Source organism: Anabrus simplex, chromosome 7, assembly GCF_040414725.1.
Source record: "Anabrus simplex isolate iqAnaSimp1 chromosome 7, ASM4041472v1, whole genome shotgun sequence".
In the NCBI taxonomy this organism is placed as follows: domain Eukaryota; kingdom Metazoa; phylum Arthropoda; class Insecta; order Orthoptera; family Tettigoniidae; genus Anabrus; species Anabrus simplex.
In genome coordinates, this window is record NC_090271.1 from 341,770,353 (window position 1) to 342,058,710 (window position 288,358).

Sequence of the window (288,358 nt, forward strand, 5' to 3'; positions counted from 1 at the left end):
CAATAGTGCAGGTTTATTTGCCTACTAGCTCAGCGGATGATGAGGAAATCGAAAGAACAAATGAAGAGATATAAGATTTAATACAATATGTAAAAGGTGACGAGAATCTAATTGTGATGGGAGAATGGAATGCAGTGGTAGGCCAAGGAAGAGCAGGTAATACAGTAGGAGAATTCAGATTGGGACAAAGGAACGAAAGAGGAAGTCATCTGGTTGAATTCTGCACTGATCATAATTTAGTCCTCGCCAATACTTGGTTCAAACACCACAAACGATGGCTTTATACGTGGATGAGACCTGGAGACACTGGAAGGTATCAAATAGACTTCATTATGATTAGGCAGAGATTCAGAAACCAGGTGTTGGATTGCAAACCTTTCCCCAGGAGCAGGCGTGAACTCTGACCACAACTTGTTTGTCATGGAATGCCATCTGAAGCTGAAGAAATTGAAGAAAGGAAAGAATGCAAAAAGATGGGATCTAGACAAGTTGAAAGAAAAGAGTGTCAGGGATTGTTTCAAGGAACATGTTGCACAAGGACTAAATGGAAAGGCTGAAGGAAACACAATAGAGGAAGAGTGGATAGTCATGAAAAATGAAGTCAACAGGGCTGCTGAAGAAATGTTAGGAAGGAAGAAAAGATCAACTAAGAATCAGTGGATAACTCAGGAGATACTAGACCTGATTGATGAACAACGAAAATACAAGAATGCTAGAAATGAAGAGGGCAGAAAAGAATACAGGCGATTAAATGAAGTGGATAGAAAGTGCAAGGTAGCTAAGTAAGGCTGGCTGAAGGAGAAGTGCAAGGATGTCGAAGGTTGTATGGTCCTAGGAAAGGTAGATGCTGCATACAGGAAAATTAAGGAAATCTTTGGAGAAAGGAAATCTAGGTGTATGAATATTAAGAGCTCAGATGGAAGGCCACTTCTAGGGAAAGAAGACAAAGCAGAAAGATGGCAGGAACATATCCAACAGTTGTATCAGGGTGAAGATGTAGATAATTTGGTTCTGAAACAAGAGGCTGTTGATGCTGATGAAATGGGAGACCCAATTTTGAGATCAGAGTTTGACAGAGCTGTGAGAGACCTAAATAGGAACAAGGCATCTGGAATTGACGACATTCCCTCTGAATTACTGACTGCCTTAGGAGAAACCAGCATGGCAAGGCTATTCCATTTAGTGTGTAGGATGTATGAGACAGGAGAAGTTCCATCCGATTTTCGGCAGAATGTTGTTATACCTATTCCCAAGAAAGCCAGTGCTGACAGGTGTGAAAACTATCGCACCATTAGTTTAGTATCTCATGCCTGCAAAATTTTAACACGTATTATTTACAGAAGAATGGAAAAACAAGTTGAAGCTGAGTTGGGAGAAGATCAATTTAGCTTCAGAACAAATGTAGGAACACGTGAAGCAATCCTGACTTTACGTCTGATCTTAGAGGATCGAATCAAGAAGGACAAGCCCACGTACATGGCATTCATAGATCTAGAAAAGGCATTCGATAATGTTGATTGGACCAGGCTATTTGATATTCTGAAGGCGATTGGGATCAGATACCAAGAACGAAGAATTATCTACAATCTGTATAAAAATCAGTCTGCAGTGATAAGAATCGAGGGCTTTGAAAAAGAAGCAACAATCCAGAAAGGAGTGAGGCAAGGCTGCAGTTTGTCGCCTCTCCTTTTCAATGTTTACATAAAACAGGCAGTAAAGGAAATCAAAGAGGAATTTGGAAAGGGAATCACAATCCAAGGAGAGGAAATCAAAACCTTGAGATTTGCCAACGATGTTATTTTATCTGAGACTGCAGAAGATCTCCAGAAGCTGCTGAATGGTATGGATGAAGTCTTGGGTAAGGAGTACAAGATGAAAACAAAAAAAAGTCCAAAACAAAAGTAATGGAGTGCAGTCGAATGAAGGCAGGTGATGCAGGAAATATTACATTAGGTAATGAAGTCTTAAAGGAAGTAGATGAATATTGTTACTTGGGTAGTAAAATAACGATGGCAGAAGTAAGGAGGACATAAAATGCAGATTAGTACAAGGAAGAGCTTTCTTAAGAAAAGAAATTTGCTTACTTCGAACATTGATATAGGAATTAGAAAGATGTTTTTGAAGACTTTTGTGTGGAGCGTGGTATTGTATGGAAGTGAAACATGGACGATAAGTAGCTCAGAACGAAAGAGAACAGAAGTTTTTGAAATGTGGTATTACAGAGGAATGCTGAAGGTGAGATGGATAGATCGAATCACAAATGAAGAGATACTGAATCGAATTGGCGAGAGATTGATTTGACTAAATTTGACGAGAAGAAGAGATAGAATGATAGGACACATCTTAAGACACCCAGGACTTGTTCAGTTGGTTTTTGAAGGGAGTGTAGGTGGTAAGAACGGTAGGGGTAGACCAAGGTATGAATATGACAAGCAGATTAGAGCAGATGTAGGATGCAGTAGTTATGTAAAATTGAAAAGGTTAGCACAGGATAGGGTGGCACGGAGGGCTGCATCAAACCAGTCTGTGGACTGATGACTCAAACAACAACCAGTCACATGGAATTCTTCCAGCCTTATATACTGCACTGAATATTGCAGTTAGCAGGTTTAGGCCTCTGCCATCACCTTGCCCTGCGTGTATACAGACCGCATATGTTATGTCAGGACTTGCTTTGCTGCATGCTGTTTGTCTGGCCACACATCACTAAACATACTCCTTCCAGCTCTTGAGCTTTTCTTCAGCTCCCACCATCCCTCAGCATAGCTTCATACGGCTCGAGATATTTCCCAGCAAGTTCCTTGATTTTCTTACGGAGGTTAAAGTCGCTTTTCTCCTGCCCTGTTCAACTTTTCATATTGATATTTTCCCCTGAGCTTCATCTTCCACCTTTCGTCCATAAGTTGTAATATTTCATGCAGCTGCTTGAATATACGTTTGCATCTTGAGTATCAATGAGTACGTTCTTTAGGACACACCACTGTGATTCAATATTGATTGTTCCCGAGTTGTTCAAGCTTCACGGTTGATCGAGTCCGTGCCTCAGAAGTGATTGAATAACCCGAGCGCAACTGAGGACGGATAAAGGAGTGAAGTTTATGCCCTCCAAACTGTAAACAGAGAGGAAAATATAGAAGAATTATTGGAGACACTCAAGGAAGTAATCACTGAGTTGGAAGTGATAGTCATGGGAGGTCTCAATGCACAGGTTGGAAACTACAGAATTGGTAGAGAAGAAGTGATTGGTCCATTTGGATATCGAGAAAGAAACAGCGAAGGAGATAAGTTGATTGATTTTTGTGTGAGAAATGGAATTATTGCGGTTAACAATTTAGAAACAAGAATAGTAGAAAGATCACTAGATATGGCTGGGGTAAAGGAGAAAAGAAACAGTTACTGATTATTTTTTGGTTGAGAAAATAAATAGTACACAGTTAATGGATGGAACAGCACTACCAGAGGGGGGTGTTTGATAGAGACCATATAGTAGTGGTAGCAAAATTGGAAATAGGTAAAATTGTGAGAGCAAAAGAAATAAGACAGGAGAAAATAAAATAGCACATCTCTATATCAGAAATAGCAAGTGTAGAAGAAGCTATGCAGAGAAGCTTTGTGGTAGAATTTCAGCAAGAGAGAGGAAAAGGAGACATGGTGAAGGAGGTTGTAAGAAGAAAGCATGGCAAGAATTGAACAGAGATAGGAAAGAAGTAAGATTAAGTATCAGGAAATTAAAAGTGTAAAAAAGTAGTAAATGAGAAAAATAAAAAATGTTGGGAGAGATTCACACAAGAGTTGTGTGAATGGTGGAAAAAGGATGTTGTGTGGATTGATTCAAAATAAGAGAAAAGAAAAAATCTACACAAAACAAGTGAAAGAAGAGAGTCTGGCCCAGAGCAGATAGGTGGATAAACTCGTGAATGTGAGAAATGACACAGGAGAGAGTGTAGTGGTAAATGAGGATGATGGAGAGGCAGAGGTGGAAATGGCTGTAAAACAGGAGAAGCAGCAGGGATGGATGAAATATATGTGGAAATGATAAAGGCAGCAGGACCTATTGGTCTACATTGGCTATACAGACTTAAGGTGTGTATGGAGGAAAAAGCATTAAAACTGTAATACCAGAATTTAAGAAAGGTGAGAGGAGGGTATGTGATAACTATCGAGGAATTAAACTGTTGTCACAAATAGCCAAAATACTGGAGAGAATAACAGAAAAGAGAATGAGAGGAAGGATGGAAGGAAATTTAGAAGAGCAGTACGGATTTCGACAACGCGGGTCATTTAACATGAGATTAATGACTGAAAAACAGTGGCAATATGGAAAAGATCTGGTGATAGTAGTCCTTGATCTAAATAAGGCATACAATAGTTTTAATAGAGAAAATGTGTGGGAAACCCTGGAAAGAAAAAGATGTAGAAGGCAATAAGGGAACTAGTGAAAGCGATGTATAAGAGTTGTTTCAGCTGCGATAGGACTCGAGTGGGAAGAACACATTTGTTTAGAAACCAAAGTGGACTAAGACAGGGAAGTGCATTGTTTATAATGGTTATAATGGATGAAACTGCAAAGGCAAAGGAGTGGATATGAAAATATTGTTGTTTGAAGATGATAGTGATCTGGGAAGTCAACAATACAAAAGTGCAAAGCCAATTAGAGGCTTTAGATGACAATATTGAGAAATATGGTATAAAAATCAGTGTAGAGAAGAGTAAAACATTGGTATTACAAGAGAAGGAAAAAGACTCATTAGTATCTTTTTTTTTTTTTTTTTTTTTGCTAGGGGCTTTACGTCGCACCGACACAGATAGGTCTTACGGCGACGATGGGATAGGAAAGGCCTAGGAGTTGGAAGGAAGCGGCCGTGGCCTTAATTAAGGTTCAGCCCCAGCATTTGCCTGGTGTGAAAATGGGAAACCACGGAAAACCATTTTCAGGGCTGCCGATAGTGGGATTCGAACCTACTATCTCCCGGATGCAAGCTCACAGCCGCGCGCTTCTACGCGCACGGCCAACTCGCCCGGTCTCATTAGTATCAGGGGACAAAACCTTGCGATTGTTGAATACTTCAAATATTTGGGAAAGTGAAATAATGCACGATGCAAGGTTGGATAAGGAGATCAGTAAGGGACCTAGTGTGAAACAGAGAAGTGCAAATTAAATGTAAAGAGATAATGTACAAGATACCCCCATATTAACGTACATATCAGAGACTTAGACTTCGACAGCAAGAAATGAGAGTGAGATGAAGTTACTGAGGAGTATGGTAGGGAGAGACAGAGTAAGAAATGTTGAGGTCAGGGAAGAGATAAGGGTAGAAAAACTGAGTGATAGGATGGAGAAGAACAAATTGAGATGGTTCGGATATGTTATGAGGCTGCAGGAGGCTAACATGGAAGGAAAGTGGGCAAGAGGGAGGCCCAGAGCAAGATGGATGGACTCTGAAGAACAGTATAAGAAAAAGAAGACTGGATTGTACTGAAGAGGAGAGGCAACACCCCGACCTGGCCACCGTGTGCCATCTGCCTGCCTGCTCATCAATTTCGACGTTCCATTTTACTTTAGGCCTGTTAGATGACAGACTAAACAGAATCTCTTTCTAGGGTGAACACCAAATATGTCACCATTTATTGTGGAATATGGAGGCCGACACTTACCACTGTTTGGTTCACCACACGGCTGACTAGAATCAAGGAAGTGTGACCTCTACTTGCAGAACTTTTCCTGTATGTTCTTCCTGATAAAACTACTAACAATTTGCACTTTTATAAGACAGGGATTATTTCTGGTTTTGAAAAATAACGGTTTCGTACAAGTGCAAAAGAAATGAGCCGACACTATAAAAATCGAGTATTTTGATATACAGTTCCTGCGAACAAGTACAATGAAAGGAGTTAATGATTAATATAAAAATTACAGCAATGTAGAAAGAACAAAAAACTGTGGTAAAAGACCAAATTCATCATCAGGAATAAGGTAAGATATGTATAAGGAAAAGGGATGAATGGATTATTCAAGCCAGGAATATGTCAGAACAGCTAGTACAAACATTGAACATGTGATGATGTATCTGATCTATTTAAGCAGATATGGAACATACACTGAGAGCATCTAATTCAGCACTTGAGGGCTATTGTACTATAAAACTGACATCTAGAAAGGTAACTAGCATCAACACTAGCACTTAGAAAATAAAATAACAATTTAATAATATAGAAAGAAATATACAATGCAAAGCAGCCAAACTTAATCTGTTCAGGCTGTAATATAGAGATTAACCTTATATACAGACTGATATTTTTAAAAAATCACAATATTACACAATGTATATTTTTAGTATTATCTACTTACTAAATTGTCTTACCAATTTAAACAGACATGCCACACACAAATAAACCTACATACTTTGTTAAAAATATATTGACTACCAAATCACTTTTTTTCTTTCAGAAAAATGGGAGGGATGATATATTTTTAAGCAGGCCACTCTACTGTACATGTACACAAAAACAAGAAGTGGTATCACATGATAATTCTCGTACACTTCATTCACAGACACAAGCAAGATGCATCAGCAGATAAAGTATAAATTAAAAACAAAATTACAGTACAATACAGAAGGTTATTGAAGATAAAAACTCCTAATTATTCTATTCACAACCCCTCAATAGCTGAGTAAGAAAGTATAAGCCGTAACACTGCTCCTCTTCCTTGTTCAGAAAAAAATTTAGATCACATTACAAGAAGCACACACTGCTTCACATCATTGACAGTAGCTGTAGACAATATGATGGGTCAAGTGCCTGAGATACTATGCAGAATATTTGAGCACCAATTTAAAGATTGGGGTTCCTTGGAGAAAAGCAGATACATTCTGTCACAAACAGCCCCTAAATAAAGTTTCATGGAAAGGTATATACAACATACAGGAGAAACGAGAAAGAGTTTCATAGACAAACAATAGTAGACCTCGTAATCACCCATATCAGCACTTATGTACACACTACTCATGTGTTCTTGGTAAGTGAAATATTTTATATTTGTTTCTGCAGTGAATGAAGTCACCATACTATTCTATGCAGCTGGCAGTGTATTACAAAAACTGTATAAAAGTATCAAATAAGGGAACATAATCTATTATCAATTACACTCTATATCATACAAGACAAAGGCCATGTTATGTCTAAGAAACCGTTTCCCAGAATCAATATTCACAAGTGGGAGCAGTGTGGCATGAAATTAGCTGCAAAACTCACAACACTATTATATAATTTTGACCAGCACTAAAATTTCTCATAACAGTTACTTTGTTTACTTCAGGATAAAGATAATATGTTTTAAATGCACCAAAAAAACTGTTCTTCTAACGTATATTACACGTTATGTATAATGGTACAATACCAAAAGAATATTGGTCAAATCAAACATGATGCAAATTAAAATATTAACTTAAGAACAAGTTACTGAATCTACAACAAATCAGTCTTTCATTCCTCTTTTCTTCAGCTATTTTTGTTTCTGGCTACAGGAAGTGCATAATATAATGAAGAAGATTTTATTTCAGTTCACTATTTAAATCTACCTACCAGAAAGCCATTAATTATTAAAAGGAATCCAGGTTATTAATTTTGTCTAGAGCAGCAGTGGCTTAGACTTTCACCTTCCCTAGGAGTATGTCTGTCTGGCCCCACCACTGCGATATTCATGTATTTACTCTTTCCAGCAGTCTGATCTGAGAAGGGAATGTACAACGTATTCCATGTTCGCAATACAGTAAACCGCAGGGAGTTTGGCAGACCCCTTAAACCGGCATATTGGCACAGCTTGGTCAATTTCGTAACAGAAGGAAAACTCTTGCATACATACATGGAATCAAACACTAAAAAAGCTTTAGCAGCTAACCTATGCAGTCATTGTCGTTTAGGAAGATTTTATAGAAATTTTTTAGTTATGACAAGCACCATGTTAAAAAAAAATCACTCTTTTGATCTAGAAATCTATCGTAAGTGTAACTCCTTTCTTTCTTGTAAAAAAAAAAAAAAAAAAATCATAAATGCAGGTACACCACTTAAGCATACAAATATTGACACTACTTAGTTGTGATTTATTTGATTGAAACTCTGAAAACATGATGTAATGCATGTTGAATATTACCACTTAGAAATAGTCTTATAAAATATTCTCTCTTATTTGACACAGTGCCTAAAACTTTTAAACTCTGTTTTCTCGGAATTGTTCATTTTTGAGTTGTGTCTATACAAGAAAAGGTGCAATATGTCACTGCACTATAGATCGATCAGCTAAAAGTAATGGGGAACATTCGTAGCCAAAAGCAAAGAAGTCAGAGTTAGTCTTGAAACCGGACAGGCTGACACTGTGGCCAGACTGGTCCTCTCCCCTCGAACATCTTTATGCAAGACAGAAATGTCTGTGTCAAAGGATTGCTGTTTGGTTTAAATCAGGGAGTCGGGTGTTTTCTTTGATCCCAGCACGATAAATTCAGTGCAATCCGACATAGTAATGTTTCCTTGCACTGATGTCAACCAGGGATGATAATCTCCCACTTATGGATATGTTAATTACAAGATTTCATATACCAACTGGATCTGTAGTTATGACAACCTGACAATATTGATACACAAGAAAATCACTCATCACATGTTGGAAATACTTGTATGCATTCAAACTGAAGAGTAATTGTGCTGACCAAGTGAAATGAAAACAGAACTCCTTTAATACTTCTTGTAAGTCTTACCAAAACAGACAGGTCTGACGGCTAGGATTAGGTAGGAAGCTTATATTAAAAGCAAGCCACAGCGACAAGAAATTTCATTTAGAAAATCCCACAAGCATTCGAGCAGTGGGAGAAGTATGTAACTATGCCACTCGGCTATCATGTTCCCTTTGCTTCAAGTTAGCTGTGTGGTGGATAATTAGTATATTTCCAGACTCTTATGGTTTGCACACTAGTCAGACAGTTATCTGGCTTTTAGACATTGCAGAGAGACCCAAAGTGTAACTCTTTCAGTTCCGGTTTCCAATGGGGTTATTGCCTGTCTCTCCACCAGTCTTTTCCTCTTATTATTTGTGCTCTCCTTCCTCTTTCGTCTTATGACTATGATGGGATATGACAGGAAGGATGACCGTGTCTTATTTAAGTAGGAAAAATATTTCATATGAACAATGACTGACATTTCACTTTGAGTAGCCTCAGCTGAATGCGACTCCTTGAACGAGTAAGCTACATCCAAGGCCAGTAAAATCTTAAAATAAATGGTTTACAATGGATGGATGAAACTTGACAATGGAAATTTTGTATCAATGAAGGTATGTGAAAATATCATGGAATAAGGAGCAGCCTTGTCTCCACCAGGAGTAATATTATTGCCTGTTGTTGTATGGGCAAGGTCACTATATGGACTGGGTGGGACTCAAACCTTTAGAACAGCAATGCTACCATCCAAAAATGCCAGGTTATACTTCCTTTAATCAAATGTTTTCTCGCTACTTAAGCATTTTGAATAGTCAAGTGTGGTCTTTTCTGCTATGTTTACAATTTCTAATTGTTCCTTCATTCTTTGAGGAGTGAAGTCTTCCTTAATCTTTTGGATGACTGAGGACCTGAACATTCATTGAAGGAGTCAGATTTCACTGAGCACCAGAACCATCCAGCCAGCAATTAACTAAGCACCTCCATAAACCTCTATCTGCAACTAGCTCTGTGGCTTTCAGTTCCAGATCTCGTATAATAACTGCTTTTATCTTCCTTTACTCCTTTTGTTTCCATGGTTAAGTCCACTATTTATCCATCAAGTTCATTCAAAGTATCCTCTCATTTGTAGGAGAAATTATCATCATCAAATGCGTCACCGAAGATACACGTTGACATTGTGTGAAGTGAGTGCTAAGGAACCTTTCTTGCCCTTTAAAAATGCTGAGTTTGAATACAGAATCGTGGGATCTGGAAGAGACATCTACCAATGATCCACAAAGGATCTCCTCACATCTTTTACCTCTGGAACTTATGCCACATTATCCACTGACATGTGATTACTTCGTTTTGAAGAAGTGCCAGAGAATGCAATTATTTCTTTACATTTTTCATTTTTTTAAATGTTGCAGAGAACATTGGAGTTACACTTCAGATTCTAGCTTTTAAGAATTCTTAGTGTTATATGATAAAGACTTCCATCCATTGGTGTTCCTAGGTTAGAAGAATTAGTTTGAATTCTGATAAGGAACTTAAGTGCCACAATTGCTCATTGCTTTGAGGAAGAAATTGCAAAAATGTTCCCCCTTCCTTGCAATTATAAGATGTCTTGCTTACTAGCAATTACTGATGATGTTATAATCTTCCCAATATCTTCATACACTCTAAGAATCAAAGATGACAAAGTGTATTCTATGAACAATGTCTGCCTTGGAGAAATGACATTTGCATAATAATATGGCCCTAAATACACTAGTGCTACCTGTGGACATAACGTTAGTCTAAAAAGCACAAAAAGTCAAAAGTGAACTATTCATTCCCAATTTAAATGTACGATGACATACCCGTCACTGTTAGGTGTTAGGCAACAGGTTAAAGAGTTTCAGAACAAATTTAAGAAAATCTCTTGATCTGTGAGCACAAGAAAAAGCTATGTACTGAGAAATGCTTACACCATTAAAAAATTAGAGCAATACAAGGTTAAATTTAGGCTGTTTTTTTTTTTCCTTTCTTCATAGACACATGACACCTATTTTTTTTATTTTTGGCAGTCTGTACTATGTGTATACAGTATCTGACCATTTTAAAAGAAAAAAATGCATCAAGGCAAAGAAAATGATCCTTCCACTTTTCCTTACCTTAGATACAAATCATGAAATCCTGAGCAACAAAATCAGAGTTTGTTGAATCTGTCAATGAATACTACTTGAATCAAACAAAACTAGGCACAGAAAAGAGGAAAGTAAGATCTGGACTTACTTTACAAACGCATAGCAACTAAATGCGCATCTTTTGTGAGAAATCTGATCAAGTGGTTGTTCGTCACATTTCATCAAAGAGAAAATAATAGCACAAGAAACCTGCATATAAGACACATATCATGAAATATTTGTCATCAATCTAGATGATGAATGCAATTTAAAATGAAACTTCACTGGAAGGAATCTACACAGAAAATAATAAATAAATTAAACAACTCTAAAGTGGATTGCACAAATAATACGAGATGATGACAAGAAATGTTACTTCTGAATAACACTGTAAATGTTCAACCTGAGGCAGGAAACATTCCACATTTTATAATAATAAATGTTGTGGACAGACTTGCTACATGCATTTTCACCATACTTGAATGCTTTAGAGAGTTACTTCAAATTTTGGTACACAATTATCGATCATAGCCTCTACAGCTAATAAAGCAGTTGCCACTGGTACACAATTATTACTAATATTTTCTCATTTCATAAAAGAAGCAGCCTGTTTATACGTTCTTTATAATATTTAAATTCAAATAGTGATATCAAGACAGAACCCATGCATATCCCGTCATAGGTAGGAATTTCTGTTCCTCCAACAAACACAACAATGTGTGCTGCTAATTAAAATGCACTTAAATGTTATAATAGTTTATGTTTAATTATATGAAGAGGAACTCTTAGAAATAGAAGAGAGTAGCATATATATTAAAATGAGAGTTCTACTGAAAGGTATTAAAAAAAAGAAGTATCGAAAGAATTTAAGTGTGTATAGAATGAAGGAGAGTGATACAAAGCAAGTAACTCACCTCTGCAAGAGTTTAACAATATCATATAATGATAGTTTTTACAGGAAAATCCAACTCAGCTATGACACATCCTGTCATGATTATGTTGATATCAACACAGAACTTACTGATTATACCCCTAAGGGCCCACAGCAGGCTAATAGGCACACCCCCAAGAACTCCTGCCAACAGTACTAGGAACTGAACCCAGGCCTCAAAGGACAGCTAACAGAGGCGCAGAGTACCTTTTAACAGCAGCACTGCCTCCAATTGTTTGTTTCAGATTTCTCTTTCCTGACATCAAACTCTCAAAGAGAATTCTTGTTCTCCAACAACCTTTCAAAAAGTCTGCACTTATTTTTTCTCCATCCAAGAAGGAAAGTGCCACATTCTGAAACGAGATGTGGTACAGGAAGACAACGTGCCTGCTTTTGCTGCAAGGTGCTGAATGTATATAAGCAAGAGGTACTAGTCACTAAAGGTTGTGGAGTGGTGAGCAGCTCATCAGTGAGGCCTTTATACACAGCATGCGACCCTTTTTTGAACTCCTGAGAGAGGCATATCTTTTCCAGAGCTAATCAATTCTTCAGGTAGGCTTGCAAGTAATGCACACAATATATGCAAAACATTAACCAGGAATCAGTACCTAGGGGTGGTGGTTTTTGCAATAGTAGTAATATGAAAAATGTTTACAAAGACTTGTATTAATTTTTCACGACCTGTAGTTCCCCACAGATATGTTGGAATCGATGAACTCTTTTTCCCTAGTGAACAAATAATTTTTTGAAATTTTTATGGAGTGTATGATTGAGTAGTACAAAAAGCTGAACAGTCTTGTGGAAGGAAACAGCACAATGTTCTTCCATAAGGCTACTTTCTAATCCTGCCACTGCTGATCAGGTATTATCAGTAGATTCCAAAGGTTAGTGAAAATAAAAGGAATATTCTTTTTTTATGCGGAGTGTGTTGTTAATATAGATAGCTTTGTTGTAGGATATAAATAATTTCATTCACAACTTGTACAGAATATGCAGAACACAAAAGATGTTGACTGCCAGCAAATGCTTTTGGATGTTAAGGTCAAATACAGAGTATACTCACGCAGCTCTGCAATGTATTTGGGATCCTACCAACAGTACAGATGGTGAAAGACATTTCAGTAAATTCACTTTAATTGTGACAGGAGAATACAAATCACAAAATACTGAAGTGTGTTACATTATTTCCTTCAAGTCTCACAGATTAATGAACTTAAGGTAATTTTGTGTATTTTCTTTTTATTATTCTGATTTTGGATTAATATAAATGTCTTTTCTTTCCATTATTGATGATGACCATGATTGTCGTTTTAAACAGCCTAACACCTCGGTCATCAGCCCCAGTTTGTCTATGTTGTGCTTTAGCGCAAATCAAATTTAAAATAAATGTACACTTTCTTAAAATGCATTTTTACTTTATTATTAGCCCTATGCAAATGGTATTTTAATTTCACATTAATGTTATCAATATACATTACCTATTTATCAGAATTAAGTCAAACTCTTATGTTTTTCTTCAAAATGCACAATTTCTGAATTTAAAAAAAAATCACCACACTTAATTATCACCTCTGAGACACTGGCTGATGGGGGTAGAGAATCTGACACTTTGTATTGGTTAGTGCCTCCTCCTGCTGGTTAGAACTGGCAGCACCTTTTTGCATCTCCCACTTTACTGTAGTGCTGTCTACGCCTTTTCTTCAGAATTTTACTATCCAGTAAAGGAGGTACAATCAACCTTCATACACGAGAAAGGAGAGCTGCACTTCAATTCTAATTTAATCACAAAAGATATAATTATTTCACAGCTACTCCCAGTTTGCCACGTCCACCCAGGTGCAGGTCTTACAGAATGTTTCTGTGCTGTTACTGGCCAGCAGATGAGAGGCCTAGAATTTCTTGATGCATAAGTTGAATCAAAAACGCTGGTGTGAACTACTCAAACGACTGGTTTAAGAAGTTCCACATGATAAATGGTCATGCTGAATCCCTCCAATTACATTAAAAATTTGTTATCTGATACTCTTTCTCCACAGAATTGGTTAAGAGCCATTTAAAATATTTTACTTTTATCAATCTCGTGTGTCAAAGAATCAGAATATTGCTCAATAAACATCTAACCTGCATGACTGTGATGCTAACTTTCCAAAGCATGTATGTCAAAAATAACATTAAACATTTTTTTCTCTTTTCCAGACTTTGTACCCATCCCGAAATCGTATTACAGGAAAAAAAAATTTAAAAAAATCAAGAATTAAGGTTTCAGGTGTGGAAGATTCTAATTTAGATACAGTGAAAATTCACTGCATCTCCATTTATACTCACAACACTCTTTCGTGGGTAAGTTACTGCTAATTAATCAGTCCGCCTCCATTTTATAAACATTTCAAGACAATATGATTTCTTTTACACAGTTTTATCACACACTATAATTTTGTATACTTTTTGCATAATTTTAACCAAATCATTAAAAAATGCAAAGTTCTGAATTAAAATCCTTCCATAGTACAATTCCACTCATCAACTTTTTACAAACAGTAATTGATACAATTAATTACATAGTTAAATACACCATACATTCCCCAAAAGGCCTGCTTTTCATCAAATTCTCAAATCACTCATTTTGTCTACAGTTTCTCAAAAATCACATACCTTACACAAGAAAACCAAATGGTCTAGATCTGCAGCTTTAGGAAAAAGTGGGGAATAAATGCTTGAAAGACCACAGTATCTCAGTCTTTTATCTAGCACTTTTCACACCAATGTTCACAAGAAGCACATCTCATAGTTAGGCCTCAGTATTTCAATGAGAACATCTACTATTATCACAATTACACATACAACACTGTACATGGAATACGCAAAGAGGTTCTGCACAAGGACGATCTGGATGCTCAGCAAGTGTAAGACTAGAAGGGGGAGCATATTATATCCAAGTATAAGGCTCATCAGCAAAAGTGAAGCCCGAGAGCAGACAGAGTAAGTTGAGCTTTCCCAAACACATTCTAATGAAATAAAAGCAAATATTTTACTTGAATTTAATACACCGTATACGTGCGAATAATCGGTGCAACCCACTTTTACAAGGGAATTGAAGAAAAAGGTTTTAATTTATGTTTTATTTTCAACAAATGAATCCTACATAGCAGACCCAGCCTGTGGTTGGAAACTGCTCCAGATGATGTCTATGATGATGATGATGTGCTTTAAAACTAAACAGAGTAAAATATAAACATGCATTAGAATCATCTTCACATCCAGTAGGATAGGCAGTGTGGATAGGTTACCTTCCTCTGACATTTGAAACTGCCTGGTTTTGCATATGTGTTGTAATGAGTGTGCTGTTTGAGGAATGTGTTGTGCAAAATGCCTGCCGATTACCATTTGCTTTTCTAAGTCGCATTTGTTTTTGCCAGCTGTGTATGTTCTTCCTGCTGCGTGGTTTCCAATGTTCTCTGCAGTTTCAGTAACCCTAAGCTTATCTTTAGTCTTGAACAAGCTATTACGAGAACTTCACACTTCACTACTAACAAGCCTGGAGGACGCTATAGTATAATGTATGCACCCAAATTTTTGTTAGCTGAATTTCAGAAGAAGAAGGGACAGAATATTTGCTTATATACAGTGCCACTGAAATATACATCCAGAAATCTGTAGTGAAGCACTACCTGACTGAGGGCAAAGATGGAAAAGGGTCACGCACTGATGAGTGCGTCTTTCTCCCCGAGTGTCTGGGTATAGAATCTTTAGGTTTTCTTCCCTACTAAGTTTTTTTTTTTAACTGAAGAACTTCACATTTTATGGCTATTTCATAAAAATATATGTAAATGTATGTTGTATGTAAGGCTGGTAATCTTCAGTAGATGTCTTACTTCCGTAGAACGGGACAACGGAACCTTTGTGGAGTGACAAATGTTACATCAGATAGTGAGAAGCCATGTAGTAGCAATGGAATGGCTGGAAATAGAAGTGTCCATGAAAAGTATGAGGAAAGAGAAAGCATACACAGTGGTTATATACACGACAGGAAAACATTTTCCCAGAAGACGCAACAGGAGCAGATGGAAATGAGCGAATTACCGTGGCATTCCATTGATCTTCCATGGCCTAAAACTTCTGGAAATAATCATAGAGTAGATTAAGACGAATTTAGAACTTTTATTGGAAGAGGAACAATATGGTTCTAGACCCAGAAGAAAAACTTCAGCCCTTATCTTTGCTGTCAGGATTTTAATGGAGAAGCACTGGGAAAAAGGGAAACCACTGTTTTTACTATTCCTAGACAATGAAAAGGCTCATGATGGATGGAGAGGAAGAGGGTACAGTGGAGGACAGGATGCAGTAAACTAAGTAGGAATGATCATTAGAAAGGATGTTAAGCAATATGTGGAGGAGGCGAAGATCAATGACAGAATTATCTTTACCTTCAACTTCAAATCTTGTCAACAGCAAGTTTAAAATATTAACATTCTACACAATTCTCCACATTAACCCAAAATTTTGTAATGACCTTGAAAGACCAGAAAAGTTTTGGAAGCATTCCAGAACAACTATCAAATGACAGAAGATTATATCAATAAAGTATGCAATTAAAAAAGGGAAAAGTCTAGTATCAATAACATAGGTAATCGAAAAACAGATTATTACTGTACCTGAGCAAGGATATGAAACAAAAAAATAAATAAACAGAAGACACCAGTGAAAAATAAAATATCTGTTTGTGTTATCTACAACACATCTGCCTCTGCCTGTGTAAATGAACTTTTCTTCCAATTTTTTCCATCTAGCTCAACTTCGATAGGCAAGGGATGAAGTAATGAAGCGATCTTCTAGAGTCACAACATACAAGATCTTGACAAGTCTGGCAATACTTCCATTTACTTGTAAAAATCTCCTCATGTTACCTCAGTGATGGCCCCTTAACAATACTCAACGTGAATAATGAAGGCAGCATTCTGACTGACAAAGTATGAGTTGGTTACACATGTTTTCTTGATTTTGAAGTCTCCTCAGGAACTTAAAAAGGAAAAGCCACAAGAAGTCAATGTGCTGCTATTATTACCAATAAAGAAACTTGAAGCTCATTCTGGGGTATAGTATTCTACGCTGGACATAATACTTGGTTGTCAGTTTATCAAGTCCAATATTAACTGGAGTGTATTAAAGCTACCTAAGAGTGGTCTTTTGGGCTTATGCCGTGTCAAGAAAATAAAATTATTACCAAACAATTGTTTGAAAAGGCTTTCTCGTGAACAGTCAAGATTTTTTTCTGAAGACGCAGAGCAAAGTTCTCTGCAAAACGTAAACAATTTCACCTTATTTTCTAGACTCAGCATGTCTATAAAGCATGGGCTGTGAAAGTATCAATGGCAACATTAAGAGTAGTTCGATAAATTTTTCCACTTGATCACAGCAAAAATATCCTGTAATACTAATACCATGGAAATTGACATTATGTCTCGTTCAAAGTAAGCAGTATATTTTCTATATATATAGAAAGCAAGCCAGTTAATTGATTCCATAGGAAAAGGGTCTAAAACCAGACAAACACCAGAGGCTACAGATGATTACTCAGTTTATATTCAATCTACTGTGTAATGCTACTGCCACCTTGTGAATGACCATTGGAACTAAAGATCTGCAGTCATGAGCAGTGCTGTGTCTGAGTATGTGTCGTTCATAATCAAACATTATTGGGAAGGGTACGTTATGACCACTTTTCATTCTTGTTTATCGTACACACACATACAATGAAAATGTCGGGAGATATGCCTCGGAGCCAGAATTTTGTACCACACAGTTCTTGTACATGCCAGGAAAACTACTGATCTGAGCCAGAATCGAATCTGCCAAGCTGGGTTCAGAAGGCCAGCAACAGGGTTGACTGTGCGACCCTTGCCGAAACGTAAGTCCATCGCTGCCCATGGAGTGAGGAATGGGACAAAATTGCCACACCTGTGCTCTGCCGGAGTTCACTTCAATGTCACGCTAGGGCTAGTGGCGGCAGCAAGGTATCTTCCTTGAAAAAAACAACTTTCTGTACAAGAATTAAATAGATGATATAAAAATTATGAGCTAAAACTTGATAGTAACAAAATGGGAATATTGCACTTCCTTCAATTGTATGCCAGTAAAGAAACATGCATCAGAGTTGTCTGATTGTATGTACTTCATGTGATATTTACAGTCTCATTAGCCACACCCCAAAGAGTAAATTGACAGGTGTCTAAATAGACAAAATATTTTGTACCATAATGTAAGAAAAATGAAAGTGGAAAAGGAGTAAATGTATCCATAATCAGCCTGAATGTCAGACATATTTATGGATATAAATGGACATAGTAGAGCTTCAAGGGTAGCAAATAGTTAAGACAACAGCGTATGTTCTCCACATAATTCCAATACACTATTTACCTAATGTCACAGATATGAGGCAAATCTTGAAACAAAAATAATTTAAGAAAATCATTAATGGATCATTTTTAATGATGATCCACCAACCATCTTCACAGCTTACATGTTACCTCAAGCAGCAGAGTTGGAGATGAACTGAACAGACCTAGCACTAAAATTATTTCAAACACAACAGTAGCAGACATTTCAAGTGTAACGTTAGCGTATGCATGGTAATTTTCAAATAGAACAGACTAAAGAAATAATACCAGTGCAGAGGGTGCATACTGGTTATACGTATCAAGTCCACTAATGTGCACTTTCCAACTCTGTCATGAGGGTGAACATGAATACCACAAACTAAACAGGATAAAATCACATCCCCTCCATACAGATGTCATTCTATGACCACCTTGAATGCTGGGATCCACACTGACACTGTGGCAATGAGGATAATTCCCTAGAAATGCAGATCTATAACTCAAAATATATGTCCATTTCTTAACAGCTGTTAGCTGACTTAGGAAGTGGTCGCACCAGGTATAACTTCTCTCCCTGCTTGTTGGTATAGATTGGGGCACGCTGATAATGATCTACTAACTGGTCGAGAGTATGGAACTTACGTTGACCAATACAGTAAAGGGCACCTTCTACGTGCACCCGGAAGTGTTTGTTACGGCCAGGAGCCTTCAGCGACACTGAATAGTCGCCCACCTAGGGAAAAACATCAATGGGATATTTCATTAGCAGGTAAAATAGAAAATGCATATCAATAAGTAAAATTTAGGAGCTGTTTAATGAAAGACTGAACTTTTACAATTATTTTTAAACATTCGAGTTGAGTCTTTATGACCTGTGTGTTAACAACCAATCTCATTTTCAATGTCTAGATCTTACTCGTCCACCAGTTTTAACATCCTGCCAGTATCTCTTCAAGGCCACTGATCAGTGCCTTCTTTCAATCCTCTGTAAGAGAATCCCTATGTCTTCTGGGCTCAGGTTCCACTTTAAATCGTAGACAGCTTTTTACTAACCATCTAAATTTGTCCCTGTTATTGACCTTATTTTCTGGGATGCTCATCTATCTCAGATCATTCTTCAAACCATCTCCATTTTGTTGCCTATAGTCTTCCAGATCATCTTAGCAATCTTTTATTTTAATTGAAGATGTTACTGGTTCAATCTTGCTGTATAATTCCTATGAATCTATCTGTTGCCTATAATCTTTTGTAATATCCTGCAATCTTTTTTATAAGCTAGCAAACTTGTCCTGACTATTCAAAGTTGAAATCTCTCAAGCACATCCTTCTGGTTTAACAATCATGCTGCAGTGTCTATACTCAACTGTCTTGTAAACATTTTCTTTAAACTGATATGCCCTCTGTAATTACCAGTTACTGACATTGCCAGCTTCCTGTTCTGTTGGATTATTTCACCCAGATACTTGAACAACTACTCCCACACGACTGGAGGGTCCACATATTTGCAATGTTGCCATTTGTTGCAGTAAAACGGCTTTTTTCGTATCTTCGATAACCCTGTCTATTCAGCACTTACTGGGTCATCCAACAAGGTCCAATCTCAAAGTCGGGTTAGCAATGCTCCTGCATCTTCTCTATGATTGGAGCCACAACCAATATGAAACACGATGGTTCCAACATAACATCTGCATCTCCATCACATGCCTTGATGCTGCCGGCCAGCGCTCTCCTCCATAGAGGGTGACAGGACAAACGACAGTGCCTTGAGCCTTTCTGGCATCCACTGATCACAAAGTACTTCCTACCGTTTCATCCAGGTTGCATTAACTCTACGACAGACATTGCCATCGCAGCTAATGACTGAACAAAGATACTTGAACATTGTGGTCTTTGTCAGTTGTTCATCAGCGATGTTGATTAGTTTGAGGTTCATTTTCCATGTATTCTGCCTTCGAAGTATTAAGCCTCTTCCACTGTTGTACCTGCTGCAATGTCATGTGATGGTCAGTATAGAGCGGGGTGTTTGAAGGTTGATGGTTATTGCTCCCCACAGTTTGTGGTCAACTATTCCGATCCTTCCTGATGTTCGTCGTGTATTTAAGTCTCCTCAAAACAGACCTCTAGTCCTACTGGCTCAGGAATTTCTTTCTCTAACTTCCAACATTTTAAGCCTTGATGCCTTTAAAATAATTTTGTGCGCTTGAGATTGACAAGTATTATATTAAATATTTCCTAGTATACATTTTCTGGAATAGCAAGCAGTTTTCATACAGATTTTTACAAAAACCTCCCAAAGGTTTGGAAACTGATCTCAAAGAGTCTGCTAGGATGTTGTGTCCTTTGGCACTTAATTGTAAGGACAAAATGCATGGCCTGGTTCGTGATTAAACATCAATGCCTTGTAATCCCGGGGCTCTTCCAGTGACCGTGAAGATCCCTGACACACCAACTGCAAAGAATTTGCCAACGTTTCAAATGAATAGAGGTCATGTGTTGCTATTACAGTTTTAAGGAAATTTTCAGCAACATCTGAATGGTCATCCATGTACAAACATGGCACACAATTCTGTAGCTTCTGGCCATTATTATATGCCGATGCTAAACAACTTCTCAATCAAAGAGTGATCTCCATGGATTACAGTATAAACTTCTGTGATGTTATCTTTCAACGTAGAAAATAATCTAGGTCTGGAATAGTTACTAGTTCAATGTTCAGCCAATGCACTTTATGCACTAGTCTCCCCCATGTTTGCTTGTCTATGCATTTCAAACATCTTTGTAAACTTTGAACAGAGTTTGAAGAAAAATTTCACACACGTTCTAGATTTTCCATACTTTTACTTTATCTGGCTGAGTGGCTCAGACGGTTGAGGCACTGGCCTTCTGACCCCAACTTGGCAGGTTCAATCCTGGCTCAGTCCGGTGGTATTTGAAGGTGCTCAAATACGTCAGCCTCGTGCCCGTAGATTTACTGGCACGTAAAAGAACTCCTGCAGGACAAAATTCCGGCACCTTGGCATCTCCAAAAACCGTAAAAGTAGTTAGTGGGACGTAAAGCAAATTATTATTATTATTATTATTATTATTATTATTATTATTATTATTATTATTATTATTATTATTATTATTATTATTATTATTATTATTACTTTTACTTCAATAGGTAGTATGTGTACACGTTTACTCTAGTGCAACAACGTGAAAACAGCCTTTGCTACACTCTTCAGAAAGTTTGGTCTTTCACTAAACAACTCAAGCACACAAAGATAAACAAGTTAGGGCACACAGCTCTCAATACAGTAATTTATTATGCTGATCATTTTAAATTATTTTGTAGTATTACGAACATATAGAAAGGAATCTGAATTGGATCACAGTTGAGGAGCAGCAACGGTTGTTAAATAGAGAAAGATGGAAAGGTGAGTCTACTGCAGTGCGTTTGTTACAGTTGTAAAACTTCCATCAGACAAAATATCTTTTCTGTACTAAAAAGGAACTTCAATGCTTGAGATGAGAATATTATGGCATGCGACAGGTACAGATCCCTTCTCTTCATCACTACTGAGCTCAATGTCAGCGACAGTTCAAGAACGTGACTCACACTTTTAACAGTTTTTTCATTGTGGTTTGGGGTAGTATTTTCTTCAAAATGAGAGAATGAAGAATAACTGTTGTACACGATCAAATTTTTGTCACATTTTAGGCTTCACTAGAATTTTCAATATTTCACAAGTTCACTGTCAAATCACTTAAGCAATTCATGTTTATTCATAGTGAAGTTAGGGCTCAAGACCCTCTCTTACACTTAACCACAACATTTAAAAAATGATGTAACAGAAAATGTAAAAAACAACAAAAAATCATTTTTAAGAATAATAAAGTAGTACTAAGAGCAAATATCGAGATAGTAATAAAAAAAATAATTACAGAATGTACAACATGACAATATGAACAAATATGATAATTGTAAAACTTACAATAGTAATAATAAAGGAAGGAAACACAGTAAAAACCTATAACTAGCAAATACATTTTTAATCTTTATGAAAATATGCTCAATCACACTTCACTCATCATACAAGTCAGCTAGAAGCATTCAGCAATCCATGTTAAATCTCCTATGAGAACGCAAATCTCTTAATATTAACAGGGATGTATTCCACAGCCTAGCGGCAGTTGTAAGCCACGGAGTGACGGAGGTATAGTTAAAGAGCAGCCAAATCGTGTATTGTGTTATGACAGGAGAGGTAGTGAAACACTGATGAAAGTTAATTCAGTACACCTCAGGGATAACATGTGGAGACTGTGATGCTCATGCACACGAAGTCATGACAACTGTCTATAATAAGGTGAAATGTGAGAATCAAATCGCAGCTCAAATATAAATCTGATATACTGTAGGTGTTTAAACTCCGTTCGAGCATCTTATTACAGTTTTTAGATATGTCCATATGTGCAGTGTCGCAGTAGTCTAGAACAGTCAAGATTAGGGATTGTACCAGTTGTATTTTAAGATGTTTTGGAAATATAGCAGAGGAAAAAGGGATTTCTGAACTTCATGGCATGTATTTGTCACTTGTTCAGCCAATTTAACATCTGTTACTACAATACGCAAGTTTCTTACTGACGTACAATAGGACATGACAGTATTATTTAACGGTAATTGGTGGTACATGTCTACTTTTTAACAAGTTACAAGTCAAAATGGATCCATGTATGTCTTGTGGAATTAGGTGATAATAAAACTGAAGACCATCTGCATAGATGTGGTACTTGCTCTATTTCAATGTGTCCCCTATGTCAGACACACTAATGAAGAATAAAAGTGGGCCCAAAACCAACCCCTGCGGGACACCTATGGACTTGTTATGCCATCCTGAGTACATTGTACCCACTGATACTCGTTGCCAGTGGTCAGTGAGGGTTTTTTAATTTTTTGTTGCACTGACACAGATAGGTCTTATGGTGACGAAGGGATAGGAAAGGCCTAGGAATGGGAAGGAAGCGGCCGTGGCCTTCATTAAGGTACGTCAGTGAAGTAGGAGCTAAAACATTTAAGAGATGTCTCATTAAAGTTGAGATTATGGAGTTTGAGCAGTAGTAACTCGGGGCTCGCTGTGTCAAAGGCACTGCTTAGGTCTAGTAGTGTTGCTGTAATTACATATCGTAAGTCTAATGCATGTCTGGTATCGTCCATAACTCTCAGTAATGCTGTCGCAATAATATGTCCTTTTTTAAAAACCGGATTGAAAAGGGTCACGGAGGGAATTCTGGCTCAGGTATTCAGTGATTTGTGCACAAATCAGATGTTCGAGTGGTTTTGAAAGGGGTGGAAAACGAACAAAGGGGTGGTAATCTGATGGAGAATCCAAGGTAGTGTTTTTTTGGATTGGCCTTATAAGCGAGTCTTTCCAAATATTACAGAATATACCACTGATCGGGCAGTAGTATAATATGTGAGAAAGTATTGGCAGTAGAGCCTGATGATGATGGTAATTAACTTCTAAGTTACCTAGAGTATTTGGTCTTGGGGAAACTACAGTGGAAAAAACCAACCCCACCTATTATCTGCGCACTTTTTAGTGATAGATTTTTGTACTCATTGGAGAAGTAAGAAGAGTTCCGTTAATACTGCCAACTGAATGGAAATGAAATCTGAATTGAATCGATAATATGATCGATCGATATGAATTTTATAAACCTTTATTATTTTAAGCAAACAACTCTGTCACACACACAATATATAATACTATATAACATTTCCCGTTGCGAAACGTGTTCCTAGCATGAATTCTATAGTTTGGCTTTGCTGTGTAAACAACAACAGTACGAGTACTTAAAGTGTACGCCAGATGTCGCACAGCGATGATAAGCGATTCTTAGTTTGTGTTTCAAAGGTTGCCAATACGAATCTCGAAAATAACCGAAGTCGACCACTTCAGCACTAGGGTGTAAATCTATCACTAAAAAGTGCGCGGATAATATTCAATTCTCCCCCCACCCCCTAAAAAATAAGATCATCGAGAAAGCCAATGAGAATATTAGACTGCAAAATCCTAATATAAAACCATACAATACGTGCTAGCAAGCAGAATGTTTTTCACAATGCACTTTGGTCTGGAAAGTGATTTTAAATAATCTTCTAGCTGGCTCACATAATTCTTGGTTCATGTTTGTGGGTTACTGTAGTCACGTCCTAGTTCATGATCCATGGGCAACGGCTGAGTGGCCTAGTAAGTGGTCCAGAGAGTCGGGATACCAGTTGCTATGGAATGGGAGTGGACATCTCGGACATATTCTGAGTCATGAACCTCCTTGTGCTCAGGCGGCTAGGACTATACAATTCACCGGTGGTCCATAACCCGTTAGAGGAGAGATCCTCAATTGGACTATGTGCAAGTAGGGTAGCATCCTGCTTCATGAATTTACCGAGCTCAGAACATTTTAAGAAAGCGTCGGACCTATGGGAGTAACGGAGTCCCACTCCCATTTGACAGGCGAGGGACTCCTTGAAAACAACTTGGCGAACGAAATGGAATTCGATGGGGGGCTATCAATATTAATGGGGCTTATGGAAGAAAGAAAGTAGAACTGGCTGAGTCAGCAAAGAGGATGTATCTGGATGTGCTAGGAGTAAGTGATATTCGGATAAGGGGAGATAACGAGGAAGAGATAGGAGATTATAAAGTGTACTTGACGGGTGTTAGAAAGGGAAGGGCAGAGAATGGGGTAGGACTGTTCGTCAGGAATACCATTGCATGCAACACACTTTCTGTTAGGCACGTAAATGAGCGAATGATGTGGGTAGATTTGGCAGTTGGAGGAATTAGGACAAGAATTGTGTTCGTGTATTCACCATGTGAGGGTGCAGATGAGGATGAAATTGATAAGTTTTATGAAGCATTGAGTGACATCGCGGTCAAGGTCAACAGCAAGGATAGAATAGTGCTAATGGGCGATTTCAATGCGAGAGTTGGGAATAGAACTAAAGGATACGAAAGGGTGATTGGTAAATGTGGGGAAGATATGGAAGCTAATGGGAATGGGAAGCGTTTGCTGGACTTCTGTGCTAGTAAGGGTTTAGCTGTTACGAATACATTCTTCAAGCATAAGGCTATTCACCGCTACACATGGGAGGCTAGGGGTACCAGATCCATAATAGACTATATCTTAACAGACTTCGAATTCAGGAAATCTGTTAGGATTGTACGAGTTTTCCGCGGATTTTTCGTATATACAGACCACTATCTGATCTGTAGTGAACTAAGTATCTCTAGGCCTAGGGTAGAGAAAGTGAAGTCTGTCTGCAAACGAATAAGGGTAGAAAATCTCCAGGACGAGGAAATTAGACAGAAGTACATGGATATGATTAGTGAGAAGTTTCAAACAGTAGACAGTAAGCAGGTTCAGGATATAGAAAGTGAATGGGTGGCATACAGGGATGCTGTAGTAGAAACAGCAAGGGAATGCTTAGGAACAATTGTGTGTAAAGATTGAATTGAATTTATTGATCATGATTTACATGCCACTGAGGCTGAAAAGGCCCTTTATGTAGCGTCTCCTTATAATACAATACAGGTTTATGAACACAGTAACTACATTTTTATAATATTAAAGTAATAAACTAAACATGAAACTTTAAAAAAAAATGAAAATACAGATACCAAATCCAGTAAGGTTAAGACATACATTATATAACAAGTAAGAAAAGGTGAACATCATGGTGGAATTATTAAGTAAGAGCAGCTTGTAAACGTAAAAAGGCGGCTTATCAGAAATGGCTCCAAACAAGGGCCGAGGCAGACAGGGATCTGTACACAGATGAAAGAAACAGAGCGAAACAAATAGTTGTTGAATCCAAAAAGAAGTCGTGGGAAGATTTTGGTAAAAACCTGGAAAGGCTAGGTCAAGCAGCAGGGAAACTTTTCTGGACAGTAATAAAGGATCTTAGGAAGGGAGGGGGAAAAAAAAAGAACAGTGTTTTGAGTATTATTTAATTTAATTTCCGGGTTGAACCGTGTTGTACTTGTACGCATATCACGTACAGTTTGCCGACGTTTCGAATACATTGCAGTATTCTTTGTCAAGGCGACTGAAATACCCCTACTCGATCCGAGGTAATCAGTCTCCCAGGCAGAAATTACACTACTAGAGTGGCCTTGATCTTGGCCTTTTATATACTAGCCTTTCTGGCTGACGTAAGCCCTGGCTGTCTCGCAAGACTACTGGAAAGTATATGTCACAGCCAGGTAGTGCGGGCTTGCCCACGCTGTTATGTAATGGGGTTGCGGCCCGTGTGTTTATGTTGTGGTCTGTATGTCTTAAACTATGAATGATAGGCATCCAAGAATTACTGATTTTGTATCCTTCTTCTAAATTTATGTTGATCGGATGTTTCTTGATTTCGATAGCCTCGCGGATTTTCCTTTCCAGATTCCAAGGGATAGCTGCTAGGATCTTGGTCTTGTCAAATGATATTCCGTGCCTAGTTTCGTAGGAATGCTTGGCTACTGCTGAAATATCTCTGTTTTGGTTCTTGGTGTGACGGATATGTTCTTTTAGGCGGGTGGAGATCAGACGTTTTGTCTCACCTACATCCGCAGCTGCATTCATAGTGATACACTCCAGGGGCCTGTAATTCTATTGTGTCTTTTACTGGTGGTAGATAACGGGCTAGCTTATGGTGAGGTTTATAGAGTATTTGTCCAGTATCTTGCCGATCCTGTCTGTAGTGTTTTTAATGTATGGCAGTATCGCTGTTTTCTGGCGGGTCAGTTCTTCTTTCCCGTTGTTTTCTCCTGCGGCAGCCTTTTCTTTGTTCTCTTCTGATTTTTTAACGACTCGTCGGATGTTATTGAGCGAGTAGCCATTTTTCCTAAGGGTTTCCGTGAGGCAAGATACTGGACAAATACAACATAAAAACTATCTATAAACCTCACCGTAAGCTAGCCCGTTATCTACCACCAGTAAAAGACACAATAGAATTACAGGCCCCTGGAGTGTATCACTATGAATGCAGCTGCGGATGTAGGTGAGACAAAACGTCTGATCTCCACCCGCCTAAAAGAACATATCCGTCACACCAAGAACCAAAACACAGATATTTCAGCAGTAGCCAAGCATTCCTACGAAACTAGGCACAGAATATCATTTGACAAGACCAAGATCCTAGCAGCTATCCCTTGGAATCTGGAAAGGAAAATCCGCGAGGCTATCGAAATCAAGAAACATCCGATCAACATAAATTTAGAAGAAGGATACAAAATCAGTAATTCTTGGATGCCTATCATTCATAGTTTAAGACATACAGACCATAACATAAACACACGGGCCGCAACCCCATTACATAACAGCGCGGGCAAGCCCCCACTACCTGGCTGTGACATATACTTTCCAGAAGTCTCGCGAGACAGCCATGGCTTACGTCAGCCAGAAAGGCTAGTATATAAAAGGCCAAGCTAAGGCCACTCTAGTAGTGTAATTTCTGCCTGGGAGACTGATTACTTCGGATCGAGTAGGGGTATTTCAGTCGCCTTGACAAAGAATACTGCAATGTACTCAAAACGTCGGCAAACTGTACGTGATATGCGTACAAGTACAACACGGTTCAACCCGGAAATTAAATTAAATAATTCTTCACACCGTGGAAGCTTCACTTCTAAGTGTTTTGAATAATTCAGGTGAACTAATAATAGATGCCAGAGAATCACTGGAGAGGTGGAGGGAATATTTTGAACATCTTCTCAATGTTAAAGGAAATCATCCTGGTGGTGTTGCGAACAGCCAAGCTCATGGGGAGGAGGAAAATGATGTTGGTGAAATTATGCTTGAGGAAGTGGAAAGGATGGTAAATAAACTCCATTGTCATAAAGCAGCAGGAATAGATGGAATTAGACCTGAAATGGTGAAGTATAGTGGGAAGGCAGGGATGAAATGGCTTCATACAGTAATAAAATTAGCATGGAGTGTTGGTAAGGTACCTTCAGATTGGACAAAAGCAGTAATTGCACCTATCTATAAAGCAAGGGAACAGGAAGGATTGCAACAACTATTGAGGTACCTCATTGATTAGCATACCAGGCAAAGTATTCACTGGCATCTTGGAAGAGAGGGTGCGATCAGTCATTGAGAGGAAGTTGGATGAAAACCAGTGTGGTTTCAGACCACAGAGAGGCTGTCAGGATCAGATTTTCAGTATGCGCCAGGTAATTGAAAAATGCTACGAGAGGAATAGGCAGTTGTGTTTATGTTTCGTAGATCTAGAGAAAGCATATGATAGGGTACCAAGGGAAAAGATGTTCGCCATACTGGGGGACTATGGAATTAAAGGTAGATTATTAAAATCAATCAAAGGCATTTGTGTTGACAATTGGGCTGCAGTGAGAATCGATGGTAGGAGTTCTTGGTTCAGGGTACTTACAGGGGTTAGACAAGGCTGTAATATTTCACCTTTGCTGTTCGTAGTTTACATGGATCATCTGCTGAAAGGTATAAAATGGCAGGGAGGGATTCAGTTAGGTGGAAATGTAGTAAGCAGTCTGGCCTATACTGACGACTTGGTCTTAACGGCAGATTGTGCCGAAAGCTTGCAGTCTAATATCTTGGAACTTGAAAAGAGGTGCAATGAGTATGGTATGAAAATTAGCCTCTCTAAGACTAAATTCATGTCAGTAGGTAAGAAATTCAACAGAACTGAATGTCAGATTGGTGATACAAAGCTAGAACAGGTAGATAATTTCAAGTACTTAGGTTGTGTGTTCTCCCAGGATGGTAATATAGTAAGTGAGATTGAATCAAGGTGTCGTAAAGCTAATGCAGTGAGCTCGCAGTTGCGATAAACAGTATTCTGTAAGAAGGAAGTCAGCTCCCAGACGAAACTATCTTTACATCGGTCTGTTTTCAGACCAACTTTGCTTTACGGGAGCGAAAGCTGGGTGGACTCAGGATATCTTATTCATAAATTAGAAGTAACAGACATGAAAGTAGCAAGAATGATTGCTGGTACAAACAGGTGGGAACAATGGCAGGAGGGTACTCGGAATGAGAAGATATAGGCTAATTTAGTAATTAACTCTATGGATGAAGCTGTATGCATAAACCGGCTTCGGTGGTGGGTCATGTGAGGCGAATGGAGGAGGGTAGATTACTTAGGAGAATAATGGACTCTGCTATGGAGGGTAAGAGAAGTAGAGGTAGACCAAGACAACGATGGTTAGACTTGGTTTCTAATGATTTAAAGATAAGAGGTATAGAACAAACGAGGCCACAACACTAGTTGCAAATCGAGGATTGTGGCGACGTTTAGTAAATTCACAGAGGCTTACAGACTGAACACTGAAAGGCATAACAGTCTATAATGATAATGTATGTATGTATGTAAATTTTAATTCATAATAAACAACTTAGTGATATCCTGGAAACTGCCAAAATGTTCAAACAAGAGTTTCAATTGTTTGCAGCAGAATACAGTGTTCAGAGGTGAATTTACAATTTAGATGAAATAGGATTACATTGGAAATGCACACTTCTGATGCAACAAGATGATGAAGATGCTTGTTGTTTAAAGGGGCCTAACATCGAGGTCATCGGCCCCTAATGGTACCTAATGAAATGACAACAAAAAGTTCAAAAATCCACTGACCAAAATAAAAAAAAGGTGTCATGAAAAATGAATGGATGGACATGAACCCCCAAAAAATCAAAAAACCAAGAAACAAACAAAAAACTGTGGATCCAACTCAAAAAAAGGTCATAAATTATAGTATTACTGACCAAGGGACCGCTTATAAAGCACAGTCCTTAATCGAGGATGCTTGATGTCTAAAGGGGTCCAAAATCCAGGTCTTTTTTTTTTTTTTTTTTTTTTTTTTTTTTTTTTTTTTTTGCTAGGGGCTTTACGTCGCACCGACACAGATAGGTCAAATCCAGGTCTAAGGCCGCTCAGAATGGTACATGTTGCGAGTGAAGTAGAACCATGGTATTTGTCTAGTTGGGGTACTAATCAAAAGTAGCGAAGACTCACGGTATTCCACACAAGATGGTACTACTCACAAGTATTGTACTTCGTATAGGCAACGCAAACCTATGGTGTTTCTTACACAATGGTGCCACTCAGAGCCAAGGCAAACCGATGAGGTTCCTCACCTAGGTGTACTAACCACACTATCCCGTGGTGTTCCTCACATAGTGGGCAACACCCAGACCCGTGGGTACGACACAGGCCAGGCTCTTGGCTGCTACTAATCACAAACCTATTTCGTACCTAATATAGTGGTACCACTCGCAAGTACAGGCAACCTATGGTGTTCCCCGCGTCATGGTACGAATCAAAAGTAGTTTCATGGTTCTAATTCAATCATCCCTTGGTCGCCCCTTTCAGCCGCCCCTCATGACAGGCAGGGGATACCGTGGGTGTATTATTCGTCTGTGTCTCCGACCTACAGAGGGTAAAGAGAGAGAGAAAAGAAGAAGGGATCTGTCACTTCGAAAGATGAAGTAACGGACTATGAAAGGCAAGGGCCGCGAAGGGCGTGAAAATGAAAGACTCTCTAGGCCTCGAATGCTCTAATACCGTCGGGGTCGGAAAAGAACAAGAGTTGACCAAGGGAGGTCGGACAGGGTAGACGAAAGGGAGGAAGCTGGCACAAGTAAGTGGAAGCAATGCCAAGACTCGGCTAAGGGCCCCGTGGTCGCCAATCCACACTCCCAAATTGAGAGCCCCTTGGGCCCCTTTTAGTCGCCTCTTACAACAGGCAGGGGATACCATGGGTGTATTGTTCATCTGCGTCCCCCACCCACAGGGGGTGGTGTGTTTGGTCCGCGAGAGGTATTTTATTTCCCTAAAGTCTGCTGGCAAGCCGGTTAGGACCCCCCTACCTGCCACCTGGGATGCGCCACGTGGTGAGTATTACCTCTCCCCCTTCTACGCCAGCGTAGTAGGTTCGTGGATGCAACAAGAAAAGCAGATGCAAGGCAATAACCAGTCAAAAGAAAGTAATACTGTGTTATTACACTCTGTGCTAATAAAACCAATGACCATAAATTTTAAAAGTTGGAGGCTGGAAAATCTTATATACTATAGTTTTCAAAAACAACAATATTCCAATTAATTTCTACAGTTAAAAACTGCATGGATTACTGGTTAAATATTCAAAGACTGATTTAACATTTTGTGAAAGATATTAACACTCGATGGGGATGTTTAGCCTTTGGTGTTATGTGCTCACACTGGGTTTCAACCTCTCCTTAGCTCACACTGAAACGTGCAGCACCTGAACCAGATGAGCCCAACACGTCTTTAGGCACTCCCAGTACTAAAAGCAATATGCTAAATAAAAAAAGACAAATCTTTGAACTCTGAATCTAACAATTCCAATTTTATTGTCTTTGTTGTCTTGCTTCCTTTGACCATCTGCAATATTTATTTTCCTCTGCGTGCTTGTAGCTTTCATCTGTTAAGATAACAATGTTTCTGCTTGTTTCTTTAGCGCCATGCACTCAGAAACATGAGGTAGCCCTTGTCTTCAGGCGACATGACCACGTATCCCTTCCGGGCTACACCTTAGCCTTTTCTGATAATACCCTTGATTGATAGTCCGATGCTTGCTTGCTGCCTGCCTAGCGCCAATCCTCTACCTTTAACATCCAATCCTCTACCTTTAACATCCAGACCAGGAACTAGCAATGGCTAACATACTTCAAATTGAAAAATTCTTAGAGACCATTCTCATCCGTGAAGGAGAACGATAAAATCAGTAGCTCGTCATTGGCTAAAACGAGAAAATGTTACAGGTAAGTTAAGATTTCGCCAAGCGACAAAGAGACTTGGGCCATGGTGAAAACAAGTCCACACAAACACAATGAGCTCTTTTCCAATATGGAGCTCATCCTGCGAAAAACTACATCCTCCCTCCATGAAAACTGGAAAGACTATCATCATAATTATTACAGCTGTCCTCCTTTGAATTGCCCTCAGGTTGTTGGGAACGCACTCAAAATAAACTTTTGAAGAACACTTTCTTTGCAGAGGGTCAATAACAGTGTAGTATTGAAACCATATAGAAAACTTTTCATTACTCTTCTAGTAACAATTAGATTCACATGTACAACACTGGCATAATAAATGGTCAGAAAAGTATAAAGATAGTCCACCTGGTGGCCATTAAGTCTATATGGTCTGCCAGTGCTTAAGTCCTGCTGGTGGAAAAATGTCTATTAGCATGTTGGCTAGTGAGGCGATGGTATACAATATCTAATCACTAGATTGCGTGCCAAAGGCCCGGATTCAATTCCAAACCTCTCCGCAGTGTTCATAATATAGAGCGAGAGCATATGACACTACTGATGGTGATTTGTCCACCTGATGGGGACGTTAAGCCTTGAGCAGACCCACATTGGTGTTATTCAACAGGAGCAGGCTTTGTGCTGACACCAGGTTTCGCCCTCGCTCTACTTCATTATCACCCCACATCAAGACACGCCAAATACAAAGACCTCCATCAGGAGAGCTGAACATGTCCTCGGACACTCCCGACTCTAAAAACAATAAGTTATACTGATAGAGCCCTGCTTGACAGAAAATCATTTCGGGATGTTCCTTAGATGTTGAGATGTGGGGAATTTTTCTCCACCAGTTCTCTGTGAAATACGCCTGCCAATCCTGTCCATCTTCTGTACCAGTCAGTAGTCCAATTTAAATGTGACCCAGGTATACTTGTTTCCATGGCCAAATCTGCTAACGAACAAGCAGCAGTCATACGAGAACTTCAGGTGACTGACTGGCAGAAAATTTATTTCAATCTCGCGATGAAAATCTATCAACACCCTCCGGACCACTGTTATTATTCTGTGCAATACAGTTGTCAACATGAAGACAGCCGCAGCTCTGCCGATAGTGATGATGCGTACTTGTGATGACATTGGATTCTTTTCCCATGATGACAGTCTCTGGAATGAGAAAGTCATGCTGTCTTGGAGCAGTCACGTAATTCTAAAAACTCCCACATCAATTTGGCTATGTTAAATAAATCATCATCATCATCATCATCATCATTTCCCTTTATTCAGCTGTAGCCGGGTAGGGGCAAATATGGTTCTTCTCCCTCCTCTGCGAACCATGTGACCTTGCCGCAGTGGGGAGGCTTGCGTGTCCCAATGATGCAGATAGCCGAGCCGCAGGTGCAACCATATCGGATGGGTATCTGTTGAGAGACCAGACTAACGAATGGTTCATCGAAAGGGGGGTATCAGCCTTTCGATAGTTGCAAGGGCGGCAGTCTAGATGATTGACTGATACGGCCTTGTAATAATACTCAACATGGCTTAGCTGTGTTGATACTGCTACACGGCTGAAAGCAACGGGAAACTACAGCCGTAACTAACTCCCGAGGACATGCAGCTCTCTCTGTATGAATGATGTACTGATGATGGCTTCCTCCCGGGTAAAATATTCCGGAGGTAAACTAGTCCCCCATTCGGATCTCCGGGTGGGGACTACACGAGAGGGGGCGATCATCAGGAAGATGGATACTGACATTCTGCGAGTCGGAGCGTGGAATGTTAGAAGTTTGAATCGTTGTGGTAGGTTAGAGAATCTGAAAAGGGAGATGGATAGGCTAAAGTTAGATGTAGTTGGTATAAGTGAAGTACGTTGGCAGGAAGAACAAGATTTTTGGTCAGGCGACTACCGAATTATCAACACAAAATCAAACAGGGGAAATGCAGGAGTTGGTTTAATAATGAATAAGAAAATAGGGCAGCGGGTAAGCTACTACGACCAACATAGTGAAAGAATTATTGTCGTCAAGATAGACACCAAACCAATGCCCACCACAATAGTGCAGGTCTATATGCCTACTAGCTCAGCGGATGATGAAGAAATCGAAAGAATATATGAGGAGATAGAAGATCTAATACAATATGTAAAAGGTGACGAGAATCTAATTGTGATGGGAGACTGGAATGCAGTGGTAGGCCAAGGAAGAGAAGGTAATACAGTAGGAGAATTTGGATTGGGACAAAGGAACGAAAGAGGAAGTCGGCTGGTTGAATTCTGCACTGATCATAATTTAGTCCTTGCCAATACTTGGTTCAAACACCACAAACTACGGCTGTATACGTGGACAAGACCTGGAGACACCGGGAGGTATCAAATAGACTTCATTATGATTAGGCAGAGATTCAGAAACCAGGTGTTGGATTGCAAAACTTTCCCAGGAGCAGACGTGGACTCTGACCATAACTTGTTGGTCATGAAATGCCACCTGAAGTTGAAGAAATTGAAGAAAGGAAAGAATGCAAAAAGATGGGATCTAGACAAGTTGAAAGAAAAGAGAGTGAGGGATTGTTTCAAGGAACATGTTGCACAAGGACTAAATGAAAAGGCTGAAGGAAACACTATAGAGGAAGAGTGGAGAGTCATGAAGAATGCAGTCAGTAGGGCTGCTGAAGAAATGTTAGGAAGGAAGAAAAGATCAACTAAGAATCAGTGGATAACTCAGGAGATACTAGACCTGATTGATGAACGACGAAAATACAAGAATGCTAGAAATGAAGAGGGCAGAAAAGAATACAGGCGATTAAAGAACCAAGTGGATAGAAAGTGCAAGGTAGCTAAAGAAGAATGGCTGAAGGAGAAGTGCAAGGATGTCGAAGGCTGTATGGTCCTGGGTAAGGTAGATACTGCATACAGGAAAATCAAGGAAACCTTTGGAGAAAGGAAATCTAGGTGTATGAATATTAAGAGCTCAGATGGAAAGCCACTTCTAGGGAAAGAAGACAAAGCAGAAAGATGGCAGGAGCATATCCAACAGTTGTATCAAGGTAAAGATGTAATTAATTTGGTTCTGGAACATGAAGAGGCTGTTGATGCTGATGAAATGGGAGACCCAATTTTGAGGTCAGAGTTTGACAGAGCTGTGAGTGACCTCAATAGGAACAAGGCACCTGGAATTGATGACATTCCCTCTGAATTACTGACTGCCTTAGGAGAAACCAGCATGGCAAGGTTATTTCATTTAGTGTGTAAGATGTATGAGACAGGAGAAGTCCCATCTGATTTTCGAAAGAATGTTGTTATACCTATTCCCAAGAAAGCCGGTGCTGACAGGTGTGAAAACTACCGCACCATTAGTTTAGTATCTCATGCCTGCAAAATTTTAACACGTATTATTTACAGAAGAATGGCAAAACAAGTAGAAGCTGAGTTGGGAGAAGATCAATTTGGCTTCAGAAGAAATGTAGGCACACGTGAAGCAATCCTGACTTTACGTCTGATCTTAGAGGATCGAATCAAGAAGGACAAGCCCACATACATGGCATTCGTAGATCTAGAAAAGGCATTCGATAATGTTGATTGGACCAAGCTATTTATGATTCTGAAGATGATAGGGATCAGATACCGAGAACGAAGAATTATCTACAATCTGTATAAAAATCAGTCTGCAGTGTTAAGAATCGAGAGCTTTGAAAAAGAAGCAGCAATCCAGAAGGGAGTGAGGCAAGGCTGCAGTTTGTCCCCTCTCCTTTTCAATGTTTACATAGAACAGGCAGTAAAGGAAATCAAAGAGAAATTTGGAAATGGAATCACAGTCCAAGGAGAGGAAATCAAAACCTTGAGATTTGCCGATGATATCGTTATTTTATCTGAGACTGCAGAAGATCTCGAGAAGTTGCTGAATGGTATGGATGAAGTCTTGGGTAAGGAGTACAAGATGAAAATAAATAAGTCCAAAACAAAAGTAATGAGTGCAGTCCAACGAAGGCAGGTGATGTAGGAAATATTAGATTAGGAAATGAAGTCCTAAAGGAAGTAGATGAATATTGTTACTTGGGTAGTAAAATAACTAACGATGGCAGAAGTAAGGAGGACATAAAATGCAGACTAGCACAAGCAAGGAAGAGCTTTCTTAAGAAAAGAAATTTGCTCACTTCAAACATTGATATCGGAATTAGAAAGATGTTTTTGAAGACTTTCGTGTGGAGCGTGGCATTGTATGGAAGTGAAACATGGACGATAACTAGCTCAGAAAGAAAGAGATAGAAGCTTTTGAAATGCTGAAGGTGAGATGGATAGATTGAATCACGAATGAAGAGATACTGAATCGAATTGGTGAGAGGAGATCGATTTGGCTAAATTTGACGAAAAGAAGAGATAGAATGATAGGACACATCTTAAGACACCCAGGACTTGTTCAGTTGGTTTTTGAAGGAAGTGTAGGTGGTAAGAACGGTAGGGGTAGACCAAGGTATGAATATGACAAGCAGATTAGAGCAGATGTAGGATGCAATAGTTACGTAGAAATGAAAAGATTAGCGCAGGATAGAGTGGCATGGAGAGCTGCATCAAACCAGTCTATGGACTGATGACACAAACAACAACACTCCACTTTCTTCGGTCTTTCCGCCACTCCTCCAACACTGTGTCCCAGTTCAGGTTTCTTTCTATAATGCTGCGTTGGATGGTATCCTTCCATCTCAATCGTGGTCGTCCACGGCCTCTCCTTCCTTGGATTTCCATTTCCATCACCTTTTTTTGGCATTCTTTCATCGCTCATTCGCTTTATGTGCCCAAACCATCTTAGTCGGCTCTTCTCTATTCTATCATTCATTTTTTCCACTCCAATTTCTTTCCGGATTTTCTCATTCCTTATTTTGTCTCTTCTACTCTTCAAGAATTTCATTTCGGCTGCCTGTATTCGACTCTCATCCTTCTTTGACATTGTCCAAGTTTCTGCTCCGTAAGTTGTTATGGGTACGTAATACATCTTGTACATAGTATCCTTTGCTTCCGTTTGCACATCTTTGTCCCATAACATGTTTCTTACACTATGATAGAAACAACTTCCAGCTTGAATCCTTTTACTACTCTCAGCATCCAGTCGAGCATTCTCCATTAATTCACTCCCCAGGTATTTAAACGTTTCCACTACTTCCAGGGGCTATGTTAAATCTCCATTGCAAATTAGTGGTACTTTTCTGAACTGTGCAGTCCTTTATAAAAAGCAACATTTTCAATGAACTACCAACTGTTTCCAGAGATGGCATTCTCCTTGCTTAGTGTAAAGTTTGGGCTGACAGATGGAACAAAGATCCAGAAATTAAGGTTTTTCACTCAGATCACGTTTTCTCAGTCTATTGTAAAGTAAGAATTCTGAATTGGTGTCCCTTTTCCTAGGCCGGGACAAATATGAACAAATAATATGGGTTGGAATTATCTTACCATGGCCTCCAGCGAAGCTTCATTTCAGTTCATCCGTGTAGTGAACTTACAATAAGCAAGTAGTGAAGCATGGCACAGTATAGAGCAACTGCCACCACCAGGAACTTTTGGTCACTCAACTCCAGCTTCTCAACTCTATATGTTGTGTTCCTTTAATAATTATTATAATGTAACAATCAACTATTTATGGGTTATAAATGTATCTGCTTGGAAATAAAGTCACTTAAGTACCGTCAACTAATTCATTGAAAATTCATCACATGGATGCCCTTCTGGGAACTGACCAAATCTATGATATACCCCATGTCATAGTAGTCAGCTCACAGCAAGTGGTATTCATACACAGTAGGCTGTGGTCTGTTTGGACTACAGCGCAGCATACAAAGTATCAAGACTGTCTCCATGGTCCTGGAACAAACTGATGATAATTCTCCCTGAAGATACAGGTAGTGAAGGAGAGGATGCAAATGGCCTTGAATTAGCATTACGCTATGTACAACAACACGCTGCTGCCACATAACTAATGTGATGTTTATGCCACATAGGCACAACATTGCATCAGCAAGCAGATTTAGTTCTTTATGCCAAAAGGAGATAATACATTTTTCTAATTAAGAAGAGTCATGGCTTCCTTCATACAAATGTGAAGGTTACCTCCTAAATTACGAGAAAAATATTGTACTATTAAACAGTGCATTACAAAATGCAACAAAGGTGTATAGTAAGTACAGTTCTTGTCATTGAGTTCTATAGGAGCTAAAATATACTAGAAATTTACCTCTATCATGGATCACACCAACATTCCAAATTACAAAGGTATTTTATTCAAGGAAGTCTGAAGACCCCAGATGTTTCATTAATGACTTGAAATAAAACTTACGTTAGTTTCACTATCTCGAATAAGAAAATCTCCGTCGTGGCCATGTTGGTTTAGGAGGTTGTCGCACTGCGCTCGGGTGATTGTGCCGTAATACCAAGGTTTACCCACAAGATGAGGTCGATCGACAGCACGCATATTAGCATCAGGCCGTCGATCTAGAGAATCTTGCCTGTCGCTGCCACCATCACGATTTCTATACGGCTGAGTTAAATATTCACTTAATTCCTGCAATGAAGACAGTTCATCAGTACCAATTCACAATAACATGAAGTAAATAAAATACTCTGTTATAGTTATTACCTATCTAGGATGAATTCTAATGTTGACAACAATCACTCACTCTCTCTGAGCCAGCGGAATTAACCAATGAAGGTTAAAAACCCTGGTACGGTTGGGAATCAAACCCGGGACCCCATGCATGAAAAGCTAGCATCCAAACCTTTTAGCATCGGAACCAGACACAACCCCAAACGATATAATGTTATTTGCTCTATATCCCACTAACTACTGTTACGGTTTTCGGAGAAGCCAAGGTGCCGGAATTTAGTTCCCCACGAGTTCTTTCATGTGCCAGTAAATCTAATGACATGAGACTGATGTATTCAAGCACCTTCAAATACCACCGGACTGAGTAACGATCGAACCTGCCAAGTTGATATAAAATGAACTAATTTCCACTGAAAAGACCACGCTAACTGATTTAAGTCTAAGTAACTTGTTGGAAATCAGGAAAAATAAAATAAAGTAAATTAAGTCTATTACCAAGGAAAAAGATGGAGAGCAGTGGCTTTAAATATTTGCACTCTGATAAATATGTTCATTACTGACTTATGTGTTGTACATTCAAAGTTTTTTTCATACAAAATCTCAAATCAATCAATTCTATCACCACTGAACCACATGTAAATTGTTCACCCAGTGCTTTTTTAACCGATTTCAAAGAACTTGAAAATTTACCGAACATTTCCCACGGTGAATAAAAAATTATTACAATCCCCAACCCCTCTTTCTATAAATGAATATTTGTCCTAATTTGTCCCCTTGAATTCCAAATTTATCTTCATACTGTGATCTTTCCTAGCTTTAAAAGCGAATTAGTCTTCTCTCGAATGACAGCCTGGAACATCCCACTTTAGTCGAACAGCCCTGAATACTCAACCACGTGAAGAGCCGTGTAACCTCGTTCATGCAATTTTCTCAATAGAGATCTTCCCTTAACACGTAAATACTTATCTGAGACGAAATTCTAAAAGAATGATTCCCGTAAAGTACATTCAGTGAAACTTAGAGGACTTCTCCTCTAGGTGACCTGACTTTTCGTACCATTTTCTGCTGCCTTTCTCACAACAATGCTGAGGTCTTCCTGCAGTCGCACACAAACTTGTAACTTACACGGTATAAGTATAGTTACAGGATCAGATAATACTTCACCTATTCTAACTCTCAGAGCTCTATTTTCCAGAAATTTAGTCACCCATTAAACCACTCTCATTTTTGTCAGCAGTCTCCTATGATCTACCCTATCAAAAGTCTTGAATAGGTAAATAACAATACAGTCCATTTGACCACTGCTACATCTTGCTGGAATCTCACAAGTTTAGCCTCACTGGAATAACCTTTCCAAAACCTCAACCACCTTCTGTCAAACCAGTTAGTAATTTCACAAACGTGTAATATAATCAGAAACAATGCTTCCCCTGAGTTAATATGCAACACATGTCAAAGTAACTGGCCTGTAATTATCTTCTTTACGTTTATCACTCTTTTCCTGGTACACAACTCTCCATCCATTTGGAATAGCTCCTTCTAAGAAACAATAATCAAATATTTCATATAAGGCACTACATTCCAACCTGTCACCTACAATATATTCCCAGAAATATTAATCCCAGTTGCTTTCCTAGCTTTTAACTTTAGTATTTTTTTTGTAAAAATCTTCACCATAGGTAAAATTCAGTACATCGCCAGTATTAGTAACCTCCTCATCCTGGACATATCAAACTATGTTTACATACAGGTGACTAACTTCTGTAAGTCCTCATATATGATCCCGGCAATGTCTTTCCTGGAACTTTCTTCAGCCTTGCCCTTCCATTTTTCACTAAAATTCGTGTGACTGCCAATTATGTTTGCCATAATGTTATTCTTATCTGACTTTTTTTTGCTAAATTCATTTTTCTGGTAAGCTGATTTAATCTCCCCTTATTTCCAAACTATAACATGCATCTCCCCCACAATCTCTCTATTTCTCTGTTATAATAGCGGGTCCATCCCATTCGTTTCCACCTTTAAAGGTACGTACTATCTGCGAAACCTTTAGTGACACTGTTTTATGGGGGTGAGGGACAAGGAGGGAACTCAACTCCTCCAGTAGAACTGCCAACTGAATGGAACTGAAATATCAATTACATCGGTAGTGTGGTCAATATGAATTTTTCAAACCTTTGTTATCTAAAGCCCACAACTGTGTCACACACGCACACCTGCAAATAGTCTTGTGGTGACATTTTTCTTTATTACAGATATAATTTCAATCATAATAAAATCGAGTGGCCTGCCTCCTTCTTTATTAGGGGTGCATGGATAGACAGGAAAGGTTTTAATTCTCTTAATTGTGGACGTACATGCCACAGATCGTTCAATCGACTTCTGTTGGAGAAAGAGCAACTGTTTTTCTTTTTTCTGTATCACAGCAGTCTTCTACGTCTGCCCTCACTGTGTATAGACTCTGTGCGTATAGCAATCTGCTGCTGCGGGCGGAAATTACGAGAACTACTTAGGGGCACCTTCATCAACAGCTGACCATAAGAAGCTGGATTATATATGATGTTTACATACATATATTCAATCATTTTACCGTGGCCTTCTATCGCTGAATCCAAAGCCCTATGTATTGATCCGGTCATGTTTGTGATGTACATAGCCACCGCGATGGATCATATTGGCGTGAAGGGTAGAACCTTGTGTCTCTGTACATTCTCTATCCCAAGTTTTATTTTGTTTTTGACTCAGTATATGATACCTACGTATGTTTTTCAGCTAATTTCTTATCTCCCTCCCACCCCCACTTACAATGAATATATCATCCTTCATAGTTTTGGCTTTACTTGATAAAACGACTAGTGGCTGGGTATAACGTGAAAGCGGGACCCAATAAATAAAGAAGGGGAATAAGTAGAAGGAGAAGAATCATTTTACAATGCTGTCTTCAGATGATTATTTTTTAATGTCATAACGTTCGGGCAGATCTATATGCTTGTTGTTGTCTGCATTAATAGATGTTGTGATACAAACGTTTTCTTCACGATCTCATGAAATGCGTTTGAAAAGATGGTGGATCATAGCAGTAAATCGCAAGAAGTAATTCGGGATTTATACATTTTAATTAATACAAAATAACTCTTTACAACAAGCATTTTAATTATTTTACAAATAGATTAACATTTAGAAACAAATTATTATAGCAATGTTATATTTGCAAAGCAAGTTGCAGTAAGCCATCTTTTTTAGAGCACACACATCATAATAGATACACATTGTATGGTATTGCTACAGTCTTAATTATAGCCAGTATAATAATAATAATAATAATAATAATAATAATAATAATAATAATAATAATAATATACCGTATGTAGTACAGACCAAAGTGTGAAATTTTATAGTATTCCGTTACATCCGAATGAAATGGATTTGGAAAGGCAGTAGACAAATACAATTACACAAGTAGGGCTCCATTACACAATATAAATAGCTCACAGAAATACTGTATTTTATATCCGTAACTTCATGTCCTCGTCCTGAAGTGGTGCATTTCTTTTTAAGCACACCCCTAATGGAACTGAGCTGCATGCATCGTTTAAACCACATACCAACCCTCATGCCAATCTTAAGTTTCTGGCAGTGTCAGGTTTCAAGTCCGGGCCCCCGAGGAAGGAGCTAGTAGCGCCAATCGTTATATTACAGAGATGGACTTGATCATATTATAAATACAGACACATAATGTATAAATAATCACTTATTGGCAACTTTAAGTGATTTTGAAAATTTTCTTCTCATGCATAATTTGAGTGTACATGCGGTTTCAATATCAGGAACATCAAGCTTGAGAAGCTCCTCTACTCTCTTCCCCCTGTTGTAGTTCCCTTTCCCTACGTTCGAGATGCGAGGGAGAGACCATTCACACGGTCGATCAGTTACCCAAGGTGGCATGTTCTGAGCAAAATGGATAAACAACAGCTGAAATATTATTACATTTCATGGAAACAATTATTCGCCTTCATGAAATAATGATTGTTACCAAGGTCTTCCTTAGAAAACATGGTTATGTTTAAAATGAATTAAAATTAAAATTAATTGCCTTCCTAGCAGCATTAACCTATGCTAATATGATATCGTATTAGAAATAAACCAAGGATATTTTTCTGAAGACAGCCTTGTTGGATGTGTATATGAACACTAATCTCGTTATCACCACTGCTAGTACAAAAATGACTACATTCGCTCTATCGTGAAATGGTAGGATATCTAGTGAACCAATGTTTCTTTCTGATCACATTTGCAGTTATTGCTCTGTTGCCATTTCCTAAGAACTGTTTTTCTTGTAAATTTATTACATGACCACTTTCTGCAAGTTTGGAATAATGTGGCCAATTGTTGTTGCACAAATCACACTGAAATCCCACTGTTGTTATTTAGTCTGCCATGGCAGCACGCAGTGAGACGACAGCGAATATGTGTGCGGTGAAACACAATAACTTTCATTTCTCCCATGAGCGCACAGAGCCTACAGACCGTGTTCTTTTCCAAGCAGTAGTTCTAAAGTATTCATATGATGTACTTGGATTTTCCTCAGCCATTGCAATAGCTTTCAAAGTTCATTTTTCACCTATATATTTTTTTGCTTTATTGTAAAAATAATAATAGTATTCAAAGTTTTGCAATTACACCACCAGACGTCTTACGCGTTGCATAATCGATTCACTTTTGGTGTCATAAGTTGCCAATCCGTATCTCGAAGACAACCGAGGTCTACCGATTCTGCACTAGGGAGCCGAAGTGTCACTAAAAGTTTTGCGGATAGTACCCTGTTTCATTTTTATTTATCATCTTCCATTGAGCATAATCACTTTTTTTTTACTCCCCCATGCCCATCTTATCAACCAAATAGTATTGCCGAATAATAGTCCTACTTTTAGAAACTTTCTATCGCAGTTATATTTAACTACGACAAAACAGCTTTGTGATCAGGACTGATCACCTATACCTATAACATCTATCAGTTCAGTTTCCCTATCATCATCATCTGCAATTACTTGCGAGCGAGTATAATAGTCTTAGTCTTCTAATTGATGTATGTTTAGACGACTGATCAGTCCAATCCATTAGTTACATACTCTACTATCGTCCCTTAAGAATTAATATTGCGTAACTGACTAAACTCGAAGTTTAAAGGAGAGAGAGAAAAAAACAGATTATCTTCAAAATAACATGAGATAATTGAATTAATTTTTATATTCTGATGTAAATGCCTCACTGGATACTCAAATAGTGTTTTAAAAAAATCCATAGCGTCAGTTACGCAATATTGGATCGGTTAAATTTTCAAAAAGCTCTGAGTTGGCATTAAAACTAAAATAAAAACTTATAAAAAATCGAGGGTGTTGGATTTTTTGGAACACTCAAATTGGGCCATATAAAACGAGTCTTGAACTATGATCATAATACAGAATTTATAGCTTGCATTCTTTCTGACAAGTGTGTAAGGTTGCCATAATAAGAGTGACAATTTTTAGGAATTACACTTTTGATTTTATTTTCTCGATCTTTAAGTGTTCTTGGTAAAGTTTTGGAAGCTCTTGTTCACCTACTGGTCCAGGTCTTCTGGGCATCTCCATAAAAATCATACTCAAAATCCAATTTGTAGAAAACTACTCCAGTCGGATCGTATTTAATAACTTTTAAGGTCCATTACAGTTGGGTCGTAAGCTTTTTGTCTGGGACGAATGGAGTCATAAATCCCTGAAAATTTACGGCATAATTGGTAAAGAAGGATATATAGAAAATAAAGTTCTTAAAGAACGAGTGGTCGAGATAAACAGCATTTCTCGTGCTTCTTTCGACACTGATGCATAGTGGCTGCGAAGTGTGATTTTATGGTTCTTTAACTTGTATTCAATTGCACTATGGACTGACTCACATTTCAATTGGGTGTAACCTTTTTCTAGGAATTTCTGGAAAATCACAACCCCAGTTTTCTTGGCTAACTTCAACAAAGTATTGGACATCACTATGTTACTATGTTGATAGGTGCATTTGAATAATACAATATGATAGGAATTCTGGACTTTTCCAACTACTTGCTTATTGCATCGATTTATGCCAGAGGTAAAGACTGAAGCTACCAGTTGTTCAGCTTGACTTTTATTGAAACAATAGATTGTTACATCTAAGATTAGTTATATACTGCGTTTTGTAATATAACTTGCTAGCCCTCAAAAACCTTTACTGCCTGAAGGTCCATGGTTAACACTGCACATGCTTGGCTTCTGCATCCTTTTTGTCCTCTTATTTTCTTATTTTGAGCTCTGTCTACGAAGGAAGCCACGATTTCCAGAATCGACTAAGTTAAAGCTTTTCAGTCTGTCAAACACAGTCGAGTCCAGAAAACTCTGCTTAATGTGGATCGAAGGGTGGCCGGGTTATCAGGAATGGAAGTACGAGCGTTTCCTCAAAAAATACAGTACTGTATTGTTTGCTTGAGAAAACAATAGAATAAACTATTTAAATACCCTTAAACAAAGGAAAAGCATGTACTATAGAGCCTTTACCACATGAAAATGAAAATTTATGAATACACGATATACAGTAATTCACCTGATAAGACAGACCTCAGAAAAATACTTTATGAAGGCATAAAGCTGTCTATAATGAAAATTAACTAGCTAAAACTGGCTACGTTTTTAAAAAAGAAATGTGCATATCCTGCTGTCTTCCGCACTGCACTCTGCGCTTTGCTGCTTCATCATAAAGACAGCGAAGGAACAGTAAGTCCACTACCGACGCACCTTATTGTTCAAAATACTGAAGGGCGGTTTCGACAGCCTTTAGTCCCTCATGATGTGATATTTTAGGAACCTGTACGGTGGAGTCCTCAACGTCAACATCTTCACCATTTTCCGGCATTTTTTCATTAAATGTGACACGTGGTGGAGGAATGGGAATGTGACGTGAGACCAACGAATGCAGGACCTTGAACGGGTCTGCGAGCAGAGCTTTATTGCCCTGCCAGGGTGTGGCCAAGTTACCTGGACTGCCGGGTTATCGAGTGCCGAGTATTCGGGACTCAACTCTATAAATATTACACTGTAACATACCTGTAAAAACACACACTATTAAACAAATGATGACATGTATCGTTCTTAAAAGAACATCAGATTCTATAAAGTCACATATAAGAATTTGTAAACTGGAACTTATCTTAATGGAGTCCTGCTCTGTCTCCACTACAGTACACAATGCAAGGTGTCTGAAAAACTGTTACTCTTTCATTAGCTCATATCCAAACCGGCTGACTCTCCACCTAGTGTTCCCTTAGTATTATCATTGTTGTGCTATCCTTACTATTATTTCTTGTATTACAATTTCTTTTAAAACTATGTATGGATTTTTAATGAGCATTTAATGGTCTGCTTATTATAATATACCCAAATATAAAGACAGAAACTTTACACCTAATAAATACTTTATTCTATAAGCGTTTAGAAACACTTAATATTACAGTAATATCACAGTACCGGTTTCAACCTCATACTTAGGTCATCATCTGCTGAAGAACCTGTTAATAACTATGTACAATCCTAAAACATTACTTAATCTGATCATAAATGACAAATAGTTGATTAATTAATTTATTATTAGATGAAGTAATGTTTTAGGATTGTACATAGTTGTTATTAACAGGTTCTTCAGCAGTTTAAGATGACCTGAGTATGAGGTTGAAACCGGTACTGTGATATTAAGTGTTTCTAAACGCTTATAGAATAAAGTATTGATTGGGTAGAAAGTTCCCATCTTTATATTTGGGTATATTATAAGTATCAATACAGACAATGAAGCTAATAGATTATAAACTGCCTATTATAATACTGGTAATTTTATTATTATAGATTTCTTGTAAGATATTTTTAGCGATAAATGATAATCTAAAAGATTGTCTCGAGTGGCAAAGACAGTGCATAAATTCAGAGAATTTACTACAGGTAAGAATATTCTAACCCACATTCCAGACCTTTAAGTCAGAGATTCCCTTCTGTGGGATTCATTAAGTGTTCATGCAAAAAGTATGAATGTTGTCCAGATGTTAATTAAGTAGGGCAAACAGGGGGGAATTTTTTTACAAGTTCAATATTCAGCATCAGTTTCTTGACTGAGAGTCTTCTTCCACTGCAGAGGGAAGGTGGATTCATATTCCTGAAAATGATAATTGGTGCCATAATCTTCAGCTCTAAGATGTTCGAGGGTACTCCTGGACTCAAAGTTGTTTGAAAGCACGGTTGTTTAGATAACAGACTCATCCGTATTACATGTTGTGTCAATAGACTTGTAAATTTGTAGAACACTGGGTAATTTTTGTAAATTTTACTTGTTGACAGCTTCATTAATTGCTCTTTGACACAGCCATGCATAATCAGTGAAATGCTAAGCTCACCATGATAAAAATTTCAGATCTCTGCATGCCGTAATTTCTGCACAAATACACACACTTCTGGATATTACAGACTGAACTAAGGACTGAATGAACCTAAAATGGCAACTTGTCTAATATATGTAGTAAGCACTATTCCTTGTTTATCCTTTTGAATATACTGTTTCAATTTAGACGTCTGCAGTTTTAGTTTTGCTGTGTGTATCAACACGGCTCAGCAACAATCACTTAAAGTTGTAGAACTCTCTCTTCTGAAACTGTGCTTCTCCCATGGTTACAACCTTGCGCAGATATTATAAAAAATATTATCCGCTCCATACCCACGAATGGTTATTTGCAGATACTGTAAAATAATATTTAGTATATTACACCCAAGGTTAACATAATACAATAGGCCTGATACCTGGCACCAGAATCTCTACAGTCACAGGTTTAATTTTCTCTTGCAGCAACTACAGACATATTGACCTTCCATTAATTGCGGGCAGGAGCCAGTTAGGCTTTGGTCAGATTGATGTCTTTATGGTCTCAAGGCTCTTTATACTGTATATCACCATTCTCCCATACCATTGTCAAGGATCGTCTAACCACAAGCAAATATAAGAGCATACCCGAGTGAAAATCAATAAACTTCATTATTTAGAAATTATCAGCAAAATTATCTGCAATGGTACACAGTTTGACTCCGCGAAGACAGTAACTTTGCGGATATCCACATCCGTGGGTTGCTCAACAGTTGGAAAGGCAAACACTATACATCTTAGCTCAATGACATGGCTGTTTTATATACAAGGGCTGTAAATAAAGTAGTGGTCCAGACACTCGCACGAGATCGGTCAGGCTCTTGATGTGCAGTTGGGAGTGTTGTTGCTGTGTGGTGTTGAAGTGAACAGTGTCAGTTTCACCGCTCTAAAGCATCAGCGTTCGTGGATTAAAACAGAGGTTGCCCGTGACAAAATGCATCAGAATGTTGTCAAGGATTACGTAAATCCTGTGGCGAGTATGCATTTCTGTATACGATGGATGGACGATGTGTGGAGGCATTTCGTGAGGGTTGGAACGAGACTGCGGTTTTGCACCGCACAGGTCGGCGTTGCCGTCTATTCGTCAGGATCAGACTGACAGCATGTGTGGTCTCGTTTTGGCAGACCATCAATGGAATCTCCGGAAATTATTCGTAGATGTTGTCCTCAGTCATCAAACGGTGTGGTACATACTGACGAAATGCCTTATAACACAAAGAAAATTGCATGCTGTTGGGTTCCACATCAACTCACCGATGTACAGAAATGGCACCAGTATGCACTGGCTGGCATCCACCTGGACAGATACCACAACGAAGGTGACTCATTTTTGCAGCTTATTGTCGCCACTGATGATATGTGGACTCAAGCCTATGAGCCTGAATTAAAGCGTCAATCCAATGAACGGTGTCGCCCAGGTTCGCCACGTCCACAGACATTTTGACGGGAACCCAGTCAGGCGAAGTTTGTGCTGATTGTAACAAACAGCAATGAAGGTGCTATTCTTAGGCATACTGTGCTTGAGGGACAAACCGTCAACATTGACTACTGGAGTGGTATCTGCATCCACCTACGCAGCACAAACGTCCAAGTTTATTGCGAGATGACTGTCCTATCGTGTTGCATGACAACGCTAGCATTGGGAGGTCTAGGAACACATAGGAGTTCTTGCAACTTCGACCTGTTTCCGAAGTTGAAGGCCGCCGATGGCAGTAGGGCACTTCGTCGCCCTCGGCCTCCAACATTAGACTTTGCAGGTGACTAACCGAAGGAATATAATGCAATTGTACTTGTTAGCTCATTAAATATTTCATTCTATCGATATTGCCACTACTTTATTTGCAACCCTCGTAATACATTGTTTGTACCATACATCAACCCAGTTTCTTAAGCATTTAAAGTGACAATATTATAATTAAAGAAAAAATGATGTAATTCATATATCAGTCAAGGTGCCCTTTCAAGTCCATGGCACAGTCTGCGATATCCAGAAATGTTTGTATGTCGTGTGCAATGCCCTGTCAAATCTCTGTCATAGGTGCGCAAAGCATTTCGCTGATCGTGCATACCAATGCCAAAGAGTAATTCTTGCTCCAAGAAATGAAGCTGGCAACGTCACAAGTCCGTCGACACAACATGTAATACAGACGAGGCTGTCATCTACACGACAGAACTTTTGAACAACTTGGAGCGGACAATTGTAGCACCCGATTATCCTTATCAGGAATATGAATCCTCCTTTCCTCCGCAACTATCAGTCAATATTATTGAAGCTGCCAAAATGAGGAGGGCAAAGTAGTTTTCATTTCTTGGATTCAAATCAACCATTCCGATATACTGTTTCAATTTAGACGTCTGCAGTTCCCTGTTTGCAGAGTTTCGCTACGAGCATCAAGACAAGGACAATCTCTCTGAATTGTAGGCCTAGATCTTCGGAAACCATGCATCTCCCATAATTAACTGTACATGGGCTGTTCAAGATTGGAAAGGCAAACACAATCAACATATTAACTCCAAATGGAGGGATACTTAACATAGTTTATCCAGAAACTCTATAAAGAAAAATTAGTTCGTTTTTTAATATTTATAGTCCTTTATGTTGTTTTAATATTATCTGCACCATCCACCAGCCTTGTATCTTAGGCATTAAAAGAAACAATATAATTAAAATTTGGGAACTGGAGGAGGATAAAAGAATGGCATTCAAAGATTGGATAAAAACGAAGTTAAAAAACTGAACATGCAAATATGAAGTGGAGAAGAACAGGGGGCAATTTTAGACAGACATTTGTGGAAGCAGCTATTGAGGTGTGAGGGAAAACAAAAGCACAGGTTAACGGAAAGGAGACACGGTGGAGGACAAACAATTTAAAAAAACAAATTAAAGAGAGAAACAAGGTGAAGATTGATGACTGTTGTTTAAAGACGGATTAAAAACCCAATATCCTCCACTGACCACAATTCAGAACGTGAGGACGAAGAATGAATGGATGGATTTGAATTTAAAACGCTCAGTGGAACAGACCCACAGTGCCTCACATGCACATAAGCTGGCATAACACAATAGAATTACTGACCAAGGGACTGCCTCTATAGCAAGATACTGAAACGACGATGCTTGTAGTCGAAAGCAGCCCAAAATCCAAGTCATCGGCCCCTCATAATGGTACTTATCGGTAGAAAAGTAGAACCATGGTGTTTGTCAAGTTGCGGTACTAATCACGGTTAGCGTAGACTCGCGGCATTCCACACATTATGGTACTACTCACAGGTAATGAAATTTGCACATGTATTACAGACCTAGAGTGTTTTGCACACTGCAGCGCCATTGACAAGCAACCAAACCTGTGGTGCTCATCACCAAAGTGTACTAACCACAGGGACTAGTACTATCCTGCGGTGTTCCTCATATAGTGGGTACTAATCATAGGCAAGCCAGAACCATGGGTTCCGTCATCCCATGGTGTCGCTCATATCGTGCTACTAATCACAAACCTATTTGGTACCTAACATAGTGGTACTAAGCACAAGGAAAAGCGACCCATGGTGTTTTCCGCGTGGTGGTACTAATCACAAATAGTTTCATGGTTCTAATATAATCATCCTTGGTCGCCCCTTTTAGTCGCCTCTTACGACAGGTAGGGGATACCGTGGGTGTATTCTTCATCTGCGTCCCCCACCCACAGGGGGTAACAAGGTGCGACAATGGGATAGGAAAGCCCTAGGAATGGGAAGGAAGCAGCCGTGGCCTTAATTAAGGTACAGCACCAGCATTTGCCTGGTGTGAAAATGGAAAACCATCTTCAGTGCTGCTGACAGTGGGATTTGAACCCACTATCTCCAGGATGCAAGTTCACAGCAGCACGCCCCTAACCGCACGGCTAACTCACCCGGTACCGAATAGATCAACAATAGACTTGATATTTATAGTGAGAATGATAATGGAAAAACATCTAGAAAGGAACAAGGAAATCATCTTTGTATTTATGGATTTGGAAAAAAATTATGATACACTTAAGAGAAAATATGTATGGGAATGCCTACTGAGAAGGAATGTAAAAAAATCCTTAACAAGATAAAAATGTTTTATCATGAGAGTAAAAGCAGTGTATAAGTGGGGAGTAGTAGCTCTGAAACATTTTATACAGAAATATATCTCAAGCATGGAAGTTCAAGTCGCCATTATTGTTTATTATATGGATGGATGAAATCATAAAACATGTGAAACAGTATCAGTAGTGATGAAGTGAATGCTTTGGTACTTGCAGATGATGTGGTGATCTTGGGAAAGGGAGAAAAGGAAGTACAAAGGAGACGCGACATATTGAATGAAAATCTGGAGTTTGGAATGATAATTAGTAAAAAGAAAACTGTAGTCGTACACTGTGGAAAAGAGAAAAAGAGAATCCAAGTGAACATAGATGGAGAACAGTTTACATATCTGGGTAGCATTATTAATAGAGGTAATGAAATCAACCCTGAAATAACAGACCGAGGAAAGGTACAACATTTTATCAGCAAGTCGGGGAGCTTTTATGGGATGACAATAAAATTATAATATAAACAGTATTTCATACCAATTGTAACATACGGACTGGAAACGCCGGTAACTAATAAGAGACAAGATAGCAAAATCCAAGCAGCAGAATGAAAATTTTAAGAACATCGGTTAAAAAGACAGGAAGAGAGAGAATTCAAAATATTAAAATCAGAGAAGAGCTAAATATAGAACCATTAGTACAGAAGATACAGAAAACAAGACTGAGATGGTTCGGACATGTAAAAAGAATGGGAAAAGAACAGGTAGCAAGAAGGGAATTTGAAAGAGAAGTTAAGGGAAAGAGACCAGTTGGAAGACCAAGAAGAAGGTGGATGGATCAGATTTGGAAGGACATTAGGGAAGCTGGATTGGATGTGGCAGAAGTAATGGAGCAGTAAAAGTGGGAGGTCAGAAAGTAGTGGAGGAAGCTTGTTAACCACACCCGGGCGACTGGAGTGGGAGTGCATGCAATTTATGTAAAAACAATGCATGTTTAAAAATATCTAACAGCTGAATTAATAAACGTAGGTAAAATTGCAGGTTCATGTAGTAATAAATAAATAAATAAATAAATAAATAAATAAATAAATAAATAAATAAATAAATAAATAAAACACCAGAAACTTCAGTCTTTGGACACAGAATATTGGGAACAACTGAAAAAAAACATTGTTGAAATGGCTGAGGAGACAGTATTGCTAAAGAAACCAAAGAAGCATCCGTGGTGGACTCAAGAATGTGATGAAGCCATAACACAAAGACAAATCGCTTGGCAAAGATGGAATTCCCTGAAGAATCCAGAAAGATATGAAGACTTTCTGGAGGCTAAGAAACATGCAGCGAAAGTGATCCGCCAAGTAAAGCGCGCATTTGACAAAAACCAACCGACACAGATCGAGCAGGACTTCAATAAGAATAATACTAGGGATTTCTACAGAACCTTCAAACGCAACCTCACCAAGTCTACATTTCCGAGATCACAATGGAAAAGTTGCTTACAACGACAAGGATAACTGCCAAATCTTGGCTAAATATTTTGAATCTCTTCTTAACTGCGAAGAACCAGAATCAGAATTCACCTCTGAAGAATCCAGACATCCCAACCCAGACTCTTCTCCCCCCACAAAAGAGGAAATCAAACAGATAATTACATCATTAAAGAACAACATAGCACCTGGAGAAGATGCGATAATTGCTGAACTCTGGAAGTCTGCAGGTGAAAAGGCAATCGATAAACTAACTGAGATCATTCGTGAGATCTGGGAAACAGAGAAGATCCCAAATGATTGGACAGCAGCCCTGATTCATCCACTACATAAGAAAGGTGACAAAACAGATGTAAACAACTCTTGCGGCATCTCCCTTCTCTCAGTAACATATAAAATTCTCTCCAAAGCCCTTCATACTCGGGCAGAAGAGCAACTCTATTCACAATTGGGTGAATACCAAGGAGGCTTTAGAAAAGGATCTCGTACAGAGCAGATCATGAACCTTAAGCCTGTCCTGTCGTACCTAAAATCCAGGAATAAGAATTTTGTAGTTACTTTTGTCGACTTCCAAAAAGCCTACGACTCCATAGATCAACACACTCCTCCGCATTCTGAAGGAAATGGGCTTAGACAACAAAACGAGAGGTATAATTCAACAGACCTTAACCAGCACTACGTCCAGGGTGAAATTCAGGGGAGAAATTTCGAACGTCTTCGAAATCAAGACTGGTGTTAGGCAAGGGGATGGACTATCACCGCTTCTCTTCAACTGTATTCTGGAGAAAATCATTTGAGAATGGCGCAAGGAGATGTGCAAGGAAGAAGTTGAGAATGGCCAAATAGGATATAAGAAAGATGATCTTATCATAGACTGCCTAGCTTTTGCAGATGACCTAGCGATCTTTTCTGATTCCCTAGATACTGCTGAAAAACAAATTAACTAATTGAGAATCCAAGCAGCGAAAGCTGGCCTCCAAATCTCTTTCCAAAAAACAGAGTTTATAACCAACATCAAGCCAGCTCCCAGAGAGCTCATTGTGGAACAGGGAAAAATCAAGCAGGTGGAAAAGTTTAAGTACTTAGGCGAGTGGATAGTACCTAACAACTCTGAGAAAGAAGCAATCATGTGCAGAATCAACAAGATGGAGGTGGCATATCAGCCGACTAGGAATGTCTACAACAAAAGATCAGTGTCCATCAACGCCAAGCTTAGGCATTATTGTTCGGTTGTACGCCCAGAAGCTCTGTACGCAGCAGAATGCCTTGCAATGAACAGAAAAGGTCTGATGGAGAAGCTAGAAGCTAAAGAAAGAAAAATCCTGAGAAAGATTCTTGGACCAATCAAAGAAAATGGTGAGTACAGGAGACGACAACAGCGATCTGTACCAGCATATGGAGAGGATAAGGGACACGATTCGGGAAAGGAGGATTAATTTTTATGGCCATATAGCATGCATGAGCACACAGAGACAGACCAATAGGATCTTTTCCTACTTTCTTAACAAGAAAACCAAGGGACCCTGGTTTATCGAAGTTGAAAAAGACCTTCAAGAAATAGGAATCACACTCGAAGACATCCAGAAACGTGCTCCTCTCCAGAAAAAGCTCCAGGGATACAAGAGTTTCCAAGAAAGGCCAAAGTTGAAAACAGGCAAGAAGAGGACTGATGAAAGAAAGGAGGCTCACAGAACGAGAATGCGTGAGTACTGGGAAAGAATTAAAGCTCAAGGATGCAAACGGCTGAAATAACGTGGTCCACAGCAGGCCGAAACGAAGAAGAAAGAAGAAGAAAACACCATTTAACTGAATTTCTCTTTTCAACTGTTGCTACTGGTATTATACACCGTGAATTAACTTACAGATGGATAGCCCAAGTGGTGGCAAAAGGGGGCTCTGGTTAAGACGCAGCAGGTCGTTATGCTACTTAGGTTCCAAAATGGGTAAAAAATAAATAAGTAAATAAATGCAATGTAAATTTTAATCTTATACCAGTTGTATAGTATTATTTGAAGTAATTCCACATACTGTATATGAGTTGACTATATTTGTAATTACAGGAGATATTATAAATAGAATTTTGTAAACAATATAAATTTATTAAGGATGAGCTGTGTGTTTAATAGAAAAAATTGTTAGCATAAATTGTATAATATTGTATTCTAGGAAAATTTTCTTCTCTTGTTAATCTAGTGCTTGACAATGTATTTTAGCGTACCATTTGCCACCGAGGTAGACACCTCATTTGCAAATAAAGAGATTTTGATTTGCTTTGATCTTTCAACAGAGTATATTTGGTAATTTTGAAATTTTGTAGACCATGCAACTTCAGGCCTAATCATTGGAAGCCTACAGCAACTGTAGCATTAGGTGTATTGTCTAGTTAGTGATCACAGGTTGGCTTTACAGTCAGAAGTTTATATGAAGCTAATTTAGTTTCTCCTATTTTCGACTCTGGATAACTTTTCCTCTAAGAGTCATATAGCGACCATCGTCTCTGATTCATAGTGCGCTTTCTAATGGTACACCAGACGGGCAGGAATGGATATTTAGACTGTCAAAATGCCAACCTTTCAAAACTTTTGTTGCAAATTTCCAATGTTCACTAACAGCAGCATGGAGTATAGAACTGCGTCTTCTTTTCAATTTGCTTTACGTTGCACCAATGCAGATAGGTGTTATGGCAACAATGGGAAAGAAGATGGCTAGGTATGGGAAGGAACCGGCCATGGCTTTGGTTATGGTACAGCAGCAGCATTTGGCTGGTGTGAAAATGGGAAACCACAGAAAAGTATCTCCAGGGCTGACGACAGTGGGGTTTGAACCCACTATCTCCCAAACTGCATGCCCAATACAGCACTGTTAACTGAACAACGAGCAGGGTCTTTATGAATCATATAAACTGAATATAAAAATAACGCATGGCTCCAAATTTTCCATATTTGTTCTTGATAAAAGCTACTGGAGCACTTGTAACGGCATTTAGTATGAGTTTCCAGTACTCAGAAAATGTGTCTTTCTTCTTCTTCTTTTATGACCACATAGGATCACTTTAGTCAGTCCGTCGTTCAGGTCTCTTTGAAGGGATTGTTCGGGCTTTGCGGTCCTCCCAGTACTTCTTCAGACGCTCCGATCTTAGTGCCCTTTCCTCAGTTGAAAATGTGTGTGTTGTTGGTTTGTTTTGTGTAAGGGTAAAGCGGAGGTTTGTATTCTTGAGTTTTGTATTCAATTTTATCTTATTTGTGGTGTCTTCTGTTGTAAGGCCTATTTCCTTCAGATCCTCTCTTACTTCTCTGATCCATTTACATGCTGTTGTGGTATTTTTTGAGACGAGATTGTGTTGTACTAGTTGTTTCAGAAGTCTCGAATCCTGCATCCTCATGATATGTCCAAAGAATCCCAGTCTCCTCTTACGCATAGTATCTGTAATGGGTTCTAGCTCTTTGTACACGACTTTGTTAGGTATTAACCGCCACTGTCCATCTTTCTGGTATTTTTTGTTGATGCAGGTTCTTCCAATCCTCCTTTCAATTTTCTGAAGTCTGTCAGTCTTTGATTGTTTATTCAGGTAAAAGAGTGTTTCTGCTGCATATGTAGCTTCCAGTTTTATAACTGTGTTGTAGTGTTTTATTTTTGTATTTATTGATAGACATTTCTTTTTGTAGATATCCCATGTTAATTTTTGTGCTTTAGCTAATCTATTTGTTCTTACTTGGATAGAGATTTTTTCATTTAAGTTATGTGTTATTACTTCTCCAAGATATTTAAACTGAGTTACTATTTTGATTTTATTACCATTTATGGTGACTTCTTTTAGCTGTGTTGGTTTTTGGGGCATAATTTCTGTTTTTTCAAATGATATTTTGAGGCCAATTTTATTTGCAATGTTTTGAAGTTCTGATATCTGGGATTTTGCTTCTTTTATGTCCACTGCTAGTAATGCTAAATCGTCAGCAAAACCCAGGCAATTTGTTTTGATTTTTCGGCCAATCTTTATTTTGGGGGGACATTTTCTAAACCATTCCCTCATTACCATTTCTAGAGCACAGTTAAATAATAGTGGTGAGAGCCCATCTCCCTGCCGTAGTCCAGTTTTAATTCCAAATGTCTCTGATGTTTCACCCCTAAACTTCACTTTTGATTTGGTATTGGTGAGAGTCAATTTTATCATGTTTATTAATTTGGGGTGTAGTCCAAGGTGTCTTAAAATTTTAAACAGAGATTCTCTATGCATGCAATCATAAGCTTTCTTGAAATCTACAAATGTTAACAGCATAATCTCTGTTTCTTCTCCTGTTATAGTCCATTATCAACTTAAGACTCATGATCTGCTCAGGACAGCTCCTCCAGGGTCTGAAACCTCCTTGATATTCTCCTAGTTCTTTCTCAAGTTGTAAACTTATCCTATTAAGGATGATTATTGAAAATATTTTGTATGTTATATCTAGGAGCGAGATTCCCCTGTAGTTATTAGGGTCAGTTTTGTCCCCTTTTTTGTGCAGTGGGTGAATGAGGGCTGTTGTCCAGTGTTCTGGTAGTTCTTTAATCCAGATAGAGACAAATTGTTGATGGAGGGCAACTTTTGCTGAGGTTCCTGCATATTTCCAGATTTCCACAAAGGTCTGATCTTCTCCTGGCGCTTTGTAGTTTTTTAATTTATTCAGAGCTTGGTAGACTTCCTTTATTGTGGGGGGATTGATGTTTTCTGGTGATGTTTTTATCGGGGTGTTGGTGTCCAAATGAAGGAGTTCTGTAGGTTCCTCACAATTTAAAAGCTTGTTGAAATATTTAGCCAGAATTTCTGCATTGTCTTTATTGTTATGGGCCAGCTTACCATCTTCATCCTTCATCAGTAGGGTCGGGGGTTCATATTTTTGGAGCTGCTTTCTGAAGGTTTTGTAGTAGTCCCTTGATTGAGTTTTACTGAACTGTTCTTCAATTAACTGCAGGGTGTCCTTATGATGTTGTCTTTTTATTCTTCTTAAGACTTGGGTAGTTTCTTTTCTCTGTTTTACTAGCTTTTGATAGGATATTTCTGTCTTTTGGGACTGATGTAATAGCCATGCCTGATGTCTTTTCTCCACTGTTTCATCACATTCACTGTTCCACCATTGGTGTTTTTTACGTGGTTTAATTGGAGTCAAGTCTTCTGCAATTTGTTTAAGGTTATGTACTAAGTCTTCAAGTTTATCTGTGATTTTTATTTTTTCAGTTGCTTTCTGGTAATTTTTGTTGTTGATTAGCTGGGTAGGATCTATTTTTCTTTTAGTTTTAAGGGCTTGCTTTTGTTGTCTCCTCTGGGGAGTGAGTTTAATTTTAATTTTAACTACGTAGTGATCTGAACCTGTGTCTATTCCTCGGAGGACTTTGACGTTATAGATCTCTTTGTGGTGGTATTTGTCCATGCAGACGTGATCCAGTTGCCATTCTCCTTTAGTGTAGTCAGGGTGTTTCCATGTTTTGAGTTTTTGAGGTTTCCTCTTAAAACATGTAGATTTTGAGATTAAATTATGGTTTCTACACAGGTCAACTAGTCTCTCTCCATTTTTATTTATTTTCTTGTGTGCTGGCCATTTTCCGATGATGTCACGGTATTTTCTTTCTCTGCCTAGTTGAGCGTTGAAGTCGCCTATTAATAATTTTATATGGTGTTTGGGGATGTTATCTATGGTCTGGTCCAATAGGTCCCAAAATTCTCCTGTTTCCTCCTGGTCTTTTGAGGAGTTGTTTTTATCATTAGTGGGAGCATGGGCATTTATTATAGTATAGATTTTATTAGATGCCTTTAAGGTGAGCATTGAGAGTCAGGGAGACTGATCTGAATTCTTGAACTCTGAATTCTTTACTAAATTGATAATGTTTTTATTACTCATAATGCACTTGTGCAGGGCTCCAGTGGATAATGATTTATTTTAATTCTCAAATGCGATGGCTGAATGGATTATTTTAGATGAAACCTTCGGAAGTAACCCCGGCTTCGAAGTCCCATCACCCCTACTTGAGTAGTACGCACGACTAAACTCGGGAGCACATGGGTCAATGGTCTGTCTGTATAAGTGGACACTAAACTAATTCTCTATAAAGTAGGGTAATTTAATTATGAGAGGAATATGACTTCACTACTAAATGACAAGAATAGTGTTCCATACTTGAAAACACAAACTTTAATACGCTGAGAAAACACATGTAAAATTCTTTGTGAAATATATGCCACGAAACTTATACATAGACTTATGATGAGAGAGTCTCTACCTGATTTGCATTTTTTACCCCACAACTTTGTGATGTCGAAAGGGCGTCCCCTTTCGTACTAATTAACACTCGCAGACACTCATTATATAACACACTGTGATAAATTAAACAAATACAATTAATAAAATGCATATCTCACAACAGTTCATTATTCTTACATCATGATTTTATATATTACAAAATATGATTTATGATATCATATCATAGCGATTGAGGCGTTTAACTAAGCTTTCTTAAGCGCACTTTCTCGACATGTGAAAGTCTTGTAATATAGATAAGAAAAGGTTCCACCTTATCAATACCAATTTTATTTATATAATATTAACTCACAGGACCGGTTTTGACTTTCTGAACAGTCATCATCAGCTGTACATTGGTATCTTTACATAAGTCAAATATTGGTTGAATTGCCTTTCCTAATGGAGAAGTTGTAGGGAAGCACTATGTCCCAGCATTCAAATTGGGCATGTTTAAGAGTAAAAACTGGTTATATGGTACAATCTAGATATGGAAGCAAGTTTGTTTTTTAGGCCTAAAATTAGTGTAAATTAGCTCATTTTAAAAAGTACAGGTATATTAAACACTCTAAAATGCATAGCACATGTTAAAATCACATATTAAAATCCTTTATAATGGTTCAAATCACTTCATTGGAATGAATTTATACGTCTTGCGTATGTCTACAATCTTGTTTAAGTCCGATGAAGAATGTTAGTGCTTGCGTTCGTGGGCAGTGCTCTCGTGGGGGTTCTACTATATATTAAGATATATCCACTTGTATACTTGATAAATTTATCATATAGTTAATAGCAATTCCAGTATATGAACGGGGCAGCTGTGATTGATATGTTGACTTTAAGTATTGAATGTAGTCTCCGTTGTGCGTGAATATTTCAGATGCGGGTTGGTGGCTCTTTTCTCGTCTATAATGCTGGTGTGTGTGTGTGTGTGTCTGTAAGAGACAAAAGTAGTGTGAGAAATTATAATCTGGAAAAATGCCTGCTTGTGTGTGTGTTAACGTGATGAGTACTTACTATTGCTGTCGTGGTTGGGATGCGTTGAGTTTGGCCGCCTGGCGTGTACTGTATCACACTCTCTTTGGGCTTGTGTCAACTGCTGTAAGGGGGACAGAGGGGTGGGTAAGGAGAGTTACTGTCGTAGGGGTAGGGGTGGAGCCGGGCATGTCGGTCATCTGCGCTGTAGCGCATGCTGAACTCTGTTTGTTGATTATTTTGAAGTAGTGGTTTTTTAAAGCGGGGATGATTTTATTAGATATGGTGTTTGTTTTTTCTGTAATTTCGTTTATGTTGTAATTAGGAGTAACGTATTGATCTAGTAGTATGTACAATTCTTCTGTTATATTGAGCAAGGGGCCTTTAGGGTTTATATTTAATATTTTCATATCATTTGCAATGTTTGTGAAGCTGTGTTTGTATTCATCAATGTGCTGGCCTATTGAGGAAAAATTATTATGTTTTACGGCATTCTGTATTATAAGTTAAAAACTTCATTTTCCCGTATTGAACTGAGATTCACAATTGAAATATCAAAGAGGTTCAACCTTTTCAATACAAAACGTGTTGTATAAGAAGTTCACAACCTAATATTTATTGAATAATAAGGACCGGTTTCGACGCTCACTGCGTCATCATCAGCTAACAAAGATCAACAAATAGGCAAAGTACATGTCATGAATGATTTACATTAATAACTCTTGTATGGCTGAATACAAATGGTAAACTGCTTTGTCATAAAAGCTAGGAGAAACTTGAGTAAAATATGATAATGTTTAGACTTCCATTTCACTAACTTAGTTTTTCTTTCCTCTCTTAAAGATTCACTACCCTGTTGAGCTGAGACTAATTTGAAGAGCAACCTTATTCAATCGCCCAACATCAGGTGTCCCGGCCTCGACAAAATTTTTTTATTGGTTTGACTATATAACATCGGACCTGGACTTATGTGCCTGAAGTGAACAACAGAAGAGTGGACAATTTTACCATTATATTATTTTTACCACATAGTTTTATCACCATATTCAGACTCTCATGCTCATAGCATCAGTTCAATTTTATGCATAATTTTTTACCCATCAAACCACTATGTTTTATGTGTCACATCACATTATCATATTTTACTCAAGTTTCTCCTAGCTTTTATGACAAAGCAGTTTACCATTTGTATTCAGCCATACAAGAGTTATTAATGTAAATCATTCATGACATGTACTTTGCCTATTTGTTGATCTTTGTTAGCTGATGATGACGCAGTGAGCGTCGAAACCGGTCCTTATTATTCAATAAATATTAGGTTGTGAACTTCTTATACAACACGTTTTGTATTGAAAAGGTTGAACCTCTTTGATATTTCAATTGTGCATTCTGTATTCATTATATCGGACTGCGAAGTTCCTACCGGTACGTCCTATATAGCTATTTACAGTTATAGTGTGATACAACTTTCACGTGTTGAGACGGCTTCTTAAGTTCCTCCTTGTGACCTAGATCTCTGGTCATGTGCCGCGTGCCTACTCTGTTCTCTCTCCCACAGAAAGCTAGCACAAGCCCTCCGTTCTCTAATTACGCATACTGACACCCTAGCCGTGCCAGCCAGCAGAGAGCCACCTGTGTCCCAGAACAGGTCAAATATGCTGGTTTGGACACTATTTGTCCTAGAGTTGCGTGGAAACAGCATATTTTATTTACAGGGTATTACAACATGCTCCTAACAATGTCGTGAACGGTTACAATAATAAAGAAAAGAAACTCATTTCAAAAGCTTGTTAAGAACACTTGGAGCTACACTGTATTAATATTTGGTTACGATCAGGTGACAAGGTTTCACTGTACGTGTTGATAAAGTGGAGGTTCATCCATGGAAGGTCGAAAGACAGATTCGATTTACAATCCTGACACAATATCTGAAGGAATAATTATACAGAAAATTATTCTTTATCACTTCTAAACATAGGAAGAAAGGAGATAGATTGTGGTATATTTTAAGTCGAGATCGGCCAGCTCATTCAATATTTATAGAGGTTTAAACTTGAGTCTACATTATTTTGAATCTGACAGTGTGTTATTTCCTTCACTGAGAGGATCATCACCTCATCTTGAAGAAATATATATATATATATATATATATATATATATATATACTTTTTTTACTATTTGCTTTATGTTGCACCGACACAGATAGGTCTTATGGCGACGATGGGGTAGGAAAGGCCTAGGAGCGGGAAGGAAGCGGCCGTGGCCTTATTTAAGGTTCAGCCCCAGCATTTGCCTGGTGTGAAAATGGAAAACCACGGAACACCATCTTCTGGGCGGCCGATAGTGGGAATTCAAACCCACTATCTCTCGGATGCAAGCTCCAGAGCCGCGCGCAAAGTTATTAGGAGTGAATCCAACATTCTGAACTCATGAGTAGTCTGCATGTTCTGGGATATTTACTACATTCTTTTTAGTGTTGGAAACATTTCTTAGCAGACAAAGTAGGGGTCCCCACAAACAATTTCCTCAATTGTGCCAAAAGTTGAAGGGCTAAAGGGCCCGGAGTCTTCGATAGCTCTATGAAACTATCAAACAAAATTTTGAAAATCACCTCTGGCCTAAATGCAGTTCCAGAAAAACAGCCTAAAACTGCTTGTTTCTTTATGCGTTTTTAAAATTAAAATCCTAGCCAAATTAACTTATTTACATAATTATTTCTGTAATGTGTTCCTTGGTTCAACATCAAGATTTTTTTAAAATTTCCACACCGAATGTGGTTAAATGGGTGTAAGTGAAACTCTGCAATGGCACATTAGCGCTCGTAGTGGTAGAATCTAATCTAATCGACCGGATAACAATGATTAAGAAAAGGACTGTAATTTTTAGGAATAAATAAAGGATATATTCTCATACTTTATTATATTTTATTTACCTAAAATTCGTAGCTCATATTCCTAGTTGCTTGCCTAAAGGGCTAGAACTGTGGATTTTTGTTGTTATCATTTTGAGAGGGTTGAAGTACACACCACAGAGACAATCACCATCATCTATTTTTAAGTTCTGACTGTCTGTCATTCTCTTTAAATTGAATCAAGGCCAAAAAACCTAATCCAATTTTCATGATACTAGCCACTATATATTTAAAAAAAAGACATCCCAAATTTCTCTACATTTTTTATCTAAGTAGGAACTGTGAAATAATATTCTAACCCTAACGCCACCGCTCAGTTAAAGAGAAACAAATAAGAGTTCACTCGAGGGCCACTGATTTAACTCTCAGGTACACTGCTAACAATAATGGTTGAGTTTGGTACTTTCTTGCTTTCAGTTTGTAATTCAGAATACAAAGCCACTCGAAGTAAGAACTAAGATCTTGGAATTTAGTTTCCTTACATCTGCCACTACGGTAACACTAGCGCCACACACACTGTTGAGACTTCAGTTTTAGAGGTGCACGTATCCAGGTGCTGAAGTAAGTAGTGACCACAATCCAGTTGTAATGAACCTTAAAATTATACGTTTTAGAAAAATTAAAAGAATTGTTAACCATCCAAGCATATAGATATTAGGACACTATTGGGTCCCAAAGTAAGAACTAATGTTGGAACTGCATTGGAAAAGAAGATGGAATTAATAAGATACACTGAATCATCAGAGGCAGAATCCACATGGAACGCCATTAAAGATTGAAATCCAGAAGACTGAAATTGGACACTGCAACATCAAAAGACAGAGCTGGATAACAGATGAAATTGTACAACTTATGGATGAAAGGAGAAAACACAAAAATACACATCATATTCAATATAAATCTCTAAACAAAGCTGTATGCAGAAAGTGTAGGGAAACCTGAGAATTATGGATAACAGACAGGTGAAAAGAAATTGAGATCTTTCAAGAGAAGCACGACTATTTTAACTTGCATAAGAAAGTGAAAGAACTTGGTGGTTTGCAACGGAGACGATATGATCAAATTTGAGAGATGTCAATAATTAAATTACCTTGGGTGTGGAAGGGAAACTCAAACGATGGAAGGAATGTATAGAAAATCTCTTCAAAGATGACAGAAATGATCCTCCCTCAGCTGACGAGAGAATAAATGAAAATAGCCCTGAAATAACAAAAAGTGAAGTTGTTCATGCCGTAAAACTTCAAAAGAATGGTAAAGCAACTGGACCAGATGGTGTGTACGCTGAAGTTCTCAAAGTAATAACAGAACAGGAATCTACCAGCCTCAATATCTTAGCATCATTATGCAATCAAATATATGTATCAGGAGAAATACCATCAGGCTGGCTGAAATCAACCTTCATACCACTTCTGAAGAAGCCCAACTCGTCTCAGTGCGATGAATATTGGATGATAAGTTTGATATCTCACGTGCTCAAAATATTCTTGCGAATCATTCACACTAGAACATACAAAAAATTTGAATCCCACATGGATCAGAATCAGTTCAGTTTCCGAAATGGCGTTGGTATACATGTGGCACTCTTTTCGTTAAATGCGTTTTTACAGAGGTGCAGAGGTATGAATGTTGAGGCCTATGCATGTTTTATAGACTAAAATAAAGCTTTTGTTTGTGTCAGGCACAATAAGCTGATAGAGATTCTGAGATCAACAGGTACTGACTTCGGTGACTTACGTATAATCAGTAACCTGTACTGGAATCAGTTTGCAAATGTCAAAACTGACCAAGGAACTTCAGAAACTGCTTTGATCAGCAAGGGCGTCCGCCAGGGTTGTGTACTGTCACCTTTGTTGTTTAACATTTACTCAGAGGCAATCTTTAAAGAAATATTGGTAGACTATGGTGGGATCAAAATTAATGGGAAAATCAACATCAGATATGCAGATGATACTGTCATCATAGCTGATGACATGCCTGCCCTTCAGTGCATGATAAACTCCTTAGTTCAGCACAGGGAAGAGTTTGGATTATATGTTAACCCCTCAAAGACGAAACTGATAGTGTTCTCTAAGAAGACAATTCGGACAAATCTCACAAAAGATAAAATAGTTGAGCAAGTGTCTTGTCTCAAATATCTGGGTACCATATTGGATGACTAATGTAACTCCAAATGGGAGATAATATCTAGATTTGAGCAGGCCAGGAAACAATTCATTACCATGAAGAAATTCTTTGCGAGGTCAGATCTCAGTCACCAACTACGAATTCGTATGATCCGCCGCTATATATTTTCTGTTTTCCTATATGGATGTGAAAGCTGGACGCCGGATTCAATCATAGAAAAACGTACTGATGCCTTCGAAATGTTCCTGTTTCACTGTCTCTTGTGGATATCCTGGGTAATGAAAATCTCAAATGCCGAGGTCCTCCGTCAGATGGAAAAGCAAAAAGAACTACTGCTCACCATATAACAGAGGAAAACACAATATCTAGGACATATCATGAGAGGTATCAGTGAAGGAAAGATACAGGAGAAGATATCTGTTGGGAGAAGAAGAAATTCATGGCTGAAAGACCTTCGAAGATGGTACTGCTGTATTTCAGAAGTGGCATTCCATTCTGCAATGTCAAGATCAGAGCTAGTTACGTAGATTGCCAACTTCCGCACGGAGGCGGCGTTTTAAGAAGACGACTTTGACATTCCAATAACAGCATCTCTTGCCGATCGTGATTTTACATTACCACACTCAGTTCAATTTCTGTCTGTCTGTCTGTAACAGTATCACAGGAATATGGTCAAAGAGAATTTTTAAACTGTGTATTTAAGTTCATGTGCACGAGGCTATACATTATTTGATTTGTTATAACCAGCATTTTGTATAGTATTCTCGTAATAGATTGGTCAAGAGATTGCTTCAAAACAGAAGGTTCGCAGGTTCTCTTTGTCTTTTTGGTTTAACCCTTTTAGTACCAGTCACTATTAGGTGGTCTACGCGAAGAATACCAGACTTATTAAGAAATTGCAATGTTTCAGTAAAATCATTGTAAATTGATTATTATTGAAGATATGCCTTTGAAATTTTTACTTACCAAAGAAAAGGAGTTGCTTTACATGTTTTTAAATTCACAAGCTATGTTATATTAATGCTACAAAATATTAAAAATTATTATTTTAATAATTATCAAAATTAAAATTAAAAAGTCAAAAGTGAGATAAAGAAACTCAAATGAAAATTAAAATTATGCACGGAAAAATATTATGGTCTGCAAATACATGCTCTTGGTTCACTATATCCTAGGCACTAAAGAACTATACAAATGTACACATTTCACGCTGGTTCACTTTTAACACTTGTGATACCCTACGCAGATGCCATGAAGCAGTTCGTGATCTTTTTACTGGCCCTCCATCTTTTTTTGCTGCACACAATGCATATTTTCAATAACCTGCCATCGAATTTCACCAAAAGTTCACCTTCCTTACGTGGATTTAGCTTGGGTAAGGGATTGTTTATTAGGTTTTTCTCCTGGATCAATTCCTTTTCTATAGATTCTATTATGGAGGAAGTGAACTTGAGCCGCGTCATAACTTGATTTATAAACAGAATATTTCTAGTCAAGTACAAATTCAGCAACATTCGCGCAAAGATACAAAATACCACCTTCTTCCAATATTTTAGTGTTCGGCGCTTGTCAAAGTCAGATGCGTCAACTCCCCCATTGAATTGTTATATTCGAGGACTACAGTTGGCTTTCTTACTTCAACCTGCTGTCCTCGATGCCTCTTGACTGTTGTTTTTGTGTGTGCTGTGCAGGATGTAGACAAAAGAAGCACTGGATTTTACGGTGATTTTTTCTCGGTACCCAGCAACAAGAATCTCATTACTCCGAAAATACTTCTCTTGTCCAACACCAAATTTTCCTTCAGCCCTTGCAGAATATCTTTTCTGTTGCGTCTGAGGGTGCCTGTTAGGTAAGTACCATTTTCAAATAGGTCCTTGGCCAAAGGAATGCTGGTAAAAAAAACCGTCAGTGAAAACGTGATAGCCTTTCTTCAAATAGTTTCCCATAGTCAGTAATGTATGAACTACTACATGTCCCAAGCCAAACTTCTTAATTTTCTCTTTGTCTACATCACTCTTTGCACCTCTGTAGCAATAAAACAACAGGCAGTAATTGATGACAGAGTCACAAATCATCCAAAACTTAATGCCCCACCTATGATGCTTCTTATTTGGGAGGTACTGCATCAGAGATGAATGGCGCTTCGTGCCCACTAACGATTCATCTACACTTAATTGCTGATGAGGTGTGTAGTGAAATCGGAACAGTCTATTGGCATGGTCAACTATTGGCTGAAATTTGCACATGGATCATATTTAGGGTGGCCAGGTGGAAAGATGATACTATTGTCAACAAGGTGGAAAAATTCCAGAATTAACTGAAATCTACTGCAGGAAAACATGGTACCAAACCAAGGAATCTGTCTTGAATTAGTCGACCAGTATGAAAGTATAGTTGGCCTTCTTGTAATACCCATTTCCAATAATACTGCCACAAAGGCTTTTATTTCTGTGACAGTAACAGGTCTCCATTGTCGAGCTGTTGAATGGGGGGACAGTGGCTTTAGAGAACAGAGGAATCGATTGCGTACCTGTTCGTTTCCTTCACAATTAAATTCAAAATATATACAGTAAAGAACAGGTCAAAATACTGCACAGACTCTGCATCAGCGGGAGGGGCATGTTTAGGACCGGGTGTTTCGAGATACAGCGGGGAGGGCTCAAACCGGGCGTCATTTCCAAATGAAACTTCAATGATGATGATATTTGTTTTACGTCCCACTAACTACTCTTTTACGGTTTTCGGAGACGCCTAAACTTCAATGAACACTGTATTATGCATATAGGCATTGTTACCATTACTGCCTACATCATGGCCTACGCTGTCTTCATTTCCATCACTTTCTGAATTAGCATCACGGTCACTTTCACTAATGACAATACCACGAGGTTTATTGTACTGTGGAATGTCATCGCTACACTCACTTCCTGTCTCTGATATAATATCACCAACATCATTATTACGTGACCCTGATATAGCAACATCTTCATCAGACTCAATATAGTCGTCATCGGCACAGACTTAATATATGGAGCTAAATCATCATCGTTCTGGAACACATCGCATGTGGCAGAGGCCATTTTCCCACTCGCAAACTTTTACAGTGTACAGAATATAGGTTGCTTTGAAAAAATCATATCTCTGTAAATAAAGCGATTGGTGAGATAGTTGTGGTAGATTTAGAAACTACAGGTTCCGAGGAGTCTAGATCATTTGTGTCGTGCTGCTATCTGTCAAACTGAGAACTACAAGCAAATATAAAACTGCTTGCGTAAGGAGCGCTACTGCGATCCCGGCAATTTTCGCTCGCTCGCCGAGGAATGCTTTTGCGCTCACTGGTATTCTAAGAGTTAAAATAAAATTTATTTTTGTTCCCTGCCATTGTTCTTAACCCTCTATTACATGCTTCCATACACACATATACACACATCTCCCTTATGAACTTCTTGCCTTTGAGCATTCTATCTGTAGGCTTCTGTGAAATGATGAAGTATCTCAACGATCCTCTATTTGCAACCAGCTCTGTGACCTAGTTTACTTTCATATGCTTCTATTTACTGATAATTTTCATTCTAATGTTTAACTTTATGAAGATAAAGTTGGAAGATAAAGCTAAAGAATAAATTGGGGTAAATATCCATTCATAGGAAGAATAATTCGTGAATGGAATAGTTTCCAATTTCTTTGAAATCATTTACGAGGAGACTAGGTAAACAACCGATGGGGAATCTGCCACCTGGGTGACAGTCCTAAATGCAGGTCAATGAATCACTTTCTATAAGTTGTACACATATAAAGCATTTAAGTACAGATAATATTGTGATTAAACATCTCATTGCAAAATATTATTAACAAAAGAACGCATGAAGTATATGGATGAATACAACACCTAATTATGAAAATAAAAATATTCCGCATAACGAGGAGTCGAACCTGTGTACCACATATTACAAATCGAGCGTGTTAGCGATCACGCTATGAGAACGGTTTCGGTATCTAAGATACAGACTGACTCATACCTGGTGTCTGAAAACTGGAAAATTAAAGCCTATTTGAGATGATTTCCCTGGTGGAATGAGAGAGTAGGATCCTCAATAAAGGAAAGGAACATGGCACAAAAAGAACGAGATAGAAAGAAATCCAAGCCAGAACAGGAAAGGGACGAGGGGAAGATCAGAGACCTTGAGCAAGATTACCGCGACAAGAAACTGATAGTTAAAAGAGTAGTAGAATAGGAGAAGATAAAGTGCTGGGAGAATTTACTCAAAAACTGAAGGAAGACAGCAGAGGCAATATGAAACTACTGTTCAGAGTGATCAACAAAAGGAATTCAGTTGAAACCATCAAAGCAATTGGGGATACTAATGGAAATCTGGCCAGGAAAGAAGGGGACATCAGAGAGGTTCTGAGGAATAATTTTGATCACCTATTTAACAGGACAGAAGCAGATTGGAGAACAAAAGAACCAGCTGTTGAAACCTGCACAGAGGAACCTCTCATTACATGGACAGAAACAGACAACTCTTAAGAAGATGCCGCAAGGGAAATCCCCAGTAATCGATGAAGTCAGCACGGACACGATTATAGCACGAGTCCAGGGTTTACAGTGGCTACAGAGTTGCAGTTTGGAAAGATGGCAAGATACCTACTGATTGGAGCAAGGGTGTCATTATCCCCCTGTTTAAGAAAGGAAATCGCCTAAAATGCTCCAGCTACCAGGGAATAACAATCCTTTCTCATGGGCTTAAGATTCATGAGAAAATCGTAGAGAGCAGATTGCCAGTCATCTTAGAGCCACAGTTTGAAGAGGAAGGAACAGTACGGCTTCAGGCCTAACAGGTCTAGAACAGATCTAATCATCAATTTTAATGGAAAAATATTGGGAAAAAGGCAAAGATCTGTTTATGGTTTTCCTTGACATTGAGAAAGCATGTGACAGCATTGCAAGAGAAGATGAATGCCTGAGAAAAAAGGAATGTGCCAGAGGAACTGGTCAGGAAAGTTCAGATGCTGTATGAGAACTGTACCAGCTGTCTGCAATTGGGTGATGGACATTTCTCCTGGTTCAAGACCGAAAGTGCAATCCAGCAAGGCAGTGCACTATCCCCAGTATTGTTTATCACCATCATGGATGACATAATGAAGAACATCAAAAAAACCTCTGGTGAACTAAATGTAATGGCCTTTGCTGATGTTATCATATGGGAAGAAACTGAGGAACAACTACAGTCGAGACTCAATGAATGGAAGGTTAAGTTCCAGGAGTTCAATCTCAAGATAAGAGAATTCAAAACAGTAGTGATGGTAATAAACAAAGAGGGATGACCAGCAAACATCATGCTGGGAAACCATCCACTAGAAAGTGTGGAAAGCTTTACATACCTCGGCAGTGTAATATCTTGAGATACACTAGCCACAAAGAAGGTGGCAAATAGAGTGCAGAAGAGCTCTCACTTTTACCAGCAAGTACGAACACTCCTCTGGGATCCCATAGTAGCAACAAAATCAAAGCTGGTGATGTTCAATCAGTACTTCATACCAATCTTAACCTATGGTATGGAAACCTGCACCCTCACTAAGAAAAACTCATCAAGGTTGCAGGCATCCGAGATGAAGCTCCTCAGGTCCACAATTCAAAAAACCAAACTGGACAAGTTGAGGAATGATGTGATTAGGAAGGAAGCTGGGATTGTTACATCATTGTTAGATCAGATCAGCATGTCCAGACTGAGGTGGTTTCGGCATGTGATGAGGATGGAGCCAACAAGGACAGCATATGTTAACTTGGAGCGACATGTGGCAGGGAAACGGATGGTGGAAAGACCACGAACCCACTGTGTGGACATTGTAAAGATAGACATTGTGGACCGGGGAAGGACACTGACTATAGTCTGTGTCCCCGAAGCTGTCATTGCAAGAGACTGGTGTGACCGGTGAAACTCAAGGGAACCATTAACGTTCAAAATCATGCAATACAGTGCCGATTACTGTTACGGTATCATGCTTTTATCAACATACCTAGCTAAGCTAAACTAATTTAAGCTGTATGTCACCAGAAATACAGTTAATAATGTTCAGCTCTCAAAACTTGCCCGGCAGGTGAAGTCTTTTGTTTTCCACCTATTCAATACATAATTGTTCTTTGTCGCTAGAAATTTGCTAGAAAGTCATAGCGGACCCTCGAAGTGGTAGAACGGAAATATCCTTTTACAAGGAGGGCAAGTTACGTGCTACTTTACCGGTAGGTGGTAGAACCGGCCCTTAGTCGAGTCTCCCCCATATGACTTGAACTGTCACTGTGAATGTGTTCCTGTCTTTCTATATAACATTTGATTTGACAATAGGTAACTAATAATAATTAGGAATGTCCGAAGCCTTGAGGTATTACATTAGTAATATTCAAATTGATTGTAAGGAAATCTGCTGTAAGAGAAGAAAATCAGATACTAAGAAAAAGTTACTTGCAAATGAGGCTGTTCATACTAGGATGGGAAAGGGATGATCAGAAACACAAAATAATAAAATTGAACCACTAACCTGAAGGTAGTTTCGTGGTACCAGCCCAATTTGTCCTTGACCATTACGTGCTTTATACCATTCGGGATCCGATGGAGGTCGATCCAAGATTTCTAAACGGTCACCCTTCTCGAATGATAGCTCCTGATCATTATTGGATGTGAAAGAATAAAGTGCAACCACAATGTCCAAAACATTTTCTGCCATGGCATAAGTATGTAGTGTATCATCGGCATCCCCCTCTTCCTGTGTATAGTTACTGGGAAACCAACCGGCACTGGTGCCACTTTGTCCACGCCACCACCCATCGTTGCTTTTCTCCAGTATTAAGATGCGCGTTCCTTTCACCAAGGACAACTCGTCCGCCTGCTGAGCTTGGTAGTTGTATTTCACTACAGCAGTACCAATTGCTTCAGCTGGGTCCGCTGGTAACCGCCGCCCCATGGTGGGACTCTCTATGGCACGTGATGGGGAATTGCTAGAGGGAAGAGTCTTTGAACCAGATCCTTTCTTGACTTTCTTCTTAATGCTGCCAACATGAAACACATACTTCTGATTAAATTATGAATTCATATTTATACATCTAAAATTCACAAAGTTTAAAATGCTTGATAGCTCAGAATTTGAACCAAATGTTACTTAATTGGCAATACAGAGAGTAACTTCTGCATGATACAGCAGAAGCCCATTTTAACGAAGATTTTCGTAAGTCACGGCCAAATCACCATGAGCACAAAGCTATTTAAATGCCCTTCTAACAAACCTCGGTATAAGGAAAAGTCTGCTTTTAAAGAACATATTGCACATAAATTATGACCGCACAGCCCACTGTAACAAAAATTTACGATAAGATACTTTTTTTTCTCAACTTGCTTTAGATATTATTTATCTTCAGTTTTCTTGTAATCTCAGTTCGAAATGAAGGCACTCCTTTAGTGATGCCTGGAACTGCAATAAAATGATGCAGCCATTGGAAATCACTGTTATCAGCAAACAACAATCACAGTCATGCTAGTTGCTCTTCATTCGTCCATTCACCAGTGAGAGCAGTGGGCTAGGCTTCAAGCACTGCTTGTTTTGTTCCAGTGTTACAAGATATGCTGTGAGTTACGGTGGACTACTTTTGTAGTGGCTACATTAGCGATGTTAAAAGGAACAGCCAAGTTCCTTTGACAGCGATGGCAAGAAATTATGATTTGGCATCATGAAACAGAAGGACGCCATTCTGACTGCAGAAGTGGAGTGCGACCTGAGGCAAAAATATGGAAAAATATTTGTTCTTTCTTTGAAGAATTTGAAAACATTTTAATAAAATTGTTTGAAGGAAAAAGAAGTGAGAACGCTCCAACTTTGAATTTATTAACTTAACCACTATGGTTCAAATTTCTGTGGCTTGGTTCTAAAACGGCCAATGTCTGAGTCACATAGGATGAGAGGATACTGGCGTTTAAAGATGTAAGCCCCAAAGTGTTTTAGCAAGATTCCCATTAGCATAAATTAGCATTATTTTACATTTGTTTCAAGAAGGGCCAATGTCGACATTGGCCTTTATTGCTGACAGATTGTTTCAACAATTGAAACAGTGCTGTGACATTGGTCTTAAATCTGGCGGGAATACACAATAATAAGCGTTGTTCCTTTAACAATTCCCGGAACATTTTAGTGCATTGTCAATGAGGAATCTACAGTAGAGAGTCTTGGTAGGCACAGACATAATGTTTCACAGAGGCCGGATAATGGTATCTTTGTGCCAGAAGACAGGCTTTGACATTAGTGGTAAGTAAATCTGTTCATTATAATAACCACAAATAGCTTGTTTTTCATGTATGATACAGTAATTAGGTTTATTTTGATTACATATTTGTAGTCCGGTTTCTTACTATTATTTGTTCTTTACTTTAGAGCAAGCTACAAACGATATACCAAAACATGATCGGTCAGATGTCATAAATGTAGTCTGTGAGGAGTCTGGACAACAAAATGTACCAGTTAAATCAGGACTTAAGTCATCATCTTGTTTTGAAGGTACGAATACATTAATAACGCTAATAATAATCGAATACAAGTGTCCTGTTTTCATGAGGGATATTTTTCTTAGCGTATTATCATAACATTATTTACTTTATAACTTCTAGGGCATATTACACATTGTTTATCAGAATCCTACTCGACAAATGGCCCAATGTGCGACAAGGAAGAGCATGAGGAACCAACTCCACCTGAAATATTAGCGCACAAGTCGTCACTCTGCCTTGAAGGTAAGTTTACTAAACTGTTATTTTATACCTCATTTTTCCAGCCCAAACCCATAAATTGACTGGTATCTCTACTTAATACCGATCTAAAATATTGTGAACGGCCTATTAATTGATTTCATTGTTATTTTCTTCAAGGTTTTCACAGTACGAGTAGAGAAGGAAATGCATGTTCATCATTATTGCCAGACGTGATTTCAAGTTCTGATGAAGATATAATATTTGAAGATTCTGATGAGTATGTTCCAAGTGATGGGGAAAGTAGTGACGAAAGCAGTGACGGAGGGAATAAAGCTGTACGAAGGATAGCTAAAATATCTTCAAGGACTGAAGAAATTGATCAAATTCAACAGCAGCCTGGCAATGAAACAACAAAGTTCAGTGGAAGGGCGAGGAAGAAATGTGATCCACAAGATTCGTCCAGAAAAAGAAAGTGAAACCAAAAATTATGGGGAAAAAATCAGAGGAAAGAACTGAAAACTCAAGGAAAGCAATATGTGACATCGAAAGGAAAAGTTATAACTGCTAAGGTTATGAAATCGTCGTGCAACTGCAGGAAAAATTGCGGAGAAAAAGTAAGTGACAATGAGAGAGAAAAAATGTTCATGGAATATTACAAATTGTCCCCAGAAGCTCAAAATCAGTACATAGCTAATCATGTGCATGAGGAAAAGAAACATGTAGAGCGTTTAAGGAATAAACCTGAAGGAACTGCAAGCAGACGAAAATATTCCAGAAAGTTACTTTCTTTACATGGCTTCCTTGCAGACTAAGCTAGAAGTATGTCAGAATATGTTCCTTAATACATTTTGTTTAACACAAAAGAAGGTAAGAGTAATTTTGGAGAAAAGACGGAGCTCTGAAGGAGGAGTGTGTTCTGAAGAATGGACGTGGTAAACATTCAAATCACCCGAAAGTTCCTTCCGATGACATTGATTTAATAAAGGAACATATTAACATGTTTCCTTCCTACGAAAGTCATTATTCACAATCTCATTCTTCTAAGAAATATTTATCTCCAGACTTGAGTATTTCAGCAATATACTGGCTCTATCAAGAATTCTGCCAAACAAAGGTGTGAAGCCAAGAAGTGAAGCATGTTATCGGAGAGTTTTCGTGACCTGTTTTAATCTTAGCTTTCACAAACCGAAGACTGACACGTGTGCAAAATGTGACAAATACGTCATGTTACTCAAGAATTGTACTGATGATGCTCAACGTTGTAAGGTTGAAACGGAACGACAGCAACATTTGGATTTAGCCCTGGCTGCTTATGATCAGAAAGAAAGTGATAAAAAGAAAGCTGAGCAGAATTCCAAAGTTGTAACCCTGGCCTTTGATTTGCAGAAATGTCTACCCACACCTTTTCTACGTTGTGGTGTGGCATTTTACAAAAGACAACTTTGGACCTTCAACTTGACGATCTATGTAAAAGAACTTAAAGAATGTTCACCAGTGTGTTACATTTGGAATGAAACAGTTGCAGGAAGAGGTGGCCAAGAAATAGCTTCTTGTCTATATGATTATTTGCTGAAACTGCCTGACGAAATTGTGGAGGTACACCTGTATAGTGATTCGTGTACTGGAAAAAATAAAAATATTTTTGTTGCAATCATGTTTCTGAGAGTAGTGGAAGAATTTACGATTCAGGGAAGACGTTTGGAAATCAACCACAAGTTTCTTGAAGTTGGACATACTCACTTGGAAGCTGATTCTATTCACGCAGCCATTGAGAAGACAAAGAAAACAACAACTGTTGAAGTGGAACTGCCAAGAGACTGGGCCAAATTAATACGCATGGTTCCCCGAAAGCCACCCATAACTGCAATAGAGCTGGAGCAAAAGGATTTCTACAGCTTTAAAGACTTGATGAGAAGTCATTATCTGCACAAGAAAATTAACACAGAAGGGAATCCTGTCGTTTGAAACAAGATAAAGTGGATGAAGTATCACTCAGATATGCCAGGAATCATTTCCTACAAACATAGTTACTCCTCTGAAGAATCATTCAAGATGATAGATCTAAACAGAAAGAAAACTCGACGTTTGTCGATGCCAGAACTCACACCTATTTCTGATGCCATCATTCCCATTCCAGAAAAGAAATTAAAAGACTTAAAGGATCTCCTTCCATACATCAACATAAGCAGTCGTCCATTCTACATGCAGTTCATCAGTCACCTGAGAGCCAATACAGAGTCAGATGAAAGAGATGAACTGATATTTTATGAGGGGGAGGATCAGGATGGTGATGATGATGGAAACGAGTGATACATGTTTTTGTTTCTTCTTTTACAGTATCAGCCGTAGTGTATGTGCAAATTATTTTTTTGATATTAAGAAATGTGAATAAACAGTTCTCCCCCTGATTTTGAGATTAAACCGTGTTTTCATAATTAAATTATGAAATTTTATGGTGACAAAATGTGATTTCTGGAAGATGTAACATTTGCTATCAGTTATTAAATTATTGATGAATGAATAAAATTATTTAATTAATGAATATACGGAAATATTTATCTTAAAATTACCTGTTTCTTGGTATTTAGTGTATCTGACCCAGAAGTCCAAAGGGCCAATGTCAAATAATAAAAGAGTTCATGATATTAAAAAGGGCCAATGTCCTCTTAAGTCCTTTAATTTTGAATTTGAAAATTCTAGAAATTTAGTATTTAAAAATAAGCCTTAGTTAAGTTAATTTACAATAATGATAGCAACAAATAGCCAACAAATAAATTGTTAATATTTGTCAGAAAATGGCAGGAAATATTCAGAAGCTTATAACTCAAAACTAAGATTCTTGACATTGGCCCTTTTAGAACCAAGCCACAGATTTGTTTTGGTTCGTACTGGGTTCAATCTATTTACTAATGAAAATCACTGTTATTTATATTGAAATCAGCCTTGTCAATACTATGAAAATTTGTTAACTGTTTATTTATTTCAATCACTAAACGCTGCACGTTTCAAGAACTTTACACGTTCTGTTCTTCAGCGGCCCACAAAAACTACTAAACATTTCTTGGACTTAACCTATCATCACCTCATATTTAACAACAATCAAACTATTAAAATATTAGGCATGTCAATGAATTCTATTAAAATAACAAATTGTCCAGTAACTAAAACATTTAAAATTACATGTTATATGTAGTTTATGTTAAGAACCTCTTCACAAATGTTCTACTCTCCCAAACTGTCTCTCCTGCTGGGATATCACTTATACCTCCCAGACACTTTCCCAGGAAAAAGCGGAGTTATGTGACCTTTTAAACTGTACTAACGTAACTTTTTGAGCTGCAATGGACAATTCTGAGAGAAATTTTGTTTCGTCAGCAAAACCTGTAATTAAGGATACTGTTCACTTTTTTCCATTATGTTGATATAATCTGCTTGTAAAAAGGTACCAACCATCAATTTGAGAAACTACCTCAACTTACTAAACTCCTTCCACTCCTTGCAGTTTCCTTTTGAAACCAAAAGCAATTTCAAATTAATTTTTTATTTATTTAACTATTGAGCACTCTCATAATATCCACACCTTTAGCATCTACAGGAAACCCTCTAATATAGATTTAATAATTAATATTATTCATGCCACTTCTTCCAACAGACATCTTTCTGTACTTCAAAATCAGTCAGATTTTGATAAAAAGCTTCAGATTATTAAAGAAATTAGAAGGCGGACGTGGACGACAGGCTGTTTAAAGTCTACCCTGATTAACAAACTCTATCAACCTGCAGGGATAGAGAGAAGTGACTGCAAACAAGGAGAGTTCATGGCCGTGTACCCCTAGTTCAGAGACTGAAGTCCAGGAATAGTTTAAGAACATCTTGGGAACCAATCTGATCAGCTGAAAAAGCAAGATTACAACTATGGAAAACAAGGTCTCCCAACATCCCTGGACAGATAGCAGTAGCTGAATGCTTACCACCTTGTTACAACGAGAACTGAACATGGAAATCCTTGAACAGTTTGAGATCAAGTGTGGGCAGATGCGAAATGACCTTAGCAAGATCAAGTTTGAATGTAGGGAAGATCACACACTGCTTGAATGTCTGCTATGCCCATCCTGCTGTAGAGACAAACTCTTTCAACATACAGAGAATGCACCTGATGTAGCAAAGTTTTGGTCCAAATATGTGTAATATTTCCGAGTGTAATTTTAACTGTATATTCTAGATGTTTCCGAAACAAAGAACAACAACAACAACAACAACATTAATAATAATAATAATAATAATAATAATAATAATAATAATAATAATACTCTCCTAAACCAAAATATTATCGTTATTGTCCAGAGCTATCTTAACATATTGCCGACTAAACATTTCTGCCTTCTGTAAATTCTCCCATACATTCCCTTTGGCCATTTATGATTCCTGGAACGTCTGGGTAAATGGTTAGCATGCTGGCCTTTGGTCACAGGGGTCCCGGGTTCGATTTCCGACCGGGACGGGAATTTTAACCATAACTGGTTAATTCTGCTGGCATGGGAGCTGGGTTTTTGTGTCATGGGTGTCAATTCAAAAGACCTGTACCTGACAAGCCAAACTTGCCCTCTGACACTAAAAGCCATACTCTATTTTCATTTCATTCCTGGAACCAGTTTCTGCCTTAAAGAGCACACCATGTTTCACTAAAATTCATATTACTGCAAATTATGCTGCCATCATGTTATCCTTAGCTGCCTTTTTTTTTTTTTTTTTTTTTTTTTTGCTAATAAGCTCCTCCAATTTCTCTTTACTTCCACAGCTCAATTGCTTTCCAACATTCATCTCCTTTTTAAAACCTTTATTTCTCTGTTCTCTTTAACACCTTGAACACTGGTATATTTGTAACTGCTGTGTACAGAACATCTTACCCATATTTTGAGGCTTTATAACTTCTGCACTTTGAGCTAAATACATTTTTATTTTTGCATCTGAAACTATAATTGAAGATGCAAGAACCAGATAATGACCAAAATTAAAGTTTTAAGAAAAAACAAGAAAAACTTTCTAGGGCATTTGACTCATTAAAACTATGAAAAACAGCAGGGAAGTGCCATTTTACAGGTTTTTGGACTAACAGCTTATGCAGAAGTATCAATAATATTTAAAGAAAATGTTTGATATATCTGTTTTTTGCACTTAACATATTTTTTAAATAAAATCCAAATACTGCAAATTCCTGCTTACAACCACAGTAATGGAACATCATGAAAGTAATTTAGAACAGTATTTCCCTCCTATTTCAATCAATATATGGCACATCTCTGTCTGTTTCTTCTTCATTCAATCCAAATCTCTATCGTTCATATTATGGAATGCTTCTGGAATGTTCGCTTTTACTTTTGAGAACTCTTACATGCATTCTCTTACATGGGCAATCCAGGGCTACAGCTTTTGCTGGAATATATTTCCCAGATGTTGAAACATATGCCTCACCATGTAAAATGTTCTTTTTCTCACATTTCTTTGCCATTTTTCGTCTTGTTCTTTAATTACTTTTAAAAGGTAAAACACTAATTGATCCCTACAATAAAAGATGAAATATGTAACAAAAAAAACCTACACACTTTAAAAATAAGAACTGTAAGGTATAAACAAGATTATCGAAACTTCTTTCTCCTTCCTGAAATGGTGGACCACCACGTACATAACGCCTAATACAAACACAAAGATCGAAATATACTGTATATTAGTTTGTAACAAAACCATTTCATAAAAGTATACCGAAAAAAGTAACATATCAACACAAGTTAGAACGTTGCCTTAGCTCTATATCAATATCTGGAGTAGACCCAAGAACAGCTCCCCCTTGCCTCCCTGCTATCTTTCACAAGACTCAGTGCAAGAAATGGATAATTTCGATTACACAACCCAGCATTTTCAAACTTTTTTCTTGCGGCAAGAGGTGTGATAGGTGATCCTAACTAATTTTGGGTCGCTGAACACGAATCCGTTGCGCTTTCTCGCAATTGGTATATCAAAATAAACGATAGGCCTGAATATTGCATTTAAAAAGTACTGAAAAATGTTGATAATTTTGGAAATATTTATATTTCTTTGTATTATATATTTTTGAAATAGTTGAATATTGTCTTGAATTATTATATACAATAAATAATTATTGAGTATAAAATTACAATGAAATATTTAGCATATATTGTAATATAATACTGATTTACACAAAAACACAAACAACTCTAAGGCAATGAAAGCATTTTATTTTGACAATTAAACGTGATTTACAAGCAAAAATGTAACTTTTATTCAGTATCCCGCCTCTTCTGGTATCTTCTTTCTCTGCCTCCTTGATGTCCTGATGGAACCTCTCTCCCATCTCTTCATTAACAGCCTCAAGATTTTCCGGAAATTGATCAATATGAGAATGAAGGGAGTGCAGTTTCAGACTCATTCTGCACAACTCCTTCATATCACCCAACGTCGTTTTCACTGTTGTTTCGTACAGTTCATCCTTTAAATTCCCTAGGAATTTTATTATGACGTCTCTTATTGAATTCCATGCATCAAGTTCCACGACTTTCATCATCTGTTCAAAGTTTCTGTCTTTCGGAAGCTTTCTAATTTGTGGTCCATTAAAAATGCCTTTCTTGACTTTCGCATCAGATAATTGTGGAAATTTGGTTACAATGTACTTGAAAAAGGGGCTACTTTTGTCCAAGGCCTTAACGAACTGCTTCATGATTCCCAGTTTGATATGTAGCAGTGGCAAAATATTTTTTGTAGGTCAACTAATGAAGCATTTGTTTGCAACATTTTTCACACCAGGTGTCAAAACTTGTCTCTTGGGCCAGGAAGGTGTAGACCACTGTTTGTCCCTATCTCTGCTGTCCCATTCATATAAATAACAAGGGAATTTAGTGTAACCTGCTTGTTGTCCTAATACAATACCACACACCTTCAAGTCAGTACAAACATCCCACCGGTGCTCATGATATTTGATTTTATCTAAAACAGTTTGCATTGTGATATATTGTAATTTTCTTTTAGTGAAACCGAATGTGCCACAGGAATCGAAGATAGAATGTTTCCGTTATGAAGTAGTACAGCCTTTAAGCTCTTGTTGTAGGAATCCACAAACAGCCGATTCGCTGTTATCACAAAGCAGCACTGTGCCGCAATGACACATTTTCAGAGAGTAAATGGCAAATAACATGAAGACTAGATGTGATACAATAGAACCAATGACATTTTTGAAATCAGGAACCTTATTTAGTTAAATCACGTATCAAATGCTTTTCCGCAAAAATCATGCTGGGTAGTGTGTTATTAGCTGTGTCTTGCATTCAAAATGAAAAAATCTTTTGCTGGGCCTACTATCTAGTGCCAAAAATAAGAACTTTGGAAAATTGCAATGTTATCCAACATATGTAACTGACAAACTTAATCCGGTCCTCTTAGAAAGATAGATAGATAGATAGATAGATAGATAATGCCTTTATTGGTGGCGAAGTTAGGGCTCAAGGCCCTCTCTTACACTTAACACCGGGCGAGTTGGCCGTGCGCGTAGAGGCGCGCGGCTGTGAGCTTGCATCCGGGAGATAGTAGGTTCGAATCCCACTATCGGCAGCCCTGAAAATGGTTTTCCGTGGTTTCCCATTTTCACACCAGGCAAATGCTGGGGCTGTACCTTAATTAAGGCCACGGCCGCTTCCTTCCAACTCCTAGGCCTTTCCTATCCCATCGTCGCCATAAGACCTATCTGTGTCGGTGCGACGTAAAGCCCCTAGCAAAAAAAAAAAAAAAAAAAAAAAAAAAAAAACTTACACTTAACCACTAGACGAGTATACATGTACATAACTTATAGAGTACTTACAAATACAAATAAAACAAATAATATTAATAGCAAAAACAATAGTAATAATATTAAAAATGACAACAAAAGAATCCTTAATTTTAAAATACAAAAAGTAAAATACACTGCAATAATCCGTTCATTCATCCCATTCATTCATTCATTCATTCATTCACTCAACAATTATCCAGCAAGTCAGCAGGATCTACTCAACAAATACTCGCGGCACGCCACTTTAAACTTGCGATGAGAGGGATTGTCCCTAATGTTCGCAGGTAGCAAATTCCATGCCCTGGACGCAGAGATTATAAAGGAGCGGTTGTAAGCAGCAGTGCGGTTTACAGGTACGGTAAAAGAGGAGCCAGATCTCGTATTGTGGTCATGATATGAAGAGAGGTAAGAAAAAGGTGAAGAAAGATAGTTGGGAGTATTAGTGGAAAGTATTTTGTGCAGAAGTGATAACATGTGAAATTCACGGCGCTGGTGCACTCAAAGCCACGACAATTCCTTATAATATGGTGATATGTGAGCATCACATCGCAGATTAAATACATATCTTACGCAGCTATTGAGGCTCTGGTCGAGTTTCTTGTTTCTGTCGCAGGTAATTTCAGTCAACACAGTGTCACAATAGTCAAGTATAGGTAGTATAAGAGAGTGAATTAGTTGTACTTTAAGTCGAACTGAGAATGTATTGCAGAATCGCTTCAGAGGATAAAAGCATTTGTGTACTTTAACATGTGCTTATCACCTGTTGAGTCCAATTTAGGGTCTCAGTCATAATAATTCCTAAGTTAGTCACTGAAGTAGAGTAGGGTATGATATCATTGTTTAAAATTATTGGAGAGATGTCCCGTTGCTTAAGGGAATATAGGTTTTTACTGGTACCAACAATAATAACTTGAGTTTTATTCAGGTTTATTAGTAAACTGTTTTCATTTGCATAGTCACTAAGATGTTTTAGGTCGGAATTTATTTTAGTAATTGCAGTATCACTATCACTCGGTTTTGAATGACAGTAAATTTGTACATCATCTGCGTACACTTGCACTTTGCAGAATTTAAGAGCTTTCGATATATCATTAATTTGGATGATAAATAACAGTGGTCCCAGGACTGACCCCTGAGGGACACCGAGGGTCTTACTTTACTACCCTGAAGTCACATTTCCCACTGTCACACGTTGCCGGCGATTTTCAAGGTAAGAGGAAAAGAACCGAAGCGACACACTATTAAAATTTAGTTCTCGAAGTTTGTGCAGTAGTATCTGAGGGTTGACAGTTCAAAGGCACTACTGAGGTCTAATAATGTCAGTACAGTCACGTCCCGTTGGTCCATTGCACGTCTAATATCATCTGTCACTCGTAGTAAAGCTGTCACAGTGCTATGTCCTTTCCTGAAGCCTGATTGGAAGGGATTGAGGAGGGAATGCTTGGTAAGGTATTCAGTAACTTGTGTGTGAACTAGGCGTTCAAGTACCTTGGACAGGGGTGGTAGGATGGATACTGGATGATAATCTGAAGGAGAATCTAACTTGGAGCTCTTCAGGATGGGTCTAAATTAGTGCATCTTTCCAAACATCTGGGAACACTCTGTTTGTCAGGCAGTAGTTAAATATATGCAGGGGTCGAAAAATACCGGGCGCCCAGTCGCCATGGCGCCTGAAAATTTTTACCTGGCGCCTAAATTTTCAAATTCGGTTTTGAAAATTTATTTTATGAAATCCGGAGTTCCCTTACATGTACGTTCCCACCGCTTTACAAAGTAACAAGGCGTGTGGTGTTTCACGTTGTTTTCTGTACCTCATATATTTTAATATGTGCAATAAACATTTTCTGTGCTTCTGGCAGTCTTGAATTCTGTAATTGGTCTTCGTACCTTGGAACTGGACGTTTCAGTTCTGCGCGGTCATGGGAGATATCGGTGTAACTCGTCCAACAAGTATCCTTACATGTGGACATCGAGTTCCATTACAGATGATCAGCTATCGGTAGCCGAGTACAAAGATCAGACCAGAGTTGTGGAGAAATGCAGAGAACTACTAAGTGAAATAATTCCACAAACACTACATTACCGCCATCCTTCCCGTGACTAGCCGTTCCTCAACTATTGCCGCCTAAGCAGTGCTGATAAATTCCCGTGGAATTCATTCTTTGCATTTAGAACATATGGAATGACGTGTTTATCAATTCTTGTATTTTCACCGAACAATATTTATACTTTTAATTTAATTACAGCATCTTGGTATTGAACGGTTTGCACTTTATAAATACGGTTGTGTTTATTCCTGTGCGTTTACGGAAAATTTGCAACGGAGCATCAGACATCGAAGCTCGCGAACTCGGAAGCCATTTACCGCTGGTGTATTTTACGTTTCTATGCTATACTTGAGAATATCGGCAAAATGAAACGAACAAAACCGCACAAATTGACTGATGTGAGTAACAGTGTCTTCTTTCAGATTTCTTCATAAGTAGGGCCCGTAAATGTAACACAAAGTGATACAAAAGGGCGTGAATGTGAGAAAACACTTGATGGAAGTGCCGACTGTAGAGATCAGGACGACAATGACCAGCGTGAAATTTATGGTGTTCAAGACAATGATAGGTCAAACATAAAAAATACGCCGAAATTTCAATTTTCAGGCAAACGGAAATTTCAGCACTTTCAGCGAAGTGCGTAAAGAAAATGAATGCTAATGTTACAGCATATGAATGCATTGTTCATGGCATCTTATTATATTGCAAAAAATAACAGACCCTACACTGATATTGAAGGTTTGGTTACATTGTTAAGCAAGCTGAATGTTACTGATTCAGAGAAGTATGAGAATGATACACAATGCAGAGAATCGTAGCTTGAATGACTACCGTGGCTGTGCTATGAAGAAGGAATTGCGAAGTGTAAATTATGCATTAACTTTCGTAGTATTGCCGACAAACATTCTAAAGGTGTATCCGGATTTTCAGGACCATTTAAACTGGAAATGTTTAAAACAAACGAAAAATTCTATCCTCATTCGAAATGTTAGGAGGCTGAAAAATTGGCGTAGCAGCCTTAAAGTGCCTTGGCCTACCAAGCGACCGCTGCTCAGCCCGGAGGCCTGGAGATTATGAGGTGTCATGCGGTTAGCACGACGAATCCTCTCGGCCGTTATCCTTGGTTTTCTTGACCGGGGTCGCCATCTCACCGTCAGATAGCTCCTCAACTGTAATCATGTAGGCTGAGTGGACCTCAAACCAGCCCTCAGATCCAGGTCAAAATCCGTAACCTGGCCGGAAATCGAACCCGGGGCCTCCGGGTAAGAGGCAGGCACGCTACCACTACACCGTGGGGCCGGCAGGAGGCTGAAAGTTTCATGAAAAATCCTGAATGTGCACTTTTAGCGAGGTGCGTCAAGAAAATGAATGCTTAAAAAAAAAAAACAGACCCTACACTGATTTTGAAGGTTTGTGAAGGTTTGTTTGCATTGTTAAGCATGTTGAATGTTACTGGTGGGAAATCAAACAGGCACATGTAGTGTAATGTTAAAAGATGCTGCCCTTGAAGGTGACTGGTGATTATTTGGGTTAGTATATCTTAAAATATAAATTTACATTCTTATATGAAAGGAGACTATACTACTTAAGGTCACATTTCAAAAATAATACGTAGCTTTATCCTAGTCTAACCTGTGGTGTTCATGATGTATATTTGTGAAAAATGTGCTGGCTCCTGATGAAAAGGGGCTGGCTACTGAATTATTTCTATTTTCTTCTACCCCTGAATATATGTGTTAGTATTGGCAGAACAGCTCCCAAGATATATTTAATCAGCGATATAGGAATGTCATCATTACCTGTGGCATTAGATGTAATAGAGTATATCACACCTTTAACTTCATCGAAGTGATACTTCTAAAACAGAATTGCTCATGCACAGAATGCTGTTGAAACAAGGGTAGTGAACTTTTAGGGAAGGTGGTAGAGGCTATTCTTGGCCGTGCGAAATAATCATTTAAAGCCTCTAGTGATATGCTTGGTACATGTTGTTCTACGGTTTTACCTATACCTAACGTACCATGAGGTGTCGAGGATGTGAGAGATCTCTATCTACTCCTATCTCCGGTAATGGCAACGGCCTCTCGTACAGAGAGTCCCCTCTCCTGCAGTACTTTTCTAATACCCCACCAATGACTTCCGTGGTCTTCCTCGAGCCTTCTTTCCTTCCACTCTCGGATCCTGTCTCTTCTGGTTTTGTCCACTACTTGCCGGAGGTATCTCACCTCTGCCGACTGGATTCTGCTATTGGTATTCTGTTGGCGCCTTGGATTCGCAGCCATAGGTCAATGTGAGTACAGAGGCAGATTTGTAAACGGCTAGCTTTGTGCCCTTAGATATGTCCTTCTTGTTGAGGAAGTTTGTTCAGGCATTAAACAAGCACCTTGCTGTTCCTATTGTTTCTGTTTCCACTGACAAACTCCTCTTCCCAAAAAGTGGTCATTATCTGGTTCTTGCAATCAGGTCTTAAATTATCTTCCTCAGTACAGAACTCCTTTGGTTCATTTATTTTCGATACTGAAAGTATGAAAGACGACCGGCATATTCATCAAGTTTTTGAGCTTTTTATTCTTCCATTTCAAATCAATCATTTTTTCCTTCTCATATTCACATGTAACATTGTTAAATTAGTATTAAAATGCTATCTAAAAGGAGAAGAAAAAACATGGTTGGTAAAGGTAATCCTTTTTCTACAGTCCCAATTAAGAAAATTCTGACAATGTATGATAAAGTTTGAAATATCTGGGTAAAAAAAAGGTGTATTACAATTATAATCATAATTGGGCTTGTATCTGTTTTACTTATTTCTCTTCACAATGGTGTTTAATTTCAACTTTTCTGCATAACAAGACAACTAGCTATTTGCATCTTGATATATTAAAATTATGATTATAAGATTTAACATCGAGCTATTTATTCATCTTCACATAAAGATTTTAAAAACATTTAAAACCTAGTGCTTTATACCCAAGTGTTATATAGCTCCACACAAACTTTCATTTTGGAAAAAATCTTTATATCTTCTACGTTACTTGTTATTCATCTGTGCATTGCTTTTATCTTGTACCTTTTGAACGCTCGGCTGATGACCCCACATCTGGGGTTGAAACCGGTACCATTTTTGATCGAATTGTGATGTAACCTCCATTAGTAAGTGTTAATTTATCGAATAGGTGGAACCATAATATATTAATATAATTGTAATCTCAGTTCAATACAGACCAAAATGAAATTCTTATCTTTCAACAAATCTTGAGTGCAGGCAGATGCTAGCTGATGCATTTGCTTATCTTTTAATAAAGGTGAAGACCTATAAATAGCTTATGATATTATACAAATAATATGCCTTGAATATTTATGTCAACACTATCACTCGTAACTATGGCTTCAACAAGTCAAGACGAGTCTAGCAGTTTGCGATGTTTAGCGAGTGTTATTGGCGCAGAAATTACAACGAATTTACATGTACTAGACAATGACGGTGATCCTTGCTTAAAGGGGCCTAACATCTAAAGTCATCGGCCTGACAGTGATATTGATCTCAGCTTTGGTGATAGGCTCAAAGAGACATTTCATCTTCAAGATTCCATCCACAGGCAAAAAAAGCTAGCCAGCGATGTGTGTTGTGTCAGAAAACAGGTGTTAGGAAAGATGTTCCCGTCCTTCAACTTCTATTTTGAGACATCATCTTTCTTCTTTTCTAGCCTATTTCAATCCACTGCTGGATATAGGCCTCTTCCATATGCTTCCATCGTCTTCGGTCTTGAGCCACTTGGAACCAGCGTGTTCCAGCCAACAGTTTTATGTCATCGAACCATTTCAGGGGTCTTCCAAAGCCTCTCTTGTGTTCCCATGGTTTCCAGTGAACAATCCTAGAGGTCCACCTGTTGTAGTTTTGTCGAGCTACGTGTCCTACCCATAGCCATTTTAGTTTTGCTACTCTCTCTAGGATGTCTGTTACATTCGTTCTCCTAATGTCCTCTGAACGGATCTTATCCCTAAGGCTGATCCCTAGCATCTGTCGCTCCGTGGCTCGTGTTCGCTGAAGCTTGCGAGCACTTTCCTTCATCAAAGTCGTTTCCAGATCATAAGTAGTAACTGGCAGCACGCACGTATTATAAACCTTGTCTTCAGGTTAATTGGAACATCCTTGTTGGTGAGGATGAATCTTAGTTTTCGGAATGCTATCCAACTCATACTTATTCTGCGAGGAATTTCTGCACGTTGGTTGTCTATTCCAAGTTTTATCTTGTGTCCAAGATAGATGTACTCATCGACAGCTTCAATATATTGGTTTCCTATTTTAAGTGGTTGACTGTCTGGGCTTAGTATTTTTATTAATGTTCATTTCCAAACCAATCTTAGCAGAGGCAGTTTTTAATTCTTGGATCATGCTTTCTAGCTCATCTAGATCTTCACTTATGAGCACAATGTCAACGGCAAAATGCAGGTGGTTCAAGTATAACCCGTTGATTTTTATTCCTTTATTATCTTAATGAAGAGTTTTGAATACATCTTCCAAGGCAAGGGTAAACAGCTTTGGAGAGACTGTGTCACCTTGTCGAACTCCTTTGCCAACTGGGATTTTATTGGTCATGAGGTCTTCGTCCACTCTAACTACCATTATTGCTTGATCATAAATGTTTTCCAGGAGCTTTATATACCTTGAGTTTATCATGGCACTTTGAAGTGCCTTCATGATTGCCCAAATCTCCACTGAGTGAAAAGCTTTTTTATAATTAATGAAGACCAGATGAATCTTGATGTTGTACTTAGTGGTTTTTTTTCAAGACGACGAATAGTCTGGATGTGTTCAACAGTTGAGAAACCTTCACAAAATCCTGCTTGCTTGGCAGGTTGATAAAAATCAAGTTTTCTTGTGAGGCGGTTGGTTACAGTTTTAGTCAGGAGCTTGTAAAGGTGTGATAAACTCACAGGACGATAGTTCTCTAAATTTTCCATCACCTTTCTTGAAGAGAAGTGTCAATTCAGCATTTTTCCAATTTTCTGGTGTTCTTCCATAGTTAATACCCTTGTTGAGGAGTATTCTCATGGCTTCTAGCAGATCTCTTCCACCTAATTCAGCATTTCATTTGTTATTTTATCCTCCCCAGGGGATTTTTTTATTCCTTAGTAGTTTAAGTGCATTTTCAATCTCAGCAGTGGTTACTTCCGGTGTTACTTCATGTGTATAATTCTGGACTAGTTGTTCATCACTAGGTGGTTTATTAATGGTTGATGTATACAGCTTGCAGTCTGCATGATCATATTATTAAATTTCCTTAGATCTTTCCTTATTTCCTTGTGAATGGTCTTGTTAAGATTTTTGTATTCTGCTGTATCCCTGTCCATTGTCTTCCTGTTCTGAATGAGCTGTATAGTATTAAGTGAAAGTCAACTCCTCTTATTAGTTTTCTTCAATGGAATCTTCTTTGCTGCATTTTGAATACTGACTGTAATTTTCTTATTAATTTCACTCACGTCCAAGTATTTCAAATCTTCTATCTGGTTAAGTTTTTTGGTAAGAGCTTGTTGAAATGATGACTGATGTTTTTCTATGTTCTCTACTCTTGGAAAAGTGTGCACCCTTGTAATTTCGGACCATTCAAGTTTGAGGTCAAATGTGAAGGTTGCTTGAACTAGCCTATGGTCGCTTCCTGTATCAAATCTGTAGAGAACAGTAACATTTGTACAATATTTCTTCTTGTTGGTCAAGATAAAATCTATCTCATTCTTGGTTTGTCCATCATGGCTCTTCCAACTCCATTTTAGTTGGATGGGTTTTTTTAAAGAAAGTATTCATGCAATAGAGATTTTCGGCTGTGAGATATTCAAGCAATCTTTCACCTCTTTCGTCTTGATTGCCTAGTCCATGTGTACTAATGTTCTCTGGGTCTCTGATTTCCCTTTGACCCACTTTTGCATTGAATTCTCCAATGATACACAGTTGTCTTTTCAGTATTTTTTGCTTTGGTGATATCTTTATACAGCTGTTCCACTTCCTCTTTGTCAGAAGTACTGGTTGGAGCATAGACGTGTATGACTTGTATGGAGAATTTACTATTCAATTTGAGGACTATATATATATCACTCAGACACACACAAATCATCTTGTATATGAATTCTTTGATATTTTTATTGAGGCATACCATTCTAAACTCAAGATGTAGTAAAGATACAAATACATTTTATTAGTATTTCAAGTATTTTTCCAAAACATTCAGTAAAATACAAGACATGTTTGATCAAAATAAGTTTTGATAAATCTACGTTCATAATGTACGGTACGCATTTTCTGCTCGACAATAAATTTATCATTGAAATAATAACATTAAGTTATTTATTAGACCACCTAATCAATACAAAATCGTCTTGGATGATTTACATAAATTTGTTAGCTAATAGTGGTACATGTTTCGCCTTCCCTGAAGGCATCATCAGCCATAGTCTTAGCCTTAAATTAAAAATAGGCGTCTAAATAACATGTAGTAATGAAATGAATTTTAAAATCTTGAAGAGATTTGAAGTAAAATAACATTAAAAATAACAATGATGGTTTGAAAATACAATGTGATGAGATACAATAGTGGAAGTATTAACAAAATTAACATTAGAAGGCTGCTAAAATAAGTACAATGGATAAAACAACAGATTGTTATACAACAAGTAGTAAGATTGCATAAAGGTAAAGTTGATAGTCTGGCGGTTATAATTAGATGATGGCGAAAAATCTTATATAATCAAAGTAAAGAAGAGAGAATAAAAGTCAAAGTTAGTCGAGAGATCCGAAGTTAATCATGATCTTGAAGATAAAAGACGAAAGTCAGATGCATATGGCGAAGTTGTAGAACACGTTGAGGATATGAAGTTGGTGAATAGAAGTTGAAGAACAGTTTCAAATAGGATCACTATGGACCATCTCAAAATTTTGAAGTGATGTTCAAATGTTGCAAATTGTGAGCTTGCAGATATTCAAGTTGAAAAAGCATATAAAAGTGGAATCTGTAAATGGAAGCAAGAAACGTAGAGTTAATTGTGTGAAAAGATATTTGAAAAATATTGAAGTAGAATCGTATGCACTTACCATTTGACGGTGACAAAGATAGCTTGCAATATTATGAGTTAGAAGTATTTGCAACAGTAGACTTCTTGCTACGTGTGTTATAACTGTAGTTTTGTGCTGGAGGGGGATCTGTTTGCGTTGATGTAACTATTGGAGGGGGGCTGCTATTGGTGGGAGGGAAGGAAGAGAGTGTATTACTGCGCGTGTTGTAACGGTGTAAGGCTATTGGAGGGAGCGATGTTACGGTGGGTGTGGCTATGGCTATGCCCAAAGACGCAACAAATTCTCCGCAATGGCCAACCATATGAGGGACACCGGGCATAAATTCACCACAATAGAACAAGACCTCCATATCCTAAAAAGAGTCGATAAAAGCAAACTCATGACAGAATATGAAAACTTATTTATTTTCCTCGACCAACATTTTAATAAAGATAAAAATCTAAATGACACTATTGATAAAAAAAAGCCCCTTGTATGAACAGATTCTTATTTTATTACGAGAATCAACTTCCCTCACCAACAAATTCTTAAAAATCTTCAACCTCACATCAATTAGAGTTCCCACCTCCCCTACAGCTAATATACCCCCCTCCCTTCCCCCCGCCGCTAGTACCTCTAATTCAAATACAACCAATAAACCCATAGCCACACCCACCGTAACATCGCTCCCTCCAATAGCCTTACACCGTTACAACACGCGCAGTAATACACTCTCTTCCTTCCCTCCCACCAATAGCAGCCCCCCTCCAATAGTTACATCAACGCAAACAGATCCCCCTCCAGCACAAAACTACAGTTATAACACACGTAGCAAGAAGTCTACTGTTGCAAATACTTCTAACTCATAATATTGCAAGCTATCTTTGTCACCGTCAAATGGTAAGTGCATACGATTCTACTTCATATTTTTCAAATATCTTTTCACACAATTAACTCTACGTTTCTTGCTTCCATTTACAGATTCCACTTTTATATGCTTTTTCAACTTGAATATCTGCAAGCTCACAATTTGCAACATTTGAACATCACTTCAAAATTTTGAGATGGTCCATAGTGATCCTATTTGAAACTGTTCAACTTCTATTCACCAACTTCATATCCTCAACGTGTTCTACAACTTCGCCATATGCATCTGACTTTCGTCTTTTATCTTCAAGATCATGATTAACTTCGGATCTCTCGACTAACTTTGACTTTTATTCTCTCTTCTTTACTTTGATTATATAAGATTTTTCGCCATCATCTAATTATAACCGCCAGACTATCAACTTTACCTTTATGCAATCTTACTACTTGTTGTATAACAATCTGTTGTTTTATCCATTGTACTTATTTTAGCAGCCTTCTAATGTTAATTTTGTTAATACTTCCACTATTGTATCTCATCACATTGTATTTTCAAACCATCATTGTTATTTTTAATGTTACATACATACATACATACATTATCATTATAGACTGTTATGCCTTTCAGCGTTCAGTCTGCAAGCCTCTGAGAATTTACTAAAAGTCGCCACAATCCTCGATTTGCAACTAGTGTTGTGGCCTCATTTAGTTCTATACCTCTTATCTTTAAATCGTTAGAAACAGAGTCTAACCATCGTCGTCTTGGTCTCCCTCTACTTCTCTTACCCTCCATAACAGAGTCCATTATTCTCCTAGGTAACCTATCCTCCTCCATTCGCCTCACATGACCCCACCACCGAAGCCGGTTTATGCGTACAGCTTCATCCATCGAGTTCATTCCTAAATTAGCCTTTATCTCCTCATTCCGAGTTCCCTCCTGCCATTGTTCCCACCTGTTTGTACCAGCAATCATTCTTGCTACTTTCATGTCTGTTACTTCTAACTTATGAATAAGATATCCTGAGTCCACCCAGCTTTCGCTCCCATAAAGCAAAGTTGGTCTGAAAACAGACCGATGTAAAGATAGTTTCGTCTGGGAGCTGACTTCCTTCTTACAGAATACTGCTGATCGCAACTGCGAGCTCACTGCATTAGCTTTACTACACCTTGATTCAATCTCACTTACTATATTACCATCCTGGGAAAACACACAACCTAAATACTTGAAATTATCGACCTGTTCTAGCTTTGTATCACCAATCTGACATTCAATTCTGTTGGATTTCTTACCTACTGACATCAATTTAGTCTTCGAGAGGCTAATTTTCATACCATACTCATTGCACCTATTTTCAAGTTCCAAGATGTTAGACTGCAGGCTTTCGGCACAGTCTGCCATTAAGACCAAGTCGTCAGCATAGGCCAGGCTGCTTACTACATTTCCACCTAACTGAATCCCTCCCTGCCATTTTATACCTTTCAGCATATGATCCATGTAAACTACAAACAGCAAAGGTGAAAGATTACAGCCTTGTCTAACTCCTGTAAGTACCCTGAACCAAGAACTCATTCTACCATCAATTCTCACTGAAGCCCAATTGTCAACATAAATGCCTTTGATTGATTTTAATAATCTACCTTTAATTCCATAGTCCCCCAGTATAGCGAACATCTTTTCCCTCGGTACCCTGTCATATGCTTTCTCTAGATCTACGAAACATAAACACAACTGCCTATTCCTCTCGTAGCATTTTTCAATTACCTGGCGCATACTGAAAATCTGATCCTGACAGCCTCTCTGTGGTCTGAAACCACACTGGTTTTCATCCAACTTCCTCTCAACGACTGATCGCACCCTCCCTTCCAAGATGCCTGTGAATACTTTGCCTGGTATACTAATCAATGAGATACCTCGATAGTTGTTGCAATCCTTCCTGTTCCCTTGCTTATAGATAGGTGCAATTACTGCTTTTGTCCAATCTGAAGGTACCTTACCAACACTCCACGCTAATTTGACTACTCTATGAAGCCATTTCATCCCTGCCTTCCCACTATACTTCACCATTTCAGGTCTAATTTCATCTATTCCTGCTGCCTTATGACAATGGAGTTTATTTACTATCCTTTCCACTTCCTCAAGCATAATTTCACCAACATCATTATCCTCCTCCCCATGAGCTTGACTGTTTGCAACACCACCATGATGATTTCCTTTTACATTGAGAAGATGTTCAAAATATTCCCTCCACCTCTCCAGTGATTCCCTGGGATCTGTTATGAGTTCACCTGAATTACTCAAAACACTGTTCATTTCCTTTTTCCCTCCCTTCCTAAGATTCTTTATTACTGTCCAGAAAGGTTTCCCTGCTGCTTGACCTAGCCTTTCCAGGTTATTACCAAAATCTTCCCACGACTTCTTTTTGGATTCAAGAACTATTTGTTTCGCTCTGTTTCTTTCATCTACGTACAAATCCCTGTCTGCCTCGGCCCTTGTTTGGAGCCATTTCTGATAAGCCTTCTTTTTACGTTTACAGGCTGCTCTCACTTCATCATTCCACCAAGATGTTCGCCTTTTCCCATCTTTACACACACTTGTACCTAGGCATTCCCTTGCTGTTTCTACTACAGCATCCCTGTATGCCACCCATTCACTTTCTATATCCTGAACCTGCTTACTGTCTACTGTTTGAAACTTCTCACTAATCATATCCATGTACTTCTGTCTAATTTCCTCGTCCTGGAGATTTTCTACCCTTATTCGTTTGCAGACAGATTTCACTTTCTCTACCCTAGGCCTAGAGATACTTAGTTCACTACAGATCAGATAATGGTCTGTATCATCGAAAAATCCCCGAAAAACTCGTACATTCCTAAAAGATTTCCTGAATTCAAAGTCTGTTAAGATATAGTCTATTATGGATCTGGTACCCCTAGCCTCCCATGTGTAGCGGTGAATAGCCTTATGCTTGAAGAATGTATTCGTAACAGCTAAACCCATACTAGCACAGAAGTCCAGCAAACGCTTCCCATTCCCATTAGCTTCCATATCTTCCCCACATTTACCAATCACCCTTTCGTATCCTTCAGTTCTATTCCCAACTCTCGCATTGAAATCGCCCATTAGCACTATTCTATCCTTGCTGTTCACCCTGACCACGATGTCACTCAATGCTTCATAAAACTTGTCAACTTCATCCTCATCTGCACCCTCACATGGTGAATACACGGACACAATTCTTGTCCTAATTCCTCCCACTGACAAATCTACCCACATCATTCGCTCACTTACGTGCCTAACGGAAACTATGTTGCGTGCAATGGTATTCCTAATAAAGAGCCCTACCCCAGACTCTGCCCTTCCCTTTCTAACACCTGTCAAGTACACTTTATAATCTCCTATCTCTTCCTCCTTATCTCCCCTTACCCGAATATCACTTACTCCTAGCACATCCAGATGCATCCTCTTTGCTGACTCAGCAAGTTCTACCTTCTTTCTTCCATAAGCCCCATTAATATTGATAGCTCCCCATCGAATTCCATTTCGTTCGCCAAGTTGTTTCCAAGGAGTCCCTCGCCTGTCAAATGGGAGTGGGACTCCATTACTCCCATAGGTCCGAGGCTTGCTTAAAGTGTTCTGAGCTCGGTAAATTCATGAAGCAGGATGCTGCCCTACTTGCACATAGTCCAAGTGAGGATCTCTCCTCTAACGGGTTATGGACCACCGGTGAATTGTGTAGTCCTAGCCGCCTGAGCACAAGGAGGGCCACGACTCAGAATATGTCCGAGATGCCCACTCCCATTCCATAGCAACTGGTATCCCGACTCTCAGGACCACTTACTAGGCCACTCAGCCGTTGCCCATGGTTCACGAACTAGGACGTGACTACAGTAACCCACAAACATGAACCATATTTTACTTCAAATCTCTTCAAGATTTTAAAATTCATTTCATTACTACATGTTATTTAGACGCCTATTTTTAATTTAAGGCTAAGACTACGGCTGATGATGCCTTCAGGGAAGGCGAAACATGTACCACTATTAGCTAACAAATTTATGTAAATCATCCAAGACGATTTTGTATTGATTAGGTGGTCTAATAAATAACTTAATGTTATTATTTCAATCAAATATCATCAATACGGACCAAAAATGATATTTATTACATGTAATAAAATAAATTTATCATCCTTAGCGGAGAACAGGTTAATAGCCCTACATTTACAACCTTCCTTCCAGACACAGTTTTAACTATGGCTAAAAACTTCATAATCACTTCTACCATCCAACACTTTGGTTTCCTCGTGGAGCTCATTTGGCTTTATCAGCATCACGTCTAGAATATTCTTTTCTCCAGTTTGTGCCATCACATCCTAATTCAGCTGTCCTTCCCAGATTAACTTATTTCCCATTCGTAGGTAATGGTTTCCGTCATTTGCACTATGTCTCGGTTATACTTTGGTACATTTAGATCACCTGCTACAATAACTGTGTTGTTGCCGACACAGCTGATTATTATATCCAATAGAGACCATGGAGAGAAAGTCCAATGAGATAACCACATTAACCCTAGAATAACAAAGTTTCGTCTCCCAGACTACGCACCCCTGTATTTTCCAGACGCTAATGAACTGTGCCTTCCCCCTCCATCTATTCTTCCCCAGCTATCAACAATCAGTGCTGACCTTGGTTTCAAGCATAAATGTCCAGTTGTTTGTTCGCAGCGATATGACAGTCGTCTGAGAGACAAAAGTTTATGATTTGTGAAAGTATTCGTGATTTATACATAGCTGTAAATAGTGTGAATATTTGGTTTATTACAGTAATGTTTTTTGTACGTAATACGTAAGCTTAATAGGATACTGAAATGGAAAATCTAGCGCACGATGATGAATTGATAGCGGCAATTCTTTCTGAATTAGACAGAAAACCACTCTCTTCAGGAGACATTAGTGATAATGTATTTCATGAATGAAATTACCCGGCCAATACATGGATCAAACAGAAATATTACGACCGACAATTGGTTCACCTCAATTCGACTGACTGATTGCGACCATAACCTGACAATCATTGGAACAATGAGAAAAGACAAGCCACAGATACCGCCAGAGATGAAAACAGTCAAAGGAAGAAAGCTTGGGTCCTCCATGTTTTATGATGGTATAAAAACAATGGTATCCTATAAAGGAAAACCAAACAAGAATGTAATCCTCCTTTCTACATGCCATGAAGTAGGAACAATAGCAGGCAGTGGGAAACCAGATATGGCGGAAGACTACAATGGGACTAAGGTGCCGTGGACACTTTCGATGAAATGTCAACATTGATGTCCTCTTCAAGAAAAACAAGAAGATGGCCAATGTGTATCTTTTATAGTATGATTAATACATCACTTGCCAATGGATACATTATTTATGTGCATAAGATGGTTCAAAAAGGCCAAAAGCCACTTTCAAGGCAAGAGTTTGCAAAGCATATATCCAAAATGCTAATGGCTCCAAAGCTGGAAGAGAGACTTCAGACGCCAAATTTGAGGCGCAGCCTGAAGAGGACCATTGCTGAAATTCTTAGAAAAGATGGCATTCCTGAAGAGCCTCAATCAGGTACTGCTGAAGAAAGAAAAATTTGTGCGTTTTGTCCATCAAAGAAATGAAGAATGACCCAATTCTTTTGTAAGACATGCCAAAGGCACTTATCTTGAACACCAGGCAAAACAGTGCATTGAATGTGCCTATTGAAGAAATGCTGACCAGAGTGTATTGTCATCACTTCGTGTGGTAGTTTTAAGTATAATATTCTGTATTTTGTGTAAAATGTTGGGTTTATGCTTATTAAAGTGCTCTTCTTTTTGGTAGCCTGACAGACGAAAGTTTATGATTCGTGTTACACTGGAGGGACTTTATGATTCTAGGGTTGACTGTCAGTACCGATACAGATCACAGGGAGCTACCATTCCTGCTGTGTTGGACAACTACAGTAGATCATGGATGACATTCTGACCAGTACACTGCACTCTGTCGCTCCTTTTATTTTAAAATCTTTCCTGTTTGTTGCATCCAATAATTTTGTATAAGTGGTGTAGGCCTAACGATGTCTTATAAGCATTAAAAATAATGGTTACACTCTACTTTAAAAGCAGCGTTGCACGTTTAGGAATAAGAAAATCATACAAAAATTATATGAAGTAATTCCTTAAGTAGCAGAGAAGAGAGACCCTTGCTTTATGCTTTTCAAGGAACCAACAACCAGCCCCTACAAGTATTTAATAATAAATATATATTTTATTGTAGCCAATGGCCAAAAGATATTAATACACAGCATTAGTCATCTCTGCAGAAGGTTATCATCGATTCGCGCCGACAAGTACAAATCATGGCATGATAACGTTCACAGCTCCTACCACAAAATTCACATACACAGTCCATGTCTGGCTGATGGAATTTCTTTGTTTTACACAGCTTATAATGAAATCCGTATATTGCAAAGCATGTGATCAAGTGTCTGAGCTCATATCCTCCTCCTTGCCAGTCTTTGTAAATCATTGCTTCAGTCGAGTAAAATTCGCTCCATATGTCTCTCTTCTTTGCTCTTAATTTCTCTATGAATATGTTGGTGTAGGGGTTGGTAGCGGTAGGTGACAATGGAGATTCTCTACGTAGAAAGGTTTGCAATTTAACTCATATACAAGCCTTGAAGGCATATACTTCGAGACACAAAGTGCCTTTTTCAGAAACAAAGCTTTCACTTTTTCTAGTTGTTCGAACCGTTTCATTTTTAGATGCGGCCATACAATTTCTAATCCATAGGTGATCACTGGTGACACTGAGGTCAAATAATTTCAGAGCTGTTTTGATAGACAACTTATTCAAATTCTGTATGTCGCTGATGGCTCTGATTGCTGCATTTGTCCTGTCATTGCTGTGGGTAGAGAAAACATTACCTCTAGTTTGTAGTGTGACCCCCAAATACTTGAAGTTCGATACATTCTTCAGAGGTCTCCCATGTATATGAAACTCTGATGCTTTACCTCCTTTCCTAAATGTCATTGTTACTGTCTTTTCCTTATTTAACTGAAGTTTATTCTCTTCTGTCCACTTCACCAACGCGTTAAGTGACTCTTGCAATTTCTCGCTGGACCTCGATGCAATCACGATATCGTCTGCATACATGTATATGCTTGTTTCTTCAGGGATTACTTCTATAATGTCCGCCGTAGCAATTATAAATAGTACTGGGCTTAGTGGATCCCCTTGTAATACACTGGTGGTTTGTTGAATTGGGTTGGACTTCACTATTCCGTCACTAATTTCTATGCAGTTTGAGGCCAGTATGTTCTGAATTAGGCGTTTGAGACTTGCATTACTTCTCATTAATCTGTCTAGTTTCTCCATTATAATTTTTCGGCTGATAGAGTCGAAGGCTTTGGAGAAGTCGACGAAAATGGTGTACAGCTTGGATATTATGTTAGGCTACGGTACATTAAATTACGGTAGTTGGTTAGTACGAGTGAAGCGAGTGTTGTGATCTTTAAGCATTTGTCCAGCCATATAATGTACCCTATAGAGCAGCCCTGCCCAACGCGGCGCCCGCGGGCGCCCTTCGCAATTAATTTCCAAATTAATTTGACTTGCCATTTGAAAACAATACTTTTGCATTTCAATAAATATTCTTACTTTTCTCTTAAAAATACCGTCCTCAAAGTCAGGAAATTTGTTATATCCGTACCTCCAAATACTCAAAGAGCTTTGAGTAAGCCATAAATGTGATTCGGGCCTAACTGACTCGTGTCCGCAATTAGTGAAGAGATAGAAGAAAGGTTCAGAAAGAGGGCTATTTGACATGTAAGTAGCTGCAACAAAGGGAAATCCTCCACAAACCTCTCACTGTGGGGAGGGCTAGCGCCAGGTATAAGTCCCCCTCTACTCACGGAGCCAATTATAGAAATATTTATTCTGCCAAACAGAACCGCTTCCTTATGATTCACTTGATTGCAATGCCATAAACTGCCTACCATGACAGAGTTTCACCAGGACGACAATGGGATACCCAATTTGCCCATAACGTAACTTTAATCCCAACAAAGCTGTGCCGTAAACAATGAACAAACGATTTATGAAAGTCTTGCAACTGGAATGTTCCCAGTTCCTAGCTTTCAGGCAAACATTCAGTGTTACTTGTGAGCTTATGCAGGGCTTATGGAATACGTTTTGAGTGCCTTGTGTTGTGATAAGTTGTACATTCAACATGTTTCGTGTGCTTTTTACTATTTAAACTTCAAATTATTCAGTTTATAATAAGTTATATTTCATTAAACATAACTCTTCTTAACATGGCTAAAAGGTAAAGAAATTATAACTTTAACAGTGAATGGGAGGACCAGTATTGCTTTATTGAAAACAAAGGAAAGTCGGCGTGTTTATTGTGTAATGCTAGCGTGTCTGTTCCTAAAAGAAGTAATGTACAGCGACATTTTATGACTAATCACAAAAAAATTGACAGTGAATTTCTTGTTAATTCTGAACTAAGAAAACACAAAGTGAAAGAACTAAAATCTAAATTAGCATTGCAACAATGTGCGTTTAAGAACCCAGTTCAGCAAACGCGTAATGTGACAATAGCTTCTTACAAAGTTTATTACGTCCTAGCTAAAAGGAAAAAAGCTTTCAGTGATGGGGAAGTAGTCAAAGAAGCTATGTTAAATGGCTCTGAATCTCTGTTTGAATCTCACAAAGATAAATCTGAATTGATATCTTCAATCAAAGGACTTCAGTTGTCTCACCAAACTGTTGCTAGGCGGGTTGAACAGATTTCTAATAATATGGAATCTCAGTTACATCAGGATTTGAAATCGTGTGAACATTTTTCACTCCAGTTTGATGAAAGTGCTGATATGTCTGACACTGCTGAGTTGTGTGTATTTGCCAGAATGGTTTTTAATGATTTTACAGTAAAGGAAGAATTTGTCAAGCTACTGCCACTTCATGGACGTACTAGGGGAGAAGACATATTTAATGGTTTCGTTAAATTCACCAAAGAGAGTAACCACTGTCAAAGCTTGTCGCTACAACAACAGATAGACAACAGTCTATGACTGGTAGAAATAATGGATTTCTTTCTCTTTGCGCTAAGGATGAATCATTTCCAAAATTTCTTTATCATCATTGTATTACAAAGAAGCTTTATACGCAAAGGTTTTAAAGTTCGATCATGTCATGAAAATTGTAAGTCATGCCGTGAATTATATAAGATCGTCATCTACTCGTCATCGATTGTTCAGAAATATTTTACGTATGTCAGATTCGGAGTATGGTGACGTCATCCTTCATGCAGACGTAAGGTGGCTTAATAGGGGGAAACACTCGAACGGTTTTGCTGCCTATTGGATGAGATACGAGACTTTATGAAATCATCTCCTGAGAAATATTATCACGAACTTGATGATATATCTTGGCTAATCGAATTAGCATTCTTGGCAGATATCACCTCAAAATTAAACGAGTTAAATCTCGAATTACAAGGAAATGATCATAATATTTCAGGTATGATAAGTATTGTCAATGCATCTGAAAAGAAACTTAAGGTATGGATTGTCCATTTAAATAGAAATTCCCTTTCACATTTTCCAAGTTTGAAATCTATGGCAGATACAGTAAATGGCAGCAAGCATGATTTTTCATCTTTTGCTAAACACCTTGAAACTCTTGGGTCCGAATTTGGTAGCAGATTTAGCCAGTTTTCAATGCTTGAACCAGTGATCATGTTTGTCAATAATCCCTTCGCTTCTGTTGACGTTTGTGAGCTTGGAGGGAGGGTGTGTGAAATATTCGAAAATTATAATCCTGAATAATTAGAAATGGAAATTTTGAGCCTTCAGTCAGACCTATCTTTGAAATCCTCCTACGCATGTTCGACTATGAACATAATAAAAAACAAATAGCGATCCTGCCCGACAGATTCACACATGGATGACGCGTTAAGAGCAGCCTGTTCCAGTTACACACCAGACTTTCCTCAACGTGCAGCGAACATGCAGTGCCAGATTTCATATTAATTATGTGAGTAAATATATTTTCATATAATTTTTTATTCTAGAATGATTATTATTATTATTATTATTATTATATAGTCCGGCTCCATGGCTAAATGGTTAGCGTGCTGGCCTTTGGTCACAGGGGTCCCGGGTTTGATTCCCGGCAGGGTCGGGAATTTTAACCATCATTGGTTAATTTCGCCGGCACGGAGACTGGGTGTATGTGTCGTCTTCATCACTATTTCATCCTCATCACGACGCGCAGGTCGCCTACGGGAGTCAAATCAAAAGGCCTTCACCTGGCGAGCCAAACATGTCCTCGGACACTCCCGGCACTAAAAGCCATACGTCATTTCATTTTATTATTATATAGTCATTGTAGTACCGATTAACAGTAGGCGAATTAGTGGAATCGTACCTGGCGCCCGCATACCCTCAGTTATCATGTGAATGTGCTCGCATAGAAACGAAGGTTGGACAGCCCTGCTATAGAGCACTTAAGATGAATGGAATTTTGCTGTAAATAATAACTACAGTACAGTATAAGACTGCTATTATTAATAAAATTGTTGCAATGATGGCCAGCTGGACATAAATTGTTGGTTTGAAGTGATAGGCCTATTGTTTGTTGTGATTATAATTGGTAAATGAACAGGAGCAAGCATTTCAAATATCTGTGAAACATTTCTACGTTGCATGTAGGGTTAGAATGATACTGTCTGTAGTTTACATGAAAAGGAATGTAATGAAATGGCGTTTGACTTTTAGTGCCAGGGGCATCTGAGGACAAGTTCGGCTCGCAAGGTGCAGGTCTTTTGATCTGACTCCTGTAGGCGACCTGCGCGTCGTGATGAGGATGAAATGAAGATGACACATACACCCAGCCCCTGTGCCAGTGAAATTGACCAATTATGGTTAAAATTCCTGAACCTGCCAAGAATCGAACCTGGGACCCCTGTGACCAAAGGCCAGCACACTAACCATTTAGCCATGGAGCCGGACACATGAAAAGGAAATTTTCATAAACATCAATACTACTATTACACTTTTCCTGCTTGTTTTGAAAGACAATTCTCTTCCTTTGGGAGGTTTCCTATTATATGTCGAAGACTTAGGTGGATTAAGGACGTTGGAAATTATTGGGATCGAATTCCACTTGAGTAGTTTCCGTCCACCTGCCCTCTTTAGTTCAAATTGCGATTCTTCAAAATGATGCTAGAATACATACATAATAAGACCTATAAAACGTTCATATAAACATACTATTTTTCAGGAATAATACGAATGTATAACTTCACTAACCTCGTACAAAAAGCAATTATCTGTAGGTTGCCATTTGTCACGCCTACAGTTTTGTATCCACTGAGCTCTCCTTTGCTTATCTCTCGGGAAGCGAAACTCTCTAATTCCGCCAGTTGTCTTATTTTGACAATGTGGTGCGGCGCAGTAGCCCGTTTTCCTTCAAAATACAAGTAACAACTCACATCATTACATCGGGCACGCCCACATAACGATATTTGAGACCCAATATGGCCGCCACCGCAAAGCATTGTGGTAGCGTGACCAGACCTCCCTAGACAGACCTTGCTCATTCCATATGAAAAAAGCTCCATCTGCTCCCATGTGGTGAATGCCCTGATTGTAGGTAGATAACTGTCTTTGATAGAACAAGGATGAATGGTGAAGTGTAGGGAAAAACAGTACCTGCTGCATATCTGTACATAGTACCACATACTCAGAGTTGTTCTTTGCAGTTTCAGTATCATCATGAAGAGCACTGTATGCACGGTCTGTTTACTCTGTACTTATCTCTGTATGTGCTACGTGAACAATTTACATCCGGACTGCTTTCTTTAAAAAGATCATACAGCTTTTCTACATAAAGTTCTGAACTTAAATAAAGCCCCTGTGAGATAGACCTAGAGTAATGACTCTCTTGAGCAGGTATAGAATTAATATGATATCTTACAAGTTGCTTAACATTATAAGCCACCTCATGGTGACTATTAAAATGCCCTGCCCCATCAGAAATATCAAGGTTGCCTTTAATTTTCATCTGAAGTGTTTGCACTCAACGAGAAGAAATCAGGAATGCATCAAGTACAGTTTTCTTACATACGTTGTATGTTTTGCCATCCACACAAATTTTGTACTCAAGGTTGCTTGTCTTCTTGATATGTCTTCCTCAACTTCTCTGCGTTTTACATCCTCTAAGGTTATACCCTACTAAAAACCTGGAGTGTTCATCGTATGTTAGTTGGTAGAAGTTTTGAAACAACAGCTTCTTCATATCTGGCAAAACCTCTCCACATTGATACTGGCAGTGGCATACATTAACCCAAAAAGAATATTTCTAAATTACTTTGATTTCTCAAATCATCATTCCTGTACATTGAATACAACTTGAATTAAATACGGTTTACTGAAATACGTCACTTTACAATTATGAACATAGATATAACCATGTAAACTTCAGGGTTAGATCACTATTTCACTCACCTGTTGTGATGAATATTTTCCCAGAACAAAACGTCCTTTCCTGCTCTTGTAGACCTCCCCAGCATTCCTCAATGCTTTATTTCTATTATCCTTCCATTCAGATATGTTAACTCTATGTTTCCAATCTTTATTGAATTGTTTTTCAGCACTGCTGTTAAGAACTTGCTTGTGTTGATACGCCATTTTCTTACAGATAGATCAGTATTCGCCGTGATGCCAACATTGAAAATTAAATAACTCTGCTTTCACAGACATTTATGTTTTCTGTTCATGAAACATTGAGTGCATTCAGATAGATCATGATTCCACAGAAAGCTCAAATTTCGATTTTTTGTGGGTTAGATCACTATTCTGGGTAACCATTCAATTGTAATAAGATGTATGGTATATAAACTCCTGTGTTGCACAATTTGTTAATTATTCATGTTATTGATCCAGGGGTTGTGTTATTATTTGTGAATTTTCAGTCATTTTAATGAGATGTAGGCGTACAGTATACAAACACAGTGTTGCTTATGATATTTCTAGGAAATCTGCAACAGTAAGATATGCAGACTCCACAGACAGAAAACTAACATTCTTTCGTATCAGTCCTGGACCAATCAATCAATCAATCAATCAATCAATCAATCAATCAATCAATCAATCAATCAAATGCCCACCCGATCTGCATTTAGGGCAGATTTCCTATTTGTTGTTTTCCTAGTCTTTTCTTAAATGATTGCTTGGAAATTTATTGAACATCTCCCTGGGTAAGATATTCAAATCCCAAACTCCCCTTCCTATAAACAAATATTTGCCCCAATTTGTCCTCCAACTTTATCTTCATATTGTGATCTTTCCTACTTTTGCAAGACACCACTCAAAATTCGTCTACTGATGTCATTCCACGCCATCTCTACACTGACAGCTCGGAACATACCACTAATGATGCATTTTCCTTTAGACTTTTAATACAAGAAGCTACAACCACATCTACCAGCTAATTATAAAAATAGCCCCGTTTCTGACGAGTACTTGTCCTCGCTCTTAAGTGCTTCAAGAAGTTTGTTGTCTTATCTTTTCATATACGAGGGCTATTTTTTTTTCAAGGTCCGATCGGTCGCGACAGTCAAACGCCCGCGAATATATGATGAACCGCTGCGCAGATGTGTTGCGCAACATCACTGAAATGACCGTTATGCGCCTCACCTCAGTCCCGTCAGTAGTGAACGTGCAGCGCGCTCGTAAACATGGCTACAACGATCGCTTCGCCCGCCAAGTGTGAAGTGCGCAGTGTAATTCGATTTCTTCAGGCTGAGGGGTGCAATGCAGCCGAAATTCATCGCCGAATAAGTCGTGTGTATGGTGAAACGTGCATGAGCGACAGCAAAGTGCGACAATGGTGCAGGAACTTTACAGCAGGGCGTACAGACGTCCATGATGCAGGCGGCCAGGGAAGGAAGCGTGTGTCAACCGATGATCTTGTTCAGCGTGTAGATCAGGCAATTCGAGAAAATCATCAGTTCACAATTTCTGTGTTGAGTGCTTCGTTTCCTGAAATCTCTACACAATTGTGAGTGAGACACTTCAGTACCGCAAACTTTGTGCGAGATGGGTTCCGAAGATGCTGTCTGACAGTCACAAAACACACCAAATGGGCGCCGCTTTAGCGTTTCTCCAGCGCTACCATGATGAAGGACCGGATTTTTTGAACAAAACTGTTACAGGGGACGAGACATGGGTTCATTTTGAAACGGAAGAAACAAAAGAGCAATCCAAACAGTGCATGCATTCGCACTCCCCAAGTAAGCCAAAGAAATTCAAGCGAACATTCTCCAACAGAAAGTGTATGGCTACTGTGTTCTGGGGCTAGAAAGGAGTTCTGTTGGTGGAATTCATGGAACGTGGTTCCACCATCACTGCAGCCGCATACTGTGCGACTATTCAACGTCTACGACGGGCAATTCAGAATAAGCGGAGAGGGATGTTGTCATAAGGCATTGTCCTCCTCCATGACAATGCTCGGCCGCACACTGCAGCTGCCACCACGAACCTCCTGCAGCGTTTCCAGTGGGACGTTTTCGATCACCCAGCATACAGTCCAGACCTGGCTCCATCAGATTTTCACCTCTTTGCTCACATGAAACGCTGGCTAGGAGGTCAGCGTTTTGACACCGACGAGGCGCTGCAGACCGGCGTACAAAGATGGTTACAGGCGCAGGCGGCGACGTTCTATCAAGAGGGCATTGAAAAGCTGGTACCACGCTACGACAAATGTCTCAATCTGCGAGGCGACTATGTTGAAAAATAGCAGTGATGTATCAGTAAGTGTTACTAATAGAAAAGTGTCAGATTTGTACTGCTGTTTCATTTCGTGACCAATCGGACCTTGAAAAAAAAAAAAAAAAAAAAAATAGCCCTCGCATAATTAACAACTTCAACTTTGGATTTAAATTAAACTACCACTAAGAGTGACTTTTATCCTAAATATTAAGCTATTATAAGCTCCTTACGCCATCTCCTGGATAAGGCACCATATTTACCAGATTTCATTTCAACGCAGCAATTTAGTACTCTTTTTGAACTTTTAACTAACTACTCGTTACCACATTTAAAAAACAAGACATTCGTAAAGATCTACAATAGGGATTGATAACTACTATATTCTACTTGCTAGTCATTTTATACACATTTGTACCTAAAACAGTATCCTCTTATTTATATTTTAGATGCATAAGAATAATCAGGATCCTGATCTATCTTTCTTTCAGGTATGAGATTTCTAGGCTGATGACCTCATTATGGGTGAAACATGTCCCTGTATCTAATATGTTAAGAACTATTTCTTAAATTTAAATCAAAAACTCTTATGTACTGAGCAGGTGGAATGTAAAATCTAGTATTATTATTTGACTTTAAGTACATTTCAATACAGACCATAACATGAGATTTGTAACATGTAAGTGGTATGTTCCGAGCTGTCAGTGGAGAAATAGCGTGGAATGACATCAGTAGACGAATAAGTTTTTTTTGCTAGTTGCTTTACGTCGCACCGACACAGATAGGTCTTATGGGACGATGGGATAGGAAAGGCCTAGGAGTAGGAAGGAAGCGCCCGTGGTCTTAATTAACCACGGAAAACCATCTTCAGGACTGCCGACAGTGGGATTCAAACCCACTATCACCCGGAGGCAAGCTCACAACCGCTTGCCACTGACTGCACGGCCAACTCGCCCGGTACAAATAAGTGAGTGGTGTCTTTAAAAGTAGGAAAGATCACAATATGAAGGTAAAGTTGGAATTCAAGAGGACAAATAGGGGCAAATATTTATAGGAAGGGGAGTTAGAGATTGGAATAGTTACCAAGGGAGATGTTCAATAAATTTCCACTCTCATGGAAAACAACAGATAGGGAATCTGCCACCTGGGCAACTGGCCTAAATGCAGATCAGAACTGATTGATTTAGACAATGTGTTTAAGCTTACGAAACAACTTTTTAGTTCATATGATCAGTAAAATATTGTAAGACTTGTCACTCATGCTTGTAAAGCATATTTCTAGCTCAATAGAATATGTTCATGATCTTATTATCTGGCTGATGATGCTCACTAAAAGGAGAGAAACATGTACCATGTTAACAATTTAATAAGGATGCAATTCCATATTAGCTTAAAAGGTATTGAATAGGTGGTCTATAATAAAATCACAATAATGTTGTATCACAAGTAGATCTTCAATACGGACGAGAAATTAAATTTATAACCTGCAACATACCACTTGTCGAGCAACTCACCTCCTTTCTTCCAAGTCTTCCCAGCCCAAACTTGGGAACATTTTTGTAACACTACTCTTTTGTCGGAAATCACCCAGAACAAATCGAGCTGCGTTTCTTTGGATTACTTCCACTTCTTGAATCAAGTAATCCTGGTGATGGTCCCATATACTGGAACCATACTCTACTAGTGGTCTTACCAGAGACTTATATGCCCTTATATACCCTCATAACCATGTGCAGAGATCTGTACCCTTTATTTACAATCATATTTATGTGATTACCCCAATGAGGATCTTTCCTTATATTAAGACCTAGGTACTTACTATGATCCCCAAAAGGAACTTTCACCCCATCAATGCAGTAATTAAAACTGAGAGGACTTTTCCTATTTGTGCAACTCACAACCTGACTTTTAACCCCGTTTATCATCATACCATTGCCTACTGTCCATCTCAAAACATTATCGAGGTCATTTTGCAGTTGCTTACAATCTTGTAACTTATTTATTACTCTGTACATAATAACATCATCTGCAAAAAGCCTTATCTCTGATTCCACTTCTTTACACATATCATTGATATATGCATAAGAAAGAATAAAGGTCCAATAATACTGCCTTGAGGAATTCCCCTCTTAATTATTACAGGGTCAGATAAAGCTTCACCTACTCTATTTCTCTGAGTTCTATTTTCTAGAAACATAGTCACTCTTTTGTCAAGTCCAATTGCACTCATTTTTGTGAGTGGTCTCCCTGATCAACCCTACTAAATGCCTTAGATACGTCAATCGCAATACAGTCCAATTGACCTGAATCCAGGATATCTGCTATATCTTGCTGGAATCCTACAAGTTGAGCTTCAGTGGAATAACCTTTCCTGAAACCAAACTACCTTCAATCAAACCAGATATTAATTTTGTAAACATGTCTAATATAATCAGAAAGATTGCTTTCCCAAAGCTTACATGCAATACATGTCAAACTGACTGGCCTGTAATTTTCAGCTTTATGTCTATCACTCTTTATACACAGGGGTTTCTCTATTCGTTTGGTATAGCTCTTCATGCAAACAATAATCAAATAAGTACTTCAGATATGATACTATATCCCAACCTATTGTCTTTAGTACATCCCCCGAAACCCTATCAATTCCAGCAGCTTTTCTGGTTTTCAACTTTTATATCTTACTATAAATGTCATTGTTATCATAGGTAAATTTTAACACTTCTTTAATATTAGTCACCCCCTCTACCTGGACATTATCCTTGTAACTAACAATCATTACATACTGCTGACTGAATACTTCTGCCTTTTGAAGATCCTCGCATACACACTCCCTTCGTTCAATAATGATTCCTGGAATATCCTTGGAACCTGTTTCTGCCTTAAAGTACCTATACATACTCTTCCATTTTTCATTAAAATTGGTATGACTGCCAACTATGCTTGCCATCATGTTATCTATAGCTGACTTCTTTGTTACATTCAATTTCCATTTCTAACTCTTTCTTTTCAACCTGCACCTCCTCTTAGTCTATTTACTTCTCTTATAACATACTGGATCTTTATCATTCCTTACCACCTTTAAAGGTACAAACCTATTTTCACATTCCTCAACAACTGCTTTAAACACTTCTCCGAGTCTGTTTACATTTTTATTTACCGTTTTCCACCGATCATTGTTACTTTTTTTAAACTCCCTCATGCCTGTTTTATCAGCCATATGGTACTGCCTAATGGTCCGAATTTTAATATCTTCCATTCTTTCACATTTATTTTTAACTACCACAAAAACAGCTTCTTGATCACTAATACCATCTATTATTTTGGTTTCTCTATAGAGTTCATCTGGTTTTACCAGCACCACATCCAGAATATTCTTCTCTCTAGTTGACTCCATCACTTTCTGAATCAGATGCCCTTCCCATATTAACTTATCTGCCATTTGTTGGTCATGCTTCCTGATGTTCGCATTACCTTCCCAATTGACATTTGGTAAATTGAGATCACCCGCTACAATCACATTCCTTATCCTTTCCCACATAGCTGATTATCTTATCAAATAATTCTGAATCAGCGTCTGCGCTACCCTTTCATTGTCTGTACACTCCAAAGACATCAAGTTGCCTATTACCTTTAAGGCGGCCACACATGCTACGTTTTGCATGACGATTTGCGCGCGCATGCCAAAGTCGCAGTGTAAAACTGAACGTATGTGTTAATAAGTTGTACGATTTAGTAAGCTTGTGCAGTCTTGGGCATGGCATGATAGAAGTTTGGAGCTGTTTCCAATTTTCGTGCGTGTACAAGCAAGACGCCGTGCAAGCTGTAGTGTGTGTGGTGACCGATTGCGTTCAGTTCCAACTTGAGTTAAAACTGCGTATGGAAATGTGTGATTTACGTGTGTTACTCCGTACATTCTTATTTGAGTTCCTTGATATCTACAGATAAAATATTTGTCTGTGAAAAATTAAATCAAAGGAACATTCAGATCGAAATAAGAAAAATGTTGCTTATGATTTGTTGATAGAAAAACTCAAAGAGGTTATCCCAAAGCAAATAAAGATAGAGTTGTTAAAAAAATTAACTCGCTTCGAACCTGCTTCCGGAACGAACTAAAGAAAGCGAGAGGCTCAAAGAGATCGGGAACTGACACAGATGAAGTTTATCATCCTACGCTATGGTATTTTGATGAACTGTTATTTATGGCAGATCAAGAAACCCCAAGGTCAAGTGTCTGTACAATGCAGGAATCAATGCAAGAGGATGACTTAAATCAGGTAAGGTAAAATATATTTAGAGATATTATTGTGATATAATTATTACCTAATTAGTACAAAACATATGGAAGCCTTTCTTTTACATGCAAGTTAAATTATTGTTTCCAGAATGACAACGACAATACTGATGAGGTTGAAATAGAAGAAGTGATATCACCGTCAGCTCCATCCTCTGCGTCCTCTTCATCAAGGCGCCCAAAGAATAGTAAAAATCCTGACCCAGCTGATGAGGTACTGCAAATTCTTGCAAAAAAAAACAAGTCACAGGAGGAGGGAAAATATGTGACATTTGGCAGGCACATTGCAGAAGAACTGGTTGCACTTGATGACAACATGGCAACATTCTGCAAGAAAGCCATCAATGATGCAATTTTTGAGGCTCAGATGGGGTGACTTAACTGAACATCAAATGTAGTGACGCGGGAGTGTCATCCCACCCACAGTCAGTTGTGTACATCCGGACGGAGGACGACATACACTACGACAACTCACAGACTTCCTCAAGCAGTATCACTGGAGAATACCTGTCAAGTTTTCAAGTAAGTAATAGCATAACGTTATGTAAGCCTACATTGAAAATCACTGTTACACTTAATCGATCATTAGGTCCTGCCATTCTACCCTGCCTTCATTATTAAAGAATTGCACGAACATATATCTTACTTCCTTCGCCTCTTGACCATAATTCCTATTGAATCCTCTTTGTAGTGGAACGAACTCATTATCGGCTAGCTCTCTATCCACTGCGTTGATTTCTTCATGACCGAAAGGTTGTGGAGACCAGTACGACGTAAATAGTTATCCAGACAGCAACAAGACAAAACAACAGTTTCTATACGATCTAATCTTAAATTGATTTCTGTGTGAAAAATTCTAAATCGTGAGGCCATTATTCCGAAAACATTTTCCACTATCCTTCTTGCTCGTGAAAGCTGATGGTTAAACACTTTTTGTTCTGGAGAGAGATCCTTTTGCCCGAAGGACTTTAAAAAGCCTCTGCACAAAGTGAATGCTTCATCTTCCACAAACACAAACAGAAGTTTGATTGTACTATTTTGTGGACGTCTTGCTTTCGGCAACTGGAGATGACCAGCTGCTAATTTTTGGCAGAACCTCGTGTTTTCCAATATTCCCCCATCTGAAATTCAGTCATTAGTTCCAATGTCACAGTAAATATAATCATAGTTTGCATTCACAATAGCCATTAACACTAAACCGATCCCTTGTAATTCCAAAAGAACGATCGACTTCCTCCAGGAGGGATCATTTTTATGCGTTTCCCGTCAACAGTCCCAGGCAACGCGGGAATGGCCATCTGTCTTCAAATTCTGCTGCAATTTGTAACCACTCTTTCTTGCTTGACTGGAACTGAAAAAATAACAGAAATACAAATAAAATTTTTCTCTTTCTTTTCAGGTAGCAGAAAATGATCTGTGAAGAGCTGTGCACGTGCACGAGTTGCAAATAACGACTAAATTTATTTCCTACCAATGCATAATTTTATATTTTGAATTACTCATCAATTTAAATAAATAATATCATACCTTGCAGTATTCTTCCTTTAGTTCCTCAAATTGCTCTGCATGTTTCTGGAATAGAAATAGCAGCAGAGTACTTCAGATCTTCATAATTCCTTCCAGTGGCTAAGAAATGGTGTATTACAGTGAGCCATTCATGTGGAGTAATTGCTTGTCTTATGACTCATTTTTTAATTCAAGGAGTTATCTTATTAAGAAGTGTTAAATATGTCTCTTCATCCATACACAAGTAATTATACTAGTCACCTGGTTCTAAACTCAATTCACTCAGTGAGTGTGCAAAAAATCTTTTCGTTTCAGTAGCCAGTTTTTCATCGATCTCTTTCTAGAAAGTGTTTTTCCTCCTGTCTTCCTTTTCCAAATTATGGCAAGAGCAACGTATATACTATAGTCCGATATGTTTCCACATAAGCTTGCGAACATAACATCTGAGAAAGACAGAATGGTGTGATGCAAATCGTCAAGCAAAACGTAGCGTGTGGCTGCCTTTAGATATGAGCCGAACACCTAGAATTTCATGTTTGTCATCTTTAACTTCTTTTTTTTGCTGTTTGTTTTACATCGCACTGACACAGATAGGTCTTATGGCGGCGATGGGATAGGAAAGGCCTAGGAATGGGAAGAAACCAGCCGTAGCCTTAATTAAGGTTCAGCCCCAGCATTTGCCTGGTGTGATAAAGGGAAACCACGGGAATCCATTTTCAGGGCTGCCTATAGTGGGGTTCGAACCCACTATCTTCCGGCCCTAACCGCACGACCAACTCGCCCGGTATTTAACTTTTTCATAGCTTACAAATTCAAATTCTTCTTTCACCAGAATGAATACTCTCCCTCCTACCATTCCTATCCTATCTCTACGAAATACGCTCCAGTTACATGTTATAAACTTGATGATTATTCCGTATTAAAAGTTGTTACAACTTAAAATCCAATAATATGTAACCACTTATAAGTGGTGTACTAATAAAATACCTTTATTGGATTTTAATTTATACACAGTCCAGTTCCGTGAGAAAATTTCTGCATCCATTATATCATTTCTCAGCCATGATTCAACTCCTATTACAATATCTGGTAAGTATATATCTATTAAATTACTTAATTCTATTCCTTTCTTAACATACGTCTACATTTCAACACTAACATTTTTATGTCACCCCTACTTGATTTCCAGTTCCCTCTTCCCCTATCACCGCTCCCTAGGCCACCCCATTTCCCTGAATGTACCCCTCTATAACCCTTCTAAACATATTTCCTAACTTATGTACCACTGCAGTTTAAGTGAAGGCCATCTGAGTGCAGATCCCTATCTCCTACCCACTCATAAGGATCTAGAAATCTCTCTCCCAGTTTCCCCACATACCCACTCCATAGTCTCATTTATATCCCCAATCACCTTCCAGTCAGTATCTCTCCTACATAGTATTCCACTTATAACAATCTGCGCTTCCTTAAACTGCACCCTTGCTGCATTTACCAGGTCCCACACATCTCCAACTATGTTGGTACTTATACCCGATTGTCTTACGTTGTTGGTACCAACATGAAACACTACCACCTTCTCCATTCGCCCCTCCTCTTCTACTTTCCTCAACATCTGCCTTAACCTAATAGCCTAATTCCTGGATAACACTATCCTGGTACCCTTTCCTCCACACACTTTTCCGACATGTCTAACAATGGAATCCCCCATGACCACAGCCTCAACCCTACCCACCTCATTTGATCCCCTCCCCTCCTGGTCAGTCCTATCTTTCCTGACAGCTGCAGAAGCTGAAGACCTGAAGAGACAATAAATTTACACCTGTTTTAGCTTCAAACCATTATGATCTTTTATTTAAGATAGAAGTATCAAATTTTATACTGGCTACAGAATTATCATATGGGCACAGAGTTGACCCATTCTGTGAAATTAACGAAACTTAGAAGTCTCAGTGTCATGGCATGTGTCGGATGTAGCCTCAACATGAACATATTAAGTACAGGAGTGAAATCCACAAATATCTTATCCAGGTCAATGATTTTTTTCACTACCCAATGGTCCAAACAATCACAACCTATAGTCTTGTAACTACCAATATTCTCACAGGGGATACTAGAGGCCTATAGGCCAATTCGTTGCTCTAACCTGGGGGCTTGGGGCTTGTACCTTCAGACCAATGGTCTTGCCACTAGTTAATAATCTAACCAAACCAGACCAAAAGTCTTGTCACTAGCCGGGTTACATCGCGCATTCCTATCTACGAAATGTCACTGCAAAATTTGTCACAAATGGAACATAATAATTGCTTTTACTTAAATGAAGTGAAAAATCTGCAGCAAATTAAGAAATACCGAAGTTATTAGAGAAATATGAATACATACTTAAGGCCTGTAGACAAGCCTATTCTTATCTATACTAAGCCTCCTTTATGTCGTATTCCGCTGCTGGTGCCGTCTTTTGTTAATTTCTTGAGGTCCAGGGCTAGCACCGAGGAATGGGAGTGCTATGTCTGTGGATTCTCATTATCTTTGTCCACACGAGTAGAGCGGCCAGTTGAAACAGCAAAATGGAGGGTTAACAGCATTCACGATGTAATTTCGCATTCAACAACTTGGTGCTGCACATTACAGAGAAATATCGTAAGTACCACAAAAATGATATAGCATGATCCCTGGACCAATAAATATTTTTTATTTTTGTTTGAACGAAAATAGCATGATCCCTGGACCAATAAATCACTAGTCCACAGAATTCTTCCTATGTACATTGGCCATAGCTTTTTGTCGCCTATTAAATCTTGCATATCGCGATACAATTCAGGAAATGATGTCATTGACAACTGAAGCAATGAAACGAAAGCAAAGAACTTCAGTGAACACAGACATAACACACGAAATTGTTGAAAGTGTAAGACAAACAGAAGACGTACGTGTTACTGTGAGCGTAGCACCAAAAGTACTTGTAAAGTAGTAAAGTAGGTATACATAATATTCTCCAAAAATAAAATATTTCTTAATTTACTACAGATTTTACACTTCAACTGTGTAAAAGCAATTATGTTCCATTTGTGACAAATTTTACAGTGACATTTCGTAGATAGCAATGCGCGACTAACCCACTAACCGCATCCATGTTATGAGCATGTTATGAGATGCGAGCAGCGCCATGTTAAATTGCTATCCTCTCTTTCGCACCTCTGTCAGTAATATTTTACCCTGCAAGTAATGTAGGAAAAAATAAATATCTTCAACCATTTCTGATGGAATTCATGCAATCTAGGTTAAATAGGATAGGTTTGCCAGGCACTAGTGAACAGATATCTTTCTGTCAGAATATTTAGATAATAATAATAATAATAATAATAATTTTGTGTGGCTATTTCTAGCAGAGTGCAGCCCTTGTAAGGCAGACCCTCTGATGAGGGTGGGAGGCATCTGCCATGTGTAGGTAACTACGTGTTATTGTGCTGGAGGATAGTGTTGTGTGGTGAGTTGCAGGGATGTTGGGGACAACACAAACACCCAGCCCCCGGGCCACTGGAATTAACCAATGAAGGTTAAAAACCCCGACCCGGCCAGGAATCAAAATCCAGAACCATCTGAATCGAAGGCCAGTATGCTGACCATTCAGCCAACGAGTCGGACATAATATTTAGATTAAAAGGGATTATATTTACAATATTACATTCCCTAAAAAAGAGACAAGATTTTATCATTCCCCCACTTTAGAATAAAATACTGTATTTAAGTTATAATGTAGACAAACATAATTTTTCATTTAGAATTTGTCATCTAAGAAATAACTGCCAATGAGATAACTCCCTATTGAGTAAGGCATAAAAATGCAACAACATACCTGTCAAAGAGGGACGGCTTTTCCTTTTTGACATAGTTGCTAGGAACATAGCCTGCCTGGTTACGGGAATTCTGAACCCGCCACCAATGTTTTGAATCATCAAGTAAGAGGTAGCGTTCATTCTTCCTGAGGTCCAGTTCTTGAGCGCCCTGGGCAGCATAATCATATTTTGCCACCACGTAACAAACATCATCTTGGCTTGTCTTGCCTAAAGATAAAAATGATCACATAAATCTATGATTTCTAAAAAAAGTAGACAACATACAAATAATCCCTACAAGTAAAACTTAAAGAGATAATGTATCCTTAAAAATGTAATACTAAGAGAGTAAGAAATAAAACGTATAACAAAGAGATTAGAGTTCTTAAATAACTTCTTAAAGCAAATTAATAACAGTGTAATATAAAGAACTGGAGATTTTTGAAGCAATGAGCTCCACAGAACTACTTCATACCATGCCGCATTGCTGCCATGTAGTGGGGTGGGGAGCGAATGTTGTTCTTTCCTTGCCAACTTCCTGGTTCTCTATCCACAGCAGTACCACGGAGAGATTTTGCTTCCAACATTCTCCTATGTCCCAAATAGTTGGGCTTGCACTCTCTAGTGGCCTAAGAGCCAAGTTGAAGTCAACTCACATAAAGTATTTCCCGTTCTCGTTCCATTTTTCTAGGACAAGTACTGCTAATGAATTGCAAACTAAGACACAGAAGTGTCAAACTCAGCTTAAAGGCCACTTGAGATACTTCATGGGCAACGATCAGCATACAGCAGCCATAATTCAATTTGGGGATTATGAAACAAAAGTTTTGATAACTGCAAATACAACAAAATTAAAGTCAAACAAACATGCAATTCAATATCAGAAGTAACAAAATTCTCATGTTATCCAGCACTAATGTCACAACCCACAAAAAGCCAAATCTAAATAATAAAGGGTCTGTATCATAGCATGCACACAACTACTAATGCATAAGGCACTTCACTGATAAAATAATCTAGAAAATCAATATGAACTTAATATTTCTAATTTTCTACATCAACAATTCCATGTAACACTACAAAATTAAAACTACAGAGTAGACCTACCACACATTAAATAAAACCACAAGACAAACATAATTCATTAATGATATACTCGGATCAAAATAGCGCAAAAGAATGATAATTAAATTAACAGGTACACCGCAAAAAATACGGATTAAGCGGTAAATCACTGAAGATCATACGAATGGGAAAATTTCACTTCTATCATGCGAACAGAATATTCTCACGAAACGTATAAAGTTAACGCACAATTTTACAACACACAGGTTTTACAGTTACGGACTAAAGCACTATCTCACCAATTTTCAGACTTGACATATTCCTCGGAGATGCATAGAGAGAAGCAAGACGTTTTTGTCACAAACAACCTCCCCACCCTCACAGAGCAACCATAAACTTCAGCCTTCCAGCAGATCTTGGATTGAGAAGATACGTTCCTTTTATCCAAAGAAATAACGCCTTGACTCCTAGGAGCAAAAAAAAAAAAAAAAAAAAAAAAATTACAATAGGGGCGGGGGAAGAAGATTCCTGTGTACTAATTCAAAGCTGAATGCGTATCGCATAAATATACTATATTTATGTCACTTATTATAGAATTTGGTCAGTAGCAGGCTATATTAAGAGTACGCAATACGAAAGGAGAGATTCAGTGCCAAATGTCGTTGGTAGAACTGATGTCTTTCAATCTCAGAACTGTCAAATAAAATATTCTTAGCAATAAAGGAGAAACTACTGGTAATAATTATATTAATTATTTCTAATTACGAATATGAATAAATATCCCATTCGTTTATAAATTACCCAACATTTACCGAAATAAAATATTCTTAGCAACAAAGAAGAAACTACTGGTAATAATTATATGAATTATTTCTAATTACGATTATGAATAAATATCCCATTCGTTTATAATTTACTCAAGATTAATCGAAAAGTTAATGCTTCCGTCTGTGATTGAGATGTACTTTATTCCTTGAATGAAAACTCTCTGTTTCCTACCCCAGCTCACCCTATGGGATATTCGTTGAAGCGCATTGATTTGTATCATCTGACATTGTGGACCTGGCCCTGAACTTGTCGAGCATAAATCCACAATGACTGTAATAACAAAGCCTATTACTGACAAGAAAGCCGACAAGTTAGAAGAACCTTTGGTAGAAAATGAGCAGCTACCAGATTTGGTAAGTATACTGTGTGTACACTGTGGGGAAGGCTGGGAAACACCCCTCTACTTGGGGAAGTAAAATGGCAACAACTGTTTTTGCACGAATCTGTCAGTTTTCCCGTTGTTCGCTGAGAGGAACAGATATTTTCTGTTTATATATTTATTCCAGCGTGAAACTTCTTGGTTTAATGGTTGCTTTTACAGGTATCAGAACGACCTCACTAACGGTACACTATGAGGTTAAACAGTTTCGTGGCGTAGAGCAGAACAATTCCTGATATTTTCAAGTGCTTGCGTTATCACCTGTGGGGATAATTGTATTTGTAATTTCCAGTTGCTTTGATTGTAACAGCAACAACCTCAACGCTGATATTGAACGCATTTGAACTTTGCTGCAGTTTAGTAACATTATTGGGATGACAAGCTTTCTTCAGTCTTGGAGAAAAGAGAAATCGACCTTAAGGCTTAACAAATAATTTTTAGAATAGTATATGTGCCCAAAACCACTGTAGGATCTTAAAGAAAACCTAATACCGTATACATGACCATGACTTTGACTTTCCAAGTAGCACCCAGATTTGCGATGAAATATTATTTTGATCCGAAACTTTGTTATTGAAAAATAGGTAGAAATTCAGTAAGACTTACGTTACTGATATACCATTATAAGGATGTAATATGTTGGAAATCTTAAGTGGAATACCTTGTGGAGGAGCGAAGTGTTCACCGCGACAGTTAAGAACCTACCCGCCATCCCCCAGAAGTAATTTTGCTTTTATAACCTAATAGAAGTTGTCATGCGCCATAGTCCATCGCCTGGTCTAACCAATCCAGATCAATGGCTTTGCCACTGACCAATGGTCTGGCCAGACCAATGGCTTTGTCACTAACCTACTGTAACGAGATTCGTAAATAAAAGTAGCGCCGCTGTGTTTACAAGATTCCTAAATAAAAGTAGCGCCGCTGCACTAGGACTAGTTCTTTATATGAACAGTTGGCAGCACTGTCCACTGCACAATCAAGTCTTTTGCGAGAAGCGAGCGAGAGAGAAACAAATGACAGTGCAGTCGCGCCTGGATGCGTGGCGCTGGAAAATGTAAGCTGTTCTGAACTTTTGCCGAAAAGGATTTCTTTAGATTAGGACATTTAAAATAAGACTGTTTTTAAGCATGTTGATGGCCTGAAAACACATGACGTATATGGAAATGTCTTGCTGATGGTGTGGAATGGACTCTCTTTTTACTGGGGATGGTTTGATGCATAGTGGTATAAGAAAAGACGGGGCATGTTGCAGGTACTACATCAGGCAAGACCATCAGATCTTTGAAGAAGCACACAGAACATATAGAAAATGAAGCTCGGAAAACAACCAACACAGTTACAGCAGACCCCTTTATAACCCTGAGGCAAAGAAAATTTCACCACCCTTCACACAGGTGAAGACTTGGAAAGCACACTTCATAAATATGCTATCTCTTGATAGAGGACTGAGAACCTTCCGCACTCCACCACCACCCAGAACAAGAGCACACATTCCAATTCCTGGAAAAGGAATTGAAGAGACCATCGCACATCTAAAAACACACAAAGCAGCCAGGTCTCATGGAATCTTAAACGAGCAGTTCACAGCATCACAACAAACATATGACAAACTCTTCTAAATAAATTTCTCGATCACAGCAAGGTGGCGCAGCTGTGAGCTTGCATTCAGAGGATGGTGGGTTCGAATCACACCGTCAGCAGCCCTGAAAATGGTTTTCCATGGTTTCATATTTTAATTATTAGTTAAAGAGCACTTGAGTATTAATTTTGTTGTGTTAGTTTACATTTTGCTGTATTCTGTTTAGAGTTTTTTGTCTACTTTTGCAGATGGTGGTAGTCACACTCTTCTTTACACAGTGTACAAACACAGTCATCTGTTGGATTGTGGAATTTTGTCTTGGTGGAAGCTATGTATCGCATATCTTACGACATGTCTTTGTTCTTGAAGTTGTTTGGTCCAGTTACGATCGATCATGGCATCACTGCCGTAGAATTCAGGGTCTATTTCCGCGCTTTTCTTAAGAAGTTTTTCCCTGAAGCTCTTGCAATGGACTGATAGATGGCAATGGTAGATTGAGTCGTAGATCTTCAATGAAGTAGGTTTCCCGTGCCAGTGTGTAAAAAAAGTCTGGAGGGTGCCAGTTTACCTACTCCTAGGGCCTTCTTGAGGGATCTTGCTTTGACTCTTTCTATCCTCTCCAAGTCACTGATTGTCAGGTTGTCCCATATTATTTCGATTCCGCATGTGAAAATTGGGGTTATTGCTGTCTTGAGTAAAGTCATCGCTGTGTTAAGGGATAGCATAAGTAGATTCTTGATATTGTGAATGGCTCTGATTGCTGCTGTCGTTCTGTCTATAACGTGGTTATTGAAGGATGCATTGCTCGTTGAGAACGTGATGCCTAAGTATTTGAATTTCTTGACTATTTCTAGTATCTTATTTTTTAATGTTATAGAGTCGTCCTTGGCCATCTTGCCACCTTTTCTGAACATCATCTGTACTGTCTTTTCCTGGTTAATCTCAAATTTTCCTTATTGAACTGAGGATAAAACTACCAAGTTGCCATTCACAAAGAATGTAGAAGCACACCTAGCGGAGAGGCGGAAGAAGAGGGAAGAAATTCCGCTAGAGTTCTACAGCACAGATGCCAAGTTGGATCGAAATTGGACGAACGGCAACTAGAAGCTAAGACATGTGATAATAAAACTAGTAGTGCACGGGTACCACCATAAAACATGTAAAAATGTCTTATCACAACCCAAATGAAAAATGTGAGTGCTCGTTGTGTAACCAGTTCTGTGACAAATATCACATCACAAGATGTAAAAACAAATCTCTCTGTGATTCTAGCAAAGACTAAAACGGTCAATAACTTTTGAAATGCACATTCGTGCGCTTTTCTATAAATAAAATTTGCTATCTGAAGATCAAGCTTCTAACTTCATCATTGTCGTCCGTAGTTGTTCCTTTGAGGTCAATCCCAGTGCCATATTATCAGCGTACATTACGAGGACGGTTTGAGAAGTTCTCGGAATCACCGCTAGATGTCAGTGCTAGAGCAACAAGATTCCTGCGCAATAATTGCACATCCTTTGTGAGTAAACACGTGGCGCGTCAGTGCTCTAGCTGCAGGAGTGTGGTAGTGACGATTCTTTGTTGTTCCCCAGTAGTGATTTGTGACAATGGAAAAAACTGAGATTCGAGCAGTGATTAAATACTTTGTAAAGAAAGGTATGAAAGCAAAGGAAATTCATGCCGACTTTCAGAACACACTGGGGGACTCTGCTCCTTCATTTTCAACTGTTGCCAAGTGGACCAGAGAGTTTAAATTTGATCGGGAGAGCTTGGATGATGGTCCGCATAGTGGACGGCCAAAAAGTGTTACGACCCCAGAATTTATCGCAAAAGTGCATAAAATGGTCATGGAGGATCGTAGACTGAAAGTGCGGGAGATTGCTGAAGCTGTAGGGATGTCTTCTGAATGGGTATATTATATTTTAACCGAAGAATTGGGTATGAAAAAATTATCCGCAAAATGGGTGCTGCGGCTCTTGACATTGGACAATAAACTCACCAGATTGGAAATGTCCGAGCAAAGTCTGGCCCGTTTTCAGTGCAACTAACAAGATTTTTTGCGCCGGTTTGTGACAACAGATGAAACTTGGGTCCACTACTATACCCCAGAGACAAAACAGCAGTCAAAGCAGTGGAAACATGATGATTCACCACCACCAAAGAAAGCAAAGGCAGTGCGTTCGGCCGGAAAGGTCATCGCTTCAGTTTTCTGGGATGCAAAAGACATTCTGCTGATAGATTATCTTCCTACTGGCCAAACAATTACGGGGCAATACTATGCAAACCTCCTAGACCAACTACAGGAAAAGATACGCGAAACAAGGCCTGGTTTGGCGAGGAAAAAGGTCATCTTTCATCAGGACAACGCTCCGCTGCACACAAGTGTTATTGCCATGGCAAAACTTCATGAACTGGGGTATGAATTGTTGCCACATCCACCTTATTCACCTGATTTGGCACCATCAGACTTTCATCTATTCCCCAAGCTGAAAATTTTCCTCGGTGGACGGAGATTTTCTACAAGGGAAGAACTGACAGCCGAATTGGAGAGGTATTTTGCAGGCCTGGAGGAATCTCATTTTCGAGATGGGATCAAGGCATTGGAACATCGCTGGACCAAATGCATTAGTCTACAGGGAGATTATGTTGAAAAATGAAAGCAGTTCCACCGAGGTAAGATACTTAATTCTAGTACATTCCGAGAACTTTTCAAACCACCTACGTATTAGAGTAGTCTCGGGAGAGTCCGTCATTATTCGTGTGATATCTGCCGTTGTTACGTTGAATAGTAGCAGGCTTAGTGGGTCTCCTTGGGGTACCCCATTTGTTTGAATTACTTTCCCGGATGAGGATGCTCCATCTTCAATTTGGATTAGGTTGTAGTCTAGTACGGTCTCTACGATTATCACGAGCGAGTTGTCACCAATCATTTGTTTTAATTTTCCTATCAGGATATCTCTGTCGATAAGATCAAAAGCCTTCGTATAGTCAACAAAGACGACATAGTACTTCCCCTTTGGGTGCTTCGGTGCCTCTTCTACTTTTTCTTTTAGGTATGCTGCGGCTTGTATCGTGCTATTTCCTTTGCAGAAGCCTAGTTGGCATTCCGATATAAATAGGTCTGTTGTGTTATTCAGGTGATTCGCTACAATATTTGCAAATGTTTTGTATAGATTGCTTTCTAGAGCTATACCTCTATGTGAGTCGGGGTTGTCAGTTTCTCCTTTCCCTTTGTAGAGTATCTTCAGCGTTGCCGTTCTCCAAGCTTCTGGTATTTTGCCTAAATTTAGACATTAGTTGAAAGTTCTGTCCAAAGCCGTAGTAAATAGTCTTGTGTACTTTTTAAGTGTTCTATATATGTGTTGTCCGGTCCTCCTGTCTTTCCTTTTTTTCCTTTACTGATTGCCAGTTGTACTTCCCCCGTGGTTAGTCTAATTTCATGTTCTGGATTTTCAGAGTGTTTTGAGGTGATGCATGTTTCCCTGCTGTGTATATTTAGAAGCACTGAGAAGTGTTTTTCCCATGTTTTCATTGGTATTTCCCTCGCTCTGCGTGTTTGCTTTTTCTTGAGGACAGCGAATGAGTCTGTTTCTGCTATGGCTACGGTATTAATTTAATAATTATTATTCGGCTACAAGCTTCATGGCGTCTGTTTCCAGATATTCAGCTCTTTTCTTTTAGAAGTTTTCTGTAGTTCCTTCTTTTAATGCCGTAAGTTTCCAAGTAATCAGCGGTGTCTCCATTTTTCTTACTGACTGTTATGTACATAAAGTGTCTTTTCGTGCAGAATAGTACTGTCTGTCAAACCATTTTTGTGCTCTCCTTTCTTTTGCAGGCAAAGTGGCTTCCTGTATCAGATTAGTAACAATTTCTACTGCTTCATCTAGGTGTTGTCGAGCTACAAGTGCTCTTGCTTTCTGTATATTCGGGTGGTCTTGCAGTTTCGTTCTATCACTATTCTTTTAGTGTGATGCCCTTATCATCAGGGATTAGTGATTTCAGTTTTTCTTTGCCTTCAGTTTCTGTGCAGATGGGTATAGGTTTTCTATTTGGTGCTGATTCTGAGGACACTAGGCCTTCCTGCTTCTTTATTATAAATCTTTCTCCTCTGTAGAATACAAGATCAATTGCGCTGGAGCCATTTGGAGCAAAGTATGTTTTAAGAACTGTTCTGTTTATCATTATGAATCCTTCTCTCAGGATTTGGATAACTACCTCTGACTTTACGTTCGGCTTGTCTATCCTGCAGTTGAGGCCACCCGCGATTATCACTTCTTCCACAGTATTTACTTTCCCTATTGCATTAAGTACTGATTCCACTACATCTTCTATTGGTTTATCTGGAGCGATATATATTCCTATTAATGTTAGATGAGTGGCCTTAACTATGATTGTGTTTTCACTTCTCTGGATTTCATTTACTCTTCCTGCAGTTGGTTTGAGAAGGCATGAAACTCCTCCAGTCGGTCTCCCTCCTGTTAGTGTTGCAAATGTGTGGTATCCATAGAATTTTGATGTCTGTTAGTTCTAAAAGAAACGTTTCCGTGGCTATTATATCAAAATGTTCCATTGTCTTTGGAGGTATGAATAGTAAGGCATTTTTTAGTCCTTCAGTGTTCCAGAGAAGAATCTTGACTATTATTCGAGGTACACTCCAATGTTGCTTCTTTGGCCTCAAAAAGAAATTCTAACTAGAATACCTGCTGGCCAGAAGTCTCGTTTTTCTACATTACATACATACATACATTATCATTATAGACTGTTATGACTTTCAGCGTTCAGTCTGCAAGCCTCTGTGAATTTACTAAACGTCGCCACAATTCTCGATTTCCAACTAGTGTTGTGGCCTCATTTAGTTCTATACCTCTTATCTTTAAATCGTTAGAAACAGAGTCTAACCATTGTCGTCTTGGTCTACCTCTACTTCTCTTACCCTTCATAGCAGAGTCCATTATTCTCCTAGGTAACCTTTACTCCTCCATTCACCTCACATGACCCCACCACCGAAGCCGGTTTATGCGTACAGCTTCATCCATAGAGTTCATTCCTAAATTAGCCTTTATTTCCTAATTCCGGGTACCCTCCTGCCATTGTTCCCACCTGTTTGTACCAGCAATCATTCTTGCTACTTTCATGTCTGTTACTTCTAACTTATGAATAAGATATCCTGAGTCCGCCCAGCTTTCGCTCCCGTAAAACAAAGTTGGTCTGAAAACAGACCGATGTAAAGATAGTCTCGTCTGGGAGCTGACTTCCTTCTTACAGAATACTGTTGATTGCAACTGCAAGCTCACTGCATTAGCTTTACGACACCTTGGTTCAATCTCACTAACTATATTACCATCCTGGGAGAACACACAACCTAAATACTTGAAATTATCTACCTGTTCTAGCTTTGTACCACCAACCGGACGAGTTGGCCGTGCGTGTAGAGGCGCGCGGCTGTGAGCTTGCATCCGGGAGATAGTAGGTCCGAATCCCACTATCGGCAGCCCTGGAAGTGGTTTCCCATTTTCACACCAGGCAAATGCTGGGACTGTACCTTAATTAAGGCCACGGCCGCTTCCTTCCAACTCCTAGGCCTATCCTATCCCATCGTCACCATAAGACCTATCTGTGTCGGTGCGACGTAAAGCCCATAGCATCATCATCTTTGTACCACCAATCTGACATTCAATTCTCTAATATTTCTTACCTACTGACATCAATTTAGTCTTAGAGAGGCTAATTTTCATACCATACTCATTGCACCTATTTTCAAGTTCCAAGATGTTAGACTGCAGGCTTTCGGCACAATCTGCCGTTAAGATCAAGTCGTCAGCATAGCCCAAACTGCTTAGTACATTTCCACCTAACTGAATACCTCCCTGCCATTTTATACCTTTCAGCAGATGATCCATGTAAACTACGAACAGCAAAGATGAAGTATTACAGCCTTGTCTAACCCCTGTAAGTACCTTGAACTAAGAACTCATTCTACCATCGATTCTCACTGAAGCCCAATTGTCAGCATAAATGCCTTTGATTTATTTTAATAATCTACCTTTAATTCCATAGTTCCCCAGTATAGTGAACATCTTTTCCCTCGGTACCCTGTCATAAACACAACTGCCTATTCCTCTTGTAGCATTTTTCAATTACCTGGCGCATATTGAAAATCTGATCCTGACAGCCTCTCTGTGGTCTGAACCACACTGGTTTTCATCCAACTTCCTCTCAACCACTGATCGCACCCTCCCTTCCAAGATGCCAGTGAATACTTTGCCTGGTATATTAATCGATGAGATACCTCTATAGTTGTTGCAATCCTTCCTGTTCCCTTGCTTATAGATAGGTGCAATTACTGCTTTTGTCCAATCTGAAGGTACCTTACCAACACTCCATGCTAATTTTACTACTCTATGAAGCCATTTCATCCCTGCCTTCCCACTATACTTCACCATTTCAGGTCTAATTTCATCTATTCCTGCTGCCTTATGACAATGGAGTTTATTTACCATCCTTTCCACTTCCTCAAGCATAATTTCACCAACATCATTTTCCTCCACTGCATGAGCTTGGCTGTTCGCAACACCACCAGGATGATTTCCTTTTACATTGAGAAGATGTTCAAAATATTCCCTCCACCTCTCCAGTGATTCCCTGGGATCTATTATGAGTTCACCTGAATTACTCAAAACACTGTTTTCCTTTTTCCCTCCCTTCCTAAGATTCTTTATTACTGTCCAGAAAGGTTTCCCTGCTGCTTGACCTAGCCTTTCCAGGTTGTTACCAAAATTTTCCTATGACTTCTTTTTGGATTTAACAACTATTTGTTTCGCTCTGTTTCTTTTATCTACGTACAAATCCCTGTCCGCCTTGGTCCTTGTTTGGAGCCATTTCTGATAAGCCTTCCTTTTACATTTACAAGCTGCTCTCACTTCCTTCATTCCACCAAGATGTTCGCCTTTTCCCATCTTTACACACAGTTGTTCCTAGGCATTCCCTTGCTGTTTCTACTACAGCATCCCTGTATGCCACCCATTCACTTTCTATGTCCTGAACCTGCTTACTGTCTACTGTTTGAAACTTCTCACTAATCATATCCATGTATTTCTGTATAATTTCCTCGTCCTGGAGATTTTCTACCCTTATTCGTTTGCAGACAGATTTCACTTTCTCTACCCTAGTCCTAGGGATACTTAGTTCACTACAGATCAGATAGTGGTCTGTATCATCGAAAAATCTGCGGAAAACTCGTACGTTCCTAACAGATTTCCTGAATTTGAAGTCTGTTAAGATATAGTCTATTATGGATCTGGTACCCCTAGCCTCCCATGTGTAGCGGTGAATAGCCTTATGCTTGAAGAATGTGTTCGTAACAGCTAAACCCATACTAGCACAGAAGTCCAGCAAACGCTTCCCATTCCCATTAGCTTCCATATCTTCCCCACATTTACCAATCACCCTTTCGTATCCTTCAATTCTATTCCCAACTCTCGCATTGAAATAGCCCATTAGCACTGTTCTATCCTTGCTGTTGACCCTGACCACGATGTCACTCAATGCTTAATAAAACTTGTCAAGTTCATCCTCATCTGCACCCTCACATGGTGAATACACTGAGACAATTCTAGTCCTAATTCCTCGAACTGACAAATCTACCCACATCATTCGCTCATTTAAATGCCTAACAGAAACTATGTTGTGTGCAATGGTATTCCTGATAAAGAGCCCTACCCCAGACTCTGCCCTTCCCTTTCTAACACCCGTCAAGTACACTTTATAATCTCCTATCTCTTCCTCCTTATCTCCCCTTACCCGAATATCACTTACTCCTAGCACATCCATATGCATACTCTTTGCTGAATCAGCCAATTCTACTTTCTTTCTTCCATAAGCCGCATTAATATTGATAGCTCCCCATCGAATTCCATTTTGTTCACCAAGTTGTTTCGAAGGAGTCCCTCGCCTGTCAAATGGGAATGGGACTCCGTTACTCCCATAGGTCCGAGGCTTGCTTAAAGTGTTCCGAGCTCGGTAAATTCATGAAGCAGAATGCTACCCTACTTGCACATAGTCCAAGTGAGGATCTCTCCTCTAACGGGTTATGGACCACCGGTGAATTGTATAGTCCTAGCCGCCTGAGCACAAGGAGGGCCATGACACAGAATACGTCCGAGATGCCCACTCCCATTCCATAGCAACTTGTATCCCGACTCTCAGGACCACTTACTAGGCCATTCAGCCGTTGCCCATGTTTCACGAACTAGGACGTGACTTCAGTAACCCACAAACATGAACCACGTCTGGTTTTTCTGTTTGTAGAAATTCAAAGGGAATTCCCAATTTGCAGGCTTTCATGGGTCCAGCTGGATTAAGCATTACACATGCTTTTATCTGTGGAATGCCATTTCTTTTTAAATTTTTTGTAATGTTATCTTCTGTGGTTCCTTCTTTTATCTTTCCCCGCAAACAGCCATACGGTTTTGGCTGCCGGCTGTAGTTCTTCATTGCTTTGTTTCTTTCCGAGGATGGTCTTACGATGTGGCTTGGACTTTTTCACCACTGTGTTCCAGGGTGTTTTTTCATTTGGGTCTGGCATCATCGATCACTGTTGGCGAGCTGTATTAATTTAGATCGCTAATTTTTTTCTCCATGTCTCCGAAGTCAAGCAGGAGATCTATAGTTCCGGATTATTGGTATTCTGTCCATGCACTTTTTCTTGGAATTTTCTTCCGGTCCAATAAAGATGTCCGTCGGAGAGTTCTTTTTTTGAGCTTTTTCCGAGTCTAGTCGTCGAGTTCTTGTTTTGTATCGGTATATCTAATGCTGTTTGATCCTTAGAGGAGTCTGTTTTCTGTTCTTTTGTGGGGGTTTGTGGAGTTCGGTTTGTTTCTATGTCTGGAGATGTATTTGATGTCTGTTCTTTGTTGATTATATTGTCTTGGCTGGTGTGGTTTTTGAAGAATTTCCTCATTTCTTCTCTGACTCTGGCTATTATTGTTTCCTGTAATGTTTGTATTTTTTTTTCTGATATCTTTGAATTCACTTCTGCTTTTGAGGGATTCTAGTTCCCTTTTACAAGGTTTACAAAGCCATAACAATTTGCAGCTAGGTTTCTGGGGAGTAGTATAGTCTCCAGTGCTGATACACACACAGTCTTTGTGAAACAATTTATTACAACTATCGATATAACAAACACCGGCACCACTATCTGTTACTTGTTTACTGCATGGGGCGTTGTAACAAGAGGAGAGTGACTCTATCAGCGTCGAAAAACCTTCGACTTTCGCTCCTTCAAACAAGATAAATATATCTATAGACAACCGAATGCTTTTTCCTTACTCCCACAATTACTTAAGGAAGACGGTTATCTTATCATGACGCATTCGACTTTCACTCCGTCAGCCAGTTAAATAGACTATAGGCAGCTGAACAGCCACTTAAGAAGGCTGTTGTCTTTTCACAACATACGAAATTGGGATCTGTGACAGTTTATCAGCTTTGCCTTTTCTGATCCTCTAACAGGAGTATTCAAGGAGGCACATTTCTGTTTCGTTATAAAGACTGAGCTGTTTATTACTCTACCCCAACAAGTTTTTCAACGCTCCAGAAAGTATAATCGTGTGAACTTTTGACATGCAGCTTAATACTGCAATTTTAGCCAAGGACATTCTAACAATTTGTATGTTTGGACAGACACCTACAATGATATCTTTTTATGACTTGTAAGAACAATCAGGATCCTGATTTTTCACCATACAGGTTTGAGTTTGAGGCTGATGATGCCCATAATATGGGCAAAACATGTCCCTTAACATTTTATAATAATATTTAAGTTCTAAAAAGATCTCTTTGTATTGAATAGGTGGATATAAAAAATAACAACACTTGTAACATACTTTGTATTTACATACATTTCAATACGGACCTAACATGAGAATTATAACCACATTAAATACCTCTCGCAACGCTCATGCTTGCTTCCTTGCACCGGTAACAGAATACGATCTGAAGAGATGTTTGAGTGAAGTACATGAAAACAAAGCTGTAGGAATAGACGGTATTTTGGCTTGAATTATTAAAGAAAATATAGTCATTAAAGGAACCGTTGCTGAATATTATCAATGATTCCTTCACCTTAGGTTACTTTCCAAAGCAGCTTAAAACAATAGTAAAACCTCTTCACAAGTCTGGAAATATTTATGACATTAGAAATTACAGACCCATTTCGATAACTACAACAATATCAAAAATATTCGAGAAATGCTTAAAGAACAATATTTACCAATTTTTAGAAAAACACCAAATACTTTCACCCAGACAGTTTGGATTCATTAAAAATCTCGGAACGACTGATGCTATATCCACCTTAACAAAGAGAATATATGAAAATCTTAATTCTTCTGTGCTCTCCACAGGGATATTTCTTGACCTTGAAAAGGCATTCGATAGTGTGTCACACCGCTTGCTCCTCCAAAAATTGGAAAAATACGGCTTTAGGGGTAATGTGCTGGATTTGCTTGAGAGTTACTTGACAGATCGAATACAGTATGTCAAAATTAATCAAAATCTAAGCACACCAATGAAGATAATAAAGGGTGTCCCACAAGGCACGCTATTAGGTCCACTATTGTTTATTCTATTTATTAATGATCTAGAGAAAACCATAGCAAATACCGCACATCGTAACATATGCAGATGATACAGTCATTTATGTAGAGGGTGATAGCTGGAATCTTGTCAGACAGAGAGCAACTCGAGCACTGCTTGAAGTTAAAGCATGGTTAGATAATAATGAATTATTTTTAAACATCAAAAAGACAAAATTTATGAATTTTTCAGTAACAGATACACGGAACGATTTTAATGAAATAACTGTACACATCATCAACTGTAAATTTAATTGTAACTGCTACTTAATTTATAAAGTAAGTAATGTTAAGTATTTGGGATTATTAATTGATTCGAACATGAAATGGAAAAGTCACATTACCGATTTAAGAAAGAAAGTCAGAAGAACTGTTTATATATTTCACAATTTAAAATACATATCCAGTATGAAATTGTTTAGAGAGGTTTATTTCGCTTCAGTTCAGTCTATTCTTAGCTACGGAATATTAGCATGGGGAGGAGCCTACAAGAATGTTATCAATAAAATACATGTTGTTCAAAACCTTATATTACGAATAATGTACCAAAAAGGAAGACTATACCTAAGTAGTCAATTATATGCTGAAGCAAATATATTTAATGTAAAACAGCTCTATTCCCTTGAAATATACAAATATATTAACAAAAGCAAAAATATAATTGAGAACATTAAACATGAATATTCAACATGCATGATTAAATTTGAAATAATTATTTTAGTATTGTGAAGTGGACTGTATTGCCATGAGGCTGGTTCTCTCACAGGATGCAAGAAGGGATAATATAAACAACGGTAAACTTCAGTAACTATATTAAACATTGTCATGTGAACAATCAATACATGCTGTAGGCCTATAGGTAGTTAATACACTGGTGCAGGACTAAGCTGCACAATGCAGGGCTACGCTGCCACTAACACTCAAGTAAACATAGTCTCCGTCCCTCATGTCCAGGGCTACCTCCCCTCACTCTCCCTCTCCCTCACACACCGAGCTGCCAGGGGACATCCGAAGGCCATCTGGTAGCGCCAGAGAGAAGTGCATCACACCAAAGGGAAGTGGTGCTACCTACAGGCTCCTGACATATACATCACTCTAATATTACACATCCTCCGCCCCGTTGAACCTGTTCAAAACATAACTATGTGACAATATGCACAGAGAGTTAAGGAGGAGGCAGAGGCACCAGCTTCATGATAGCACGCCTTAAGATATTGGAATTGCATCTGACGTCGGCAACTCTTATTAAATTGTCCCTTCCTGGAAACACCTGCTCAATAATGCCCATCTTCCACTGCAAAGGTGGCAGTTGATCTTCCTTCAACAGAACAAGAGTGCCCGCTTGAAGATTCGGATGCGACGTGGACCATTTCTTCCTCTGTTGCAGAGTGTGAAGACGCCACCAGTGCTGCTGCATCTGCTGAAGGTGTTGCCAGCGTGACAGTCTGTTTGGATGAGACTCAGTCATATCAGGGTCAGGAATGGACATGAGTGGAGCTCCAATGAGAAAGTGACCAGGTGTGAGAATAGAAGGATCGCTAGGGTCATCGGATAATGCACACAATGGTCTAGAATTGAGGCAAGCTTCAATTTGCGTGAGTAAGGTAACCAACTCTTCGTAGGTTAAAACTGTTTGACCCACAACCCGACGGAAGTGGAACTTCATCGCTTTCACTGCGGACTCCCATATTCCGCCAAAGTGTGGTGAACGTGCCGGAATGAAGTGCCATTTGAATTTTGATGCTGCAGCATGATTGCTCATTTCCTTGTTGAATTGTTCGTCCTTTAGCATTTGCTGCAGTTCCTTATTAGCCCCAATGAATGTTGTAGAATTATCACTGTAGAGATCTTGAATATGTCCACGACGGGAAACGAATCTTCTGAGGACTGCGATGAATGCCTGAGATGTCAAACCTGTGACAGGTTCGATATGTACAGCTCTCGTGCTGAAGCAAACGAATATCGCAACATAGCATTTGTAGATCGATTTACCCTTCCTGGATCCTATTTTAATATCAACTGGCCCTGCAAAGTCAACACCTGAGGACAGGAAGGGACGAGACATCTGGATGCAAGCCTTTGGCAGTTGGCCCATGAGTTGACTTGCATTCTTTGCTTTAAGCCTAAAGTACTGCATACATTTGTGGATGACTGATCGAATGGTTTGTCTTGCTCTAGGAATCCAGTACCTAGATCGTAAGGATGTGAGCAGTAGCTGAATCTCAGCGTGGAGAAGTCTGTGGTGCTCATATTGAATGAGTAGACGAGTGAAATGGTGATTAGGAGGGAGGATTATTTGATGCTTCCTATCGTAGTCTAGGTCTAAGTTGACAAGTCTTCCTCCAACTCTCAGAATGTGTATTTCATCCAGAAAAGGGCTTAGACATAAAATCTTGCTCTTATGGGAAATAGGCTGCCCCTTGCTTAAGGCTGCGATCTCACGTGGGTAGTTGACCTGCTGAATCAGTCTAATACAGGTCAGGCTTGCCTCTTCAAGCTCCGTTGAAGAGAGTGGTGTGATGTGTTTGTGTTGAGGGTTGCGGCGGTTTAGGACGAAGCGTTTGCAATAAGCAACTATTCGGACTAGTTTACTGTAAGAGGAATATCTTTCGATTACATCTTCGGAGGCTCCTGTAGTAGTTAGCAGTGAGGTGACTGGTCGTACTTCGGGCAAGTCTTGAGGAAGGTCTCTGGGAGTTGAATTTAACCAGAATTCATTCTGTTCTTCGGGCCCTTCCACCACAATGGCATTGACTGAAGTGCTGCGGGATCTGTGCCCCTAGAGATTAGATCTGCTGGATTATCGTGCGTGGATACATGTCTCCAGGATTCCATGTTGGTCTGCTGCTGAATCTGAGACACTCTGTTAGCTACAAAGGTCTTCCAGCGGGTGGGTGTGCCCATTATCCAGGCGAGCACAATCATAGAATCAGTGTATAAATGAATGCTATGGATGTCGAGGAACTACCCTGTCAATTAATCTTGAGAGTAATGCTGCTCCACAGAGTTCCAGTCTGGGCAGAGTGGTCCGTTTCACTGGAGCCACTCTTGATTTGGCGCATAATAGTTTGCTTGTGATTGTGCCGTGAACATCCATGGCACGAATGTAAAAGCAAGCTCCATATGCTCTTTCACTAGCGTCACAAAATCCATGAAGTTGTATGTTGGAAGCGAGGTGAGGAACCACAAGCCGCTCAATTCTAATGTAGTTCAAGTGTTGTAGAAGGTTGACTAGGCTGAGCCACTTATCCTGCAATTCGTCTGAGAAAGGATCGTCCCAGCCCAAACCAGAGCTCCATAAGTCTTGCAAGAACACCTTATATGTAATAACAACTGGGCTTATAAGTCCCAACGGATCAAATGTAGAAGCAACTATGGACGCAACCTCACGCTTAGTAATAAAGTGTCTTGAAGGGATCTTGTTATCCATCGTTCTTGAAATGCTTCTTATCAGGAAATGGTCTGTTGACGGGTTCCAAAGTAAGCCGAGGGTGTTGACACTATCATGTGTATCGAGTGAAATCAAATCTTGAGTTTCCTTACAGGTGGGTGGAATTCTTTCCAGAAGCTCGCTACGGTTGATTGAAAACTTTCGAAGCTCAAACCCTCCCCTTTCGAGCAAGGCGATTAAATCATCTTGTAGTCGTACAGCTTCTTCAACCGTTCCAGTCGCGGTGATTAAGTCATCGACATAGAAGTCCCTCTTCAGGATTTGAGATGCTAATGGAAATTGTTTCATTTCGTCATCGGCTAGTTGTTGTAGAACACGTGTTGCAAGAAATGGAGCACAACTTGTACCGTACGTTACCGTTGTCAATTCATAGATTTTAATATTCTGATCTGGGCGTGATCTCCAGAGGATGCGCTGGAGTGGAGAGTCTAGCTGGTGCACGTAAACCTGTTTGTACATTTTGCAAATGTCAGCAGAAAATGCTACAGGCTGCATCCGGAAACGCAAAATAATGGAGTAAAGATCCTGTTGTATGTTGGGGCCCACCATTAATGTGTCGTTCAGTGAAAGTCCGTTGCTAGATCGTGCAGAACCATCGAACACTACTCGGGTTTTCGTGGTGCTACTTGTATCCTTGAAGACGGGGTGGTGCGGCAAGTAGAACACTTCTCCTTCGGAACTGTCATTGTCTGGAACTTCTGTCATGTGACCTAGTTGCTCATATTCCGACATGAATTCATTGTAGGCACGCCGAACATCTGGTTGTCTATGCAAACAACGTTCTAACTGTAGCAACCTCTGTTTTGCGTGTGAGTATGAGTCTCCCACCGGACCCACTTCTGAGCGACGAGGAAGGCGGACAATGTAGCGACCTGTAGAATCTCTCGTTGTGTTGTGAGTGAAGTGTTCTTCACATCTCATCTCTTCATTCGTTCGAGGTTTGTTTGGGAGGTCTTCTAGTTCCCAGAACCGTTGAAGCTGGTCATCCAATGAGGTTTCTCCACGGATGAAGAATGAGCGTTGCGGCTGTACAGTTGAAGACGGTGTGCTCGATGCATTTATTGTTCCGGACAGTATCCATCCAAGCTCTGTTTCTTGCAACACTGGATAGTTCCCTGGTTTGGTCATCTTCCCACGACGCAAAATTTCGAAAAAGATTTCAGCACCTAGAAGTAAGTCTATTCCTCCTGGCTGATGGAAGTTAGGATCCGCGAGTTGGATGTCATCTGGGAGATTCCAATCATCATAGCAAAGCTTCACAGATGGCATGTCTCCCGTAATACGTGGTAGTACAGCGCAAGTGACTGTTGCCTTGTAATTGCTTGCAGTAGATTGTAAATGCAGAGATACTGAGTGTTTCGACTCGGACATTACCTCATTAATCCCTTGGATTGGAAAATATGTGCGAGACTTCTTCAACCGGAGCTTCTGAACTAAGGATTCTGTGATGAAATTAGTTTGTGATGCAGAGTCTAGAAGAGCTCTGCATTTTTGAAGTTGTCCCAACTGATTACGGACCATGACAACGGCTGTAGCAAGCAATACATGAGCAGAAGCCTTAGGTTTAAAGTAACAATAGGAGCCGAATCCTTCGTGTGAGTCTTGTGACGAATCCGACTCCGTACTATTCTCGGCACTTACTGGCATGGCAGACTGTGTATGGTGCTGATGGACAAGTGTATGATGTGCCTTGCCACACTGACGGCACACATTACCTGATGGACAATTAACAGCATTGTGCCCACTAGCCAAGCAATTGAAACACAGTTGATGTTCCTTAACAATGTCTAACCTTTCTTGGACACTAATGTCCCTAAATCTTCCACATTTATAGATAGGATGAGAGAGCTTACAGGCTACACATGCATTGTTAGTTGAAACGTAGCTGTGTTTATATCTCTGTTTAATTTAGGTTTTGCTTTCTCTTGTTGGATAATGCTAGGCATGTTAGATTTAATTAATTCTAAGGCATGACACCTTTTCTCTAAGAATTGTAGAAATTCGTCGAGTGATGGAGATTGTTTTGCTGATAACATGAGTTCCCAGTCCTTCCTAGTATTGGCATCAACCTTATCTAAATACAGCTGTGAAATGATTAGTTCATGTAGTGGAGTTGACAATTTTAGTGCTTCAATGGCATTTAAATGACCCTTACAATGACTTAATAAAATGCGTAGGGAATGTGGGCAATCCTTATTTGTTGCTGGCGGAGATAACAATGCCTTTATATGTGTACTGGCTACTAAGTGTGGATTGTCATATCTCTCACAGATCAGATTCCAGGCAATATCGAAATTGTCAGCAGTGACCGGCACGTTCTCAACTAATTTATGTGCTTCACCTGATACTGCTGACAATAAATATTATTTCTGAATCTTATCTATAGTGTCATTATTGATCACCAAGGAATTGAATGTGTCATAAAAATGTCTGAAGTCAATAATATTGTTATTAAACACAGGCATCTTTATAGGCGGCAGTTTTACATTAGCCCTGCCTGAGCCCACAGAATGTAAACTTGGTGGAAAATTATTGCCCTCTTGATCTTCGATTAATCTCGTCATATGAGCCTGCAGATCATAATACACCTCTGAGAATTGTTCCCTATCCCTCTCATGATGTTGGCAGTCGTCATCTTCTATTTCTAGTTGATCTTGCACGACAGTATAGTCCTGCCACGCTTGCTGTAAAGCATCAAGTCTAACCTTAACACTGAATTTATCAATATGACCAGTTAAAGAATCGGTATATTTCTTTATGTTGGTTACCTTCGATTTCGCGATTCCACGCTTCTTTGTTAATGACTTTCTAATATCGGGATCCATTGTGTGCAAGGATTTGACAAATGAAAGGAAGTATATGAACTGAGCTTACCAATTGTTGATTCTGCTGATGAACTCGCAATGGTGCTGGATCCAGTGTTAGCGCAATGAATGTGACGTCACGCCGCAAGATGGCTGCTTCCAACACATGTTCGAACGACTGGCCGATGTGCACAAGCGTATGTTATATCACAGTCACGACACTCTCGAAACTACATGTAGTTCACAGTATGCACAATCCGTTAATTTTAAAGTACACCTTCTATGCATCCGGCCCGTGATGGCCATGATTAAATTTGAAATAATTATTTTAGTATTGTGAAGTGGACTGTATTGCCATGAGGCTGGTTCTCTCACAGGATGCAAGAAGGGATAATATAAACAACGGTAAACTTCAGTAACTATATTAAACATTGTCATGTGAACAATCAATACATGCTGTAGGCCTATAGGTAGTTAATACACTGGTGCAGGACTAAGCTGCACAATGCAGGGCTACGCTGCCACTAACACTCAAGTAAACATAGTCTCCGTCCCTCGTGTCCAGGGCTACCTCCCCTCACTCTCCCTCTCCCTCACACACCGAGCTGCCAGGAGACATCCGAAGGCCATCTGGTAGCGCCAGAGAGAAGTGCATCACACCAAAGGGAAGTGGTGCTACCTACAGGCTCCTGACATATACATCACTCTAATATTACACAATGCAGTAAGATGAACCACCGTTGTATGTTATACAAACCCAAACTTAGCGTAACAAAGCGCAATTTCTTGTTAATGTCCTTTCCGGTTCTTTACAAACTACTTTATTAAGTCAGAAAATGAGTCTGAAGTGTCTTAAATCCATTGTCAGGGATAATAAAACTGTTACAGTATTGAAGTAATAACTAAATGAGATCACGTCACCATATTAAATTTCTATTCGATCCTCCACCATGTGCTGTTGATCATATCCATCATTCACTCATACCCATACTCGTACTTCAGGCATCATTTAAAACTATATTTCTCTCCATGTAATTAATATTCTAAATTACCACACACAAGATTTCATCTTACATGGTATTTTACTGGTATCTACTAGACTCTGTTGAGGTTGGTGTGATTTTGTTACGTATGATAATAATAAGAATAATAAGAATAATAATTTATTTAATGTGTGCAAGAGGTAGTTAGAGGTTCAATTTATTTTAAGTATTAATATGTTAAGAATAATACTACTACTTCTGTAATATATGTGGTTTAATTACAAGATTAATTTTTCTCAAGTAAATAAATGTTATTAGAAGAGTTATGTATATAAGAAACAGAGTCCTGTAAATATGTAAACTACATAATAAGTGAATAAATACTACTACTACTACTACTACTAGTAGTAGTAGTAGTAACCTAATATTGGTTGATGTATAATGGAGTCACGTGATTAGTCGACGTGAGCACAGCACTCGCCTCAGATTTATAATGTTCTTCAGTATGGTTTTGTAAAATAATTGTATTCAGTTTTAAGTTAATTGGTTGTGGATAATATAAGAGGGGGTATGAATATAACTTTCTGAAATATAGAATACAGTGATTTCTTCTTACATACAAGAAAACACATCGATTATCTCTAAAAGATTACATATTACGAAAGTAAGAAAATTTTAAAAAATGAATTTGCTTATATGAAGCAACTGTCATTCTAACACATCTTTCTGACCCTGTATCTGCATCAGGCACATGACAATACAAGGCTGAACTAGAGGCCAGAACCATCATGGAAACTGTCGAAGCTTTATATTGTGTTCACCGAATTTTGGCACCTCACATTTTTATACCTTAAGGTAGTTTAGCATTTATTTCTTTAGAATAGAATGCACATTTCACCCTGTCTCTGCTTTGAACTTCGTTCTTGTTTAAGGCCAAGGTGCGTCTTGTGCGCTGATGCAGTGTGCTGACGCCCTTGCAGTCACATTGATCTTCATTAAGCTTCATTGCCAAACTTAAGTTGTCACATCATCGAACCTAGGCATCCCAGCAGCAACACAAACCTCCTGTATATCATACAAAGTCAATCCCATCTATAGCCCATAAATCTTCTACAATTTGATTCTAAGATTTGAATACACTGGTGAGTTACAACAAGTCTGTCACAGGCTTTGTCTCCATGTCACCACTATCTCGAGAGTAGTAGTGTGCTTTCACACTTTCTTGATATACATTTTTTAAATTGACTGTTTCTTCAATAACAGGATCATGAAAAAATAGACTCCAGGAATCTTAGATAGGAGAAGCATTTTTTAAAATGTGGACTTCACTCCCAGCGGATGGATAACAATGTTTCTTCTCCTTGTGCGCTGTGATGGTGGATTATTATTCTATAAAGTAGTAATGTCTTTCCATGCGTACTGAGGATTCGGAATATTTACAATAAACAGAGTGAATTAGCCGTGCAGTTAGGGGCGTGCAGCTGTGAGCTTGTATTTGGAAGATAGTGGGTTCGAACACCACTGTCAGCAGCCCTGAAGATGATTTTCCATGGTTTCCCATTTTCACATCAGGAAATTGCTGGGGCTGTACAGTAATGAAGGCCATGGCTGCTTCTTTCCCACTTCTAGCCCTCTCCTATTCCCTCATCTCCATAAGACCTATCTTTGTTGGCACAACGTAAAGTCTATTTGAAAAAGAAAAAAAAGATTGTATTTATAATAATGGCAGCAGGGTTGGGTTTGATAGGAGGAAGATCATCTCCAGAAGTCTCACTAGCCCTGTTGAGGGCACTTATATGGCTCATCAATATTAGAACCTTCATGAACCTCTAATTCTGAATGTAACACAATGCTCACTTCGTTATCACTCTCTTCCAACCACTCCCAGGTAACAGTCTCTATCCTTGTTTAAAATGTAGTTTTGACATCGAAATGGAAATTCAGTCAGGAAATAAAACATCAATAGGAATTAAACATTTAGTCACGCCGCCGATCGACATGTGAGCCCTTCAGATACCTGGGGGTAACATGGAACACAACAACAAAATTGATACTTTTGGGCTTATGCCTTGTCAAGAAAATAAGGTGAAATTCTTTACGTTTCACAGAGAACTGTGCTCTCCGTCATCAGAAGAAAATCTAGACCGTCCACGTGAATGACTTCTTAAACAACGAGCTTTTGAAATTTAGACAGTTTCTAACCTTGGAGTTATTATAACGGAAACTCTAAACTGGTCAGCGCAAGTTAAGAATATCTGTAAAAAGGTTTATTGTGGCTTGCACCCCTTAAAACGGTTCAGAAATGTATTCCCTCGATCACTAAAAATTCAACTTGTTCAGTCATTATTTCCCATTTTTGACTACTGTGATGTAATTTTTATGGATATAACAAATTAATTAAGCTTAAAACTACAACGCGCTCAAAATGCTTGTCTTAGATATGCTATGGATTTACGGTATGACGCTCGAGTTTCTCCCTATTATAAACGATTATCTTGGTTATGACTAGACGGCAGGCGTAAACTACATTCAAATACTCTTATGTACCATGTACTTTCGGAAGACATCCCTGCTTATCTCTCCAGCAATTTTCGTCACCTTGGCTCTTTATATCTCCATTGATACTCGCTCCGTGTCGCTCCTAGAAATACCAGTCCACCGAACAACCACATACCATCGATCATTTACTATCACCGCTTCGGGATGGTGGAATGCTCTTCCCAAAGACATCAAGGATGCTGAATCAAAAAAAATATTTAAAACCTCCTACCAGCAGTTCGTCGTTAAGTGCTTCCAGCAAGGTACCTGTATGAGTGGAACGAGTAATTGTGTGTGAAAATGATATGAGATTATTGTACATTAAAATAAGATATTGGGTTAACATGATAATTTAAATTAAATTAAAAACATCCGTACTGTATTTATGAAGTAGAAGTAGCCTGAACATAGCTAGTAGGAACTGAATTTAACTTAGATGTAATATTGCAAGGATACCATTACCTGAATTTCATTTTAAAATTTTATTAAGCTTACTAGTATTTTTACGTTTGTATTTTTTTCGTTGTGTATTGAAATGAGTATTTTTTCAAATCTGTATTATGTAGGCGGTTCCTTTTTCTTTCTGTCATCTTTGCGTGTATATATTCATATTTTTGTCTTAGAAATTAGTGTTATTTGTAGTTCTTAGTATTTTAAGTTAATCAGTGTCATTGTATTAACAAATAATAATATGTGTGTGGTTAAGTGTAAGAAAGGGCCAAGAGCCCTAACTTCGCCACAGAAAATAAAGGCTTTTATCTATCTATCTATCTAGAAGTAGAAATGGTACGTTCATTCGTCACCAGATGGCTCCCCGAACCATCAGAATCAGTCTAAGGGGGTCACATAACAAGTGTACGTAACATGACATTTACAGGTGTATGACATTGTCACAAGCCTGGAACGAAACATCTGGTGATGAGGAACGTATGGATATAGAAAACACCAAGATGAAATAACAATAGTGAAGGGATATGGCATAAGCCCAAAAGCCTATACAGTATCGTTTCTATAAGTACAGGCCATGAAAGTATCAATGGCAACAACAAAATTTTCTATGATACACATCATGTAAAGAGCTATTCAGCAACAAAGGGAATGTTTAATATCAAGGACCTCAAAATTCTCAGTCTATCTTCTGCCCTAAAACTCTTCGAATCCAAAACCTTTCTGACCTATGTTACAGTATAGAAATCATTTGGCAAAGTCTCGGTGTAAAGGACCTCGAGACACTAGAGAACATACAGGCCCATTTTTTTAAGTTAGCTCTAGGTCTGTTCAAATACACCGCCTCGAGATTAGTACGTGAACTCTCGAGAGAAAGTTTCATGAGTAAGATTCTTCCTCTCTTCTGTGGAAAACTGGGCAAAAGTGGTACAAGAAAGAGAAAAGAAAAGTAATATGGCTGTAGTTTTACGCCATAAGTGCAGTGCTGGATCGGTCGTGGATGGACACAAACAGCACCTTCGAACATTCGACAATGAAATTAGTAGTGCATGGTCACCACCACAAAATATGTAGAACCAAAGCAGTGTTCTACCCAGAAATTTTCGTCAGCTGGGTGGCAGGAATGAGTAGCTGGGCGGAGAATACTACGTAAAAAATGAACATGCTAAAATTGCAGTTTATTCCTCCCAGGTATTGACAATAATATCAGGCAGGTATACATTAACTGCAAAATATAACTATTTTATTATCACGAACAAGATATAAGAGTATTTCGAACTTCTAGCGTTCTACTGCTCGCTTTTTATATTTGATTTACAAGTTGCTTTACGTCACACCAACTCAGATACGTCTTATGGCGACGATGGGATAGTAAGGAGCTAGGAGTGGGAAGGAAGTGACCGTGGCCTTAATTAAGGTACAGCCCCAACATTTGCCTGGTGTGAAAAAGGGAAACCACGTTAAACCATTTTCAGGGCCGCCGAAAGTGGGGTTCGACTACTGCTTGTTCATAATCTGTAGGCCTAACACCGGAGCTTGGTTGCTGTGGAGTGCCATACGGGTTTTTTGACGTCATGCGGAATCGAATGTACGTATGCGATTCCACGTTAATCCAGACAACTGCTCGAGTACTACACTACATGACAGTCAAGCTAAACATTTAACCTCCGATGTAATTGAAGCAATTATGCTGATAAAAGTGATATATCGTGTAAATAAACAGTTTTAGAGTATGTACAATTTAATTTGGAGCAACCAGTGATTCAGATATGTATAAATATTATGTAATTAGCAATTACCTAGGTTATGTTAGCAGGGCGGCTTGTAAAAACGGCAGGGCGGTGCGCCCATCAAAAAGGTCCTAGGAAGAACACTGCAAAACATTCCATGAACCTCAACGGGAATGCCGTGCGACATTAGTAAAAGACTCAGTCAACTCCTGCTGTAAGATGTGATATTGTTTCATTATTCCCACTTGTATGCACTGCTTATATTTACTGGGCATGTGAAGAAGTTAATTAACAGAAGTGTGAACAATGTGCATTAAATCAGTTTCTCATTCACTACAAAGTTCTTGATGTCTTCTTGTACAGAAGCACGTGGTATGTCACAATTTCATTCACACAATTTGCAGATGCAATTAGGATGTGGCATACTCAGAATTGCCTCTAAAAAGTAAATATTGCTGCCCTATTCTTTTTTTTATGACTCATCCCAGATGCCATCTTGAATGGTTACATATTAAAATCACCAAACAATTATTTCTTTCTTTATTTATTTTACATTTTATGGCCTTCATTGAACCACTTTAGTCAATTATACAATCAATTTTTTTATTTTCTGTCAGCTCAGTACTTCTTGATACTCTCGGATCTTGATTTTCTCTCCTCGTCTGAAATCACTCTTCTGATGGTTTGTCTGTTGATTTTGGTCTGTAGTCTGGTGTCTATTTTTTGAGTGTCTTGATTCTGTGGGTCTTGTTTTTTAAATCCTCTACTGTATGATACTATCTCCAACATTGTGTTTTCAGTTCATTGAAGAACTCGTTATTTTTGTTCCACGCTACATCCTATCCGTGGAGCATCCACCTGTATTATCTTCAGTAGTTCCTTCTTGGTATTTTTTGTTTATACATATTCTGATTCTTCTTCTTTCTATTTTGAGTATTCTGTCTATTGCTGTAGTATGTTGTTTTGAAGGTCCCCCATAGTGTATGTTATTCTTGTTTTATGACTCTTTTATAATGCTTTAATTTTGTGGCCATTGAGGTCATTTTCGTTTGTGTTCTTCGTGGCATACTGAGCTTTGGTTAATTTATAATACCAATATAATGGTCCATTATTGGACATTATAAATTTTCCAACTTAGCACACGAGGGCGAAACGCAGGCAACCAAGAATGATTTAGCTGAAAAATTTATAATGTCCAATAACGGACCATTATATTGGTATTATAAATTTGCTCATTCAGGACAAATATTTTAGGTTCCCTATGGGAATCAACATCTACATCCTTTGGTTAATTTGTTTATTCATTATGCCGTGTTTGCTTTTTGTTAAGGTTCTATGTTATAATTTCACCTTAAGAATTTAAATTTGTCTACAGTTTTGTTTTCCTGTTCTACTTCGATTTTGTTTGCGAGTGGTGGGTCAGTTAACATGATTTCTGTCTTCTCAAAGGATATATTGGGGGCAATTTTCTTTTGTTATCTTCTGTAGTGATTTAATTTGTTGTCAAGTTTCCTGAACATTGTTAGATAGGTGAGCAAGGTCATCAGCAAATCCCAGACAATTTAAGGTTATGTTGTCTTTTGATTTTCCAATTTTGATGTTTTTTTGTTTATCCTTATACCATTCCCTCGTTATATATTCCAAAGCACAGTGGAATAGCAATGGTGACAAACAATCTCCTTGTCTTAAACCAGTTTTTATGAGGAAAGGCTTAGAAAAATCCCCTCTGAACTTGACTTTTGATTGTGTTGTGGTTAAGGTGAATTCAATCAGTTTGATTAGTTTCGGGTGCAGTCCAAAATTTCTTAATATTTTTAATATTGAAGGTCTATGAATACAGTCATATGCCTTCTTAAAGTCCACGAATGTTATTGCTCGAGGTTTGTTTTGTTTTCTGTAATATGCCATAACTAATTTTAACGTGATGATTTGTTCTGCACAGCTTCTCCAACTCTAATTGTTCTTTAATTCTGCCTTACAGTATTATAGCAGATATTTTGTATGTACAGTCCAAGAGAGATATACCTCTGTAGTTAATCTGGATTGCTCTTATCTCCTTTTTTGGTGTGTGAAGTGGGTGGATGATAGCTTTTCTAGGAAAATTCATTTAGTGGGGAAAGTCAGCTAAGGATAATATAATGCCAAACATAATTGGCAGCCATTAGGGAGCATCATTCATGTCCCGTCATTGCGATAAGACCTGTGTTGGTGCGACGTAAAGCAGCTAAAGTCGTGACAAGACACGGTTAACTGAATTTATCTTTATAGAGGTGGTAACATTGCTTTTCTTTTTGGATTTTTCTTGCTTCTTATATATCCTAATTGAATTCTTTTCATACAAATTGGTTGAAATAAGAGTGCTGCGTTCGTCATCCACTCCTACTACATTTTTAAATGCGTTATTTGAATATGCTACATTTCTCCTTACCTGGTAGTACGCCAGGCTGAGTGGCTCATATGGTCTGATCCCAACTTGGCTGGTTTGATCCTGACTTAGTCCGGTGTTATTTGAAGGTGCTCAAATACGTCGGCTTTGTGTCGGTAGATTTACTGGCACGTAAAAGGACTGCAGGACCAAATTCCGGAACCTCATTGGCTCCAAAAACCATTAAAATAGTTATTGGGACGTAAAACACATCACGTTATTATTACCCGATATTACCCAAACAGATCTACAATCCTACAGAAATAGAAACTATACGAGGAGGTTCCAATATAAATGGGATTTTATATTTTTATTTAAATTCATTTATTGAAAAACATGAGGCAATTACAGTTTATTTTTCTACATAGTTTCCTGCTTTGGAATTGCATTTGTCCCAGTATATGGGCAGCCAGTTGTGCACGAAGTCTTCCACACTCTCGTCATCTTCAAATTGTTGCCCTCATAGAGATTCTTTGAACGGTCCGAACAAATGGAAATCGCAGGGCGATAAGTCTGGGCTGTAAGTTGGATGATCAAGTGTAGTCCAGTGGATTTCCTGCAGCTTGGAGACAGAGCTGCAGTATGAGACCACGCATTTTCATGGAGGAAGATGACCTGTCGAATTGATTTGTCTCGTCTTTTGCAGCGATATGCAACCCTCGCTTTGTTCAACAGCTCACAGTAGTAAGCAGCACTGATTGTGCACTGTTGATGCAAAAAATTAATCTGCAAAATGCCTTGCTGATCAAAAAAAAAAAACCAGTTGCAAGAACCTTGCCAGTTAACAGTAGTCTTGTCTTTCACTGGTGCTGCCTTGCCTTTCTTTCGCCACTCTTTACTGGCTTGTTTGGATTCAGGAGTGTAGTAGTGGATCCATGTTTCGTCACAGGTGATGATCCAACTCAAAAATGCATCACCTTCTTCAAACCTTGTTGTGAGCCTCTGACAGACCTCCAAATATCTCAACTTCAGACTTTCGGTCAAAAGACGAGGGACCCATCTGTAACACACTTTTCAGAACTATAGGTCGTTTGTGATGATTGCTTGACAGCTCCCATAACTGATTCCGACTTGTTCTGCAATTTCTGATACTCTCACCTGTCGATCGCCATCAGTAATGTCTGTAACCGCACAAATGTTTTTGTCTGTAATGATGGTCCAAGGACGATGATCGTGTTACTGATTTTCTACACTTTCTCGTCCTTCCTTGAACTTTTTATGCCAGGCAAACACATGCGTCCTTAACAATGTTTGTTGGCCGAACTGTGGAGAAGCGTTTCAAGACTTTTCTGTATGTCAAAAACGCTACTCTGATATGCATGGAGTGCATTTTTATATTCTTCTCTGAAAGCAACAACCAATGATTCGAGTCAAGGAGATAAAATTAACATCTCATCGGAAAGATACGACCAACTTGATGGAAGTTGTCAAGTCGTCCAAGGTGAGGCCGCAAGAGACCATTAGCAATAACCGAACAGTAATAATTGGGAATTTGCTATGCAAACTCAACAGTTAGAAAATAACTACCTTCAATATTAACAAGGGAGAAAGAGTAAAGTTGTGCCAGTGAGGATTTCTTCGTTGATGTGTTAGGGAACACCGTGGATTGTGTAATCCTTCCGTAGGAACTGGTATCCCGACTCTCAGGACCACTTTAATAGGCCACTCGGCCATTGCCTGTGGTTTGCAAAGTAGGATGTGACGACAATAACCCACACCAAGAACCATAGCAATAATAATAATAATAATAATAATAATAATAATAATAATAATAATAATAATGTTAATATTGAAAATCTTAAGAAATTTTGGACTCCACTCAAAATTAATCATTTTGAAAGAACTTGCCTTAACCAACAGAAACTAAAGTTCAAAAGGGAAATTTCTGAACCATTCCGCATACAGACAAGTTCAGTACAGACAGATTCTGTCACAACTACTGTTCAACTGAGCCTTGGAATATATTCGAGAGAATGGTACAAGAAAAACCAGACGAACATCAAAATTGGAAGATACAAAGACAATGAGTTTGAAGTGCCTGGGATTTGCTTATGACCTTGCTCTCCTGTCTAGCAACGTACAGGAAGCCTAACACGAGTTGCATGACTGTAGGAAATAGTGAAGAAAATCAACCTCAGAATATGCTTCAGGAAGACAGAAATCATGTTAACTGATCCACCAGTTTTAAATAAAATCACAGTAGAACAGAAAATCAGAATCATTGACAAATTTAAATATTTAGGAGAAATAACAATGCATAACCTCGGTGAAAAGCTGGCATGCTATAATAGAATAAACTGACCAGAGCACAAAATATCAGAAAGATTACATACAATAAAAAAAGGTCTCTCAGAAGCCACAAAATTAAAACACTAATGAAACAGTCTACAAGAAAATGGAACCAGTAATGAGCACAATCAGGAAGAAATTAATCTCTCCCCTTTTTTTGCATCTACTCAGGGCACTAGAAAACAGGATCATGAGGAGAATTATAAAAAGACTGTAAGAGCAACATACCATGGATTACAGAAATCAAGCCAGATATGAAAGAACTACAGATTACAAAAAATAAGGCAGATAAAATCAAGAAACTCGCAAACCAGTCTAGAGACAAAGATCACCTGATGGACAATGGCAGGGGTGAACTGTACTACTGGGCTCACAGAAACTGAAAAACGTAAAGTGGTCCAATGAAGGCCATAATAAGTATTATGTAAAAGGGATGAACATAAACATTATTTACTACATTGAATATTAATATATTTACATTTTAATGAAGATGAGTTATAATTATAATAATAATAATAATATGCAATAAAGAACTAAATTTACAACATTAAGAATCATTGCACAGTCACTTAATTACGAATAAACATCAGTATTTAGTATTTTTCTGAGCAAGTTCTCCACTTCATAAGAATTGAGTTCCCCTTCACCTGAGCATACGCAGGCACATATAAGCCTGTTTAGAAGAGGGGACTAGGGTATAGAAAGCGTGAAGTCAAGTAAGGGCGACATGAAATTGTTAGTGTTAAACTGTGGAAGTTTTGTAAAGAAAGGAATAGAATTCAATAATTTAATAGATATATATTTACCATATATTGAATAGGCTGAGAAATTATATTATGGGCGTTTCTCACAGAACTGGAATGTTTATCGTAGAGAAGTGTTAGGAGTGATAGGAGGTGGAGTATTCATATTGGTGAACTAAGAATTTGTAAGCTATGAAAAAGTTAAGGATGTGAAACATGAAACTCTTAAGAGTAAGACTTACAGATATGTTTAGGGTACGACTTGGCAAGGCTGGTGCTGATGCGAAATTGTTTGATAACTTAATCAGCTGTGTGAATAACGACATAGAAAGGAACGTAATTGTAGCGGGTGATCTGAATTTACCAAATGTTAACTGAGGAGGGAGCGTGACAAACAAATGGTGAATACGTTAATATGGGAAGGGCAGCTGAATCAGAAAGTGATGAAACCAACTAGAACGAAAAAATATTCTAGACATGGTGCTGATAAAACCAGATGACCGTAGAGAAACTGAAGTAATAGGCCTGGTTGGTATAAGTGTTCATGAAGCTGTCTTTGTTGTAGTTAAAAAATAAAATGGAAAGAATTGTCGTAAAAGTAGGACTATTAAGCATTACGGTACCATATTGTTGATAAGAGAGGCTCGCGGAAATTTTAAAAAACAATTGTGATAAATGGAAAATAGTAAATAAATATGTAGACAGCCTATGGGATGGGTTTAAAGCAATTGTTGAGGATTGTGAAAACAGGTTTGTACCTTTAAAAGTGGTCAGGAATGGTAAGGACCCTTTATATTATAACACGGAAATAGAGATTAAGGAGGAGGTGCGGATTAGAAAGGAATACAGTTAGTAAAGGCGAAACACACAACTGTCACTTCACGTGAGTTCGCGTGTAGCGTGACGCAATTGAACCTGTCAAGAGAGATGTGCTATGCCCTTTCTACATTGTATGAAATGTAGAGTGATCACACTGCACTCGTGTCACGGCTGTTGTCGTCGGCTGACGTCATTGTGACGTACAATCTGGTGACGGCGCTCTTCACGCGGAGCACGTTTTTCTGCTCTAGCACATATTCTGGCGATGTGAAGTGCGAATAGAAGCAGTTTCTTTTAGCGATATGGAAGAAATTGAATTGAATTGGTGCGTGTGCATGAGAATCTGTATGACATAGGTTCAATTAACTATAGAAATCAATAACTGTGGCACGAGGCATGCTACAAAACAGAAAAAAAAAATTAAGATCACACGTACTAATTTTAACAGGCATTCAGTTGTTGAAAACAGTCCACAGTTGTACTTATGATTATTATCCCAATAATAATAATAATAAATGAGATGGCATATTGCTTTTAGTGCCAGGAGTGTCCAAGGAAAATTTCGGCTCGCCAGGAGCAGGTTTTTGCTTTGACGCCCCCAGGCGACTTTGCACGTCACTATGAGTATGCAATTATGATGTTGCCACATACAACCAGCCCCCGTGCAGCGAAATTAACTAATAATGGTTAAAATTCCCGACCCTACCGGGAATCGAACCCAGGAGTACATTACACAAATTACCCTGTTGAATTAAAGATCGGTGAATAGATATTTATTGTATGATCCATTCACTACTGCACAGTTCTTTTCTTCTTTGTTCAATTCATTCTTCCACGACGAACTGTTGGTAAATGCCATGACACAGAGCTTTCAAGCGAGTTGAAGTATTTTTTTGAAATTTTCAGATATCTGAAAAGCCTGTGTAGGATTCCTCCGAACCGCAAATGCAGAACGAACTTCGGTCAACAATTTCATCTTTGATGAGATTATGAATGGAGTAAAATTCATCTTTCTTCAGCCTGAAGTACATCTGAATTTTTTCTGGATGCCCATTTAGCTCCCTTACTAAAAGTTGTGGTATTCACCGCAAATTACTTTCATGTACCCACAGTTGTTTGCGACAGATAAATACTCATGGCAACAGAAACATCACAGGCAATTAAAAGATCATCAGAATCCGAAGAACCGGATGTACTATCGTAGCTTGCCATCGGACGAAGTACACTGTGATCTCTGAACGTGAGGACAGTGTGTTTCCTGTCTTCACGCCACATGCAGTGACATTATCAACCTCCCCTCCACGCTGACACATCTCGGTGCGAGTTCACGTTAAGTGACAATAGTGTGTTTCCGCCTTAATGGTTGTGGGGAGTAACGAGAAATTGAAGGAGCTTTCTAGGAAAATTAATTTAGCAGGAAAGTCAGCTAAGGATAATATAATGCCAAACGTAGTTGGCAGCCATATGAATTTTAGGGAGCAAAGGAACGATATGTACAGATACATTAAGGAAGAAACAGGTTCTAGGAAGGACATTCCAGGGATCATTAATGAACAAGGAGAATGTATATGTGAGGATTTACAGAAGGATAATGTCCAGATAGAGGTGGTGACTAATACTGGTGAAATACTGAAATTTACCTATGATAAAGACATTTACAAAAAGATACAAAAGTTGAAAGCTAGAAAAACAACCAGGATTGGTAAGGTTTCCAGGGATGTAATAAATGTTATGGTTTGGGATGTAATGCCATATCTGAAATATTTGATGTTTGCATGAAGAAGCAATACCAAATTAATAAATAGAGGGTTCCAACATTAGCCCCAGTGTACAGGGAAATGGTGATAAACATAACAGGAATAATTACAGGCCAGTCAGTTTGACTGTTGTTTGTAAGCTTTGGGAATTTGTTCTTTGTGATTATATTAGACAAGTATGCAAAATCACTGACTGGTTTGATAGAAGACAGTTTGGGTTTAGGGAAGGTTATTCAAGTGAAGCTCAACTTGTAGGATTCCAGTAAAATACAGCGGAGATTTAAGACTCAAGAGGTCAGATGGACTGTATTTGACCTATCCAAGGCTTTTGGATAGGGTAGAATGTGGGAGATTACTGGCAAAATTGAGGGCTATTGGACCAGGCAAAAGAGTGGTTGAATGGGTGGCTAAACTTCTAGAAAATCGAACTCAGAGTAGATCCTGTAACACAGGGCAGTATTATTGGACCTTTATGGTTTCTTATATATGAATGGTATGAGTGAAGATTTGGATTCACAGATAAGGCTATTTGCAGATATTAACTCATTGCAGACTGGGTGCCCTTCACACCATGCACAACCCTGTTCCCGGCCACTTTCTAACTACCTCCAAACTGGAGTGCATAAATAAACTGTCATAACTTCACTAGCCTTTGAAGGACTACTGTGTTTTTTTTTCTGGTGACCTTCCTGAATAGTCGTTGAAATGCAGGTAGATATGTATTTGTGGAAATCTATTTCGGTTCATAGTTTTCGGAAACATGGGGGTTTCTCTTAGGGATTGGTTGGCCAGTAATCTTTCAGACACGATTTCTTCACCTGCCCTATCAATATACACAAAGCAATATTTTTTTAATTTCCCTGCTAGTGACATTAGTCCATTTTAGTGTTTTGGAGGATATGTTATGAGAATGTGAATTCTGCTCATAGTATAAGTTTGTCTGTTCAGCTATATACTGAAAAAAATCCTCACCAAACGTAAGTTCTGCTACTTGGCCTATGTTTCCAGGTTCATTTGGCCATGCCTGTATACCAGGAGGACCTTCAAAATCTTCTAGCCTAAGTTCACTGTTGTCCATAACCCAGTTGTTAGAAAACACTACATTATTTACAATATTTAGAATATTTATACCCATAACACAATTATCAGACTCGTTTTGCACCACATGAGTTCCACACCTTGAAGATAAGGCTATATCCTCCTCATCACTTGAAACATTTCTGTTAGAAGATATTTCATCCTCAAACTAAATATTCAGCATCACTTGGACATTCGGAGCCTGTATCAGAACATAATTCACGAATAATTTCATTCGTGTCTAAACACGTGCGATCCCTGGGCGCTGCCATCTTGCAGACGGGATGGCTCTTTAAACTTTGTAAACATGTTGTCAGAAAATGCAAAGAAAAGCTATGATATGAAGAATAATCAAAAAGAAATGTGACTATTAATTGAGTAGGATCATACATAAGTGTTCTGTCACCCTTGAACTCCAAATAGTTCTGGTATATCTCAAAAGATATCACTCTGCTGCTAACACGAGATAACTCGGGACCGGTCCACATTGTGTTAATACAGTATTGAGTAGTAAATGAGTTGCAGGATTGTGAGTGACTGCAGTGGGAACCTAGACAGCTGGTGCTTTTCAACTACATTTCCATGTACAGGGAACTCCTCATTTGGTATGTAACAGTAGTACTTGTACTAGTGCATGCAGATTTCTTTGTCAGAAGTAAGAAATTTTCCAATACTGTCTCTGCTGTATTTCATGAGTAGATTTTTTTTTGTATTATTTCTTCTGTTTCTGACAATTCTAAAAATCTTATCTTGATCTGCTATTTCTGGTCCGTGGTGCAGCTCTTCATCTGCTTTCTCTTGCCACGCTCTTGTGGCAAATTCCTGCTTCCTTATCCTCACCAGCACTTGTAGCCTGCCACACCTTAAACTCCCTCTTCTTGTCAGATTTTTCCAGTTTTTATGCAAAAAATGATCATTTTTCTTTGTTCTCCATATTTGTTCCTTTTAAAAACTTCACTGTAGACTACAACAGATCTTTACTCCCTTCTCCCTCAGTACATTTGTTATTAAGAAGTGGTCTTATTAATTTTGTACTCTTTGCAGTGAATATTGTTGAAAGTTTCATTGTTTTGTTTTCTGGTTAGTTATATTATAAAGTGTGATTTTACAATGTTTATAAATTTTTTTTTTTTTTTTTAGACCGCAAAAGTAGACTTAGAAGCTTCTACTGAGCCGCAGTACTTCATACTGAGAAGCCGAGCTCGCAGAGTATCAACAGCAACAACTGTGTGTCTATTTTTAACAGCTTTGTTGGTTATGAGCATTGGGATCATTGGTGGTGTTTACCTCTATCGTCAGTTTGCACGATCTCAGGTACCGTCTTTGTTTGGCTGAAAACTATTTTTATATTAAATGCTGATTTATTCCCTCAAACAGTACTATGTTCATATGTTTTCTTATAAAGGAAGCTATGAAAAGAATCTATGTTTAATTAAAATATTTGATCAGTGGTGGTTTTATTTGTATTAGGATTTGGAGTAGATTTGGCCTGATGTTAGGTACGACCTGATCTAAAATAGAGCAGACTCTGAAACTCTGATATCTCATATATATTTTTGTATTTCAGCTGAAACAGTTGTCTAGCTAATTGAAGGATAGAATCAAGCGACTAGATAGGTCTAAAACCGTTCTTCTTCATTACCTGCCTGTCCACTACTCTTGTCTGGCTGCCAGGTACTCGACACAGTGTGTTGGGGTGATGGCCTCCTCGCTGGAGCAGATGACAATCAAGCTTTTTGCCCAACAGCAAAACTGACGGAGGATGCTAATCTGCTGACAGTTGTGGAAGCAGAGGTGTTCACGCCAGAAGGTGCATCTCAACTATATTGAGTCTGTGGCAGTGTGTTGCAGTCTCAGTGTTCAATCCTGTATGTCTAATTTCATATGTGCTGCAGGATTTGGCTCCGAGATTATAGTGTGTGGGTCTCTCCCCAGCAAGTTAACTTATTTGACTTCCTTTCAGAGCAAAGGTATGCAACAAAGGTCTTTTCATGGTCCCAATTCCTGGCTAGTGTCTCCAGATCTGACCAGCATTTTTCATTTGATCATCTCTCGACAGATCTGCTTCAATTTTCTTGTTTGATGCAGGGCTCTTATGTTCTAGCATCTGATAACCAATTTCCTGCCAAAAATCCTCTATTTTCTCAGGCTGATATCTTTTTTTTCTTTTTCTTCTCATAATAAGGGTTTCTTGGGGATGCAAGTTATTCGACCTCAATTCCCATACCACGAGAGGGTGCCTCATTTAGGCATCTGCGCCCACCTGGTTGTTTCATGGTTGAATGTTTATCGCTACTCCCTGTTGTGGATGGTGGTACTTCATTTGAGGTCCCATCAGGATTCATCTGGTGTCTCTCCTCATTTCTCCATTGGGTTTCCTGACAGGTTGGGATCCACTTTAAACAAATTCATACCAGTGGCACTTTTCCTGAATATTTTCTCTCACTCTCTGAATTCCAGCAGGAATGGGTTAAGGAAGGTAAGAGTAAGTGTTGGGTGAAGCTGAGAGCTTCTAGTCTGGACCTTCACATTGTCGGCAGATGTGTGACTGTGACTACTCAGGATTCAGTCCTGTGGCTGGGCAGGCTTATTTATATATAATTTCCATTTATTTTGGAAAGACCTCCTGTATTTACAGGCTGCCGCTAAGAACAAGGTAAAACATATCAATTTTATGTACGTATGTATTAATAAAAGAAAATTCAAAATTAGCTGTAGAGGTGGTGCCTCATGATCTTGATGGAGGCTCGGAGGATGAGGGTCGCGATTTCCGGGATGAGCTTCGTTGGGAGTTGGAAGCGCTTCCATGTGGCGACGAAGTGACGAGGTATGGTACCGCGAGCTCCGACCATTATCCCTATTATTTCAATTTCCTGAAGGTGGTATTTTTGCTTCCACTTTCGGTCAGAAAAGTAATTGTCAATCTGTGACAACTGGGATGTAGAATACTAAAACACTCTTTGATATAACTAACAGTGACAGACCTGAAAGACAAACAGCACTCATGATTCACTAAATTGGACATTGTCGTTGCTGCCCGACAAACTATATTGTCTGGTGATGGAAAAGCAGTTGAGTTACATCTTTAGGGAGGAAGGTGAGACTTGCATATATGGTGTTTGGATTTCCATAAAGACATAACTGGTAAACGCCTTCCAACTCAGTCCCACAGCAATCAGTGAAGGACTTGTGACTCTTCGTATACCACACACTGGAGATTTTACCACACTCATCTCGTCATATACCCTCACTTAAGATGCTGATCAAGATGTTAAGAACGACTTCTATCACCATCTAAGCACTCTCAGTGGCAGATTATCCAAGGACAAATTGTTATTGTTTGGCCGGATTCTCTTCTCACTTTAAATTGCCTCTGCATCGCTCAGCGACATCTGCAAGCTTTTGTGTATGTAGATTGCTGCAATAATTCTAGAGTGCGATATCGGAGCGGCTGGTATCTAATCCAACTATCACAAATACTAATATAAGTGGTCCGTTATTGGACTTGCAAATTTTCTAGCTAACTCATTCCTGGTTGCCAGCGTTTCGCCCCAGTGTGCTAACTTGGGCTCATCAGTTGGTAGATAGCACGCCCACCAAGACGCATGGCTAGTGCATACCGTGGAGGCCACTGCGTAGGCTACTTGGAGCCACCAGCAGTGCCAATGCACTATGACAGACTTTGTCCCATTAAAGTACATAAAATTGATGCCTGCCTGGCCATCAGATGATAAAGATGTTGATTCCCATAGGGAACCTGAAATATTTGTCCCGAATGAGTAAATTTATAATACCAGTATAAATGGTCCGTTATTGGACATTTATTTATTTATTTATTTAATTATTTAATTAATTAATTTTTTATTTGATTTGATTTCATTTGATTTGATTTTTTATTTTATTTTATTTTATTTTATTTTTGGTGCTGCTTGTGGTTACAGTTAGCCTACACAGTGGCCTCCACGCTATGCACTAGCCAGCGTCTTGGTAGGTGTGCTAGGTACCAACTGATGAGCCCAAATGCTGGCAACCAGGAATGAGTTAGGTAGAAAATTTGTAATTTCTAATAACGGACCATTTATATTGGTATTATATGTTTACTCATTTGGGACAAATATTTCTGGCTCCCTATGGGAATAAACATCTATATCAACTATCACAAATGATGTGGAGCAAGAAGGGTCAACAATTGTAACCGGCTGTGAGCTTGTATCCGGGCGATGGTGGCTTTGAACTGTCAGCAGCCCTGAAGATGTTTTTCCATGGTTTCCTATTTTCACACTAGGCAAATGCTGGGGATGTACCTTAACGTCACAGCCAAATTCTTCCCACTCCTAGCCCTTTCCTGTCCCATCATTGCCGTAATACCTATCTCTTCTCTTTTGTTTTTGTTTTTTTCATGTAAAACTTTTTTATGAATGATCCAACTTTTCAATACAATAGGTTTTCATTTGCATAAAATCTTTACATTATTAATGTTTTCACGGGACATGTTTCGCCCACATTTTGGGCATCATCAGCCATAGTTCCTATACTCAATGATCAAAAATATCCAGAATCCTGGGTATTTGTATCCTGATAAAATCTTTAAAACTAACATGCTATGTTGGATGTTTAAAAAAAAATGTTTTTGCATAGATATATGATTTATGTAGACATCTGGCTATTTTTTTATTATTCTGGCTGGTGGAATGATCAGAAACGATAAGTACAATTATTCTGTTAAAAAAGTAAGCATTCATTAAAACCAAATTGCTATATTTTATATCTTATCAAGACATTGGCTGGTTTGATTGAGCAGTCTTTACTGTCCAAACGGCGTATTATTCCTTGGTTGATTGAATACGTAATCTTGAGGTCACAATTTTCATACTCCCATTAGAAATGTTGTCGAATCTGGGTGTCACCTTATGACTTAACTTTAGTAAGCTTATTTATGGAATAATCAGTTCTATTAGAATGTTGTCTGTCTTGTTGCAGTTGTGGATTAACATGCCACTTGTCACTATAGAGGTTCGAATAGGGGACTCTCAAAGTTGTTAATGTCAAAATGTTGGAATCTTGTAACTTCAATTTCAAGATTGATGTTAGTTGATTGAGAGTCTGCAATGAGAGAAAATGTATGTCTTAGTAATGGAGAGTGTGTTAATTGAGGTGTAAATGGGGAATCGAGCTGGCTCGCCTCTCTTGCGGCTGGCATTTTGAAGACTGCATAATTAAACCAGCCAATGTCTTTTAATAAAATACAAACATAGCAACTTGGTTTTATTAAATGTTCATTAAGTGTAAACTTACTTTTTAACAGAATGATTGTACTTATTATCATTGTTTTTGCATATTCCACGAGTCAGAATAATAAAAAAATAGCCAAATGTCTACATAAATCATATATCTTTGCAAAAAAAATTTTTTTTTAACATCCAAGGTAGCATGTTAGTGTTAAATATTTTATCAGGATACAAATACACAGGATTCTGGATATTTTTGATCATTAAGTATAGGAACTATGGCTGATGATGCCCAAAATGTGGGCAAAACATGTCCCTTGAAAACATTAATAATGTAAAGTTTTTATCTAAATAAAAACCACATTGTATTGAAAAGGTGGACTATTCATAAAAAAAAAATGTAAGTGAAAAATAGAAGTTGCTCAATGCAGATCCAAAAATGAGATTTATAATTTGTAAGACGTATCTGTGTTGGTGTGACGTAAAGCAAATTGTAAAAAAGGAAGAAAAATGTTCTGCAAGTCAGCGAAGGAATCTACAAGCTTAGAGAAAAAGAATAGTTGACACTGGTTTGAAAACGCGGTGGGCAAACATGGTATTGGAAAATGCAACACCAATAGGCTGCTGTTCCTTGGCTTGCGCAGAGCATGAATTGTTCATCACTAATGCTCAGTTTTCAGTCAATCACTACTGATCTACATTTAGGGCAGTCGTCCAGGTGGCAAATTCCCTGTCTGTTGTTTTCCTAGCCTTTTCTTACATGACCGCAAAGAAATTGGAAATTTGGCAAGTTATTGCAATCCCTAACTCCCCTTAAACGAATATTTGCCCTAATTTTTCCTCTTGAATCCCAACTTCATCTTCATATTGTGATCTTTCCTACTTTTAAAGACACCACTCAAACTTATTCGTCTACTGATGTCATTACACGCCACTGACAGCTCGGAACATACCACTTAGTTCAACAATAATAAAGGTGTTTTAATTTGTTCCACCTATTCAATACTTATATTTTCACTTATAGTTGTTACATAAATAGATTCTTAGTTACATGGGACATGTTTCGCGCTCAATTAAGGGCATCTTCAGCCTAAACACAATCATCAACAATACAACTAAATAAAAAGTGGAAGGTAAAAGTTTAGTCAGTTATTAAATTTCGGAACATAAAAATGTGAAAAGTGATACAATATATAAAGGTGCTAATGGAAAACTGTCTTATGATTAAACTATAATCTTGTCGGAGACTAAAACTTCTTCTATTAAAATTCTAATTAAAAACAGTTCATATAAAATATTAGTGGAAAACCAAAGTGGTAATAATATAAAGCCAACGACATGAGGGCGTGAACACAAGCATAAACTTGATTGTCATGAATACAATCTTTCCAAGGCCGCTGATGAAATTTCGTCAGCAAGTGAGACAGAAGCATCTGTTCAAAAATTGTAAGTGGCCCTTAGCACCGGTAGGTAATAAAAATGGTTGAAACCTTGCTAGAAAATGTCAGTAGATGCAGAAATAATGTTTTCTGTAAGAGAAGGAAAATAAGAAATTGAACATAAGGAGAGAATTTGGTTTACATAAAATTGAAACATGAGGACTTACATGTAAGTGGAAGTTGTTACTTGTTATCTACTGTTGTGTTGGTTGCTGCCCGTCTGTCGGCTCTGAGTCTGGTGTTGTAACTGTGCTGCAGTTGCGGCAGTGAACTCGGAGGCGAAGGAATAGGGGAGTGCGGAAGGGAGGAGAGGATGGGTGGAGTCAATTGTGACGAGGCTGACCAAGGGGCGGAGTCAACCGTATTGCTGGAAGTAGGCCTAATATCTGTGGGTATGGGACCAGTATTAGAGTTTGAAGAATTAAATATATTAGGTATCCTGAATTTATTCGAACTAACTGACTTTAATAATTTCAGCGTTAATTCATGTAACATAGTTTTATTGTCCGTGGTTTTATTAAGATTCTGTTGTTTATTGTACGTCTGATCTAAATAGACGTATAAACTTTCTCCCTTTTTGTATGTTTCTAATTATCGCTAAGTCTTTCTCTATGGATTCAAATCTGCGACCAGTCTCCCTCATATGCAAACTCATCGCTGAGTATTTCCTATGTTTTTCCGCGTTAACATGTTCCATGTATCTTGTCATAAAACTTCTCCCAGTCTGTCCAACATATGAAAAATTACAGAGTACATTTGAGTCTGTATACTCCCGATCCCAAATAACGATTTTTATCATAATTAACTTTTTTATGATTAAAGAATATGGACTGGTTAGTACTAGTAGTTCTAAAAGCTATATTAAAATTATGTTTCTTGAATACGTTACTAATCTGGTGTATAGCTAGATTATTAAAAGTGAATGTAGCATACTCAGTTTTTTTGGTCTTTTCTGGTATCAGATTCGTAGATAACTTGTTCTTAATTTTATTGATTAATTTGTTAATCATTTCTATTTTGAAACCATTTTGTTTAGCAAGGTATCTAATATAATTTAATTCTTTCTTCAAATTCTTGGGAGATAGAGGGATTCTAAGTGCTCTATAAATCAGACTGTGAAAAGATGCTTGTTTATGTGAACTCGGGTGTAAAGAAGAATTGTTTATAGTTGTAGATGATTGTATCGGTTTTCTAAATATTTGGAAATCAAAAGTGTTAACCTTACGCGTAACTGTTATATCTAGAAAATTCAATGAGTTATCGACTTCGCCCTCTTTCGTGAATTTCAAATTAGGTTCGATTTTATTTAATTTATTTAAGATTTCTTGACTATTAGTGACATCTTTGTTTATGATTACAAATGTATCATCTACATATCTCAACCATAAATCAATTCCTTTAATTTTTGCTATTTCATTGTGTTCAATTGAAGCCATAAATATGTCAGCAAGGATGCCCGATATTGGGTCACCCATTGCTAATCCATTCTGTTTATAAATATTATTGTAAAATGAGAAGTAATCATTGTCTAATATGAAATTTAACAATCTAGTGAATTCTTCTACTTCCATTTTACTAAGATTACTGTGTTTACAAATATTATCATGAATGATATTAACAGTTTTATCTGTCGGAATATTCGGGAACATATTCACTACATCATACGAACACATCATCTGGTTTGGACGCACGCCAAATTTAAGCAAAATGTCACACAAGTCAATGGAATTTCTTAATGGTTGTTTATTATTAAAACTTTGCAAAATTTTTGTAACGCTACTCTTTTGTCGGAAATCGCCCAGAACAAATTGAGCTGCTTTTCTTTGAATTTTTTTGCAGTTCTTGAATCAAGTAATGCTGGTGAGGGTCCCATACTCTGGAACCATACTCTAGTTGGGGTCTTACCAGAGCCTTATATGCCCTCTCCTTCACATCCTTACTACAACTCCTAAATACGCTCATAACCATGTGCAGAGATCTGTACCCTTTATTAACAATCCTATTTATGTGATTACCCCAATGAAGATCTTTTCTTATATATACACACCTAGGTACTTACAATAATCTCCAAAAGGAACTTTCACCCCATCAACGCAGTAATTAAAACTGAGAGGTATTTTCCTATTTTTGAAATTCACAACCTGACTTTTAACCCCGTTTATCATACCATTGCCTGCTGTCCATATCACAACACTATCTAGGTCACCCTGCAGCAGCTTACATTCTTGTAACTTATTTCTCTGTACAGAATAACATCATACGCAAAAAGCCTTACCTCTGATTCCTCTTCTTTACACATATCATTGATGTATATAAGAAAACATAAAGGTCCAATAATACTGCCTTGAGGAATTCCCCTCTTAATTATTACAGGGTCAGATAAAACTTCACTACTCTAATTCTCTGAGATCTATTTTCTAGAAATGTAGCCACCCATTCAGTCACTCTTTTGTCTAGTCCAATAGCACTCATTTTTGCCAGTAGTCTCCCATGATCCACCCTATCAAATGCCTTAGATAGGTCAATTGCGATACAGTCCAATTGACCTCCTGAATCCAGGATATCTGCTATATCTTGCTGGAATCCTACAAGTTGAGCTTCATTGGAATAACCTTTCATAAACCCAAACTGCCTTCTATCAAACCAGTTATTAATATCACAAACATGTCTAATATAATCAGAAAGAATGCCTTCCCAAAGCTTACATACAATGCATGTCAGACTGACTGGCCTATAATTTTCAGCTTTATGTCTGTTACCATTTTCTTTATACTACCTATCCACTTGTACACCAGTTGGATACACCCACTTTTTAAGCGCTGATTACGTTGCTATTTGACGAGACGTTCTGATCATGAAGACTGCTAGGAATGATGACTTGTAAACAGATCACAAACTACTTGTCTGCGAACTCAGATTGCCTCTGCTTCGTTCAACATTGTCCAGAAGGAAGTTTGCATTGCTTCACAATAATTCTACAGTAGAATGCGATATCAGGGTGGCTGGCATCTAATCCAACTATCACAAATGGCGTGGAGCAAGAATGGTTAACAATTCCAACTGTTCTGTGTGAGTTAGCGAAGGAATCTATTGGCTTAGAAAAAAAGAAGAGGTGACACTCGTTCGAGGACAATACAGAAATTGAGTCTCATCAGTGCTACTCTACCTTTTTGTTAATCCCTGTGTATGCACCTTATCTGCTGTCATTTGCCTGTATCTTCATTTGTTTTTCATTTTTTTCTCTCTAATTCCCCTGCCATTCCGTTACCTGGAGGATTGGGGATGATGAGGGGAGAGCGTTTCTGTGAAGCTCTAAAATTTCTCCTATTTTTCTGATTGTACCTCTCTTTTCTGTTCCTCTTTCTGTTGTAATGTTCTTTCTTGTGTGCAAGCGTCCTGCTTCTATATTTTGGGCTATTTATTAACAGAAGAACTTTAGACCAATGACCTTAGCACAATATTCTGATGCGTGGTTTCCCATTTTCACACCAGGCAAATGCTGGGGCTGTACCTTAATTAAGGCCACGGCCGCTTCCTTCCAACTCCTAGGACTTTCCTATCCCAAGGTTGCCATAAGACCTATCTGTGTCGGTGCGACGTAAAGCCCCTAGCAAAAAAAAAAAAAAAAAAAAATATTCTGATGCCCCTAGCATGGCAATATATACAGTATGCTGAAAGAAGAAATGAAAACCTACAACCTGTTTTCCAGTCCTTGACCGGGCCAGGGATGTAATTAATGAACCAGATATAGGCTATTATTACAATGGGGTCGCCACTCCCAAGGTGATTATTAATGACTGGTAAATGCTATGAAATGATAATGGAGAGTGTTGCTGGACTGAAAGATGACAGGGAAAACCGGAGTACCAGGAGAAAAACCTGTCCCACCTCTGCTTTGTCCAGCACAAATCTCACATGGAGTGACCGTGATTTGAACCACGGTATCCACCTTCTTCTTAACCAGAAATTCAAAAATAACTTCACGTCCAACAATCAACAACGCAGCTGGTCAACACAGCTTTAATACACCAAATGCCTAATTTCTCTGCTTAACCCTCTTGGAGCCAAGAGCCGATCTGGTCGGCCGCTCCCCATCAGCTGGAAGAGGCCAGAGCTCCTCCTCCACTCTACTACTATAAAGTGCCAGGCCGTTTTCAGTGGAAATACATGTATTTTAAAATTCGCGTATATCTACCGGTGTATAGCAAATACTGGCATGAAATTTTCTACATATAGACTACGTAGAATAAGAAACTGGTTTGGAGTGATATAAAGAGTCAAAGACGTTTTATTGTTGATTTATAGTTGTCGATAACGTTTATTTTTAGGAAGGGAAAAATATTTTCGCACTTTCTCTCTCAATATCTACTTTGAAAAAATATTTACGATACAAAAGAATGTACGTGATTATGTATAATGTATTTCTCAATACAATTTTATAGAATAACTAATTTGAAAGAGAAAAATAAAAACGTAAAAATTCAAATTCAAACATATGTCACTAATAAACCACAAGACAATTTTACTCACCGATAAAATTTGCGTGTATGTATCGATGTTTGGCAAATACTGACAACAAATTTTCTACTTGCAGACAATACAGTATTAAAATAATTCTGAATTATTAAATAAGTAAAAAATAGTTGATATTATAGTTTTTGTTTTCAGAAAAAATAGTTTCTCGTTTTCGGTTGTAGTATATATTAGAAAAATAATTTTACAATACAACAGAATTTACAAAATTAAGAAATGTATGGCACTAAAGCCGTGATTTGCTTTGACCTACTGAGCGACCGCTGCTCCGTTCGGTACCTGCAGTTTACGAGGTGAATCATGGTCGGTGAGACGGATCCTCTCAGTAATTATTCTTGGTTTTCCAGACCGGGGTCGCCCTCTCACCCTCAGATATCTCCTCAATTGCAATCACTTAGGGTCACTTAAAATGAGTGAACCTCGAACCAACCCTCAGGACCAGGCGAAAATTCTTGACCTGGGCGGGAATCGAACCCATGACCTCCGGGTGAGAGGCAGGCACGCTACACTTGGCGAGCGGAGACCGGCATTTAGGTAATGATAGAGGACTATATGTGACTATAAGGTTTAGCAGAGAGTAAGTGAAAAGTAAATTGAAGTATAATATGGGCAGAGAATCAGACGGTAGGGCATGTTTAGGTCCAAGAACTTCCTTGAAGGAGACAGGAGGTTGAGGAATGTTGTTGAGTTCATTGGGATAAATTTCCACAAAATATTCTCCTGAGACATCATCATCATATTCGTTATCACTAGTTTCATCTACCACCATATTCAGAGTAGCTTTAGTGCTGTTAGACACAATTAAACGTCTCTTCTTTAGCTGCGGTGATTTTGCAGACGTGTCCGGTATAATTTCGTCGCTACTCTGAACTAAATTCCCTATCGCTATCCGATAAATCATCAGCGTTAACTTCGCACTGTTCTAAATACTGCATTAATTTATTGTCATCAATACCTGCTGGAAAATTATCACGTAAACAACATGCCATTTTCCTGTCACTAATCCCCTCACTGCAAGGAGCAATCTCTTACTGACCGGTTAGCGGTATTTGTAAACACAGGAAACGATTCTTGTGAAAGGTATAACACCCTCTTAGAACTGCCAAAGCAAGGCCAGGCACACAATAACGTATAACCCATTTATTACAGGTTGTAACAAAAGTATGCACGTCACTATAGGTTGCCTCAAAATGACGTATATCACAGAATTTTAAGCCGGCCGATGTAATCGGCTCTGGCAACTTCCGACTGGATTGTTAACGGCCGACCAGATTGGCTCTGGCAATTTAAAGGGCGGATGCTCGCAATACCGCCTGGCACCAAGAGAGTTAAGCTGATCAGTGTCAAGCTGACTCGGCATTAAAAGAGTATCACTTTTTACTCTCCAGACTTTGTACATACTTGTGTATATGTTTATATGTGTTATTTTACATTGTATTCTTTAGTACGAGGACTAAGCACCCCATTTGTACTTTGTTCCAAACTTCTTTGTATATATATTCCTCGTATTATTATTAATTACTACTCACCTGTACCATACTAACATTTCTCATCTCATTACCACACTTCACTTTATAAATTATAAATCCATAAGATTATTACAGTTAAAAATAACATGTTTTAGGATTCGACAAAACTTGTTTATGCTTTAATATGGCTGATGATGACCCATAGGTGGGTCGAAACTAGTTCCATGTAATTTATAATATTGTAAATACATATTAGTATTGAATAGGTGGAAACCTTTACTGTGTTACCCTTTACTGCGTTACTATTCATATGTGTAATATAATCAGAAAGAATGCCTTCCCAAAGCTTACATGCAATGCTTGTCAAACTGACTGGCCTGTAATTTTCAGCTTTATGTCTATTACCCTTTCCTTTTTACACAGAGCCTACTATAGCAACTCTCCATTCATTTGGTAAAGCTCCTCCGATCAAACAATAATTAAATAAATACGGGCAACTTGAACGCACTCTACAGTGTGATGGTAGTAGTACCAGACCTGTAGCTTAGATCCTTTCCAACAGAACAAAGATGGCCTAGGCTACCATAGCTCAATTGGTAGAGCAACCGACGCGAAATCGGGGGGTTGTGGGTTCGGATCCCACTGGTGTCTGGTCTACCGCCCACACACCCGCACTCACTCATACCTTACACACACTCTGCTACCGTAGACACGCACACGCACATACGCACACACATACATACGCACACACGCACGCATACACACACCAACAGGTCCGTGAATACTTACCAACTTACCTCACGAGACGAGGCCGTGGACGGGCTGGAACAGACTAAAACAGTCTGGAGCTGGACTCGAACCAAATTAAACTAAAGGGAGGAGCGGGAGACGGAAAGAACCCAGAACCCTTCCCGATAAATGAAAGAACGGGGTGAAAATACATGGGGGTTTATTAATGAAAATAAAGTGAAAGAGATAAACAAACAAAAATAATAAAATCAAGCTTGAAATATTACTCACGGAGATATGCGTAGAAACTTATCATATAGGTTATTCATCCAATCATATCAAGAGGCAGATTGAAAAGATGTCAAACATGGCCACACAAGCTTCTTTCAATCACAAACATGTAACATACGATTTACTTCCTCCACACAATTTCATACACGCGACGTATGACACATTCGTCCTCGCAATGAATTAATATCAGTGGACATACATCGGAAGAACTTACACGCACATCAAATAAAAACATACACGTTACATCTCACACATCTCCAAGTATATGGACCAGCATCCCAGAGAAGAGATCCATCACGCAACAATCCCCCGTTTAAAAAAAACAGCATCCCAGAAAGAAATCAAAGAATAAATATGGCTGCCATAGTTACGAGGAGAGTAAACAATGATAACAATGAAGGAAGACTCATTCAAATGAAAGCAACAAACGTAAATATATAATTAGGCCAGCAAAGAGCCTGAGGAATGAAAATAAGAAAATGTAAATAATACTTAAAAAAATAACACTGTAAGAAAAGGAGAATGCTGTTAATCAGGCAGGCATACAGCACAACCACACGTACACACTCACCATAGAGACCCAAAAGAAATGTATACGGGTAGAATAATCAGTTTTGTCCAGACACATAACGAACACAGAGAGATCCGCATAGCAAGACAAATGCTTTCATGGACTCATGAGCTCAATACAAGACGCGTAAAATAACAAAGGATTGCCGCATCAAGGGCAAGGCATATCCCCACATAATTCACAGTAGCTTCATCGTAACCACCACGCTTGCAACGTATTCATATCGCCTCACCACGGACGAACATGAATACCAGTCATAGCGTCAAACACAACGTCACGCATCAAGAGCTCGGCCATGAGAGAATCGACGAATAAAAATAAATGGCAATAGGTCTCGAACTTCAGATCACATACACGCCAAACAAACACACCACTGACTAAAACCATCCTCCATCCTTACGGGTTTAAGTCACACAAAAAACAGAACACACAAGATCAGAGAAAACTATCAATAAGACAAAATGCAGCATTAACGGTTAAATGTACATAACTAATAAGCCCACGCAACCATAGCAAGCCAAAAAAAAAAAGGGTTACCTTAATAGTCGGGCGTTGCTGAGAGCATTAGGTAGTCACCAAATAGCGACCGAGATAAAGAGCCGGGCATTCAAGCAGATAAATATACTGAAGGAAAAGTAAACGGCACAGGTCAAAGATCTCGTATCTCAAAAAGTACATTGTTGTCTCGACCGCCATGTCGGCTACAACCGTCCTGCGAACTTAATTCAAAGAAGGCGGACACGAGACTGACGAAGAGGGCACTTCGGCTGGTGGCCGGAAGCGCACTCTGTCAAGGAGAAAACGAGTCATACGTCACGTCCAGGGAATAAATCGACCGAAAGGTCGATAGCGGTCAAAGAATGTATTACATACAGAGAAGTGCGCCACCAAGGGAAACTTGGTGCGGCACATCTTCCCCACACCCCCTCGAAAATGAGTCCTTACTTGGTGATCAGGCAAGAAGGGCTCATTTTACCACGGGCGAAACTTAACACTAAGTGTGTACACACCCTATAACTAAGCGTATCAATTTAACAATAACTTCAGGCATTAAAAATGGACAACAGAATATGAAAACATCTATGCACACGTCATAATTACACCTTATTTTCAAGATCTACAATGTAATAAACGTCCTTTCGTTATCAAACACAGATTCATTAAGAATTATGCAAGCGTCAGTGTCCTTTCACCGAGCGATAATTGACTCCAAGGAGAGTTATGGCAAGTCAGGTAAACATATGTATCTGTCGATTAATAATCCAGTGAATTAAACAAGTTCAGACCACAGTATCCCATTACACTCCGACCTCTTCTCAGTCACTGAGGGTGGATTTCGAAGGAATTTGGTCGAGCTATCAATACGTTTCTTTTCCTCACGATACAAGTGTTTCTCACAGGGCAATCATTACCTGAAACACAAAACAATATAAGCATACGTGCTTGCAACAAGTCAAAGTTAACTCCATATTATCAAGTCCAATACATCTTAAGGGTGCTAAATAAATCAATGCTACGAACTTCTGGAGTAATACTTTTTTAACATGGAAACGTGCGCCTTTGATTGCACACGGCCGGAGAGATCCTCCACTTTTACCGTAACAGGTCCCAGAAACTCAGTGATCCTTCTGGGCTCAGACCACTTTCGACACAGCTTTTTACTAATGTGATCCATGGTAGAACTGACAGGGAACCTCTTTACCAGGACCAGATCTCCGACGCGGAAAGGCACAGGCATTCTTCCCTTGTTATACCTCTGGGCCACCCTGTCTCTGGCTTTAATCAGTTGCTCGGAGGCTATCTTCCATTTCTCCAGGACATCCAGACGTCGGGAGGGTTCGGAGAGATACTCCACATTCCATTTCAAAGAGAGTGGATCGTTGGGGACCCTGCCCAAAAATAATTCGGCAGGTGTGAACCGGCTGGACTCGTGCATGGCAGTGTTGAAACCTAGGCTGAAAAAAGAGAGATAGCAATCCCAAAGGGATTGGGTGTTATAATGGAAGGCAGACAAACAGATTTTTAGATTTCGATGAAATCTTTCAACAAGGTTCGGTTGAGGGTGGTGAGGGCTCAGACGGATATGTTTTATACCCCAGGAGAAGCATAAATTACGGAACTTAGCGCCGGTAAAGACCGAAGAATTGTCAGAGACAAGCGTCCTAGGTGGACCAAAAACTCCGAAGATGTGTTTAGTTAACAAATTCACCGTGACGTTAGAATTAATTTTACGAACTGGGAACAGCCAAATGAATTTAGAAAAACCGTCGATAACAGATAAGATACCCACGTTGCCAGATTGAGATCGAGTTAGGGGTCCAAAGAAATCAATGAATAGTTTCTCACCAGGAGAATTAGCAACGTCGGCGGAATGAAAACCGATCTGAGTATTCTGAGCAGGCTTACATTTTTGGCAAACATCACAGGTTTTGACATACTCGAAGACTTCCCTTTTTAGGTTCGGCCAGTAATAATTCCGGGAAATTTTGTGAAAGGTTTTTAACTGACCGAGATGGGCGCCTAAATGAGAATCGTGATAATAATTTAAGATCATGGGTCTCAGATTCTGGGGGACGAAAATTTTAGAAGTACGGTTGTGAAGACTTTTGTAACACAAAAGGCCCCTTTTTATTTCAAAGGATTCCCAACCTTGTTCCTTCTTCGAAAGTCTATCGGATAGACGGATACATTCATCGTCTTTCTTCTGGAATTCAGACAATTCGGTAAAACTAAAGGGGTAGTTTCGAAGGATGCAGACAGGAAGATGATTATCGGGGCTGCACCCGATCTCGTAATCAGTTGTCTCGCCACCTTCAAACATGCGCGACAAACAATCGGCAACAATATTATCTTTACCTCTTACATGAACAACAGTGAAATTATAAGACGACAGTCGGAGAATCCAACGAGCAGTCCTCCCTAACCTTTTGACATTGGCAGCCATCCAAGATAGTGCTTGGTTATCAGTATGAATCCAGAAATGTCGGTGTTCGAGGTACGAGTGAAATTTCTCGACACCAAGGACAACAGCCAGACATTCTTTTTCGTACGTGGAGTACCTGGTTTCAGAGTCGAGCAATTTCTTACTGAAATAAGCAATGGGGGCGAGATGATCGTTCTCCAGTCTTTGGTTCAATACAGCAGAGACAGCAATATCACTAGCGTCACACTGAAGGACAAATTCCCCGTTAAAGTCAGGGTTGTGCAATACGGGAGCTTGACAGAGGGCGTCTTTAAGTTGGCAAAAAGCTTGCTCTTGAGCATCGCTCCAGAAGAAACGAACATTTTTCTTTTTCAACGAGTTCAGGGGCGCTGAAATTTCAGAAATGTTGGGGATGAATCTAGAATAAAATCCAATCATGCCAAGAAATCTACGGACAGCTCGTAGGTTCTTTGGTCTGGGAAATTCACGAATGCACTTCACTCTCTCAGGATTAACAGATATGCCGGAGCCGGAAACGATATGTCCTAAAAACTTTATCCTTCTAGAACACAAAGATGCCTTCTCAGGATTGACAGTGAATCCGTGCCTCTTCAACCTAGTGAAAAATTCGCGAAGATGAGCGACATGTTCCTCGAATGTGTCAGAAAAGATCACGACGTCGTCTAAATACGAGAATAAACAAGAGAACTTTAAATCACCGAAGACGGAGTCAAGAATGCGACTCAGCGCTTGGCCGCCTACTGAAATACCCATGGGAACTTTATTAAATTGATATAAGCCAAAGGGGGTGGCAAAAGCCGTAAATTCTCGGCAACTAGGGTCGAGAGGAATCTGGAAATAGGCAGAATTGAAGTCGAAAACAGAGTAGAACTGGGCCTTCCCGAAGGATTGCAGGGCAGATTCGATGGTTGGGAGAGGGAAACTGTCGAATATAACATTGCGATTCAAAGATCGATAGTCAATCACAAGACGAGGTTGGCCATCCTTTTTGGGAATCAGAAAGGCGGGGCTACTAAAAGAAGACTTTGATGGGCTAATGACCCCTTTCTCCAGCAGTTCATTGATACACTTTCTCATAGCGGCGAGCTTGGGAGGGGAGCAACTGAAAGGTGGGTGTCTGACGGGAGTACGATCTTTCAGTTCGATGCAGTACGAAAATTCTTTGGCACACCCTAATTTGGCAGTAAGTACCTCAGGGAAATCTTTTAGAAGATCATTGAGCACGGAGACTTGGTCATTGGAAAGATCGGATGGATCGATAAGGGGAACGCCGTTCGATACAAGGCATAACGGATTATTACCAGAAGGAACCTCGAAATGAAAGTTTTCATTGGATCGAAAGCGAAAGGCAAATGAACAGCTGATAAAATCGATAGATAACCCGGTGGCTAACATGAAATCAGATCCAAGGATGAGGGGAACAGTCAAATCGGGAACAACGTTAAAATTCCAGTCCCAGGAAAAATTGTGAATTTTGAAATGGATACGAACACGTCCGGTGGGACACATACGATGGCCATTGGCAGACACGTAAGTTGCGGAACATTCACTATCTCGAAGATGTTTCAAAGCCATGCCTTCTACCACAGACTGATTTACGAAAGAACTCGAGGATCCGGTATCCAAAAGGGCATATAGCGAGCGCGAGCCGGAAATAATTTTGGCCCAAGGAGACGCAAAGGGAAGACCACAAACTTTGCGGTTTGAAGAGGTTTGGGGCACCAACGACGGGCCAACTCGTGGGTGCGGGATCAGTTTCCCTGGTTTCCATTGCATCGAGGACAGATATCACGAAATACGCCAACTAGGCCACACTGACAGCATTTTACTGGGGGCTTCGAGTTACACTGCATGAAGACGTGCCCATCTTTTCCACAATTCCAGCATTTAATGGACCTAGACGTCCTCCTACGGGGTACGTTTTGATTTTGAAGACTGCCTGCCATCTTATATAAAGAGTGAGGAGGTTTTGACCGGTAATCAGAACGATCAGTGCATGACGCTGAAGAGAGCGGTTGGGCAAAGGAGACCGATTTAGACACAGAGCGACAGGCGGTATCAGGGAAAGAACAGGCATCGGGTGGAGGAGGGGGTTGATATAAGTGATTCAGTTGAAGAGTAGACTCGTATTCGCGCCCTAGATTGATTATATCATCCACACAATTTACCTCACATCTCTTTATGAAGAGTTTGTAGTTAGGAGCCAAATTACGGTAAAATGTATCAAATATTTCAGTCTCATGAATGTCAACATCAAGACGGTTAAACAAGGTAAGGATACCAGTCGCATACTCATCAATAGGTTCGTTAGGACCTTGGGTTCTCCGTAGGATCTCTTGTTTAAGAACAAAATTCATGTCTGATAGACCAAACCTAATTTTAAGTTCCTTCGAGAAATCGGACCAACATTTGACTTTAAATTTATTTAATCGGAACCATTTACTTGCACTCCCCTCTAACATACCGGGGATGACAGGGATAAATAGGTCTAGGGACATAGAAGTACACGCAGCGACGTCTTCGACTCTCTCTAAGAATTCGATCACGGAGAAACCTTTTTCTTCGCCGGAAAATTTCAAATTCCATTTTCGAACAACATCAAGCGCAGGATTAAATTGAGATGGCCCACTCACAATAGGCTGAGGAATGCGATTTACAGTATGAACATCGATGCTAGAGATAAACTCATTAGGGCGATTGTTTACAGCAATACCCGCATTGTTGTGATCAGAGTTTGAATGAATGGAATTACCTTCCATAGACGTGCCTGAATTATTTTGCATATCAACACTGGGAGGATTTTCACACGCATTATCTTGTATGTTCTCCATTGTTTACAGATAAGATAAATAATGCAAGAGCAACAGTCAACAATGACAAAATCACAACCAAAGTTATACACAAGATTTAACGAAAGTATGCTGTGAAATAGCATCAATTAATATATATTTTATTCATGGCACAGTATAAACACAAAAAGGAGGACTTAATTTTAAAAGAATCCAGCTCTGCTCCACCGAGAATCAGCCCCTCGGTGAAACTTTCCAGCCACGAACCACGCTCTGCATAGCATCTACCGCCCACACACCCGCACTCACTCATACCTTACACACACTCTGCTACCGTAGACACGCACACGCACATACGCACACACATACATACGCACACACGCACGCATACACACACCAACAGGTCCGTGAATACTTACCAACTTACCTCACGAGACGAGGCCGTGGACGGGCTGGAACAGACTAAAACAGTCTGGAGCTGGACTCGAACCAAATTAAACTAAAGGGAGGAGCGGGAGACGGAAAGAACCCAGAACCCTTCCCGATAAATGAAAGAACGGGGTGAAAATACATGGGGGTTTATTAATGAAAATAAAGTGAAAGAGATAAACAAACAAAAATAATAAAATCAAGCTTGAAATATTACTCACGGAGATATGCGTAGAAACTTATCATATAGGTTATTCATCCAATCATATCAAGAGGCAGATTGAAAAGATGTCAAACATGGCCACACAAGCTTCTTTCAATCACAAACATGTAACATACGATTTACTTCCTCCACACAATTTCATACACGCGACGTATGACACATTCGTCCTCGCAATGAATTAATATCAGTGGACATACATCGGAAGAACTTACACGCACATCAAATAAAAACATACACGTTACATCTCACACATCTCCAAGTATATGGACCAGCATCCCAGAGAAGAGATCCATCACGCAACAATCCCCCGTTTAAAAAAAACAGCATCCCAGAAAGAAATCAAAGAATAAATATGGCTGCCATAGTTACGAGGAGAGTAAACAATGATAACAATGAAGGAAGACTCATTCAAATGAAAGCAACAAACGTAAATATATAATTAGGCCAGCAAAGAGCCTGAGGAATGAAAATAAGAAAATGTAAATAATACTTAAAAAAATAACACTGTAAGAAAAGGAGAATGCTGTTAATCAGGCAGGCATACAGCACAACCACACGTACACACTCACCATAGAGACCCAAAAGAAATGTATACGGGTAGAATAATCAGTTTTGTCCAGACACATAACGAACACAGAGAGATCCGCATAGCAAGACAAATGCTTTCATGGACTCATGAGCTCAATACAAGACGCGTAAAATAACAAAGGATTGCCGCATCAAGGGCAAGGCATATCCCCACATAATTCACAGTAGCTTCATCGTAACCACCACGCTTGCAACGTATTCATATCGCCTCACCACGGACGAACATGAATACCAGTCATAGCGTCAAACACAACGTCACGCATCAAGAGCTCGGCCATGAGAGAATCGACGAATAAAAATAAATGGCAATAGGTCTCGAACTTCAGATCACATACACGCCAAACAAACACACCACTGACTAAAACCATCCTCCATCCTTACGGGTTTAAGTCACACAAAAAACAGAACACACAAGATCAGAGAAAACTATCAATAAGACAAAATGCAGCATTAACGGTTAAATGTACATAACTAATAAGCCCACGCAACCATAGCAAGCCAAAAAAAAAAAGGGTTACCTTAATAGTCGGGCGTTGCTGAGAGCATTAGGTAGTCACCAAATAGCGACCGAGATAAAGAGCCGGGCATTCAAGCAGATAAATATACTGAAGGAAAAGTAAACGGCACAGGTCAAAGATCTCGTATCTCAAAAAGTACATTGTTGTCTCGACCGCCATGTCGGCTACAACCGTCCTGCGAACTTAATTCAAAGAAGGCGGACACGAGACTGACGAAGAGGGCACTTCGGCTGGTGGCCGGAAGCGCACTCTGTCAAGGAGAAAACGAGTCATACGTCACGTCCAGGGAATAAATCGACCGAAAGGTCGATAGCGGTCAAAGAATGTATTACATACAGAGAAGTGCGCCACCAAGGGAAACTTGGTGCGGCACACTGGTTGGCCATTTTTGTTCTGTACTTAACATCTCTTCATCACGTACTAAATGTACGTAACACGACCTAATAGGTTGAAAGTCGCTTTCGATTACTTCAGATATGGTTCTATATCCCAACCCATTGTCTTTAGTTTATCCCCATAAATCTTATCAATTCCAGCAGCTTTTCTAGTTTTCAACTTTTGTATCTTAGTGTAATGTCATTGTTATCATATGTAAATTTTAATACTTCTTTAGCCTTAGTCTCCTCCTCTGTCTCGACATTATCCTTGTAACCAACAATCTTTACATACTGCTGACTGAATACTTCTGCCTTTTGAAGATCCTCACATACACACTCCCCTTGTTCATTAATTATTCCTGGAATGTCCTTCTTGGAACCTGTTTCTGCCTTAAAATACCTATACATACCCTTCCATTTTTCACTAAAATTTGTATGACTGCCAATTATGCTTGCCATCATGTTATCCTTAGCTGCCTTCTTTGCTAGATTATATTTCCTAGTAGTTCCTTCAATTTCTCCTTACTTCCACAGCCATTTCTAACTCTATTTCTTTCCATTCTGCACCTTCTTCTTAGTCTCTTTATTTCTTTATTATAATAAGGTGGGTCTTTACCATACCTTACCACCTTTAAAGGTACAAACCTTTTTTCACATTCTTCAACAATTGCTTTAAACCCATCCCAGAGTTTGTTTACATGTTTATTTACCGTTTTCCATCGATCATAGTTACTTTTTTTTAAAATGCCTCAAGATTGCTTTATCAGCCATATGGTACTGCCTAATAGTCAAACATTTAAGACCTTCCTTTATATCACACTTATTTTTAACTAGGACAAAAACAGCTTCATGATCACTAATACCATCTATTACTTCGGTTTCTCTATAAAGCTCCTCTGGTTTTATCAAAACTACGTCCAGTATATTTTTCCCTCTAGTTGGTTCCATCACTTTCTGAATCAGCTGTCCTTCCCATATTAACTTATTTGCCATTTGTTGCTCATGCTTCCTGTTGTTGGCATTTCCTTCCCAATTGACATTTGGTAAATTCAAATCTTCCGCTACAATCGCATTCCTTTCCATGTTGTTTCCCACATAGCTGATTGATTATCTTATGAAATAATTCTGAATCCATGTCAGGGCTACCCTTTCCCGATCTGTACCCTCCAAGGACATCAAGTTGCCTATTATCTTTAGAAATGAGCCGTACACCTAGCATTTCATGTTTGTCATTAACTTTTTCGTAGCTTACAAATTCTTTCGCCAGACTGAATATTCCCCCCCCACCATTCGTATCCTATCTATACGATACACACTCCAGTTCCATGAGATTATTTCTGCATCCGTTATATCATTTCTCAGCCATGATTCAACTCCTATTACAATATCTGGTAAGTACACTGAAGAAAATGGAAATTGCAACACGCAGAAGGGGTGGTGCTATATTGCTGCAATTGAACATATAGGTCGAATGTTCGGTTGTGTTTCAATGATTACACTTTCAGATCCCTCTGACCCAAGTTTGGACAACAATCATTACAGGATGTGCCCACCACGAGGTGCAATACCTTGATGAATTCGTCGAGGCATGGAGTCAATAAGGCCCTGGATCGCTTCCTGAGGAATTGTGGCCTATGCTTGCTGCTCTGCATGGGTTAGTTGTTCCAGAGTTGTGGGTGGCTGAGGACGGTTGGCCAGTTGTCAACCTATCATGTCCCACACATGTTCAATAGGACTGTGGTCCAGGGATCTGGCTGACCATTCTAAGGTTGTGATGTCGTGGAGAGCTTCTCTGGAGATGCGTGGAGTGTGAACCCGGGCATTGTTCTACTGAAACATCCCATTTGCAATGTTCGCCATCATAGGGACAACCACTGGATTGAGTACCCTATCAACGTACTGTCGAGCTGTCATAGTGCCCTCAACAAGCACTAATTGTGATTTCACATTAAAACCAATAGCTCCCCAGACCATAATGCTTGGTGTTGGCCCTGTGTGCCTCTCGACAATAAGATCGGGGCAGCCCTTCTCCCCGGTACGTCGGCGCACACGATTCCGGCGATCACTGCGGGCAGGACAGAAGCGTAATTCATCACTAAAGGTGACCCTATGCCATTCGTCGACCCACATCGATCTTTCTCGACACCAGGCCAGCCTTACACGTCGCTGTTGTGGGGTCAATGGAACACCTTCTGCAGGTACACGGGCTTGTAGGCCAGCTGCACGCAGACGATTACCAACTGTTTGTTGTGTAACGAGGGGTGCCACTGCTGCTCGACTTTGCGCTGCTGTTGCATGGGGTTCCGTCCGGGCCATCCGAATGATGTGGCGATCCTCTCTCACAGTTGTCTGTCGCGCTGGGCCTGTGCCAGTTCTACGAGTGTGGGTACCTTCATTTGACGACTGCTGCCATACACGTTGTACCGTAGATGCATGTCGGCCAACACGTGCAGCGACAGACCTTAGCAATAATCCAGCCTCACACAGCCCAATTATGCAAGCCCTCTCAAATGGCGACAGTTGTTGATAGCGTGATCTTCTCTGTTGTTGAGGCATGTTTGACGGGGAACACTTCACTGCACGGACTGCAAGTCACCTACGCTACACCCGAGTCCGTATACTGGAGTTGATTCCTCCGCGACCAATCACGTGGGGTGACCTGTAGCAACAATCCAATGGGTCTGAAACTTTGATCGTTTACATAGCTTCATGGCATCGTTCCATATCTTGAAAATCAACACAAACGACCAATGCCTTCATGGTGTTGCAATTTCCATTTTCTTACTAATTCTATTCCTTTACAGTACTTCTACAGTTCAACACTAACATTTTTATGTCATCCCTACTTGACTTCCAGATCTCTGTACCCTTATCACCACTCCCTATACCATCCCATTTCCCTGATTGTACCTCCATATTACCCTTCCAAACAAATTTCCTAACTATACGTACCACTGCGGTTTAAGTGAAGGTCATCTGAGCGCGGATCCCTGCCTCCTACCCACCCATTAGGATCTAGAAATTTCACTCCCAGTTTGGTACTTACACCAGCTTGCCTTATGTTGTTGGTACCAACGTGAAACACTACCACCTTCTCCTTCCCCTCCTCCTTCTCTTCTACTTTCCTCAACATCTGCCTCAACCTAATTCCTAGATAACACTCTACCCTGGTTCCCTTTCCTCCACACACTTTCCCCACGTGTCTAACGATGGAATCCCCCATGACCAGAGCCTCAACCCTACCCACCTCATTTGATCCCCTCCCCTCCTGGTCAGCCCTGTCTTTCCTCATAGCTGCAGAAGCTACTTCCTCCTCCCTTTTCTCCCTCCCATGACCCTGTTCCACCTGTCTTTTCCTGTCCTCTACTCTACATTTCCCTTTCCTACCTTTTTCCTTACTCCTAGTTCCACACATCTCAGCAACAGTTCCCTGTTCCTCATCTTTCCCCTGCTGTTCTACCTGGAGTGACTCGTACCGATTTCTCACAGACACCTGTCCTGAATTCTGATCGTGAAGAGCCCTTAGCCTGGAGTATCCTTCCCCTTAGAAAATTAGACCACCTGTCTTCTACAATACCCCCCTTTCCTTCCCATCCCTCTTTTACACCTACTGTAACCTGTACATTGTTTGAGGGAGTCCTATCTTCCTTCCTGTCTTCTGTGAGAATCCTAATTATCTCCCTCAAACTCTCAAACTCCTCCCTCATACCCCTCAATGCTTCACTACACCCACAGTTCCTCAGTTCCTACACTTCACTCCGTACCTATTCTTTGTGGATAAAATTAATAGAAAAGGAAAATTTAAATGTTATGTTAAAAAAAAAAAATGAATGCACAGAGAGAAATGTTGTCTAGGATTACATTACTTTTCACAGATGCAGCGTTTCAGAGGATGGTGCAGTATTCCCTATGATGGCACCAAGGCGACGATGTACCAAGAAGACCGAACTCAGCAAAATGTACGTCATGGCTTTTTTGTAGCAGATTCAGACCTATTTCGAGTACGTAGGACTATTTACTGCTATACAGTCATTGAGGAGCTGTGGGGCTTCAAAATTAATAATTCCATGTCTTTTTGTTTTGTTAGAGCTTGATCAAGTCGCAGGAAGCTGATGAATTTGGAGCAAATGATGCCAACAAGTTAACTAGTTTCTTTAAAGAGGAATTTGAAATGAATCTGGAAACCAATGACTACGAGAAGATAGACGTGCCAGACTTCAGAGGAGGACGAAGAGGACGTTTTATTCACGACTTCAATTCTGTACGTTTCCCTCTATTATGATTTTACTAATTTGTGACGAGTGTTTGATCAGATATTTATGTTGAATATCCTTATTTTCTTTCTGCAGAACAAAACTGGAATAATTGATCTGGATAACCATCGGTGCTTTGTAATGCCATTGAATCGCCAGAGAGTTTTGCCTCCTAGATCGCTATTTGACTTAATTAGGAAGATGTGGGATGGTATGTTTCATTTTACATATGCATGTAAATATTACTTAGTTACTGGTGTAATTGTCATTTAATATGAAATCTTTGATTCAAGTTCTGACTTCACCAGCTAAAGTGGTTTGTTCAAAATTTCCTCACTTACTGCAAGGCAGTTTAACCCTCACCCTCACCCCTCGAATTGAAATTCTGTTGTCTCTACTTCTCGTATTTAAAATATGAATTTCTATCTTATATGACCTGTATTCATCTTTCATCATTTTTGACAAACGGCTGCTATTTAATGATATGTTGAGGCCTATAAAAATTTACAAGCTGAAGTGGGACAAATAAAAGCAATATGTACAATAGAAACAAATTATTTTATATTTTAATTATTTTACATTTTAATTATTATTATTATTATTATTATTATTATTATTATTATTATTATTATTATTATTATTATTATTGTCATTATCAATAAAAGAAATTATAACTATCAAATTCAACAATACCCTGTTAACATAGATACTTGCGAATAGGAACATAGGTAAGTCAGTCATCATCATTGAATACACTTTTCGGCACAGAACGTGTTTTTTGGAACAAAAACATCAAGGTCAACAGTCATAAAAATAAGAGTTCGTAGAGTGTTTATCACAAAAGTTATATACATAAAAAACAGTTCACTTCTTGTACATTTCTTACTATAGAGCATCCAGAGTTAAGAAAAGACTACAGGCCTTATGGGCCTGCTGCCTTCCACTGTTGCCATACTCACTCACCGCGGCTCGGACACTGCTTGTGAAATACAGTGATGACATAAAATTATACATCGCTTGGTACAGCTGTTGCAAGACTAATAATAATATAAATGCTAGATTATCTCCAGTCATTAATGAAATTACAGTCATAAAATTTCGTTTTGCCATAACGTTTTTAAGGATAATAGCCCACTGACTGTAACATTCGAAATAGAGTAAGAGTTTGAACATGCAGGGATGCGGACAACATGCATGTCCAGAAACCGAAATGATTGTCTTGTTTCTTATATCTGAGAAAGTTTCATGATCGTTGTTGCTTTACGGGAGCGCAGTCCTGAGTCTATTAGCCCCCAGAAACATTTCATTATTAAGGCAAATACTGTGTGGTTACAGCACAGGAAGCTGACGGCGAGATATCTCTATCTCGGTGATGTATCCTTCAGGTCATTTCAGATAAATTTACTCGTAAGTGACAACAGATGCAAGGGCTTCATATTTATCACAAAATATGAGAACTTTAATATTCTTCCGCAACATAAAATACAGAATGCTGAATGACCTATTCGTATGATTTCTTAAAATCAGGTAGTTCGGGGTTGCTGTTTACGGAAGTGAGGATTGTGTTCAGAGTTGGCGGTTGATCTCTAAAATAGAATTCATGAACAGTGCGCCGTATTCCACTTCTGACAAAATCATCGTATTTAATGAGTCTGGAATTACTGCGAAATGACTTTTTCCTTTCCCGCTTCTTGCTGGGACTCTGGAGTGGCCCTTTGCTGGCTTCCTTCCTTATTTTGAAGACGGAAGACCTCGAAATTACTAAGAACTTCGCGGCTTTATCTACTGCCCAGTTTACACTTCGTCCTGGATGCTTTGTTTTCAAATATGGAAATGAATTAAGCACCATTTGCCGTTCCTTTCCCTGACAACTTCGCTACTTCTCCTTTTCACATGTTCAGCTATAATTTAAATGTATTACTCGCTGATCGATTATATAAAATACTAAACAGACAAAAACAATACACAATAAACGCAATCAAAAGCAATGCAATACACGAAAAATGAAACACAATATACTGTATTTATAACAAAACACTATGCGCCCCAGGAAGCCGAATATCTCCCAATCATTGTAATGAGTGACACACACAAAAAGGGAAACATGCCGCACTGTCCTCACCAATGATGATTCGCAGTTGTTAAGCAGAGTTATTACACGTGTTGACTACTGTACACACTTCCGCACTACACTCTGAAATGTGGCGCGCAATGCGACAAGCATGGCCGGCTGTTCCGTGTACTGAACCGCATATACGATATTTAAAAGGATAAACTCAAAGATATCAAAATGATTTTACGTCTTCTTCAGTATTGTATGGCAGAACCGATGCTTGTTTCATAAGAAAAATTGTACATTTTGATAGGAATTGATTATAATTTTTATATACATGTAGAACTAAAGTGGATAACACCAATAGAAGTAAAAGCCCATAAGGCCTGTAGTCTTTTCTTAACGCTGGATACTCTATAGTTAGGAAGAGTAACAATAACATACAAGAGTGAGACGATAAGATAACATATTACTTAACGATACAATGGCTGTGTATAATACATCTGGAAACATTTTCCAGGGTGTAAGCCAGGTTTGCGTGTACACGTGTTGCAGTAGAACAGTCTCTCGCTTGCCACCCTTTACTTTCCCATCAGAACACACTGCACAATCTTTAGAATTGTTGTTTTCACTTGCGAAGATGAAATGAGAATGTCCATTGAGGCATGCTTCAGAATCTGCAGTTGATGGACAACCATGTTTTCGTGAAGCAGTATTTATCACATCAGTCACCAGCTGCTTGATGAGGTTCTTTCTCTCCTGCTTGTGGCTGATTTTGACTTTCCCTTCTTTGTTCATTGAATAGCAGAAAACTATTCACCACATACACTTACAGCAGCAGAAAAACATATTTCGCCACCATTTGACAGATTTCCTTGTGAATGAATATGTAGATGTATAATGGTCCTGTTTGTCCACACCACCCATTTACTGATTATAATCACATATCATTGTTGGTTTTTCCACTTCCTTCACTTTTCTTTGCACAGTTTGTGTCGATACATTACACCAGGTACTAAACATTACCATCAACCTTTTATCTTTCCACACAAAGTCATCATTTCATTTTTTTTCCTGAAAGCCACGATGGTGCGTTTTTTCAGTTTCATGCCACCTGCTCTTTTTACACAACATGGCAGTCCTTTTTGTTTCGGCATGATTGTCCCTGTAATATGCCAACTTTGCCAACTCACAGCCTGTATAGTATCAGTAAACACTTGATACCCACTTGCCCCATTAGTGGAGTTCTGCAGCTTTTCACACAAATGGAGAACTATTCTCGCAGAAAATGGCAAGTCTGGATGAGGTAGGGAAGCAGTTGTAGGTGCTCCGAAGTAAGCTTCTACTGCAACAATATATCCTGATGCAGAATCTGCTAACACAAATATTCTAAGACCCCATTTAGTGAGCTTCTGTGGGTTATAGCATTTGAACACTATCAAACCAACAGTACTCTCATCTACGCACACATTCTGTCCTCGTACAAAATATTCTCTGAACTTCGAATCTAGATATTCAACAATATTCTGAATTTTGAACCTCTCACTCTCACCGCTACGGGAACACTAACAGATGGTAGACATGTAGCATCCAAAAAATTTGCAAGAAACTCTCAGGACTGAATACAATCTTGTAAAATGAACATTTATCCTGCCAGTCTTCTGAAAAATAATCCTGCAGTTCAGGTCTAGCATACATGGCCATATTCAAAATGCTTTCATTTCTGTCGCAGTGATATTAACCCACTTTTTTCCAGATAGACGTGGGACTCGGAGTACCTATTTTACTTTTAGCATGCTGATTTGTTTTGTTAGTTATTTCACTGAATAAATTATCGGTAAAAAAAAATTGAAAAAATCTAATCCAGTCTCTGGTTTCATACCTTGTGTGTGTGTGTGTGTGTGCTGTAAATGGCAGCATCTGTTGCGCCAGCCATTAGCTACATGTTGTGCGTTGTTATTTTCATCACTGGTACTGCTATCACTGTTTGTGTCATCATCTCACTCTCTTCCGACTCAGATATATCGTCAAGATCTTCAAAAACTTGCCCAATTTCATCCTCTGTCATAATGCGGTCAGCCATGTTTGTTTACTATCGCTCAAGCCTTCGCGCGGTCGAGTGGCTACACTGCCATCGAAATACAGTAGAACCTTGATAATTCAAAATCTAGCCTAATTTGAAGCAGCTCTCGTTCCCGGAAACATGAGGTACGTTTTTGCATGTTGTTTAAATCGTTTAAGTCGTAATACGGATAATTCGTAATTCGAAGAACAATGTCGGTCCCGTTGCCGAAATTCAGACTTTTAATTCGAAACTGCCTTTATTATTTTGAAGAAAATAGTATTTTACAGAGTAATTTAAATTCAAAATTTCTCTGCGTCATGAAAGAACGCGTCTTCCGGAACGTGCAGAGGTAACTTTGCACACTTTCACCTACTTCGGCATGTCTACAGTGTGCTTCATATCTGCTATGTTTGAGCGGAGTCATAATTATTTTGTATTTGGCGTTTTGAGGAACGCCACAATATCACGAAGCAGGCAGTGTGCGGAGAGTAGGGATGGGTCCAGTTAGTTCATTTGCTTGAACTAGTTCATTAGCTACCATTCATAACCTTGAGTCGTTCAAATGAACGAGGTAGTTCATGAGATGATGTCATAGAAACAGCCCTCGCGGCACTTCATTCAAATGAACGAGTTAGTTTTATTATGAACACGAAGAGAAAACAGCTACACAATGCCGACACCAGTCTGCCTAAGTCAGGGCCATCCAGCCATTGCGCTCCGAGAGCGCGCCCGCGCTCGGGGAGCACTGGGCAGTCAGACTAGCGCTCCTTCCCCTACCACCACTACAGTGTGGCAGCGAGGAGACCTGAGACAGACGATGTTCGGACCGCGCTGACCAGATACATACCGGTACGTACAGTCTTGCGTCCGACGGCTTTTGTGGGTTTGTTGACATCATATTGATAGGGCTATTTTGCCGTAAAAATATACCGCATCTACAAATCGAAAGGTACTCCGATGTATGGAATATGCAGGAAACGAAATCAAGTGCTAAGTAAAGAATACAGTAATGTGATTTATTCAAAACTGAAATTTGAACATATCTGAGAGGAAAATTCAACAACGTCTTACCGATATGAACAGATAGTACAGACATTGAGTGACTTTTGGTCAGTCGTTTTCACGAGCTTTTACTTTTGTAACAAACAATCATCTCCAAATTGAGTAGGCCTACAATATTTCTGGACACAGCTATTCTTAAACAACTGCGCAAGTTTCTATCGCTTATCGTTGCACGATGTTCACTTTTGGTAAACTTAAGAACCGAAAGGAACACTCAAAAATGCACGTTGAGCCGAACATTGACAGAACTTTACATGCATGTTTATACAAAAGGGGGTATTCTTCTTGCGGAAAGCCGCTGAAAAATTCTTTTAAACTTCGTGACATTACAAAGTGGTCTTTAAGGCGAACATTGCACTGCAGTTTACGCAACTCTAATTGAAATAGCTGTGGAGCACTGTCTGCATTGAGAGAAAATGGTCGAACAAATACATCTAACACCGCTTGGAGTTCTGTATTCTGAAAATCTATTTTCAAACTCTTTTTGTAATTGGCGAATTACCTGCAAATACTCATCAAAGTCGACACCGTATTTCACTGTTTCAAGCAATGGAAAATGTCCTGTGTTCCTTGCACGCAACTGGTTTTCCCACAAAATCAATTTTCTTTCGAACGCTTGAATTTTTTCCACCAAATCGGAGATAATGTGCTTGTCGCCCTGAAGCGAAGTGTTCAAAGTATTCAGATGGGCAGTAAAGTCACTTAAAGGGACCAAGACCGCCACCCACTTAGGATCACACAAAAGAACTTCGGGCCACCCTTTCATGTCATAAAAGGTATCTATTGCATTCCGCAAGCAAAAACTCGATGAAGCACTTCGCGTTGCTCAACCGTCTTTATTCTGCATGGTACGGGATATCCGGATACTCCGCTTCGATGTCACCCAAGAACTCTGATTTTTTTCTTTTGTTACTTGCTTTACGTCGCACCGACACACATAGGTCTTATAGCGACGATGGGACAAGAAAGGCCCAGGAATGGGATGGAAGCGGCCGTGGCCTTAATTAAGGTAGAACCCCCAGCATTTGCCTGGTGTAAAAACGGGAAAGCACTAAAAACCATCTTCAGGGCTGCCGACAGTGGGGTTCGAACCCATTGTCTCGCGATTGCCAGCTCACAGCTGCGCGCCCCTAACCGCACGGCCAACTCGCACAGTACTCTTTGAATTGACGGTGCGTGAGTTGATGGGACCGAAGAAAATTTACCATTCGCACAACTGTTCCCATTATGTCTTTAAGCTTGGCGACTTTTGCACAGATTGCCTCCTGGTGTATAAAGCACTGGATCGCCGCCATTAGGGTACTACTGCTCTCAGCCATGTTTAATTTTACATAGCTGAGGAACCCCGTGAGTAGACCACGTAAAGCAGGAGCTCCATCCGTCGTTACACTCGTCAACCGCTCCCATTTTAATCCCATTGACTCAAAAACACCCTCCACTGCTTGGAAAATATCGAAACCGATAGTGGTGTCTTTGAGAGCTACTAAGTCTAGGAAATCCTCGGTAACCCGAAGATCGTCATCCACCCCTCAAATGAAAATAAGGAGCTGAGCTTTGTCCACAATGTCGGTTGATTCGTCGAGGGCGATGGAAAATTATACAAAATTTGCTGCCTTCTCCATTAATTGCTGTTCCATATCAACGGACATGTCGTCTATTCTGCGAGCCACAGTTTGTGGAGAAAGAGAGATTTTATCAAATTTCTCAACTAGCTCCATAGGACAAATACATGCCGCCACATCCATTAAGCTCCTCCTTGATTACATTTCCTTCCGTGAAGGGTTTCCCACCTTTGGCAATTCGCGGCGAACATTTGTAGCTTGTTCGTAAAATGGGTCCACCAACCTCTCTCTCCTCAATCATCTGTCAGACAAAAATACGGCAAGTCACAATTTTAGTATTTTTCAGATAATTCAATCATTTCCTCATTCCTGTTTGTAAACAAGCATTTAAAAATTAAAACAATAATATTTACAGAACAGTGCTGCTTGAAATTTTCTTTCAATTCTTCCAACTTAGATTGGCAACTGCCGTCTGTCAAATCACCGTAATCATCCCTGTGGTTGGCACTGTAGTGCCGTTCCGAATTGTGCTTCTTTAAAACACATTAAATCTCGGTGGCACACTAAAAATTTGGCATGCCCTTTATAAGCTGTACAGAAAAATGAAATTTCCCATTCTGCTTTGAAGGCTGCTGCTTCATCACTCTTTTTTTATAATGTTCAGCCATGACAACTGCGAAACTGATTTAGTTATTTAGTTACACGCTGTTAACAAAGCGCATAGGACTAGACTACAGTGACACTACACTATATGTATAGAGTCACTGTAGACTAGACTACGACTGATAGATCGACTGCTCTCTTCGGCGCGGCGGGCAGACCGCTCGATCAGCCAGCTAAGCTTCTCCCACCACTACCTTCCCCAAAGCGCTCGGAGCACTGGCTTGGAGCGCGGCCAGAGCGCTAGCGCTCGGGGAGCGCTGTTTGGATGGCCCTGGCCTAAGTGAAGAAATGATATCTGCAAGAGACGGAGAGACAGATAGACTTTCTAATTTTGTATAACTCCTACTCCCCCAGTTGAGAAGTGTGAGAGACGTGCTGTCACATGACCATTAACACAGCACCCCATTGGCCATTCGTGTGCAAGCTTATTTGTCGTTCAAATGAACGAGGTAGTTCATTTGTGCTGTCTTCATGGAAACAGCTCTCACGGCACTTCGTTCAGTGAACGATGTAGTTCAAATGATCAAAGTCGTTCAAATGAACGAGGTAGTTAATTTGTGCTGTCTTCATGGAAACAGCTCTCACGGCACTTCGTTCAGTGAATGATGTAGTTCAAATGATCGAAGTCGTTCAAATGAACGAGGTAGTTAATTTGTGCTGTCTACATGGAAACGCTCTCGTGGCACTTCGTTCAATGAACGAGGTAGTTTATTATGAGCATCTTAGCAACAGCATAGCGGCGCGAGCTAGTATGTATATTTTTACAATAGATGTTGCTTGCTTAGGTCTTCGTCCTCCCTTAATATGAACGACAAACCATATAGTCTTTGACCGCACACCACTTCTTACGCTATTTAAAGCTTGGCGGTTCGGAGGCGTATGAATCAGCTGTTTGAGTATGAGATAGAAGAAGCTATATACCGGTTTTATCCATGGGCAAACATTTCTCTAAGATGATAATTGTCCTTTTTAGCTGTTAAAGAGCTGGGGAAGACTAATTCTGTGGAAACGTCCTGTTAATAACGAATGTTCCTGAATAACTAACTAATATTACAATGCTAGATATGTCTTTTCAAGTGTTTATTCTATAAAACCAGTGTTTTTCCTTATGCCTGACACTACACTCATCAGAGTGGGTGTCAGGTCCTACCCACTGACGGTAGGATGTATGCAGGTGAATTTGTCAGAAGCCGAAATTCTATCGCGCAAGAGTTCTTTTATGTACCAGTAAATCCTCTGTCAAGAGGCTGTCGTATTTGGGCACCTTGCCAATTGTGAGCGTTTTCTATGTGGTATGAACAATTTTAACATATGTTATTTTAGTTTATTATTCTTCTACGCAGATACTCGTCTAACCTATGCGTACTGAATACAATACCGTAGTCTCGTGTCAGTTACCATGTGACAATATGATTTTGCTACTCCACTCTAAGTGCGTGTGATTTTGTTGTGCCTCATGTTGTTGACATTGATGTTTTAAGGGCGTCGGGCACTTTCTACGCCAGTAAAAGGCATCTAAAAATGCAAACAGTACAATAATCCAAAAGATAAAGCATTTGCACAGGGAAGCCAGCATCATTTTTCCTCATCTTTGAATAGTGTTTTTCTTCCTTTCGTTGCATGAGGATATGTTTGTCATTGTTTAACCCCTCAGCGTCGCAGCCATTTAAAGAGCTTCCTACCCCGCGGCCGGATGAGATTTCTACTACGTGCGACTGAAATACATTGATACACTTAAAGCATTACTACAAGTATAAGAGTAGCTCGATATTCAGGAAATTTGGAATTCCTTATGAGGGAACTATTTACATGCAGATAATTACATAATTGTTTCACATTTCCTTAGTAATTTAGTTTCGTGTGATATAGTTCGAAGCACTCTTCGAGACAGAGACCCAAGTCATACTCCTGGCAGCAATACACCGACGTCTTCTTTTCTCCGTGTTTTGAACACACGATACAACGTCTCTGAGGTTTGGATTTATCACTCTTTGGTGCTAATTTCCTGATGGAATGTCTTTCCTGCAACCTTGGAACTCTATTATCTGATGCGCGCCGGCCTTGAATATTTCGTTCCATGCCCCGAGCGAGTATATTTTGTAAACAAACCTTCCATCAATTGAACCCGATAAGATAACTGCCCAATGTTTATTCCTGTGACTTGTCTGAATATTATTAGATAATTTAGGAATCGGAATTCACTGCTGAAAACTTCCCTTTGACCTGTATAATTATATATAGTCTCCTACACGAAATTTCCAAGTAATGGTTCCTCCTCATCGTCACTCTCATAATTTACTACTGCATCTGCCACAGCCACATCATCTATTTCATTATCACTGCTGCTAATACTGTCACTGCTACTTCCGACTAAACTTTCATCTGAATTATACAATATTTCAAGCACGTTACTGTAAGTCAAACCACGGCTGAGCGCGGCGCGTCACATGGACTGATGAAACTGCAGTGAGACCGAAAGCAGCAGAACGAAACTGAATGAGGGGAATAACATTTATGACGAAACAAACCAACTCTATATATTCAGATATTTCAGATAAAAGGTCGAGATATCGTCTTTCAAACGAGATAATACCATGTACAACTGGTTCTCGTATCGTATGACAGAAAGCAGCACTAACTCATGCCTACACAGAGCGCTTGCGGAGAGTTACGAAAATATTACAACCTGAGAAATAAAGAAAAATATAAATAAACTGCACTCTTAATGCAAAATTAGAACAAAGAACATCACGCGTAAAGACAAACTTCTCAGATCATCATTTCTTTATTTTATGTGGGAAAGAATGAAGCAAGCAGACTTAAAAAAAAAAAAAAAAAAAACAGAAATTAGTGCTCAGGCTTACTTGATAAATACTTATCTTTGAAAAAACAACTACATTTTAATGATTTTCAATTCTTATTTACAACACTTATAAACCCGAAAATGTCTTCTTGGAAACAAAACAATTTGCATATCCATAACTCCAAAACTCTTCGTGCTATAGCTGGAAATGCGAACCTTGTATGGGTCTATACCACGTATAGAGGTCGGCGGCTACGGAAGAAAAGAGGGTCCATACAACGTATAGAGGTCGGCGCTGAGGGGTTAATACAAGTGCATTATTTGAATAATGTAAATGCACCTTATTGATACATTTCTGAAGTAGTGTTTTTCATGGCCTTTGAAAAGTTTAAATTGAGAATCAAGGTGATTGCATGCATTAATGGGTCTTAGAAGTGCCATGGCGGGAAATCATACAAGCTTAGTCCCTGTACTGATTGTACTGATGTTTTTTTGCTAGTTGCTTTACGTCGCACAGACACGGATAGATCTTATGGCTACGATGGGACAAGAAAGGGCTAGGAGTGGGAAGGAAGCGGCCATGGCCTTAATTTAGGTACAGCCCCAGCATTTGCCTGGTGTGAAAATGGGAAACCACGGAAAACCATTTTCGGGGCTGCTGACAGTGGGGTTCGAACCTACTATCTCCCGAATACTGGATACTGGCCGCATTTAGTACTGATGTTTGATGTGGACAGAAGCGAGACTTTCTCCCCTTGTCATAGGAAAATTTGAAAAGCCGCGATGTTTTAAGGGCATCGGCTACTTCCCATGCAAGTACAAGGCGTCTAAAATGCATACAGTACAGTAATCCATTGAATAAAGCACTTGCTCAAGGGAGCCATTATAGATTTGAATCATGTTTTCTTTCTTTTGATTGTATTGCGTCAGGTTATGTTTGCCAATGTGTTATCCAAGCGCATTATTTGAATACTGTAGACACCTTGTTGTATACATTTTGGAAATAGTTTTTTTTCCCCATGGCATTTGAGAGCTTAAAACTGTGAATCGCACGCGGCTGTGAGCCTGCATCCGGGAGATAGTAGGTTCGAATCCCACTATCGGCAGCCCTGAAGATGGTTTTCCGTGGTTTCCCATTTTCAAGCCAGGCAAATGCTGGGGCTGTACCTTAATTAAGGCCACGGCCGCTTCCTTCCAACTCCTAGGCCTTTCCTATCCCATCGTCGCCATAAGACCTATCTGTGTCGGTGCGACGTAAAGCCCCTAGCAAAAAAAAAACAAACTGTGAATCAAGATTAATTGCATGCAGTAACGGGTCTTAGACCATATTGTGACGCTGCTAGGGTTGGCATTTCCGAAGTACGTGTTGGCAGTTAATTTGAAATCACGTAATTCAAAGTCCGATTTTTTGCATCCCAATGACTTCATGTTAACGAGGTTTTACTGATAGATTTTCAACTGAATGTCAAATATTATCTGGATGTTACAAAGTTCCACGCTGAACCAAAAGATGGCAGCACAGTATAGCATCGTATATTTTTTTGGCTAAGAGGCGGCAGACAAGTGGTAAGGGTTAAAGGTGATGCTGTGTTTGTCATTGTGTCGCACCAATACAGGTCAATCTGTACAAGATGCACAAGTACCTGTATGATTTTTCAGATTGCCATGGAAGTTTGTGGCAGTTAAAGCCATTTGTTAAGAAAAACTCCATTATTCTCCGAGGTAACCTATCCTCCTCCTTTCACCTCACCAAAGCCAGTTTTTACATTCATCTTCAGCCATTGAGTTTTCTCTTAATTTATCTCCTCATTCAAAGTACTCTCCTGCCATTGTTCCCAACTGTTTGTACCTGCAGTCATTCTTGTTACTTCCATGTCCATTACTTCCATCACTTACAAATAAGATATACTGAGTCCACCCAGCTTTCACTCCCCTACTGTAAATTTGGTCTGAAAACAGAGTGATATAAATGTAATTTGTGAGCTGACTTCTTTCTTTCAAAATGCTGTTGATCGCAGCTGTTAGCACACGGCATTGGCTTTGCTACATCTTGATTCAGCTTTGCTTTATCTGGGGAGAATCTTAAATATCTTAAATACTTGAAATGATCTTTCTGTTCCTGTTTTGTATTTCCTACCTGACATTCAATCCTTGTATGTTTCTTCCTTACTTTAATCTTGGAAATCAAGTCGTCGTCATATGCGCATCACCTCCTTTCCAATCTCTTAAGATATTACATTGCAGACTTTCAATACTGCCATGCTTACTGCATTTCCTCCTAAATGAATCCCTCACTACTATTTTATATCTTGTCAGTAAATTATCCTTTATCTTAGTGTGCAGGGGTGAAGAAAAAAATGACAGCCTTGTCTAACCCTTGTAACTACGAGTTCTTTGAACCAAGAGCTCACTCTACCATCAGTTCTCACTGCAGCCCGATAGTGAACAAAAAGTGCCTTTGATTGCCTGCAATAACCTACTCCTTACCCCAGTTCCCTAGCACGGCTAACATACTTTCCTTTGTAGTCTTGTCTTTTGCTTATCATTGGTCTAAAAATGTAGATATACAAAGGGAGTTCTTTCTTTCTAAAAGCAGGTTGGTTTTATTGTGGATTCAAATACACCATGTCATTCAGCAATGCTTTTGCTACAATATCCTATTTTTCAACAATATCTCCGTTTAGTGCCATGGTCTTACGTCACTGTAATGTGAGGGCCTCTATGCCTGCATGGTACCATTTGACTGGTCAAGGTTGGAGCAAACGTGCTGCATCGATAACTTCCCCATCGTCCACGTAGTGCTACCCGCGGAGTGCATCGTTCATTGGGCCAAACAGATGGAAGTCAGAAGGCGTGAGATCTGGGCTGTAGGGTGGATGAGGAAGAATAATCCACTGAAGTTTCGTAAGCTCCTCTCGGATGCGCACACTTGTGCAAGGTCTTGCGTTGTTGTGGAGAAGGAGAAGTTAGTTTGCATTTTTGTGGCTACAAACATGCTGAAGTCATTTCTTCAACTTCCTTGGAATAGCACAATACACTTCAGAGTTGATCGTTTCACCACAAGGGAGGGCATCAAACAGAATAACCCCTTCAGAGTCCCGGAAGACCCTAGCCATGACTTTACCAGCTGAGGGTATGGTTTTGAACTTTCTCTTTGTGGAAGAGTTGGTGTGGTGCCATTCCGTGGATTGCAGTTTTTTTTTCCGGTTCGAAGTGATGAATCCATGTTTCATCGCCTGTGACAATGTTTGACAAGAAATTGTCACCTTCAGGCTCATAACGAGCAAGCAATTTTGAGCAGATGTTTCTTCCGTTAGGTGTCGAGGAACCCAGTGGGAACAAAGCTTTGAATACTCCAACTGGTGAAGTGTGTCAGCACTACCAACAGAGACGTCAAGTTCAGCAGCGAGACGTTTGACTGTGATCACCTCTAATAAGGGTGTCCCGCGTTCCGACTTTGCTGGCGTCACAGCTGTGTGCAATCAGCCAGTACGCAGGAGATCAGACAGGTTATGATAATGAAACACGCCTCGCCCATGCTTTTGTCCACTGCCAGGTCTCAATAGACTTTCTGCAAGTGCCTATGAATATCTGTGATGCCCTCCCTGGTTTTCCGCCAAAAGAAATTCTATAATTGTTCTCTGTTTGGTACCCCTCCATTACGGACACCACTTTGAAGGCTAGTTATAGAACTGCCACCTATCGGAAATTAATGAAACTCTGAGACAAAGCGGCAATATTCAAAGACGTTCCAAAAAAAATCCAATTTTTTAAACCGAAATTGGCCGAGAAATAAAATGTGTTGTATTATATATTGAAAGCCCCTCGTATAACTCGCATAGCATTTTTCATTGTCTCGACACCTGATTACCTAGTCCTCTATGGTATGAAACGACACTGTTTTCATCCAACTTGGTTGGTGAACTGATCAGTGAAATACCTTGATAGGTGTTAAAACCTTTCTGTTGCCTTGCTTGTGAATATATTCAGTTACTGGTTTTCTCCAGTCAGGAGGTACCTTACTTACATTCTGTGGAGCCATTTCAACCCTTCCTTCTCATTTCAGGCCTAATTTCATCTGGTACTTTATGACAGTGCAATTTCTCAAGGGTAATTTCAGTAGGTTGATTTCCGTCTATTTTAAGAAGTCCCAGTTTTTAGACCACAGTTATAAAAGTGTGACATTTAATTCTTCACTCGTATAGGCTACATTATCACTGTTCTGTACAAAATCCGTCAGAAGAGTAGAACCTTGTATCACGGTACATTCTCTATCCCAAGATTATTTTTTTTTCTTCCTTCAAGCTTTCAAGGTTATAAACTTCATTATTAGTTCCGTATTGAATTCCTTCAGGCTAGCAATCCATCGGAAGGACATTTGATTGCTTTAAAATCTTCCAAAAAGAAAAATGCCAGACCGTAACGGGACACGGCCCAATACTTGGAAGGAAGGAAGATGATGACTAAGTTTGTTTTTGTTTTGTTTTTGACAAAGTATATGATAACTACGTATGATGCCTTTGCTGGCGAGATGTAGTGTTTACAGTGCACTATGTTTTCTGGTATGGGCTGTATCAAATTTGTTACTTTCATTGACCTGTCTCAGTCTCATCCTTGGCTTTGACAATTTGAAAGTGACTGAGGTATGAGTGATGCTAGTAATACCATTGCTTATGCAGCCAGTCCCTGTTATGAATGGTGTGAAGATATCGCTCATAGGGTCAGTTGGTGCATGCATTTCATTGGGCTTGGCAGACTGATATGTAATAGTAGTGGCTGGTTCGGTTAGGAAAGCAACGGGAAACTACCTCACTCCTCATTTCCCTAGTACGCCTCTTCAGTGACGCCTAGGCTATTTATGACAGCTGTTGGCGGAACTGCAGAGGATCAAACCAGCCTTCGGGCTGAATACCCAACATACAACTACGTATGATTTTTCAGCTAATTTCTTATCTTTCCCCCCTTTTACAATTAATATATCATCATTCATAGTTTTGGCTTTACTCGATAAAACAACTAGCGACTGGTTATAACGCGAAAGCGGAACCCAATAAATACATTATTATTCTTCTTCTTGTTTTCGAATGGGTCTACTGTGGACCACGTTAAGCATCATTCATTTACGGTTCTTCCTCTTTCGATCGGCCCAGTACTTCTTCATCCTTTCGGAGTGGGCTTCTTTACGTTCTCGTGACCAGTTGTTGCCGGTCCGTTTTTTGCTACTTTGATATTGGAATCCCTTAATTTTGTTGATGATTTTTCTGTATTCCTGTCTGTTGTATACTACCTGCTGTGATATATTATTTTCCTCCATATCCTCCTTGACCCCTTTAAGCCAGCTAGTTTGTGTCTTCCTGTTCTCCATGTATTCCAGAATTCGCTTGGCTGTTTTCTCTGGTGGCATTCTTTTAATGTGTCCGTAGAAGCAGAGTCGTCTCTTCTTGAGGGATGTTGTGATTTTTTCGGTCCGTTTGTATAGTTCCTCATTTGGTCGCAGTCTAAATTCCTGACCCACTTTCCTGGGTCCTAGTATCTTCCTCAAGATCTTCCTTTCTGTCTTTTCAATGTTTTCTAGTAAGCCCTTCCTGTTCAGTGGAATACATTCGATCGCATATAGACTTTCTGGTTTGATGACAGTGTTGTAATGTCTGATTTTTGCAGTGAATGAAACTGATTTTTTTATTGTAGACATTTGGACATAACTGGTATGCTGCTTCCATCTTTCTTGCCCTTTCCTGTAATGCTATTCCTGGTACTCCTGTTGGGGTTATCCATTCCCCTAGATATTTAAACTTCTGTACTCTTAATTGTTCCATATTTGGTGACAATATTTTGTGTCGGATCCTTTTTGTCCTGAATCATTAGTTCCGTCTTTTCGAAGGATATCTGAAGTCCCGTCTTTACAGCAGTCTCTTGAAGTGTTTCAATTTGTACCTTGGCTGTTTCAGTGTCTTCTGCCAGTATTGCCATATCATCTGCGAATGTTAGACAGTCAATTTTGACTCCAGATCTTCCCAGTGATATTCCATTTTTCACCCCTAATTCCATCAGTCTCTTCCTCCACTCTCTGACCACTTTTTCAAGTATAACATTAAACAGAAGTGGTGACATCCCGTCCCCTTGTCGGGCACCTGTTTCGATCTTGAATGGTTTTGACAACATACCCATAAACTTAACCTGTGATGTAGTGTCAGTGATGGTTTCTTTGATTAAATTTCTAGTTTTTTTATCTGTCCCAAACTCTTCTAACGTGCTTATCAAGGTTGCTCTGTCGACTGAATCATAGGCTTTCTTAAAATCCACAAATACAATCACTAGATTTTTGGCTGTGAGTGCACGTAGTTGTATTATGGAGATTAGGTTGAAAATTTGCTCGCTGCATGATCTCCCTTTCCGGAATCCTGCCTGGTATTCACCAAGTTCTTTTTCTATTATCCCTTCAGTCCTGTTTTGTAGTGCCTTGGATAGAATTTTAGAGGCAACTGGTGGCAATGATATTCCTCTGTAATTGTTAACGTTTGTTCTGTCTCCTTTTTTGTGCAGCGGGTGTATTAATGATGTCTTCCATTCCTTTGGGATGCTCTCTGTCTGCCAAATCTCCTCAAACAGTGCTTCTAGCTGAGTCACTAAGTGTTCTCCGGCATATTTCAATAACTCTGCAACTATTGAATCTTCACCTGACGTCTTATTGTTCTTCAGTCCTGTTATTATTCCCCTGATTTCTTCTTTATTAGGTGGTTCTGAGTCTGGTGTCTGGTTCTTGGGTTTCTCAAACATTAGAGTTTCCTCAGGTTTTTTACAGTTCAGTAGTTTCTGGAAATAATTTGCAAGGTGTTGGCAGTTCTGTTCATTTCCAGTGATTAGATTTCCTTTGTCATCTTTGAAGCATAGGGTTGGCGGTTTGTATCTTGTTAAGTTCCTCCTGAATGTCTGGTAGAAATTACGTGTATTGTTTTTCACGAAATCTTCTAGTTTCTTTAGTTGCTGTGTGTCATAATGTTTCCGTTCACCTCTTATGGTTTTAGCTGTTGTTTTCCTTTGTGCTTTGAATGCCTTCCAGTCTTCTGGTTTCTTAGTTGAGTTCCATTTCTTCCATGTCTGAGCCCTTCTTTGTAGTACTTCATTCCACCACGGATGTTTCTTTTTACTTCGTAGGATTGTTTGTTCCGCTGCTTGTTATATTGATGTTGCCATCTCAGTCCAACTGTGACTTTGAACCTTATTTATCCTGTTTTGGTATTCATTCACAGTCTGCTGATTGAACTTCAGATCTTCTATTCTGTATCTTGTAATTTTTGTACCACTACTTTTTCTCCTTTCTGGTGTTAATTTCATCTTAATTTTTGTCAGATAGTGGTCAGAGTCGAAGTTTGCTCCTCTAGCTACATGTACATCTTGAATTTCTCTGGATTTTTCATAACTGATTGCAACATGGTCAGTCTGAAATTCGCCCAATAATTTGTTAGGTGATATCCATGTTGTTTGTTTCTTTGGCTTCTTCTGGAACTTGGTGGTCATGATGTTCAAATTGAATTTTTCACACAACTCTATCAACCTCTTACCATTCATGTTTGTCTTGCTGTGAGCCGTGAATTTTCCTGTGGTTCTTGATGGTGCATTCCTTCCAATTTGTGCATTGAAGTCTCCTAGCAGAATTACAACATTTTTCTCTGGAGTATTTCCTAGGATTTCTTCCAAACCTTCTCAAAATGTTTCTACTTTCTGTGGATTTTATTGGTTGTCCTTATTTATTGGTGCATGTGCATTTATTATTGTGTATTTCTTGTTCTTGTTTTTGAAAGTTAGTGTTGACATCCTTGGTGAGGTGGATTTGAATTCCGTTATCTTGTCTGCCAGTGAATTGTGTACTACAAATGCTGTTCCAAACATCCAAAGACCTTTAGTGTTTTGTATTTTCTCTGCTGGTTTACCTTTATAAATCCTGTAGTTGTGTGTTTGTACCGTATTTTCGTCTTTGTATCTTATTTCTTGTATAGCTAATATTTTCATCTCTTGTTCATCCATCATTTTAGTCAGTTCCATTTGTTTCCCTATTTTCAACATAGAGTTTACATTCAGTGTCCCTGTGAACATTCTGTGTTTACATTTGTGATTTGTCTTTGGGATTCTAAGACCCTCCGACTGGTCTTGACTTGCGCAATGCTGCTGGACCCCTGGATCCGAATGCCCAGCTTCGGTAGCTTCGCCACCACGAGGATATGAGTTACTCATTGCACCTTTCATGACTGATACTTGTTTAGAGCTTGTGCTTCTAGAAATTTGCATTTCCATCTGCTACGACTTGGTTCGCTGCACCAAGAAGTTTTCCAGGCTGCCCCTAACATGGGGAACAGACACCATGGGAATGGCAGAGTGCTTTTTAGGCGGCACTCACTCGCCTTGGCACATTGCCGTCACTGGATTTATGTGGCATTTTTTAGAGACTATGGTGCCCTCCATAGTCCCACCACATCCTGGTGGCAATGCCGCTGTTGGTCCGGGACTGCTTATTTGTCAGGTTTCCCTGCTTATATCGCAGCTGCCCTCCATATCTGGAGGGATGCCCACTATCCGCCACCTGTGGACCCGCCTGGTCGCAGTCAGCTCAGCGTCCCATACACTGGGCAGGTATTATTATTATTATTATTATTATTATTATTATTATTATTATTATTATTATTATTATGTATTGTGCACAATGTGCATCAGTGTTTAGCATAAGTACACAATTTTTTTTTCTCTCTTTTTGCAAAACTGCAAGTGATATCTGCGACAACTTTCACCACACAGTTCGTATACACGAGTCACAAGGATCATGGAATCTCTTATTACTGCAGACTACATGAAGGAAACCATGACAAGCATACTGGGTCACCACAAACTTGTAGTTACACTGTGTCCACGCCGTATCCGTCAGTGGCATAAAACTCGCACCAAATGTCAGTTCGTTTTTGTTCTCGCTTTCTTAATGCATTTTGGAGGGCAATCGTTGATGGTAGTTGCATAGTATTTCTGATTTCTTGAATTAGATAGTCTTCTTTCATTAGGACATACACAAGTCTCGATCGAGTGAATTGTGAAACACCAAGTGTTCTCTTAAGAAATGAATCCTTCACTTTTTCTAGAGTTTCCAGATCACATACGTTTAAATGGTCCCATATAATTTCTATTCCATATGTCAAAATTGGAATTTTTGTTTGAAAAAGTTTCATTGCTATGGACAGAGACAATTTTTCGGGTTTGGAATGTCTTTCATGGGTCTAATCGCTGCTGTTGCTTTTTCTTTAACATGTATATAGAAGGTGGTCAGAGTTGTCTGGAGACAAATGCCCAGGTATTTGAATTGGTTCACAATTGCTAATTTGTTTCCTTCTAGGTACAGTTGGTCTTTTAATGCATTCTTTCCCCCTTTCCGAAAAGTCATTTGAACTGTCTTCTTAGTATTAATTGAGAATTTATTTTCAATTGCCCATTCTGAGAGTCTATTGAGTATATCTTGGACGTTTTGTAGGATTGGCCCTCCTATGACAGTGTCATCGACATACATGTACATCACAACGTCCTTACCCATCCCATGGGTGATTCTTGTTACATCAGATATTACAATATTGAATACTCATGGGGTCCCCCTGAAGTACACCATTCATTTGCTTTATGGTACTGGATGTAGCAACGCCATCGTCTATTATCACTCTTGTGTCAGAATGTTTCTGATCATTACGGTGAGGTAGTTTTCCCCTCCTATCAGTTGCTCTAATTTCGTGATGAGTTTTCCTCTGTCCAGAAAGTCAAAAGGCTTGTTGAAATCTATAAAAACTACGAAAAGCTTTCCTTTTTCCTTCCTTAATGTATCATAATGTCATTCAATAAATTCTTTATTGCATGAAGAGTTGATCTACTCCTTCTAAAACCAAATTGAGAGTCTGGGATAGAATTGTCAACCAACTGTGTCACTCTATTGCAAAGAATTTTAGTGAAGACTTTCAGGCCATTGTTCTCTAGAGCGATAACCTCTATAAGAATTTGGATCTTCTGTGTTTCCTTTCCCTTTATAGAGAATTTTGATTTTTGAGTACCTCCAGCACTGCGGTATATCCTCTTTTTCTAAACATTTGTTGAACAGTTTTGTCCATAACGTGTTCATCTGTTCGAGTGAACCTTTTAAGTGCTCATTTAATATATCGTCGGGGCCGGGGGCTTTCTTTTTCTTAGACTCTATTATTACCCCTGCAACTTCTTACTCAGTGATAAGTTGGTAATTCGAATCATACATTGCATCTACTTTAATATTTGCATCGAGGTTTCTGCAATTAAGAATTGATATGAAATATTTGTCCCATGTTTCTATCTCAATTTTGTTGCTGAAATGTGGTTGTCTTGGTCTTGATGCTGCCTCTGCTTCTTCTGCCACTTGAGTGTGTTTCATGTCAAAATAGTTTCTTTCCTTTTCCTTTAGAATTTCTTTGTATTTGCGACGAGCATTGTTATATCTTTCAAGTTCTTCAAGATTCTTATTAGATCTTGTTTTGTGTAGGCAGTCTAATACAGTGGAACCTCGATTCTCCGTTTTTGGAGGGACCCCCGAAAAAAAAAACGTACAACACTGGAAAATGGAAAATCCAGGAATGAATGAACCATGAACAGTTTGGCTAAACATCACAAAAAAGAAATATGCATTCTTAAAATCTTACAAACACCCATAAACCAAACCAAACTACAGCCCCAATGGGCCTTCCGCCTACCAAGCGACCGCTGCTCGGTCCGAACGCCTGCAGATTACGAGGTGACGCATGGTCAGTGTGACTAATCCTCTCGGCCGTTATTCCTCGCTCTCTAGACCGGGGTCGCCATCTCACCATTAAATAGCGCCTCAATTAAAAGTAATCGTAGAATGAGTGAACCTGGAACCAGCCCTCATATCCAGGTAAAAATGCCTGACCAGGCCGGGAATCAAACCTGGGTCCTCCGGGTGAGAGGCAGGCAAGTTCGACCGCGGGGCCTGCTTCAAACATTAATTACCGGTACGCAACTTAAAAGTCTCGAAACTTTACATTCAGTTTTACCGGGGAAACTTCGTCGGTTTCCTCTGAGAACTTCTTTCAGTTCAGCAACTTTGATCGGTCAAACTGTTCGTAAAACCTAATAACATCAAGCCAAACAATCGACAACGAGTATTTTTGAATTCTCTAATCTAATAAAATAAAGCACATTGGATACAAAAGCACCCAATATGATGGTGAAATCCCTTTTTCTTTAAATCTTCCATTGTAATTTGGTCACCGGTATACTGTTCGTAGTCAGTTTGTGGAAATCTTGTACCGCGCAAATTAGGCCTACGGCCTGCATGGACTTTTAAAGGTTATGTTGAACTCGAGAATATTGTTTCGAATGTAAGTATCGATTCTCAAGTTTTCGATTGAATTATATTCAATTATGTCCGTCACTAATCACGATTAAATGGGAAAGAGAAAAAATATCATGAAAACTTCCGAATTTACGGTTATTCGCGACCTTGATCTCAGCTGGAAAACGCGCTCGCTGTCCAAGTCGGTACGAATTCGAAATGATGCAAAAGTTTTTACATGTAACGTGCGCGAATAAAACTACTCAGGTTTTAACATTTTAACACAAAAACGTGAAATTCCTAATCTTACAGTAGGACCAAAACAGTAATAGGCAATCCCAAAATCTCCCATGGCTTTATGTATGTAAGAAGGTGCAACATCTGTTCTGGTCTCGATAACTTAATCGTATGCGATAGGCTAATATTAAAATACTAAATTTATGTTACTTAAGAAGAAGCAGTTTAGATTCCCGCCTGAAAGCTCAGTGACTATACATTGCCCTGAGGGAAGTGCCGAAAACCTGTTCGGCAATACACTCTGGGGGGGGGGAAAGGTACATCTAAACATTGACATAATGTAGACGCTTTGCAAGTACGAACATTTGAGGAAACTCGTTCAGTCTTCAAGTAGAGCTGTCGAAATGCGTTCTGTCTCCTTCCAATTGTTGTGGACACTCTCTGCTTTGTGATTTCGATTCTCGAAACAATACCACCCAAATGCGATGCTAAGACAGTCCCTTATGCAAGTTCTCCGCCGATCGCTTTTCAGCTTCCTCAAATTACTGCAATTACACAAAGATCCGCAAGTATGCGTTGCCGTCCTTTCGTGAGATAAAGTCTCTTGAAAAACGCGTGATCGAGGATTTAGCGTTGATGGAATTGATAGGGCTGGGTTACCCAATCATTTTCATTATTCTTAATATCGGTGTCATGTGGCTCATCTTCTTTTATGTTTCTAGTCGTGTGTGGGCCATGTACCTGTTGTTCGTTCGGCGGTGGTTCTGGAGTCTTTGAGTTTGTTAGTCTTGCCTGTGATTGTTTTGGTGTATGTACATTCAATTTTGGTGGTTTTGGAGCCTTCTGTTTGACCTGCTTAATGACAGATGGTCTTGCTTGGTGCTCCTTTGGTAGGATACAGGCGATTTCTTCCCGTATTTTCTCCTGTAATTTATTTTCCATGAAGTTTAGTAATTCTTGTACTTTTTCCGTGAGAATTTTTATGGATTCTCCGTCTTTTGTATTGCATTTTCTCAGAGCCCGTGGTTTGCATTCCACGCAGAGCCATGAAAGTTTGCAATTTTTTCTTTTTATAATGTCATATTCACCCTGCGTAAGGCCGTTGCAGTCTACATGCTGCCATTTGTCGCAACCTTCACATTGAATACCAGGGTCATTATTGCCTACTTCCGTACGACAGATGTTGCATTGGTTGAGGTGTAATTCAGAAGAAGTTGGCATTGTCATTTCTTATCTCCTTAAACTGTTAGTTCCGTTCAGTGATTTGTGTTGTCACTTCCGTCCAAATATCTAAGTGAAGAGTAGTGTTGATATATTCACTTTGGACTTAATTTGAAACTTAACCTACAAATTATCGACGTAGATTCTGTCGTTCAAGTGATTACAATAGTATGGATAAATTTAATGTGCAGTAGAAGTCCGATAGTCCGGCACGTTCGAGACCGGCCCGGTGGCGGATTACCTCTTACTACGATGTAGGTTAAGGTGTACAGCGAAAACAGCTGTAACACGGCGTTTTGCAGTAAAATGTTGGTCAGCAGAATCATTAGTTTAATAACGCACTCCTCTTTTCAAACGTGTTGTTTCTTATTGCCATTTCATAATAATGCCGCAGTCTGATTGTTTTTATCTGTAAGTCTACCTTTAACATTTAGAGTCTTTCCATCTACAGTACAACTTCTCTTTTCCTTCTGTCCGCTTCAATTTTTGAAGGCATGTTCCCACCCGTTTTTGAATGTGGCCCATACATTCAGTTTTTGAAATCTGTTTTTTTTATCATATGGTTGGCTTTCCAGTACTTAGTATAGCACACAGCCTTCTAGGCTGAATATTTCCAGGGATACTGTAGAGATATTTAAGCAAGTCAATGCATAACAAATGGATTGTATCAGATACATTTGCACTATTAACTTTGAAATAATAAAAAATGCACTTCGATTGGTTTCGACAAATAATGCATCAAATTGTTCATGAGAGATCATTGTTAAGAGATAATAACATTTAAAAATAACATGGAATGGTGTCGGACCATCGGGCGTTCCGGACTGTTGGATGCCGGACTAGTGGAATTCTATTGTACTTACTACTTGGTAGGATTAAACTTCAGTATTTAAGAAGTTATTCTGTCAAGGGGCAAATAATCTTTCAACCGTTTATCTAATTTACACCTTTGTTCACACATAATTACAATCACAGTTTGCCATTAGCCACTTCTTTTTTACAATACTGTCTTCAGATGATTATTTTTTTAATATCATAACTTTTGGGTAGAACTACATGCTTGTTTATGGCTGCATTAATAGATACTGTGATACAAAGGTTTTCTTGACGACCTCATGCAATGTATTTGAAAAGGTGGTGGATGATAGCAGTAAATCACAAGTAATTCGGGATTTATACATTTTAATTAATACAAAATAACTCTTACAACATGTTACAAATAGATTAACAATTAGAAACAAATTATTATAGCAATGCTATATCTGCAAAGCAAGCTGCAGTAGGCCATCTTTTTTAGAGTACACGCATCAGAATAGATACACATTGTATTGTATTGCCATGGTCTTAATTATAGTAATTATAGCCAGTAGAATAATAATAATAATAATAATATACCGTACTGTACTATAGACCAAAGTGTGAAATTTTATAGTACCGTTATTCCGTTACAACCTAACAAATTGGATTTGGAAAGGCAGTAGACAAATAAAATTACACAAATACCGTATTTTACATCCGTGAATTCATGTCCTCGTCCCGAGGAGGTGGTGCATTTCTTTTCAAGCACATTCCTGATTGAAATAAGCTGCATGCTCCTTTCTAACTACATACCAACACTCATGCCAGTCTTAAGTTTGTGGTATTGTCAGGATTCAAGCTCGGGCCCCCGAGGAAGGCAACTACAGTAGTAGCGCCAACCATTACATTACAGAGGTGGATTTGAGCATATTGTAAATACAGATACACAATATAAATAATCTCTTATTGGCAACTTTAAGTGATTCTGAACTTTTCTTCTCATGCATAATTTTTGATAGTATACATGTGGTTTCAATATCAGGAATTTCAATAGGTCAAACATCAAGCCTGAGCCTTTTTAACAGAAAATGTTCCTCTACTCTCTTCCCCTTATAGTTCTCTTTCCCTACATTTGAGATGCAAGGTAGAGACCATTCACACGGCCGATCAGTATGCGAGGTGACTTCGCATGTTGAGTTCTGCTGGTGGTTTCTGAGTAAAGTGGAGTCGGGACTTTTGGATCCTCGGTTATTCATGTTCTGAGCAAACTGCATAAACAGCTGAAATATGCTAACACTTCATGGAAACAATTATTCGCTTTCATGAAATTATACCAAGGCCTTCCTGAAAAAACATGGTTGTGTTTAAAAGTAATTAAAATTTAAAATTAATCGCTTCCCTAGCAGCATGAACCTACGCTAACATGATATCGTATTAGAAATACACCAAGGATATAATTTTTTCTGAAGACAGCATTGATGAATGTGTATCACCACTACTAATACATAAATTACTACGTTGCCTCTATCATGAAGTGGTAGGATATCTAGTGAACCGATGTTTCTGATCACATTTGCAGTTATTTCTCTGTTGCTATTTCCTGCAAACTGTTTTTCTTGTAAAACAAATTGTTAAACACTCTGAAATCCCACTGTTATTATTTAGTCGGCCATGGGAGCACGCGGTGAGACAGCGGAAATGTACGCTGTGAAACGCATAAACTTACAATGTTCGCCACTCGCAGCGCAGCAGTGCATTTCTCCCATCAGTGCACGGAGCCTGTATGTATACCCTGAAGTTGTTGACTCTTTCTTCTTTGGAATTTCTCACTAACCATATCCATGTACTTTTGTTTTAATTTCCTCATCGTGGAAAATCTCTGCCTAAAACTTTCTCTATCCTGGGTCTGATAGTACTTAACCGCATTTTCTTGCGTAATTAACACACTTTCTGTTTGACGAAAAATTCCGACAAAACTTCGGATTGAAAGAGATTAGAATCATTCCGTACTGCCGGTTTTCACATTATAAAGGAAAAATTAAATGTATCCTCCTAATTCAATTAAAAAATCCCCTAAATGCATGACTAATCGGGAGTTTATTGTATTCCTTCCATCTGTCCAGTGATTCCCTAGGATTAATGGGTTCAGCTGATTTACCCATAACACTATTCATTTCCCTTTATTACAGACTCAAGGTCCCTCCTGCTTGACGAAGCCTCTGAATTAGGAGTATACATTTAATTTTTACTTTGTAAAATGAAAACTTCAGGTGCGTTACTTATTCAAGGAATTCAGATATTTAAAAAATGTACAATTCATTTATATTTAAAAGATACATCAAATGTAATGTACACAAAATTGGTTCAACTCATTTTTGGTTACCATCATTTGGCATAAAATTCCAATGTGACATTTTTTCTGAAAAGTAAAAAAGGGTACATCAGGTAAGTTGGACACGTGGCTTTGAGGTACCGACACTGGAAAATATTATTCCCGTTACGAGCTGGCAATACAATCTGAAGTAAAATAAACATGAAGAAATAAATGTACATTTCAGGTAAGCACATAATGGTGACAGATTAGCAAGAAAGAAAACCACTCAAGGACCAGACATCGAAGGAGGAACCCTGCTACATTTCCCTAAACCGTTTGTATCCAACGAGTGACATGTCCATCCACCCTTTTTCTTGGATACGAATGTGGATCCCTTGCAGAAATTTTACTTTAGGCATTGTTTTTCGTTTTAGAACAACGTCAAGTCCAAGCTTTCTGCCATCACCTGTTACAGCAAGCATTGCAGTACATAGTTGTTTTTCGCTTCCAGTAGTGCATACGATAACACTTGATGTCCCTTTCTTATCGATTGTGAGACTGTGTAGCATATTAGTATTTATAATTGAACATGACAGGCGTTCATCCCAAATACATGTTCACAATGCAATAATAATATCAATTATTATTATTATTATTATTATTATTATTATTATTATTATTATTATTATTATTATTATTATTATTATTATTATTAAAAATAAAATCTGTATACAGATCTGTTCAAATTATTAGACTCAGCAGATAAATTCATGCTATATTGAAATACATTTAAGATACCTCTTCATAAACGGGACTTTTCTTGTCAGATTGTTGGTGAACATGTGCAACATCACTTCCCGCACAGTTTATGAATGCATCAAGCTGTTGGCAGCTCTGTTTTGACCTTCAGCAGTTTAGTTTTGGAGGGAGAGTCATTGCCTGCTCTATGACTGCAAGTAGCACTTGGATTCTTGCTTCCGACAACAGTGAAAAAGTGTAGTTATGGCCATTGTTGGTGGATTGTACTGTTGCTAAGGAAGTATAACTATCTCTAACCATTAATTTTAAAGTGATCTCATACAGTTTTATTCAATCAGTTGTTTCTTTCCAACTTCTAGTGCTGTGTAATGTATAATCGGATTCATCATCATCATCATTTCCCTTTATCTAGCTGTAGCCGGGTAGGGGCAAATATGGTTCCTCTCCACTTTCTTCGGTCTTTCCACCACTCCTCCTCCAACACTGTGTCCCAGTCCAGGTTTCTTTCTATAATGCTGCGTTGGATGGTATCCTTCCATCTCAATCGTGGTCGTCCACGGCCTCTCCTTCCTTGGATTTGCATTTCCATCACCTTTTTTGGCATTCTTTCGTCGCTCATTCTCTTTATGTGCCCAAACCATCTTAGTCGGCTCTTCTCTATTCTATCATTCATTTTTTCCACTCCAATTTCTTCCCGGATTTTCTCATTCCTTATTTTGTCTCGTCTACTCTTCTGGATCATACTCCTCAAGAATTTCATTTCGGCTGCCTGTATTCGACTCTCATTCTTCTTTGTCATTGTCCAAGTTTCTGCTCCGTAAGTTGTTATTGGTACGTAATACATCTTGTACATAGTATCCTTTGCTTCCATTGGCACATCTTTGTCCCTTAACATATTTCTTACACTATGATAGAAACAACTTCCAGCTTGAATCCTTTTACTAATCTCAGCATCCAGTCGAGCATTCTCCATTAATTCACTCCCCAAGTATTTAAACGTTTCCACTACTTCCAGGGGCTTGTCTGCATGTCTAATCTGACCTTTCCCTTCTTTCTCCCCTCTAGTCATAACAAGAGTTTTACTCTTTTCTACACTTATTTTCAATCCACATTCTTCAATCTTCCCATTCACCACATTCAACTGTTCTTGAACCTTCCTGTTGTCTTCTCCCCAAATCACAATATCTTCTGCAAATAACATCATGTTCATTTCTCTTCCTCCATATGCTGCTTTTGCTGTTCTCATGATGTCATCCATTACTATTGTAAACAGGATTGGTGATAGAAATCTTCCCTGTCTCAGCCCACTAGTTATTTTGAACCAACTTGTCCTGCCAACTTGTGTTTGCACGCAACTACAACATTCCTTATACAATGCCATGATTATGTTTATTAATCCCTGTCCAATTTCTTTTTACACCAGACTGTCCCAAACTTTCGTCCTAGGGACACTGTCATATGCCTTTTCAATATCAATAAATGTCATCACCATATCGGATCGCTTTTTGATAATGGGGAAAGGCAAGGACATTTCCCCACGTAAAATAGCAGTTGTCAATACTCTGCTGAGTGAAGGAAGGTATTCACAGAGGCAAATTGCACGTCAAGTGTCTTTTAAGTCAAAAATCAGTGAGTAGTATTAGTGTAGAATTGAGGCAGAATACAACTTATCATCAAAATAGAGTGGGAAATTGTGGGCAAAAATCAAATCTTTCTCCACGAGGCATTAGAACACTAAAAAATTTGGCTCTTCTCAATAGAAAATGCACTTCTAAGGACTTGAGCATTAAAATGGCAGGTTATGGAGCATTTGTTCCTCCTGAAAGTATCCGTAGGATCTTGTGTAGTGAGGGCATCAAATCGTGCAGACCAAGGAAGGAAGTGTAGATCACCCCATCAATGGCACTTCACGTTTGGAATGGGCAAACGAACTTCAGCACTGGTCTGATGAATGGGAGAAAGTGTGTTTTAGTGACGAGTCGTATTTCAGCATTTCTGAAGAATGTTAAAGATATGTATGTCGTCGACGTGGAGAGGAATACAAGTTGGAGTGCATACAACAGACTGTGAAACACCCAACTGCAATGATGGTGTGGGGTGTGATGTCCATCTATGGGCCTGGACGAATTCAAATTTTGGAGGGGAAAATGAAACAGGACAATTACAAACGGATTCGTGAAGAACAACTCCTTCCTCAGGCCGGTTTGATGATGACTCTTTCATATTCATGCATGATAGTGCACCCTGTCATAAGGCCAAAAGTGTCACAAAATTTTTAAAGGACAAGGATATCAGCGTTCTTCCATGGCCAGGCAACAGTCCGGACATTAATCCAATAGAAACTGTATGGAGCTTCACGAAACACAAGATGATGAAAAAGAACATAACCAACAAACATCAGCTGATTGCAGAAATAAACAATCTCTGGTATACAGATGTGGAACTGAAGGATATGTGCGTAAATCTTGAGAAAAGCATGCCAAAACGGCTAAAGAGTGTCATTCAATAAAAAGGGTACCACACAAAGTACTAAACTGCTCAGTTGTATTCAGGGATTTTATTGTAATGATGTAGCAGTAATTTTGTAGGTTGATTTAGTTTTACGTATGAAGTTAAGAAGTTGGTGTGATGAATGACAAAAGTGGGATAGATTAACTGGAGATACCTCCAAACAGCAAACAACTTATGCAAGGGACTGATGTTATGCTAAAATACTAGTTTTGTTAATATAAATATGTTTTTCAACATGATTTTGGGAAGAGCATTAAAAAAGTGCCTGTTGAGTCTAATAATTCGAACAGATCTGTAATTGGATACCTTAAATAAAACTAATATAGCCCTTCTCTGGCCTTACATTCTCCACATATCAGTTACAACAGATCTTTGCTGCAAGTACCGCCGACTTCGCTTTTCAACATACTCAGCACGTGTCCTTGTCTACTCAGCTACTTGCTTCGCATTCCTTGTTCATTGACCTACTACTCCCTGGATTCTAGTACACTGATAGTCAACAATTACATACTATCCTGCCACATCACGATCAATAAGGCCTCTACAGTTCCAAATTCCACATAATTCACATACTCCTCTAACTCGCCAACTCAGTATTCTTCGATATAACTTGGTCATACTTAACCTCCCGGCTAAAATTCTACCTTCTCAACTATGTACACAACTCCAGAACTCCACTTACCATTAAATTTACCATACAAACTCCATCCACTGAATATCATCAACTATTAAACAAGCCTCCCATAAACACCCATCACCATTCCAAACACATACCCCCAGATCTCCTCCTCCTCCTCCAAGCTATACTTCATCATCTTTGAATTTACTGCACAAACCTCCATACCACATATCCCCAATCATTTCATCATACAAACACACACCACAATGTATCTCCAAACTCATAACCACTTTCATTCTTATCAAAAAGGCTCCAACTTCTCACTCCAATTCTACCTCCTTATACACACACCTCTCACTTTACATCCTTTACACATACGCATATTGATCGTATGACTCCTCCTCTTTAATCTTTCTCATGCAGGATTTTTTTTATCGCACATAGGTATCTGTTCAACTCTCCTCAGTCTTCCCATTGCTTGATAATCCACCTTATAATAATCTGCTCATCCCCTTTTCCTAATAGTTTCCGATGTTTAGCACTCAATAAACTATTTCTTATCTTACTTGTTTCTTTACAATTTTGTATTAAGTGAAAATCGTCGTTCACTGCGTCACGTAATACACATTCTGTCTTATCTCTACCTTTTAACCAGCCCTTATTCTTGTGTAGTCCCATCAACCACCATACCAAAGCACCCCTGTTTAACCTATCAACGTATCTAATATTTATCCCCGTTACTTCCTCTCCTTTATTAAAAACACTAAGGGAACTTCTTAGCCTGCTTTCTTCCAATCATTTCTGCCTCTGCATATCTCTAATCCTCTTCGAAAGCACCTTCAGCCCTCTGGCTTCTGTCTTCGTCCACACCTCCCCTCCATGTGTACCCCAAGCCTATCATCTCCAAGTACCTTTTTTTTTTTTTCTGGCCAGCATCCCTTATAAATGCTCTTTAGTTGTTGTTCATACACGGCTTGTAACACCCTTCCGCCTTCTTGTCTTTTCAAAATCATCCAGTATTTAACTATTCTTTTCACACACTCAAATTCCAAATCTTTCCCACATATTAATTCAACCCCCGCATTCGCTGTGCACTGCGGGAGCTGCATCACCGACTTACCAAAATTACTAATAATTCGTCTTAATTCCACTCTTTTCTCATCCAACCCCCATACTTCTGCCCCATACATTACCCTACCAAAAACCACCGATCTTAAAATTAACCTCAAGATTTTATAACTAATACCCGGAAATTTAGCCAGCAAGTTTTTGACTGAGGCTAGGGTGGCCATACCCTTGCTTCTTGCTCTTCTAATTCGATCATCCCAAGTCCCTTTTCTGTTAATACAGTAATGACTCTACAATATTCCAGCTTACTTCCTTTTTCCAACCTTTCTCCCTGCACGACCCATTTCCCATCCTCCTTCCTTTCTTTGTGTACCTGAGCGACTAGCATTTTAGATTTGTTCGCATTAATTTTCAAGTCCCATTTCTGTGCGAAATCTGACACTGCATTTAAGCTCCTCTGCATCCCACCAGAAGTTAGTCATCAACATCACATCATCAGCAAAAATCAGTCCAGCAATCTCCAGCCCATTAATCACCGGCATGGCCCAGTTGTTTCCCCAGTGTCCCTCCAAGATATCATTGATAAATAAAATAAACAATAACTGTGATAATTTACACCCTTGCTGTAAATCCACCTTAGACTCTTAGGGTCTGCTCAACCTATCATCTCCCAATTTTACACAGCATCTGACCACCTTATATATTGCCTCCACTGCCCGTATCATCTTTTCCAAAACCTCCAACCTACCCAATTTCTCCAATAGAGCCCCTCTATTCACCTTTTCAAACGCCTTTTCAAAGTCAATTGCCGCTACATACACGTTACTTCTTGACATGCTCATATACTTCTCCAAAACTGTCTTCGCTCTCATTGTATTGTTCACTGTTATTTTATTTTTTCTGAATCCCCCTGGGTAATCTGACAATACTTTGTTTCTTTCGGCCCAATCACTTAACCTGTTTGCTAACACCCCTGTATAAATTTGACTTAATGAATCTAACAGAGATATTCCCCTATAATTATTCATACTATTTTTGCTACACTTTCCCTTATATATTGGACATACAATTCCTGTTTCCCACTCCTTAGGGTACTTCCCCTCTTCAAAAATCTTACTGAATAGTTTTACTGTGCCCTGTATCATTGTCCCATTTTTTGCTAATTTCTTTCCAAAACTTATTATTGATACCATTGCAACCCCCCCCCCCCCCCACGTTGACTTGCCCCTGATTCATCTTATCATATCTCATCCAGGTAGCTTCTTGCATATCTGTCTCGATATACTCTACTAGTTCACTAATTTCTTCCTTAATTAGTTCTACCATTCCTCCTGGGACGCATCCCTTATTCCTCTCCTTTCTTCTCCATTTATTCACAAACTCCTTCCATGAAATCTCTTTCCCTGTTTCCAGCCACGTCTCCAAAAGTGCCACAACGTCAAAACTTTCTGCTACTTCCCTAACCTTTTTATTTCCTAGTTTGCTTGTTAGCCCCTCAATATTCACACATCCTATTTTCCAATATAGTTATAACTTGTCCTCCCTTTCCTCTAAATTTCCTCCCTTATTCTTACTCCTTGTAGCTCTCGCCCCCTCATTCCCTCTTTCCATTCCTCTTTTTTTTTTTTTTTTACATTCTTTCCCGTTCCATGCCCTCCGTATCCTCCATCCCCTTGCACAGTTTACCCAAGTCTTTTAGGCTCCTGCTTCTTCCTCTGATCATAACAGCTTTACCTTTCTGTCGATCTCTCTTCTCATGTCCTTTCTTGCTCTCTAAACCACTGCACTCTGCTCCCACCAGTTCTTGTGGCTCACCCTCGCTCACCCCTTCACTGCTCTGTTCTTCTGTATCCACACTGCATTGTCCACTTCCACCGGGGTTGATCTCCACTCCTTCCTCCACTCCACCCCTAGTTGTTTCTGCTTCCTTCCATCTTGCACTGCAATCACTCCCCCCTCGGAACTGACATGTTCGTCCATCTCTTTCAGCTTTGTCACTGAGTGCTCTCTGACCCATCTTCCATTCGTCACTCTAGTCCCTGACCTCTTATGCGGGCTTTCAGCCCTTGTTGTCTCGCTCTCCAAAGATGCCTGTTCAAAATCTTCATACTTTCACCACCTTCTTTTCCCATGTCTCTTTTCACCCATACTTTCTGACACTGTAAATTGTTGCCGTTTCTTAACAGTTTCTGTTATTAGGGTAGAGAAAAACTGTCTCCATCCTTTACCTTTGCCCACTCTCTGCACATAGTCTGTCAGCTTCACTGAAATTTATCTTCATCCTATTCCGTATGACCTCTACCACCCTATAGATTATATCAATCTTGCCTTTCTTCTCACCTTCTTCCACACCATATATAAATATGGCTTTCTTCATTCTCTCCTGCCTGTACCCCTCTGCTTCCTTCATCACCACCACCACCTCCTCCTCTAGATGTTTAACCTTCCCTCTTAAAAACTCTCTTTCTTTCTCATTGTTTCACGCTCTATTGTTAGATTCCTCAGTCTTCGTTTCTAACCATTTCTTCATGTTCCCTATCTCCTTTCTCTGCTCTTCCATCATGTCCTTTATTTCTTGCACCTTATCCCATTGACAATTTGCTTTTATCACTTCCCCACCAACACCTTAAGTGCTGCCAAATCTTCCCCGCTGAATTTGCCACTGGTATTTGGGCCTGGGTTTAATTCCACCCCCACCCCAAAAACCAGAAGCACAGCTAACACTGCTGCTACCAGCACCGCTTCACCCGTTTTTACTGATTGGTATCCGACTTGCTGTTCCTATTCAGGATAGCAAATATTCCTTCTCTTTAAGCTTCTCAATGACAATGTGATGAAAATCAATTACTTTTTGATTGAAATCATTTGGCATTTTTGGCGTAATGTTCATCTAAGAGAAAGTCCATTTCTCTTCATAAAATTAATCATTCAGCCTTGGTTAACCTTCAAATCTGAGGCAGTAATTCTATGTGCAGCAGCCGTTTTTCGTCCTTTAAATTACAGCATTTTGTGAGGAACGGCATATCCAACGTTAAGTAACAAAATCATATATTTAAGCAGTTCCTCTTCTACTTCCGGAAACTTGCTGCTTTTTTGTCCGCGAAATGCTTTGTGAGAAGTGCACTTCTCTCTTACCGTGGTAGCGCACGTTAATTGATCACCGGGAGTTTATATGATGCAGTATTACTCGAATTCTTGCTCACAGTTGACTAACAGAAAACGCATGTCCCATACCCAAAACACCAGACTGGAATAGAGCATCACTAGCCACTTCTGTGCTGATTTTCTCACTGAACTAGTGCAGTGGTATTTCATACCAGCTGATAACACGTTGCCCAGTATTTGGAATGTCCGGTTTTGCAATAGAAAGTCTGCTACTTGGTAGTTGACATCTTTATTTCAGAACGCTTCTGAAGCTGCGTGATGGATGTACGAAGAAGTGGGTGCGCCAAATATGGAGCATTTCTTTTTCTCCACTTTGGGCCCTAAAATATAGCGATTCACAGAGATGCCAACTATTATGATTTCTTAAACCATGCAGTAAAATCTTCACCAGTCATCTCCTCATGAATATCATTTGTTTTCTTCGATTCCATCATAAATTCCCCACCCTCTAAAAACCCATCTTCACTTCCTATGTGCATTAAAATCAGTCGTCTTCCCTTTCCTGTCGGATTTTTTAGACCTATACTTAATTCTGTTTTGAATGCCTGTTTTTTTACTCTTTTTGTTTGTATCTACCCACACTCTGGAAGTGGTATGTCATTCGTTTACCCACGTTTCATCCAAATAATACAATTTTCGCCCAGCTTGCCTAAATGAACAAATTTTCCTCAAATAATCCCTCCGCCAAAGCAGTATGTCTTTGTGATCAAAAACAAGGTTTTTCCAATTTCTTTCAACAAATTCGAAACCTATTTCCTGAAGAAGCTTGTAATATGTTGTTCTTTTAAAATTCGGTAGTTTGGGATCATCATTCACAAAATCCATTACTTATTTCACTGTTGGCTGCTCGTTTCTCTCGAAGAACTGATGTACTTTACCCCGCACAGCACTTCTAACAAATTCATCGCACTGAATCTCTAGCACAGGTTTCTGGCACTTCTTCGATTTCTCAGGTGTTTTTACCAATTCTTGGTGCAGTCGTTCACTGCGCGCAAAATTAATGCTGCACTCTGAAACACCAGTGAACTCGGATGTCAACTTCACAATATCTTTTAAAGCTAAAGTTGGATATTTCTCACAAAATTTATGAAACACATTCAATGCATTTGTCTTCTCACCACTTTTCAAAGGTTTCCCTTTGGGATGCTTAACGAACTCAACTCGGTGATCCATATTGCACAAGAACAAGTAATGTTACAGTCAGTCACTGTATCTGCTTGCTTCCATGCTCACAGCTTAACAAACGGCGGGTCAAGCATGAGCACATGCGTCCCTTGCACTCTTGAATTTGAAATGCTTGTTTATATTAAATAACAACAAATACAAATAGTTTTTTGTATTTTTTTCTGATTTAAATTATTTGAGGAATTATATTTCGGACATTTTGCATGTACAGTCACATTAGCCACATTATGAATTAGTTTCATGTCTCCGCGTAAGTGTCCCGCGGCAGCACTAACCAATAAACGTTAACCCTACCACGTGCTCATATACACCACGACTGGTTCTCTGGGTGAAATCTGTTTAACTTCCATATCTTTGTCCTATTTACCCATCACTTTCTCTTGTCCTTGAGTTCTCTTGTGACAGTTCTCATCCTGATTTCTCAACCACTCAATCTACCCACATCATTCACTCATTTACATGTGTAACAGAAACTACATTGCATGCTGTGGTGTTGCTGATGAACGGTCCTGTCCCACACTCTGCCCTTTCCATTTTCACACCTGTGAAGAACTTATAATTTACTCCCTTTCTCAGTTATCTCCCCTTCCCCGGATATCATGAACTCCTAACACATCCTTCAATCTCTGTCTAAAGGCAATGCCTTGTCTTCCGTCTTCAGCTTGTCGTTTCATCTCACAGTAGGAACTACATCCAAAGTTTTGCACCAATACTTGAAGGAATTGCTTCCTAGATCGACCTTGTGCCTGCTTTCCTAAGATCTTTCCTTCTAGTAGATTGGTTAGAAAGGTATTATGATGCACTGTGTGACCAATGAATTTAGCTGTTGTTCTATGTACTGTTATCATTAGCTGTTTCTTCTCCTGTATTTTTCGCAGAATACGTTCGTTGGTTTGTTTTTTTTTTCCCCAACTTACTTTTAGCATTCGCCTCCAGACTCACATTTCAAACGCTTCAAGATGTTTCCTATTCTGTTCTTGGATTGTTCAAGATTCACATCCATATAAGAGTACGCTCCACACAAATGACATCACAAAACGTTTCCTAATCTCAATACAGTAGAGTCTCGATTATCCGACCTAAACGGGACCTGGAGTATGTCGGATCAGCGAAAATGTCGGATAATACAGAATGACTTTGAAAATTAACTAAAACAAACAGGAAGTACTAAAACAATAACATGTTTTACAGCACTCTATTTATTGAATTATCAGTTCAATTGTACAGTACATGCAGTATTGAACGAAAACGTTCCAAGTATCTTACGAAAAGAAACTTGTCAATAATCAAGGATGAAAGGAGTTTCCGCCGATATTTCCTCTTCAGTGTTTCCAGCACACCTTGGTCCACTGGCTGGCATAGTGACGTCACGTTAGGAGGGAGGAACATGAATTTGATATCACCACTTCTAAGTTGCTGTTCATTTGGGTGTGATGGAGCATTGTCTAGTTGAAGGAGATGTTTTCTAGGGAGAGTGTTTGAAGCTAGAAATTTTTCTACATCTGGAACAAACTGTGTAACAAAACAGTCTTTAAAGATGTCAGCAGATATCCAGGCAGCCTTCTGATTCGTGTAATGGACTGGAAGAGCGTTAACAGAAATATTTTTAAATGCCCTAGGCTTCTTTGCTTCACCAATCATAAGCAATTTTCCTTTTAAGTACCCAGTAACATTACTACAGGCAAGAACAGTAAATCGTTCCTTAATACGCTTGTAGCCAGGTGCAGACGTCTCGGCTTGGGCTGCGAGAGTTTTTGATGGCAGCATCTTGAAATTTCGCCAAGTCTCATCACAATTAAAAATCTGATAACCGCTTAATCCTTCAGCAAGTATTATTACTTGACATTCCTTTTTAAATTTCACAACCTCATCGGATTTATCTGACAGTTTTTCTCCACAGATATTAAGTTGCCTAATGCCGTACCGTTTTTTCCACCGATGAAGCCACCCAGCAGTGGCAGTAAATTTAGGGTCCCCTTCATTAAACTCCTTCTGGAAATTCGCCGCCTTTTCTTGCAGAATGGGGCCAGATATTGGCAGGTTCTTTAGTCTCCACCAAAAGTTCAAAATAAAGTCTACCGGTGTCGGATAACACGGAATGTCGGATAAGCGAAGGTCGGTTGAGCGAGACTCTACTGTATCTAGATGTATATTGATCAGAAGATTTCTTTTGTTGCTGAATGCTTGTTTGGCAAGCATTATTCTTCTCCTTATCTCTTTGCTGCAATGGTTATCATTTGTGGTTAGACTGGTGACTTGTTCCACTACTTTGTTAGCAAGCCTGTGATTTTACTCGGGATGTTTACTTAAAACTAATATTTTGTCTTCTTCGCGTTAATGTGTAAGTATAAATCTACTAAATTTGATGAAAATATATTCAGCATCTTGGATAATTCCTTTTCTGAGTCCGCAACCACTGCTATATGATCTGCAAATAGAATACAATGGATTTGTTGTCCATTTATTGTAATTCCTTTTGGAACATTAAAGAGGTACGGTGATAGTGGGCAACCCTGTCGTACTCCATTCCTGGCTGCTTCCTTTGATGTCTACTTTTGTGGTAGTATCAGTCTCCTATCTTTCCAGTCTAATCTGGAAGATTTAATCATTTTGAAGAGTTGGTCCCAATTTACATTATCAAAAGCCTTTTCAGTATCTACAAATGCTATATATGTGTTTCTGTTCATCTCCATTCTAATATTGTTCTTAGAGATTCTCTTGTTCCTATCCCTTCCCTGGTCTGGATCAATTTTGAAATCAAGTTTGTTATTTATCCTGGCTTTTATTATTGACAATAATATTTTGGATGCATGAGAGAGTAGTGTTACGATTCTGAGCATTCTACACCATTTCCTTTCTTTGGTATCGTAACTGTTCAGCTCTTGGTGAAATCTTCAGGAATTACCACTTTCGTAGCATCTGCAGATTACATCATAAAATAGAACTTTCATTTTCTCACCCATATTCTTTAGTAGTTCTCTTGGTATGTTATCTGGACTGCAAACTTTATTGTCACTTATTCTCTCAAGCGCTGATTCAGATTCTCTTCTTGTGATATCAGGGCTTGTGTCATCTATATCATTTTCCAGTTCAGTATACCATGTTTTATTAGATACATTCCCATCATTCAGTTTTTCAAGGTATTCTTTCCACTGCAGGCTGACTTCATCTGCATCTATTAAGATTTTCCCATTTTTATCCTTTATTATAGAAATTTTCACTTTTGGTTTCTGGTTTAAGGCTCTGATGTGTCGATGAGCTGTCAGTTTTTCCTTTGCCAATATCACTTCCAATGTTCTTAATTATCTCGGCCATCTATTCCTCCTTTGCTTTTCTACAAAGGATTGTAACCTGATTTCCGTAAAGGTCAACGATAAATTATCAGAGTGGAAAACAAACACAGGCGTAAGACAAGGTTGCGGTCTTTCCCCCTCTCCTGTTCATAATCTATGTGAATGCTCTCATACGAGAATTTAGAGAAACAAGACATGGTTCCATCCTCATTAACAGAAATCTACAACTGGACACAATATTATTTGCAGATGACTTAGTGCTGGTCGCCACCTCAGAAGACAATTTACAGTGTTCAGTGTATAACCTAAACCTACCTAGAGTTACGAATTTCATTGGGTTGCGTATTGAAGTGGGATTACAGTAATTAATTCAAATTCTTTCAAGGTCCACCTATTCAATACAATGACGTTTTATTGTGATTCAATCACATGTCAAATAGTACTAGTTTCGGCATCTATATGCCATCATCAGCCTTAAATACAAATTAAACAATTATATATATTCCTAAAACAGTGAATGAGTGTCACTCACATAGACAGTATACAACAGCACAAATTCACTTATCCCGGATGTACACAGACTGAACTATATAACGAACAGCCGGAATTTTAACAATTTTATATAACAGCAATCAGTTGTAACATAATTTTAACTCATCTCATGTATCATCAATGTAATATATTTTATTATGTGTTATGTATTTTAGATGTTTTAGGAATAAATATATAATGCGATGAGAGAAGAATAACTACAGCTGAAATGAAATACATGCAGCGAACAGCAGGAGTCACTAAGTGGGAACACAGATGTGCAGACCTATATTAGAATACATCTATGAATACCAGAGAAATTGGCTAGAACAACCTAAAGCAGTCATAAACTACTGCCCCGGTGGGAAGAGATCTCTGTGACGCCCCAGGAAGAGAGACCGTAACAGTTCTTCTGTAGAACTAATACATGAAAGGATGATGATGAACAAGTTCCTCACTTCTTCCTCCTGTACTGGTTTCTCTTTACTATCAGATCCAACATAGTAATCCATGATTTCCTTGTTTCCAAGATTCTTGCTCCCTGCGTTTCATGTGCTATATTTATCAAACCTTATTTAAAATTTTCCCGTTTTGATTCTTCAAGTCTTTCAGCCAATTCATTTGTATTGTGGGTAAAAATCTGTTTATTATTATTGTCCTTTAGTTTGGTCACATCTAGAGGTTTTGTTTTTCGATGCTGGTTCTTTTTCAGTTGGGTATTGCATGTGGCCATGACTAGCCAATGATCACTATCAATCTCTGCTTCAGGGTAGCTATGGATTGTTTTAACTTGAGTGCGATATCTTCTCTTGACAAGGATATAATCATTCTGATAACGAGCAGTGTCACCCAGGGCTTTCCAGATATATCTCCGCCACAATGGTACATACTTACCGTATTTTCTCATGTATTAGACCCCTCTTTTCCCCACTTCTACAGCCAAAAAAGGTAAAGGGGTGTCCAATATGCGATAACCTCACATTTTGTGCAGTGAACACATGACTTCTAGGCTACAAAGAGCTATAAATTGTACATGTAAATATTCTACACTGTTCTCTAAGAAACCTATGAATGTATTTGAGTTATACTGGTTATTTTCGTTGGAAGGCAGTATTTCTAACTGTAAAAAGTCAATTTTTTTTAGTTACTCATATCATGTCATTGGTTTCATCTCATTAATTCCTCTGAGATCGACTTCAGGAAGGGCATACTGTCCAAAAAGCTTGCTACGAAGATTCATCTCGCTTCATACTCGACCCCGTAGAGAAAAGGGATAAGGTTATCATCAAATGATGCAATATTGATACAAAATAACTCAATGGCCAGTCTTTTGTCTCTGTCAGTTGAGCAGTAGCAAAAACCTGATCACTGCTTTCATTTTAATTGTCTTGCACTGCGAACTTCCCTGCCACCGGCGTGTTGTCATTCCAAGTGACCTTATCTACTCCCATCTCGTCAGCCATGCTCTACAATCGAGACTGAGAGCATTCGAGGTCCTGTCTTTTTGAATCTTTTAAAAATATTTTCATTCCTGGCTATAGAGTCCAAACTGTGTGAAGCTATTCCCATATGGTTTCTGGAGATGGTCTCTGATATTCCCAGCTGGTGTATATGTAGCAGAAGCCACTCCCTCTGAATACAGCCGTGTTGAAAACGTGCCAAACCACGAGCTGATAACTAGCATATGTTAAGAGTTGTCTTTCCGAGTGTAATACATAGTGATTGGAAGAATTGTTTTGATAACTGCAGCTGTTGAAAGCCATGCCCGTATTTTTTAGAATATTTCATACCTGTTCATCACATTGAGATTTACCTAAATGAGATCAGACAGGTCGCATTGTTTAGGTTAGGTATGTTATCGCCCGGATAGTGCGAAAAGTTCCATGACGGAAAGAATAAAAATAACAGGAAAGTTTGCCGCATTTATGGATATCTGCAGGTGTGGTTTTAATGCGTTTAATTATCATAATGTTTAATTTCGTACGTTCGTTGTCTCCCATTTTTTATTAACGCATACCCTAGTTTGTTTTGTTTGGCGTCTCCGAAAGTCGTTGAAAGTAAGTGGGGAGATAAAATTATTTGTTAGGTGCGTAGGTGAGTAAACCAATTGTGATTGGATTGTTTTAATTACGTTTTAAACCTACTTCTCTCACAAGATATTAAATGATCACTTTGTTAACCCTTTCTCACGGACTATCTTTGACTCACTGTCTGGCGAAATCTAGAGTAATAATTTGCTTGTCAAGTATAGTTGTGGTGTACCTTCGCTAAATAATTTAATCTGTAAAAACCACTTAAGATATCTCTTTCAAATTTTGTAACAATGGAAAATACACCATAGTTATTCTAGAATGATACAATGAGGTCACCTAATTACACTCAGGACCCCCCCCCTCCCCACTCCCGTTCAGAATGATACATCAAGAAGCATCCAGTATGGTGCATAATGTTAAATTGCTTGTTCATGAAGGCACTCTGAATTGCTGGACCTCATGGGGCTCTTATTTTCTTGGTAATGCAGAGAACGCGGGAATTCACCCTGAATCTCCCAATTTATTTCATTTTGGGATCCGTCGGATGAAGATATTTAGATAGCAAATCATACTTCCTCCCTGACATACAAATTATAACCAAATTTTCACTGAATGAAATTGGAAGATAAATTGACATTGGTTGGAATATTATGTAATTAGGTATACGCTCATAGTTCGAAACAGAATTAACTGGAGAATTAAAACTCATAATTATGTTTTGTACAAGTAGGCCTAATATTTTAAAAGGGGACGGTACCTGAATGAACATTTCCTGTCCTGTGCCGTATTTAGATTTCCCTCAGATTCATATCCTGTCACAGCTGCTTCCCATACCATTTTTATTATCATATCTACAACTTCAAACTCACTACCATTGCATTTGTCAACATATTGATCTAATTTGTAACAAATATCCTCCGCACTCCACTGGTTATGAGCAGCCATGTTGCTGCAATGTGTTTACATTCTGTCAGCTGTCTGTTCTATCTAAGAAAACATATAAAAGAACACTTTATTTTAGCATTCTGTGCATGCCAGTTATATGTTTAGCAGACAGATGGCAGAGGAAGTCGGTTTGAAAGTAGAGTATGCTTTACTATGCAAGCCGCGGGAGACAGTGTGCGTTTTCAGTATGCTTTACTATGCAACCCGCGGGAAAGAGTTAATGATCTTGCCTTCCTGTATTAATAGACCTAGCAACAACTATGAATATTTCTTAACTCTAAACTAGTTTCCTCATCCGGAGGTGGTGCAGCTCTTTTGTTTTTAGAAGGCCCCGAGTGGAAGGGAGTTGTACCATTTTTACCGCAAATCAACCTTCTTGCCATTCGTAAATCTCTGGCAATACGGTACGGGGAATTGAACTCGGGCTCCCGAGAATGGCAGCTACAGTAATTGTGTCCTCTGAAGGCTCTCTGAATTGCTGGACCTGATGGGGCTCTTATTTTCTTCGTAATGCAGAGAACGCGGGAATTCACCCTGAATCTTCCAATTTATTTCATTTCGGGATCTGTCGGATGAAGATATTTAGATAACAAATCGTACTTCCTATCGGACATACAAATTGTAAATAACCAAGAGGGGTCTGGTACGCGAGGGGGTCTAATACAAAAGTAAATAAGGTATACCCTCATCAAAATCTGTACATCAATATCCTGTATTGCGTATGTAGTTCATAAATCTGACTTAACATTATTGAACTTAGTAAAGTCAGAAAGCAAGCTTGTCTCCAAAACTGCAACGTATGTTACCTCACGTGCAGTGTGTGATAAACCTCATGTTTCAGGTTGCCCCTGCACTTATCATTATTTGTGCCAAGTAGCGAATATTTAAGAATAACTTAAATATTATATTTAAGTGGTCTACCTATTCAATACATAAATAATTTATTAAATCTAGTACATGTTTGTTCCCCTAAGGGACATCATCAGCTAGAGTAAATCACACAATATATCAGATATAAAAATGACATTAATAGGTTGGTAAGACAAGTGGACTGCTTAAATATAATATTTCAGTTATTCCTAAATATTCGCTACTTGGTTTTATAGTCAATACGAGTCTCTGTCAGGTATGAAACTGTTAAAACTTGTTACATTTAATAATTATTGGAGCCTTCGGTTTTTAAAAATATTCATTTAATTCTTTCAATATTTTAAAATTCTCAATCCAACATGAATACCCCACTGGTAATGTGAATATTTATTAATTGTTTTGTTTTTCAGGTTACTACGAAGTTGATACTGAAGTTGTCCGGGAGACAATGCGTGTAGTGACTCCTCCCATTAGCGACATGAAGGCGGTGGGTTATTACATTTCAAGAGACTGCAAGTCTTACCCAACTTACATGTTGGAGAAAGTTGAACAGCCAGGTAAGAATCTTACTCCCTTATTTTAAAAGTTCTAATTTCCGGAGTTGTCAAGTTCTAGTGCAGCCTTACATAGAATTTAAGCCAAACTTTGCTACCTTTGTGCATCATAGGAAGTTTTAAAAATATAACAGTTACTGTGACTGTCTGCTTGAGGGTCAACTTGACATCCAAATGGGGGACTAACGGCTACTACTGGCTATTGTTTCAATGCTGGAGCACTTCCGTAAATACCTTTATGGTCAGCATTTCCATATACACACTGACCATTTGTCGTTGATGTGGCTCCTAAATTTTAAAAATCTGAAGGCAGGAATGTGCCTTCACCGCTGAACACTGACAGGAAAGGAGACGTTGCAACAAAGAAATCCTAAGAAACCCTGTCCAGGAGACTGTGCAAGGTCGAGAAGTGGACGCTGCCACGGTCTCTCCTTCTCTATTTTCACAGAAGTGAACTCGTATGGCACGCACTGTTACTACTACATTCTTTGTTTTAAAAGACAAATTTAAGAACAGGGAGGGTGAAGTAGAGGGTCTCTCTTATAAACCCAGATAGAGCGCACGGTGTTTGCGCTACAGCTCTCTCAGCCCAGCTTTAAGTGTTATGAATGGTCCGTACTGAACTGTGATTACAATTAAAGTAAAGATTAAGAGGAAAATATTTCCACCTTTTCAATACAAAATCGAGTAATTTGGGTTGCATTACGGAAGAAACATTTTTTGGATCTTTTATTTATTTATTTATTTATTTATTTATTTATTTATTTATTTCTTTCTTTCTTTCTTTCTTTCTTTCTTTCTTTCTTTCTTTCTTTCTTTCTTTCTTTCTTTCTTTCTTTAATTCTTTCTTTAATTCTTTATTTATTTATTTATTTATTTATTTATTTATTCCAGAGATATTAATCATTTACAATTAAAACTGCTGACCTGGCCGGGAATCAAAGTACTTTGTACTGTACTTCGCACTTTCGTTCATTCATCGATTAAAGTTAATAATCAAATTTCTATAGGCCTATCCCAATAATATTGCAGCTCAAGTCCCCGGCGTAGTTTTGACAGAAATTATTGTAGACAACCTCTTATTTTTCAGCATTTAAGGATACTTTTATTCTCTGTCCCGCGTAGTAGGGAAAATGATAGTAATCCACGAGCAGTAAAAATCATATAACCACACTTCAGTTGAGAATTGTAGTGTAGATATGGTATATTTAGATAGTACAGTACCTTGCCTACTATATTCCTGCGTATCTTTCATGTGTATCTATTAGAGCATAGTACTAATAAAAATCTGTCTAAGCATTTAGCTTTGTTGGTAATCTTTGAGTTCAGTAGTTCGTGCAAATTTCAAACTTGCAATTTTAATTTCTGTTTGTGCTTAATAGTGACATACGGTACCAGTATTGTAATTAAGATACGTCTGAACGTAGTTTAAAATTATTGTAGTGTACTGTACAGTAGTAGGCCTGTACGAGTAATATCTTATTAGAAATTAGCGTGCTTATTTTATTATTGTAAAATATTTGTGTAGTATAGTAGAGGTATCCGTAGAAACTCTCGTACAAAAATTCTGTTGTTGTAATTAGGATAGGCTTAACTGCAGTATAGAATTGTGTAATTCTTGTGTATTCCTTTCAGTATTCAGTAATAAACAGCAGTTAGGGTATTGTAGGATAAAAATAGAGTAGTATTGTAGTGTAGTAGTATATTAATGACCTTATTGTCGTGTGATCTTTGAGTACTATCCTAGGCAATATTTTCTTTCCGGTCATTTTTTTTTAGCAAAGCAAGTTATTTTCTCTTTTCTTTTCATTTTTTACGTAAAGAATGGCTAAGGAGGGCAGGTGTAGGAACTGTGGATGTGGATAAACACCGAGGGGTATCAGGGGGGAGTTGGAGAGTTTGAGGGAGATAATTAGGACTCTCACAGAAGACAGGAAGGAAGATAAGCCTCCCTCAAACAATGTACAGGTTATAGTAGGTGTAAAAGAGGGAGGGGAAGGAAAGGGAGGAATTGCAGAAGACAAGTGGTCTAATGTTCTAAGGGGAAGGAGATTGCAGGCTAAGGGCTCTATTCAGGATCAGAATTCAGGACAGGTGTCTGTGAGAAATTGGTACGAGTCGCTCCAGGTAGAACAGAGGGAAGATGAGGAACAGGGAATTGTTGCTGAGATGTGTGGAAGTAGGAGGAAGGGGAAATGTAGAGTAGAGGATAGGAAAAGACAAGTGGAACAGGGTCATGGAAGGGAGAAAAGAAAGGAGGAAGTAGCTTCTGCAGCTATCAGGAAAGATACGACTCCAGGAGGGGAGGGGTTCAAATGAGGTGGGTAGGGTTGAGGCTTTGCTGATAGGGGATTACATCATTAGACATGTGGGGAAAGTGCGTGGAGGAAAGGGAACCAGGGTAGAGTGTTATCCAGGAGTTAGGTTGACGCAGATGTTCAGGAAAGTAGAAGAAGAGGAGGAAAGGAAGGAGAAGGTGGTAGTGTTTCACGTTGGTACCAGCAGCGTAAGGCAAGCTGCTATAAGTACCAACATAGTTGGAGATGTGTGGGATCTGGTAAAATCAGCACGGGTGAAGTTTAATGAAGCAGAGATTATCAGTGAAATACTGTGTAGAAGGGATTCTGACTGGAGGGTGTTTGGGGTTTAAATGAGACTATGGGAGTGAGTAAGTGGGAAACTGGGAGTGAAATTTCTAGATCCTAATGGGTGGGTTGGAGATAGAGATCTGCACTCAGATGGCCTTCACTTAAACCGCAGTGGTACATATAAGTTAGGAAATTTGTTTGGAAGGGTAATATGGAGATACATTCAGGGAAATGGAGTTGTCTAGGGAGCGGTGCTAAGGGTACAGAGATCTGGAAGTCAAGTACGGATGACATAAAAATGTTAGTATTGAACTGTAGAAGTATTGTAAAGAAAGGAATGAATTAAGTAATTAATAGATATATACTTAACAGAAGAGGAAAACCTGGGCCTTATTCACACAGAAATTGAGAGATGATACGCAGGGCAACAAGAAATTACTGTACGGTATCTTAAGAAACAAAAAGAGAGATCAAGTAAACACCAGATTTGTGAAGGATGAAGACAGCATAATATTAACAAAGCCAGAAGAAATAAGAAATAGAGTATTTTCAGAAGTTGCTGAACATAAGAACTGATGAGTCATTCGATGGACAACAAGGAAAGGCAATTAGTTGATGAAGATATGGATAAAGAAATTACAATGAATGAAATTGAAATGACAGTAAGAAAGATGAAGAATGGAAAAACTGCTGGAATAGATGACATTTCAGTGGAGATGATAAAGGCAGCTGGAGCTGTAGGCCTGCAGTGGACATGTCAGGTTCTTAGGAAGGTCTGGGAGAATAAGGAGGTCCCTGAGGATTGGCAAAAAGGAATAATCATCCCAATTTTCAAGGAAGTTTTGAAGAACTACAGGGGAATTACTCTAATATCCCATGTTGCTAAGATAATGGAAAAGATACTGGAAAGTAGAATAAGGTTGAGGGTTGAGAATCAGATACAGCAAAATCAGTTTGGTTTCAGAAGTGGAAGGTCAACAATAGAGCCCATTTTCATTATGAGACAAAAATGGAAAAGCAATGGGAGCATGGGAATGATATGGTGATGACATTCATTGACATTGAAGCGTGTTGCAACCTCTTGAACTTGGGGTAATAAAACGCTTCAAGCAAGTATACTATAAGCACCTAGTGCAAACTGCTGTCTGCTTGTTGGGTGCCAAGAAAGAACTGAGCAAGAAAGTCAACTTACTACAGGCGATTCATTTCACAGTAGCAGCTTGGCGGCAGGTATCCCAGCCAACTGTCGTGAACTGTTTCTGTAATAGTGGTAAAATGGATGAATTGTTTTACTTTCAAGATTGACTGTGTATAATATTTTAAAAAGAGAATTTGGTTGGTTTTTTTGTGTGTTTTAAGTGAAAAAAGTTTTTTTTGTATGTATGATTTAAGGGAAAATGTTTATTATTTTAGGGTGTTTATTTTCGGCAATTTATTATGTGTAGATCTTTTTTTTTTTACGTAATGATATTGTCTTTATAACTTTCGGGGCACGTTGTAGTCACACCGGGTTTGGTAGGATGCTTCTAGTATAATTTCCGGTTGCACCCGTATGGAAATTTCTCGAGGCTACGCCCGGTATGTGGTCATCAGTTTTCTCTGGGCCCTTATTGGCCAAAATAAAATCTTTTCCTATTGGCGAATGTAAGAAATGCGGGTGCGCTAATTGGTTACTTCACGATTTCACCACTTCCGGCAGCCAAGCTTGTTCCCTCTGTCTTCTTGTTTTGACCAGCGAAGGTAGAAGTTCTCATTTATTTCTTGTTTCAGGTTTTTAACTTGCAAATGTAGTTTTTAATTTGATTTTCTTTAACCTCCGGAGTTTGCCCAGGATTTCTCCCATTCGCCGATTTTAATTTCACATGACTTAGTCGTCGCAGCTAGTCATACTCATTCTGTTTTAGAGGCATTTCCCTTTTCCTTTTGGCTTGATTAATTGCTTTGTAATTATATAACATTTTCTTTCCCCTTTTCTTTTGTTTCAATTATGTACAAGATGTAAATTTTTAGTTTCCCTCGGGTTGCCTCTAAGTAGTTCCATTTCATCTTAGCATACTTTCGTTCGGGATAAGCTCCTTACTCAGAAGTGTTTTAGAGAAGGTTAAGATTTAATTAGTTTCACCTTTTCTTTCCTTCTTTATGTATTAACATGTAGGTGTGATTTGTGAGCATGTGCTCCTTCTTTTAAACATATTTGGTCAAAATATTTTGAACTCTCCGCCTTGAAGCTTGTACTAATGTGATGGCTCACTCTAAATTTTTGTGTTAACCTTGACTTGAGTCATTGATGGCTCAGATTGTAAGCCAAGATGGAGGTGTTTCAGAGGTGTGTTGAGTCGGAGCTTTTGCACTGTTACAACCAGTATGGAGATCCTCTCACATTCGCATAAAAACAAAGCTAAGAAAATTAAACTCAAATTTCAAATTTTAAATCTGTATTACAATATGAAAGTGAGACTTGGAAAGTGTCCAAAGACATTACCACAAAAGTCGTTGCTTGAGGTATATTATGTGAATATGATGGCCAAAACCATCTCAGACAATTATCTTTTGGAGGCCACAAGTCAGTGCCGTACGGCAACAGTGTGGATAACTTCTGTGGTATTTGTAAATTTCTTATGTGTATGGGGTGCAAGGCTTGGCATAAGAAACAGGAAAATTGCACTCGTTGATCAGTCCTTCGCTTAGTCCCCAAATGCAGGAAGCAAGCATTTCTTTAATGTTCTTCTTGCTTCAAGTTCCTATGTTTTCCCTGTATATACAATAAATATAATCCACAATCTTGTAACACTCATGCTCCTGTAGAATGAAATATACACCGTTACATTATTATGACCATATGCTACAAGTGCCATCTGCCTGAGCTCTGATGTGGGCTGGTGAAGGAGGTACATAATGTTACATGATAATGATGATGCTTGTTGTTTAAAGGAGCCTAACATCTAAGGTTTTCGGCCCCCATAATGTTACAGACAGGCTGGTTGTACCCATTGCATTTTCTGGTGACATGAGTAAGAGAAGTAATTTGACCAAGTTGCGAAAAGGTATGATCATCAGCTTGGGCTGATGGGGGCAGCATTTCAAAGATGGCTATGTTTGTGAACTGTTCACTTGGTAAAGGTGTATTGTGAGTGCACAGATAGCACCGTTGGGAATAACCATAATGGAAACTGCAGAGTTCATGCGTCGTTGATGTCCGAGATGAACGTCAACTACAACGGTGTGTAAAGGCCAACTAATAGGCTACAGTGGAACAGCTCCCTGTTCAAGCGAACCAGAGGCATCCATGTATGTTTCTGCCATAACAGTCAGCAAACCCTTCTGTGAATGGAGTCCGGAGTAGACGGGGGGGTGACCGCATACATGCTAACGCAAGGTGCATCTGTAAACACGACTGGAATTTGTTTGATAGCATGGTGACTGGACTGCGACTGATTGGTGACAGGTAGCCTCTTCCGACAGCTTCATAGAACACCCTGCAACCATTGCTGGACAAATAAAAGGTGGTGGGAGTAGTGTTCTTGTGGTATTCCGTAAGTCCCATCATCAATGTAGAAGGCACTCTTGATCGATGGCGACAGTTGTCTTTTCTTGGGATTATGGGATCTTCCAGTATGATAATACATCTTGCCACATAGCTAGAAGTGTTTGCACCTGGCTAGAAGAACACGAGTTCTTTCCTGGCCCCCAAACAGCCGCAGTCTCAATCCAATTGAATATATTCGCCATCTGTTTCCCCTGTTGTGGGCCATGCAACCTGGCTCCAACCCCTGAAGACCTATCAACTCTGGATCGTAGTTGGTCATAAAGATGTGATTGGTTTATGTATGTAGGATTGCAAATAATATGTTTAACTATCGCAGATGTAAATATCTTGTATAAAGCTGTATTGTAAATTTGTAGTTTCCAGTATGTATTGGTTGTAAAAGAAGTGTCTATAAATTGTTGTTGGATTAATACTGTTTCCATTGTATCAGATTAAAATTAATGTATCGTCTATTTATCGGATGGCTTTAAGTCCTGGGATTATCGGAGGACATGTTCGGGTTGTCTGGTGTAGGTCTTTCTATTTGACGCCCATGGGCGACCGGCATGTCTGGGTGTGGATGTTATGGTCCCATGGCAGGTCATCATGAGAACAGATTGGCTTCACAAACTTTCACCTGATTATTCTTCCACTTTCATGATGGAGGCAATTCCTGGTCTCTGTAGTTATAGTATGGCAGTTACATAAGACTGAGAGGTTGGTGAATATATAATCACTGCCAAAAATACTCCTGAATTTGCTGTCCTATTACAGTTATCAATTTTGCGGTAATGTTGCTCTTTATTGGATACTTTCAGACAAAGCTCCAATTATATTAGCCAGATCAGAAAAACTGTGCCCATCTTCTTCTAATGGAATTGTTCTCATAACTTCTAAACTTTGGAATCTGAAACTTAAGCTTACAAATTGAATAACATTTCATAAAATAGCACAAATCCCAGATAACTAGCTGGCCCTATCATGTTATATAATTTTTTTAAAGTTTATATTTTATTATGAAATTAAACCACTAGGGAAAAGATTATTATTTGTAGAGGGAGAGGTAGGTTGTGCTGTAATACTGATAAAATTGAGCAGAGAAAGATAATCATTTTTATGATTATTTTTTTTTTTTTTTTTGAGCTCAAAGATGCGGGAAATATTCAAAATCAACATAATGTCTTCAAAAATATAATAAGGGGTGAGTTTGATTGAATTTTATATGATATAGCTGTAGGTAAGTGATTTGTGCCAGTCAGTGTAGTTATATACTGTCGCTTAAAAATGGAGACCTTGTACGTTAAAACAGGGGAGTGAAAATCTATAATACTGTGTACTGTAATAAAAGTTCAGCTTTATTAATTTCATGTATGAAAGCGGGATTTTCACACGACAAGCGTTTTGTATTTTCACTCACATTGCGACTAATAGTGCTAATTAGTTCCTCAGAATGAGAGTACCATAATCTGGTACGAGATGGTGGTGTTGGTTTATTTTAAGCAATTCTGCAGGATATTTTGTTATGTAGTCCCCCCCCAAAACAATCCAGAGGCTGTGTATAACTGCAAAGGGTACAGATCTCTGCACATGGTTATGATGGTGTTTAGGGGTTGCAGTAAGGATGTAAAGGATAGGGCATATAAGTCTCCGGTAAGACGCCAACTAGAGTATGGTCCTAGTGTATGGGACCCTCGCCAGGATTACTTGGTTCGAGAACTGGAAAAAATCCAAAGGAAAGCAGCTCGATTTGTTCTGGGTGATTTCCGACAAAAGAGTAGCGTTACAAAAATGTTGCAAGGTTTAGGCTGGGAAGAACTGGGAGAAAGAAGATGAACTGCTCGACTAAGTGGTATGTGATATAGATGTTGGTTCGCTATGGGAATCAACATCTATATCATCTGATGGCCAGGCAGGCATCAATTCTTGAAAATGAAACGCTCTCATAGTGCATTGGCACTGCCGGTGGCTCCAAGTAGCCTACGCAGTGGCCTCCACGGTATTCACTAGCCATGCCTCTTGGTGGATGTGTTATTTACCAACTGATGAGCCCAATTTAGCACACTGGGGCAAACACTGGCAACCAGGAATGAGTCGGCTGGAAAATTTATAATGTCCAATAACGGGCCATCAATATTGGTATTAAGTGGTATGTTCCGAGCTGTCAGCAGAGAGATTGCGTGGAATGACATTAGTAGACGAATAAGTTTGAGTGGTGTCTTTAAAAGTAGGCAAGATAACAATATGAAGATAAAGTTGGAGAACAAACTGGGGCAAATATTAGTTTATAGGAAGGGGAATTAGGGATTGGAGTAACTTACTAAGGGAGATGTTCAATAAATTTCCAATTTCTTTGAAATCATTTACGAAAATGCTAGGAAAACAACAGATAGGGAATCTGCCAGCTGGGTGACTGGCCTAAATGCAGATCAGTATTGATTGAATGAATAAAATGCTACTGTCCTGGTCTCTGTAGTGATAGTATGACAGTTACATAAGTTACAGATATATGGTCTCCATTCCTAGGTGACGATATAACTAAAAGATGTTTAAAAATCTATGTTCTGAAGGATGAAACCTTTGATTTATCTCTTTCTAGCTGTTTACAAAAGAAGTATTCTTGAAGATACAAAGTTTGCAGAATTTGCAGGCAAGAGCATTGTGCAGCTCGACATCATCAACATGAATGAAGTTGCAGAATATGAAGACAAAAATCTTCAAAACTCTGCTTAGTTGTTGTTTCAAAGGATAAATTAATGTGTATAATATGAAAGTATCAAATGGACGTGAATATGTTATAACAACTTGATTTATATATTGTAATTTCCCTTTGTGTGGATAGTAAAGGTTTAGAATGAAAAGACTGATTTCAGTGATATTCAGATATGAAAAATTGTGGAACATTCCTGTGTAATCAAACCATTTGTTACACCATACTTGTAGTTTCAAGTTATACTCAGTTAAGTAGTTATTAGTGGTCAACCTGTACCTGGCCACATTTTGTATAATTAGATCTTTTATAATCTAATGGTATGATGTGCATTCGTATAAGAAGTTTCACCAACATTGGCTAATGTCTGGAATGTGGAATTATCAGTAAACTGATCATATAAAATTATGTAAACACACAAGTGAAAACATAAGGTAAGCAGTCTTTTTAATATTTTATTCAGACAGGATTAAAGTAAAAATGATAGAATTACTGAATTTTTTGTGAATTTTTTTAGTTTGAGATACGAGCATTGCTTTAAGGCACTTTAGCTTCACTTATGCTAAGTGAAAGGCAAAGACTTTTAAAGATTACATTTATTTAATTAATATTCAGGTTGATGATCAATTTTGTTGCTCTTTTATGACAAGATTTGCATGGGTGGGTACAATTGTTCTTCCTCCATTTCAGTCTGTCTTTCCAGGAGCAACAGTACATGGTGAAAGAGATAGTATCAGGTATAACACCCTCAGTGCAAGACCAAATTCCAAACTTTTTTATTTCAACTTTGAAAATATCCTAATAGCCTTAGTATTAAAAAAGAAAAGTCTGAAATTCGAGGTGACCACGAGGATCTGGAATATTCCAACAAGCTTATAAATTAATAGTCTACATTGGTCATGAATAAAGGAAATGAAATATAAATATCAAAAAACAGCAAGGTCTGTAAAATTTTTAAGATCCAGTTTTAAATCGGGGCTCACTGTCTTGTATGCAGTGCTTGTCGTCTACGGTTTTCTCTCTCTCCGATGTTCATTTGCTCCAAGTAATTCATCACACTGATGAGTAATCATTTGTGTTCACACCAGACATCTCCTGCCATTCTTTGCTGATGACAGAGTTGCTCATAAATTTGTTTCAGATCTGTTTTTTTTTAATAGTACAGAAGCTGTGTTTCATTAATTTTGGAAATTTAAGTATAAATTTTATATTAATGTGTGTAATATGAAACTATCAAATGGACGTGAATAAGTCTTCTATGTTATTATTATTGTTTATGATAAATTAAATCGGAAAAACCTTTCTTAAAAAAAGGTAAAACTTTATTTTATTGAACATTTATTCTTGCATTGAATGAAGATTGATATTTGCTCTCCTTCATAATAATGTTAAAGCTTCAGCAGTAGACATAATTTCTAGCTGTCTTCTTGGTTAGTCTAGCTTTATCCATACCTCAGATATTACAGCTGTGGAGTAAATTTAAAAATCTGACTTAGTGAAGGGCTAACTTCAGGTGCGTTGTGTAGATCTTCTTAAGTGTATAATTTATGCTTTGTGTGATTATTTCTTTTTTTAAGTACAGAGTGATTTTTCAATAAATACTTTTTCACTTCAGTTATGCTGAATTTTTTTTTAAAAACTGAAAATATCTGGGGTCCCTTCATACCATTCTGTCTGATAGTTTTCCTCATATTCTGTATCATCTCATTTTCTGCATATTGTTCCATTTGTCTTTCAGCCAGTTCATATCAGTTCTTGTCTGTGGTACCCCTTCTCTTCTTTAACTGACAATATTTTTCCTCCCTGTTGCTGTAGAGAAGGTTGGTTAGTAAGCTGTTGTCTTGTTTAATCATGTAAAGGGCCGATGACCTTAGTTGTGAGGCCCCTTTAAACAACAAGCATCATAATCATCTAAAGAAGATATGCCTTTTGGAATTTAAAACTCTTTTTAAGATATGTAAAAATGGTATGTTCCTTTATTCCTTAATATTAATGATGTTATGAAGTGTTGTAACATCATTGTACTCTGCCATGTAATGAGTTTATGAAATAATAAATTACTCATATATATATATATATATATATATATATATATATATATATATATATATACACACACATACTGACTATGTATGATATTATTCATTTTAAAATTAAAAAGGAGAAATATGACAAATTTAAAAAAAAATTCACTTCCATTAAGGTCTCAGGGACAAATTCTAGATGAGGGTAGGCTAATGAAAAGAATGCTTACATCTTGTTCCTTCCTTGTCGTTAAATTTAGTGATTTAGGTTTTGGCTAGTCAGCTAAGTGCAGTAAATTACTTTTGTAACTTTACATTTGCCATGTTGTTTGAGTCATCAGTCCATAGACTGGTTTGATGCAGCTCTCCATGCCACCCTATCCTGTGCTAACCTTTTCATTTCTACGCAACTACTGCATCTTATATCTGCTCTAATCTGCTTGTTATATTCGTACCTTGGTCTACTCCTACCGTTCTTACCACTTCCTTCAAAAACCAACTGAACAAGTCCTGGGTGTCTTAAGATGTGTCCTATCATTTTATCTCTTCTTCTCGTCAAATTTAACCAAATCTATCTCCTCTCGCCAATTCGATTCAGTATCTCTTCATTTGTGATGCGATCTATCCATCTCACCTTCAGCATTCTTCTGTAACACCACATTTCAAAAGCTCCACACTCCACACGAAAGTCTTCAAAAACATCTAATTCCTATATCAATGTTTGAAGTGAGCTAATTTCTTTTCTTAAGAAAGCTCTTCCTTGCTTGTGCTAATCTGCATTTTATGTCCTCCTTACTTCTGCCATCGTTAGTTATTTTACTACTCAAGTAGCAGTATTCATCTACTTCCTATAAGACTTCCATATCATTTGCTTTTTTGAACATTCTTGTTATGTGTTCCATACATAATGTAAGGTGTATGCTACTAATGTTGCATATTTAATGTATTACAAGGAGGATGATAAGCATAGTAACAAAGAACCTTCCTGAAGCAAGCAGGTGGCAGGCCAAACCTTCCAGTGTACCAGTCAGGTATCGTATGTACCACATTTCATCTAGTAACAAAACGTAATTCTTCTGGATAGATCCTAAGTGCACCACAAGACATCAACATCCAAAAACGATGTGGTGTGTCAAAAGTTTCTTCATCCTTCAGAAATGGACTACTTTGCCAACTAGGTACAGCCAAAACTGGTTAGGACATTTTTGTGGCGACCGAAAGAAAATGTCATAAAGAGGGAATGTGCTAAAAAATGAAAAAAATTTCACTGTTAAATTTAAGGTTAGGTTTGAACGTAAAAATGGTTACAATAAAAACAAGGAAACAAGCGTTTGCAGTTATAATTAATTAATTAAATAAATAAATAAATAATACATTTTAAGGACATCAACATAGTAAAACATCAAGAAACGCGAACTGTACATGTCACAATTATGTTTAAAGTTGTTACAGGAAAGTCAAACATCTAGACAATATGCACACCTTTCATGTGTGATTTAGCATCCACTTTCTCAATACACTTTAATATTTCATCATCTGTAAACTGTCTTCCTTCTTCTCCATAACTGAATGTCCTGCAAACCACTATGCATAAGTAAAGGAGGATTTATGTACGTTGTTACGCAATTCATTTATGAACGTATAATTAAGCACCAACATGTCAACTGTATACATAAGAACAGTAGGCCTAATTTATGAACACAAGTCGCTCAGGCCTCTTTCAGACGGTGCTGGAGTAAAACGCGCTTGTGTGTATGGGCGGATGCTCCTGCTTCCGCTGACTCTTACACACACAACGGGTCGAGTGTGCAAAACCTCCCGCGCTTTCCAGTGGATCTTTTTCAACACTATGTTCAGTGTGGTTAATAAATATGGACCATCATAGTCTTTGTTTACCTTCTACACTTAAGAAAATATAAAATAGTTCACACATTGTGTCCTTCACATTTCATTCGAGGAGGAGATGGGTACAATTTTGAGGATACTTTCATTAACTGTTCTAAATGATATCATATTTTCCCAAACACGAGACCACTGGTATTTCTGATATTAAAGTTATTAAGTTCTCAGTGTCTATTTCCGGTTCCATAACAACCGCTGTACATCAGACAGGAAAAGAATAAAGCACATGAATAACTTTTAAATTGGAAATGAGAGATAAATACTGTTTGTCAAATGGATGAGCAAAGTAGTAAATTAAAATATGGGGGCCCACCTGTTCAGTACAAATTATGCGAGAATGTTTTAAATCACCACATTATTATTTATTCATTACATGGTACCAGGTTTCGGCATAGTGAATGCCATCATCAGCCAGACAGGGAACTTTTACAAAGACATATAAAGTGGATATAAACATAGTAGACCCTATGGTTAAAATATACTAAATAGTTAAAAATGGATATCCATATTAAAACAAGCACTGTTTTTAACAAGTATAAATTTGAGTGGCGAGTACAGACTGTTTTTCAAGTTTTAAAACGTGAAAGTCATATATTAAAAATTAACATCTAAAAGCAACCGATGAATATTCAAGATTAATATTATAACTAAGCGATCTGCCTATTCAATACAATATATAATTTATTATATCTAGTACATGTTTTGTCCCCTAAGGGACATCATCAGCTAATAATAAATTAACATTAATATATCAGAAATAAATATTATTAAAATTGGAAATACACATAAAAATTTTTGACATTTAAAATAAGATTTTCGAAATTTTGTTAAAATTGTAAGTCATAAGACAGATAAAACAGTTAAATTGTCCATATTTCTCTTGTTGATATTCTTGGAAAATACCAGTTTTGCTTATAAAATCTTACAATATCATTTGTTGTAAATAGCACACTGGTTTGTATCTCTTGGTGAAAGATTTGTTGAAACTTAATAAGCATTCCTTCGATGGTGTGATAAATTTAAATGCTTCAGAATTTAAAGTCAGCTCGGGGCTGTGATGGTAAAGTTCTGTGTGGTAATGGATATAATTTTATCTTATTTTAAATGTCAAAAATTTTAATGTGTCTTTCCAATTTTAATAATAATATTTATTTTTGATATATTAATGTTAATTTATTATTAGCTGATGATGTCCCTTAGGGGACGAAACATGTACTAGATATAATAAATTATATATTGTATTGAATAGGTGGACCACTTAGTTACAATATTTAAGTTTATCTTTAATATTCATTGATTGATTATAGTCAATACGGGATTAGTATTACTTGAAATGAAGCTGTTAAAGCTTATCACTTGTAATCTAAAAGCAATGTTGAATGTTATAAATACTATGATTACAAGTTATTTGCCTAATATAGCATGTTGGGACTATGCTTCAGTAAGTAGTATAATATATATGAACGGCAGAGAGTTCCTTTAAAGTCAACAGAAAAACTTGAATCATGTGTAGCCCATGAATATTGTAATCATATTTCGATAGAAATAGTCTGTATAAAATGACAATTATTTTTATTGTTCCTCAAATATAAACTTGCATTAACCCTTTTAGGACCAGGCATATTTTTCACTTCTCACAGAGGCAGTTTGAACAAAATTAATATTTTAAAATAAACAGTGTGTTATATATACACTAAAAATTATTTTTTAAATGTTGAAATGAAATATCTGTAGCTTCTCAACTAAGAAAAAATTATCTATGGCAAACACATTATTTACGTTCCATACTTCATTTTCCGTATGATAACAAATTTTATTGGAGTTTGGATTGAAATCAACAAAAATATTTTTGTCAACTTTATCTGAAGTCAAAAAAAACCAGTACAGCAGTAAGCACATATTTTTTCCATACATTTTGTAGCTACAAAGCCAGAACCTCTGAATAACACCAATACAATCCTACAATATAACACACTGAAACTGACCCAGTAATCTTTTAAAATGTTTCCAGTTGTTTTCCACACTTAGAAAATCTTATTTACAAATAATTCACATGCACACACCATGGTATCCTTGGCATTTGGTACACACAGTTCTTCAGCTGGTCCTATAAGGGCTAAAGATTAAGATTAATAATAATAATAATCTTATAGACTTGATATTGTAATGGCTTTTGGGCTTGTCACACGGCGGGCCGTGAAAGCATTAATGGCAACAATAATAATCTTATGACGTGAGGCGGCAAGTAACCTAGTGCACTCTTCTCAGTTTTATCGTTTATTTGTTTATTTACGGTATCTCCTTTCCAAGTGGATAATTATTTTGATTGTTGTTTTCGGTTTCAAGTGATAAGCCATCGCCCTTCTAAATGTGCGTTTCTCATAATCGTATGACAAGTCGCGAATTGTAGGCAGAACTCGACAAGAACTCTGACGATGACTTGTTAGATTTATCAAATTTCTGGAAAGGAAATATCGTAAATGAGGAAACAAACGTTAAAATTTTAAAGAGTGCACTACGTTACTTGCCGCTACACAGCAGCAGCGAGGTGGCGCTCTGCATTAGATGTGCTCTACTGTACTTGGTGTTTATTTCGTGCTTTGACTCTCATAATCAAGCTTTAATCTAACAGTCCCAAAAGATCTTCAAGAGAGCCAGACAACGATATATCGTTGTTTCTTATATACGCGTAAAGTGCCAACCACGATATATCGTTGTTTGGATAGCGCGCAATTCTATACGAGTTAGTACAACTTGGGCCGTCTTATGTGTCGAGTCCATAGATAATTGTCATTAGATTTTAACTACGCCGCTAGATAGTGCGTAAATTCATTCGCTATCATGCATTGAATTTCTAAAGCCCGTGTTCATCTACGACGTATGATCTCCATGCCGCGTGAGTAAAATGGCGACTAGCGGGAGAAGTTATTTTGTTAACGATGACGAACTGGCTGTATATCTTAATACTTTTTAGTGAAGAAGAGGATGATGAAGACTCTGATGAGGAATTCATTCCTCCAACAAGTGAGGAAGGGTAAAGTGAAAGTGTTATTGGGAGTGATAACGGCGAGTTTTCTGTAAACAATCAACCACGTGCTCATTGTCCGAATGTAAATATTGAAAGTGGTAATGACCCTCTGAGTGAGAGTACTGATGATGATGACGGCTGTAACAATATCCAACAGCAAAAATTTTCTGTTTTTCGTGAAATTTAATTAGGTCAAGATGCAAAATACCAACCCTAACCTGATTATTATGATACTCCTAGCCCGAGACACGCCCCTTCGTCAGACGCAAACCTATAGCGTATTTTTATTTTATTTTTCACAGCTCAATTATTGAATCTCATAACTACAGAGGCAGGCAGATATGAGAAATCATGTCTTGTCACCATATGCCAGAGCACAGCAGTGGCGCCCAGTTACATTGACTGAAATGAAGGCTTTCATTGCTGTTTTGTTGGAAATGGGTATAATTACAAGGCCGAGCATATTTTCTTATTGGGTCAAAAACTCCCGTTATATTCCGTGGTTTGGAAATATGTTCTCAAGAAACAGATTCCAATTGATCTTGAGATTCTTTCATCTTGTGAACAATGATAATGTATCACCATCTGGTCATCGTGACTACAACCCATGTGCCAGGTTCGATCCCATTGTTGAACATGCCAATTGTATATTACGATACCATTGTACATAACTCTTAAACTATTGAAGATAAAAATGTAAAACTTTACATGTTTGTTCATCTGAAATAGGACATTTCAAAGAAGTCATCAATATTTACCGTTGAGTTGAATTTTCTGTTTTTTTTTTTTTTTCCTGTTTTGTTTCTGATTTTTAATTTTTGGTGTTTTGAAATTGTTTGGAAAATATTTTTCAAAATACCCAAGAGCATTTTAGTGCTGTAATTTAGTTCAGCAGTAAGAATGTCTTCTTGTTAACATTTAATAAAAATTTCAAGTCATAGTTATAATATTTGTGAACTATATAGTCCAGAGAGTGAGAACATGCAAAATTCTCTAAATCTGTCCGGCACTCTTGGCATACTGTGAGCAACCGGGCCTGGCACTAAGAGGGTTAATATAGTCATATTATTCACGTGTTAAAATATTTGGCCTACAGATCTCCTTTTATTCCACTGAGGAAATATCGCCAGCTGGTCTGTTCAGCCAGTGTGACCATTGATGATATATCATCAGCTGGTCCTGTAAAGGTTAAATTTATACAGCACTGAATACAAACTTCATGAAATATGGTGTAATGACGTAGCTGGGAAAGTGGATCTTGTAGGAGCAGACATGTCTTGACGTTGAAATGGGTGAGAGCAGGCCTACTTTTGTTTAACCTCTAAATCCGTTTCTACTTTAGGTACACTATCAGGTTCTGTACTCATTACATCCACTTCATATCTGTATCGATATGACAATCTAACAATCAAAGAAATATTTTTTTATCCGCCTAATCGATACTTTAATTAATTTATTAAACACAATGTGTACAATCAAGTTTTTCACCACTCTGTCTTTTCTGTTATTAGAGATTGAGGTCTGTTTACACATTCCACTAAATGGTATTTAGAGCATGGATTATTGCATTTTTTGCAGACTCAATCCTCCTTCGGTTCATGGAATGCCTCATTCTGGCAGATCCTTCCATCAAACCCGTGGACAGCGAAACGTGTATATAGATGTCGAAGTTTGAAATTCGGTCCCTTCCAAATTTCTGACTTCATTGCATCAGTCTCCATTATTTCTTGGGGTATCTCATTGGCATAACTTAATTTTGAATCATTTCATCGCTGTTGATAGGACCGAGTCTGGATTCACGTCTTTACTTCCCGCTACCTCGGGTGTGGGTATGTTTCCTCCGTCCTCGATCTGGTATAGTAGCCTGCTTGTTAGCACGGTTCGGCGGGAAGAGAGGAATCAAGGGCGTGTCGTCATCTGTTATTGTTTCTCGCGAGGAGGGCGGTGTTAACTGTGACTTTGAGACGTCATACTTGTTTTATTTGCTAAGCTCGTTTGCATCCTTTCTAATAATTCCATATATCTAAGTATATGTTCATATAGAGGGTTTCTTTGTTCGTTCGTATTGTTTAAATTACGATCCTTACTCGTTAACTTATCAAGGAGGATGTGAATGTTTTCTGAATTATTCATAAGTCTTCCCTTGTTAATAATTTCAAGGTCATGTTTAATGTTGGTGAATTTATGTCCTATCTCTTTCATGTGAGCCCCCGTTGCTGAGAACCTTCTATATTTCTCTATCTTATTGAGAAATTCCGCCCGGACTGTCTGACATACGGAAATTCTGCATTGGGAGCAAGTCAACTTATAGATTCCTAATATTCCTTTTCTTTCGATTTGTTGACTATATTGGGGTTGATAAACCTATGTTTAGTCTTATTGTTGAAAAAGCGACCTTAATATTGTGTTTTTTAAATAAATCTGTGAGTACGTAGATATTAGAATTATTGTATGTAAACTTTATATAGGTCTACTTTTTTACTTTCTCCAATTGAATGGGTGCTCGCAAAAACGGGCTAACCAACAAATTTGGAAAAAAATTGTTGTGCTGCCATCAATTGCGGAAGGTTCAAAGTATCTTCTGTGAGTTGGGCTAACATGAGGCAATCCTGTGTGATGAGATACAACGCTTTGAATTTTATGTCATTTTATTTAGGCCAGTTTTGTTATTGCAAAATCGGGCTAACAGACGTTTACGGAGGAGGCCGTAAGGGTGGCGTTGCAGTATATTGTAACGTGTTGGCGGGGTAGATAAATAAATAAATGCGTACAGCACCTGGTAGCAACCTTTTTCTAAGATTTACCTAAGCACTACAATTACAGATTTACACACATACACGGTCATACACTTACAGACGGTTCGCGCTCTCTCTCTTGGTTTCTCTTATGTTCCATCTGCAATGGCGCACACACACATACACACAGTCATCGATTATTTGCAGTACACTCTCTCAGCCACTCACACTCGTTAGCGCTGTCACGGTCGTCAGTCTCGCAGGTCGGGACAGTCCGCTGTTCACTCAACCCATTGAACTACGCAGTCTTCACACGTCGTCTCCTAGTATTCCCTTCTTCGCCGCTCCAGAACACCAGGTTCTCCTCCAGCAGCCATCTTCAAGGGACACACACACACACACATCAGGAAAACAGGAACGAGTCCTCGGCTCCGACAGACAGATACTCGATCAGGCTGCACTCTCGCAGGCTATCACTAACTGCGCTCCAGCGAACTCAATCTCGCTCCCACTCACTAACTCACTCTCGCTCTCCAATTCTCACTCTGACTAGCTCTCACTGACTAACTCTGTAGGCAACTAACTGCTCTTTTATACCTGCGCCAGCCCTTCTGGGATAGTCCGGATGTTCGATGGATCGAGGGACCTCGCGAAATAGAAGACTCCAGATTAGTCTTCCAGTCGTTTCCGTAGTTCGCTGCGGCGCGACCGCAGATAGAATTGAGAAGGGCCGGCCCAACGCTTGAGTGTTGCTCGCGGATTGGCGCGCTCGAGCGTAAGGGGGGTGGGGCGATGGGTGACGGCCCTGGCGGGTAGCGGGTTAGCATGGCGGACTCGACAACCATTACATTGCCCCCTCCTTAAGGCTGCTCGTCCCGAGAAGCTCTACGATTCGCTGCAATACAGTTTGCTCGGTTGGCCACCACCTTCCCATGGGGGATCCGCTGGGTCCGGTCGACGGTGTCCTCGTTCCTGGTGGTAACGATCAGCAAGTCCTCGCGTGGCAGCCGGAACTTCGGTGGTTTTCCTTTCGTCCACACGCGCGTCTACTTTCAGGGCTTGAGCGCCTTCGTAGTTCTCTGGTGTGATGCCCGGGACTGGTTTGCTCGTCCCAGGTTTAGCCCTGCTGGATTTCCTCTTCTTCCGGGGTGGCATCCTCGTTCGTTGGTCATCGGTTCGTCTTCCATAGCTGCTCCGTCTCCTAGTAGGGGTCCCTCCAGCCGTGCCGTTGCAGTCGCTGCCTTTGTCTCGTGGGCCATCATCAGAGCCGGTTCGTAGTTCTCTTTCCTGCCGATCGTCCTCCCTGGACGGATCTCAGCGCCACGTAGTTTATCACAGGTGTCAGCCGCCTCGAGCTCGGTGTCACCTCGCGATAACTCTTCCACAGTCACGTCGCCTAGTCGCTCGATCTCGGCGTCGATTATCCGCGGCGTTATATCTGTGCGCAGAGTCCTCTCCAGCGACTGGACTCGGTAGGTGGCTCTCTGTTGGTGGACACCGCAGCGTACGTCGAGCACTCCCATAACCTCCTCGTAGGTCGAACTTGGCTGGGGGCTGCGTTGAACACGTAGTACGGCGATCGGATATTCGGCACTTTTCTTGGACGTCGATCCGGTCTCGAACTGGGTCCGGCATGTTCTCTTGGAAGTAATCCCGTCGTCCCGTAGGGTTTCCAACTTCACGATGGCGGAGCCGCCGTTGCTGCTAGCAGGATTCATTCGCGTCTCCACAGCCATCGTTTCCGCACGCAGGGCACTCACTTCCATCTCTGGGCCTCGAACTTCGGACTCCACAACCGCGAGCATCTCTTCGGATCCCTTCTCGTCCATTTCGTTGCCATCCCGCACATCGTCATCGTCGACCTCGGTTTCGAGAGAGCGCACTTCGTCTCCTGACTTTAACTGCTCACTCTTCCGTTCACTCAAATCGGTTTTCAGCTGGTCCGGGTTTGACCTCCGCTCAGATCTCAGTTCACTAATGAGTTCGCCATAGGAAGATAAGATTTTGTTTTCAAGCTCACTAAACTTGCTTAAAAAAATCTGAAGTTGTTCGGAATTCATTTCGATAGTAGAAATTTCTGTCGACTACAAAATACGCTACCAGGTACTCGATTCTGACACCAGTTTTACTTAAGAGTTTATCCACTAGTTTATCACACTTGTCCATCCCACTTCTGACGCCAGTTGTAACGTGTTGGCGGGGTAGATAAATAAATAAATGCGTACAGCACCTGGTAGCAACCTATTTCTAAGATTTATTAACTAAGCACTACAATTACAGATTTACACACACACAGACGATAGCCGAGCTTACAACTTACACATGTACACGGCCATACACTTACAGACGGTTCGCGCTCTCTCTCTTGGTTTCTCTTATGTTCCATCTACAATGACACACACACATACACACAGAGTCGTCGATTATTTGCAGTACACTCTCTCAGCCACTCAGTCACACTCGTTAGCGCTGTCACGGTCGTCAGCCTCGCAGGTCGGGATAGTATCCGCTGTTCACTGTCCGTCGAACCCCGTTCGCGGTCTATACACGTCGTCTCCTAGTGTTCCCTTCTTCGCCGCTCTAGAACACTCCAGGTTCTCCTCCAGCAGCCAGCCTCAAGGGACACACACACACACACGTCAGGGGAACAGGCACGAGTCCTCGGCTCCAACAGGCTTATACTCGATCAGGATGACATCTCAGCCCATGCTACCACTGACTGCGCTCTCCGCTCACTCACCAATTCTCACTGACTAATTCTCACTCCTGCTTTTTTTTTTTTTTTTTTTTTTTTTTTTTTTTTTTTTTTTTTTTTTTTTTTTTTGATGGCCAGTGGATGGGAGCCCCGGGGCGAAAATGATGCCCCCCTACTCATCTGTTTCCTAGGTTTGGCCGATGAGGCAGGAAGTCTCTGATCTCATTGCACTGGCGGGGGAAAAAACCATCTGTCAGATAGGCCAGAGGCCTATCGTCAGAAAAGAAACCCCCAATTCGCTACTAATTTGTTTTCAAATAAAGGAGTCGGAGTAAAGTATTAAATATAAGAGCCCTTCTTAACAAACAGCCCCTAACAGGGAAAGAATTTTGAGATATTTAGTGAGAGGAAAGTGTCAATTTGCAAAAGGCCGAAAGGGTTGGCAGGTTCGAAAATTAAGGCAGGTCATAGAGGATCCAAGGGCCACGGTACTTCAGGCGAGTACTCGGCTTCTTAGTCCTCATGACCCGCTTTAACAGTAGAATACCAGGGTCCTCTGATAGGTTCGAGAGGATCCTAGCCCTGGTCATCCTCACTATTTTATTTATCTGAGATCTAAGTGTGGGGATACGAAGCTCAGCCCGTATCCTCTTGTTAGATTTCAGATAAGGTGCTCTGGTCATCATTCGTAGTGTCTTATTCTGAAAAGCTTGTAATTTTGAAAGTGGAGTCTTTGCAATATAGCCCCAGGCCTCACAGCCATACAGCAGGATGGGCCTGATACATGCTAGGTAAATATTTCTCTTGATGGTGGTAGAGATATACTTATTGCCTAGCAGAGGTCTCAGCGCTTTCATCCGTGCTGTGGCACGCTGTCTGGCCTGTTCTATATTGTATCTCCAGGACATAGTTCTGTCCAGAATTAGGCCAAGGTATTTAATTTTGTTAGTCCAAGACACGGGGACTTTATTAATAGTGAGGCGATCAAGGCTAGGCCGGCGCCGGGTGAAAACAATTGCCTGTGTTTTATCCGCATTTATTTTCGCCTTGTTCCGGAGACACCACTCCCGGAAGGAATCGATCCATTGTTGCAGTCGTCGGACGGCATAGTCATTTCGTTTCATGCCGATGTAAATGGCTATGTCATCCGCATACTGCTGGATCTCAACTCCATCTAGTGTGGGAAGATCGTTCACATATAAGCCGTAGAGTGTGGGGCTTAGCACTCCACCCTGTGGGACTCCAGCTCTAAGTACCAGAGGGGTGGATTGCTCCCCTTCACAGGAAATATAAAATTTCCTGTTAGTCAAATATGACTGAATAATTTTGACAAGGTAAGAAGGAACTTTATATAGTTCCAGAAGTTTCACTATGAGATTATCGTGCCAGACAGTGTCGAAAGCTTTCTCTACATCGAAAAATACTGCTGGCACGCTACGGCGCATATTGAACGACCTTGTGACATACTGTGTCAGGCGCAGCACCGCAAGGGGGGCACTGCGCCTGGACCTGAACCCAAACTGCTCAGGTCGCAGTATGTTGCGGGTGCTGAGGTATCCGTTAAGGCGTGAGAGAAGAAGTCTCTCGAATATCTTAGAGATATGTGATAACAGGGTTATCGGACGATAATTTTGTGGGAATAATTTATCCTTCCCTGGCTTCGGGAAGACTATCATTTTACCAGTCTTCCAGACGTCAGGGAAGTATCCCAGTTTGATACAGGCCGAAAATATGGTAGCTAGGAAGATTACTGCTCTATATGGCAGTGATTTGATTTCCTTGTTAGAAACCCTGTCATCACCGGGAGACTTCTTCTCATTTAAATTTTTAATAACCCTGCGAACCTCGCGGGGCTGGAAGTCAGGTACGTTAAAGTCTGGTGTCCATTGTCTTTCGAAAGCCAAGGCTTTTCTGCGTATCTCACGGGTCCGTCGTTCGTCATCGTCATCGTCATCGTCAGCTAAGTTGTGAGTTACGCACTGGCTTTCAATGGTATCCGCAAAAGCCTCGGCTTTATCATAGGGGGAGAACACCAGGCCGTGCCGTCCGTGGATGGCACGCCGGGGTTCCTGGGTTCGAGTCAGACCGCGAGTGACACGCCAAAAGTCGCGCTCTGACTCGTGCTCTGAAAGATGTCGGCAGAATTCCTCCCATCTTTCAATCTTACGTTCCAGCAAGCGATTGCGGACTTCGCGGGCTAGTTCCTGGTATTCCGCCCGGTCAGCTGGGTCCCGGAAACGTTGCCACCTCTTCCTATATCTATTTTTAATTTGGATCAAATCCTTAAGGAGATCCGGAGTAGTGTCATTCTCAGAACCAGGAGAGTTCTGGGAATGATTATTATTATTATTGTTATTAAATTTAGCAGCTCGAATGATGTATTTCCGGGCGTTGCAGACCTTATTGTTAAGGTGCGCAATCGCGCGGTCAACATCATTCGTGCTAGTAATCGGAAATGTTTTCAGGTTTTTATTGACATGCCACGTGAATTTGTGGTAGTCAAGGTTAAGTTTAGAAGTAGGAAGAGACGGCTCGTCGAGCCTAACCCAGGTAAGATTAAAGATGATAGGCTTGTGGTCAGAATTTAGTTCATCAGGGACTAGAAAATCAATAGCCCTGCTGTAATATTTAGTGACTGCGACATCTAGGACATCAGGCGGGCCACCATTATCCGGATAGAAGGTGGGCTCCGTGGGAGCATATACACTGATGTCGGAATCTACCATATGTTGCTGGAGTATTCTCCCCCTAGGATTTATAGTCCTGGAGTTCCAGTCGGTGTGCTTGGAATTCAAGTCGCCTCCGATGATAGAGGGCGTATGGCTAGGATTATTAAGCAAAATATCAAGCTCCGCTGTATGAAGCGGAGCACTGGGGGGAAGATAGGCCGCAAAAATACGATAATGATAATTACTGTGTCTAATCTCGATACCGAGAGACTCAATAGCTCCGAGAGGGAGGGGGTCTATGACGTGATGAGTAAGCTTGGACTTAATCAGCACGGCCACGCCCCCGCCCTCTCTGTCAATTCTATCTTTGCGGTATACCGCAAAGTTCTTAATTTTGAAGGGCATATGAGGTTTCAGCCATGTTTCCCCTAGCAGGAGGATATCGATGTTATGCTCAGAGATAAACGACTCGAGTTCGTATCTCTGAGCAGAAACACCCTTGCAATTCCACGCACAAATTCTGAGGTCCATTGTCAAACAGTGACTGCCTCATTAAGGTTCTGAAAAGTACTGAAAAGCAGCACTTAACAGGACTCCAATTTTGTCAATCATGGTTTCACAAGTCCTCCGGTCGTTCCTCTCTTATATACCTGCGCTGGTTCTTCTAGAATCGTCCGGATGCTGGACGGGTCCAGGAACATCGCGAGATGGAACACTCCAGATTAATCGCGGAGTCATTTCTGTCGTCCCACGCGGCGCGACCAAGTACAGAAGAGAGAAGGGCCCGCCCAGCACGTAAATCTTGCTCGCGATTGGCGCGCTCGACTCTAAGGGGGTGGGGGCAATGGGTGACGAGCTGGGCGCGTAGCGACTTGGCATGGCGGACGCTGTACCCATTACAATATGTAGGTTAGCAAACATTATCCCCATGTATACTAGATGCTGTGGGTGTTTCTCGTGTTTTTGTGCCAGGTGAATGGAAGGATTTAGTAAAAAGAGCTAGAGTAAGAAAGCCATTTCAAGTAGTAAAAATGACAAGTGATAAATTTGTAAGCACTCAACCTTTGCTAGAAAAATTAACCAAGAGAATGGTATCTGTAAATAAGCAAAGAGTACTAATGAGTAAATTTTCAGGCATACTATTTATGAAAGATGTACCATTTAAGTATTTTTAGAATATTTATATGGTATTGTTGAGGAATAGGATTGTGCTGACCTTCACAAAAGTAACAGTAATGGTGGTCGGCCATCACTTGCTAGTGTTCAGCTGTCACCAACATAAGCTAGCAAAGCTTAAGGACTTGCTTGAGCTACTTGAATATGTCCCTGCAAGATATCACCAGTATTACAGAGAACTGACCGCTGGCGATGGCCAAGAGGTGACTGAGGAATCATTTTCCAATGCATTAGAAAATGACCCATATGCCTGATGATTGTCCCATGAGGGAAAGTTATGACATATTGAAATAAGACTGAAGCATCGTTATGTCTAAAAAAACCCACGGCACTAATGCCCTTTGAAGGGCTCTGGCCTTCCCAGCGACCGTTACTCAGCCCGAAGGCCTGCAGATTACGAGGGGTCGTGCGGTCAGCACAACGCATCCTCTCGGCCGTTATTCTGGGTTTTCGAGACAGGGGCCGCCATCTCACCGTCACATAGCTCCTCAATTCTAATCACGTAGGCTGAGTGGAGCTCGAATCAGCCCTCAGCTCGAGAGAAAAATCCCTGACCTGGCCGGAAATCGAACCCGGGGCGTCCGGGCGAGAGGCAGGCACGCTACCCGGGGGTCGGCATCTTTATGTCTAGTTTACTGTATAAAACACCTTTTTTTGTATTGTATGATCATAAAATAAAGTTTGGTTCGAATCTAAGGTAAACTATTAACTATAGCTAGGTCAACGCAGAAGTAAATTTTCTTCCATTTTTTTATATTTCTATTTTTCCAGGTACTTTTCATTTTTAATACAGTTCCCATATATGGTATTGATAATTTAAAGGTACTACATCAAGATAAAATAATGAAACAAATATTATTTTTATGGTATAATTTTTGTTTTTTGACATTTGCAAAAGTTGATTTATCTCTTCTGACAAAATGTTGGTTAGCCCGTTTTTGCGAGCACCCATTCAATTGTTCTACCAAATTTATCTCTAGAACCATGAAACTGCTTGTGATTTGTTCCACCACGCGCGGAACACCATGGGTCGCTTTTACTTGTGCGTAGTACCACTATGTTGGGTACCAAATAAGTTTGTGATCAGTAGCAAATGAGGTCTCGGCGGCTTTTACAGTACCTGTGATTAATAGCACTATATGAGCGACACCGTGGGATGAAGGAACCAATGGTTCTGGCTTGCCTCTGATTAGTTCCCACTATATGAGGAACACCATAGGTTTACGTGGCCTGTTAAGGGCGTCGCAATGTGTGAAACACATTAGGACTGTAATACATGTGCGAACTTCATTACCTGTGAGTAGTACCTTAATGTGTGGAATACCGCGAGTCTACGCTAATCTTGATGAGTACTGCAACATGGCAGATACCATGGCTCTGCTTTTCTAGCGATAAGTACCATTATGAGGGGCCGATGACCTGGATTTCAACGACTACCATATTCTAATCGATTCAGCATCGTGCTATAGAAGTCCCTTGGTCCATACTACTGTTGTTTTGTGCCAGCTTCTGTGCATGTGAGGCACTGTGGGTCTTATCCACTGACTAGCTGATGTACCCGTGCTTCGCTACAGGATTCTCAGACTGACTGACTTTGTGGTTTTCCTAACTGAAATTCCATAGGTCATTACAAAAACGTAAGTATGAATGTAGCGATTAAAAGTAATGCTATCATATAAAATACTCGATCAAATGGAAAGCCGCACGTTTTATCACTTTTAACGAACAGTGCTGCGGTTAGATTGCGGTGCCAATCTAATAATCCAAAGTTCCAGAGCTGGGATGACCAGGCCGCAGATTGCCATGAACACTCATCTGCCATTATTCCGCTAAATATGCACACTGTTCATTCCAATCAGTGCCTCAGAGTAGGGATTGAATAGCCCGAATGCTATGATGATCCAGTATGTTACGTACCAGTAGTATCAGAAAATTTATAAACCAGGGGAATGGCATGCTAAAGAAGAAAGTTATCTAACTCCCCAGCTACTTCCCATCAATATTCAGGCAGGCTGTTACACTCTGTACGACTGGGCGAGTTGACCGTGTGGTTAGCGGTGCGCAGCTGTGAGCTTGCATCCGAGAGATAGTGGATTCGAACCCCATTGTCGGCAGCGCTGAGAGGGTATTCTGTGGTTTCCCACTTTCACACCAGTCAAATGCTGGGCCTGTACCCTAATTAAGGCCTAAGGCACTCCTAGCCCTTTCCTATCCCATCGTCGCCATAAAACCTATCTATGTCGGTGCGACGTAAATCAAATAAAAATACTCTGTACGCAGCAGTAATCCTATCTACCGGAGATGAGGGGCAACAGAAGACACAAAGCACATCACGACAAACAATGGTCAAAGTAATGTTATTGTTGATCAATGTTATGAGCTTTCTATATTGTAGGCCTTCATTTTAGTTTTCTTTCGACTCTGTGATTTGTAAAATATTTTATGCCGTAAACTGTAGTTTCTTATTCTCCGACTTGACATACCGATTTTCATTAAATACTGTTTACCCATTTTCTCGTAACTCGGCGCTGATATGGACTTAGTAACAAAAATCCAAATTCATGAATATCTTTGTGATCATAGCCAGTACGGTAACAATGTATAAGACATGAATAATAGGAAATTTAATACTATATAACCCTAGTTATGTAGCATTCATCGATTATACCTCTAATAAGAAATATTTGAGAATTAAATTTTAGGCCTTCCCCTAAAGTACCATTTTTCTCAGCGTGAATACAATTATTGATAGCCTAGATTGTAGCAACTTATTCCCCAACTTTGTATAACCATTTTTTTTTAAATACGACAACTAATAACATAAATAGTTGAGAATTCAATTTTAGGCCTTCGCCTAAACTACCATTTCATTCAGCGTGAGTAAAATGATTTATAGCCTAGATTGTAGAGGCTCATCCCCCGACTTCACATACCGATTTTCATTAAATTCTCTTCAACCGTTTTCTCGTGATGCGTGTACATACAGACAGACAGAAATTACGGAAAAGTAAAAAGTGCATTTTCTTGTTACTATAGACATGACCGATACAGAAATACCATTATTTTCAGATTCTGAGCAATGTACAGACAAAACTCTTATATATATATATATATATAGAAGATTGTATCAATCCATCCATTCATTCTTCGTCCTCGCACTTTGAATTCTGGTCAGTGGAGGATTTTGGACTTTTAATTTGTCATCTCATTTCGTACCATTAGGGGCCGATGACCTCGATGTTAGGCCCCTTTAAACAACAAACATCAATCAATCAAATTTATCTGCTGTTTATATCTGCACTTAGTGATTATTTTATTAATAACTTTGAGACCAAAACCGTTAAACAAGGCCTGTTTGCGGATGTATGCGACTCATTTTTTCTCTCATTTTTGGTTAATGGAACTTCGATTTTTTTTTCAGTTTCCCATGTAAAGTATTAAGACTAATGCGAAAACATGTAATGTGCTTATTTTTACCTTATTTACACCTAAGCTGTTGTAAATACAGCTGATGATGACTGCAAAGCAGTTGAAACCTCTACTGTTAATAATTTTATAAAATTGCCAAAGGTAAATAAAGTATCGATTAGGTGTATAAAAATATTTCTTCGATTGTTAGATTCTGTACTCTGTCGCGAGCATAGTCACTTCGTTGTGTATGATGACATACATCAAAACTAATGTCCAATAACAAGTAACTGTGGGCGTGGGAACGCGATCCACCACGGACTGCCCGCTCAAACCTATCTCCCGCGCGCTTACTCTCCGCCTCCACATCATCTGAAAGATTCTATGTCCTTAGTTTAGACCTAGGCGGACCAGCAGCTAAGCGCGGAAGCGGATCGAACGGGGGCCGTCTGAAAGAGGCCTCGCGAACGTAAAATTAAACACCAACACGTCGTAGGCAGACATGCAATCGCGCTCCGGGCTGTGACCCAGGCCAGTTATCACTGGCCTGTCGTGCACGCAACGTGGCCAGGAACGCTAATTTAAATTTATTATGGTGGGAGTTACGAACTTATTAAAGAGTGGCGTAAATGTGCTATCCAGGGGCCTGTTCCACGAACTAACTTTGCAACTTTTCAACTTTGCACTTTTCAATTCTTGCAAAGTGCAAAGTCTTTCTGTTCCACCATGATCTAGGTGTACTTTTTCAATGTCTTCGCAAAGTGAAAAGTCTTCGCGAATAAGTAATCCGATCAAGTTTATTCCATGGCCAAACTGTATAGACCTAATATTCTATGATTTTAACACGTTGAAGACGATGTCGCCCCTTGTGGGGTGACGGACGCTCACACAGAATATAGTATGTCACTCTTGACGGGGTGACACGGTAGTCTGTCCAGGCCTCTCAACTTTAGGCTGTCGCGCGAAACGCGCTACCATTCGCTGTTGTATTGCATTGCTTGTTCACGTAAGGTGTTCATAGAGTGCAGCGTGGTGCCCATTCCTTTCTCAGCACGCTGTGCATTGTGCAACAGACAGTGGAATTTCTGACATTTGACATACGCAACCATCAGGATTCAATTATCAATGGCAAAAAAAATAATGTGGATTGGAGTCTATTATTGCTTTATTCTTACATACTGGTTGATATTTAGCACTCAGAGGAAAATTTAAACCAGGGCTACATGTGAATAAAAAATGTTTCTGCAAACCTGAGAATGTTCCCAGTAATTGTCACTGGCTGGTGATATCGCCCGATACAGCACCGGAATTTTTGCTAGTGTCTTCACTACATAAACTACTGTCAAATTCCGACTCGGAAAAGGTGGCATGACATTGTAAATCCGAAATGTCAACATCACTTGATTCAGCACTCGAACCCTTTTCAAGTTCTTCTTCTATCTCTCTATAGGTAATCATGGCTTACTCGACACAGAAACACATATAACATGAATTAAATTCTTGTCACAAAACTGTAAATGACAAGGAAAGGAACTCGTTGAAAGGCGCGTGAACCAACAGCTCACAACACAGAGCACGTCTTCTACAACAACAGGAGTGACGCGCGCTTTCTCTGTTGCGTAGTCGACCTAACCACCATGTCACCCCAATAGGGGGATACAAAAACAGTACCTTTGAACATAAATTATGACGTCGATTATCATCTACGAATGAAATTATGAACACATGTAGCCCAAACCAACCTAAAATATGTACATCGCATTTCCGCAGTTTACCACGATAAAAGCAAATGTACACGTTGACGCTAACGTGTTAATGCTTTATTTTTCGCGGCGAACTTGACGGTGTAGTTGTGATACCGTTAGTTTTAAAGTTTTTATCATGGGAAAGAAAGGTTATTACAAGAAGCTGGCTGTGGTAGAAGTTGTCAAGGAGAAAGGGGACATCCTTTTTGGCAACTTTTAAAATAACCTCTCAAATGATGACGCGCATTAATATTAACGAGAGTACCGCCAACATACACACACAGAGGAAAATTCACTCTGCATTAGAAATCCTTTCGCTATATTGAGTGGATTATCAGGCCAACGTACTATGTCAGGAAATATTACATTTACTATAATATCTACGACTTTGGTAACAGTTCTGCAAATAATTGTCTTTGATGTCCCATGCATTGCTGCTACACCGTGCAGCTGGGCACCATTTACTAACCAATGTAAGCATACACGATATTTTTTTCGGTAAGGGATCGACTTCTTTTTGTTACATGTTTCAATAAATGACCGATCATTTCAAGAATATAGTCAGCCAGTGTTGGAGTAATACGAAATCACTCGCGAAATTCCATCGAAGTGAGGTTATGAAAATTAATCCTGTCTTTGCACGTTCTCTTGTTAGATTTTTAATCACTGTCCCCACTTGATGCTCACAAAAGCTCTCGTCATAACATGTTTATATCACTAAACCAAATTCTACGCCGAGAAACTCGTGTACATAGGCCTACTTGTTAATTAACAGATGAAAAGGGAATCATCCCTTTGCAGGATTTCTGAAAACTTTTCACTTCATTTCTTTGCACTTTGCATTTCTGTACCAATGGAGGAACATAACAGGCTTGAGAAGTGAAAAGATTCCTAACTTTTCACTTTGCAGGATAAATCTGAAAAGTGATGGTGGAACAAAATATGAACTGAAAAGTGCAAAGTTGCAAAGTTTGTTCGTGGAACAGGCCCCAGGTTTCTTTAGGATATATTTAATAGGACACGTCCTGGGACTTGGGAATAATGGCGTAATAACCAGGAAAACGCGTTAGAGAAAGACGTCTTAACCAGTTTTGACTGTATTGAGTCAGACTCTACCTCTGGTCTACCAAGGCAGCTGGGATGTACCATAGGATTGAAAGAAGCATGTTCTATGTTAGAGACGTGTGGAACCTATAATTAATCACTCTTAAATGTTTGAGAAAACTTGTGCTATTGTGAGATATTTGCATTAACCAGGTTTGGAATTAGGAAGAAGATGCTGTGAACTTACGAAGACTCCGTTCCAGTATCCCCCCCCCCCTCACATGATGAATTTAATCCTGCTTTTAAATGAGTTCTGTATGTTGTGAGTAAACCAAACTTATGCACAATTTGACTGAATGATTTTCCGTACAATAATGCATGTGACTTGTACTAAAAAGGGAAGTATTACACCTCCCATGCCGAAACTTACCTTGAAATTCAAGTTGCACGAGCAATGTACCATGAGAAGGTAGTGATGGGCGAGACTCTCGAGACTGACGCCGCAGATCTCGAGACTCTCGCGAGAATCCCGAGACCGATCCTCCTGTAGTGCAAGCTGTGCGACGTACCAGTAACTACGGCTGTAAACTTCATAGTATATCATTGGCAGTTATTGTGTGAAATAACGTTCTCATATGAAAACGTGAGAGCCAATACATTTGGTCAAAAGCCTGGAAAAGTGCTGCATGTTCAACTATCAACCCCTTAATACCATTAACGAAAGTGAAAACAGAATGTCAGTATCTTAAACTGTTCACGACTTATTTGGGGTGGACATCTTAGCTGAATAACCCTGCATAATTTGTGAATAACTGTAGATAGGATATACGCCTACTTGGATACTAGAGGCGTGCATTATTCGAACCTGAGACGGGGAAGATGTGCTTTGCTACGTACGTAACCCCCATTCCACATGTGTGGAACGTATAATATGAAATGCCCGACTTTACTCCAATTCTTTCAGAAGGGGTGATGGGCAACGCTCTCGAGACCGATTCTCGTGTGCTGCGAGCTGTGCGACGTCCCAGTAACTACGAGTGTAAGCTTGATAGTTATCATCAGCAGTTTTCACATGGAAACGTGTGTAACGATAAATTTTGTCAGAAGCCTAGGAAAGCTCTGCATGTTGAACTAGGAGCTCCTTAATACAATTACCAAAAGCGAAGACAGAGTGCCAGTATCTTAAACTGTTCACGAGTTATGCCAGGTGGATTTTTTAGTTGAATAACCCGTGTAATTTGTTAATAATTGTTATTAGGATGTAATCCTACCTGAATGCCTCACAATCGTTGTCGGCAGGGTAGCTTCTTGTGATTCAGACCGGGCCGGAGGTGTTCTGTGACGATTCCTCTTCATTGATACGCAACACAGTGGGCTGTGCTATATGACATCTCTTAAAAATAACCGATATCCACGACTTACGTTACGTTTCGGACATCGTCTTCAAGTTGTCGCGTACAGTTAGACACAGTTCACATTGCACCGCCATATATACAGTAGAAGTACCTACCTAATTATGACGCCAATACTCTATAGGAATTTAGATTGCACATTCCACTCTTGCGTAATGGTGGTTGCATATGCAACAAGGCGCAACTTGCCTCGTCTCGAGTTCGAATAATGCACGCCTGTAGTATCCAGGTACGTGTACCTACAGTAGCCGTCAGGTTCTGTACTTAAAACACTCATTCGTGTGCCTACCAGTGAATACACTGCCAGAATGCATATCCTTTATAATTATGTTATACTGCGTCAAAGCAGACCTCGGTAAAAATGAACGCCCAAGTCGCTTGTTGACACGTATTTACGAAAATGAGAAGGCCCAGTGGTTGGCTATTCGCATATTCGGAACAAACAACATTCAGCTCCGACTACTTGCAGGCCTACGACACGCTGCTCGCCGCACAATGTGGGGACAACGCTCTCGAGATCTCTCGAAATTTCTCGCGAGAAATAATGCCTGCGCTAGTCTCGAGAAATCTCGAGACCTCGTCTCAGACTGCCCATCACTATGAGAAGGACATATCCAAAACATTACCTATTGGTTTAAACTGCAAGGTTGCAAAATGTCAGCGATAAAAACAAATTACCATAAGCAGTCGATAACTTGGCTAGTGAATATTACTGCCACAAGTTACGACAGATAAAATTATTGAAGAAACAAAATGTACAAGGACTAGTGAAATTGTGTTTTGTAGATCTAGAGAATGCGTATGACAGGGGGACACTGGGATTAAAGGTAGATTATTAAAATCAATCGAGGGCATTTATGTTGACAATTGGGCTTCAGTGAGAATTGATGGTAGAATGAGTTCTTGGTTCAGGGTACTTACAGGGGTTAGACAAGGCTGTAATCTTTCAGCTGTGCTGTTTGTAATCGAAACAGACTTTCAACGTATTAGGTCGTGTTACGTACATGTAGTACGTGTTGAAGAGATGTTAAGTACAGAACAAAAATGGCCAGCCGGACACCAGTGGGAGCCGAACCCACAACCTCCCACAACATCTCTTCAACACGTACTACATGTACGTAACACGACCTAATACATTGAAAGTCTGTTTCGATTACAATGCGGTCGTGAAAATTCAATATTCATTTGCTGTTTGTAGTTTACATGGATCATCTGCTGGAAGATATTAAGTGGCAGGGAGGGATTCAGTTAGGTGGAAATGTAGTAAGCAGCCTAACCTATGCTGACGACTTGGTCTTAAGGCAGATTGTGCCGAAAGCCTCCAGACAAATATCTTGGAACTTGAAAATAGGTGCAATGAGTATATATGAAAATTAGCCTTTCAACGACTACATTTTTGTCAGTAGGTAAGAAATCGAAAAGAATGTCAGATTGGTGATACAAAGCTAGAACAGGTCAATAATTTCAAGTGTTTAGGTTGTGTGTTCTCCCAGGATGGTATTATCGTGAGATTGAATCAAGGTGTCGTAAAGTTAATGCAGTGAGCTCGCAGTTGCGATCAACAGTAGGCTGTTCTGTAAGAAGGAAGTTAGCTGCCGGACGAAACTATCTTCACATCGGTCTGTTTTCAGATCAACTTTGCTTAATGGGAGAGGAAGCTGGATGGACTCAGGATATCTTTTTCCTAAGTTAGAAGTAACAGACATGAAAGTGGTGATAATGATTGCCTGTACAAACACGTGGGAACAATGACAGGAGGGTACATGGAATGAGGAGATCAAGGCTAAGTTAGGAATGAACCTGTAGGAATAAACTGATCTCAGTAGTGGGGTCATGTGAGGCGAATGGAGGAGGACAGGTCACCTAGGAGAATAATGGACTCGGTTATGGAGGGTGAGAAAAGTAGAGGGAGACCAAGACAAATGGCTAGACTCAGGCCACAGCACTAGTTACGAATAGAGGATTGTGGTGGCATTTAGTAAATTCACAGAGGCTTGCAGACTGAAGCTGAAAGGCATGTAACGGTTTATAATAATGATGTATGTATGCCATTGAAGTGTGTTACAGTCCAGGAGCATTTCAGCTTGCTCAGTTTATGAGAGGTCCTTTACATCAACAAAGTCATTGTATACCATTTCGAACAGTTTGAAAGGATTTAATTTTTTCTTGCCATCTTAATTATAGTGGCACATTGTGACGGGACGTAGATTGGACCTGATTTCAGTAATCGTTGGACAGTTTTTTCTGTTACAAAGTGGACACCGCCTTAATTTTGTGTGTTGTCCTTTTATTTTGATGTTTTGCACACAATACAGGTAACATTGTATTTATTTTATTACGCCTTATGACTGACACGACATAGGGAAATTGGAAATATTTTCTCTTTGTGTAATACTTTAACAAGAACGCAATTAGAGACGGACCACAGACAATTAAATGTTTCTCCAACACTGGCACAACTTACAGTGTGTCACTGTTGATGAACGGAATGTGCTAGGTGACTGCCGACCTCCAGGTGCAGTATTGCAGAGAACGCAACAGCAGCTTTATTGGTGGAATATTGAAGTACAAGATATGCCTCTGCTGCTACTGGAAGAGGAGACTAATCTGCAATGCTGGAGACTGCATAAACTCCAGATGTGTATTTTTTGAGTTGTGCAAGTATTGCAGCCTCTGAGCGATACGTTTCTTGAGTTTATGGTATAGGCAAAATAAGATTGGAGTTGGAAATAATTATTTGAAAGCTGATTCCTTCTGACTTTCTTTCTGGGTCCCCCTGTACTTTCCCAGTAAAATCCTACATGGGGAACACCCTTAAATTTTGAATGAACAGCCACCACGTTGAATTTTAAAAAGACCCTACTCGGCACTCGCCAATTATAAGAAGGTGCCATACTTTTATGTTTTGGAAGAACAACTTGTTACTGCAATAACAAGTCTAGAATATTTTTTTTGCTAGGGGCTTTACGTCGCGCCGACACAGATAGGTCTTATGGCGACGATGGGACAGGAAAGGTCTAGGAGTTGGAAGGAAGCGGCCGTGGCCTTAATTAAGGTACAGCCCCAGCATTTGCCTGGTGTGAAAATGGGAAACCACGGAAAACCATTTTCAGGGCTGCCGATAGTGGGATTCGAACCTACTATCTCCCGGATGCAAGCTCACAGAGTCTAGAATAGAGAGTTGATATAATTTTATTAACATTATTCGCTGTAGAGGTTTGAAAACATATAAAAACAGCATTTTTTAAAACTAAAAAACTAGATGTTTAAAAACTTTTAACTTCATGGAATTATGAACACAAATACACAAACAGGTTGTGTTCAATACCGGTATGTCTGACAAGTGTGTCTTTCATTTAAACTCCCCTTTGTTCTGCATAATCTTCTCTGGTGGAGACGCTGGTATGTTTAGCTTCGACATGATCCTCGGTATTGCAGTTACCTTCGATATAGTCTTCATCCTTGGATTCCGGATTGAAGCATTTACTACTCGTTTGCACCCACAAGCCACAAGTTGCAGCAGGCTTGTAGTGTAGTGATGGGCAACGCTCTCGCTCGAGACTGACGTCGCAGATCTCGAGACCGATCCTCCTGTAGCGCAAGCTGTGCGACGTCCCAGTAACTACGACTGTAAACTTGATAGTATATCATTGGCAGTTATTGTGTGAAAGAACGTTCTCATATGAAAACGTGTGAGCCAATATATTCTGTCAAAAGCCTGGAAAAGTATTGCATGTTCAACTATCAACCCCTTAATACCATTAACTAAAGTGGAAACAGCATGTCAGTATCTTGAACAGTTCACGACTTATTTGTGGTGGACATCTTAGCTGAATAACCCTGCATAATTTGTGAATAACTGTAGATAGGATATACGCCTACTTGGATACTAGAGGCGTGCATTATTCGAACTTGAGACGGGGAAGATATGCTCTGCTACATCTGCAGCCCCCGTTACACATGAGTTTAACGTGTAATCTAAAATGCCCGACTTTACTCCAATTCTTTCATCAGGGGTGAAGAGCAACGCTCTCTAGACCGATTCTCGTGTGCTGCGAGCTGTGCGACGTCCCAGTAACTACGAGTGTAAGCTTGATAGTTATCATCAGCAGTTTTCACATGGAAACGTGTGTAACGATAAATTTTGTCAGAAGCCTAGGAAAGCTATGCATGTTGAACTAGGAGCTCCTTAATACAATTACCAAAAGCGAAGACAGAATGCCGGTATCTTAAACTGTTCACGAGTTATGTCAGGTGGACTTCTTAGCTGAATAAGCCGTATAATTTGTTAATAACTGTTATTGGATGCAGTCCGGTTCCATGGCTAAATGGTTAGCGTGCTGGCCTTTGGCCATGGGGCTCCCGGGTTCGATTCCCGGCAGGGTCGGAAATTTTAACCATCATTGGTTAATTTCGCCGGCACGAGGGCTGGGTGTAGGTGCCGTCTTCATCATCATTTCATCCCCATCACGACGCGCATGTCGCCTACGGACGTCAAATCAAAAGACCTGCACCTGGCGATACTCCCGGCACTAAAAGCCATACGCCATTTCATTTCATCAGCATGTAACAGGGTAGCTGCTTGTGATTCAGACCGGGTTCTGCGACAAGTGCCGGATCATCCCAGAAGTATTTCGCTTCTTTTGAACAAGCAACACAGCGGGCTGTGCTGTGTGACATCTCTTCAAAAGAACTGACATCCACGACTTACGTTGCATTTCGGACATCGTCTTCAAGTTGTCGCGTACAACTAGTCAGTAGCGTAGCCAGGATTTCAGTTCGATAGGTGTCCAAATATTTCTAGAATTTAGGTGGTGTAGAGTGGCGGATTCGTGCGGATTCCGGAAGCTAATTGTAACCTTCTTCCTCTTCCCCGCTTTTCCCACACATGTGGGCTCACGGATGCGAACTGTGTCGCACATGTGGATTTGGCCCTGTTTTACGGCCGGATGCCCTTCCCGACGCCAACCCTATATGGAGGGATGTAATCACTGTTGTGCCTTTCTTTGGTGGTTGGTAGTGTAGTATGTTGTCTGAATATTAAGAGGAAAGTGTTGGGACAAACACCCAGTACCGGAGCCAGAAGAATTAATCACACGCTATTAAAATCACCGTCCCGGCCAGGAATCGAACCCGGGACCCTCTGAACCGAAGGCCTCAACACTGATCATTCAGACAATGAGTCGGACTCCGGAAGCTAATATTAATATACATTATATATACAATTCTTAATAAAAGTACATTCGTTAAAACTCCTGGGGTGTCTGGGCTCCTTGGACGACAACCCCTCCCCCCACCTGGTACCTATGCTCCTCCCATCCCAACATAACAGCAGCATTTCATATATTCCGAATACAAGTGAAATGAATGCAAGAATAAGCAGTTTGAGTAAAGATGCAATATTCTGGTTTAGAATAAATACGATAATGTTATTATAATAATGGTCATGTGATAAGCAATAAAGAAGTGACATTTTATACAAATAATGTGGCAAAGAAATACACACACACACACACACGTCGAATACAGGTTTCTCGCCCTTCTTGTCCATGGCTAGATGTTGAAACCAAGAGAATGATGGCGCACCATGACTCGTTATTTCGACATTATAAACAAACCCTAGATGACACAGACTTCGAATCTTACCGCATCTTAAGAAATCGCACAAAAGAGTTAATCAGAAATAAAAAATGTATATATTTTCTGAATTTATCTAAATACTTTAATTTTAATCGCGCTTGGAACCAACTTAGAGCTCTGGGAATAGGAAAACATCAACAGAGACAGACAACTCGTGACATTCCACTTGACGAACTGAATGATTACTTTAGTGGAATAAATATTCAATCTACCTCAATTACCTGCACCGACTCACCGCCCTCCCTTCCAGCCAAAAGCACCATTCACAATTCACAGTGTCGCAGAAAATCAGGTTAAAAAGGCTATGTATTCCATGAAATCAAAGACTACAGGTGTAGATGATACAGTATTCCTATATCTTTTATACAGAACATTATGGGTGCTGTCCTGCCTATACTACTGACGCACATACTGAACTACTGTTTACTAAACGGATCTTTCCATCCTGTCTGGAAAACAGCCAATATTATAGCGGTACCTAAGCGTTTAGACCCACAATCACCCTCTGACTATCGTCCTATGTCCATACTTCCTGCGCTTTCTAAACCCTTTGAACGTTTAGTATACGAACAAGTTCTGAAATACCTAAATAAAAATGCTCTTTTGGACCCTTTGCAATATGGATTTAAGAAGGGTCACAGTACCGCTACAGCACTTTTGAAGGTTACTGAACACATTAGAAACGCTATGTACAAACGACTGCTCACTATACTTATCCTTCTTGACTTCAGTAGCATCTTCGACACTACAGTAATTCCCACAATGATAAAGAAAATGGAACTGCTAAATTTCGACCTGGCTGCGCTAAAGGGTTATAGTACTTATTTGAGTAACCGTCAACAGCGTGTAACAGTAACGACAAAGCCTCTAAATGGAAAATGAAACTTAGTGTTGCCCCACAGGGCAGTATTCCAGGGCGCCTAATTTTCTGTATTTATATCAATGACATACCATCTGTGACAGGAAATAACACACACCACCTCTATGCTAACGATCTTCAAATATATCGACACTGCAAGACATTAACAATGACGTCCGACGACTCATTGTATATGTACAACGAAACTAAACTGCACAAAATCTCAGGCAATCATAATTGGATCACGAAAATTACTGAGCTGCTCAAACTATGTCGCAATCCCGCCTATCCTACTGAATGGTAACATTATTCCCTACTGTAAAACGGCTACAAAGCTCGGCGTAATGATGAATGAAACAGTTGATTGGTCTGATCACACGAAAGAAATACGTAAAAAGATTTTTGGAGTTCTTCACCCTCTTAAACAGCAGAGGGATGTTGTTTTAGTTGACATGACGAGAGAATAAACACTTAAAATTTAAAGAGCACTGAATTCCTGCCTGCGATTTATTTACAATATCGGGTACGATGTTCACATTAACCCATACTATCAGGCTGTCTCATTGCTGAAGCCTGATAAACGTCGGCAGCTACATACTTAACGATGGTGTGTAGAGTGGTAGCTGAAAGTCAGCCACTGTATATTTCTTCTAAATTCATCTTTTTATCATCATTTTACAACTTAAATAGACGTTCTAGATTCATTCTTTCTATTCCACTGCTAAAATTAATAGATCATTTGTGGCGACTGTCGCCAGATTATGGAATAACTTGCCAGCTCAGGTGAAAGAAAGTAGCGTTTTTTCAAGTCACGATTTAAGGTCATCTGCCGAGACTACCTGCTGAGGACAGCTGACTTAATGGTTGAAGTATGAATGTGTGCGTGGCTGAGGATTAGTCGTTTTTAAGAGTTTTTAATATTAATTAGTTTTAATATTTAGTTAGTAATTGATTTAAATTTATTTTTAATTCCATTAATTTATGTAGTTTTAACTATTGTAAGTATTTCAGTATTTTATTTAAGATTGTGATTAGTATGTGGTTAGTTGTACGAGGCCACCTCCATTTTTCAGGAGAGGCAAAAAACTGCTTAATACATTTCCTACTGAAGGCAGATTCTCAGCAACATCAGAATCATATTTACTTAAATATTTTCATATGGTATTCCATAGTTAAGTAGAAAATCACTGTTGAAATATGGAGTTGGCCACCTTTGTAACTGAACTCCACGCCTAATGCACTGATTTAACATAGTAACATGGTCAGTAATTCTAAAATTTATGACAGGTGCATTCAACAAACATGTAATATGTAAAATTGTCAATTTTAATGAAGAAAATGCGATTATTTTATAAATGAGGCAAATATAAGAAAGTTGATTCTATGATAGTTTTCAGTTTTTTGAAACTACATAATCACTTCAATAACTTCAAAATCACCCTCAGCATTCTGAATGAGACATTCAAAACAATCAGCCTCTGGCTTGGTCTGTTCCACACCTCTCCATAGTGTTTCTGTATCTTCAATGGCTTTACTCTGATGTCAGGAACTAGTTCTGTAGGATTTATATCTTTCGGTCGTTTACCTTTTTTCGTAACTGACAAAGACTGCGCATCTCAAAATTATAACTGAGTTCCCCACTAACAGTAATAGAGTTTGACTTCCTTGTAAGCACATGTCTTTTAATTTGTGAAATTTTAAAGTGAAGTGTTCCAGGATCTTCTTCAGCTTTCCAATCAAGATTATTCCAGTGGGTTTCCAGGAGCTTTACCATTCCATATTTCCTAAAAACATCGTGGTAGTCTTCTAGTTGAACAATGGTCACCACTTTCTTTAAATCTCTTTCAATTGTTCCAAAAACTCTATCGCTCGGCATGTAAGAATGGCCAGTGACAGCGAAAACAATTTCCATCATCTTCCGAATGTTTGGCAAGGTACGGGATAACCATGAAAGGCACATTGTCAAAATTGTAGTGTTTTTATTTTGTCCCGGGCAGCCATCCGCGGCAAGACGGACAGTGTGTACGTCATTATTGAAAGTACCTGAATCTGCTTTACTCTGTAGTTCATTAAACACTCCGGAAGCCACTTCATTAGATGACTTTCTCATTTCGTGCTCCGCCCACGAGTATATCGCAACATTCTCTTTATTTAACGCTCATTTTCCAGTAGAATGTCCAGAAACAAGAGTCAAACTGTCGGGAATAGTATGCGATTTGATCACGCAACTTTGCTATGGGTAAATTCTTCTGCATGTCGAATGATATGATGTACACGCCAGGCGTTTCCTGTTTTAGAAGCTTGAAAAATCCTTTAGCCTGCATTGAGTGTAACGTCAAATCAGTCTGTAGTTTCTTCATACTGCCTCATCTTTTTCATGCTTTATTTTTTCGGTTAGTTGTAGGCAAGTAGAACAACATCTGTGGATGATGCTTTAAAACTGACGTTAAAAATGGTAACTATAATTTTTTCGGAACAGCGATTGTTTAACTTTGAAATCATCGGAGACTGTTTCTTGGTACATTTTCCACATTCTAGCTATGCTCAGATTAGAGTCCAAATAAATACGGACACTTCTTGACCTACAGTAATGCCATTGTAAACGGCAGTCTTTCTGTAACCTCCGCGGGTTTCAATGGGTATAAGGCATCCTTGTTTCTTAAAACATTTGAAAACCCCTTCAACCCGATGTTTTGTAATGCCAAGTACTCCTAAAAAGGTTTTCCTGCAAACCTGAATTCTATTTCCTGCCATGTTCTGAATGGAATATTCAAAAGTGTAGCCTTTCTCACCCCGTTCCCCACTATCTGGTCGGTGTCTAGCTGGAGAATTTGACGAACAGTACTTCGTTATGAACGCATCTTGACTCTGCTTTGTCAGTACAGCATAAAATGCTCTGTGGAATTGCTTTATGTCCATCATTCTCAGGAGACTGCAGTTCTTCTTTCCTCTATGACCACAGCTTGGAAATACTGGTATTTTCTTTGGTCGTTACCTACACAAAAACAATTAAATTAAACAGTAACACAAACTCGTGTTTCTACTAAACAATTACTATAATAAAAGTTAGGTGGAGCATTATTAATTTTCAAAGAAATGAAACTACTAACCTCACTTTCTTTTCTTTTGCACGTTTCCATTCTTCTGGTCTGGCAACTTTCTTCCTGCTTTTATCAGGAGGAGTCTCTTCTAAATTTTCTCCATATCACAAAGTAACCTTTAGATGTATAATTACCTAATTCCTTTTACGGTACAATAAAACTATTAACAACAGCTAGAAGTTTCTAGTACAGCAATCGTTCATATCACACAATATCAACAACCACTGTTTACTCCCAGTTCCCACAAACATCTGTGCCAGTCACGTGATTAAATTGAAACTTATGATTGGTCGACGTGGAATTGGTCGATTTTGTTACCAATGCCTTAAGGAGTTGGACGTTTGTGTAACTTAGGTTGATTTTCAATGCTGAATTAACACTGTTATGGCTGATTTTGATACAAACTAACCTCGTAATTAGATTCTCCGTATTCTTTACTGTATGAATCGGCAATAACCCCGATTTAAAAAAAATGGAGTTGACCATGTTTGTAACTAGGCTACTCCTATATTTATGTATTTATTTGTTTGTTTGTTTATTTATTTATTATTGCCTTTTGTACAGTGGCGAAGTACGTGTATGGGTATAGATACGTATTTTGTTAGCTGGTAAAGAAAAATACACGTCACAACATATGCTGGGTAGGATTTACCTTGTCCTATTAGTTTCCCTCGCGGTTAGTGCCATACAGCTCTGAGCTTGCGTCCGGGAGATAGTGAATTCGAACCCCACTGTCGGAAGCCATGAAAATTGTTTCCCATGGCTTTCCATTTTCACACCAAGCAAATGCTAGGGCTGTACCTTAATTATTAAGTCCACGACCGCTTCCTTCCCACTCCTAGGCTTTTCCTATAACACCGTCACCATAAGACCTATCTGTGTCGGTGCGACGTAAAGCAAATTGTTAATTACTTTCCCTCGCAAGCCTGGGATACAGAATAGAGTGCCGTAGTATAAAGTTATGCCTTTGTTGGCGAGATGTAGTGTTTACAGTGCACTATGTCCTTTGGTATGGGCTATATCAAATTTGTTACTTTCATTGACCTGTCTCAGTCTCAACCTTTGCTTTGACAATATGAAAGTGACTAAGGTATGAGTAATGCTAGTAATACCATAGCTTATGCAGCCAGTCCCTGTTATGAATGGTGTGAAAATATCACTCAAAGGGTCGGTTGGTGCATGCATTTCAGTGGGCTTGGCAGACTGATATGTAATAGCAACGGCTGGCTCGGTGAGCAAAGCAACGGGAAACTAACTTACGCTTCGTTCCCAGGGTACGCCTCTTCAGTGACGCCTAGGCTATTTATGACAGCTGTTGGCGGAGCTGCAGAGGATCAAATCAGCCTTCGGGCTGAATACCCAACAGAGTATAAAGTTACAGTTTTATGATGCTAATATTCGTATCTGTAATTTTTAATAACGTGCCAGAAACCAACGACATGGAACTGTTGCCATTTCAACACCGTTTTAAGGGCTACTGACCCAAGCCGGGATTTGAACCTGCGAACTCGGACTCAGAAGGACAGCGACTCAACCAACTGAGCCACATGAAAAGGGGGCGTTTGTTTATTGTTTAAATAGATTCAGTTAGTATTTTTACAAACGTTTTATGAGGAGCATTTATTAAGGCGCACGCTTTCCAACTGTTCTAAATGCACGAGACCGGACACAAGAACTAGCTGGAAGCTAAGGAGCCTTGCAGGGGTGTCGCTTCCTTCTCTGTTTACTTTTCCAAACCAAACTCCAGGGCATAACAGCCCCGAAGGGCCATGGCCTACCAAGCGACCGCTGTTCAGCCCGGACGCCTGCAGATTATGAGATGTCGTGTGGTCAGCACGACGAATCCTCTCCGCCGTTATTCTTGGCTTCCTAGACCGGGCCCGCCATCTCACCGTCAGATAGCTCCTCAATTATAAACACATGGGCTGAGTGTACCTCGAACCAGCCCTCAGATCCAGGTAAAATCCCTGACCTGGCCGCAAATCGAACCTGGGGCCTCCGGTAAGAGACAGGCACGCTACGCCTACACCGCAGGGCCGGCTGGTTACTTTTATGTCTCCTTATTTTAGAATTTTACTTAAGGCATCCTTCATTCGGTTTCCGGAACTGTCAGAGTTAACGAAGGCATGGGATGAGAAGATACAGCCTTGTTTATGTGTGCATTAGAGTTGGCCTTGAGTGTCCCGTAATCGAAATATCTACGACCTGGAAGGTAGTCACCTTCACGGGCCGTAGTACCAAAGTGACTCCTTTTTATAAGAAGACAAATTGAATGAAGGTTCTACTTCCTCACAAACGAAGAACGATATTACCAATTTTACGAACAGTTTCAAAAATGCAGCCGGTTTATATTAAGAGTACAGAAGCTATGATTGTAGATGGTAACAATCAAAACCATCAATATCTACTAAAGATCCGTCACTGCACTCGGTAGGACCCGATTTCTTTTCATATCCACCGGGCGAGATGGCCGTGCAGTTAGGGGCGCACAGCTGTGTGCTTGTATCCGGGAGATAGTGGGTTCAAACCCCACTGTCGGCAGCCCTAAAGATGGTTTTCCGTGATTTCTCATTTTCACACCAGGCAAATGCTGGGGCTGTACCTTAATTAAGGTCACGGCCGCTTCCTTCCCACTCTTAGCCCTTTACCTTCCCATCGCCGCCATAAGACCTACGGTGCGACGTAAAGCAAATTCTAAATAACAATTAACAAATATTTTCACAACCCCTTCCGAGGAAAAGTTGTATCCACGCTACTGGCCTGGACTGAAATTATTTTTTGGATTCGCCACTGCATCAACTCGCCATTTAAGGTACAAGGTAAGCCCGAAGAATGGTTGGATACTTAAAATACACCACCAAAAATTATGCGATTATGGCTCAAATGTATAAAGAAATGTAAGGGACGGGATCTAGTGTTTCAAGTAGAATCCGTATCAATAGAACGCGACTTCCCATTTTAAAAATGTTTCATGCATCGACTGCGATTCAAGTCTGGGCCGTCCTGATGAGAAGATAGAACCATTGGAACTGCCCGCCAATTAAAAAATAGTTACCCGCACATTTGATGGTGCCATTTGAGGTTCCAATCCGTCCCCAGGCATTTGACAAAATATGTAGCCCTACTAACGAACTTAGGCACGCATCCGCGATTGTCTTGCTACTGTTAGAATTTAAAAACCCCTTTTTCATATTTTACCAAGGATGCACACAGTTCTGGCTTCTCAGTGACAAAACGGCCCCTCTTCAAAAAAAAGTTGCTTATATGGCACAAAATGAGGAACTAAGTGCAGCTCACAATCCTGTCAGAGTCTTCCCAACGCTGCAACTTAAACACAGCACATCTCTCAAACACGGCACAACCCGAGCATCCCTAGGACATTGTTGTTTCCTGGAACCGATGTGCAAAAGCTGACACGATGTTGTAAGCTTGCAACTGTTTATGGCCGTGGCCCCCCGTTATCTCGGTGATCAAGTTCTGGCCCCCTACTGAGTAATCCCCTGCTAATTGCCCCTTTCCTCATGTCTTGACATTTGTCAACACACGGTTACATTCTCAATACTGAGGCCTCTACAGGGAAATATCCCCGCGCATCACAATCCTAAGTGTTTTCCTTTCAATCAAGCAGTACAAATATGGAGAATTATGTACGGCCCTATTGAGCCTTGGTAGTAGATTCTTTGTCGCTACGTTAATTTAACATTTCGGCGTACATTTTTAAGTTGTACATACCGTACGTAAAACAACGACTGATCCTCGCTCTAGTTTCAGGAAATATTTTTTTTGTGGGGATGGTTGGCTACCCCAGTGCAACTAGTACAATTTCACATTGCACCCTCATTTATCGAAGTGCGTAATTATTAATCGAAAATTCTATAACACTGCAAGGAATTATTCCCTTCGTCACCAAAATATCAGTAAACACAAGCAGTGGTCAGATGTTATTGAATGCGGGGTCTGATAACGATGTACACCTATCTGTCGAAAGAATTGGAGCAAATTGAAGCATTTTAGATTACACATTCCACTCATGCGCAGTGGTGGTTGCATATGTAGTGCCCCCATCATGCCGTGCTCAGCTCGCCGGTGAGCGAGAGTCTCAGAGGTAGACCATTCGCTTATCAGCTGTGCAGAAAATTTTAAAGGCAGGAATAGATGAAGGACTAGCGACAAATGAAAAGAAGCTAAAATAGGTTTATACATTTATTAAAAACTATCACTCTTCCAATAAACAATTAAATTTACAAAATCTGGGACTAATTCTTGAAAATCTCTTCTCCTCGTGCTATCGTCTATAAGGAATCTTGATCAAATTAAAGCTCAACGAATGTTCTTGTCTGTAATAATAATAATAGGGATCATTAATTTACTATAAACTGGATTGAAAATCAAAATACTATCTGGTATCACTCTCTCCAATAATGATAATTAAATTGCTTAAATTAAAATATTCCTTCTGGATCTCACTTAATTCTACAAGAAAATGATCATTTTCTTTCCCTTATTAAAATTATTGAAAAATGCTTAATTCAAGAAATTGTGGTTAATAAGTCTTCCTTAGACTTTCCCTTCATCAATCAATTCATTTTTATAATTATTAAGTGACTGAACTTCTCATAATTTATTCTTATTTGATCTCATATCAACCTAAACGTTACTCGTTGTTATGCAATAAGTGACTGTACAATAACTAAAAATTCAGCCTCGTGACATCAATCCACGGACGTTGCCTTCTCTTATTCAATTTATTTTAGTGAATTAGATCCTAATATACCTTAAATTATAATAAAATCTTCTAAAGATTCATAATTCATCAAATCACGGACACGCGAAAATAACGTAAATCGGTCAAAATTTGACGCGCGCAGTGGAGAACATCATCATAAAACCATTCAAGAAAATTCACAAAACACAGAATATAATCAAATCACACATCACACATTCACACATAGGTACACGACAATATTACAATAATATTTACACGAACACTAACCCATTATTATTAAATTTTGGGATTTATTCCAAATTAGGGAAATCATTCTCTAGATGACAATATCATGTATATTCCAGGTATCGATCTAGGACGTGATAGAGTTGAGGTTATCACTTTTATGCAGAAATTAATTATACAACGTTGTTCAAGGGAATCTTTTAAACAGAAATCATCCAAATAAGCAAGTAAAATACCTACAGCACAGGTCAAAATATTAGAATACGCGCTTACGGTACATGAGTTGCGGCATTTATTCTTATTCTTCTACTATATCGTGGCTCTCGATTAATCTGCACTCAATCTCGAAGAAATCATGTCCAGTGACACATTTCTTCCAAAAATGACTCTAATGGATGCATAAATTATCACACAAAATATAATGTCCATCTGCAAGTCATAATCAAATTAATAGCACAGTAAAATATACGTATAATTCATCATTACTCCGTCCGGAGGATGCCATGTTCCAGGCCTACTTTACATAAATTGAGCACACGACAATTCTTTCCAAGAACAAACCAACATTAAACCCATGACCTTATTCAAATTTTAGCCCGTAATTGGGTTTAATTATTTTTACTCATCATCATCATCATCATCATCATTATTATTATTATTATTATTATTATTATTATTATTATTATTATTATTATTATTATTATTATTATTATTATTATTATTATATTTATTGACCGTGCCTAATCACACTTGCAAAGCTATCGTACGAAATTATTCAGATGACTCTAAACGAACTAAAGTCCACAGAAATGTCGTATAATCGTAGAATGAAATTTGACACTTAGAAAAACACTAGAACACTGTCCTAATCTGTCTCAGTTAATTTTCAAACTATTTAAAAATCATTCAAGGTTAACGCGGAGGTCATTTACTTTTATTTCTCCTGCCGTCTTAAAATTTTAGGACATTTGAGGTCTCTCTCGATGACATTCACTCTTATCTCTAACTAATAGAACCGAATACACATTCATTCCAGAGCACAAACTACCTCCCACCGAGGAAAGAAGAATGAAAAGTCAAACTACTGCTAAACTAATAGAAAATCTAAATGAATAAGGTAAGGCTACGTTTTACAGACATTTTACAGAAAGATAGAAAGATGAATTCTTAAAGAATACTCATGTGGCTGGTGTTAACTGGATTCTGGCTGATGACCTAGTACGTGGTCACATCAACTTCCATCGAACAAAGTCTTGCCCATGTCCGACGCCTTACATAATTAGTGACTCATGGAGGAGATGAAGGTGCACAGGAAACAGTAGGATTCATCTCGAAAAGGGATAGCCATCTTGAAGCGAGCTCGAACCAACGACCTTCCTTCTGAGTTCTCGTAGAAAAGCTGAAACTAATAAAAGTCTTAGCAATAGTCCAGGATACACACGCGATGTTTAATAATTTGGAGATGGACACTTATCTTATGACAGTCATAAATAAATCGTAGAGAAGTTTTTCAAATGCCTGAATTGCAGTTTATTCAGTCCTCAGTGCCTTCTCTAATGCAAAGTCTCCCAGTAAAGCAAACGACGTCCAGTCTCGACCGTAGCTGCATTCAGAGTAACGCTCAAATCAAGTGTTTAGAAGTAAAAACCCTCTATAAAATTTCCTTTGGAATTACCATAAATTCACTGTCTTAAGACGGAGGTGTGCCTCTTGATTATATCTGATTGGTGGATCTGTTGCTTTCCTGTGAAGGTTGTCATTTTTATTGGCGGCCCTAGTTTCACGTCACACGACCTTGCAATTATTGATCGATAATAATCAAGCTGCCCGCCCGATCACGTGGCACCCCCACACATGTGTCTGAAGGACACCCAACAGGAATTTCACCCTGCTTCCTCGTTCTCTTGGTAGGTTGGGAAAACCGGTTCGCAGGCGGCTTGTTCATGCTGGCACGGGAGTGTAAAATCTCACCCTCTTGGCGATCGAAATAATGTTTCAACTCACTGATGAAATAAATCATTCTCCCTTAATAAATTATTTCCACTTTTGAAGGGGACAGTAGCAAGGCGCATCTTGCCTCTTCTTGGCACGCCTCTAGTATCCAGGTACCTGTGCCTACAGTAGCCGTCAGGTTCTGTGCTTGAACTACTCATTCGTGTACCTACCAGTACATTCAATACCAGAATGCGTCTCCTTTACAATTATGTTATACTGCGTCAAAACAGACTTCGGTAGAAATGAACGCCCTAGTCGCTTGTTGACACGCATTTACGAAACTGAGAAGGCCCGTGGTTGGCTATTCGCATACTCGGCACAAACAACATTCAGCTCCGACTACCTGTAGGCCTACGACACGCTGCTCGCCGAACAATGCGGATAGAGCGCTCTCGAGATCTCTCGAAATTTTTCGCGAGAAATAGTGCATGCCCTAGTCTCGAGACCTCGCCTCAAACTGCCCATCACTATTGTAGTGCCCCAGTTCGGTTTAGGCCCAATCTTCAGCTGGACTTGGCTACACACACTGAAGAAAATGGAAATTGCAACACCCAGAAGGATTGGTGCTACACTGCCGCAATTGAACATGCAGGACGAGTGTTCGGTTGTAATTCGATGATTACACTTTCAGGTCTCTCTGACCGCAATTTTGGACAACAATCAATACAGGACTTGCCCACCACGAGCTGCAATACATTGATAAATTCGTCGAGGCATGGAGTCAATAAGGCCCTGGATCGCTTCCTGAGGAATTGTGGCCCATGCTTGCGTCACAGCACGGGTCAGTTGTTCCAGAGTTGTGGGTGCCTGAGGGCGGTTGGCCGGTTGTCGACCCATCATGTCCCACACATGCTTAATAGGACTGATATCCGGGGATCTAGCGGGCCATTCTAAGGTTGTGATGTCGTGGAGAGCTTCTCTGGAGATGCGTGCAATGTGAACCCGGGCATTGTCCTGCTGAAACATCCCATTAGCAATGTTCGCCATCATAGGGACAACCACTGGATTGAGTACCCTATCAACGCACTGTCTAGCAGCCATAGTGCCCTCAACAAGCACTAATTGTGATTTCACATTAAAACCAATAGCTCCCCAGACCATAATGCTTGGAGTTGACCCTGTGTGCCTCTCGACAATAATATCTGGGCGGCCCCTCTCCCCGGTACGTCGGCGCACACGATTCCGGCGATCACTGCGGGCAAGACAGAAGCGCGATTCATCACTAAAGACGACCCTATGCCATTCGTCGACCCACATCGATCTTTCTCGACACCAGGCCAGCCTTACCCGTCGCTGTAGTGGGGTCAATGGAACACCTTCTGCAGGGAAACGGCCTCGTAAGCCAGCTGCACGCATGCGATTACCAACTGTTTGTTGTTTAACGAGGGGTGCCACACCTGCTCGACTTTGCGCTGCTGTTGCATGGTGTTCCATCCGGGCCATCCGAATGATGCGGCGATCATCTCTAACAGTTGTCTGTCGCGCTGGGCCTGTGCCAGGATACGAGTGTGGGTACCTTCACTTGACCACTGCTGCCATACACGATGTACCGTAGATGCCTGTCGGCCAACACGTGCAGCGACGGTCCTTAGCGATAATCCAGCCTCACACAGGCCAATTATCCGAGCAATCTCAAACGGCGACAGTTGTTGATAGCGTGCTCTTCTCTGTCGTCGAGGCATGTTTGACGGGGAACACTTCTCTGCACAGACTGCAAGTCACCTACGCTACACCAGAGTCCGTATACTGGAGTTGATTCCTCCGCGTCCAATCACGTGGGGAGACCTGTAGCAACAATCCAATGGGTCTGGAACTTTGATCGCTTACATACCTACGTGGCATCGTTCCATATCTTGAAAATCAACACAAACGACCAATGCCTTCATGGTGTTGCAATTTCCATTTTCTTAAGTGTATTTGCAGATTATGCTGGCGTGCAGCAGCTCAAGTAGGAGATTCACGACGTAGTTTTGATGTCTTTTACAGATGGTTTGGACATATGTCTCGTGTCTGGTCTTGTTAAGTCCCTCTGAATATTTACTTCCATACAAATGGATGATGAATTACATTCCTGTAATGCGTTTGGGTTGCTCATTATATCCACAACTTTTGTTATTTTGTTGAAACCTGAAATTGGACCTCTTCTGTACAAATCAGAGGTTGTGTCACATCCCACGAAAGCTTATAGGGATAATAGGTGTTTCGTCATGATTCTCTGGCACTTTCTAGCAGTGGTAGAATTTCTTGGAACTGACACGTACACAGCACCTGGGAGTCGCATCAAGGCACCAGTGATTACAAGTAGATGTGAATTCGTGTCAACTACAACAGCTGATCGGCCTGACTCTGCTTCTGTTTTCACCATTTCAACAAAAAAATCTGCATCACTAGGGGCCTGGAAAACTGGGAACGTTCCTTTCTTGAATTCTGTGATAAGGAATTTCAAATTTATCTTTTAATTCTCTACGTTTAACAGTAAATTCAGTACTCTTATGCAATTGTCACGTATTGCCAAATCTTTTTTCCCCGTGATTTTTTTACAGCAGTTTCGCCTAGCTCCTTGGCTGAGACACAATTAACTCTGTCATCAGCAACTGTTCCTGAAGAGAGGGAAGTGAGATTTTCGGATTTGTTAAAGGGCGAATGTTGATTCAACCAAACTAAATCTTTCTTCAAAATCATTGGTATCTTGAGTTTGCCACGATCTTCATAAAGACATGTGCTAGCCGGCAGATTCTCCTGACATTCCGGCGAAAGCTTCCGATGCTTCACTTGAGTCTTCCAAGGATGGTGCAAATCCAACGCGCTACAACGCTATCAGACATATTTCGACCTTGGGTCAAGCCATCATTAACCATCGCAGATCGCATTAAGACCTGCTGTATAGTCCTGTCCGTTCAAAACTCTGCACCAAACCGTCCTTTGGAAAAATCCATGATGGCGGCCGTTTATTAAAAATTTAAGTGTGTTCCCAATGGAGGATTTTTGAGATTTTTCTGGCGACGTAGAGGCGGCTTAAATATTGTATTTCAGGAGGAATTAGCTTTCTAATAATCATTTCCATTTTGAGCCAAATTTAAGTATAAAATGGCTATACACTGTTAATATTTTATCAGATATAATCTAAGTTATAGAAATATTTCACTTCCATGTACAGCTGGCCAGTCTCTTGAATCTAACTCTCCTTCTCTACTGTTCGGACACAGGTAATGTCACAAGTTGTTGGGCCACAGTCTGACTTGTCCTGATATCTATAGTTGTAATGGACCAGTTCTAACGTAGTGGCAACGAGGTCGTACGTTTGAACACAACCTATTGTTGCTTATTTTTTAACAGAGAAAATATAAATGCTCCTGTCTCTTTTAGTAATGAACCATTCAATATGCCATTACTATCAGTATTTGTGTCATTTTGACTTCAAATAGAAAAAGAGAGTGGCTGCAGGGTTTAGGTCACGTAGTTACCAACTTGCATTCGGGAGATAGTGGGTTTGAACCCCACCGTCGGACACCTTGATTTATTTTCGTGATTTCCCAATTCCATACCAGGCAAATCCTGTGGCCGCTGCCTTTCCACTCCTAGTCCTCCCCTATCCTATCATTGACACAAGTCCTATCTTTTTCAGTGTGACGTGAAAATAAAATAATTAAAGATTTAATTCTCAACAAAAATTATCTTTACTAGTATAAACAAACAAGACTTAGCAGCGTCTGCTTTATAAAATTCAAACAGTTAGAAGTTTAAAAAAAATGACGATTTAATATTTACTTCATCTTCCTCCCAACTTGATCACATCTTGCAGCCGAGTGCACATGGAGTCGACTATTGTAGGATATAAATTTCATATTGATTGTTCCGTACTGAACTTTGATTACATTAATATTTAAATAAGTTTTGACAGTTCCACTTTTTCAATAGAACATATTATGCAATGTGCGTTACAAGTTACTTTAAAAATGGTACTACGTAGGTGGATCAAAATGTTAGTTGTACTAACGCCCCGCAGCAGCGCGCTGTATGTCGCAAACGTGGTCACAGTGGCCCGCACGTCTGTTAGGCAGGTCGCTGTGGTGTCTCGTCTAGTATGGCGTGAATAGCGGCCAAATGCAGTGTCAACTGGACGTTCACTCCAAATATGAGGTGCGTGCGACAATCCGATTCCTATGGGCCAAAAGGAAGAATTGCACGGACATTCATCGTGAAATTAGTGCTGTGTATGGGGTGCGGGCCATTTCCCGGCAAGGTGTCGTAAAGTGGTGTCAGCAATTCGAAGCCGGACGCACGGATATCACGGACAACCATCGCGAAGGCAGGCCCGCAACGTCCAGAACCCGTGCACACGTCAACAGTGTGAATGCATTCATTAGACAGAACCGGCGCATTAAACCGAGAGAAATCGCGACACAGCTGAACATGTCCTATGGCAGTGTATTCGCCATTGTTCACGAGGACCTTGGATATCGTAAGCTGTGTCAAAGATGGGTCCCACGTCTTCTCACCGATGAGCACAAGGGACAACGTTTCCAATCCTCCCTGGCATTTTGCAACGCTATGCCGCAGACGGCAACGGGTTTCTGCAGCGAATCGTCACAGGCGACGAAACGTCGGTCCACCACTTCACCCCCGAAACGAAGCGAACATCAATGGAATGGGTGCACCCCTCATCACCACAACGAAAGAAGGCCAAGGTTCAACATTCAGCCGGTAAGGTTATGGCGACAGTGTTCTTTGACTTGGAGGGTTTGCTGCACGTGGAATTCATGCCGAAAGGAACGACGATCAACGCGGCGTCGTTTTGTCAAACGTTGCACCGGTTGCGTAAAGCGATTAAAGAGTAGCGCCGGGGAAAATTGAGCGCCGGTGTGATTTTGTTGCACGATAACACAACACCTCACAAGGCCCGCCAAACGAGAGAACTGCTGCAGCGTTTCAAGTGGGAGGTCTGGCAACATCCACCCTACAGTCCCGACCTAGCGCCATGTCACTTTCATCTCTTCCGTAAGATCAAAACGGAGCTCCGTTGGTCGACCTTTCTAGACCGATGAGGAGGTGAAAGCCGCTGTCTCCGAGTGGTTGCAGAACGCTGGAGGAAATTTCTATGCATCCGGCATCGACAAGTTGGTTGTGCGTTCGCAGAAAAGTTTGGCGTCTCTTGGAAACTATGTGGAAAAGTGACATTACAGTGTATGTAGTTATAGTCGTGTTGCTGTTGTATAGATGTGATAAATGGCCATAACTGGGAAGTGCAACTTATTTTCTGATCTGCCCTCGTATTTTCAACCTCATTCAAGGTCATCATCAGCCAATAACTCAAATTATACAATACATCAAGTAGACCAAAACAATGTACAAGTACAATAATATTGGATAAGACATGAGAATTAAGAATTGAGCAGATTTTAGTTACTACAGTGTAATCTTGCAAAGTTAAAACTGAAAATAAGAAATGGTCACATTGATATCTCGATAAAAACTTTTTAGCTGTGCACGTGAGATACTAAACATTAAAATGAGGCTCAAATTAGCCGTTAAAAATGAACTTGAAAGATCTTGAAGCTTGTGTTGAATTTATAATAAAGTTCTAATGACCAAATGCCATAGTATGGTAAATGTCATAAGATTCAGTTGTGCGCATGATGTAAATAAAGTTGAATAGAGTCCAGTGATGTCGTTGAAATAGGTTACGTAGAAATTCTTCATGCAGTGGGCGAATGTTGCGCTTGAAGGTCAGATTAGTTCCAAGGCCTAGGTAGTAAAGGCTCACAGTTCAATACGGAACGAGTTTGCCTTGATGAATGATAAAAGTCTAAGTTAGTGCAAAGACTTCTAAGAAACTAGGGGCTGGAAAATAGCATTAGTAATATGTGTGTCTCGCCTTGTGCAGTGGTGTGAAGAGCGTAGCTAGTAGGACATGACTGAGGAGTAAATGGGAAGGCGGAGTAGGACGAAAGGAGGGAGCAGGGAAGAGAGAGGGGAGAAAGGAGGGGCTATCATAAGGCGGGGCCGAGAGGTGAGGAAATAGGGGTGGTTGTTGCGCGAAGGTACCATGAATGGAATGAAAGATCGGGCTCTGATTTGTTGACTTAACATTTCTGATTACGTTAATGAGGATGTCAAATAAAATATTAGGTTTCTCCGAAATGCCATTAAGATTAAAATTAGAATTGAAATACTGATCTAAATGTATGTAACCATTTTCCGTTATTTAGAAGGGGTCCTTTATTTATTATCTCAAGGATTTCCATATTCTGAGCTATGTTGGTACAACTATGATTGTAGTCACGCATATGTTGCCCGACTGCCGAGAATTTGTTGTGTCTCAGGGCATTTACATGTTCAGAATATCTTATGTTGAAACTCCTCCCACTCTGTCCCACATACGAAAAATTGCAATTATTACATTTGATTCTGTAATGGACAGTACATTAGTAAAACAAGCCGAAAAGGATCCCATTCAGAAAATTCAACGACTACTCAAAACAGCCGTTCAAGAATACTCCTTATCTATTTACAGACAAAGAAAAAATAAACAAGAACCTGTTGAACGCCATGTGTATGTTTGTCCATCAGAGGTCAGCATTAATCAGACTGGAAGGGGATACCGGAGTCAGCGAGTTACGAGACTTGAACTAGCGTGAGTAACAATGTTGAGTGCTACATCATGGACCACAGCGTCCTATGTTTACCTATACATTTGTACAGTGTAATTAGTTTAGTGAATAAATTAGTTATGTGATGTACATATATTGGCCTTCCCTTTGCACTTTAATGATAATGCAGTACATTTTGTGGACTGTGGGAAGAGCAAGGCCTCGTTCAACATGAGTAAACAACTCGGTCACGAGACCCAACATTTTGGTCCTCCGGTGCCTGATGTGATTCAGTGATGATATTATATCTTATATAATATGCGCATTTAGGCCTATTAGTGATTACGGTTTATTTATGTGTTTATATTTGTGTAAAATACGGATGCATTCGTTTTACCGCCAAGCCTACAACCACCCATGTGCTAGGTACTGCGCAGCAAAGTACAAACGAGTGACTTCAAGTAACGTGCCGGATATGTGATTTACAACAATTTTCTACATGAAACACTGTGACTAGTGATGTGATTAACCGAGTTCTAATACAGTTCTCATTTACTTTAAACTTTGAGATTGAAGCTTGTTGCCGCCATCTTGCGCGGACGAATACAGTCTTGCCAACACAATTGGTGGAGATTCCAAGTAGTAGTCCAGATCCGCAGCAGTAGTTCCAGAGGTGACCAACAGAGTGCAGCCCAGCCACTCAGAGCTCTTTGGTTTTCACCCCCGCTGTGGAAGGTTACATCCTCCTGATCTGTAAGTAGTCTGGCATTTCCAGTACTTATAATACTGAGCCTATTCTGACGGCCCATAAGAGATACTCAGATTATTATTTGGTATAATATATAATGTTGATTGAAATAAATTTCAGTCATATTTGGTAAGAGTAATGAATCGCAGGATTGCGGAGACCGGAAGCCCATGGAGACATCAAGTTGCTGGCTATTGCGCGATACTTCCTCAGGACCTTGAGAAAGGCTTAGCGTCACCAGAATTTAGCACATCTCAGCACGTGTACATGATGTTGGCCAAGAATAATATTCAGCCAATGAGAACGCGTGGGGGTAGCAAATATGGAGTCTGAATCGCGCGAAGTCATAGTCCCAGGTTAACCAACATGATCAGTTGTTTGATATAAATTCTGTTATTTGACGAATTTCTACAGGTCTACATGTGAAATATAATCAGGAGTACGCTATCGTAATAATCTGAAGAAATTTGATGTTATTTGCAGTGTGTTTTATGGTATGTTCTAATTAACATTAAGTCATGATGAATGGCAAGCACGCTGATTGGTAGTTTTTCTAAACATGCGGGAATCCCATAGCTATAACGGGGTTAGCCACGTTTCCTTAGCGTCACAAGCTCTGCAGAGCGTCACTCTGATCGCGGAAGCCGACGTGATGTGAACGCTGTTCGTCCAATACTTGTACGTGAAAGTTGCCACGTGAATATATCAATAACAGTGTATGGTTTTTAAGACCGATGGACAGTGTTTTCAGTCGTGCAGTTGAATACATTAACTGGTGCAGTGTTAAATTGCAGATTATATGATGGCGCAAAGTTCACTGCAGAAAAATAGACGGTAATAATTAGCCGCAGACTGGAAAGTGAAGAAGAGACCCTCAGTTCTTTCATATTTTCGTGTCGGTCGCGTTTCGCGAGGAACTCTCGATCCGTTCCGCGAGCCGCTCTCAATAACTGTATATAGAAACCCCAATGTGTTAAATTTTAAGTGTATTTGTGTGTCAGTGTTTGGCTGAGTTCACAGCCAACAAGGGTTTTTTCGGCACGTGCAGAATTGAGCGGTGAAGAGACATTCGTCCAAAACCTTCTGTGTTGCAGTGTTCAGCAACTTTCAGCAAGAAGATGGCACCGCCCATGTGTTAAAGCAGTGATCAACATGGAGTAACCACATAACGCAGCAGAGATGTGAGCCGCTGTCAGTGTCCTGAGAGTCGTCCAAGATAAGACGCATGTTTTTAATTATGGAATGTTATATGGGTTATGTTAAAATGCGAGTGCAGTTTAGTGTAGGGATTTTCCTTAACATAAATTAAGCCTGACGGCATGTGTTTATTTCACCTTTGTAATTTTGTAGATACGGATAAGAGAGGAATGCATGATCTCCATATTTTTATTTTTATTTTCGATTAGTTAGATGGGATAAAGAGGGAGTTGTTAGGATTATTTTGTTGTTATATTATGCATGAAATTAGCTTAGTATTATTCCGATTTTTCCTTGTATATTAGTGATAGGAGGATTAGATTGACAAGATCATCCAATTTCCAAGTTAAACCCTTGCTACGTTGAGAGTAAATTCAATTTAATTTTGGTTATTTAGAACGTTAGTAACAGTTAGATTGCATGACGCATGGTATTTCAGAAGCGGGCACGTGCGATGCTGCATAACAACGTTGAAGGAATAGGATCTTCAAATGTAGGTTGGAAACTGTTTCGCCCAATGATTTGTACGAGAATCGAACCTAGATTCATAATGGAAAAGGCTGATAAGAATTGTAAGAAGTATAAGAGGTTCTAATGCATGTTAAGTTATGAAGTAGCGACTGCATGCCTGATAAAGTGAAAAGAATGATGTGCAGTGAATGTGTCCCTACTATTGTCTTCTGAGAGAATATTAATTAACAGAATTGACGGAAATTGATTCCAGACCAAGGAGTCTGATGTGTGTAATGAATGATCGAAGCATGCCAGTAAGAAGTACGATTGTACGTGAGCTTCCGTGTAGCCGAAGAAAGATGATATTGCCTCACAAGCTTGCTTGTTAGCCGTGTTTACATAGGCAGCGTGAATGAGATGCTATTTCCGTGATACACTCTTGGCGAACAGAATCCAAGCCTCAGTACAGTATTGAATTATGACATTTCCTTTCAGCCCACAGCATAGCAGGAAATATGTCAGATGAACGCGCTTTTGGGTGCGCAAATGCAGCAGAAGAAGGCAATATTGCCCATTGTTTTCCACATGATTAATGCTGAATAATACTATGGTTCTCTTACAGGATTGTGTTTTGTGATATTTCAGGCTGTTTGGAATTGTTGTCTGGTTGTTTACTGGGGAACAGCCCGAGTGCTGAGTAATATTGATGGTCAATCTAGTTCTCACTAGATCCTTTGGTGAACCGCGTTTCACGTCGAGTCAGTGTAGTATGTAAGTCCTCTTTTCTTTATCCGATGTAGATATGTGAGAAACTTTGCTTATTTTGTGTTTATTGTAAATGCAGCATAGGGAAATGCCACTAGTATTTTTCATAATTCATATCATGTCCCATTGCGTCTTAATTTTCCTTTTTATCGAAAGTTTTAATTTATCTTATTTTTTCCTTTTAACGTTTAATATTGCGACGACTCTTAAAATTAAAAACCCGTATCAATGTGATACTATAAATTATGTGGCTCCATGCGAGTCGATTACGTATCAGTATACGCGTACGTATACTAGTATCTAATATGAACACTGGACAATCAGATTAAGAATATTTTGAAAAGTTTAGAAGTATTCAATGTTTTGCTTGAAATTTCATTTCACATTTAGTTTTTTTTAGTCATGATCGTTTTAATGTCCAGTCTTTCTTCTGATTTTGAGATTATGTCAATGTCATCTTATTTTTGACTTTCTTGGCCTTTGTTAGTATGATTCGGGGCTATTTTGTGAATAAATTCATCCTACCCCATATTATTGTTTCTCATTCGAGTTATACCTCCATTTTCCTGTCATTTACTTATATTTAAGTGAAAAACTTCGTATTTTAACCTGGCCCATCAACAACCAACCCACTTCTCTGTCCAACCCCGAGTTAGTCGGATGTTCATACAGGAATGGAGGGATCGTCCTAGTGGGTTACGACCCCTGGGTACGGTACAAAACATCATTATTTCTTGTTATCCTTCACCATGGATCCTGTCCAGCAAAAAGGTTTCATGAAGAAGAGAGCAGTTAAGTCTCATATAAAGCGTATAGCTAGCTAATCTGAATGATATTCGAGTTAGACAAAGGCTGCTATGTTCAAGTAAGTAGGAATAAAACGATGTTCAAACCCAGTTAGAAATTAACGATACCGAAGAATTTCATGATGCAGATAGGGAATCCATTGAAGAACTCATCCTAGAAATAGAATCCAAGATGGAAACTCTGTTGAATATAAATTTGAGTGCGACTTCCTCTGCAACGTATATTTCTTCAAATGCTCCCTGCAATTTCACTGCCAAAATTTACATGATTTTTTTCTGAATTTATTCACTTTCAAGATACCTTCCAGAGCCTGGTAATTAATAATCATTCCTTACCAGACATACAGAAAGATGTACTATCATGCTTATCGGGAGAACTCGGAAATTAATTTAATGCTTCCCTGTCACTGAAAGCTTGGGAATTAATCTTTCAGAGATATTATAACCCTAAGTTGATTAACTGTAGACTTACATGTTAAGCAACTGCTTGATATTCCGTCAGTTAAAACAGAATCAGCTAAGGATTTAAGAGTGTTGCTAAATCAGCTGCTGAGCAACCTGAGTGCCATCGATGTAATGGAGAGAGAGGTGCCTCTGCATGAGGTTTTGTTATCGCGCTTAGTGCTTGATTACAGTCCAATGCATTTGCCACTAGTCAGACCTAACCAATGTATACCAATAGTTTTGGCACTAGCCGGACCTAACCTATCCAGTCGAATGGTTGATTTTGTCAATAGCTGCATGAAAGTGCTGCTTGAACTGAACTGTTGATGGATAAATAATATTTTTTAATGGTCCGGGGCTAGATATAATGTTTCATGCAGGGGAAAGGAAGCATGATGATCATTGTCAAATTTGACCACCGTAAAGTATAGATTGCACTGATGTCAGTCTTATAATTGATATCAGGGAAACTATGAAAATAATATTTTTTACAGGAGGAATAAAAACACGTGATTGTTCCATGGCTAGCCATATTTTTCTGAAAAGTAATACTAATGAAAGAAGGAAGTAGCCTACACCATTACTGACAACCAAAGGGCAGCCAAGTCCGACAGGATGAAGGAGTTTTGGGAGCGGAAGAAGAAGCTGAAAAGCTGACTGTAATCAGTCATATACATTAAAGGCTAATAGTATTAAATAAAGTGCTTCAATAGGAGCATAAACTATGTAAAAATTAAAAAATGGTCCAGGTTAGATGAATGCTGAAAAATTATTTCATACACACACATAAACGAAATCTAACGTGCCATGCATAGAAAGAAGGAAAATTTATACAAAAATTTAGCACACCTTATTGGAGAGCACCTAAAGAATAATTCGTTCCCTCGCTGAACACTGAGTTCAGTGTTATGCCCACATTTCTCACAATTCCTTTCCCAAGTTATCAAGCCATGGTTGACATTAAACGACAACAAATCTTCAAACTTACTCTTGAAATCATTAAAATCAGTAATTTTGACATAGCAACCTCCACACGGAACAACATCCATGTTTAACAATAGTTTGTTGATTACTATAGCAATGAAGAATTAATTCATGACCGTAGCAACTAACCACGATTAAATTAAACAGCGTGACGAAAATTGGTACCAGGAACTAATTACATCACATCAGTTGGTACCTACTTACGTCCCCAGTGACAAATGAACATTAATTAAATTGATAACAAGAACTTGCACCTTACTTCGACTTCTTCGGGATTTTAGGATCTTATATCACGCAGTGTTATACTGCTTCTTGAACTGCTTTTAGTGAAAGACTTATCCTTTACTTATTGTTTTATATTTTTATCTAATTGGCTGATAATGACCCAGAATAGTGGTCGAAACCGGAACCGCTATTAATCAAATAAGAATGTAACATTACATTTCTTATTTTCCTCGTATTGAATAGGTTGAACCACTTTATTTCTTATTTTCAATTTAATTGTGATACAGTTCAATACGGAACATTATTTTTTTTCTTTAAATGAACATTAAACTGTGGTTCCTGCGCTGGAGAGTGCTTTGGGAAGACTTACCCATTCAATTGATTTTTAAAACAATGTTGGTATGATGAATCAAATCAAATCAAATCAAATCAAATCAAATCAAATCAAATCAAATCAAATCAAATCAAATCAAATCAAATCAAATCAAATCAAATCAAATCAAATCAAATCAAATCAAATCAAATCAAAATCTCTTTATTTGCAAATGAGGTATCTACCTCAGTGGCAAATGGTACACTAAAATACATTATTGTCAAGCACTAAATATTAAATTAACAAGAGAAGAAAATTTTCCTATAATACAATATTATACAATTTATGCTAACAGTTTTTTCTATTAAACACACAGCTCATCCTTAATAAATGTATATTGTTTACAAAATTCTACTTATAATATCTCCTGTACTTACAAACATAGTCAACTGATATACAGTATGTACAGTATTACTTCAAATGATACTATACAAATGGTATAAGATTAATATTTACATTATTGCATTTATTTACTTTTTTTACCCATTCTGGAACCTAAGTAGCATAACGACCTGCTGCGTCTTAACCAGAGCCCCTTTTGCCACCACTTTTCAGAGTTCCTGAAGGGCCTTCACAGCTACCGTAGCAGTCCCAGAGCCCTCGAAGTCCCCACTGTGCTTCACCCCTATAGACAGTCCCCTGCTTTGGCTGTCCAAACTCCTTAGACCAGGGGATGGAATTAATTTATTCACACACATTTTTTATTTACAATAACCTGCACTGGTCAAATGCCCTCTAACACTTAATTTATTTTTTCTGTTGCTGTTTATTCTCTTCTTGAATATCTGTACAGATTTTGGAAAAGGATCAAATACTACCCCTGGTAAACTGTTCCACTCCTTCACACCCTTCCCAATGAATGAAAATTTACCCCAATCACTTGTGCTAAAATTCCTTCTAATTTTATATTTGTGGTCTGTCCTGCCGATATAATTATTTTCCAACTGAAGCCTCTCACGGATATCTCCCCCATGCTTCTTCTTCTTCTTCTTCTTCTTCTTCTTCTGTATAGGCTCTATATAATCCTATAAGTCTAGTTTTAATTTTTTTTAAGTTTTACTACTGATCTGCATTTAGGGCAGTCACCCAGGTGGCAGATTCCCTATCTGTTGTTTTCCTAGCCTTTCTTAAATGATTGCAAAGAAATTGGAAATTTATTGATGATCTCCCTTGGTAAGTTATTCCAATCCCTAACACCCATTCCTATAAACTAATATTTGCCCCAATTTGTCCTCTTGAATTCCATTGTGATCTTTCCTAATTTTAAAGACACCCTCCAAACTTATTCGTCTACTGATGACCTCCACGCCATCTCTCCACTGACAGCTCAGAACATACCACTTAGTCGAGCAGCTCATCTCATTTTTCCCAAGTCTTCCCAGCTCAAACTTTGCAACATTTTTGTAACGCTACTCTTTTGTCGGAAATCGCCCAGAACAAATCGAGCTGCTTTTCCTTGGAATTTTCCAGTTCCAGAATCAATTAATCCTGGTAAGGGCCCCATACACTGGAACCATACTCTAGTTTGGTTCTCACCAGAGACAAATATGCTCTCTCCTTTAAGTTCTTACTACAACCCCTAAATACTCTCATAACTATGTGCAGAGTTCTGTACCCTTTATTTACAATTCCATTTATGTGATTACCCAAATGAAGATCTTTCCTTATATTAATACCTAGGTATTTACAATGATCCCCAAAGGTAACTTTCACCCCATCAACACAGTAATTAAAACTGAAAGGACTTTTCCTATTTGTGAAACTCACAACCTGACTTTTATCCCCGTTTATCATCATACCATTGCCTACTGTCCATCTCACAACATTATTGAGGTCATTTGGCAGTTGCTCACAAACTTGTAACTTATTTATTACTCTGTATAGAAAAACATCATCTGCAAAAAGCCCAATTCAATTTCTTTACACATATCATTGATATATATAAGAAAGCATAAAGGTCCAATAATACTGCCTTGAGGAATTCCCCTCTTAATTTTTACAGGGACAGATAAAGCTTCACCTACTCTAATTCACTGAGTTCTATTTTTTAGAAACAGAGCCACCCATTCAGTCACTCACGTCTTTTTCTTAAAGTATCCCACCCAAGTTGCTTTAATATTTCTGATGCACTACTCTTTCTCCTGAAATCCCCTGTTACAAATCTTGCTGCTTTCCTCTGCAAACTATCTATTTCTTTTATTAGGTATTCTTAGTGAGGATCCCAAACACTGCATATTCCAATAATGGACGAACCATACTCAAGTAACTTTTTTCATTTAATTCTTTGTTGCATCATTTAAGTAGCCTCATTATGACATGTAACGATCTGTATGCTTTCCCAACGATGTCATCAACATGACCCTTCCAGTGCAAATTACTTTCAAATCTCACACCTAAGTATTTGCACTTGCCATCTTTTGGGATAACTACCTCATCCAAAGTATATTCAAATTCAGTTTTAAAGCTCCTGTTTGTAAAAGTTGTAATGGTTGATTTGCCTCCATTAACCTTCATATTATTTTGTTCAACCCATTGTTGGATACTTTCAAGGTCCCTTTGTAATTCTGAACAATCCTCAATGTTATTTATTTCCCTATAAACAATTATGTCATCTGCATACAATCTTATTTTTGATGTTATATTGTTCCCTAAGTTCTTTGCATATATTAAGAAAAGTAACGGATCGATTATAATACCCTGTGCAATTCCCTTCCAAACTTTCTCTTCCTGCGATACATTATTTCCTACTTTGACTTTCTGAATCCTTGAATTTAGAAATGTTTTTACCCAACGTTCTATTCCCTCCAATATCATTAATAATATTCCATGTTCCAGTCTATCAAAAGCTTTGGAAAGATCTATGGTTATTCAATCTAACTGACCTCCTGAATCCAATTGATCTGATATGTCCTGCTGAAATCCCACCAGTTGTGCCTCACAAGAAAATTTCTTTCTAAATCCATACTGGCTCCTCTTGAACCAATTTTTATCATCACATATCCCTCTGATGTACTTTGATATTAAACTCTCCAGTATTTTACAAACTATACTGGTCAGGCTGATTGGTCTGTAGTTCTCTGGTTTCCATTTATCACCCTTTCCTTTATAAATTGGTATTATAGATTCCTTCCATTCCTTTGGCATTACACTATTATTTATGACAGTCAAAGAGAAATTTTAAATAAGGCACTATGTACCACCCCATTGTCTTTAATACCTCCCCAGTAATTTGATCACTTCCTGCTGCTTTTCCTTGCTGAAGCAGTTGGATTTCTCTGAAAATATCTTCATTTGTAAATGAGAACCTTCTTGTTTCCCTCTGTGTCTCTCCCTCTCTATCTTCTGTTACGGTTTCCAACTCCTGACAATCATCTACTGAATCTCTGAATTCCATACTAAATAGGTTTGCTTTTTCAGTATCTGTTAAATAGTGTTCACCCCTTTCTCCCACCATTATAGGATTTTGGATTCCATTTCCTTCTTGATTTCTGATATATGAATACAGCTTTTTCCATTTTCCTTTGTGGTCATTACCCTCTTGAAGTATGCCATTCATATAATTCTCTTTTGCTTCCTTTTTCACTCTATTAAGTTTCCTCATTAGCTGTTTTCTAGTTTCTCTACTCTCCATACCCTCTTTGATTTTCCTGTTTACTATTCTACATTTTCTTTTTTATTTTCTTATTTCCCTTGTATAATAAACAGGGTCTGAGGTCATTTTACCCTTCTTAACAGGTACAAATCTCTTCTCTCCTTCCCAAATGATTCCTTTAAATTTAGCCCAAAGCGTATCCACATTACTCCCTTCACTTATCCAACAACTGAATTGTGATTTAAGGTAAGTCCCAAATTCATCAACTTCAGTTTTTCTGTACAGTTTCTTGTCTTGTGTAACCCTCTTATTAAGCTTTTTTGGTACGAGTCCTACATCCATTATTACAGCCTTATGGTCTCCTATTCCTTCAATTACTTCAGTTTTATCAACAATTTCCCATGGTTAACCTAAGAATACATCTAGTAAGTTATTAAGACGTGTCGGTTCTTGTACTACTTGTGTAAATCCTCCCTCCCAAGTAAACTTATTTGCTAGTTTCTGTTCATGGGCTTCACTTGCAGCTCCATTCCATTCAACTTCAGGCAAATTTAGATTTCCCCCAATTATTACCATATCATTATTATTGTATTTATGAGTATAATCTATTATTTTCTCAAATATTTCCATGTCTCTTTCCTCTCTTTCAGGCCTGTATGTTCCTATAATTCCCACCTCCTTCATATTAATACAAACTAATTTTATCCCTAATATTTCATCCCTTTCATCAGTAAACCATTCATGTGAACAGTAAGTTTCCTTCACCAGAATAAACACCCCCCCTCCCTCTTTATCTCCTCAGTCTCTACGATAGACTGTGTACCCTTCTGGAAATACTTCTCTATTACCCACCCCTTCTCTCAACCACGATTCCACTCCTATCACCACATCAGTGTCATAAGATTCCATCAATGTACTTAATTTTAATTGTTTATTTACTACACTCTGACAGTTTACCAAGAGTAATCTCAGACCCCCTTCCTCCCTAAAACTTGACTGTTGCAATTGGGTAACTTGAAATTCCTTACTTTCCTGAGTTTCATTTTCTAGTTGACTGAGCCAGCTTGAAGTATAGCTGTACTGGCTTTTTCTAATAGTTTTCCTGGTCAGTATTGTAACTCAAGGGAGTTGCCTGTTTTACAGTACCGAGCTCGATAGCAAATATACGCTAACGTCAATAACAATTGTCCGGCATTTGGAATGTTTTTCCTTTACATTTTATATTCATCCATGTAATCTTTTTCATATCCATGTACTATATATTAACATGTTATTTTACTTATACTTCAAACTCTGACTACGGCTTTAATCCATCAACTGTCACTTATAATTATATGATACCTTCATTTTTAAGTATATCATCTAAGAATCTACTATTTTAATATCATTTAAATGTATTGTATATTTTCAATGAAATTATTTTACATGCCTTCCACTATGTATTTAAAATCTAATATTGACTAAGTCTTCAAGCCATCATCTGTACTACTGTACCATCTAATGACGTCCTATTCATCAGGTGAACTACACATGATTTTATCATTATATAAGATTTTTATTTATTTCATGAAATGTTTTGAAATGTTGTCTGACAAAAATAATAAGGTTTTGATTAGTGACTGAAGATGCCTCACAAAAAGAAGCG

General features: G+C 39.2%; 2 protein-coding genes across 4 annotated transcripts; one reads left to right on the forward strand and one right to left on the reverse strand.

The window, feature by feature from the left end:
- Positions 1-12,853: 12,853 nt before the first annotated feature.
- Positions 12,854-117,244, reverse strand: dock (SH2/SH3 adaptor protein dock). 2 transcript variants are annotated; one of them, XM_067151822.2, is made up of 6 exons: positions 117,115-117,244; positions 116,226-116,584; positions 115,771-115,978; positions 71,335-71,842; positions 38,263-38,487; positions 12,854-18,896 (listed from the first exon to the last, which is right to left on the reverse strand). In XM_067151822.2, the coding sequence occupies exons 2-6, from the start codon at positions 116,335-116,337 to the stop codon at positions 18,684-18,686; spliced, it is 1,266 nt and encodes a 421-aa protein (XP_067007923.1). In that variant the 5' UTR covers positions 116,338-116,584; positions 117,115-117,244; the 3' UTR covers positions 12,854-18,683. The 2 variants fall into 2 exon arrangements, with proteins under 2 accessions (XP_067007923.1, XP_067007924.1); XM_067151823.2 differs by lacking the exon at positions 117,115-117,244 and adding an exon at positions 116,858-117,108.
- Positions 117,245-117,827: 583 nt separating this feature from the next.
- On the forward strand, positions 117,828-231,766 carry LOC136877635 (integral membrane protein 2C). 2 transcript variants are annotated; one of them, XM_067151825.2, is made up of 7 exons: positions 117,828-117,996; positions 152,436-152,609; positions 177,299-177,424; positions 177,511-177,684; positions 177,773-177,887; positions 221,188-221,334; positions 230,042-231,766. In XM_067151825.2, the coding sequence occupies exons 1-7, from the start codon at positions 117,910-117,912 to the stop codon at positions 230,173-230,175; spliced, it is 957 nt and encodes a 318-aa protein (XP_067007926.1). In that variant the 5' UTR covers positions 117,828-117,909; the 3' UTR covers positions 230,176-231,766. The 2 variants fall into 2 exon arrangements, with proteins under 2 accessions (XP_067007926.1, XP_067007927.1); XM_067151826.2 differs by having other exon boundaries at positions 177,299-177,382.
- Positions 231,767-288,358: the final 56,592 nt, after the last annotated feature.

Bases quoted from the DNA above. Each gene is read 5' to 3' on its own strand.
- dock (XM_067151822.2), bottom strand. From the start codon at position 116,337: ATGTTGGAAGCAAAATCTCTCCGTGGTACTGCTGTGGATAGAGAACCA. The intron at 115,979-116,225 runs GTATGAAGTAGT...TTTTATCTTTAG, and splicing joins CATGGCAGCAATGCGGCATG to GCAAGACAAGCCAAGATGAT. The intron at 38,488-71,334 runs GTTAGTGGTTCA...TCTTCATTGCAG, and splicing joins TACCACGAAACTACCTTCAG to GAATTAAGTGAATATTTAAC.
- LOC136877635 (XM_067151825.2), top strand. From the start codon at position 117,910: ATGACTGTAATAACAAAGCCTATTACTGACAAGAAAGCCGACAAGTTA. The intron at 152,610-177,298 runs GTACCGTCTTTG...TACTTTTCACAG, and splicing joins GTCAGTTTGCACGATCTCAG to ATGCAGCGTTTCAGAGGATG. The intron at 177,425-177,510 runs GTACGTAGGACT...TTGTTTTGTTAG, and splicing joins CAGATTCAGACCTATTTCGA to AGCTTGATCAAGTCGCAGGA.